The sequence below is a fragment of the Anomaloglossus baeobatrachus genome, chromosome 5, assembly GCF_048569485.1.
Source record: "Anomaloglossus baeobatrachus isolate aAnoBae1 chromosome 5, aAnoBae1.hap1, whole genome shotgun sequence".
Classification (NCBI taxonomy): Eukaryota; Metazoa; Chordata; class Amphibia; order Anura; family Aromobatidae; genus Anomaloglossus; species Anomaloglossus baeobatrachus.
The window spans coordinates 341,739,057-342,027,414 of NC_134357.1; the positions used below are offsets into that span (position 1 = coordinate 341,739,057).

Genomic DNA, 288,358 nt, shown 5'->3' on the forward strand with positions numbered 1-288,358 from the left:
CCCTTCAACTACACTGCTCAACACTCCTCACCTCCCTTCCTGACCCCTAGGTGAGCGGCCCTATTCCGCTCAAGCCATCCACTGGTGTGCTTGGTGAGTGTGGTGCAGGGTGTATCTAGGATTTGATTTGCTGTTGGAGTCAACACTGCATGATAGGGACCCAGAACCATGAGGGACTTGGATACTGCACTTAAGAGAAAGCGTGTACAGTACCATGTGACGACACGATAGTCCAGGGGCGTCACATTCCCCCTTGGTTAAACGTAGCTCGTCCTCGAGCTACAGGACATCCAGAAATGTATTTTGTAACTAGGAAAAACAGAAGAAATAACATTTTATTAACAGGTTTTCTTCCCTCACAGGGGAGGCACATCCCTTAAACGTTGCATTAACTTTGGAGTTCATCTTATTAAGTAATGCTGGAACACTACCGGTTATGTTAGTAGCGGAGGCTCAACCTACTCTGTTGCAGCCTCTTCCTGCGACAGTCCAGTCCCAATGTCCCGGATCCCAATTAACCCGCCACCCAAATAACCCACTGGTTCCTAATTGGTTCTGTGACAGGGTTAAATCCCGGATTTAAAAGGACGACTCTGGTAGGCACAGGAGGTGCAACTTATTTACAATAGCACAAGTTCATGTTGGCCGCAACCAGTCCTGCAGCCATGGTCCATGGTTTTTTTTACTAATATATATATTTGAAATGGAGTCCATTGATGGGAAGATGGATGGAGCCAAATACAGGACCATTCTTGAAGAAAACCTGTTGGAGTCTGGAAAAGACCTGAGACTGGGACGGAGATTTGTCTTTCAACAAGACAATGATCCAAAACATAAAGCAAAATCTACAATGGAATGGTTCAAAAATAAACTTATCCAGGTGTTAGATTGGCCAAGTCAAAGTCCAGACCTGAATGCAATCGAGAATCTGTGGAAAGAGCTGAAAACTGCTGTTCACAAATGCTCTCCATCCAACCTCACTCAGCTCAAGCTGTTTGCAAAGGAAGAATGGTAAGAATTTCAGTCTCTCGATGTGCAAAACTGATAAAGACATACCCCAAGCGACTTGCAGCTGTAATTGCAGCAAAAAGTGGCGCTACAAAGTACTAACTTAAAGGGGCCGAATAATATTGCACGTCACAATTTTCAGTTTATTATTTTTTAAAAAAATTTAAAATAAGAAATAAACATCGTTCACCTTCACAATTGTGTCGCACTGGTTGTTGATTCTTCACCTTAACACTAAAATTTTTATCTTTATGTTTGAAGCCTGAAATGTGGGAAAAGGTTGAAAATTTCAAGGGGGCCGAATACACTTTCGCAAGGCACTGTAGCTGGTGCAGGAAAGCATGCTCAGGAGCTGAGCCTGCTTCACACAGAGTGGATGTCAGTTGTATCACACTGATGACATCTGTCTCTAAGGCTATGTGCCCACGGAACTCTGTACCAGTGGATTTGCCGCGGAAAACCTGCGGATTTATCTGGATTTTCTAGATAAATCCGCAGGTTTTAGCAAGTACAGACACTCCCCATGTTATCCTACAGGACATGGGGAGTGTCTGTGTCCATGCCCGTGCGGCTGCGGAATTTGCTGCGGATGTCCCGCAGCCACACGTAATTGCATGTCAATTATTTATGCGGAAATACCTGCGGATGTCCCTAATCTCCACTATGGAGATAGGGCCAGGACTTCCACAGGTAAGCCGCATGAATGTCTGCAGGTTTACCACAGCTATTCTGCTCTGGGGAGCTGCTGCGGGAAACCTACGGACGTACCTGCGGATATATCCCCAGGTACAAACTCCCATGGGCACATAGCCTTGGAGTATGGGCCCATGAGGAGTTTTACTCGCATTTTTTACGCTGCTTATTTTTACTGCATCCAAAATGCAGCATATTACATTACAAGCAAAGTGGATGGGATTTATAAAAATGTCCACTGTGCTTCTTATTTACGTTGCATAAACTGACCTGCGGAGCAACATGGCAATATCTCTTGCGGGTACGCTAAATCTACTGTGCAGATTTTCCCCATAGACTTGCATTATATGCGAAAAATCTGCAGGCAAAAACGCACCTGCATTTTTGATGCGTTTTTGCGGTGGAAGTGCATCAATAACATATGTAATCCGCACCTAAGAATGTCAATACCAGGAAGTTTCAAAAACAAAGCAGCTTTATTTAAAGCATAACACACCAAACAAAAAGACAAAAAAACTGTCGAAAACGTGATAAAAATGCAGAGTCAAAAACGCAATGAAAATAAATGTAAGTAAACTAAGGTGCAGTAACTCTGCAATGTCAAAAAACGCAATAAACACTGATCATGGGAACATGCCCTATAGCCTGCTTTACACCTTACAATTAATCGTGCAATCGTATTTGCGATCGGACCCGCCCCCATCGTTTGTGCGACACGGGCCCGTGTCGCACAATGCTGTAACCCCCCGTCACACTTACCTTCCAAACGACCTTGCTGTAGGCGGTGAACATCCACTTCCTGAAGGGGGAGGGACGTTCGGCGTCACAGCGACGTCACACAGCGGCCGGCCAATAGAAGCGCAGGGGTTGGAGATGAGCGGGACTTAAACATCCCGCCCACCTCCTTCCTTCCGCATTGCCGGCGGCCGCAGGTAAGCTGCAGTTCATTATTCCCAGGGTGTCACACGGAGCGATGTGTGCTGCCCCGGGTACAATGAACAACAGGACGTGTGATTTTTAGAAAATGAGCGACGTGTCAGCGATGAACGAGAAGGTGAGTATTTTTGCTCGTTCATAGCTGTCACACGCTAAGATATCACTAACGATGCTGGATGTGCGTCACTTACGACGTGACCCCGCCGACATCTCGTTAGAGATATTGTAGCGTGTAAAGCCCGCTTAACAGCAGTTACTGAAGCTTTCTCCTATTGCTGCTATTTAACTACTTAAATCCCACTGTCAATCCCTCACAGCGGCATTTAAAGCACACAATTCCAGGGACGTGCCATTTGGAGACCTCATAAGGACCATGCAACAGCAAACGTAAGGAGTTGATCTCTGCTAATTACATATTCCTGTGAAGCCCAGACATAGTCCCTCTCTACTATATACTGGCTGCATTTTACGAGATAGCTAACGACAGAGGGGCATAGCCAGCAAATTAGAGCTGGTGCCATCTTGAAATCTGAGCATATGCAGACAGTGCTGCTGAGGACATAATTAGCAGCCATTTCAAAAATGGGATGTCATAATATCAGGGAGAAGATTCACATGTTTGAACCGTTAAAGCAGTGAAAAGGTAGCCAGTACTTAGCATAAGGTCAGGCAAAAGCAAAAGGGAGTCGGTTTCATCTTTGATTTAGAACAGATGCAGCCAATACTTCACATAGGGAGCAGTCTACCTTGAAGTCGGAGGTCCATGACTGCGCTCTTAGGCTATGTTCGCACGTTGCGTTTTTTCCCGCGTTTCCGCAGCGTTTTTAGCGGCAGCGTTTTTGCTCTAAAACGCATGCTTTTTTGGTTTCCAGCAAAGTCGATGGGAAAAGATGAAATCCTGTCTGCACTTTGCTTTTTTTTCTGCAGCGTTTAATTTGCATATTTTGGGTCAAAAACCATGCTGAAAAAGAAGCAGCATGTCAGTTGTTTTTGCCATTTCTGTAGCGTTTCCTTAACATTGGAGTCAATGAGAAATGGCAAAATGCAACCAAAAGCACAATTCCTGCGTTTTTCCTGCTTTTTCCCTGCTTTTCCACTGCGTTTTTGGCTCCAAAAACGCATTCTTTTCTGGCACAAAATTAAAGGGTTCTAATGCTCCTTTACACACACACAATAACCGAAAATTTAAATGTTATAAAATAATAAATTTCACCAATTTTTCGGTTAAAATGTGAATAACCGCTATAATTTCATTATAATTGTTGAATTTACATATAGTTATATTAAAAGTGAATATAATCATTTTTTTTCTCTTTTTTCATTCTTTTTAACTATTCCAACTTTATTTCTCAGTGTCTTGATCTACAAAACGCATCTGCAGAAACGCAGGTGAAAAAGCAGGTAAAAAGCGCTGAAAACGCACTAAAAACGCGGTAAATACGCATGCGTTTTTAGCGCTAAAAAATGGTCAAAAGCCATTTGGTCAAAAACCAAGGGCAGGAAAATGTGAAGAATAAACTGCAGGTACTACGACGCAACGTACGCACATAGCCTTAGCCCTACTAAGCAAGGATAGCACTCTTAACCCTACAACCCAGGGATAGTTCTCTTAGCCTTACTACCTAAGAAAAGCACTGTTAGGCCTTCTACCCAGGGACAGCTCTCTTATAGCTCGACTACTTAGGGACAGCTCTCGTATAGCCCTACTACCCAAGACAGCGCTCTTATAGTCTTACTGCACAGGGACAGCTCTTGAATAGCCCTACTGCCCAGGGACAGCTGTTGTATACCCCTACTACCCAGGGACAGCTCTCGTATAGCTCTACTACCCAGGACAGCTCTCTTATAGCCCTACTACACAGGGACAGCTCTCGTATAGCCCTATTTCCCAGAGAGAGCTCTTGGATAGCCCTACTACCCAGGCACAGCTATCGTTAACCCCTAATACCCAGGGACAGTGCTTGGATAGCCCTATTACCCAGGGACAGCTGTTGCATACTCCTACTACCTGGACCTGGAGACAGTTCTCGTATAGCCCAACTACCCAGGGACAGCTGTCATATACCTCTACTACTCAGGGACAGCTGTTGCATAGCCCTACTACACAGAACAGCTGCCTTATAGTCCTACTACCCAGGGACAGCTGTCATATACCTCTGCTATTCACAGCTGTCATATAGCCCTACTTCCTAGAACAGCTCTCTTATAGTCCTGCTACCCAGAGATAGCTGTCATACAGCTCTAGTTCCTAGGGAAAGCTATAGTACAGCCCTACTACCCAGTGACAGCTCTTGTAGAGCCCCTCTAACCAGGGACAGCTCTTTTATAGACCTACACCCTATGGACAGCTGTTGTAGAGCCCTACAACCCAGGGACAGCTCTTGTATAGCCCTTCTACCCAGTGAGAGCTTTCTTATAGCTCCTGGCCAGTATGTGCATTGCACGCCATGCTCCTACATGTTGCATGGAGATCTGCATGAGCCCTTATAATTCAAGCAGCCCTTTGAAGGCAACCATAATGCTGATGTGGCCCTCGTTGAAAATGGGTTTGACAATCCAGGTCTAGATCATAAAAAAAATAAAATGACTTGGAATAATATAACAAAAATCTCGACGTATAGATATTGCGGTTACAAATTGTACTTGTTATGGCGCCACCTGGTGTTATTTTCATTTTCTCACAAGAATACTACACTAATATGAGCCACAAGAGCAATTTTTTTTTAAATTTAAAATTGTTTTGCAAGAGATATCTGGAAAAAAAAATTGTTGAACCACCACCATTTTTACCTTGCATTAATGTAATGTTGTTTTCTTCTCTATTCACATCTTACTTTGAATTCAGATCCTGGCTGCTTTCTTGTTACCAGAGGGTAGTGTACTGTCTGTATTGGAGTCTGTCGCACAGTTGGGCTCTGCCCTGCTCCCGTTGTAATGTCTTCCACCATCAGTTTTACACTTTGGGATGGAGTGCACAGCAAATTGATGATTGGGTCACATATAGAATATGTATCCTCACTAACAGGGCCGGCATCAGCACCTTGCGCACCCGGGCAAGTGCTGGGGCCCTGGACCGCTGAGGGGGCCCACTTGCAGTCGGCAGTGGTGTACAGGCCATGCAACAGCTATAGGGCCCATGAGTCAGGGGGGCCCAGTGCCAACGGGCCCCTCGCCAAGAAACACACTTTCAATTGTATCAATTGACAGCAATGATGAGAGAGTGAGTGGCGCGCCCCCTCTTTCATCATTCTACCCCTGTGTCGGCACTCTGACAGGTCAGCTCAGCGCAGCACAATGATGTCACTATTGCACGCCTGCTGTGCTTAGATATGCAGAGCGACAGAACAGTGGACAAGCTGAGGAGACCGAAGCAGCGGGGGAATGAGGAGAAGTGAGTATGTATTTAATCATAGTGGCCAGATGAATATGGGGGTGCATTAAATGACATGGGGGCAGCATACTACATGAGGGCGCATAAATCTATATGGGGGCTGTATAGTGCTATATGGGGACTGCATAGTGCTATATGGGGGCTGAATAGTGCTATATGGGGGCTCCATAATGCTATATGGGGTTACATAATACTATATGGAGGACTATGGGGGCTTCATAACACTATATGGAGGAATATGAGGCTGCATTATATTATGTAGATCAATGTGGGGTGCATTATACTATATGGAGGAATATGGGGGCTGCATAACCCTATATGGAGGAATATGGGGGCTGCATACTACTATAACCGCAGAGTTGTATGTCCCCTCCACCCCGGTGTTGTATGTCCTCCCACCCCAGTGCTGTATACCCCCCATAGTTGTATGTTTCCAATCCCAGTGCTGTATACCCCCAGAGCTGCATGTCACCCCCCTCTCCCCAGTTCTGTATAGCCCCTAGAGCTATTTGCCCCCCACCCCAGTGCTGCATACCCCCAGAGCTGTATGCCTTTCCAAAGCTGTATGGACCCCCACCCCAGAGCCTAATGCCCCCCTCTAGAGCTGTATGCCCCTTCTGGAGCTGTAAGCCCCCAATTGCTGTATACCCCTCTCCTCAGTAATGTGTATGCCCCCTAGTAATGTGTATGTCCCCAGCCTCTCCTGTGATGTACTGTATATACAGCAGTGTCAGTGTGCTCTGTCGGCCATGTCTGTTAGTGACGGCCACCAATCAGTGCGGCACAGCCACATGACCGGAAGGAGCTGGATGGGACACAAGTGGGGGAGGTAAGTGAGTCTTGCTGCCGGCTTCCTTATATTAGAAAAAATTCTAATGTGTCTGTGTGTGCATGCATGATATATATTTGTGTATGTCAGTGTATATGACTGTGTATAGATGTATGTATATGAGTTTTTCTGAATTTCTCTTTAAATATGTATATGTACTTACCCCTGTATATGTTCATATTTGTGTCTGCGTGTGGACAGCCAGGTCTAGGAAGAGTTTTGGTGGTCCCAAATTTCTTCCATTTAAGTATTATGGAGGCCACTATGTTCTTAGGAACCTTGAGTACTGCAGAACTTCTTTTGTAACCTTGGCCAGATCTGTGCCTTGCCATATTTTTGTCTCTGAGCTCCTTGGGCAGTTCCTTTGACCTCATCATTCTCCTTTGGTCTGACATGCACTGTGAGCTGTGAGGTCTTATATAGATGGTGTGTGCCTTTCCAAATCAAGTCCTATCAGTTTAATTAAACACAGCTGGACCCCCATGAAGCATGTGACTGAAATATGAAATATGAGCAAAGGGTATGAATACTTACGACCATGTGATATTTCTGTTTTTCTTGTTTCATAAATTTGCAAACATTTCTGGGTTTTTAAAAAAATGTTTTTTTTTCAAACTACCAAATAATTGCAATGAAACAAAGAGTGAAAAATTTAAAGGGGTCTGAATACTTTCCGTACACCCTGTAGATAAAGGTGTCCACAGAAATTGCCTTCAGTATTTTCTGCACCTCCTGAAATAGTCAAAAGAACTTGCCAGATTGTTTTATCTGTGGATCATGATGTGACAGGGTTTAGTAAGAAGAAGAAGCTGACAGGTCAAAGATGCCTATGGCAGAAGTGAAGACAGCCCAGGTCCAGCTGCCACTGAGGAACAGACTGGATAACGGACCAGGGTAGCGTGAATCTTTTTGGCCAAACTTGATTGACTTGTATTTTTGTTCCATTTTATACTTTGGGAACAACAGTACCAACAGTATAATCTTGTGTTGTACATCATACTTTGGGAACAAAAAGATTCATAAATGACCACTAGGTGGTGCTGACTTATTACAAATACAGTATACATGTGTCCAACGAACCACCAGATCTCTAGTCTATGACAACACAAGTAACTGAGTTGTGGTTAAGGGTATGTACACGTTTAGTATGTGGTTGCAGAAATTTCTGCACCATTTCTGCATTTCTTGGCAGGACAAACGCAGTGCAAAAACACGTTTTTGCCTCATTTTTTATGCATTTTTCACGTTTGTATGCACTTTTTTTCATTGCTTTCAATAATGAAAAACGCAGGCAAAAATGCTGAAAGAATTGACGTGCTGCAGATTTTTTTTCTGCACCAAATCTGCAAGGAAAAAAAGGAAAGAACCTCAACATGTGCACTATACTTCAGGTTTCTTATTGACTTTGCTGGCATAAGGATTTGCTTGCAGCTTTGTGACAAAACTGTAGTAAAAAAAATCCGCTTTAAAAAAATGAGATAAAAATCTACAGTGTGCAGACAGTCTTAGGGGCACTTTGCACACGACATCGCAAGCCGATGCTTGCGATGCCGAGCGCGATAGTCCCCGCCCCCGTCGCAGCAGCAATATCTTCTGATAGCAGCCGTAGCGAACATTATCGCTACGGCAGCTTCACATGGACTCACCTGCCCTGCGACGTCGATCTGGCCGGCGACCCTCCTCCTTATTAAGGGGGCGGGTCGTGCGGCGTCATAGCGACATCACACGACAGGCGGCCAATAGAAGCGGAGGGGCGGAGATGAGTGGGACGTAAACATCCCGCCCACCTCTGTCCTTCCGCATAGCCGGCGTGAGCTGCAGGACGCAGGTAGGAGATGTTCCTCGCTCCTGCGGCTTCTCACACAGCGATGTGTGCTGCCGCAGGAACGAGGAACAACATCGTACCTGTCGCAGTCGCATAATTATGGAATTCCCAGACACTACACCGATGATACGATTACGACGATTTTGCGCTCGTTAATTGTATTATCTAAGATTTACACACTACGATATCGATTCCGACGCCGGAAGTGCGTCACTTTCGACATGACCCCTCCGACAGCGCACCTGCGATGTCGTAGTGTGCAAAGTGCCCCTTAAAGGAAAAAGTATGGTACAATGTTAGCCAGTTGAAGAAAGATTGATTGCTCTCAGAGGGAGAAACAAAATAATAATCTTGTAACATCATTGTAACATAATTTAAACCTTTAAAAGGTATCATGACTACATGATTATTATTTTGCTTCTCCCGTTGAAAGCAATCAATCTGAGTTGTGGTTGTGACATTAATGCGGGCGTCACACGGTACGATCTATCGTGCGATCGCACGAGCGATCGTACCCGCCCCCCGTCATTTGTGCATCGTGGGCAAATCGCTGTCCGTGTCACACAAAGTCGTTAAACCGCCGTCACACGTACTTACCTGCCTAGCGACCTCGCTGTGGGCGGTGAACATCCTCTTCCTGAAGGGGGAGGGACGCTCAGCGTCACAGCGACGTCACACAGCCGCCGGCCAATAGAAGCGGAGGGGCGGAGATGAGCGGGACGTAAACATCCCGCCCACCTCCTTCCTTCCGCATAGCCGGCGGGTGCCACGGGACGCAGGTAAGCTGTGTTCATCGTTCCCGGGGTGTCACACGGAGCGATGTGTGCTACCCCGGGTACAATGAACAACCAGCGCCATGAAAAATAAACAATTTTTTTAAAAATAAGCGACGTGTACACGACTCACGATTTGTGACCAATTCTGCATCGCTCGGACGTTTCACACGAGACGACGTCGTGAACGATGCCAAATGTGCGTCACGAAAACCGTGACCCCAACGATGCATCGCACGATAGATCGTCTCGTGTGACGCCCGCATAAGACTTCATGAAACACATTATGTAAAATATTCCCAATCTTTTGTTGGAAGCCGTTTGGTGCTTACTAAAACTACAGATGCAGTATATAACTTCATTAATAACTGCATTGCTTTATCTGTTTTGGTTGATTTGACTTTACTGTAACGCTGGTGGGTGTTGACCAACTGCGCCACGGGCCAGGCTTACCCTGGAGGGGCATAAGTAAGCAACTATTGGGTTTTCACTAGAGCCTCTGATAGTAAGATAAGGCTGGGCCGCCGCATGTAGTCACCAGGTACGCAAGTCAGTCCTAGGTTTGCAGCAGCTGACCGATTGGTCAAGGGAGGTTTACAAGGTACAGGGGGAACAGGTAAAACCGTAGTCAGGCAAACTGAGGTTAGGACAGGCAGCACTTATAAGCAGCCGAGGTCAGGAGCGAAGAGATCAGATGGAGTCGCTAGACAGCTCAGTCAAACACAGTAGAGTAAATACAAATAAATGCGAGAAGAGGACAATAGCAGACAAGAAACTAGGAACCAACATTCGGATAAGGAGTGCTAGGAGGATATAGAACATAATCTCTGCAGGACACAGCAGGGTTACATTTCTGTAGATACAGGCCATGCCTCGACAAGGCCAGAAGCAGCAGTGCATGGGAGTGCTGCAACAGGCGACTCAGCAGGAAGAATCGACACAAGAGGAAAAAGAGCGGTGAGCATGGTGAGTAGGGCAGCGCTGAGGAGGTTGCCGCTGTGACAGTACCTCCTCTTATGCCTCTTCTACTTTAAGCCACTTCAACAGAGAAAACACTCCAGAATGACAGGGAAACAGATATTATCTGCAGGTTCTCAGGATCTCTCCTCAGGTAGAAATCTCCTCCAGTCCAATATATAGAAGGTTCTCCCTCGAACCTCTTTAGTACCCAGAAATGTCCTAAACCTCAAAGACGTTTGAGAGGCCCTCAGGAACAGTGGTAGTGGATGTAGCATGGAGCTTCAAGAAGCGATCAGGATCACCAGCTTTAGGAGCGACACATGAAAGGCATTTAGGATACGTAGATTTGCAGAGAGTTAAAGACGGTAGGTCAATGGATTAAGTTGCCTGATGATTTTGTATGGACCAAGGTACTGGATAGTAAACTTGTACGAAGCCACCTTCAAGCAAATATTCTGGGATGACAACCAGATCTAATTTCAAGGCAGATACTGAGGCGACAAACCTCTCTTCTTGTCCGCATGAATCTTCATCCAAAACATGGCCTTAAGGAGTGAAGCCTCAGTCTGCCGGCAGATTTGTGGAAATTTGCCATACGAGGTATTAGCTGCTGATACCCCAGAGGGAGCAGACATAGGAGAGGGCACTCGTGGATGTTAGGAGTATACCACAAAGAATGGAGATGCTCCAGAAGACTCCCCGATGTGGTTATTGCATGAAAACTCTGTCCATTGGAGTAGTCATACGCAGTCACCCTGATGGGCAGAAATAAAATAGCAAAGGTAGTTCTCAAGAATGTTATTTACATGTTCTACTTGCCCATTGTTCTACTTTCCCATTCACGAGTTTGCACAAAGCTCTCCAAAATTTCAAAGTGAACTGGTCTCCATGATCAGAGACTATGTGGAGAAGAAGGCCGTGGAGACGAAACACTTGCTGGAAGAATCATGTGGCAAGCTTTGAAGTGGAGGGAAGACCAGCCAGAGGAATGATGTGAGCCATCTTAGAGAACCAATCCATCACAACCCAGATTATGTCGCAACCCTTGAAGAAAGGCAGGTCCATAATGAATTCCATAGCAATGTATTGTCAGGGAATGGAAGGAACCGGCAAAAAACATGGCGTTGCTATGAGCTTATGCCTACGTTGAAGGTGTTCCCTTAAGAGGAGTCACTTTAGGTTCCTTCCTTAAATTAATGCATGCTCTTTCACCTGCCTACAACCAACATGGCTTCGCCGAGAGCGCATGTGATGGGCGCCTGCATTTGTATTTTTGCCGAAGGTGCTTCCTAAGGGGGAGATACGGGTAAATTGACGTCACTGGAAGTATTCTTCCAACCCGCCTCTTCCCCGGAATGACCGGAAGGCACACATTATGTGTGCAAGCCACCGCCCCTACATACGCCCAAACCATGGTGTCTCCACTATTTAAACATACGCTATGCTTTATCCCTGTGCCCCCCCCCCAAGGAAGATCATTTTGAAACGTATGTCGGTGTTTGGACGCGCCCCGACATCTGCACTGAACACCTTTTATATTATGGGTAAGTCTATATGATGGTGATTGTAGTTGTGCATTGTATGGGTCAGACAGTCACACTATATGGGTAATGGGTGGTTTGATACTACTTTAGCGCCACCTAGTGACTAAATGAAGATAATTCGGTTCATCCGTTTTGATAAATTTCACCACGTCCTAACTATACACATAAACTTTAACCCTTCATGTCATTTTTTGTGTTGAGCTCGGGTGTCGGGGTGCTGTCCTAATTATAGGGCTTATTTTTGGTGTACCCACATTTTTCTTGTCTTTCTTACTTGTAATGAAAATATGACGTTTCTGGAGTGCTCTTATTTGTAACCACACATTGGATAATTTTAAATGTATTGGACTGTCGTTGTAATTTTCTAAATAAAACTTATTGCTATTTATAAACACAGGATTTGGATTATCATATTTCTTAGTGGGGGTAAGATATTTTGGCCATTTAAACTCCCTATTTTAGGTTTTGTTAAAAAAATTATGTGTGTGCATTGGGAGTGGCCTGACTTTTTAAAATGAATGTCCACCATTTCCTTGATTTTGTTTCAACCCTTGGAGAGAGGCAGGTCCGTAATGAAGTCCATAGCAATGTATTGCCAGGGAATGGAAAGAATCGGCAAAGGTTGGAGGAGGCCAGAAGGTGTGTCCCTTGAAGACTTGTTTTTGGCACACTGTGAACAGTGTTTACGAAGTTGTGGACATTCTTGACCAGTAACGACCACCAGAAGTAGCGAACAGTTAACTCACTGGACTTACGTATGCCCACATGGCTAGCCAACTTGGATTCTTGACCCAAAAACAGCATTCTCTTTTTCTTATCAGAAGGGAGAAAAGTTTAACTCAAAGGAATCTCATTTAAAACAACTGGAGCCACTTCGGCAAACTTTGCCGAGTTAATTATATGCTGTGGTTCCTCCTCTGAGTCAGCCACATTAAAGGATAGAGACTGAGCATCCGTCTTCAAGTTTTTCTCAGCAGGACAGAAGTGCAACTCAAAGTTAAACCAAGCGAAGAAAAGCGCCCACCTGGGTTGGTGAGAATTTAACCACTGGGTGGACTGCAGAAAGGTTAAGTTCTCGTGATCCGTGTAAATTATCATTGGAGAGCTGGTACCTTCCAACAGATGTCTCCATTCTTCAAGTGCCATCTTAATGGCCAGTAGTTCAGGATCTCCAATAGTATAGTTTCACTCAGCCGAAGAGAACAGTTCAGAGAAGAAACCATAGGAAGCGGACCTCCCCCAAGAAGTCCTTCGCAGAAGGACTGCTTCAGCACCAATAGAGGAGGCATCCACCTCCAGGAGGAACTGCATATTAGGATCAGGGTGGTGCAACACCGGAGCTATCATGATGGCCTCTTTAAAATATTGACAGGCTGACGCAGTTGATTTAGACCAGAGTTTGGTATTAGCTCATTTTTGGTTAAGGCGGAAATGGGTACAGGTTCTTGATAGTGAGTTTGTTGAGAGGGGGGTAAAGAGCCAACCTTCTTAGTCATGAAGAAGAAGCTGGCTCCAGCCGGAGAAGAGGATTTGTGGATTAATCCCTTGGCCAAGTTTTATTGAATGTATTCAGACATGTCCTGGGTCTTAGGCAGAGAAAGCGAATACACCCGACCTTGGGGAGATCAAATTGCAGGTATAATATTGAAGGGTGGCAAGACCTCAGCCTTCTTCTCACAGAAGAAATCAGTGAAAGACCGATATAATGGGCGAGAAGAAAAGCAAGATTCATAGGTATGGCGGGTGGAATCTTGGGCTTGACATTGATGAGGCAGCACAATGTGGTCCCCAGTGAAGCACCTGACCAGTCAATAAGCAGCACGTGAAGTCACAGCCATAAAAGACCCAAGAGGACAGAATCTCAGTAGCACAAAGAACGCGATTTTTTCTGCATGATGCACTCCAATCCACTGCATGACTTGGAGCATGACTGTCAGCGTGACAAATTGAATAGGATCTGCCAGGAGTTGCCTGTTCGTGGAGGCAATGGTTAGGGGATGATCTAGCCATTGTGTAAGAAGCTGAAGTCGACGAATCAGATCTTGATGAATGAAGTTACCCGCAGAGCCGGAATCCAGATGGGCAGCCATAGTGAGAGACTTCTCTTCCCAGGCCAGAATTACTTCGGTCAATAGTTTTAGAGAACAATTAGGCTAGGTTCGCACACTGCGTCTTTTTGACGCTGCGTTTTTGTGTGTTTTTGGCCGCTAAAAATGCACAAAAACGCACCTGCGTTGAAAAAACGCATCAAAAATGCACGCGTTTTTACCACGATTTGGTGCGTTTTTGGCTGCGTTTTGCTGCGTTTTTGATCTCTGCGTTTTTCTGCGTTTTTCCAATACATTGCATGGGGGGAAAACGCAGAAAAACGAAGGAAAGAACTGACATGTCCATTTTTTTTTTTAACTCAAAAACGCAGGTAAAAAAAACAGATGTGTGCGGACAACAAAAATGAAAACTCATAGACTTTGCTGGGGAAGCAAAGTCCTGCAGTTTTAAGGCCAAAAACGCACCCGAAAAACGTGCAAAAACGCACTGTACGCACATAGCCTTACTCTCATTTAGGGTCATCTCTCCGGCCAGCCCTAGGTGCTTGAGTTTCCCGGTCTCACTGGGCATTTGCAAACAATATGTACATTCTCATCACAGTATAAGCATACATTCTCTCTTTAACTCCACTGTTATTTGTGCACAGAAAGCTTGGCCCACTCAACCTGTATTGGCTCAATGGCTGATGGAGCAGCTTGCAGAAGTAAAAGGAAATGGAAATTAGGAGCCAGTTTGAGAGATCTTCTGGCATGAAGAGACACTGAAGCCTGTGCTTGTGTAGCGACCAGCGTTCCTGAAGGGTGTCCTCCCCTCCAACCCCGGTCATCTTTGTGTCCTGCCACCTCGTTTCCCTCCCAGGGCCTGTGCTCCCGGACCAGGTCTCCAGGGAGTGTGCTTAGGGCACATGCGCGCACCGGCCCTCCTATTAAAGGGCCGGCGCACTATTTTAAAGAAATGCTTTTCACCACCATTTCTGTCCATACCGACCTGCCTGCCTGCCCCAACCACCCCGCCTGTTCCTGCCTGCACCTGTGCCTATACTTGAGTCCATCTCCTGTCATAGGGGTCAGCTGCCACAGTTCCAGTCACTGCCCTTGGAGTAGTGCCTTTAGTCCACCTCACGGTAGGCACTTTGTTAAGCCCCTTCCACTAAAGGGTAAGCCCAGGTCCCCCCTGTAGTCCAGTGGGTCCACTACTCTCGCTCACTGCGTCTACACCTGCTGTGAGCGTTACACCTGGACTTGCTCATGGAAGCAGAGATCACTCCTGGTGGCTAGGTGGGTCAGGAAATCAATTGAGGATGCTAGATCTCAGCTAGCCAACTCATCCTTGATATGACCAGACAGGCACTAACAGAAGGTTGCTACCAGAGCTTCTTCATTTCAAACAATCTCTGCCGCCAAGATGTTAGGCTCACCGGGTGAGCAGGGATGTTAGAGTAGGAATACCTTGGACATGTGCTGGTTTGAGTAGGGGCACCTTGCGTGCCCTCCGGGATATTAATCCATGATGGAGTAGTGTGTCACTAACAGTAATCTTTGAGACTATGGTCCCATCTCTCTTCAGGTCATTGACCAGGTCCTCCTATGTAGTTTTGGGCTGATTCCTGACCTCAGTATCATCCTCACCCCACAAGGTGAGACCTTGCATGGAGCCCCAGACCGAGTAAGATTGACGGTCATCTTGTGTTTCTTCCATTTTCTAATAATTACACCAACAGTAGTTGCCTTCTCACCAAGTTGCTTACCTATTGTCCTGTGGCCCACCCCAACCTTGTGCAGGTTTACAATTTTGTCCCTGGTGTCCTTAGGCTGGGTTCACATATAGCGACAGCGACGTCGCTGTTACGTCACCATTTTCTGTGACGTAGCAGTGACCTTGTAAGTCGCTGTTATGATCGCTGCTTAGCTGTCAAACACAGCAGAAGCAGCAGTGATCATAACGTCACTACATGTGCAGAGAGTAGGGAGCCGCGCACACTGCTTAGCGCTGGCTTCCTGCTCTCCTAGCTACAGTACACATCGGGTTAATTAACCCGATGTGTACTGCAGCTACATGTGCAGAGAGCAGCGCACACTGCTTAGCGCTGGCTGCCTGCACTCCTAGCTACAGTACACATCGGGTTAATTAACCCGATGTGTACTGCAGCTACATGTGCAGAGAGCAGGGAGCCGGCAGCACAGGCAGCGTGAGAGCGGCGGAGGCTGGTAACGAAGGTAAATATCGGGTAACCACCTTGGTTACCCGATGTTTACCCTGGTTACAGCTTACCGCAGCTGCCATATGCCGGCTCCTGCTCTCTGGTCGCTTCATTTCGTCGCTCTCTCGCTGTCACACACAGAGATCTGTGCTTCACAGCGGCAGAACAACAATAAAAAAAACGAACCAGGGTGTTAGGGCCGGGTGGACGGGCAGACCCAGGAGGTGGATCCACTGGGCCGAACACCTCACTAAAGGCAAGGGGTCCGGTAGCCGGAGCACTACAGGTAGCAGGACAGTCCGTTCAAGGAGTGGAGTGTAGAAGTCCCTGGGACCACGGAGTCACCGAAGGTAGTCCGGGTGACGGAGCTCAGGTTCGGAGGCCGAGATGTTGTCAGGCAGAGTCCGGAACCGACGGAGCGAGAAGACGGGTCACGACAGGGATCAGAGATGGTATGGACTGACGGGATGGCGGACAGTCACCGTTCGGGGTTCGGGAATCGTCAGGACCGGATGGCGAGGCAGGAGCGGCTCTAGGAGAGAGAGAGGTAAGTATACCAGAAGACACAAGGAGACCTGACTCCTAGCTTAGCAAACACGAAGAACAGGCCCCGCCCACTTGGAAAGGATCCCCCTATATACCCAGTACCTGATCCTTCAATATCCTGTTGGAGGACACTGGCCCTTTAAGAAAGGGTCAATGACCGCGCGCGCGCCCTAATGCGCATGCACGAGGCCCGGGTGCCAGAAGCCAGAGCAGGGAGCGGTGAGCAGGAGGCAGGAATGCCGGGCTGGGGCCGAGTTGCCGACGGGCGCCGGGAGCGGGGACCGGGCTGCCTGGGGACCGCAGGCGATGGAGCAGGAAGGCTGTGGAGCGAGGGACCGGGAAGCCTGGCACAGGAGCGGCGGAGCGCGACCTGAGAGCGGGGAAGCGTGGCAGGGGAGCCGGTAAGCATGGCAGAGGAGCCGGGGAGCACGGCAGGGGAGCCGGGGAGTGAGGCAGGGGACCCGGGGAGCGTGACACAGGGCTGTGTGTAACGAGCAGCGATCTCACAGCAGCGGCCAGATCGCTGCTCAGTGTCACACACAGCGAGATCGCTAATGAGGTCACTGCTGCGTCACAAAAACCGTGACGTAGCAGCGATTTCGGTAGCGATCTCGCTATGTGTGAAGCACCCCTTAGACAGCTTTTTGGTCTCCGCCATGGGGGAGAGGTTGAAGTGTGATTGATTGTGTGTACAGGTGTCTTTTATACAGGTAGCACGTTCAAACAAGTGCAGGTTAGTGAGTGCAAAGTAAGAGGGCTTCTTAAAGAAAAAATAACAGGTCTGTGAGAGCCAAAATTCTTGCTGGTTGGTAGGTGATCAAATACTTATTTAATGCAATAAAATGCAAATTAATTATTTAAAAATCATATGATGTGATTTTTAAGATTTTTTTGGGGGGGAGGAATTCTGTCTGTCACAGTTGAAGTGTACATACAATAAAAATTACAGACCTCTACATTTTGTGTAGGTGGGAAAACGTGTATCAAATACTTCTTATCCCCACTGTATATTATTTCAAGTGTATTCTATTTTTTTATTATTATTACTATTATTATTATTTGTATTATACTTCATTTGTATTTTGTGTGGTATGTATTATACAATTGTGTGCCCTGATATGCATATATAAGGAATTTATATATGTAGATATTTTAGCACTATCCAATTATTATGTAATTGTACTTGCACTTTTTTTCCCAATGATAAGGATATACAGTTGGAACCAGATTTTTACATGTACAATCTAAAAAGACTAAAAAGACACATATGCATGTTTTTCTCACTATCTAACATGAAAATAAAATAAACCTTTCTCGTTTTAGGTCAATTAGGATTACCAAAATTATTTATATTTGCCAAATGCCAGAACAATGAGAGAGAGAATGTTTAAAGGCATTTTTATTACTTTCTGCAATGCCAAAAGTTTACATACACTAAGAGGACTATGCCTTTAAAAATATGTGACTGCGCATATGATGATGTCATGTCTTTGGAAGCATCTGATTTATTTTTCAAGTTATTTTTATATTTTCAGGTTTATTGGCAACATCTGAGTTAATTAGAGACATACCTGTGGATGTATTTTAATGCACACCTGAAACGCACTGCTTCTTTGTGTAGCATCATGGGAAAATCAAAGGAAATCAGCCAAGATCTCAGGAAGAGAATTGTGAACTTGCACAAGTTTTGTTCATCCTTGTCATGATCCAGGCCGGCTTTTCCCTCCTATGGATACACCCAGCTCTGGCCTGGTCATGTCAGGAGTTAACTGCCCTTGCCTCGTTCTGGATCCCAGGATGCTATATCTTGCCTCTCTACCTATGGTTCAGTGTCAGTGATATTTCTGCCTTGCAGCGTGTATCCTGGCTCTGGTGAGTGTTCTCGATCTGTCCTGCCTCCCTACTACTGTATCGTGACTTGTACCCTTCCCCATTTGTTTGCCTGTCCTGGTCCCTGATTTCCCTCTCCTGTCTGTTGTTTGTGTTTCCCTCTGCATACCTGATCTCCCGGCTTCTGACTTGATTCTGTTTTCTGACTTGATTTTGATCCTCCCTTTTCAGTGACTTGAATTTCCTTGCTAGACCCTGACTGTTTGACTACTCTGTTGCCCCCTGGTGGTTCGCCTGTTAACTGCCTGCTGAAGTTACTCTGCTGAACTTCAGCTGGCTTTCCGTTACAGTGTTACTTAGTCTCTCCTTCAATACTCTGCTGCCACCTAGTGGGGAATACGCTGTACTACGTCTTACTAGCCCTTAGTGTATGACATTATCACTGGCCCAATACCTTTTCCCTATGTGGATCTATTATGTACCCTGGCTAATCAGATGTCAAATCTACCCCAAATGATGCAGGATTTGTCCGTAGAACATAGGGCCCTGGCCACGTCACATAACCAGGTTCAGGGGGAGCTAACGGCTGCTGTTAAAGCCTTCCAGGGTTCCATGGCGCAGTCAGCCATTAGACAACCTGAGCCCACTGATATCTAGATACTCGCTCCTGAACCCATGGTAAGGCTCCCTGATACATTCTCCGGAGAGAAGGAAAGGTTTCACTCATTTAAGGAGAACTGTAAGTTACATTTTTCCCTTAGGCCCCAATCATCGGCGAACAAAAGTCAATGGGTGGGGATAATTATCTCACTACTCAGGGAGTGTCCTCAGACTTGGGCTTACAGCAGCTTACCGGGGTTGTAGATAAGCCATGGACACCATGGTTTGGGTCTCCTGATTGCAAGGTCCCCTGGCATCATGAGCCAAGTCTATGTCGCTGTCGGAGTCCTTGTCCAGATGCAACCGGTCTCTGACTGCACAGTCAGCCCATTCTTATGCACTCCCAGGGGTGCAGAACAGCTTTTCCCGCTAATTTTCGTTTCTCCATTCTTACCTGGGTGGGCAGGCACAGCACTTCGCGCCATTCTGTCACCCAGCCCACAAAGGACGGACACACCCAGACGGGGTGATTACACATGATTACACATGGTGATTCACACATGTGTAATCACACATGGTGATTACACATGGCGCCTGTCATTTTCAATGGTCGCCAGTGTACAGTCTCTTAACATACAGTCTATAGGCGCAAAAGTATAGGCACAAAGTACCTGCGGTTACGGGCATAAAATCCTGTTTGTGACGCCAAGTTGATGCGCCCCCAGGGTCTGAGGTTACCCATCACCGGGACACGGTTCTTCTCCTGGGTCGCCACGGTGGCCTTGCCCAGTTCCGTGACTCCGGCGGTGTCAATAAAGATGGGGATGGGGACGATGGGAGTAGTTGTTCGTGACTGCACCTGTGGTGTGCGGTCAATTATTAGCCGCCACTGCGGGACTTCTCTCTTCTGGGGCGGATGGTAACGCAGCTCGGGTGTTGCAGCTCTCCACAGGTAGAGCTCGGCCCCAGGGAGGATGATAGAAGTAGTAGTCGTCTATGGCGCAGGGGCACGATTTTGGATGTGCCGGCAATAACGGGACGTCACAGAGGGTGCAGTTAAAGTTCTTTACTCACTGGAAGCACCCTGCCGTTGGAGCACCGAGCTACGCTGTGATGGGCTTCAGCCGATCCCGGATACTTTGGAGGTCGAGGCTGGTGTTTCCTTCTGGTGAGTTGCAGTACCCTAAGGCGCCTGAAGCCGCAGGGGCGCCAATTAGCCCCTGCTCCACTATCCAAAAGAACAGAAATAATTTCAGTATTCATAACAACTTCTGCAGGTAGGACAAACTGAGATCCATATGTGGAAGAAATATATACTCCCAGGCTGTAATCCTCCACACAGCCTGGGGTCAGAAGTTTTTCTGATGGATGATTTTTTTGTTTAACTATCGAAGGACAGGCACCAACAAAATGACCGTTTTGACCGCAATGGAAACAAACCCTCACCTTGCAGTGAACGGCAGGAGGCCCAGACCGATGAGAAGACCCCCTAACTTCATAGGTTCATCCGGAACCACAGGACAGCTTCCACCCCCAGGGAGACCTATAGAAAAAGGGGGTCAACACAGATCTACTGTATATCAATCTGGATGGCTAAAGCCAAGTCAGGGGTGTTACAAGGGGGGGGGGGGCTCAGTCGGTCATGGGTGTTACAAGGCAAGAGGGCTCAGTCAGTCAAGGGTGTCACAAGTGGAGACGTGCTTAATCGGTTAGGGGTGTTAAAAGGGGAGGTGGCTCAGTCAGTTAGGGGTGTTACAAGGCAAGAGGGGCTCATTTAGTCAGAGGTGTTACAAGGGGAGGTGGCTCAGTCAGTCAGGGATGTTTCAAGGCAAGAGGGGCTCAGTCAGTCAGGGGTGTCAAGGAAGTGTAGTACCCCTGCGGTACCCGGTGCCACAAATGTAACCCGTGGAAACCCAAACCCCAGAATATCTGTGCCAGTAAGTACACCAGCACCTTCAGGCCACATACACAACCCTGACACTAACTTGGGAAACTGCCTAGTAACAGGTAAAAGGGCAGGGCCAGCATGGAGGAGGAGAGGGAGGGATTTATCTCCCTCTCTCCGTAGCCAGCTATAGCCATTCTTGCCCTGCACTTGCAGTACACCGGATGAAGGGATGGATAGGGAGTGACTGCACAGCAGGGGTTACGTGAGAGGGAGGCTCACCAGCACAGGAAGAGATATAGAGAAAGGCAGCTTCCTGTTTCAGTCAGATAGTGAGAGCAGAGAAAGTGAGAAGGACAAGCAAGAAAGCACCTTCAGGATCAGAACGCTGCAGAGTGGAGTGAGGTGGAGGGGGAACAGAGACCAGACAGAAAAGGAAAGAAAGAAGAGAGAAGCAGATATATTCCAAGGAGGCTCGTCCACAGTGGAGTGTAATTGCAGTGAAGTCATGGAGACGTAAACGGAGAAATTGGGTGCTCCTATCTTAGGGCGGCTTTGCACGTTGCAACATCGGACGTGCGATGTCGGTGGGGTAAAATCGAAAGTGACGCACATCCGGCGTCACTTTCGACATCGTAGTGTGTAAATCCTAGATGATACGATTAACGAGCGCAAAAGTGTAGTTATCGTATCATCGGTGTATTCTCCGACATTTCCATAATGCCAGTGCAGAGACAGGTACGATGTTGTTCCTCGTTCCTGCGGCAGCACACATCGCTGTGTGTAAAGCCGCATGTGAAGCTGGCGTAGCGATAATTTTCGCTATGCCAGCTATCACAAGATATCGTACCTGCGACGGGGCGGGGACTATCGCGTACGACATCGCAGCATCGGCTTGCGATGTCGCAACGTGCAAAGCCCGCCTTAGGCTGGCACCTGCTATTACTTGAGGGAGCGTAGTCTCAGCGGGAGGGCATCAAGAGAGTCCGTCCGTCTAGCGCGCCAGGCCGCACGATCTGCCACCGTGTTGAGGGAGTGGGTCCGAAACGGAAGGATAAGTCGCCCCATTATGTCCATCCCTGTAGAGCCAAGCTGGTTGCAGAAGCAAATGTGTATGAAAGTTGAAAATGATAATGACGTCTCTGTGCTAAGAAAGCGGAAAACAACTGTCAAACGTTTTTGTAGTAAAGTGTTGAAAGTTTTACCCGGTGGTCGTCTCCTTACTGAGCGGACGGGGCACGAGGCACATGGAAGTGAACGTGAGCCAGAGGAGCCGGCTGAAGATACAGAAGCGCAGCAGTCAGCAGGTACCACCTCCACACCACCTACCACCCACTCCACTCTGCCCCGCATGTCTGTACTGTGCCGCACTTTACAAGTACACTGGTACTGTCTATTGAGCAGAGATTGCGAGTGTTGTCCCTGAGCTCACTCTGAGCTGTGTGCACTATGGGCTGATAACAGATAGTGATAGTGGCATGTCATGTGTAGTTCAGTGTTCCAGATGTGCCAAAAGTCCCGGTATACAGGACAGGGATAGAATTATGAGGGGCAGAAAGCACTAGGCAGCGCCACAATTACAGCACAGCAGAGATCGTGAAGACAACACAAATCACACTATTTCTGTGGCACATCTGTAACAGTGAACTACATGTGCACACTGACAACGTGTCCACCTGTATGAGATGCTATACCACCATCTTTTATCAGCCTATATCACACGCACCCACAGAGTGAGCTCAGGGACTACACTTGCTGTCTGTACTCAATATACAAGTGCTTATGTGGCGCCCCTAAGGCTTCAGACGACACAGGGTACTGCACCTCACCAGAGGTGCAGTATTCATCCCGGGTATGGAGGAGGTCATTGCCGGTAAACCACCATAATCCACCAAAATACACATTTAGATGTCCTCTCACCGGGACTGGGTTAGGGTAGGGTCATTTCGATGGTCTCAGGATTTTAGGGGGGCATAGCAACACAACGGGGAGTAAGGCGAAACACACACACACACACACACACACACACACACACACACACACAGACATTCAGTCAGTGACGGTCAGCGACAAGGGAACAAGTGAGGCATAGGAGAACATGGTTGCTGACGGGAGAGCTGCGCCATAGCTCCCTGAGGACCGAGCGCATAGAACAGGGTGAGGAGCCCTAGGCTGGTGAGCACTGCATGTCTCACCAGCAGAATCCGCCGGGCCGAGGATTTCAAGTCTTCTGGCCTACACAAAGCGCCGGGGGCACAGCAGCACATAGAGCCAGGAGTTGTGACAAAAAAGAGCGGCACCAATAACGGACTCACACTGCCTGCCATACAGGACAGGAACGGAGCCCATCCAAGAACTCGGGTCCCAGGGTAGCTTCAAGTTGCAGGGACTCACACAACACAGCGCAAGGAGGAAGGACTCACATAACGAAACACCGGTTCTGACCTCCGAACTATCCGGGATTGGCTGGAGCTCATGACGGAGGCGTCCGGCAGTCCTAAGGCAGTAACATCTCAGTGAGTAAAGAACTTTAACTGCAACCTCTGTGTCGTCCAATCCTTCCCGCGTCCTGCGCTCCTTTACTAGAGTAGACTACTACTCCCAACTTCCCTGTGGGCCTGAGCTCTGCCTGTGAAGAAGCTGTTCCAACCTAGCTGCGCTACCATCTGCTCTCAGAGGAAGCCTCTTGCAGCGGCGGCTCCTATATTAGCCGCAAGCCACAGGTGGTGTCACAAATACAAACTCTACTCCCCTGTAAATATTCCCTTTCTCCATCATTATTGACACCACCGGGGTCACAGAACCGGGCCTGGTCGCTGTGACAACCCACTCCCTACAACGGCCTGGTGACAAGTAATCCCCTCAGACCCCCGTGGGCGCGTCATATAACTTACCTAACTTTTCTAACTTCACCCTGGCTAATGCAGACGTACCATTAATTTGGCATCATTTCTTTAAATAGTTAATTTTAGAGTGTGTATTAACATGGGCAACAGATAAATATCTGCTTACATTTCATAAATACTTCAGAACAGCCAATCAATTAAATAAGGGACCTTGGCTTATTCTCTGAGACTTTGTATAGTGCATATTGTCTGCACATGATTATAGTCCACTTTAAGTTCAAAATATTCATATATCATATTTTATAGCTTCTCGATTTTACAATTAAATAATAAAAGTTGTAGTTTATATACTACTAGCTGTACTACCCGGCTTCGCCCGGGTTAATAACTGCTGTTAACAAAATAGAATGTATTAACAAAAATGTATTCTGCACACAAAAACCACAAAACAAATAGATATAAATGTAATAATAATGTCTGTCTCCCTCTCTGTATATATCTCTCTGTCTCTCTATCTCTTTGTCTGTCTCTTTCCCTGTCTATCTCTGACTGTCTCTGTGTCTTTCTCCGTCTGTCTCAATCTCTTTCCCTGTCTGTCTATCTCTTTCCCTGTCTATCTATCTCTGTCACTTTCCCTGTCTGTCTCTTTCCCTGTGTGTCTCTTTCCCTCTCTTTCCCTGTCTGTCTCTTTCCCTTTTTCCCTGTCTCTTTCCCTGTGTCTGTCTCTTTGTTTGTCTCTTTACCTGTCTTTGTCTGTCTCTTACCCTGTCTGTCTCTTTCCCTCTTTCCCTGTCTGTCTGTTTCCCTGTGTCTGTCTCTGTCTCTTTGTCTGTGTCTATCTCTTTGTGTCTGTCTCTTACCCTGTCTATGTCTGTTTCTTTCCCTGTCTGTGTCTGCCTCTTTCCCTGTCTGTGTCTGTCTCTTTCCCTGGCTGCATTGTGACACGCCAACATTCCATTTAAGGGCGTGGCTGCGCATTTTTCTGAAGTTCTGGCTGCACTGTGGCTCCCAGATCCATTCGCTTTAATGGAGGAAGGTTTTTTGGTGAATAACTGTAAAGCGCGGGGTTAACGTTTCCCCTCAAAACATAGCCTATGACGCTCTCGGGGTCCAGAAGTGAGTGCAAAATTTTGTGGCTGTAGCTGCAACGGTGCAGATGCCAATCCCGAACATACATACATACATACATACACACACACACATACATACACACATTCAGCTTTATATTAGACTAGCTGTACTACCCGGCTTTGCCCGGGTTAATAACTGCTGTTAACAAAATAGAATGTATTAACAAAAATTTATTCTGCACACAAAAACCACAAAACAAATAGAAATGTAATTATTAAAAGGCAAAAACTAAGCTAATAGAAGCATTTCACAACATATATTTCAACACCACAGATGTTCCACACAGATTTAACTACACTGGCCAAGAAATGTGCTCCAGGTCTGTTTCTTTCCAGGTCTTTCTCTTTCCCCATCTGTCTCTTTCCCCGTCTGTCTCTTTCCCCGTCTGCCTGTCTCTGTCTTTTTCTTTGTCTGTCTCTATCTCTTTGTTTCTTTCCTCATCTGTCTCTTTCTAGGTCTGTCTCTTTCCCAGGTCTGTCTCTTTCCCCATCTGTCTCCCAGTCTCTTTGTCTGTGTCTTTTCCTGTCTGTCTCTTTCCTTGTCTGTCTCTATTTCTCTTCCCCGTCTATCTCTATCAAGGTCTGTGTCTTTCCCCATCTTTCTTTGTCTGTCTCTCTGGCTGTCTCCTCCTTCCCTGTCTGCCTGTCTCTGTCTCCGTCTGTCTCAATCTCTTTCCTTGTCTGTCTATCTCTGTCACTTTCCCTGTCTGTCTCTTTGCCTGTCTGTCTCTTTCCCTCTCTCCCTCTCTTTCCCTCTCTGTCTCTTTTCCTCTTTGCCTCTGTCTCTTTCCCTGTGTCTGTCTCTTTGTCTGTCTCTTTACCTGTCTTTGTCTGTCTCTTACCCTGTCTGTCTCTTTCCCTCTCTTTCCCTGTCTGTTTCCCTGTGTCTGTCTCTTTGTCTGTGTCTGTCTCTTTACCTGTCTGTGTCTGTCTCTTATCTTGTCTCTCTCTTTCCCTCTCTTTCCCTGTCTGTCTCTTTCCGTCAGTCTGTCTCTTTGTCTGTGTCTGTCTCTTTGTGTCTGTCTCTTACCCTGTCTATGTCTGTTTCTTTCCCTGTCTGTGTCTGCCTCTTTCCCTGTCTGTGTCTGTCTCTTTCCCTGGCTGCATTGTGACACGCCAACATTCCATCTAAGGGCGTGGCTGCGCATTCTTCTGAAGTTCTGGCTGCACTGTGGCTCCCAGCTCCATTCGCTTTAATGGAGGCAGGTTTTATGGTGATTAACTGTAAAGCGCGGGGTTAAAATTTCACCTCAAAACATAGCCTATGACGCTCTCAGGGTCCAGAAGTGTGAATGTTCAAAATTTTGTGACTGTAGCTGCGACGGTGCAGATGCCAATCCCGGACATACACACATATATACATACATACACACATTCAGCTTTATATATTAGAATCTCTTCAGTTTCTTATATGAATGCAGCTTATATGAAAGAGTTCAGTAGATGTGAGCTGCAGTTTGCAGCAGAAGAAAGTCAATGAAGTGTGTATCCAGTGGAACCTTGGATTACGAGCATAATTGGTTCCGGGAGTGTGCTCTTAAACCAAGTTACTCTTATATCAAAGCGAATTTTCCCATAGGAAATAATCGAAACGCAGACAATTCGTTCAACAACCCAAAAATATTTACTGTATTTATACAAACTTATTACAGTAATACAAAATAATGTGCTGTATTCATATAAAATTATTATAGTACACTAATACAAAATACAGTACAGTACAAAACAAATTAAACTGCACATTAGCTTACAATGGAATTGTTGGTGTGGGGGAGGTACACTATAGAGAGAAAATTATGAATAAATATGACAACCTTTATTCTCGTACAATACACAAAAAAACAGGCCCCAAATCTATTCTCCCCAAAATAAGGGCAAAACTAAGCCAAATGTGGCGTAGGAATACTGCCCGGGCAATTAGATTACAGTTCAAGCAATGTGTTGTACTGGTTAGCAGAAAGAAAGTACAGTACTGTATCCACAAATGCAAATTGATAGACCTGCTATATACTGTACACTGCAGTTCAAAAGTTTAGGATCACTTAGATATTTCATTATTTTTGAAAGAAAAGCACATTTTTTTTTCAATGAAGCTAACATTAAATTAAACAGAAATACACTCTATATATAGTTAATGTGGTAAATGACTATTCTAGATGCAAACATCTGTTTTTTTAATGCAATATCTACATAGGTGTATAGAGGCCCATTTCCAGCAACCACCACTCCAGTGTTGTAATGGTACATTGTGTTTCCTAACTGTGTTAGAAGGCTAATGGATGTTTAGAAATCCCTCGAAAACCCTTGTACAAGTATGTTAGCACAGCTGAAAACAGTTTTGCTGATTAGAGAAGCTATAAAACTAACCTTCCTTTGTGCTAGTTGAGAATCTGGAGCATTACATTTGTTGGTTCCATTAAACTCTCAAAATGGCCAGAAAACAGAACTTTAAAGTGAAACTCAACAGTCTACTCTTGTTATTAGAAATGAAGGATATTCCATGCGAGAAATTGCCAAGAAACTGAATATTTCCTACAATGGTGTGTACTACTCCCTTCAGAGGAGAGCACAAACAGGCTCTAACCAGAGTAGAGAGAGAAGTGGGAGGCCCCGCTGCACAACTGAGCAACAAGACAAGTACATTAGAGTCTCTAGTTTGAGAAATAGACGCCTCACAGGTCCTCAACTGGTAGCTTAATTAAATGGCACCCACAAAACGCCAGTCTCAATGTCTACATTGAAGAGGCGACTCCGGGATGCTGGCCTTCAGGGCAGACTGTCAAAGGAAAAGCCATATCTGAGACTGGCTAATAAAAGGAAAAGACTGATATGAGCAAAAGAACACAGACATTTGACAGAGGAAGATTGGAAAAAAGTGTTATGGACAGATGAATCGAAGTTTGAAGTGTTTGGATCACACAGAAGAACATTTGTGAGACACAGAATAACTGAAAAGATGCTAGAAGAGTGCCTGATGCCATCTGTCAAGCAGGGTGGAGGTAATGTGATGGTCTGGGGTTGCTTTGGTGCTGGTAAAGTGGGAGATTTGTAAAAGGTGAAAGGGATTTTGAACAAGGAAGGCTATCACTCCATTTTGCAACACCATGCCATACCCTGTGGACAGCGCTTGATTGGAACCAATTTCACCCTACAACAGGACAATGACCCAAAGCACACCTCCAAATTAAGCATGAACTATTTAGGGAAGAAGCAGGCAGCTGGTATTCTATCTGTAATGGAGTGGCCAGTGCCCATCTAGCCAAACCAATTTATGGGAGGGGCTTCAGGAAGCATGGGGTAAAATATCTCCAGATTACCTCTGCAAATTAACAACTAGAATGCCAAAGGTCTGCAAAGCTGTAATTGCTGCAAAGGAACATTCTGGGACGAAAGCAAAGTTTGAAGGAGAAAATTATTTCAAGTAAAAATCATTATTTCTAACCTCGGCAATATCTGGACTATAATTATGGACTATTCATTATGCAACTCATTTGAGTAAATAAAAGTATAATTTTTCATGGAAAAGACAAAATTGTCTGGGTGACCCCAAACTTTTGAACTGTAGTGTAGTATATACTGTACATTGGTATACTGTATACAGTACATATGTACAGAAAGTTAACTCCAGAGCGGTTAGAGCATGGTGAAAGGACAGAACCGTTAGTGTGCACGGTGAGTATTTGCTCTTATTGCAAATCATTGCTCTTAAACCAAGTTACAAATTTGTAAAAAGCTTTGCTTGTCTTGCAAAACGCTCTCAAACCAAGTTACTCTTAAGCCAATGTTCCACTGTACTAAATAAATTTCAGTAAGTGTGTTCACTACTTTATCACTGAGTTATTTATCACATCACTAAATTTACGGACATCTATGGTTAGATTTCTTTGTCTGTGGTTTGGATGGGTTGTTACCGACATCTGGTGAGAAATTCATGACTATGGCACTTTTAGAAATATATTTCCCTCTTAATTAGTGACTGTATATTTGTCATTAACAATATGGTAAATTATTTTTTGGATTACAGTTGTATTAAAAAGATCAGTAAGGCTGGTTTCACACTTGTGTTGTTTTGACGCAAACGGAATCCGTCACTAATGTAGTACAGTTCATTTATTTACAGTGTAAGCGCGACACCATGTGGACACATGCGGGTAGTGCATGAAGCATGCTGTCGCGCTTCCACTGTAAATAAATGAACTATACTACATTAGTGACGGATTTCGTTTGCATCAAAACAACGCAAGTGTGAAACCGGCCTAAGCTGTAATGGCCAAATCAATGGACACATTTTTGGTAAGCAAGTGACATTGAAACCCAGCACATATGACAAAAATAAAGACGAAACTTGTCATGAATTTGTCTGTAAAAAGCCACGTGAGACCCTGTGCGCACGCTGCAGATTTACCGCAGATTTTGCCGCGGATTTGCCTCGGATTTGCTGTAGAAAATGTGTCTAACATTTGTGCAGTCATTCCCCAGCAAAACCTATGGGTTTTAAAACAATGCTGTGCGCACTGCGTTTTTTTTATACCTGCAGATTTACCCGTGGATTTTCCGCTGCAGAATTAATGAGCAGGTCACTTCTTTTCCGCAGGTACCTGTGGTTTTTGCCATAGATAATGGTAAAAATCCACGGGGACCAACTTGTGGGAAATCCGCGGCAAAAACACAGGTGCGGTTTTACCGCGGTTTTTACCACGGGAGCGGGATCCTTTCAGAGGGTCCGTTTTTTTCTTAAGAAAAAGTCACTTTCTAGTGCGCACATAGCCTTAAGCAGCAAGGCTCTCTCTGATACCATGCAGTGAGGCCAGAACTTGTGGCTGTAACACAGAGGCTAATTTGGACCTGCAACATGGCTATCTGACTAAAGCCTTGGGTCCCATTTACACATCCTATTGTGGCATACCTAGGAAATTGCACACAAACACATTATACCTCATAGGTGCGTTCCTGTGCGTTCACACTTTCATTGCAGAATGAATTAACCTGTGATGTGAATAGACAGCAGATAGATGCTATACTGATTGCGTGTGTTTACTTACTATCTATTAAAAAAAAACGTATGTGTGAATTTGGTTTGATTCTCCAGCAATAAATTCCAGCTAAACCTAATTACCCGGCCTCCTAATTTCCCTTCTGTCTACACATCAAATGCCTTGTTGTCCTAATGACTCACAGACGCTGTGTAATGTACTGTAGGCTATTCCACGAGCAGATTCGTCTGTATCTGACATCATTTCCCAGACTAAAGTGTGATGTATCAGGTATATGGGTGTGTAACCAACCAGGATCTAAGCAATGTAAACTACGTTTTAGAAAGAACTGGCAGGATGGGATTTATAATTTCAGCTCCACCTTTATGCCTGTTTCCCTGTGTCATTCCCAGTTGCCTCACCTCTTCTAGTACCACTGCTTCAGTTAATTAACTTTGGAGGCGTAATAAAAAGAAAAACCCAATCCCCAGATATACTGATAGCATGACTGTGACTCTACTCAGAAGAGCGGCAATCTAAGAAAAAGTGTCTACTTACGTTTTCCCACATTATACTCCTGCAGTAGCACCTAAAATTAAAGCAGCTTTGATGTGACAAAGGAAGTCCTGCGGCTGCTCTCTTACTTCTTATTGATGTTTCATACATAAGAAGGCAAGCAGAGGGAAGATGGCACTTTTTAGGCACAGAGCTCGCGTGACGTCACAACTTCACAGAAAGGTCGCTGAAACCGGCTGGAGTGCAGCTCCCGCTCTGCTGCCAGTGTGAGCCGAGTGTCATGCAACTGTGATCCAATCCTGTTATCAGATCACAGCTGCGGAGGAGGATTAATCTCCCCATCTCCTCCATTGTCAGATGATGTGATTATCACACTGCACTCAGATGTCCTCTGAGTGCAGTCCGATATTTTACTCGCACCCATAGACTTGTATGGGTGCGAGTTACACATGTCTCGCTGACAATCGCAGCATGCTGCGACTTTTTGCTCATCAGGAATCTGGATGAGCAAAAAGCTGACTATCTGCTTTCCCTGACTGACTAAAATTGGTCCGATTTTCTCACATTGCACTTGTCCGATTCATATGCTTGTGTGAGCGTATCCTAAGGCTAAGGCCATACGAGAATTTTTGCGTCATGCTAATGACCCCCGCCTCCTGATCTGCTGCGAGTGTGAGCAGAGTGTTATGCCACTGTGATGCGATCCTGCGATCGGATCACAGATACAGAAGAGAGGAAGGGGCTAATCTCCCCAACTCCACCATTATCAGCTGATGCGATTATCGCACTGCACTTTGGTGTCATGCAAGTGCAGTGCGATATTTCTCTCGCCCCATAGACTTTTTTATGGGTGCGAGTGAAAACTGATTGCATACCACCCACAGCATGCTGCCATTGTTTTCTCGGTCCAATTAGGGCTGAGAAATAAATCGCAGATGGGAACGGCCCCATAGAGGTACATGGGCCCGAGTGGAATGCGTTTTTTTTTTTTTTTTATCGCATTTTACTCTGTCCATTTTACTTGCCGTGTATCCTAGCCCTAAGTGGTCTTATTTTAATCGAGGCAAACACTTAGATTAAGAAGGGGTTGTCTGTGTAATCGGAAACTCCTTAATATTAAAAAAAAAAAAATGGAGACTTGAATCTGCAATCAATTGAACTGTCCTGCAGAGTATTGTCATTTTACCAGTTTCCTATAACCCTTTTAATAGGAGTACCAACAGCCATACCCTCCCAAAAACCCAATAAATGAAGTTGTAGAGGACAACAGGGCAACAGAGGGGTGCTCACTAGGGATGATCGAATACTTAGATTATTCGGCTTCGTGAATATTTTCCGAATACCTCGCTGCTATTCGACTATTCGATGTGCAATGTAAGTCTATGGGAAGCCCGAATAGTTCCAAATAGTTGTTATTCGGGTTTCCCATAGACTTACATTGCGCATTGAATATTCGTGAATAGTCGAATAGCGGCAAGGTATTCGGAAAATATTCGCAAAGCCGAATAATCGAAGTATTCGATCATCCCTAGTGCTCACAGTTGACAATGTTATCTAAGGTTAAGTTTCCATGAGTTTTTGCATAGTTTTTGACACTGCGTCTTTTCACTGCACCCTAAATACAGTATCATATAGTTTGTTACATAGTTATTTAGGTTGAAAAAAGACCTAGGTCCATCTAGTTCAACCTTCCTTCACCAGTTCTACATTTGGTCACTAAGTCATTTATAACCAACAATGTTGTATGTACTGAGGAAATCATCCAGCCCTTTTTTGAAAGCTGTTATAGTATCTGCCATTACTACCTCTTGTGGTAGGGTATTCCACAGTCTGACTGCTGTAACTGTAAATAACCCTTTCCTATTTAGCTGTCGGAATCGCTTTTCTTCCACACGCAGTAAGTGCCCCCTGGTCCTTAGTATTGTCTTTGGAAGGAATAAGCCATGTGCCAGTCCTTTATATTGACCACACATGTATTTATACATATAAATGAGATCTCCTCTGAGACGTCTTTTTTCTAAGCTAAAAAATATCTAGCCTTTTCAACCTGTCATCATATGTGAGTTCTTCCATCCCTTGTAGTAGTTTAGTTGCCTGCCTTTGAACTGACTCTAACTTCTGAATGTCCTTTTTAAAATGTGGAGCCCAAAACTGGATCCCAGATTCCAGATGTGGCCTTACAAGTGATTTATAGAGGGGTAACAATACGTTGGGATCACGGGATCTAATCTCTCTTTTTATACACCCTAGAATCTTGTTTGCTTTAGCAGCTGCTGCCTGAGATTGAGTGCTGCTGCTCAGCTTATTTGTAATGAGAATCCCCAAGTCCTTCTCCTGTTCTGTAGTCCCGAGTTTACTTCCATTTAATGTATACGCAGTTATAGGATTACTCCGTCCTAGGTGCATTACTTTACATTTATCAACATTAAATCTCATTTGCCAAGTGTCTGCCCATTCTGACATCTTATCCAGATCTTTTTGTAATATTGTACTATCAAGGTCAGTTTTTAATATCCTACATAGTTTGGTGTCATCAGCAAAGACTGACACTTTACTATCAATCCCATCCACAAGGTCATTAATAAAGAGATTAAAAAGAATTGGTCCTAGCACAGATCAATGCGGCACCCCACTGCTGACTATAGCCCATTTACAGAATGTTCCATTTATGACTACTCTTTGTTTCCTATCTTTTAGCCAATTCCTTACCCAGTTGCATATAGTTTCCCCTAGTCCTTGCTTCTGGAGCTTTAGTATAAGGCTATTATGTGGTATAGTATCAAATGCCTTTGCAAAGTCCAAATAAATCACATCAGCTGCATTACCAATATCCAGGTTTGAACTTACCCCCTCATAGAACCCCAACAGGTTGGTTAGACACGACTTATCTTTCATGAATCCATGCTGTCTGTCAGTTATTATATTATTTTCTGCAATATATTTTTACATGTCACCCCTTAAAATGCCCTCAAAAACTTTGCATACTACTGATGTCAGGCTTACTGAACAGTAGTTGCCTGGATCTATCCTCTTAGCTTTCTTAAATATCGGTACCACATTAGCAATCCTCCAATCCTGAGGCACCAACCCTGTTACAAGCGAGTCTAAAATGATAAGATACAGCGGTCTGTCGATTACGGAGCTCAATTCCCTCAATATTCGTGGATGAATGCCATCTGGCCCTGGGGATTTGTCAATGTTTAATTTACTCAGACGTAGGCGTACTTCTTCTTGTGTTAAATTAATTATATCGGGTGATGAACTTTGATTTTTGACTTGCTGAGTGATCCCTGGTACAGTCAGTTCCTTGGTGAACACTGATGAGAAATGCCTATTTAATATCTCTCTTTTGTTTGTCCTCTATAACTAACTTGTTATTATATTTTAAGGGGCCAATACTATCCTTTGTTTTCCTTTTGGCATTAATGTATTTATAAAAAATTTTGGGATTTATTTTAATGTCATTGGCGATTTTTGTTTCAGTAGCTAGTTTTGCTTGTTTGATTTCTTTTTTGCATTTCCTATTGATATCTTTATACTCCTGAAATGCTATTTCTGTATTCTCAGCCTTCAAGATTTTATACGCCCTTTGTTTTTATTTTATTATACTTTGTACAGTCTTAGTTATCCATAGTGGTTTCTTTTTATTCCTGGACATTTTATTACCAGAGGGTATAAGTTATTTACAGGACTCTAGCAGTATACAGTCAGGGCCAGAAATATTTGGACAGTGACACAAGTTTTGTTATTTTAGCTGTTTACAAAAACATGTTCAGAAATACAATTATATATATAATATGGGCTGAAAGTGCACACTCCCAGCTGCAATATGAGAGTTTTCACATCCAAATCGGAGAAAGGGTTTAGGAATCATAGCTCTGTAATGCATAGCCTCCTCTTTTTAAAGGGACCAAAAGTAATTGGACAAGGGACTCTAAGGGCTGCAATTAACTCTGAAGGCGTCTCCCTCGTTAACCTGTAATCAATGAAGTAGTTAAAAGGTCTGGGGTTGATTACAGGTGTGTGGTTTTGCATTTGGAAGCTGTTGCTGTGACCAGACAACATGCGGTCTAAGAAACTCTCAATTGAGGTGAAGCAGAACATCCTGAGGCTGAAAAAAAAGAAAAAATCCATCAGAGAGATAGCAGACATGCTTGGAGCAGCAAAATCAACAGTCGGGTACATTCTGAGAAAAAAGGAATTGACTGGTGAGCTTGGGAACTCAAAAAGGCCTGGGCGTCCACGGATGACAACAGTGGTGGATGATCGCCGCATACTTTCTTTGGTGAAGAAGAACCCGTTCACAACATCAACTGAAGTCCAGAACACTCTCAGTGAAGTAGGTGTATCTGTCTCTAAGTCAACAGTAAAGAGAAGACTTCATGAAAGTAAATACAAAGGGTTCACATCTAGATGCAAACCATTCATCAATTCCAAAAATAGACAGGCTGAATTTGCTGAAAAACACCTCATGAAGCCAGCTCAGTTCTGGAAAAGTATTCTATGGACAGATGAGACAAAGATCAACCTGTACCAGAATGATGGGAAGAAAAAAGTTTGGAGAAGAAAGGGAACGGCACATGATCCAAGGCACACCACATCCTCTGTAAAACATGATGGAGGCAACGTGATGGCATGGGCATGCATGGCTTTCAATGGCACTGGGTCACTTGTGTTTATTGATGACATAACAGCAGACAAGAGTAGCCGGATGAATTCTGAAGTGTACCGGGATATACTTTCAGCCCAGATTCAGCCAAATGCCGCAAAGTTGATCGGACGGCGCTTCATAGTACAGATGGACAATGACCCCAAGCATACAGCCAAAGCTACCCAGGAGTTCATGAGTGCAAAAAAGTGGAACATTCTGCAATGGCCAAGTCAATCATCAGATCTTAACCCAATTGAGCATGCATTTCACTTGCTCAAATCCAGACTTAAGACAGAAAGACCCACAAACAAGCAAGACCTGAAGGCTGCGGCTGTAAAGGCCTGGAAAAGCATTAAGAAGGAGGAAACCCAGTGTTTGGTGATGTCCATGGGTTCCAGACTTAAGGCAGTGATTGCCTCCAAAGGATTCGCAACAAAATATTGAAAATAAAAATATTTTGTTTGGGTTTGGTTTATTTGTCCAATTACTTTTGACCTCCTAAAATGTGGAGTGTTTGTAAAGAAATGTGTACAATTCCTACAATTTCTATCAGATATTTTTGTTCAAACCTTCAAATTAAACGTTACAATCTGCACTTGAATTCTGTTGTAGAGGTTTCATTTCAAATCAAATGTGGTGGCATGCAGAGCCCAACTCGTGAAAATTGTGTCACTGTCCAAATATTTATGGACCTAACTGTATCCTTAAACTTACCCCATTTATGTTCAGTATCCCCAGTTACCATGACTTTGTCCCAATCTACACATTTAAGCTCTTCCCTTAATTTGTTGAAATCAGCTTTCCTAAAATTCCAGGTTTTAGCATTTCCCCTTTGAAATGTTTTATTGAATATTACGTTGAAGCTTATCATATTATGATCGCTGGTGCCCAAGTGCTCCCAGACCTGTAGATCTGAAATTGTATCCGATCTATTTGACAGGACCAGATCTAGCAAATTATCTCCCCTCGTCGGTTCATCTACCATCTGAGAGAGGAAATGGTCTTGAATAGTAGATAAGAATTTACAGCTTTTAGCAGAACCAGAAGATTCCATGTCCCACTGAATGTCTGGATAGTTGAAATCCCCCATAATAAGAACCCGATTATTATTATTATTATTATTATTATTATTATTATTATTAGCTGCCTTTTTAATTTGTTCCAGGATTTCACCCTCTATTTGTTCAGCAAACTCCAATTAGCATTTTTCCATTATTCCCCTCCCCATGTACATTTACCCATACTGATTCTACATTGTTGCAGTTCCCCCCAATGTCATCATTCAACACGGGTTTTAGGTTAGATTTGATAAATTTACACACCCCACCACCTTTTTTGTCTTTCCTGTCCCTCCTAAATGTACTATAACCCTGTATGTTTGTCACCCAGTGATGGCTTTCATCCAGCCAAGTTTCCGTAATGCCCACCACATCATAATCCATGGTTGATATAAGGGTCTCCAATTCATTCATTTTGTTTGCAAGACTTCCTGCATTTGCCAGTAGACATTTAATACTAAACACCTTTATTACTCCTAGCCTCCCTACGTTCCTTGCATGTCCCACCCCCCCTAATCCTTCATTGACCCCCCACCATCTCACTGTCTCTATCTGCTCTATCTATCCTCTTATTTGCTCCACTACCCTCCCTCCCCCCAGATCCTAGTTTAAAAGCTCCTCCATCCGTCTGACCATTTTCTCCCCCAGCACAGCTGCACCTTCCCCATTGAGGTGCAGTCCGTCCCTACCGTAGAGCCTGTAGCCAACTGAGAAGTCGGCCCAGTTCTCCATGAATCCGAACTCTTCCTTCCTGCACGAATTTCTAAGCCACGTATTTATCTCCCTAAGCTCCCGCTGTCTTTCTAGTGACGCTCGTGGCACTGGTAGTATTTCTGAAAACACCACCTTGGAGGTCCTGGACTTCAGCTTCTCTCCTAGTTCCCTGTAATCATTTTTAAAGGACCTTCCACCTGCCTCTAACTTTGTCATTAGTACCAATGTGCACCATGACCACTGGGTTTTCCCCAGCCCCACCCAGCAATCTGTCTATGCGATCCGCAATATGCCGAACCCGACCACCCAGCAGACAACACACTGTTCAGCATCCACGGTCTCGGCGACAGATGACCCTGTCTGTACGCCTAATTATAGAGTCCCCTACCACCAACATCTGTCTGGGCTTTGCTGCACTCCTATTTCCCTCCTTCCTACAGCAGTTGTTTTCCTGGTTGCTAGGATCAAAGTCCTGCTGTAGTGACCCTAGTCCTGGCCCTTCATTCCTAAGATCAGCCAAACAGGCATATTTACTAGGTTGTGCCAGGTCAGGACTAGGCTCCCTGACACTTTTCCCCCTATCTCTTCTTCTAACTGTTACCTAGCTACCTACCTCTGGGTCCTGATCTTCTCCACCTCCACCCTCCTCCATATCACTGGCCCTAGCCAGAGAAAGCTCAGTGAGCTCTAAACTCCTCTCCAGGTTTGCAATGCCCCTGAGTGTTGCAAGCTGCTTATTTAGATCAGGAAAGTTTCAGGAAAGAGGATAACATTTATGGAAATCTCCTGCCCATTGTAATTTTTCTTTTTACTCAGCATAAACTGACCTGTGGTGCGTGCTTCAAATCCACAACATATCAATTTTTCTTTTGGGTAACTGAGTTTTATGTGCAGATTTTCCCCATTTCTGCCTCAGAATCAGAAAATCTGCAGATAATAAAAACACATGTATTTTAATGTGTTCCCATTAGACTAATGACCCATTAACTAATGTGATCCACGCACAAATGTATTAATAAAGTTTTTTCAAAGCTAAATACCAGGAACTATCAACACAAAACAGCTTTATTTCATATATGACATACCAAAAAGAGACAAAAACCGCAGCATCAAAAGCATAGCTCCCAAACAACCCAGATTAAAGAGAATCTGTCAGCAGGCTTTCGCTATGTAATCTGGAGACAGCATGTTGCAAGGGTTAAAACTTAGAATTCAGGGATGCCTGTCTTGTCAAGGTCTGAGCTGTTGTTTTCCTGGAATGTTTGTTTAAGCAGCAGGACTTATCATTGCTTGGACTACATTGTCACGCCCCCTCCTCTGACTAACACATGGGTTGGTGGGGGCAGCTCTCTCAGCTCTGCTACATGGCTAAATCTAAAAATTCTGATTGTCAGAATGGTTTCAGTCTGTAATCTAAGTGATACATTGCTGGATTCAGAGTCTCTTTGCCTACATTATGCTGCTGTCAGATAAGGAAGCAGAGTTACTCTGGACTGTCAGGCCTATGGTCAGTGCTGTCATTTTCAGAAGTGCACAGAACTGTGGTCAACTGCGCTTTTATGCACCACTGAAAAGACGAACATCGCCGCATCATAGGGGCTGAGTCCATTTGCATCATTATAGGGAACCTTTCATCAGGGGTTCAGTCTGAATCACTTTTTTCAAATATTTACAAGTAAACCCCAGTGTAAACGCTCAGTGTAGAGCGCAAGATAACTGACAGCTGAGCCTTATTGTGATTTTTGGGAGGAAGAACAAATGAACAGCAGGTCAAAAATTTTTTACGTCTAGCCATCTGGCTCTGCCCTCTACATGTAGCTTCTCCCTCCTCTATAGTCATAGAGTGTCTTCAGAAACAACTGCCATCTCCTATCTCAGTAATGGGAAAGTATGTATTCACTGAATTTCAAAATTGAAAATCTTGATAATAACTGATCTATTCTGGCAGAGAAAAAAAGCAAATTTGTAAGATATATTACAAAATTGCTTATTTTCATGTTTACTGTCAAGGAGACAGTCTGGGGGATCATGCAGATATCTCACCGTTGACGCCAATTTGTCAAGGAAAAGTCGGCACATGAAATACCTAATATAGTGTAGGATCCCCCTATTGAGATTTGCCGTGACGTTGGCAGGGGTGGCTCAAAGAATTGATCAATTATTTGCTAAAAATCTCATTTTTTTTATTATAGTACAGTTGGAATAAATCTGTGAATTTGCACTTTTTATATGATGCATGCCAATTTCAGATCGTGCTGGCTCCTTTTTCTCTTTTTTTCCAAGGAAAAGTCTGGTAGATCACACAGATATCCCACCTCTTTTAACATTTGTCACAAACAGCACTCTGCTGCCTCCAATTGTCAGGACAATACGCAACTGACGACAATTGACGGACAAGGCAACGGATGCTTTTGCTACTAGGCCAATTATTGTGAAACTCATACTGAACGTATAGAATATACAACACCTATTGCAACACCTCAGTATGGTCACTGCTAAGCTCCACAATAACCCAAGAAAAACTACTAGCTGCCCCCACCAATCGTTTATACTGGCGAATTGGACACCTGTTACAGGTAGTGCATGGTTTCAAGGATGCGGTTTATAGAGCAAGAGATACTAAACTGTTATGTTCTATATAGTTTATCCAAAAAGTAGGCAGTGTTTATAAAAATCTACAAAATGTTATAAAGGGGACAAAACAATACAGCAAATACTATTACATAAAATAAAAGGGATAAACATAAGAAAAGTACTAGACCTGATGTCACAGAAATTGCACAGATCTAGGGAAGGAAGAACTCCAGTGAAACATGGAACAATTTTACACAGACGTTGCATTGAACAAGGCGTCAACTCAAACTTTTGTATTTATTAAAGAACAGTCACTCCCACACATCTCCCCTTGATGACTTCAGATGAGCTCGGTCATGCAATGTGGCTAGGTTTTTTATTTTATATTTTATGAGATTCCCAGGCGGAACATATCATGGTCATGTTTCCTATCGCGATTTTACCTTTTTAAAGAGATGAAACATGGCATGGATAGCAGCATCCGATATTAATTTGAGGCTAATGCTGAGGTTGCATGTATGTTCTTTCCCTTGGAATCACAATGTTGAAAATATATTGATCAAAATTATGCCTGCCATAAGAACCCAATTATTCGTAACTGTGCTATGGTTCCATTCCGTCTGTTGTTGTCTTTTGAGATTCAGCAGAGTTGACTTCACAGGTGACAGAAGTGACATTTCCCAAGCTCTGTCTACACAGATCCCAGATATTATGTCTGTTTCCCAGCAGATATACCAGTTCAGTTACCTATCCACACCAGGGGGTTCTTCATAAATGAAGACTGAGCAGGGGTCAAAAATAGTGTTAGATCATTTCCAAATTATGATAAAGCCATGTTTTAATAGACTGATCCTCTTATATCATTAGCTCATGACATGTACTATTGATTTATGAAATAAAAATTAATACGACAGTTGGGCTTTAATGACTTGGCAAGATCTGTTTTACAATAGGACCTGTCAGTGCTCTTAATATGCCTGTTTCATTGACTAACTGTATTCCACAGAAATCTGGAACGTATATTTTAATAGCTCTGCATTGTGCCATCTCTCTATGTTTCTCTATATGTCCTATAAATAAATCGACAACTTGGTGTTACCAGATGGGGGGATTGTCCCTACACATCCTGACACCTTGTAATCAGGGCTTTACAAGGACACATCTATATGACAAAGAGAATAGTAACACCTGACCCAGTTGTTAGAAAAGATGATCTAGTGATGTTATTTGAAGGGGAATAAAACTAGTGAGGAAAATAGACATGTCAGCAGAGGTGACAGGCTAAAGGATAATTACCTATTGTTTAAATCTGTTTATGTTAAATGTATTTAGCAAAAAAATGATGATTTTTTTTTAATTAATTTAACCATAATCACTTTCCATGGTTCACACTTGCCAAAAGGATTAAGGCCACGTGCACACATTGCGTTTTTGCAGCATTTTTCATGTGTTTTTTCTTGCAGATTTTAATCAATACCGCAGAATCCTGAATTGCTGTGCACGTTACTTTTTTTTCCTTGCAGATTTTGTTGCAGAAAAAAGACGCAGCATGTCATTTCTTTCTGCATTTTTTCCTGCAGATATAATCTACTGCAGTACTCAAACTCGATCACTGCAATGGATTACAGTGGAACCTTGGTTAACAAGAACAATCCGTTCTGGAAGTGTGCTTGTTAACGAAAGTTACTCGTTCAGCAAAGCAAGATTTCCCATAGGAAATCATTGCAATGCAGACAATTTGTTCCACAACTTGTTAAATGTCCCATCCTGGTCCCCTATTGTGCCATTCCACACACGTACAAAGAAGCACAAACAGGCACAAACACATACAAACATGCACGCACACACACATATTATGCTCACCTTACCTACTGTTGTATCGTCGGTCTCCTGAATCTTGCATTTTGCCGGTACAGGATGTGTATCGGGTAACCATCGTGATGAGTGAGGAACATCCACTGCCAGCGCGCTGATATCAAAGGCAGGAGTCGCTTGCCTCTGATTGGCCAGCGCGCTGCCTTTGAGTAGCGGCTGACAGCGGAAGTTCCTCCCTCGTCGCGATGGTTAACAATACACACCCTGTAGCGGCGAACTACAAGAACCATGAGGCCGGCAATGGAACGGAAGGTCAAGGTGAGCATAATATATGTGTGTGTGCGTACGTCTTTGTGCGTGATTGTGTGTGTTTGTGAGGACTGCAAGAGCGGGTTTGAGCGCGGTGGATGTATGGAACCGGAAGTGTGTGCGGTGAGTATTTTGCTCGTACGGCAAAGCTTGCTCATAAACTGAGTTACAAATTCACAGCAAGCTTTGCTTGTAAAGCAGAATACTCGCTAACTGGGTTACTCGTTAAGCAACGTTCCACTGTATCTGTCAGTGCTGCACTCGCAGCATTGACACTACGCCTCACACACTAGGCATCCGTCATGGTGTGTGAGGGTCTACGTAGCTCAGCAATCTGGGGTCATCATGGTGATGACTCAGGGTTGTCATGCCAGCGATTGGGTACCTGTGATCGCATTACACCACCAAGTTGAAATAAGCGATCCCTCTCCCTGCCTCCTAAATGCTGCGAGCGCATTGATCACAGCATTCAGGAGGTAAAACTACTGGGAGCGGTGTCGGCACCACTCCAGGCAGTGAGAGCCAAGTCCCAACTGTAAGATTAACTGGTGATCGCTGGTGTAGAGCGCCTGGACCCCCATAATCGCCATGACTAAAAAAAAAAGAATGGAAAAACGCTTTAAAGAAAGCATGAAGACGCAAAAAAAAAATCCTTTTTTCTGCTGTTTTTCCTGCCAAATCGTGCAGTTTTGTGTACCCCTATACTAGACTTCTACTTTCTGTTCTCCTCAGTAGTCACTTGGACATAGGCAGCAATACACTGATTCATTGACTTGTATAGGAAAGTTTTTAGGCATACTTCGATCTGGGCAAATGTCTTTGGGATGGGAGAGGGGGATCAGCTGTGACCATGACCCAATATGAAACGTTGTTGGATCTTACATTACCTTTCAATACAATCCTGTCTGTAACAACAACAACCAATGAAAAAGTCATCAAATTTTTTTTAAAAAATGCATTTAACATAAAAAAACTAATTTAAACAATAGGTTATGGTATTCTGACACATTCCCTTTAAGCAATTGACTTTAAGTAAATGTTGTTTCTGACTCTTAAAGCGTCCAAAGAGTATTGTGTCTGTCAATAATGTTCTGTATTGGATGAGCTGAGAGTCCTGAGGTCAAATCTTCAGATCTTATTTCAGTTTTATTATTTTCTATTCTCTATAAGACATAGATATCATAACACAGGCAACATAATAATCCATTTCCCTCTACAACAATAACAATTCTTTAGTAAAACATCTGCCAATTCAGTGTAAAGAAAACTCGACATTGTGCACCTGGAAGGAAAACCAGTTATTTGTATCAATCAGCCCATTGTTATTTGTGTCATTGATATGTTAATCTTTTGTAATGTTCACGTACACATGTAAAGTACAAATTTCCCATAAATCTTATGAACAATCCAATGTGCTATAGTAAAAACATAATGTTATGTTAAACAAACTCCATCTCCTAAAAGAAAATATAGCAGCTAAAGAAATGAGAGAGCTGCAGTGCTACGTAAGGCAGTTGTCTAATGATGTTAACCCCTGACTATACGCCGTATGTGTGGCGCCCCTGAGGCTTCAGTCGCCACAGAGGTACTGCACCCCATCCAGTGGTGTGGTATTCCATCCTGGGTAAGGAGGAGGTCATCACCGCTTCACACAAAAGCACAACACCCAGGCTCAGAAACACCTCATCAAATATGGCAAGGGCGTGATTATACCTGAAGCCAGGCTGGGGGGGTAGAGTCTTAGGAGTGGGAACACAGTACAAGTGAGAACACCTCAAAAGGAGAATAGAGTAGGACATGCAGGACACAGGTCCTAGGGGACTTGAGCTGAAGGAGCTCCCCCTGGGACCAAGAAGGAGAGGAGTCCTAGAGCCCACGGGAAGTGAGTCAAACTCCCGTGGTTTCGTTCCACATATAGCATATAGGAGTGGAGGGACTTGGCCGCAAAGGGGACCTGCCCCTCAACTAGTGGAGAACTACAAGGCTCAACTAGCAAACCGGAGGCTGAGGTGACTGAAAGCACCGAGGCCACATCCGCACACGAATCCGCTGGAAGGTGACCATAGAGGGCCAAGCGATAGAGCTTCAAGCCACCCAACAGGGTCCATGGACATCAGCTCAGGGCACTTTGTGTGAGGGCGCAGGACAGAAGAGTGAGAAGTCAGCGCAGGAAGGCAGCCAGGGAAGGAACACAGAAGAGTGTATCGAGTTGTGCCTCCGAACTATCCGGGATTGGCTTGGGTCCCATTATAGTGGGTCTCAGTGCTCCAAAGGCAGCATCTCAAACAGTGAGTAAAGAACTTGAGACTGCATCCCTGTGTCACTCCGTTATTCGCCTGCACCCCCGCAATCACCTACTACTACCCTCATCTGCCGTGGGGCTCAGCTCTACCTGTGGAGAGCTATACCAACCAAGCTGCGTCACCATCTGCCCCAGAGGTCCCATTCTGCAGCGTTGGCTATCTCTGGCTGAGTACCAGAGGTGACGTCACGAACTACCATCCCCATCATCATCCCTACTTAAACTGACACCGCCAATGTCACGGAACTGGGCCTTTCCACCACCGCAGCATCCCAGAAACTGATCTGCGGCCCGGGAACGAGTAACACCCAGGCCCCCATGCGAGCGGCAAGCCAGTATTTTGACAATAATATCATTTTTATGCAGATTTTACAACTCAAAGCTGTATAAAATTGAATGTTTATTACATGAAGCCAATGAGGGGATGTGTATTTGTATAATGAGCATGTGTTCTAAACATATAACACCCTTCATCAAGGTGTGGAGGAGTATTAGGCAGCTTGTTTCCCTTAGGCAAAATGGTCCAAAAAAGAGATTCAACTGACTAGGAAAAGTCAAAAATTATAGCGGGGTGCAGAACTATTGAAATTGCGAAGATATCGGGGTGGGATTAAAATTAAAAGTTTTGTTGAAAACAGCACTGTAATTGTTCAATAATGAAATTAATCATCAAATTGGTTAGTAATTCTGCACATAGTGTTGGGCATACATTGTGTAAACCACCTCTATGGTCTATGGGCCAGACTAGACAGCTCTGTATTAGCAGCTACCACATTGGCTAACTTGATATATCCATGCAGTCTGGAGAAAATGAATGCCTAGATGCAGCTTACAATGTTGGTATCTAATCGCTTGGGACTAGATAATCAACCTCTGGTGATCTACAGTGGGTAAAATAAGTATTGATCAAATCACCAATTTTCTAAGTAAATATATTTCTAAAGGTGCTATTGAGACACATTTTCACCATTTTGATGCAATTTTTGCCAGCAGAAGCAGTATTGGTGTAGGAATTTGGTGTACAAATTTCAGCACCAAATCTACATCTCTTGGCAAAAAAACCCCTGTGGTTTTCTGCCAGGAGATGCAGATCTCATTTAACTCAGTTCCCCTGAGGTGAGGTCACTGATTTCAATCAGTTCACCTGAGGTCAGTTTACCTGCAGACATAAGTGGAGTACTGTGGAAACCTCCACCTGTGACCGCAGTTACTCAGTGATGACACCGTTCACAGCTGCAGCTCAGGCAGTCTCTGTCTGAAGCCGCAGTGGGCGGTCATGTTTTCTAATGTGCTTGCACACTGAGACTTCAGGCTGAAGCAGAATAGGGTCATCATGGGACATCATGTGGATGACACGATGATAGTAAATTGGAGAAAGAGGGTGATTTTTTTGAATTTTATTTTGGATTTTTTCGGTGTTTGTGTTTATTTGTTTTCACTTACAGGATTAGTAATGGGGGGCTCTCATAGATGCCTCCCATTACTAATCTAGGGCTTTGTGGCAGCTGTGAGCTGTCATTAACCCCTTATATTACCCTGATTGCTACCACACCATGACAATCTGAGCAGGGTAAAGTGCCGTAAATGCCACATCTAATGAATGCAACAATTCTGGGCAGCTGCAAGCTACTATTTATAGGCTGGGGGGCCCAATAATCATGGGTTTCCCCAGCCTGAGTATACTAACCCCCAGTTGTTGGCTTTCTCATGGCTGGGTATGAAAATTGAGCTTTGTGTTTGGGGTCCGTGCACGGACACTTGCAGAGGCGTAACTACCGCCGTCGCAGAAGTCACGACTGCGATCGGGCCCGGCAGCTTAAGGGCCCGCTCTGCAGATCAGCAAGCAGCTCCTTTCTGTGAGAGGAGCTGTGCTGTTCTGGCGCAGACCACGCAGCCGCTATATGACCCGATGCTGCCGCCACTAACACCGGGCCCCCCTGCCCGTTGTCAGCGGCAGCAACGGGTCTCCCTCCCCGTCATAAAGCACAGCAACAATGAAGAAGCGTGGAGCGGCCTGTGCAGCTCCACGCTCCAGCATTCTCCTTCTGTGCCTGCACAGTGACGTCACTCCTGTGCGCCCGCTGTGCTGAGAGTGATTTATAATATATGGAGGACTATGGGGCGCATTATAATATATGGAGTACTATGGGGTGAATTATAATATATGGAGAATTATGGTAAATGAATTATAATACATGGAGGACTATAGGGCTGCATTCTAATATGAAGAGTTATGTGGGACCCTTTATACTATATGGAAGGCTATGTGGGGGCCATTATAGTATTTGGAGAACTACATACAAGGGGGGACAAAGATACCAGCATGGGATGGGAACGTTTTGTGCTGAGGGAAAAAGGCTCTTTGCCTCAGCACCCAGCTTTCCCATGCTCTGATATGGAAAACCTAGGTGCTGAGGGAAAGATGTATAGCAGAGCATGGGGAAGCTGGGTGCCGAGGTCAAGATGAATATCAGAACATAGGAAAGCTGGGTGCTGAGGGAAAGAGCCAAGTGTCAGTGTCATTATCCTGTACCCCGAGTGTTATTGTCCCGTACCGCAAGTGTCGGTGTACGTAGAGGGGGGGCCCCAGATCCGAACTATGCACCGGGGCCCATCAAACTCTAGTTACGCTACTGGACACTAGGTACCTGGGTTGGCCCCTGATCTTTACAGTTCGGGTTCGCCAATTACTAGTTGTGTCTATCAGAATATGGTGACTAATGAAATAATTATTGGTATTTTTTTTAGAAAGTCACTTTTGTGCAAAAGTAGCAAACCATAAAGAAATCTAAATCTGGTATTGTGCTGATCATATTCAACTATTATATATATATATATATATATCCAATTATACATAACGGTGAATGGTGTTTTAAATGGAAGATATCACCAAGTTTTTGCCACCTAATCTAAGAGCAGCATAATGTAGGGGCAGAGACCCTGATTCTAGCGATGTGTAATAAAAAGTGATCAAAAAGTTTCATCCTAAACAAAAAGGTACCAATGAAAATTACAGTTTGTCATGCAAAAAATAAGCTCTTAGACAGAAAATTGAGAAGCTTAAGGCTTCCAGAATATGGCGACCCAAAAACAAATTATTCTTTTTTCAAAATCTGTATTTATTGTACAAGTAAAATCTAAATAAAACTATATATACTGTATTTTTTAGATTAGAAGATGCACTTTTCCTCCCAAAAATTTTGGAGGAAAATGAAGGGTGCATCTTAAAATCCGAATGGGAGTCGTGGAGAGGGGTAGGCGGCGGGCAGCCCTACTCTGTGAGGCTCTGTTCAGCGGTGGGCGGCCCTGCTCTGCGAGGTACTGTGCGGCGGCGGGCGGCCTTGCTCTGCGAGGCTTTGTGCGTCAGCAGGCGGCCCTGCTCTGCGAGGCTTTGTGCGTCAGCAGGCGGCCCTGCTCTGTTAGGCTTTGTGCGTCAGCAGGCGGCTCTGCTCTGTGAGGCTTTGTGCGTCAGCAGGCGGCCTTGCTCTGCGAGGCTTTGTGTGTCAGTAGGCGGCCCTGCTCTGTGAGGCTTTGTGCGGCGGCGGGCGGCCCTGCTCTGCGAGGCTCTGTGTGGCGGCTGGCGGTCCTGCACTGCAAGGCTCTGTGCAGTGGCACGCAGCCTGGTCTGCTCTGCGAGGCTCTGTGCGGCGGCTCTTGACGTCCCTGCTCTGGGAGGCTATGGGCGGCGAGGCACAAGCCATTCTGAAGATGTTGGCGGTAAGAGCTTTCAAATAATGGTACCCAGAGTAGACACGTGCGCAGATGGCTCAAGCTCTCACCTGCGCACGCGCTGACTGCGGCAGCCATTTCTTTGAAGCTCTCACTGCCGATATCTTCAAAATGGTAGTGCCTCACCGCTTGCAGTGAGCACTTGCATCGGCTGCCCCAGGATCGTGCAGCGCCAGCTACCCCAGAACAGTGCAGTGCCGGCTTCCCCAGCAACGTGCAGTGCCGTCTGCCCCAGCATCGTGCCGCCCGCAGTGACTATCTGGGCCCCCCTCTACACCGCCGATAGCATCGTCATGGTACTCTTATACCCACCCTGCCTCCTGTGACCCCCGCTGCCGTCCCACCTCCCCGGTAAGACATCACCAGATTATAAAACGGGCCCCATTTTTTTTTTTTCACCATTTATTAGATCTAAATTTGGGGTGTGTCTAATAATTCGGTGCATCCTATAAAACAAAAAAATGCGGCATTTGGCAATGCCAAATTTGTATTGACCTACAGAATTAAGTTAATACTTTATTTGTACAGCACAGCAAACAGTATAAAATTTAAAGTGCAAAAAAAAATCCAGAATTCCTGTTATATTAATCCCAATAAAGAAGTTAATAGGTTTATCAATAAGTTATATGTATCCCAAAATGATTCCACTGACAAATATAACTCATCCCAAAAAACAAGCCCTTACAAGATTATGTCACAGGAAAAAAAATTATGGCTGCTGGAATGCCACAATAAAAAAGTGAAAAAAAAAGATTGTCTAAAAACTGGCTGTGACACAAAGGAGTTGAAGAGTTAATTGGAGGGGGTGAGAGTCAAGGTTGTACCATTAATATGTTAATGTGTTCACGTTGCAACCAGGGGTCACAGCATCTTGCTGTTTGCAACTCAACATTTAAGCGGGTGTTACACGCAGCAATATCACTAGCGATGTCGCTGGTGAAAGCACCTGCCCCCGTCGTTTGTGCGTCACGGGCAAATCGCTGCCTATGGCGCACAATATCGTTAGGAGCCGTCACACGGACTTACCTGCCTAGCGACATTGCTGTTGCCGGCGAACCGCCTCCTTTCTAAGGGGGCGGTTCGTGCGGCGTCACAGCGGCGTCACTAAGCGGATGCCCAATAGGGGCGGAGATGAGCGGGACGTAACATCCCACCCACCTCCTTCCTTCCTTATTGCCGGCGGCCGCAGGTAAGCTGTAGTTCGTCGTTCCCGAGGTGTCACACGTAGCGATGTGTGCTGCCTCAGGAACGACGAACAACCTGCGTGCTCAACAATCAACGATTTTTTTAAAAAGGAACGATGTGTCAATGATGGACGATAAGGTGAGTATTTTCCATCGTTAATGGTTGTTCCTTGCTGTCACACGCAACGACGTCTCTAACGATGCCGGATGTGCGTCACGGAATCCATGACCCCGGCGATATATCGTTAGATATGTCGCTGCGTATGACGGGGCCTTAACTCTTCATTAGGCTTCCTCCACGTGGCACGTAGGTGTTGTACCCACTTTTCTCACGGTTACCAAACATACCATTTAAAATCTATGGTGCTATTCACATATCTGTGTTTTTCAACTGACCGTGTGTCTGTCCAAAACACATGGAGACATGTCCGTTTTTATATTGGCAGTACGGATGACAAGGGCCAATACAAGCCTATGAAGAGCACATACAGCATACAGATGGCATCAGTGTGCCATCCGTGTGGCGTAACTGTTTAACATGAAAAGTATAGGAGAAGCTTTGTAATTTATTTCTTAACCGACTCAAAGACTTCTCCCGACCATCCTCCAGTCTCCTGTAACTTGCTGCCTCAACATGTCAGACTATCTGCTACACTTGCAAACTTCAAACAGAACTTGAAAACTCATCTGTTCAGAAATGCCTATAACCTTCAATGACCTCACTGCTTCACCACCACCACCACCACCACAGCTGCCGCCCCACCACCGTGCGGAGCTGCTGCCCCACCACCGTGCGGAGCTGCCGCCCCACCACCGTGCGGAGCTGCCGCCCAACCTACACCCCACCTACTGTCTCCTCCCCAAAATCCTATAGAATGTAAGCCTGCAAGGGCAGGGACCTCTTCCCTCTGTACTAGTCTGTCTATTGTAACTTGTATATGTATTCTGAATGTAACCCCTTCTCATGTACAGCACCATGGAATCAATGGTGCTCTATAAATAAATAATAATAATATGTCCGTGAAAAACACTGATGGTAAAAACGGACACACGGATGACACCCTGATGGAAACCATTGATGATACTGCTCGTGTGAATGAGGCCTTATGGTGCGATGTAATATTGCCATAGCGCCATCTTTGACCACTCGTCTTGCATCATGGCTAAAGTTGTTGTGTAGCCTCAGACTTAACATTCCAATAAAATACTAACCTCTTAAAGGGTTATTCCAATTTAAGCCAATAAATATCTAAATTGCGTAATGAAACGTTTTGCTATTAATACATTGTGGATCGATTTCTTGGATTTCAGCATCTCTGCTTGTACTCATTGAATGGGAATTTTCACGCATATCGCTGGGCGTAGATCCGAATGTTAGATTACAGAACGATTTTGGTAGTTTGTTGCAGTCTGTAACCATTTAATGACTGCCAGAAACTTGCCAAGAGTTATGAGATGAGTCAATGAGAGGTAGATAAGTGGCTACTAGATATTTCTAACTGCTTCTCTCTGGAGAAACAATATGTGGATCATTTTATGACAAAACAACGTGTTTGGGCAAAGAGGCAAAAAGACTGGACTAATACTGAGTATTAGTATTAGTACATTTTAGTGCCCCCCATTGCTCATACAATGTACCAACGCACAGTGCCCAAATAAGTAGAGCAAACTGTTCATACTTATAAGTGCCATATGGTATGTTGCCCAAAAGATCCCATGTTGATAATGTGAATACATGTGCCAGAAAACATTAGCACTTATTTTCTGATGTATCCATAGAGTCCCATAGACGCAATGTACTGTTTGCCAAAGGAGTGTTCTTGTCACATTGTCAGGTGGTAGGAAGTAATATGGCTTGATGCATGCCTCTGACGTACAGTGCAAGGGAAATGTGGACAAAGTCGGTGCCATGTGTTATAAAAGGCAGGACAAAGAAAGGGTTAAACCAACACCGTGCTGCCGCAAAAGTGGAATCCAGTCCAAATCTTGTTAAAAGAAGTGATTTTGTCTACGCGTTTCGGACATTACACTCCTTCAAAAAAAGAAGGGTTTTTTTCCTTAAGTGTCTGTGTTTTTCTTTCTTCAGTCATTGCAGAGTATTTTTTCAAAGGTTTTGGCTGCTGACATTTTGTAGGTTTTTCCGACAGATTGTGATATTAGCTTTCTCGTTGATGTGTAATGTAAAGTAGAGAGAATTTTCAAGCGGAAAACAGCAGAAGATGGGACAAGTTACTACTTTTAACAGCTTGGCATTTTTAGAAATCTGAGGGGGTTAAAAGATGTTCAAGCCTGAACATGGCCACAGCTAGTAGTTTGTAGACAGAATTGCATATAGTCATTCTTACCATATGCACACATTGAGTATTTGGTGATGTTTTTACTTCAGTATTTGTGAGTAAAAACCAGGAGTGGAACAGACAAAAAGTATAAGGCCAGGGTCAAACTGTTGTATAACTCACTCGGACGAGGATCATATCACAGTGCACGCACTGGCCACAGCTCTCCAGACCCGAGCGTGACAGTCTCACGTACTTCATTGCAGCTCTCACGCTAGGGTCAGGAGAGTAACTAGCCAGTCCGGGTATTTTGATGTGATTGATGTCCGCGTTGTATGGCCGTCTGACCTGGCCTTATAAAAACATAGGCACCTCGTTACAAATACTGAGGTAAAAAAGTCACCAAATACTCTATGTGTGCACGTAGACTGAGAGTTCCTGGTTTCTGTTGCAAAATCTGCGTGAAAAAAGACTACGCGCGCACATAGCCTTAGGCCACATGCACACATTGAGCATTTGGTGAGCTTTTTACCTCAGTATTTGTAAGCCAAAACCAGGAGTGGGTAAAAAATGCAGAAGTGGTGACGTGTTTACATTATATTTTTCCTCTGGTTTTGGCTTACAAATACTAAGGTTAAAAAGTCACCAAATACTCAACATGTGCTCGGGCCTAAGTTGTCCTGATGAGTATTTGGTGAGGTTTTTTTACCTAAGTATTTGTAAGCCAAAACCAGGAGTGGGTGACAGATAAAGAAGTGGTGCTAGTGTTTCTATTCTACTTTTCCTCTGGTTTTGGCTTACAAATACTGAGGTAAAGAACTCACCAAATACTCAACATGTGCTCGTCGCCTAAGTTCTCCTGGTGAGTATTTGGTGGGTTTTTGATCTCGCAGATTTACTGCACGTCTTTTCATTTTTGAGTGTACTTTGTTACATGCGTTCTATTGCGTTTTGTCTCTGGTATTTCCTGTTTGTTTTTTATACCTCCTGCTATTTGGCTTTGGTTAAACTTTATCTCTACAGTCATGTCAGGATTAAATGCATCTTTTGTGCCTCTCCACTGCAGAAACACACTAAAGCGGGCTTTACACGCTACGATATCATTGCCGATATCGCTAGGGTGCGTACCTGCCCCCATCTTTTGTGCGACACGGGCATATCGCTGCCCGTCACGCACAAAATCGCGCACCCCCGTCACACAGACTTACCTGCCCTGCGACGTCGCTCTGGCCGGCGATCCGCCTCCTTTTTAAGGGGGCGGGTCGTGCGACGTCACAGCGACGTCACACAGCAGGCGTCCAATAAATGCGGAGGGGCGGAGATGAGCGGGACGTAAACATCCCGCCCACCTTCTTCCTTCCGCATAGCCAGTGGACGCAGGTAAGGCTGCTTTCACACATCCAGTTTTTGCAGTGCGGCTCAATCCGGCTCAAAAACCTATGCAACGGATGTGGCGAGAAAAACGGATCCGTTGCATAAGTTTTTCCATGCGGCCCGTCCGTTTTTTTTAGGGATGCGGCTTGATACTGAGCATGCGCAGTGCAAAAAAACGCACCCAGTGGACAGATGCGGTTTTTGACGCTGGACGCCGCATCTGGTGTCCATAGGCTTGCATTGTAAATCGCGCCGCATCGCGGTTTTTTTCGCCGCACAAAAAAACGTGCCAGGCAACGTTCCATCCGGCCACCGCATGGGCTAAATATGCCGCATCCGGCAAAAAACGGACACAACGCAAGGCCATGCGGCTCAATACGGCGCTAATGCAAGTCTATGCGGAAAAAATGCAACTGGCGGCAAAAAAACGGTTGCGTTTTTTCTGCAAAGCGCCGTATTGTGCCGCACTGCAAAAACTGGATGTGTGAAAGCAGCCTTAGGAGATGTTCCTCGCTCCTGCGGTGTCACACACAGCGATGTGTGGTGCCGCAGGAACGAGGAACAACATCACTAATGAGCGTTAAACAATTTTTGGTTTTAGGACGACCTCTCCACGGCAAACGATTTTGGCCGCTTTTGCGATCGTTTTAGGTCGCACAAAAGTGTCACACACTGCAAAATAGTTAGTGACGCACATCCGGCGTCATTAACGACGTGACCCTGACGATAAAACATTAACGATATCGTAGCGTGTAAAGCCCCCTTAAGAATGCATATATGCGTTTTTTCCCAACAGGTTCTCTTCATTCAAATCTACAAAGAAAATGCATATTTACCGCAAGAAAATTGACGTTGCAGATTTCAAGCACGCACCGCAGGTCAGATTACGCTGAATAAAAAAAGGCACAGTGAGCAGGAGATTTCTATAAATCCCATTTACTTTTTAGACGCTGCATTTTTTTTTCTGCACTAAAAAAACCAGGGCTGTGGAGTCGGAGTCGGAGCTCATTTTGGTGGAGTCGGAGTCGGTACAAAATGCACCAACTCCTAAAATATATAATAAATTGGGGCCACTAGTGCAATGCAGAATGTGCTGAATATTTATCCATAGGAATTTGGGAAAGTTATGAAATGTCCTATAAATGTCTGTTCTATTCCTGATCTAAGGCTACATTCACACACAGCGTTGTTGCTGCGTTTTTTGAGGGTACGTTTCTCAGCTGCAAAAGTAGATCAGCTTTTTAAAAAAATGCATCACCTGAAAGGATTTTGAACTCATAAATAATAAATTCAATAGCAAAAGCAGATTAGAAAAACAGCACACCATCTGACTGCTCATTCTTTGTGAGGATCCTCACAAAACGCTGTGTCTGAATGTCCTATCTTGTCACCCATTGCCTTTGCTGGACGCCCGGAGTCACTGCATTTCACTGAATTATTTTGCCATCAATGTTCGATATGTTTGTAACAAGAAAGAAATTGTTAGTGTAGCGCCCATATAGGCCCCCGCAGAACACCAATCCAGAAAGGGTTACAGCAGCCGACCTGAAACCCTAGTCACCCCCCTCAGGGAAGGACAGACACACCAGTGGGCGGGACCAGGCGGATAGGGAACGCCCACCTAGGGGTCTGGAGAGCCCGGGGCGGGAAAACAGTGAGTTTTGTGTTAATATTCAAGTGGAGTGGAGGTGCCAAACGGACTGGTGCCAGGGTCGGAGCCCTGACACCTTGGCTAGGTGGCAGACGGTATCCAAGGTCTGCAGGAGATGGGAAGACGGCTGCCGGAATCCGAGGAGGACCGGGGCAGGGTTGGAGCCCGCCGGTACTGACACCAGAGAACCGACCCGGAAACCGGGTGCACAGAGCCTACTTGGACCCTGAAGCCAGGACCGGCACCAACGACCTAGCTAATTAACCAATTGAGGGCAGGATTATAGGTCCTGTCCCAATGTAAGTCCCGAAAAGTAGACAACCACCCGAGAGGGATAGGGCAACCGCCAGGGCCCGTAGATCCCAAGGGTCAGCGTCAGACGGGCACGGCTCCCAACCAGAGGACCGGGAGCGGACTCCTGAGTTTCACACCGGGAAGTCCTAACTACAAAACAGTGCAGAGGAGAGAGACTTTGACTACCAAACCTGGGTGTGGGATCAAATACACCCGTCTGCGGCAGCCGGCCACCATCACCTTGGTTTACCACAGGACTTGTGTGCTTTATTCGACCGTTACATCCCCGGCCCGACATTTATACTCTGCGTCTTGTTCAGACTTTTTGTGGATTATCCAATAAAGCCATATATTTTATTTGGATTATGGGCGCTGGATGTTTCTTCATTTTCCACTCATTACACACAGACCGTGTGATCCCTGCACCTGTTGGTGAGTGAGCTGGACTTTCTTTTTTTTTTCATTATTGATATAGTCACTTACCATTGCCTTCCCCGCTTTCCAGCGCTGTTCTAAGCCTCTTTACAGCAACAAAATTGCTCTTGAAACTCTCTGGGTCACACTGCGCTCTGCGTGACTCGGAAATGCGGAAACGGCTTTTACAATGTAAGTCTTTGGAGCATCAGAACGAAGATCAGAACAAGGCTCCTTAGACTTACATTGTAAAAGAGACTTTCAGCTAATGCATAAAGCGGCCAGAGTCTGAAGAGTGGTGATGTCACTGAGAAGAGGAGCAGAACGGCACTGGATCCAGAAGCTGGCGACAGGGAGTACATTACATTCTCATATACACAGATTTAAAGAAAAGAAATCTTCATGGGAGGTTTCTTTAAGTGCTCTGGTAGTGCCAATGCACTTCTCAGTCCTCTACCTCATTGGGCCTAATCAATGACCAGCTCCACTTTCCTCTGCTTGATTGACAGCTCAGTGACTGGCAGCTAGTGACCTGCCAGTCAATCACAGGAGGGTGGTGATTAGAGCTAGGGAGGCTTTGACACTTCTAGAGCAATTATGCTGCTCTCAGATGGGGGAGCAAAAACCTGGTGACAGATTCCCTTTAAAGTATGCCTTCTCTTAAATTCCGACACGTTTCAGATTCAAACATACCTGGCTTGGATAATACAGCCAGTGCCTGATACATGCTATTCACAGATTGCACAGGATGTATTGGCTGTCAGGTTCCCTTTAAATGCATATGCAAATGTAATGTAGAGCCAGAGATCCTGATTTCAGCGGTGTCACTTACTGAGCTGTTTGCTGTCATTTTGATAAAATCAATGTTTTCTGTGCTGCAGATCTAGCAGTTATACAGAGCTCATGAATATTCTGGACTACCTGGCAGCAGGCCAAGTAGTCCTCTGTTGATAATCTACTGCTGATTAATTAGTGATTTTATCAAAACTACACTAAAAGGTACCGTCACACTTACGCTGCTTTCACACCTCCGGTTTTTCCTGTGCGGCACAATCCGGCGCTTTGCAGAAAAAACCGCAACCGTTTTTTTGTGCCGCCGGTTGCGTTTTTTATGCATAGACTTTCATTAGTGCCGGATTGTGCCGCATGGGCTTGCGTTCGGTCCGTTTTTTGCTGCATGCGGCAGATTTAGCCGATGCGGCGGCCGGATGGAACGTTGCCTGGCACGCTTTTTGTCCGGCAAAAAAAAAACGCATCGCGCCGCATCCTGCCGATGCGGCGCGATTTGCAATGCATGCAAACACCGCATCCGGCAGCCGCATGTGTTTTTTTCCACTGCGCATGCTCAGTAGCGTGCCGCCAGCGCCAAAAACCGGACGGGCCGCATGTCAAAAACTTATGCAAAGGATGTGGTATTGTCACCGCATCCGTTGCATAGGTTTTAGAGCCGGATTGGCCGGCTCTGCTAAAACCGGAGGTGTGAAAGCAGCCTAAGTGACGCTCCAGCGATCCCACCAGCAACCAGTGACCAGCCAGCAGCGACGTGTGGAAGCGATGCTGCGCTTGGTAACTAAGGTAAATATCGGGTAACCAACCCGATATTTACCTTGGTTACCAGCGCACACCGTTTAGCGCTGCCTCCCTGCACTCCTACCCAGAGTAGACATCGGGTTAATTACCCGATGTGTAGTCTGGCTATGTGTGCAGGGAGCAGGGAGCCGGCACTGGCAGTGTGAGAGCGGCGGACGCTGGTAACGAAGGTAAATATCGGGTAACCAAGGAAAGGGCTTCTTGGTTACCCGATGTTTACCATGGTTACCAACGTCCGCAAAACCCGGCTCCTGCTGCCTGCACATTTAGTTGTTGCTCTCCCGCTGTGAAGCACACATCGCCGTGTGTGACAGCGACAGAGCAACAACTAAAAAATGGCCCAGGACATTCAGCAACAACCAGCGACCTCACAGCAGGGGCCGGGTTGTTGCTGGATGTCACACACAGCTCCCTATGTCTCCCTATGGGAATATGTAAGCAGAGACCTATCAATCCAGGGCAGTGGGAAGCCACTGGGGACCAGTCTGTCTGACTCTGGGGAGGAAGCTTATAATAGATTCCCTTTAGGCCCCCTTCACACATCCATGTAAACACAATTGTTTTGCACAAGCAAGGGTGAAGGTGCGTATGTGTAAGTTCTCCGTGTGCTGTCCCTGTGACATCTGGACAGCATGAACTTGTATACTTACCTGTCTCCGGCACTGCTGTCACTTCCGGGTCTGCACTGAGTGCAGTCAATGTGCAGGGTAATAATGAGCGGGCCGGAAGCGACAGCAGAGGCAGAGACAGCAGCACCGGAGACAGGTATTAAAAAAAAAAAAAAAAAGACGTTTTCTCCGGTATAGGACACCCGTGCTGCCGGCAGAAAACGGATGTCACCGTTCCACAGACACATGGTGAAAACGCAGATCTGTCACCAAGCCCATCGATTTTACTGGGTCTGTGTGTCCATTTCTCCAGTAGGTGTGAAAACAGACATCACAATAGCTCAGTCGGAGTGGTACTTGGCTTCACATAACCACAGTATGGTGAAGGGCTGGTGTATTAGGCTGGGGCCAGTCATTGCCCCCTGCCTGTGACCAGACCGATATTGTTCTCCTGTGGATCATCGGTCTGTGGGATAGATTGGCTCGGGTGTACGGCCGTGTACCCAGCACCTCTGCATGTAGAGCACAGCCCATCACACGGAGCACATGGTGCGCGGCCGGCACTGGAGCAGCCCTGCGGGGGATAGATGACCGGGCACAGCCGCCTGCCAGGGCCGGGATACTCCGGGTAACCCCGGGCTGCGCCATGAGGACGCGGTCACTGGAGTAACCCCGGTGACATCAGCTGCGGCCGGTAGACGTTGTGCGGCGCGGAAGAGGCGCGGCCTGCGCTCCATACTCCTCCTTGTCCTTTTAAATGATTTGCGCCTGCGCAGTGCTGCCAAATCGGGACTTAGTTGTTACACAATCCGCTGAGCGTCTCTGCCCACTCTCATTTTGCTTGTGCTTCTCCAGGCTGTGCCCGGCTCTTTCCCCCAGCCACACAATCCACCGCCCAGCAGTCCTCTGTGTGCCCCTGCCTAGCACAAGAGCCCCAGCAGCTGCTGCACCCCATTCATTCAGTGCCCCCTCCTGTACCTCATCACCATGAGTGGGGATAACAGTCAGAACGACTCACAGGTAAGTGCCCTCCCCTCCATGGCAGTGCCCCAGACATGACCATTGCAGGTGGCCTAGGGTCACTCCAGGATGGCTGCCCCATAGTGTACCCACCGATGATTGCTTCATAGTGCCCCCCTCCCAGTATGACTTTCCCATGCCCCCCGTGGCTGCCCCATAGTGCCCCCTCCCCACTCTCCAGTGTGGGTGCCCCCCATAGTTTCCCCAGGATGGAGCTGTGACTATGTACTATGTATTTCCTGCTCCGTGTACTTTCTGTGGCTTTGGCTATACAATGTGACTGGGGGGATCCCTGCCCCTCCTGGACCCCTCATTCCCTGCACCCCGCTTGCTCCTGGAGGGATCAGTGCCCCCTGATGATCTCGTCTGGGGGTCTACAGACCCATTTTGACCATGTTCTTCCCTTTACCAGCTCCCCCCTAATCACTCTTCTTGTTCCCCTCTCTCCGTAGATTGACTCGAATTTTCGGGCGAACGGTGAGTAATTGGGGTCCCGGTGTGGTAGTGGGGTACAGTGTGGGGTACACGGGTGTGCTGGTCGGGTGTGGGCCCCTGCTTTCCCGTCTGTCCCTTCCCCCTCCTCCTCACTCTCCTTCCTCCTCTAGAAAGGGCAGACATGGCGTCCAGAGACTAAGTCCCGTCTCCTCGCTCACCGGCTCCTTTGTTCACCTCCAGCCCCTCACATCTCGCCCATCCAGGCTCGGATCTGCCATTAAATGCTATATTCCGCTTCAGCCCGACCCGAGCTCCCCGTTTCCCGCCTCCCCGGCTGCCAGAGACCTCGTTTCCCCTGTGTTTTCCCGGTGTGAAAGTCGGCAATCAGTCGGTGAGGACTTAGTCTCTGCGCCATTTTCTTTTTCTCTGCCTGTGTCTGTGAGGGAGGCTGAGGCCTGGGCTGCGGGGCTGACATGGCTGCTGCTTCTGACAAAACACGGCACAACTTGTCCACGTCCCCTGAATGCGCCATTATTGGCCCTTTCAGCAGCCATTTATCATGTTATTTGTGGAATTACCTGTCCTTACTAACGAGAAACGTGGCTGCTGTGGAACTGTGAGCCCCACCATGTCCTCAGCAGAAATGCATACAAAAGTCTAAGGCAACGTAATACTCGTGTTCAGGCGCCATCACAGCCTCACCCAGCTTTCCCAAGCTCCTGAATGGCAGCTTCTTAAACTTTTTAGGTAATACTTGATACAAGTCTTCTTCAGGATCTTGGGAAAGCTGGGTGGGCCCAGTAATGGCAGCTGTTTAAGTGCGCACCCCGCTCTGCCCATATTCTGATATTTTAGGTAATGTGGAGAATATTTAGTAATTAGAAAAACTAGGAGACCGTCCGTAACGCCGGGATATTACCGCCTGTGGTGACGGTGCGGACCGCATGGAGGTCTCGGAGGGATTGGTTCTTTTCCTGGAGTTTTGGAAGGTTTTTGTTTTTTTTCTTTTACCCAAAGCAATTAGCAAATTTTTAAGACCATTTTCAGGAAGAAAACACCTCATGGAGATATCCATGCACTTTCTTAAGTTGTGTTCACACTAACTTTTTCTGGCATATTTTAAGCCGTTCCACTCGTAAAAAGCGCGTCCTAGTCATTTCTTTGGATAAAAAGTCTTTTGGGCGTCTTCAGGCGTTAAATAAACAGCAAGTGTTAAAAAAGAAGTGAGAGGCCGAGTCTTGAGGAGCTGCTCTAAGCTTTACCACAGAAGTCAATGGGAAGGCTGAAAAGATGGCGTCTTTTTGAGCTTTTTGTAAGTGGTTTCACCTTTTTTATAAGCTAGTTTTTTCGTGTTTTTTTTTTTTTTTTTTTTTTCTCAATGAATTAAAAATAAGACATTAGAAAAAATATAAATGCTGGTATAAAAATTCAGTGCAACACTAGGGCCTAGAAAGCGCCAGGGCCGAGGGTTTCCTGAAGCTGCTTCTGCAGGGCTTGCACTGCGGGAAACACAATCTCTAGCTTTAGAAAGGAATAGAAAGTGTTTCCAATAGTGGGGTTATTTTTTTTTTTTTTTTTTTTAAAGCCATTCTGTTCCAAAAAACTCAGCATATACTGAAAAGTGCTTGAGTCACTGCTGTAAAGCTGGGTTCACATATAGCGACAACGACGTAGCTGTTACGTCACCATTTTCTGTGACGCAACAGCGACCTAGTAAGTCGCTGTTATGATCGCTGCTTAGCTGTCAAACACAGCAGATGCAGCAGCGATCATAACGACATGCGTCGCTGTGGAAGCCATGCTGCACTTGGTAACTAAGGTAAATATCGGGTAACCATTACCCGATATTTACCTTGGTTACCAGCGCACACGCTTAGCGCTGGCTCCCTGCTCTCCTAGCCAGGGTACACATCGGGTTAATTACCCGATGTGTACTCCGGCTATGTGTGCAGGGAGCCAGCGCTAAGCGGTGTGCTCTCACGCTCCCTGCTCAAGTAGCTGGAGTATACATCGGGTAATTAACCGATGTGTACTCTGGCTGTGTGCAGGGAACCGGCACTGACAGCGTGAGAGCGGCAGTGCTAGTCACTAATGTAAATATCGGGTAACCAAGGAAAGGGCTTCTTGGTTACCTTATGTTTACGCTGGTTACAGTTTACCACAGGCTGCCAGATGCCGGCTCCTGCTCGCTTTAGTTCGTCGCTCTCTTGCTGTCACACACAGCGATCTGTGCTTCACAGCGGGAGAGCAACGAGCAAAAAATGAAGCAGGACATTCAGCAACGACCGGCGACCTCACAGCAGGGGCCAGGTCGTTGCTGGATATCACACACAGCGACGGGACATCACAGCTACGTCACAGAAAATGGTGACGTAGCAGCGACGTCGTTGTCACAGTCGCTGTCGCTGTGTGTGACACCATCTTAAGTCACCAAGGTGTGTAATAAAGAGATCATCCTACCATTATATCATTAGGATAATCCAGAGAGCAAACAGCAGGTTATCATGGAGTCCAGGTGAACTTCACACTGGTAGTGTTGGCTCAGCCACCGCCGCTCTGGAGGCAGGGACTCTCATGCTTTCCTTCCAGTCCAGCGCTAGAAACACTGTCATCTGCCAAATTCTGGTTGGAGACTATACTATAATCCTTAGGGCTAAGCCACACGGCGAGAAAAACAGTGCGAGTGGAGTGCGATAAAACATCGCATTCCCCTCGGACCAATTCTAGCCTGTGTGTCAGCACACATGAGCAATTATTTTCTCAGCCCTAATCGGACTGAGAAAACAATCGCAGCATGCTGCGACTGTAAGCTGAGTCTCTTTCTCTCGCACCCATTCAAGTGAATGGGGCGAGAGAAAAATCGCACTGCACTCGCGGTACACCGGTGTACTGCCAGTGCAGTGCGAGAATCACAATAGCAGACTACGCAGGAGAGAGGGAGAGAAATCCCTCCCTCCCCTCCTGAGTGCCGGCCCGCCCCCCGCAGCTGAGGTCTGCTCGCACGAACGGACCTCAGTTGCAAGGACACAGGCATGACACTCGGCTCTGCTGTACTGCCAGCACGAGCCGAGTGTCATGCAAGTGGATCGCAGTAGTGCCCGTGTGGCCCCAGCCTTAACCTGAGGGGCACTTTCTCGTAAGGGTGCGTGCCCACGATCAGGGTTCACAGCGTTTTGGGCACGAGCAGCTGTGGTCTGCGGAGGAAACTCGTGGCCCCGCAGGTCAGGACCCGCTGCATCCAGGACGCAGCAGGTCCTGATCGTGTACACATACCCTTAGGCTATGTGTCTACGGGACAATGTATCCGCGGCTTTATCCGCAGGTATGTCCACAGGTTTCCCGCAGCAGCTCCCTGGAATCCACAGCTATCCATTGCTGCGGTATATTTGCGGAGTTGCGGTAAACTTGCGGGACAAGTGCGGAAATATCTGTGGAAGTCCCGGCCTCTATCTCCATAGCAGCAGGAATTCCACAGATATTTCTGCATGAATAATTGACATGCAGTTACGTGCAGCTGCGGGACATCCGCAGCATATTCCGCAGGCGCACATACCGCAGCATGGACACAGCACTCCCCATGTCCCATAGGATAACATGGGGAGTGTCTGTACATGCTAAAACCTGTGGCTTTATCTGGAAAATCTAGATAAATCCGCAGGTTTTCCGCTGCAAAATGCGCGGGTGCATTGTCCTGTGGGCACATAGCGTTAATGAGCACTTTCATGCTGTGTCAGTGTAAATTGAACACACTGTAGGCATATCAAACATATATGAACATGGCGATGATGTGGTGATGCAGGGACACACTGAGGGGCACCCTACTGTCACCGTCTTGACTATTCTACTATAAAGCAAGAAACCAACTTTGTACCCTACAATAAGGACTGCTTGGTCTAGGTCATGAGAGGATTTGTCCGACTTGGTAAGGGTTGCCATGCCCTGAGAGGCCGCTGCTCTCCTGACCCAAAGTCGCTGGCCTCATGTGTATGAAGCTGCTTGCGGGATTCAGATCTGGTGTGTATTCAGACCATGACAGGTGGATGTGTGAAACCTTCCTTTTTATACATGATGCCGGGTTATAGTTTTTCAGTTTTTTCAGAAAATACTTTTATTTATTTATATATATATATATTTAATTTGCGTTTTCTTAACTTACAAGTAGCTGCCACCATGTTACTTCTAGAGAAGACCTTGCCTGAGGCTGACGCTATTTCTACTGATGTGGTGGACGTCTGTGTGCAGGCTAGTTTGCACTGCCGTATGATACTTGGGTTGCCCATCTTGGCCCCGCCATACTTCATCCATCACTTAGCCTAATAGATAATATATGTTAGTTTGTGGCTATTGTCAAATACTTTCAAACAAGCAAGTTGTCAGTGCCAAGTAGCATATGCCTCCTTCTCCAACCTCATGGATCGAGCTCCTCAATGTGAGGACGCCAGCACGTGCTCACAAAAGTGTTGGCTCTTTGATGTAATTGCCATCTGCCATGTACAAAGGCCTTGTACAAGTTTTATCATTTTCTAAAAGGAGGGTTTGGCCTTTGGAGATTGACCTTGAACATGCAGATTAACCCCCAATGGTCAACACTAAGGGGTGCTTCACACACAGCGAGCTCACTGCCGAGATCGCTGCTGAGTCACGCTTTTTGTGACGTAGCAGTGACCTCATTAGCGATCTCGCTGTGTGTGACAATGAGCAGCGATCTGGCCCCTGCTGCGAGATCGCTGCTCGTTACACACAGCCCTGGTTCGTTTTCTTCAAAGGCGCTCTCCCACTGTGACACACAGATCGCTGTGTGTGACAGCGAGAGAGCGACAAATGAAGCGAGCAGGGAGCATGAGCCGGCGTCTGACAGCTGAGGTAAGCTTGTAACCAAGATAAACATCGGGTAACCAAGGTGGTTACCCGATATTTACCTTAGTTACCAGCCTCCGCAGCTCTCAAGCTGCCTGTGCTGCCGGCTCCGGCTCTCTGCACATGTAGCTGCTGTACACATCGGGTTAATTAACCCGATGTGTACAGCAGCTAGGAGAGCAAGGAGCCAGCGCTCAGTGTGCGCGGCTCCCTGCACACACAGCTAAGCGGTGTGCGCTGGTAACTAATGTAAACATCGGGTAACCATACCCGATGTTTACCTTAGTTACCAGTGTCCGCAGCTTCCAAACGGCGGCTCCGTGCAAGCGCAGCGTCGCTTGCACGTCGCTGCTGGCTGGGGGCTGTTCACTGGTGAGATCTGCCTGTTTGACAGCTCACCAGCGACCATGTAGCGATGCAGCAGCGATCCTGACCAGGTCAGATCGCTGGTCGGATCGCTGCTGCATCGCTAAGTGTGAAGGTACCCTAACTCTCGGCATTATCTAAGCGTTTTTTAATGCAGCTTTGTTAGTGTCTCCCACTCTGGGCATTTTGATTTATTTTTGACCGATGTAATGGCTCAATATAGCCCAACGTAAAGCAACAGAGGCTACCATACCCTAATGCTTCACTTTTTCTACTTTCCCTAGGCCGGTGTGACCTACAAGTCTCACATCGGCATCACCCAGTATTGCCTGACTCTCTCCGGACAGGAGCGTCTCAGCTGCATAGAAATAGATGCAGCCGACTCGCTCCTATCAGGGGAGAGTACGGCCGTGCCGAGCGATGCGAGATCCTCGCAAGTGTGACTACGGCCTTATTATGGGTATCAGAGTTAACCCCTTATTGACCGGGCCAGATTTTTCAAATCTGACCAGCATCCCTTTATGTAGAAATAACTCTGTAATGCTTTAACATATCCCAGTGATTTGAGACTGTTTAGTTTTTTTGTTTTTTTTTTCTTTAACGTATTATACTTTGTTAATGTTAATTTAGGCCGATATGTTTTGCGTCTTATTTAGGAAAATATCAGAAAATTGACAATTTTCAAACTTTTATAATCCCTTTAATCCAGATGGTTACACCACACAGAAGTGAATAATTATCTCATGTCTTCTTTACTCAGCACCATCTGTAAAATGCTCCTTTATGATGTTAATTAAAAATGTAGTAGCAGTTTCCCATTTTTATTTTCAAGGAAATTACAAAACCTATTCTGTCCAGAATCTGCCTGGAAAAGTGGCCCTAAGAATGAATATATTGGACAGCAATGTCTAAATGACATTTCTAAGCACATGTTATGTTATATACTGCTTTTTGAGACCCTTAAGTGGCTAAAGGTGACATGTTAAAGGGGTTGTCTACTACTTTTACATTGATGGCCTATCTTTAGGATAGGCCATCAATGTCTGATCAGCCGGGATCTGACACCTGGCAACCCCACGATCAGCTTTTCTTGGTCTCAGGCAGCCGGAAATATTCACTTCTGGCGTTGCTTCGTCTTCTGATAGAAGCCAAGGCCGGGTACTGTACATCTGCATCCCATTCTAATCAATAGGAGGTAGATGTGCAGTACCTGGCCTTGGCCACTATCTGAAGACAGGGCAGCTCCGGAACTGAGCATTTCCAGCTGCCTGTTGCTGCCGCTGGCATGTCGGACCCCGACCGATCAATCATTGATGACTTATCCTAAGGGTAGACCATCAATGTAAAAGTAGTGGACAACTCCTTTAACTTTTCAGGTGGCTTCCACTAAGAAGTTGCACACTCTATACTTGACAATATAATATATTAAAAGCTACAGACTGTGCAGTTGCTGCAAGAATAAGGGTGAAACCAGATCAGGAAAACGACTGCCTGGGTTTCCTGAAGCGGCTTTGCTTGGGCAAACTTGGCCAGTGCACCGGCATCTAAAGGGCACCATGTGCACATGGCTTTAGATGGGCAATTGACTACATGGAAGTTGATTGACACTTATTTAAAGGAAACCTGTCACCTGATTCATGCTGATTCCGTCCTGTTATGTTTCAGTGCAAACATACTATGAAAAGCCGGCTGGGGACTGTGCATGACAAGTGACCCGTCTGAGACCGTTTCCTGACACTAATCTCTACACGTGTGCATAGGTGGAGACCTAGCCTTAGGCTATGTGCGCACGTTGCCTACTAGCCCTGCAGAAATTTCTGCAGCGATCTGAAGAGCACGCTTCAAATCGCTGCAGAAAATGTCCGTAGAAAAAAAAAAAGCCGATTCCATGCGCTCTGCCTGCAGCTCCTGCCATAGACAGAGCAGGAGCTGCCGGCAAAGCGCACGGAAGAAGTGACATGTCACTTCTTAGAACGCAGCGCTTCGGGCAGTAGCCGAAGCGCTGCGCTCCAAGACGCCATGTGTGCACGGCCCCTGCACAATCTCCATAGACTGTGCAGGGGACGCAGGACGCATGCAGTTACGCTGCGCTACAAAGCGCAGCGTAACTGCATGAATTACGCACACGTGCGCACATAGCCTTACACTTCTATGTGCCCACGGGAGCTCGCACCTCAGAATATATCCGCAAGAAAATCCAGATAAATCCGCAGGTTTTCTGCGGCAAAATCCGCGGGTACAGAGTCCCGTGTTCACATAGCCAATCGGACTGCTCTCAGACAATCAAGACTTATAGGGCCTGACTCATCATCGCCTGTGACTTTTATCTAGGTTTTGAGGTCTTTTGCCAGTTTTTCAGTGAATAATTATAATTGTAAAATCCTTTGAAGTATGCTAGCTCCATATAAATAAAATAAGTTGCTCCTATTTTTTTCTTTTTTTTTTTTTCTTCATACAATCACCATTGTGGCCACAGTTTGGGATTTCCAGATGTTTTCTGCGGATTGATAAATTACGACTTCTGAAAAATGTACTGTTGTATGTATTCCTGTCCCACACTGCACTGGAGTAATGTATTTAGGGTATATTGGCGCAATTTTTGTGCTATTTTGCCAAAGGTTGCAACACTAGTCAAAGAGAAAAGTAGACTGTTACTTTGCACAAAATGCCTGAACCACAAGTGCCAGTCCAGGGGTGGGCAATTAATTTTCCCATGGGGCCGCATGAGAAATTGGGATGGTTTTAGAGGGCCGGACTAATATAATTAACTCAGTTTTACCCAATACTGTATATAGCATATATACTATCCCTTCATATACAAACAGTAAGTTACGGACTGTGTGACCCCTCGTGGCCCTGCACGCACACATGTCCTTTTTTTCTCTGGCAGCACAGGTGTCACACGGACCGCACACTGATGTGATCTGTGTGACATCAGTGTGACAAATACCAGAGAAAACACGGGTCTTTTTAATAAAAAGATTTTCTATATTTACCTAACTCCAGCGCTGCTGTCTCTGGCTCTGCTGCCTCCCGCTCCTTATCGCTGGTAATTATACTCACTGAATATTCACTGCAGTGAGCAGCTGGAAGCAGGGACAGCGCTGGGGACCGCATCGCTGTGCGAGTATACAGGTGTGTGTGTATGTTGAGAACCTGGAAGCCGGAGCATCTCGGGGACTCGTCACAGTTCCCAATGAACTCTGATGAACCCATGAAGCTGTAGCGTGGGTGTCGCAGGATGGTCATCAAAGTTCATTGGAAACTCTGATGACCTCCTGGAGGTCACTGTGCTTGCAGAATACTCACCTGTCCCTGCGGTGATGTCCTCAACGGTGCTGTGCCCGGTGCTGTCATCGCGATGCTCCGGCTTCCAGGTCCTGAGTGCGGTGAATAATCAATGAATGAGCAGTGGTCAGGAGCGGGAGGCAGCAGAGCTGAAGAAAGCAGGTAAATATGGAAAATCTTTTTATTTCACACACTCGTGTTTTCTCCGGTACCTGTCACATGTATGCAAACAGGTACCGGAGAAACGCAATCAGGCCCTGTAATGGCGGTATGGCGCTGCAGGGGGCGGGGAGAGAGCACGTGGTATCCGATGTAACTCCAGTACCACTCGCAGTTACGGGCTTTTCTCTCTGCACGCACGCACACATACATACATACACACGCACACGCTATATACATATATACACAAACAATCCCCATATACTACATCACTACACCCCCATATACACCTGTAATATACATCACTGCACCCCCATATACACCTGTAATATACATCACTGCACCCCCATATACACCTGTAATATACATCACTGCACCCCCATATACACCTGTAATATACATCACTGCACCCCCGTATACACCTGTAATATACATCACTGCACCCCCATATACACCTGTAATATACATCACTACACCCCTATATACACCTGTAATATACATCACTGCACCCCTATATACACCTGTAATATACATCACTGCACCCCTATATACACCTGTAATATACATCACTGCACCCCCATATACACCTGTAATATACATCACTACACCCCCATATACACCTGTAATATACATCACTACACCCCTATATACACCTGTAATATACATCACTGCACCCCTATATACACCTGTAATATAAATCACTGCACCCCTATATACACCTGTAATATACATCACTGCACCCCTATATACACCTGTAATATACATCACTACACCCCTATATACATCACTGCACCCCCATATACACCTGTAATATACATCACTGCACCCCCATATACACCTGTAATATACATCACTGCACCCCTATATACACCTGTAATATACATCACTGCACCCCTATATACACCTGTAATATACATCACTGCACCCCCATATACACCTGTAATATACATCACTGCACCCCTATATACATCACTGCACCCCCATATACACCTGTAATATACATCACTGCACCCCCATATACACCTGTAATATACATCACTGCACCCCTATATACACCTGTAATATAAATCACTGCACCCCTATATACACCTGTAATATACATCACTACACCCCTATATACACCTGTAATATACATCACTGCACCCCCATATACACCTGTAATATACATCACTGCACCCCTATATACATCACTGCACCCCCATATACACCTGTAATATACATCACTGCACCCCCATATACACCTGTAATATACATCACTGCACCCCCATATACACCTGTAATATACATCACTGCACCCCTATATACATCACTACACCCCCATATACACCTGTAATATACATCACTACACCCCCATATACACCTGTAATATACATCACTGCACCCCCTTATACACCTGTAATATACATCACTGTACCCCCATATACACCTGTAATATACATCACTGCACCCCCATATACACCTGTAATATACATCACTGCACCCCCATATACACCTGTAATATACATCACTGCACCCCCATATACACCTGTAATATACATCACTGCACCCCCATATACACCTGTAATATACATCACTGCACCCCCATATACACCTGTAATATACATCACTACACCCCTATATACACCTGTAATATACATCACTGCACCCCCATATACACCTGTAATATACATCACTGCACCCCTATATACATCACTGCACCCCCATATACACCTGTAATATACATCACTGCACCCCCATATACACCTGTAATATACATCACTGCACCCCCATATACACCTGTAATATACATCACTACACCCCTATATACACCTGTAATATACATCACTGCACCCCCATATACACCTGTAATATACATCACTGCACCCCCATATACACCTGTAATATACATCACTGCACCCCCATATACACCTGTAATATACATCACTGCACCCCCATATACACCTGTAATATACATCACTGCACCCCCATATACACCTGTAATATACATCACTGCACCCCCATATACACCTGTAATATACATCACTGCACCCCCATATACACCTGTAATATACATCACTGCACCCCCATATACACCTGTAATATACATCACTGCACCCCCATATACACCTGTAATATACATCACTGCACCCCCATATACACCTGTAATATACATCACTGCACCCCTATATACATCACTGCACCCCCATATACACCTGTAATATACATCACTGCACCCCCATATACACCTGTAATATACATCACTGCACCCCCATATACACCTGTAATATACATCACTGCACCCCCATATACACCTGTAATATACATCACTGCACCCCCATATACACCTGTAATATACATCACTGCACCCCCATATACACCTGTAATATACATCACTGCACCCCCATATACATCACTAGACCCCTGTATACTACACCTGTAAAACTACATTGCCATATACTACATCACTCGCCCCAAATATTACTTACCAGTTACCCCCCCCTTACCTCCACTCCCCCCATTGTCCCCTCAGGTTACTAGTCACCACTCACCTTTCCCTCCTCAGACACCTCCGTACGGGCTCCCGCTGACATCCTTCTTCTCTTGTACGGCTCCCCGCTGAGCTGCTTCCTCTCTCCGTACGGGCTCCGGCTGCTGCATCTTCTCCTGCCGGGGCGGGAACTTTTCAAATGACACACACGCGCGCCGTACTGACGACATCAGGGCACGCGCGTGTGTGTCACAGAGAAAGTGCCGGCAGGAAACAGAGGACAGATTCCTGCGTTCCGCTGCTGCAGGTGCTGTGCGGTGCTGCAGTATCTGTCTTCTGTTCCTTGCCGGCACGCAGCGTGTGATGAGGGCAATCTGACCACGGGCCGCCCGGAGCCTGGAGCTCCGGCAACAGGTCAGATTGCCCTCATCAGTGACCGGCAAGCAAGGACGCCCGGAGCCAGGCGGGCCGGTCACAGAGAGTAGGCGGGCCGGATGTGGCCCGCGGGCCGCCCCTTGCCCAGGTCTGTGCCAGTCAGTAGTCATCGTGACCTAAAAAGTAAAGCCTACACTGGTGTAATAACGCAGCCAATCTCTGATTTAGGCCGCCTGTGGTTCGGGTAGCATGGTTCAGATAAGTGGGATAACACAAAACCTATGTCAGTAGTACATTAACACGTAGCAATATGCTGCTGATAACCATGATTTTTATGCCGCCATAAATGATCCAGCCAGTGAACGAGCCAGTGTTTTACTAGATTGTCAAATGGTAAAATGTTTACCTGGATCAATAGTTAGGAAATGATGTTGTCATGATCAATCGTGTAATGTTCGGGTTCATGTACACTAGCCAATCTGCATTTATTAGGGACACATTTTTTTTGTTGGTTAAATCAGGACCTACAGTGATTAATAATGCGATAATATAGAAAATAGGAACAGATCTACTGGGTAATAATTGACAACAAAGCTCAGGATGTAATCAATAGGCTTTGTCTGCTAGCAGTGAACGTATGATCGAGAGACTCCTCCGAAGGAAAGAGAAGGTTGTCCAATGCGTAAAGCACCACTCCAGCATGTGTTTGGGTATTTTCAGCCTGGCGTGGTGCTTCAAACCCACATTCCCTGCGTCCTTGTCTTGTACTCGCCCTCCGGCGTTTTCATCTTTTTTCTGTGTTTGTTCTGGTCCCAAGTCACCATCTTGTACCCGTAACTTCTGACTGGTGAGAAGTTACGTCACAAGTGTTCAGTGCACATCTGAGATCCAGTACGAGGTCTGAATGAGCCTCTCACATGGATGTATTGTGACCTCCGGCGCTTTCTATGAATCACGGGCTGCCAGCAGGTCACAAATCACCGGACACCGACCGGAGCAACGCTGGAAAGATGAAGACCACGGCAGGTGAGTAGAAGACAGTGCAGGGGACTTACATTTAAAACCTCACTCAGTGTTGAATTTAAAATAAAAAACGCTTTAAATCCCACTCACAATAGACCCTCACTTGTAGATTAGTTATATCTATCTAGACATTCGACTGTGTGCCAAATTTGCACTGCTACATTTTAAGCATGTCATATTTCGGTGGTACTTGTATGGTTAAAGGAAACCTTTCAGTTAGATCAACCCTCCTAAGCCATCTATATGGGAATTCAGGTCATAGTAAGTTGTAAAAAACGATACCTTGATATCTGCACTCTGTCCTATTTCTAAAGAAACTCCACCTTTTTCTTACATATAAATGAGCTGGTAAGATTTATGGGTGGGCACTGATCTTCCCAAGAATCTTATTTTACATTTACTTAAATGAAAGTGAGTGTTAACAGTGTGAGACCTGTAATGACTGACTGCTCTCATAATCACACACAGCTCTGCAGTGAGATCAGGGCTAACACAGTACAGCAGAAGTAAACTTTATTTAATTACAAACACATTTGCAGTGATGTCAGCTCTGTTATGCTGTTTGTCTCCCACCTCTTTCCAGAGAAGACTGTCAGTCATTACATGTCTCACACTGGTAACTCCCCTGATATTTAAATATTAAATAGGCTTAGGAAGCAGATTCTTAGGGAGATCAATGTGCGGCCCATATATCTTAGCAGCTCATGTGCATGTAAGAAAAATGTGGATTTCTCTGGAATAAATAAGACATGAGATTGCAGAATCAAGGTGTCATTTTAACCAACTTTCTATAACCTACATGCCCATATAAATGGCTTAGTTGAGCCTTCTGACATCTTCCCTTTTAAGATGGCAAGTGCAATGTAAGAAGTCTGACTGTATTAAAAAAAAAAAATTCTTTCTAACATGCTCACAGTTCATTTGCATTTGGATGTTTAATATACATTTATAAACTCTGTTGCTCCTATAAGAAAGATTCATGTGCAACAGTTTATAGCAAATACCTGCCACTGCAGATTGGTTTAGTGCATGTGAATGGCGCAGTCGGTATCTGACGTCTCTGCTCTAAATCTGCAGTGACTCTCTAGTGTCAGTGTTGGTCTCATAACAGAAGGTCTATAGAGGAAGACGGCTGCTGCTCTCCACTTTTACCTTTATGGCTTCAGACATGGCACGTCACATACTTGTGGCCATGACAGCCTGTGTCTGATGCCTGAAATCTGAATTGCTCATGCTGCAGCTAATATTCAGGGATTATTCAGTATGGCGTGTCCCAATCTACAAGCATTGACGTACTCGCCTTCCGTGCTTATGTGACGTGAGGAATCACTTGATGACGCTCTGCACTTATGGTTTTTGGAGGCTTCTGTATATATTGCTCACGTGTCCTTGAAGCCCTGTCTTGCAAGTTGTGAGGTGCAGCCTTATTTTTCCAGCTCGTCCCAAAGCTCATCAATTAGATTGCAATCTGAGGAGCTTGGTAGATATGTTATCCCCCTTTTGGATTCAGTAAAGTCCTCATGCCATACCAGGGCAGTATTAGCGGTATGATACAGAGCATTATCCTGCTGAAAGAGGCCACTGCCATAAAGAAATACTGCTGCAAAAAGGGTTGTAATGATGTTTAGATGGACGTACTTGTTAATCCCAGGGCTCATGAACCCCAGTGCATTATACAGTTTCACAAGTTTTTCCTTCTTTCTATAGTGAGTCCTGGTGCCAAGTAATCCATAGACATGTTCCCGGCCAAACACATGATGTAAATTTGCCACTTTCCACTGCCCCACTGTCATTTTGGGGTTTTCTTTTTCACAGTCTCCAGGTCCGCCGCTGTCTGTTTCTTACTGGCTGACATTGCATCAACATCATAGCAGCCAATCATTGAGCTCAAGACTCTTAGTAGGTGGACCGAATGCTTTGTACGGAACCATTGAGCTCTGTGAATGGTGATGGACCTGGGGGCAGTGAGTAAAGCACATTCTTATGGGCTAATGGGGTGTGTGTGTGTGTGTGTGTGTGTATGTATGTATACATAGTGATAGATGGATATTATAGATAGATATTATAGATATATATTACAGATGGATAGATATAATCTCTCTCTCACCCTCCTTTACCATTGCGGGGGCCTTGTCTTCGGCAGAGTTCATCATGGGCACACTTGGCTGGCATCATTGTAATAAGATGTGATTTTTTTTTTTTTTTTTTTTTTTTTGGGGTGTTTTTGTTTTTTTTTTGTTTTTTTCCTCTCCCTCATAGCCAGCATTACTGGTTTCATCAATTTGGACTACAGTAGCTTTTGTGGGATCGGACTGAAGCTTTGTAGGCACCTAGACTGATTTTAAAGAAGACGGCATGGGCACATAGCCTTAGATTCTCAGCGCACTGACCCTTGTCTGCAAACCCCTTCATACATAATACCCTTGTGCTTATAGTAAAGGGGAGATGTCTTCCCCCAAAGCTTTCCAAAGTGATACCTCACCCTAATGTCGTGCTTTGGCTTTTTGTTCCCATGGCCTCTCCAATAGTCAAGTGGTGTTTGATATTTATTAAAAAGTCATTATGAATTGCATTGAAAATGTATGAAGGCCACCAATCGAGTAATAAATACCAATTTGTTTGAGATAATTATTGTTCCTCACTATAAAGACCTACTGGGATCAAAGCAATGTGTCTAGAACTGTGCGACTGATAGGCCAAATCCAGTTTTCATTTAAAGGGAACCTGTCATCAGAAATTTAGCTATAAACCTAAACGTTTCCCCTCTGCAGCTCCTGGGCTGCATTCTAGCAAGGTTCCTGTACTTTTTGTGGCCCCTTTTAAACCAAATTAAATACTTTATAAACTTGTACCTTTTGCTATGTAAATTTTGTAAATCGTCCATGGGGGCGGGCTCTCTGGTGACCGTTGCTGTTCCTCCAGCAGATTTACGCCGCCCCCCCCAATGCTGAATTTCATATCTCAGGCCGCCGCCCCTGGGCGCCCGTGGTCCCGCGCATGCGCTATGCGACTGTAGCGGGACTGTGTGCACGTGTGACCGCTGGTGACGTTTTGCGCAGGCGCGAGGTTATGGGCGGCGCTGTGAGTGTCATCAGCAAGTGCCGCCCATAACCTCGTGACCGCACTTTCCCCTCTTCCTCCAGCGTTCTGCGCAAGCGCTTGCTAGCCAGATGACCCGACGTCACCTCTTTCCCATCTTGCCCTGCTGCAGGATAAGATGGGAAGGAGGTGACGTTGGGTCATTTGGCCGGCGAGCGCTTGCGCAGAATGCTGGAGGCAGTGGGGGAAAGCGCGTCCACAAGATTATGGGCGGGCACTTGCGATGCAATCACAGCACTGCCCATAATCTCGTGCTTGTGACACACGTCACCAGCGATCCTGGCGTGGGCGGCACCTCGGGTGCAGTGGGCGGCGTCCTGATGGATGAAATGGAGCGTGGGGGGACGGCGTCAATGTGCTGGAGGAACAGAAACGGTCAGCAGAGAGCCCGCCCCCATGGACGATTTACAAAATTTACATAGCAAAAGGTACAAGTTTATAAAGTATTTAATTTAGTTTAAAAGGGGCCACAAAAAGTACAGGAAACTTGCTAGAATGCAGCCCAGGAGCTGCAGAGGGGGAAACGTTTAGGTTTCAAGCTAAATTTCTGATGACAGGTTCCCTTTAAAAAGACAATTGTGTATATCGCCCGAATCCTAAATTAGCATGGTGATCTAAGCACAGACTCCTGCTCCTAACCCCTGAAGTTGGTCTGTCACCATAGTTTTGCCCCCTGGACCAGTGCAGGCGACCAACCAGAGGCCTACACCATGGGACTGGTATTCCTGGAGTCTTCATCAGTCTGTACCGGCACCAGCACTTTCTATAGGGCTATATAGGGTGTACAAAGCGGGATAGAAAGTAAAATCATAAAGCACAACTGCATTAAATGTCACAACTGTAGTCTTCACAGTGTCCACTACTTTGACAGCACATCGTCTGTACACAAGCAGTTGCCTAATACCTACTTATCTATTTTTTCTCTTTACTCTTGGTTGTGGGAGTTATGTTTTTTCAAGGCCATTACACTTTAATTTTCCAGACAAAAGGAACTGGAACTAGAACATGACATGTAAGAGCAGACGTCTTCCCGCATTCCTTTGATCCTCAGCCTTCTGTGAATTCTTACTTTATCTCCCAAGTCTGAGAATCCTACCGAAGCAACTTGGTAACCGGGACCCCCATGTTACACAGCACTAGTTGATTTGTTGTCAGGCATAAAATAATCCCTGCAGGGTGTCGACTAGTGGGGATATATATTTCTGGGAACAATTAAAGCATTTTTTATTTTTTTAACCTAGTCTTATATAGATTGTAGAAGAGTAAGTTTCATAGTGGTGAAGGAGGCGACTCCTAACTGAAGACGCTCAGTACAAGCTTCTTGCTGAATGTGTGTAATGTGGAGAACCATCCAAACGTGGGTTTCTATTTCTGGTGTCCATGCTGAGCCGTGTACATGACAGGGTATGAAGTATTCTCTTTGCAGTTTACCATTTCTTTAGTATATAGTAATCAGATTATTGCTCATATTCACCCAAAAACAAAGTTTTTACCCCAAGTGAGAGCTATTTAGAGACTGCAAACAGTTTGCACTGGGCTGAGCATACCCGAGAACAACGGCGCTCGATCAAGTGGTTGGCATACGAAGGGCACCCAAACTCTAAAGGCTGCTTTACACACAACGATATCGCTAACTATCTCGTTAGCGATGTGACACGCCAGATCGCAGATAAGATTTGCCGAGATCTCTCATGTGACCGCCACATAAAACACTACCTATGAGTGATCTCGGCAAATCGTATGTGCAATCTGGCGAGTTACATTGCTAACGATATCGTTGTGTGTAAAGCGGCCTCAACACTAAAGGCTACTTTACACGCTGCAATATCGGTCCTGATATCGCTAGCGTGGGTACCCGCCCCTATGTGTTGTGCGACACGGGCAAATCGCTGCCCGTGCCGCACAACATCGCGCAGACCCGTCACACATACTTACCTGCCCGGTGACGTCGCTGTGACCGGCAAACCGCCTCCTTTCTAAGGGGGCGGTCCGTGCGGCGTCACAGCGACGTCACTGAGCGACCGCCCAATAGAAGCGGAGGGGCGGAGATGAGTGGCCGGAACATCCCGCCCACCTCCTTCCTTCCTCATAGCGGCCGGGAGGCAGGTAAGGATAGCTTCCTCGTTCCTGCGGTGTCACACATAGCGATGTGTGCTGCCGCAGGAGCGACGAACCACATCGTTACTGCTGCAGTAACGATAATCGAGACTGGACCCCCATGTCACCGATGAGCGATTTTGCACGTTTTTGCAACGATGCAAAATCGCTCATCGGTGTCACACGCAGCAACATCGCTAATGCGGCCGGATGTGCGTCACAAATTCCGTGACCCCCAACGAGTTCACATTAGCGATGTCGCAGCGTGTAAAGCCCCCTTTTAGTTTTGTGTTTTTTGTTTTTATAAAAAAAAAAAGTTTATGAACCCCGAACCTCACAGTTCGCTCATCTCTACTAAGGAAGGGGTGTTGATGTGTTGTGGCACATGCTTTGTTCCCAGCTTTTAACCAGTTATCTGCAAGGCTCTGTGTACATGCTATTCTTGCGGGGACAATAATACCGCTCCAATGAACCCAATTTCATTTTAATTTTCAGACTAATTAAAACGTCCCACTCCTTGTTCACATATTCCCTGCTGTATAGTCATTTTCCTTCTCCATTTTAGACTTACTTGTGCTGAAAACTTATGACACAGCGCAGGAATATCAGTGGAATGCCAAAAGCAGCGCAATACGCCATTAGGACATAGAAATGTATGCCCACAGGGGGGGTTAATGTGACATTGTGTAGGACGGCTCTTGTCATGTGACACTACTAAGTAAACTTGTATTCTCTGCGGATATATACAGACAGCTCAGGTGATGGCCATAAATTGTGACTGTGCACCTTGTCATGGGGAAGTGTCGACTTTATACTACAATATCCTAGAATGTGTAATCTGTAGAGAAATTCTAACATTGGGTATGTGTGGATTTCCTCTGCAAGGGAACATTCACTTTTTAGAGGTTTTCTATGCAGCTACCATGCACTGCTCCCAGTACAGAAAGTATTTTTGTGTTTGATCTATTAGTAAGTTGCTTTAGATTATTACTGTGAAGCAAATAATTTAGATTTGCATTTGTCAGTACAGTCTGAAAATGTGCATTTTATAGTATAGACACGTGTGTGTGTGTGTGTGTGTGTGTGTATAAAATAAATTCTATGTCTGCCGCTTTAAGCTGCTGCAATTTAGCAGGAACAGATCTGCCCATCTCATTCACATCTAGGAACCATGAGTAAGTTTTGGGTTTGGTTTTTTTTTTTTTTATTCCATTTATTTTGGTGCTCAATGATCTCTATGTAGTCCATAGAGCCAGAGGCAATATCCCGATTTCCATTGGACCTGGTGATCATATCCCATGACATAGCTGCTCCATCTCAGGTGGCTTCGCTATAGGGTGCAGTAGCACTGAAGCTGGCCTGGCTCTATAGCTACGGCCAGATTCACACACCTGTTATATGGACTGTAATGTGCAGACCAGCCACGAATCTCCTGACCCAAACTCTTAACCCCTCATAAGCATATGATGCAGTCATGTTTCGGTCAGATCAGTGGCCAGTCTTACTACCAGGGCTGTGGAGTCGGTAAGCCAAACCTTCGACTCCGACTCGTCAATTTCCCTTGCACCGACTCCACGACTCCGACTCCCACATATATTGCTTATAGTGAAGTGAAAAATGTATTGTAGTACAATGGGAACATCAGACATTTAATCATTGTTATGATACAATAATCAAGATATTTAGATTGAACATAAAATATATTTATTGGAATACAACTTTAGAACACACAAAAAACTAATACATTGTAAATATGTAATACAATACATATATATACACTGTATATATTACATATATTAAAACTAATACATATATTTAAAAGTAATACATTGTAAATATGTAATACAATGTGTGTGTGTGTGTATGTATATATATATATGCATATGCATATACACACATATATATATACACACACACACACACACACACACACACACACACACACACACACACATATATATATATATATATATATATATATATATATATATATATATATATATATATATATATATATATATATATATATATATATATATATATATATATATATATATACACACTATATGTATGTGTGTGTGTGTGTATGTATGTATGTATATGTGTATATATATATATATATATATATATATATATATATATATATACACACATTATATATATATATATATATATATATATATATATATATATATATATATATATATATATAATTACATATTGTATTACATATTTACAATGTATTAGTTTTTTTGTGTTCTAAAGTTGTATTCCAATAAATATATTTTATCTAAATATCTTGATTATTGTATCATAACAATGATTAAATGTCTGCGGCAACACTTTGCTGCTCCATGTCCTCCAAATACTTGTCAAAGTTAAACTCATCTGATGAGGATGAAGACATGGCAACAGTAGCACTGTCAGGCCCCAAGTCCTCTTGCGCCTGGCAGTCCTGTAGCTTCTCATCCTAACTGCTACCTCAGTCAGTTTCTTTTCCTTTAGTAAGCTGTTGATCATCAAGCAGTATACGATGACTTGGGTCCACATACACAGCTGCCAGAAGAATTTTATTTTCCAATAGCTGTGTCTCTGTTTCATTGAAGCAGAAATGCCATCTACGATTAAACCTTTTTGGGACAGGCAAAATAGCAAGTTCTTCCACTCCCTTATGAAAATGCCAGGAGTTAAATCCTCAGCTTGTAATTTTTTAGTCATGGTAAATGGTAGATTAAGCAATTCCTTCAATTCAGCCACCTGTGTCCATTGACCTTCATTTAAGGTTACTTTAGGGTTCACCATATCTATAAGAAACTATTTTAGTTCAAGCATGTGTCATTAAATAAGTGCTGCCTCACCGAGTGGCTTGATCAACAATTGCCCCTTTCCCAGCACGTCTCTTCAAGATGGAATCAATTTTAGGGGTACTGGTGGCAATAACCAACTTCCTCACTTTTCCAATCAGATTTCCAGCATGTCCGCCCACTTTCACACATCCGGCTTTTTGGCGGATGCAGCACACGCCAGTACAGTACGATACAGTACAGTGGCAGCGCCACAACGTCCGGGTCACATGCTCTGGTCACATGAAAGCAATTGACCGTCGTTTGTCGCGCTGCCACTGTACTGTATACCTGTATACACTGTACTGGAGTGCGCCGCATTCGCCAAACAGGCGAAAAGCCAGATGTGTGAAACCGGGGTCCCTCTTGCAGACTATCTCTTATTGCCAGCTGCAGCGTGTGCACAACACAGCGCATGTGATGAATATGAAAGTGTTTTGAAGCAGCTTCAACAAGATCTAATCCTAAAGTATCATTTTGCTGTTCTTCTGTTGTAATATGTTTGTTCCTCAGTTACATGAACAGCACTGTGGCTCCATCTCACACATACTGAATCCTACATTTTCTTCTAGCTGTTGTTCATTACTCTCATTCATCAGTGTAATTGTACTTATGTTTGAAGCATTGTCCGTTACAATAGCAAGAACCTGTTCTTTTTGAGTTTGTAATCTTGCAGAACTTTTTCCACTAAGGCTATGTCCGCACGTTCCTTTTTACCTGCTTTTTCTTTGTCGCTCCATTGGGAGACCCAGACAATTGGGTGTATAGCTTCTGCCTCCGGAGGCCACACAAAGTATTACACTTGAAAAAAGTGTAACCCCTCCCCTCTGCCTATACACCCTCCCGTGCATCACGGGCTCCTCAGTTTTAAGCTTTGTGTGGAAGGAGGCACACATCCACTCATGCTCCCATTTTAGTCAGCAGCAGCTGCTGATTTTATCGGTTGGAAGAAAAGAGGGCCCCCACAGGGCCCCCGGCATGCTCCCTTCTCACCCCATTAAGTCGGCGGTGCTGTTAAGGTTGAGGTACCCATTGCGGGTACAGAGGCTGGAGCCACATGCCGTTTTCCTTCACCATCCCTTAGAGGCTCTGGGAGAAGTGGGATCCTAACCGGTCATCCATTCACTGGGACCGGGCTCCCTCCGCAGCCCCTGTGGGAATCTGCCGGACAGGAGTCTTTGTATCCTCAGGGACAGGGCCCTGCATCTAAAGGTACTCTGTGTCCCCATGGGGACGGTGCATGGAGCGCTTGTTTCACAGACGCTGCAGCAGCTGCTGGTTTTGTGACGACCGGGACTTCCGCGCCGACCGCGCCTGTTTGTCGGCCGCGGTATTAAATTTAGTCCCCGGCTTCATTGCGGCCTAGTACCATAACTCCCGCCCCCGGGCCTGCCAGTCAGGGGTAAGGGCGGGACGGTCGACCTGACGTCGGCAGTGAGGGCTGGAGCATACTTTAGGTTTCCTCCCCCCCCCTCACTGATCACTGTGGGGCACCAGATTCCCGCACTTTACTAGTCGCCGCCCACGGCTCCCTCCTCCCCTGAGAGCTCCGGCAGCCATTTTTACACATTCTGCCGGTGGAGGATTTCAGGAACGAGCTCTGCAGCTCTGGGAGACCTAAGGCAGGGAATCTGGTGGACACACACCACTTTGGGCGATCGGTAAGCCACACCGGTCACCCGGTGCTGGTCCCCCTAGGGTGCCGGAGTATATATATATATATATATATATACTCCGGCACCCTAGGGGGACCGGTATCCTCCACTCAGTGTATATATATTTTATATATATATATTATATATATATATTATAAATGTGTATGTATATATTTTCTCTGTTCGGCCGGGTTGTTTTGCTTTTGGCTATATACCCTCAGTGATAACTCTCCTAGGAGACAACAGCATGTCGTCCACAAGGAGCAAGGGCGCTAAGGCAAAGGGTTTTTTTGCAACCTGTACCTCTTGTGCGGCTATGTTACCTGCAGGTTACACCTACCCTCACTGTGAGCAATGCTCGACCCCTGTTTTGCTTGCTCAGCCGGAGCCTTGGTCACTAGTGGGCCCCTCGGCTCAGGCAGACCCTCCTGCTTCCCCTGTCCAGGCGGCAGGGACAGAGTTTGCAGTTTTTGCTGAGAAACTCTGAGTCGCTTTCACAGTCCATGGCTCAGTCTATGGACAAATGGTCTGCCAAGCTACTAGAAACCTTGCAGTCCAGACCGGTCCTTACACAGGCCCCGGGCACTGTTGGATCATCGCCTCCAGGCCCCTCTCGGTCTGCGCCGCAGCGTGCTCCCGGGGTGGCCCCTAGGTCTCACGTGGAGGACTCCGGCACGGACCACAGTCCCAGACCGGCTAAGCGGGCCCGCTGGGAATCTTCCCCGACTTCCTTACGCTGCTCGGGGTCTCAGCTTGAGGACTCTCTGGAGGATGAGGCGAACGTCGCAGCTCAGGGCTCTGACCCTGACGTTGCTCTCAATCTTGATGCACCTGAAGGGGACGCCATAGTAAATGACCTTATCTCGTCCATCAACCAGGTGTTGGATCTCTCTCCCCCGCCTCCACCTGTAGAGGAGTCGGCTTCTCAGCAGGAGAAACACCAGTTTAGGTTTCCCAAACGTACACGGAGTGCGTTTTTCGATCACTCTAACTTCAGAGATGCTGTCCAGAAGCACAGAGCATCTCCGGACAAGCTCTTTACTAAGCGCCTTAATGACACACGTTACCCCTTCCCCTCTGACGTAGTTAAGGGTTGGGCTCAATGTCCCAAGGTGGATCCTCCAGTCTCTAGACTGGCGGCTAGATCTGTAGTATCAGTTGCAGATGGCTCATCGCTCAAGGATGCCACTGACAGGCAGATAGAGCTCCTGGTGAAATCCATCTATGAAGCCACAGGTGCGTCTTTTGCCCCGGCCTTTGCAGCCGTGTGGGCACTCCAAGCTATCTCAGCTTGTCTGTCTGAGATTAATGCGGTCACACGTACCTCTGCTCCGCAAGTTGCGTCTTTGACTTCTCAGGCGTCGGCTTTTTCGTCCTACGCCATGAACACCGTCCTGGACTCTGCTAGCCGTACCGCGGTAGCATCCGCTAATTCGGTGGCAGTCCGCAGGGCCATGTGGCTACGCGAATGGAAGGCAGACTCTGCTTCCAAGAAGTTCTTAACCGGTTTGCCGTTTTCTGGCGACCGATTGTTTGGCGAACGATTGGATGAAATTATTAAGGAATCCAAGGGAAAGGACTCGTCCTTACCCAAGTCCAAACCGAAGAGACCTCAGCAACGGAAAATACAACCGAGGTTTCGGTCCTTTCAGCCTTCAGCCAAGTCCCACAGGCATGTGAGCACCAGAAGGTTTCGGATGGAATCTCTCCGCTCGGTCATCGCTTCGATGTCGCAAGGAGACTTCCTAGCATCAATCGACATCAAGGATGCTTATCTCCATGTGCCGATCGCACCCGAGCATCAACGCTTCCTGCGTTTCGCCATCGGGGACGAACACCTTCAGTTCGTGGCACTGCCTTTCGGCCTGGCGACAGCCCCAAGTGTGTTCACCAAGGTCATGGCATCCGTTGTGGCGGTCCTACACTCTCAGGGCCACTCGGTGATCCCTTACTTAGACGATCTCCTAGTCAGGGCACCCTCCCGGGTGGCGTGGCAACACAGCCTGACCGTCGCTCTGGCTCCAGCGGTTCGGGTGGATCATCAACTTCCCAAAGTCCAAGTTGACACCGACCCAATCACTGACTTACCTCGGGATGGAGTTTCATACTCACTCAGCGGTAGTCAAGCTACCGCTGGACAAACAGCTTTCGCTGCAGACAGGGGTGCAATCTCTTCTTCGGGGTCAGTCACACCCCTTGAGGCGCCTCATGCACTTCCTGGGGAAGATGGTGGCAGCAATGGAGGCAGTGCCCTTCGCGCAGTTCCATCTGCGCCCACTCCAATGGGACATTCTCCGCAAATTGGACAGGAGGTCGACGTCCCTCGACAGGAACGTCTCTCTTTCCCTTGCAGCCAAAACCTCTCTTCAGTGGTGGCTTCTTCACACTTCTCTATCGCAAGGAAAATCCTTCCTGTCCCCATCCTGGGCTGTGGTCACGATGGATGCGAGCCTGTCAGGGTGGGGAGCGGTTTTTCTCCACCACAGGGCTCAGGGAACCTGGACTCGGATAGAGTCTTCCCTTCAGATCAATGTTCTGGAGATAAGGGCAGTGTATCTAGCCCTAAAGGCGTTCCATCGGTGGCTGGAGGGCAGGCAGATCCGCATACAGTCGGACAACGCCACGGCGGTCGCGTACATCAACCACCAGGGCGGCACGCGCAGCCGTCAAGCCTTCCAGGAAGTCCGGCGGATTCTGCTGTGGGCGGAGGCCACAGCCTCCACTATCTCCGCAGTTCACATCCCGGGCGTAGAAAACTGGGAAGCAGACTTTCTCAGTCGTCAGGGCATGGATGCGGGGGAATGGTCTCTTCACCCAGACGTGTTTCGAGAGATCTGTCGCCGCTGGGGAACGCCGGACGTCGATCTCATGGCGTCACGGCACAACAACAAGGCCCCGGCCTTCATGGCACGTTCTCAAGATCACAGAGCTCTGGTGGCGGACGCGTTAGTTCAGGATTGGTCGCAGTTTCGACTCCCTTATGTGTTTCCTCCTCTGGCGATGTTGCCCAGAGTTACGCAAGATCAGATCCGACTGTCGTCGCGCCATTCTCGTCGCTCCAGATTGGCCGAGGCGGTCGTGGTATCCGGATCTGTGGCATCTCACGGTGGGTCAGCCGTGGGCGCTTCCAGACCGCACAGACCTGCTGTCACAAGGGCCGTTTTTTCCATCTGAATTCTGCGGCCCTCAACCTGAATGTGTGGTAATTGAGTCCTGGCTCCTAGCGTCGTCGTGTTTATCGCAGGATGTCATTGCCACTATGAGACAGGCCAGGAAACCAACGTCCGCCAAGATCTATTACAGGTCGTGGCGGATCTTCTTGTCCTGGTGCTCTGATAAGGGTTTTACTCCCTGGCCTTTTGCCTTACCCATTTTTCTTTCATTCCTTCAATCCGGAATGGACAAGGGTTTGTCACTCTGCTCTCTCAAGGAACAAGTATCGGCGCTCTCAGTATTTTTTCAAGAGCGCCTGGCAAGGCTTCCGCAGGTCCGCACGTTCCTGCAGGGAGTTTGCCACATAGTTCCACCCTACAAGCGTCCGCTGGAACCCTGGGACCTTAACAGGGTGTTAATGGCTCTTCAAAAAACACCTTTCGAGCCGCTGAGGGATGTCTCTTTATCACGTCTTTCGCAGAAGGTGGCTTTTCTTGTGGCAATTACTTCACTCCGAAGAGTGTCGGAGCTTGCAGCGCTGTCATGCAAATCTCCTTTCCTGGTTTTTCACCAGGATAAGGCGGTTCTGCGTCCTATCCCGGAGTTTCTCCCTAAGGTGGTATCCCCTTTTCATCTCAATCAGGATATCTCCTTACCGTCTTTTTGCCCTCATCCAGTTCACCAGTGTGAAAAGGATTTGCACTCTTTGGATCTGGTGAGAGCACTCCGTTTCTACGTGTCTCGCACGGCGCCCCTGCGCCGTTCTGATGCGCTCTTTGTCCTTGTCGCTGGCCAGCGTAAGGGTTCGCAGGCTTCCAAGTCAACCTTGGCTCAGTGGATCAAGGAACCGATTCTTGAAGCCTACCGTTCTTCGGGGCTTCCTCTTCCTTCAGGGCTGAAAGCCCATTCTACCAGAGCCGTGGGTGCGTCCTGGGCATTGCGACACCGGGATACGGCTCAGCAGTTGTGTCAGGCAGCTACCTGGTCTAGTCTGCACACCTTCACAAAACACTATCAAGTGCATACCTATGCTTCGGCAGACGCCAGTCTAGGTAGGCGAGTCCTTCAGGCGGCGGTTGCCCACCTGTAGGAAGGGGTCGTTTTTCGACTCTCTGTTATTGAAGTATTCTTTTACCCACCCAGGGACTGCTTTTGGACGTCCCAATTGTCTGGGTCTCCCAATGGAGCGACAAAGAAGGGAATTTTGTTTACTTACCGTAAATTCCTTTTCTTCTAGCTCCTATTGGGAGACCCAGCACCCGCCCCTGTTTCCTTCGGGCTGTTTGTTCTTTTGTGTACACATGTTGTTCATGTTGAATTGTTCCTTTGGTTCATGGTTTTCAGTTCTCCGAACATCCTTCGGATTGAATTTACCTTAGACCAATTTATAAGTTTCCTCCTTCCTGCTTTTGCACCAAACTGAGGAGCCCGTGATGCACGGGAGGGTGTATAGGCAGAGGGGAGGGGTTACACTTTTTAAAGTGTAATACTTTGTGTGGCCTCCGGAGGCAGAAGCTATACACCCCAATTGTCTGGGTCTCCCAATAGGAGCTAGAAGAAAAGGAATTTACGGTAAGTAAACAAAATTCCCTTCTTTGCTGCTTTTTCAACTGCAGCGTTTAATGCCAAAATGGTTGTGTTCTGCTTTTCAAGCATAGTCTATGGGAATTTGGGATTCTTGTCCGCACTATGCAGTTCAAACTGCTGCCTTTTTGTTGCAGAACTGTGGTCAAAAACTCAGCTTTGCAGTGCAAAACCCAAATGGCAAAAACAATTCACATGTCAGTTGTTTTTGCCATTTGGGTTTTGCACTGCAAAGCTGAGTTTTTGACCAAAGTTCTGCAACAAAAAGGCTGCAGTTTGAACTGCATAGTGGGGACAAGAATCCCAAATTCCCATAGACTTTGCTTGAAAAGCAGAACACAACCATTTTGGCATTAAACGCTGCAGTTGAAAAAGCAGGTAAAAAGCAACGTGCGGACATAGCCTTAGGCCTGGAGAAACTGGCTGATGTGATGAGCTTTACTATCTTTTACTGACAGTGTCTTGGTAACAATTTCTTTCTTGTCACAAACCTATTGAACATTGATGGCAAAATAATTCAGTGAAATGCGGTGACTCCGGGCGTCCCAACAAAGGCAATGGGTGAAAAGATAGGACATTCAGACACAGCGTTTTGTAAGGATCAGGTGATGCAGTTTTTTAAAAAGCTGATCTGCTTTTGCAGCTGAAAAACGTACCCTCAAAAAACGTGTGTGAATGTAGCCTTAGATCAGGAATAGAACAGACATTTATAGGACATTTCATAACTTTCCCAAATTCCTATGAAAAAATATTCATCACACTTTTGTATTGCACTACTGTCCCCAATTTATTATATATTTTAGGAGTCTGAGTCGGTGCATTTTATACCGACTCCACCAAAATGATTTCCGACTCCACAACTCCGAATCCACAGCCCTGCTTACCACTACAGTCCATACTTGAACTGTGTATCCACCCTAAGCCTATGTAGCCAAGGGACTATGTATCCGCAGGTATGTCCGCAGGATTCCTGCAGCTGATCCACGGAATCCACAGCTGTCCATAGCTGTGGGATTCCAGTGAAATAGCAGCGGTAAACCTGCAGACATTTGTGCGACTTACCTGCGGAAGTCCCGGCCTCTATCGCCATAGTGGGGGGCTAGGAATTCTGCAGGTATTTCCGCAGGAATAATTGATGTGCAGTTGTGTGGCTGCGGGACATGCGCAGCATATTCTGCAGCCGCACATACTGCAGCGAGATTTGAAAATGCGACGAGGAGGATGACAGAGGGCGTCATCCTGTCAATCAAGGAAGGAGGCCGGCGAACAGAGGCAGGAGGGGGGAAACGGAGCAGAAAATGAGCCCGCCCCTGTGGCCCACAAAGGTAATTAGCATACCTAAGGGCCAAGTTTTATAAAGTTATTTTTGGGGTCTGGAAGGGGAGTCAGGGCCAAGGTGCACCTTCATAGAATGCAGCCTAGGAGCTGCAGAAGGTGATTCTTTTCGTTTTATAGGGATAAATCTGGTGACCGGTTCCCTTTAAAGCCAGGACGCGTACACCCGCCTTCAAAGTGTACATAACTGGAAGTCCAGGATTTCTGATCATGTGCAAGGAGCCAAAATCCAGCGGTGGCAACCGAGGTGAGCGCGACCATACCTCTGATGCTGCACATTCATTAGCATGTTAGCACACCCACAGTGGGCGTGCTTACATGCTAAGGGGGCCAACTAGCCAAGGGAAATAACACCCTTGCGACTATTCGCTGTCCTCATTAGCATATGATAAAAGATGTTTAGAAATACTTTTTCTAAAAATCCCTTTTATTTAGGTTTCTAGATACAGGGACGGTTAGGCAGGGATTAGCAATATACACCCAGAACTGCTCCTGGTTACAGGTGCATATTGCACCTGACCGGTTCCCTTAATGTAATTAATTCCCCATTATACCCATTAAAAATGACCCTTTTTAAGACAAAACAACCAACACAAGCAATTGGCGCAGCTGCCTGTTCACCCAGTACTTTCAATTCTTGAAAACCAGGTGATTTCTAATAAAGGATAGTTGCAAAATTGCTTGTTTTTTCCAAGCGCTTTGTAATTTACTTATTTAAAGAGTTGAGACATCTCTACAATGTCAATTTCCAAATCTAACAAAACTACAAACTGAAGAGAATTTCACCTCTTACAAAACCCACTTCCCTAAAATAAATAAGTTTTATACTTCATAGTAATTGTTATAATAAGCGCAGTCTGTAAAGTGTGCTGCTACTTATGGACATTGGGCTTTACCACGTCAGGAACTCCTTCCACTGAAGTCTTTCTTATACAGAGTGAATAATATATTTCAGGGGTTGCTCCCACACTTTTATATTGATGGCTTGTCATTTTTATAGGTCCATCAATATCAGATCAGTGGGGGTCTCCCACCCGGCACCCCCACCGATCAGCTGTTCAGTTCCGGCAGCAGCCAGAAGTTAGTTGCCGGACTTAATAGGACGGTTCTGCCAACTTTGTAGTGCTCACTGCTGGGTACTGCAGATTCACTCCTGTTTATTATGCTTTCATTATATAAATATATTCATTCATGTTCAAAAACCCAGTGTTTTGATAATGGTTCCCCTTTAATATCCTCCAATATGTAGGCCACATCTTGACTTGATACATTTCTTTGGCTGTTCATACATTGCAGCTATCTGTGTTCTTGGATGGATCATGGTAATTGCTATGCAATCCTGTGATCAGTTAGATGCCAACCCTTATAAACTTCAGACATTGCAATATACCAGACGTATGGGGCAGTAGTGGTAGTATAGTTGGGAGACTTGATCAGTTTCTGCTTGTGAGAGAACTTGTCATCTGATTGATGTTGCTTGAACCACAGGCAGCATGAATCGGGCACTGGCTCCATTATTGCAGCCCGTTATGTTTTACTCTGAAATGCCGCGGCGGTTCAGCGAAAATGTTGAAAAGCCGTCTGGCAGCTTCTCCCGGTTCCTATGCAGTTGATTGAATGCTCTCTCCCTGTGTGTGCACATTCGGACTGGTTCCCTTTAAGGATCTCTAGTTTTAGCATATTTCTAGGATCGTTTCGTCGTTTGAGTTGGCAGCTAGGGCTGGATCCACCAATTACGACTACACCAACCTCTACAGTTTTTATAACTTTTTCTGTTCTTTCAGATTCTCATAAACATAAGAAAGACAAGGAGCATCGTCACAAAGAACACAAGAAGGACAAAGACCGCGAAAAGTCCAAGCACAATAACAGGTTGGTAGATGATCAGAGAAATCCCCTCCAAGACTGATCTTTCATTCTCAGAACTCTCAATTCTCTGGTAAAATCTGTAGTCTCTGAAGAATCTGCATAGAATCTTATCCGTACTCTCTTCCATCTCCTAACTCAGTAATGTAAAAATCTGTCTTCAGTGAATACAGATTTCATCACGTAATTGAGAATTTTTTAAAATATTGATCAGCCCTGGTTGAAAAAGCAGGTATCTCTAAGATATATTACATAGTTTCTTATTTTCAAGTGTAAAATTGATTTATAAAACGCTGGCTATGCTTTAAAAGCTCAGGGCACGACATACGTGGTAATGCGAATACTTTGATCTCTCATACAATACTCCTCAATCATTTTATATGGAGTGTTTTATGCCTATTAGTCATTGTCACAGGTTATATGGCAGTAATTTGTCTCCATTCCTGGCTGTTAAGGGTTGTCCACTAATTTTACATTAATGGACTAATCTTAGGATAGGTCATTAATGTCTGATCGGTCAGGGTCCTACACCCGGCACCCTCGCCAACCAGCTGTTCTCGGTGTCGGCATGCGGCCAGAAATGCTCAATTTCGGAGCTACCCCTTTAACTGATAGCCGCCAGCTACTGCACATCTGACTCCCATTCAAATCAAAAGGAGGTGTATGTGCAGTACCCTGCCGCTATTGGAAGACAGCGCAGCTCCGGAACTGAGCATTTCCGGCCACCTGCTGATGCCGGCGGCGGCACAGAGAACAGCTGATCAGCGGGGGTGCTGGGTGTTGGACTTTGGTCGATCAGACATTGATTGCCTATCCGAAGGATAGGCCAGCAGTGTAGAAGTCGTGGACAACCTCTTTAATGCAGGGTGACTGCTTCATAATGTAGCAATCACTGTCCCATCAGTAAAACATTTTAGGCCATACCATGGAGAAACTATTATTCCTGTGATGTAAGACGTTGTGCTGTTACAGGTACTATTTACTGCTCGTGATCACTTGTTAAATATGTTTAGTGCCCCACAGAGAATAAAAGCAATGTATACTCAGCGGGGCGTGCTCCAGCTAGTTCTGTGTTATGTGACCCACTGGACGTGGCACTAATCATTGGCCACTCATCAATATTCTCAAATGTTAAAGAATATAACCAGTCAGAGGCCACTGATTGACTGCAGCAGTGACTCGTCTCCAAACTTGTACATTATAATCTGCAATATGCTAATATTTATTGGGCCTCGTTTTGCTCTTAGTGAACACAAAGATCCTTCTGAAAGGAAACACAAGGACAAACACAAAGATGGTGAAAAACATCGAGAGAAGGATGGAGAAAAACATCGAGAGAAGGATGGTGAGAAGCACCGGGAGAAAGATACTGAGAAGCATAGGGAGAAAGATGGGGAAAAACATCGGGAGAAAGATGCTGAGAAGCATAGGGAGAAAGATGGGGAAAAACATCGGGAGAAAGATGCTGAGAAGCATAGGGAGAAAGATGGGGAAAAACATCGGGAGAAAGATGCTGAGAAGCACCGGGAGAAGGACGGTGAGAAGCACCGGGAGAAAGATGGGGAAAAACATCGGGAGAAGGACGGTGAGAAGCACAAAGATGGTGAAAAGCACCGAGAAAAAGATGGAGAGAGGCGTAAAGATGGAGAAAAGCATAAAGAGAAACATCGGGAAAAGGATAAAGAGAAGAGGAAGGGGGAAAAGGTGAGTGAATGTCAGGACTGGGGCTTAATTGAGGACCACCCAATTCAGGAGATTTTCCCAAACATGGTTTTTACTGCTAGAAAAACATTCATTGTTTTTACTTGTGCTATAACTTGTCTTGCAGCTAAAATCTCCCAGTGACTGTGCCAAAATAAAAAAAGAAAATGGCTTCTCCAGGTAAGATGACCGTTCCTGCATGCGTGATGCTGAGAATTCAGCATGGCTCTATGATGGGTTTATAGTTAGAAGTCTGTATGTAGCATTGCAGCTCAGCGCTATTCACTCCAATAGAGCTGAGATGTAAACAACACATTGACTGTTGTGGAGCTGCTTTACAGATCAATGGGGTTTTTTAATCCTAAACAATCCTTTTTAAACATAGGAGGGAACAGTATGTGCAGTATATTAGCTGCTACTGGGCCTTGATACAAGCCTCTCCAGTTTCCTGCCAACCCATCTATTGTGTTCCAATTTATGAACTAGCGTCATTCTTTGTGATGGCAAATCATTGGACCCCATCAAGAACCAAATCCCTGGTGCAACTGTTACCTCTGCATACACAGTGTATATTAAAAAAAAATGTAAAGAGAACCTGACATCTGATACATGCTGTCAATGGATTAAGCAGTATGTATCATTCCCTGTGTGTATAAACTCATCCAGATATGTTTGAGTCTGGAACGCTGCGACATTTCAGATAATAACATGCTTTTAATAGTCTTTCACTTAGGCTGGACTCACACAAACGTATGAAAAAAAACGGTCCCATTCTCGTTTGCGAGAGTAGGACGAATTTTTTGTCACTTGTCATCCGTGTGCTGTCCGTGTGCAATCCGTTTTCCTTTCTCGCCTTTTCATTGGGGGACACAGACAGTGGGTATTATGATGTCTCCAGGGAGGCGTGACACTAGATTTGCAAAAGTGTTAGCTCCTCCCCGCACAGCATATACCCTAGCTAGGCAGGAAACTAGCTCAGTTTTTTCTAGTGTTAGCAGGGAGGCTGACATGTCTGAACTGAGCTCCACCAGAGGTGCCAGCTTATTTTGTTTTTATTTTGTTTTCTTTTTCTTATTCATTCTATTTTTGATAGGGGCAATACCAGGGTGCCTTGCCACCCCCGTTCCCCCCCCCCCGTGTACAGGCAGAGGAAACCTGGCGTGCACAAGCCGTCAGTCTTCCCTCGCACCCAAGTGGTCGGGTCTGTGTACCCCTCCAGGCTCCCTGGAAGCACCTCACACCAAGGTAACTCCAGAGGGCAAGCAGAGCCGAGGACCTGCTTCAGCCTTGAGCCGAAGATGCGTCCCTGAGATCCCCGCATCCATTACCGACGCGTCTTCAGACGGAGCCAGGAGCAGGTAGGGAGACGACAAGTCCTCTGTCCCCTGTATCCAAGCAGGCCGTGATCCCTGGGAGCATCATTAATTTATCCCCCAGCTTCAGCCTGCATTCTAGCAACGCCCCCTCTCACTGCTCTGGAAGCCGCTCCCTCACTCAGGAGCAGCTCCTTTCCGATTGGCCGTCACACTTAAGCGGGCTTTACACGCTACGATTTCGCTACAGCGATCTCGTTGGGGTCACGGATTTTGTGACGCACATCCGGCCGCTGTAGCGATGTCGTAGCGTGTGACTCCTAGGAGCGATTTTGGATCGTTGCAAAAACGTCCAAAATCGCTCCTCGTTGACATGGGGGTCCGCTACTCCTCGTCCCTGCGGCAGCACACATCGTTACGTGTGACGCCGCAGGAACAAGGATCATCTCCTTACCTGCCTCCGGCCACAATGCGGAAGGAAGGAGATGGGCGGGATGTTACATCTCCGCCCCTTCGCTTACATTGGGCGGCCGCTTAGTGACGTCACTGTGAAGCTAAACGGACCGCCCCCTTAGAAAGGAGGCGGTTCGCCGGTCACAGCGACGTCGAAGGACAGGTAAGTATGTGTGACGGGGGTGCGCGATTTTGTGCGCGACAGGCAGCGATATGCCCGTCGCTCACAAACGATAGGGGCGGGTGTCATGCTAGCGATATCGGGCCGGATATCGCAGCATGTAAAGCCACCCTTAGTCCCAGCCCTGAGACCAATCTGCCTCCGGGGGCCGTCTCTCTCCTCCAGGCCAGGAACACGGGACGCCATTTTCCACGTGGGGAGCAGACTCGGGTGAGATCGCCTCCTTGGCTCTGCACTTCTGCAGCACTATATACCGCTCTGCTCAGCGGTATATCGCTGTCTCTCTAGCGGTGTGTGCCTGCTGGCTAGCGGTGTATATCAGCTATTAGCGGTATATACTGGCTCTGCCTGCAGGTATATGCCGGCTGTTTGACAGTATATGCCATTTTGCTATCCGTATATACCGGCTCTGCATAGCAGTAACTTTTTATAATACTGCTAGTGGCTCCTCACTCATACTAACAGCGGCATAACCCTATATAGGGCTGTAGGACTCTATTGCTGACATGCGTAACCGCAAGGGTGATAAAGCTTCCCAGGCGTCCTCTATGGACCTGTACTATGCCTGTACCACCTGTGGACGCTCGTTTTCTAATGGCCGAAGCTATCCACTATGCCGGGGCTGTGATACCCCTTCTACCGTGTCACAACAGACCCCGTTGCCGGACCAGGATGACGTGCAGTTTCTGGATTCTGCTCCGGCCACCGGTCAGGCAGCACTCCCGTCTGATGACGTAATGCCTGCATGGGCTCTTCTAATGTCTAAAAGGTTAGATGACCTTGTCGCTCAGATATCCCAGCCGTCCTCAGGCTCCCACAGCCTTCCCCCGGCTCAGCTCCCTCAGAGGAGCCCGCCTGCTTCGTCTGGTCCCTCTTCCCCAGAACGTAAAAAAGGCTGTTTGCAAAAGGCGCCATTGCGACCTCTACGCCTCATCCGACTCGGACGATAGTCAGTCTGACCGAGGCTCCGTGACCTTTAGTAGTCACGATTCTCAAGACTCTGACTCTGATTCAGATGTCCTTTCTGAGTCTAGGCATATAGAAGACACACTAATTTCGGCTGTCAATCACTCTGTCGATTTCTGATCAGCCTCCTGACCCGACTTCTCAGTCGGCAATCAAGCGGGCCAAGAAGCCTCCTAAATTCTTTGCTCAGGATCCTGTTTTTCAGCAAATTATATCTAAACGGTGGGATCACCCTGATAGAAGGTTTAATAAAAAACCCTTCTCTTCATTCGCTTATCCCTTTCCCTCTGAAATGGTTAAGCCCTGTTCAGTACCCCCTGTTGTGGATCCGCCAGTATCCAGACTGGCTAAACACACGGTCATGTCTGTTTCAGACAACGCGTCTCTCAAGGACTCGTCTGACCGCGCAGTTGATGCTGCGGTCAAATCTATTTTCCAGGCTTCGGGCTCCTCTCTTCGCCTCCTGTTTGCCTTAACATGGGTCGCGAGAGCTATGGGTGTGTGGAGTAAGAACCTACGCAGGATGCTTCGCTCTTGTAATATTTCCCCGGCGGCTTTTGAGATCCTTGATTTCTTCTCTCTAGCCTCTAATTATTTTCTTCACGGCTCCCTAGATTCAGCTAGTTTGTCAGCCCTATCGGCGGCCAATGCTGTCTTTGCCCGCAGAGTCCTTTGGCTAAAAATAATGAATGCGGACAGTGCCTCCAAGAAATCCCTGTCCACACTCCCCTTCCATGGCCTGCGTCTGTTTGGAGAATCCCTGGACAAACTGAGACGACGGGTGGTAAAAGTACCATTCTACCTCAAAAGCTGCCCGTATCCAGGAATTTTAAAAAATCTCCTTGGCGCAGGCAGTCCTTTCGGCCTGCCCCCCAAAAACCATCAGCCCAAGGATCGTCCCAACGCTCAGATCGAGGATCCGGTCCCTCAAGGGGCTCTTTTTGGCGTTCCCACTCCAAGCAACCTAAACCCAAAGGACCTCGCTCTGTACAGGCCCCCTCAGCATGACGCCAGGTATCCCTCAGATCCGACTCCTGTTGGAGGGCGGCTTCTGCTTTTTCGGGATACCTGGCTATACCACACTCACGATGCTTGGGTTCAAGAAATCATCACCTCAGGTTACAAGATCGATTTCCATTCCCTGCCGGCCAACAGGTTTCTGCGTTCTCGTCTTCCAAAGTCCAAAACGCAAAGCCAGGCCTTATTTCAGGCCATAGCCTCTTTACAGAAAGCAAATTTTATCATTCCAGTGCCCCTGGAACAGCGCGGCAAAGGTTTCTATTCAAACCTTTTTGTCGTTTCCAAAAAAACATGGCTCTGTCCGCCCTATCTTGGACCTCAAACTGCTGAACAAATTCGTACGGATTCGAACTTTCTGAATGGAATCATTGAGAGCAGTGCTAGCCGCCATGGAACCTGGAGAATTCCTAGCTTCCATAGACGTTCAAGATGCTTATTTACACATTCCCATACGTGTCTCTCATCAACGATTCCTTCGCTTTGCCGTAGGACACCGTCATTTCCAATTCAGGGCCCTCCCCTTTGGGCTGGCCACTGCGCCTCGGGTCTTCACAAAGGTCATGGTGACCGTCATGTCCATTTTACACCCCAGAGGCATCCTGGTCGTTCCCTATTTGGACGACCTTCTTGTCAAAGGGAGCTCTCTTCAAGTTTGCTCAGAAAGCGTGCAGCTTTGCCTAGACACGCTGTCAAGGCTAAGGTGGCTTATCAACTTCAACAAGTCATCCCTCATTCCTCATCAGCGCATCACCTTTTTAGGTATGCTGATAGTCACGGCTCAGTCCCGGGTTTTTATTCCAGAGGACAAGAGGTCTTCCCTGATCCGGGCCGCCCAATCCCTCCGCTCCCGCCGTCACGCATGCCTTCGGAATGGAATGAGAGTGTTAGGCAAGATGGTGGCAGTCATAGAAGCCGTGTCCTTTGCCCAATTCCATCTGCGCCCTCTACAACTGGATCTTCTATCCTCCTGGGACAAAAATCCAGCTTCCCTAGACCGGTCAGTCCGTCTATCTCGGACTGCGCTCAACTCCCTCGTCTGGTGGACTCAAGCCTCATCCCTATCTCAAGGGAAGTCCTTCCGCCCGATCCACTGGCAAGTAGTCACGACGGATGCCAGCCTGATAGGCAGGGGGGCAGTGTTTCTCCACCACACTGTTCATGGACGCTGGTCTCCTTCCGAGCGCTCCCTGCACATCAATGTTCTGGAGATCAGAGCCATATTTTTGGCCCTTCAGAATTTTCAACCCTTACTATTGGGCCTCCCTTTTCGGATCCAGTCAGACAATGCCACGGCCGTGGCTTACATCAACCGTCAGGGAGGAACTCGCAGCAAGGCAGCGATGAAAGAAGTATCCAGGATTCCTCTTTGGGCAGAGAAGCACATCCCCATTATTTCAGCTGTCCATATGCCAGGGGTAGACAACTGGGCCGCAGACTTTCTCAGCAGGCAAGGTCTAGCGGCAGGGGAATGGTCCCTCCACGACGAAGTGTTCCATCAGATCACACTTCGTTGGGGACTCCAGGATGTGGACCTCATGGCGTCTCGAATGAATGCCAAAATACGTCCCTTCATATCCCGGTCGAGAGACCCGCTAGCGATCGGCTCCGACGCCCTAGTCTTTCCGTGGGCGCAGTTCCGCCTACCCTACATCTTCCCTCCGTTTCCTCTCATTCCGAGAGTAATCAAGAAAATCAAAGCGGAGGGAATCCCGGTGATCCTCGTGGCCCCGGACTGGCCCAGGAGAGCCTGGTATTCAGAGCTTCTCCAACTGCTCGGCTACACTCCCTGGCGTCTTCCCGACTGCCCGGATCTTCTGTCGCAAGGTCCAATATTCCACCAGAATACAGCACAGCTGCATTTGACGGCGTGGCGCTTGAACCCTTGATTCTAGCAAAATCAGGTCTTTCTTCTAAGGTAGTTCATACCATGCTTACTGCTCGGAAGCTCTCCTCCTCCAGTATCTACCACAGGACCTGGAAGACCTATCTTTCCTGATGTGACCGTCATAATCTGTCGCCCCTTACCTTTTCAATCCCTAATGTTCTTGCCTTTCTGCAAGACGGTCTGGACTCGGGACTAGCTCTCAGTACCCTTAAAGGACAAGTTTCTGCCTTGTCAGTATTTTTCCAGAAGCGGCTGGCTTCTCTCCCTCAGGTCCATACCTTTCTTCAAGGTGTGGTACATTTGGTCCCTCCTTATCGCCACCCCTTAGATCCCTGGGATCTGAATCTGGTTCTCGGAGCTCTTCAGCTTCCTCCCTTCGAACCTCTGAGAGAAATCTCTCTTAAACGACTGTCCTGGAAGGTTGCCTTTTTAGTCGCCATTACCTCTATCACGCGAGTGTCCGAACTGGCAGCCCGTTCCTGTCGCTCACTTTACCTGATAGTCCATCATGATAAGGTGGTCCTTCGGCCTTCCCCCGCTTTTCTCCCGAAGGTCGTATCTTCTTTCCACTTAAACGAGGACATTGTGTTGCCGTCATTCTGCCCGGTCCCGGTCCACTCTTTTGAAAAAGCCTTTCACATTCTAGATCTCGTCAGGGCTCTGCAGATCTACATCTCCAGAACAGCGCAAGTCCAATGCCCTCTTCGTCCTCTCAGAAGGACACAAAAAGGGCAATCCGGCTTCTAATTTCTCGATGGATTAGGACTGCCATCTGTGAGGCTTACAAATCACGAGGTGTTGTTCCTCCTCAATCTGTGCGGGCCCACTCTACGCGAGCAGTGGTTTTTTCCTGGGCTATCCGCCATCAGGCTTCAACGGCCCAACTTTGCAAGGTCGCTACCTGGTCCAGTGTGCACACGTTTACAAAATTCTACAGAGTGCATACGCATGCTTCCGCGGATGCTGCTCTTGGAAGACAAGTCCTTCAGGCAGCAGTGGCCCATTTATAAGTGGCCACTGCTCGGTTTTTTTGACAGTGTTTTGATATATGTTCACTGCAGTTGCAGTTGTTAGTCAGCTCTTAGTCTGATGTTATACACTGTTAATAGTTCAGTTTCCACCCAGGGAACTTTGGGACGTCCCACTGTCTGTGTCCCCCAATGAAAAGGCGAGAAAAGAAATGACATTTTTGTGTACTCACCGTAAAATGTCTTCCGAGCCTTTCATTGGGGGACACAGCTCCCACCCTTGTGGTTTTGGTTGTCCTTCTACTGCTACTGCTTTTACACCAAACTGAGCTAGTTTCCTGCCTAGCTAGGGTATATGTTGTGGGGGGAGGAGCTAACACTTTTGCAAATCTAGTGTCACGCCTCCCTGGAGACACCATAATACCGACTGACTCTGTCCCCCAATGAAAGGCTCCAAGGAAGACCTTTTACGGTGAGTACACAAAAATGTCATTTTCTTCATCGTTCCTTTGGGAGACCCAGACCATGGGTGTTTAGCTTCTGCCTCCGGAGGACACACAAAGTACTACACTTAAAAGTGTAGCTCCTCCCTCTGAGCTTATACACCCCCTGTTAACCATTCCTAGTCAGTTTATCGCTTTGTGTTCAGGAGGTCATACATCCACACATGCATTCTCATCTGATTGTTTGACTTTTGGAAAGAGTTTTTCCTCAGCAACTATTAGTCATTTACAGTCATGTACAGGAGCATTTACAGTGTTCTGTGCTACATGATAGGATTCTAGTTAGAAAAACGGATGTCACTAGGATGGTCCATGTAACGTCCGTGTGACATCCGTTTTTTCCTCGCACCCATTAACTTGTATTGGTGAGTCTTGGACGTATTCTGGATCAATCGCAGAATGTTGCAACTTTTCTCGCATCCATAATCTGGATGCGAGAAAAGCTGACCAACTGCTCTCCCTCATTGACTAGCATTGGTCCGAGTGCAATGCAAGATTTTCTCGCATTGCACTCGTCCGTTTTTCACGCTCGTGTGAGCATACCCTAAAGCAAAACCTATGCAGGACGGAGAGAAGCTGACCTGCCTGTCTAACTTGTCTACAGAACAGCTTGGTCCCAGGCCCTGTAAGTGTGTTTCTTTTTCTCTGAAACACTGCAGCATTTCAGTCACTTACCCGGCTGTGATCATACAGCCAGTGCTTGATGCACGCTGTCTCTGGATTGGGCAGCATGTGTCCAGATGGCTGCTTCCCTTTAACTACTCTCCTTGTACAGTGATTGAACATTGGCATAAGGCTGGTAAATGTCTGAGATATGAGTTAGTGTCTTTGAGTAAATTTCTAATAGTAAGCTATTTTAGCTCTATCACTGCCTTATTGTAACCTGCTTTTTTTTTTTTTTTTCTTTTCTTTTTAAAAAAAAACTAGTCCTCCCCATATTAAGGATGAGCCAAACGATGACGGCTACACATTGTCTCCTAAGGAGCAGAACAAGGCGCTGAAGAGATCCAGGGATGACGAAGAGTATGTGGGGAGAAGGGAGCGCGCTCATAACTTATCTGTAGTGTAGGTGTGCACATTCTCAACAACACAGCATTCTCTAAACCACTAATCTCCTTTGCAGTTCTGACTACAAGCCCAAAAAAATAAAAACAGAAGATGTTAAAAAAGCCAAAAAACGAAAACCAGAAGAAGTGCAGGTAAGAAATGTAATGGTCTGTCTTAGAAGGGTTATGATTGTGCTATAAAATAAATGGCCATTAATCAATTTCCTGTTGCCACTCCCGTAGTCCCTACTCTTTCTGCAGCTATCATGTCACACATAAGTCATGGACAAACACCAAAAAGCAGGGTGCTGAGAGATATACAAGATTCCTAAACAAGACTTACACTAGTTAGACATGCACACACAAATGTAAGAAAAATAACCTTTTTTCAATACACAAATTGAGACACCGTTAAAAATGTCACTCACGTGAGCCCTGCAGCCAATAAGTCCTCAGCGTTGACATTCGCCTATATGGCATGTCAGCCAGATCCAGTGATTGGCTGCATTAGTCATTTGCGTACTCTGGAATTAAAGTGTGGCGTAAATTAGGTACTTTGTAACACTTTACCAAGTTTTGTCATATGCTAGAATATCCCTTAATGCTGCGTGATGCAGTGGATTCAGGAGCTGAGCCGAGCCCTCGCACTACAGGGCGGGTGCTGGCTGTGCTGTACAGCTGGTTGTTGTAGCCCCTTAAAATCTGCAGACAGCAGCATTTAATCAACAACCTCCTGCCCAGGTGACCGGTCCAGGCAGACATCTGCAACCCCATAAGAACAAAAAAAAACATTATAGCACGTTAAGGCTATGTGCGCACGTGTGCGCTCTGCACCGCACCTAAAAGGTGCGCTTCAGAGCGTAGCTGAACAGCTGCGTTCTGAAGCGCATGGTGCCGGCAGAGAACGTGCGCTCTACATGCTGCCTCTCCCTATAGACAGCATGCAAACCGCACGGAAGCAGTGACATGTCACTTCTTAGAACGCAGCGATTCGGGCAGCAGCCAAATCGCTGCGTTCTAAGATGCCACGTGCGCACGGCTCCTGCACAATCTCCATAGACTGTGCTGGGGACGCAGGACGCATGCAGTTACGCTGCGGTGCAGAACGCAGCGTAACTGCATGTAATACGCACACGTGCGCACATAGCCTAAAGAAAGGGAGTTTAAAAAAAAAGGGGGGGGGGGTCTTGAGGGGTTGGGTATAAGTTTTTCTGTTTATTACTCCTAGGATGTCAAACCTAAGAAAACAAAGGGCAAGGACAAAAGCCATGAGGGAGATGGCAAAAAGAAAAGGGTGAAGAAGGAGGAAGAGGAAAAATGGAAATGGTAATGATGCACCCAGCTTCTTCATTCTCTAGATACATCTGGCTGGCTCTCATGTTTTTGCTGGTATTCATTATCTTTTTTTTTTTTCTCTTTGCTCCCAGGTGGGAAGAAGAGCGTCACGCTGATGGTGTCAAATGGAAGTTCCTGGAACACAAAGGCCCGGTGTTTGCACCCCCCTATGAGCCTCTCCCAGAAAATGTGAAATTTTATTATGATGGTAATGATATTTCTCTGATACATAGTACTTTCTCTACATTTCACATTGTAGTCCTGTAGTCCAGAGTGCTGCGTCTTTGTAGCACTTCAGATGTGTTAAGTTGCTAAGGCTTGTTATATAAAATCAAAGATCTATGTACACTAATAGCTACAATCCGCAATCATTGATTTACCTATACCAGTTGTGCACTGTCCCGGAGTTTCTGGCTGTATTGATATTGGAACTAAACCAGCTTCTCAACATGCTCTCTGCTACTGGATTAGCTAACCCCTTAACTTGTCACATACACTTTCATCACAGGTCGTGCTCATGGTATATAGAGCAGGTTCAGTTTAGCTTGCTCTATACCATGTAAATGCTAGTTGTGTAAGATTGGCAAAATCTGCCTTTTAACAGCAGCAACCAGACCTGCCTTCTATTGCCACTGAATAGCCATTTATATATCGCTATTAATCCTTGACCTTGGCATTTAAAGCACTCTAGCTTTATTTTATTTTTCTTCAGCGCTCTATTGGGAGACCCAGATGATTGGGGTATAGCTACTGCCCTCTGGAGGCCACACAAAGCACTACATTAAAAGTGCAAGGCCCCTCCCCCTCTGGCTATACCCCCCCCGTGGTATCACGGGTTCTCCAGTTTTAGCTTTGTGTGCGAAGGAGGTCAGACATTCCATGCATAGCTCCACAGATTTTAGTCAGCAGTAGCTGCTGACTATTTCGGATGGAAGAAAAGAGGACACATATAGTGTCCCCAGCATGCTCCCTTCTCACCCCTGGATGGTGTTGTAAGGTTGAGGTACCTATTGCTGGTACAGGGCTGGAGCCTGACATGCTGTTTTCCTTCCACATCCCCTGGTAGGGCTCTGTGGAAGTGGGATCCTGCCGGCCTCTCAGCTCTGACGCCGGGCTCCATCCACAGACCCATTAGAACCTGATGGAGACGGAGCAGGAGTACGATCAGGGACAGGCCCTGCATCATACAGGTACTCTGTGTCCCCGGCAGGCACAGACACACTCCGGGCTGGCTGGGTGTTGTAGTGCGCCGGGGACCGCAACGTTGGAGCTAGTGTCCCTACAGATTACTGGGGGATTGTTTGTGTATGGGAACGCAGCGCCGACCCCCTCTGGACCGGGCGGCGCTGCTGTGACTTGTGGTGCGCCGGGGATCCGCCGTCCGCGCTTTTACGGCGGCGGCGGTTATAAATTGAGTCCCCGGCTTTTTGGGCCTAGGACGCCGGCAGCTCCGATTCGTTCCCGCCCCCACCCTGTCATTCAGGGTAGGGGAGAGACGCTGTTCGCTAGCAGCGACGAGGGCTGGAGCCTGATTTACATGCTCCAGCCCTCACACTAGGCACAGAGGGAAGCAGGCTTCCCGCTCTTAGCCAGGAACGCCCAGGGCCCGCCCCCCTTCTCTCTCAGGACGCCGGCAGCCATTACATGCAGTCTGGCTGGAGGAAGGACGCAAGGCTCTGGGAGACCTGGACTAGGGGCTATCTGGCGACCACACACCCGCTTTTTAAGCGGGCGGTAAGCGGCTTTTCTGTGCTGGTCCCTCTAGTGCCTCACGGTGTATTGGTGTACTGTGTAGGATATAGAGATATTGTATTCTTGCACTGTAAGGTCGCTTCTGGCTGCATCTCCCAGATCACTCTGTGGAAGCAACAACATGCCATCCTCAAAACGCAAGGCTGCCAAGGCTAGGGCTGTGTATACTGCGGGTGCTGCATGTGGGGCTAATCTACCAGCAGGCTCCGATGACCCCCATTGTGTGCAATGCTCCGACCCGGTGCTGCTTCGCCAGCCGGAGTCAGGAGGGAGAGTGACCCAGGCTGAGACGCCTGTAAGTCCTGCCCCGGTGACAGGGACAGACTTTGCAGTTTTTGCTGATAATATGTCTGTCTCTATGGCAAAAATACTTGAAACCTTGCAATCTATGCATGGGGCTCAGTCTTTGGGCACGGCGAGGCCTCTGTCCTCAGGTCCCCCTCACTTGGAATTAATCCAGCCCACAGGGGAGTCCCCGGCTTCACAGGCCGAGGATTATGAGTCAGATGATAGCCCCAGCCACCCTAAGCGAGCTCGCTGGGAAAGACCCTCGACGTCATCACACTGCTCAGGGTCTCAGCGCAATCAGTCTCCCTGTGATGTGTCTGATGAGAGTGATCAGGAATCCATTCCTGGAACCCCTCTCAACCTGGATACCCCTGATGGGGATGCCATGGTAAACGATCTTATCTCAGCCATCAATAGGCTGTTGGATATTTCTCCCCCAGCCCCTTCAGCAGAAGAGGCGGCTGCGGAGCAGGAGAAGTTTCGTTTCCTTTATCCCAAGCGTAAATTGAGTGCTTTGTTGGATCACGCTGACTTCAGAGAATCAATCCAGAAGCACGACGCTCACCCAGAAAGGCGTTTCTCTAAACGATCTAAAGATACGCGTTTCCCTTTCCCCCCTGAGGTGGTCAAGCGCTGGACACAGTGTCCAAAGGTAGACCCCCCGATTTCCAAACTCGCAGCTAGGTCCATAGTTGCAGTGGAGGATGGCGCTTCACTTAAAGATGCCAATGACAGACAGATGGACCTTTGGTTAAAATCTGTCTATGAAGCTATCGGCGCGTCGTTTGCTCCGGCATTCGCAGCCGTATGGGCACTCCAGGCTATTTCAGCTGGCTTAGCAAAAGTGGATGCTATCATACATCCAGCAGTGCCGCAAGTGGCGCACCTTACCACGCAGATGTCGGCGTTTGCGTCTTACGCTATCAATGCGGTCCTAGAATCTACCAGTCGCACCTCAATGGCGTCCGCCAATTCGGTAGTTTTGCGCAGAGCCTTGTGGTTAAAGGACTGGAAAGCAGATGCTGGTTCCAAAAAATGTTTAACCAGTTTGCCTTTATCTAGAGATAGACTGTTTGGCGAGCCATTGGCTGATATCATTAAGCAGTCTAAGGGTAAAGACTCCTCTTTACCACAACCCAGAACAACCAAACCTCAGCAGAAAAAGTGGCAGCAGAGGTTTCAGTCCTTTCGAGGTTCGGGCAAGACACCATTTACCTCGTCCAAAGGGACTCAGAGGACGCAAAGAAACTCAGATTCGTGGCGGGCTCACACGCGCCCCAAGAAAGCAAATGGAGGTACCGCTTCCAAAGCGGCTACCTCATGACTTCCAGCCCCCTCCCTCCGCATCGCCGGTCGGGGGCAGGCTCTCCCGCTTTTCCGGCATTTGGATGTCACAGGTCAAAGACCGGTGGGTGACGGACATTTTGTCTCGCGGGTACAGAATCGAGTTCAATTCTCGTCCTCCAGCTCGGTTCTTCAGAACCTCCCCACATCCAGACCGAGCAGATGCTCTGCTGCAGGCGGTGGGCTCCCTAAGAGCGGAAGGAGTGGTGATCCCAGTCCCTCCTCAGGAACAAGGGCAAGGGTTTTACTCCAATCTCTTTGTGGTTCCAAAAAAGGACGGCTCGTTCCGTCCTGTTCTGGACCTAAAACGGCTCAACAAACATGTGCACGCCAGGAAGTTCCGGATCCACCAGGACAAGGTAGTGCTGCGCCCTATTCCGGAGTTTCTCCCTAAAGTCGTATCCTCTTTTCATCTTAATCAGGATATATCCTTGCCTTCGTTTTGTCCTCATCCGGTTCACCGGTATGAAAAGGACTTACGTTTGCTAGATCTGGTGAGAGCACTCAGAATCTACATTTCCCGCACGGCGCCCATGCGCCGTGCCGATGCACTTTTTGTCCTTGTCGCTGGTCCGCGCAAGGGGTTGCAGGCTTCTAAAGCCACCCTGGCTCGATGGATCAAAGAACCAATTCTAGAGGCCTACCGTTCTGCGGGGCTTCCGGTTCCTTCAGGGCTAAAAGCCCACTCAACCAGAGCCGTGGGTGCGTCCTGGGCATTACGTCACCAGGCTTCGGCTCAACAGGTGTGCCAGGCAGCTACCTGGTCCAGTCTGCACACTTTCACCAAGCATTATCAGGTGCATACCTATGCTTCGGCGGATGCCAGCTTAGGTAGAAGAGTCCTGCAGGCGGCAGTGACACCCCCGTAGGGGAGGGCTGTTTTGCAGCTCTAACATGAGGTATTTCTTTACCCACCCAGGGACAGCTTTTGGACGTCCCAATCGTCTGGGTCTCCCAATAGAGCGCTGAAGAAGAAGGGAATTTTGTTACTTACCGTAAATTCCTTTTCTTCTAGCTCTTATTGGGAGACCCAGCACCCGCCCTGTTGTCCTTCGGGATGTTTTTTTGTTGTTTGCGGGTACACATGTTGTTCATGTTGAACGGTTTTTCAGTTCTCCGATGTTATTCGGAGTTAATTTGTTTAAACCAGTTATTGGCTTCCTCCTTCTTGCTTTGGCACTAAAACTGGAGAACCCGTGATACCACGGGGGGGGTATAGCCAGAGGGGGAGGGGCCTTGCACTTTTAATGTAGTGCTTTGTGTGGCCTCCAGAGGGCAGTAGCTATACCCCAATCGTCTGGGTCTCCCAATAAGAGCTAGAAGAAAAGGAATTTACGGTAAGTAACAAAATTCCCTTCTTTTTGGGGGGGGGTTTCCAAGCGCTGGAGTGGTGCTTTAAACATTAGCCCCCTTTCATATACTACATTTCTGGTGTCTTCGCCTCTGACTCCACTCCGGTCCTACAGCGCCATCTTGTGACTGGAAGTTCTCACTGATCTGAAGTTGCGTCACCAGCTCACAATGGAAGTCTATGAGAACCCGAACGTGGCTCTCGTATAGCTGCATTGATTAGTGACCTCCCAGAGCACTCCATGAACCACTGAAGAGCGCTTGCAGGTCACAAGTTGCTGAGACTGACCAGAGCGGCAGCAATAGAAAGTGTACCTGCTGTAAGGTGAGTATATAGCGGGTGTCAGGGGACTTAGATTGGAGGCACCACACCAGCTGTGCCATAAGAAAACAAACAAAAAAATGCTGGAGTGGTGCTTTAAAGGGAACCTGTCACCGCTTTTTTGGCCTATAAGCTGCTGCCACCACCACCAGGCTCTTATATACAACATTCTAACATGCTGTATATAAGAGCCCAGGCCGCTGTGAGAACATAAAAAACACTTTATAATACTTAACGGTCGCTCGGTTGGCCAGTTGGGCGTCTCCGTTCTCCGGTGCTGCCTCTTTCGGCCACCTTCATCCTCCTTGCTCAGGACCTGAATGCCGGCGAGTGTGGATGACGTCAGATGTGTCCTACACCGCGGCTAGAGAAGGAGGACTAAGATGGCTGAAAAACGGCACCGGCATCGGAGAACGGAGACTCCCATCTGTCCAACCGAGCGAGCGTTGAGAGGATAGAGGGAGATAAATCCCTTTCTCCCCTCCTCCTCAGCGCCGGCCCGCCCCCTGCAGCTGTGGTCTGATTGCACCTCAATCGCAATGACACTCGGCTCCTGCTGTGCTGCCAGCGTGAGTAGTGTGTCATTCGAGGATCGCAGTGGTCCCCGTGTAGCCCCAGCCTTAGCTAGAGTGTTTAGACATGGTGTGTAAATGTGGATTTTTGTTAGAGCAATTCACAGCTTCTAAGAGTGCACATGATAGACAGTTAAAGCGGCACTGCAGGATGGTGTTTGAGAGAAGCAAACCAAGGTATTGGAATATGATACAAAGATTCAGAATCTTGCATTGTCTGAAGGCTAACGAAAAGCAACATCAGGCAACCTCACATTTCCTGGAGTAATATTACAAAGTGCAGATAACCAATACAAACATGTATAGATACTGAGTCGTTAGTGTAATTTTATCTCCTAACAAGAATTGTGAAGGCAGCATTGTACTATAATATAGACTAATATTAGTGGACAGTATTATAGATCTGCATTGGGAGGATCGCTCAACAATGGTGTTAAAAAAAAAACACCTAGTCTGTTTTCATCCACTGCCGCAAAATGATTCTTATTTCTTACCGCAAGTCAGTGAGATCAGACACCAGGATGGCACTAGTGGCTTTCGTTATTTAGGACTGCCCATAGCTTTGTAGCCCTTGTATCGTATCTATCCTCACAGCAGTCATTAGCTTTTAAAGCAGGTCCACCTAAAAACTGAGTTCCAAACTTTGTGTGTGTTAAATATATCCTAAATACCAAAAACTGCATTTTCTTTGTCGCTCCATTGGGAGACCCAGACAATTGGGTGTATAGCTTCTGCCTCCGGAGGCCACACAAAGTATTACACTTTAAAAGTGTAACCCCTCCCCTCTGCCTATACACCCTCCCGTGCATCACGGGCTCCTCAGTTTTATGCTTTGTGTGGAAGGAGGCACACATCCACTCATGTATTCTCATATTAGTTATATCGGTTGGAAGAAAAGTGGGCCCCCACGGGGCCCCCGGCATGTTCCCTTCTCACCCCACTACGTCGGCGGTGCTGTTAAGGTTGAGGTACCCATTGCGGGTACAAAGGCCGGAGCCTCATGCCGTTTTCCTTCACCATCCCTTAGCGGCTCTGGGAGAAGTGGGATCCTGACCGGTCATCCAGTTACTGGGACCGTGCTCCCTCCGCAGCCCCTGTGGGAATCTGCCGGACAGGAGTCTGTTTATCCTCAGGGACCGGGCCCTGCATCTCTAAGGTACTCTGTGTCCCCATGGGGGCTGTGCATGGAGCGCCTTCATCCCGGACGCTGCAGCAGCTGCTGATTTGAGAAGACCGGCGGACTTCCGCGCCGACCGCGCCTGCTTGTCGGCCGCGGTCTTAAATTTAGTCCCCGGCTTCATTGCGGCCTAGTAGCAAAAATCCCGCCCCCGGGTCTGCCAGTCCGGGGTAAGGGCGGGACGGCCGGCCTGACGTCGGTTGTGAGGTCCGGAGCATCCTGTATGTTTCCTCCCCCCTCACTGATCACTGTGGGGACCCCAGATTCCCGCACTTTTTTTTAGCGCCGCCCACGGCTCCACTCCTCCCCAGAGAGCTCCGGCAGCCATTTTTCTTTGTCGCTCCATTGGGAGACCCAGACAATTGGGTGTATAGGCTATGCCTCCGGAGGCCGCACAAAGTATTACACTAAAAGTGTAAAGCCCCTCCCCTTCTGCCTATACACCCCCCATGCTCCCACGGGCTCCTCAGTTTTTTGCTTTGTGCGAAGGAGGCAGACATGCACGCATAGCTCCACAGATTAGTCAGCAGCAGCTGCTGACTATGTCGGATGGAAGAAAAGTGGGCCCATATAGGGCCCCCAGCATGCTCCCTTCTCACCCCACTCTTGTCGGCGGTGTTGTTAAGGTTGAGGTATCCATTGCGGGTACGGAGGCTGGAGCCCACATGCTGTTTTCCTTCCCCATCCCCCTTAGGGCTCTGGGTGAAGTGGGATCCTAACGGTCTCCAGGCACTGAGACCGTGCTCCATCCACAGCTCCTGAGGACCCTGCTGGATAGGAGCCGAGTATCGTTCAGGGACATGGCCCTGCTACTTTGAGGTACTCTGTGTCCCCGTGGGGACCGCGCACAGCAACACTCCAGCATTGCTGGGTGTGCTAGTGCACCGGGGACCGCGGCGCTGACCGCGTTTGTGCCATTATACACTGCAGCGTCGCTGAGTATGTTTGGGTATGGGGACTACCGCGCTGACCGCAGCTGCCATTGTTATTACTGAGGCGCGGCTGGGACTGTTAGTGCGCCGGGGACTCTGCGCCGGCCGCGCTTATACGGCGGCCGCGCTTATAACTCGAGTCATTGGCTTTTGGGCCTAGTCTCTTTTTCTTCCCGCCCCCAGCCCTGCCAGTCAGGGGAAGGGCGGGACGCTGTACAGCACGGCAGCACTGAGGGCTGGAGCATGCTTTGCATACTCCACCCCCCTCACTGTGCACAGTGGGGCACCAGTTCCCGCACTTTCTGGGTCACGCCCACGGCTCCCTCCTCTCCTCAGGACGCCGGCAGCCATTCCTGTCAGCTCCTCGGACGCTGCAGAGGGGAGACAAACTCTGGGGGACCCAGGCAGGGATTCTGGTGGCCACACAACCGCTTTAAGCGGGCGGTAAGCAGCACCTGAGGTGCTGGCCCCACTTGTGCAGAAGTGTAATTATAGTTTATATGTTTACAGGCTATACTTTACACTGTATGGTGCACAGTTGATTTCTGGCTATATACCCTGTTGTGTTGCTCAAAGGAGACAACAACATGGCGCCCACAAGAAGCAGGGGTGCCAAAACACAGGCTTACTATGCTGCCTGCGCCGCATGTACAACCTCGCTACCGGCAGGTTCCACTGACCCTCATTGTGTGCACTGCTCGGCCCCTGTGGCACTTACTCAGCCGGAGCCTCTGCTAAGGGGGGCCCAGGGGGAACAACCAGCTAACACTGTCCAGGTGACAGGGACGGAGTTTGCAGTTTTTACTGACAGACTTTCTGAGACTATGGCTAAGATTCTAGAAGCTTTGCAGTCCAGACCGGTATCTCAGACCATGGGCACTGTGGAATCACTGCCCCCTGGTTCCCCTCAGTTGGAACAACAATGTTCCCCCGGGGTGTCTCATAGATCCCAGGGTGAGGTCTCTAACACGGACCGCAGTCCCAGACCGCCTAAGCGAGCTCGCTGGGAAATCCCCTCGACCTCATCACATTGTTCAGGGTCTCAGAGGGATGACTCTCTGTATGATGAAGCGGAGGTAGCTGATCAAGATTCTGATCCTGAGGCCGCTCTGAACCTTGATACTCCTGATGGTGACGCCATAGTGAATGATCTTATCGCGTCCATACATCAAATGCTGGATATTTCTCCCTCGGCTCCTCCAGCGGAGGAGTCAGCCTCTCAGCAGGAGAAATTCCGTTTCAGGTTCCCCAAGCGTACAACGAGTATGTTTCTGGATCACTCCGATTTCAGAGAGGCAGTCCAGAAACACCGAGCTTGTCCAGATAAGCGTTTTTCCAAGCGCCTTAAGGATACACGTTATCCCTTCCCCCCTGACGTGGTCAAGGGCTGGACTCAGTGTCCCAAGGTGGATCCTCCAATCTCCAGACTGGCGGCTAGATCCTTAGTTGCAGTTGAAGATGGGGCTTCGCTCAAGGATGCCACTGACAGACAGATGGAGCTCTGGTTGAAATCCATCTATGAGGCTATCGGCGCGTCTTTTGCTCCAGCATTCGCAGCCGTATGGGCACTCCAAGCTATCTCAGCGGGTCAAGCGCAAATTGACGCACTCACACGTACGTCTGCGCCGCAAGTGGCGTCCATAACTTCTCAAACGTCGGCATTTGCGTCCTACGCTATTAATGCTGTCCTGGACTCTGCGAGCCGTACGGCGGTTGCAGCCGACAATTCGGTGGCAATACGCAGGGCCTTGTGGCTACGGGAATGGAAGGCAGATTCGGCTTCCAAAAAGTCCTTAACCGGTTTGCCATTTTCTGGCGACCGTTTGTTTGGTGAGAGACTGGATGAGATCATCAAACAATCCAAGGGAAAGGAAACATCCTTACCCCAGGCCAAACCAAAATTACCCCAACAGAGGAGGGGACAGTCGAGGTTTCGGTCCTTTCGGGGTGCGGGCAGGTCCCAATTCTCCTCGTACAAAAGGCCTCAGAAGGATCAGAGGAACTCCGATCCATGGCGGTCTAAGTCACGCCCTAAAAAGACCGCTGGAGGTGCCGCTACCAAGGCGGCTTCCTCATGACTTACGGCCTCCTCACACCGCATCCTCGGTCGGTGGCAGGCTCTCCCGCTTTTCCGACATTTGGCTGCCACAGGTAAAAGACCGTTGGGTGAGAGACATCCTGTCTCACGGTTACAGGATAGAGTTCAGCTCTCGTCCTCCGACTCGATTTTTCAGAACATCTCCGCCTCCCGAGCGAGCCGATGCTCTTCGGCAGGCGCTGGGCACTCTGAAGGCAGAAGGAGTGGTGGTCCCCGTTCCTCTTCAGCAACAGGGTCACGGTTTTTACTCCAACCTGTTTGTGGTTCCAAAGAAGGACGGGTCTTTCCGTCCTGTCCTGGACCTAAAACTGCTCAACAAACACGTAAAGACCAGGCGGTTCCGGATGGAATCCCTCCGCTCCGTCATCGCCTCAATGTCCCAAGGAGATTTCCTTGCATCGATCGATATCAAAGATGCTTATCTCCACGTACCGATTGCTCCAGAGCATCAGCGCTTCCTGCGCTTCGCCATAGGAGACGAACACCTTCAGTTCGTGGCACTGCCGTTCGGCCTGGCGACAGCCCCACGGGTTTTCACCAAGGTCATGGCTGCAGTAGTGGCGGTCCTCCACTCTCAGGGTCACTCGGTGATCCCTTACTTAGACGATCTGCTGGTCAAGGCTCCCTCTCAAGAGGCATGCCAGCACAGCCTCACCGCTACTCTGGAGACTCTCCAGAGTTTCGGGTGGATCATCAATTTTCCAAAGTCAAATCTGACACCGGCCCAATCGCTGACATATCTTGGCATGGAGTTTCATACCCTCTCAGCGATAGTGAAGCTTCCGCTGAACAAGCAGCGTTCACTACAGACGGGGGTGCAATCTCTCCTTCAGGGTCAGTCACACCCCTTGAGGCGCCTCATGCACTTCCTGGGGAAGATGGTGGCAGCAATGGAGGCAGTCCCTTTCGCGCAGTTTCACCTGCGTCCTCTTCAATGGGACATCCTACGCAAATGGGACAGGAAGCCGACGTCCCTCGACAGGAACGTCTCCCTCTCTCAGGCAACCAAAGCTTCTCTTCGGTGGCGGCTTCTTCACACTTCATTATCGAAGGGGAAATCCTTCCTACCCCCATCCTGGGCGGTGGTCACGACGGACGCGAGTCTGTCAGGGTGGGGAGCAGTCTTTCTCCACCACAGGGCTCAGGGTACGTGGACTCAGCAAGAGTCCTCACTTCAGATCAATGTTCTGGAGATCAGGGCAGTGTATCTTGCCCTAAAAACGTTCCAGCAGTGGCTGGAAGGCAAGCAGATCCGAATTCAGTCGGACAACTCCACAGCGGTGGCTTACATCAACCACCAAGGCGGAACACGCAGTCGGCAAGCCTTCCAGGAAGTCCGGCGGATTTTGATGTGGGTGGAAGCCACGGCCTCCACCATCTCCGCAGTTCACATCCCGGGCGTGGAAAACTGGGAAGCAGACTTTCTCAGTCGCCAGGGCATGGACGCAGGGGAATGGTCCCTGCACCCGGACGTGTTCCAGGAGATCTGTTGCCGCTGGGGGATGCCGGACGTCGACCTAATGGCGTCCCGGCACAACAACAAGGTCACGGCATTCATGGCACGATCTCACGATCACAGAGCTCTGGCGGCAGACGCCTTAGTTCAGGATTGGTCGCAGTTTCAACTCCCTTATGTGTTTCCTCCTCTGGCACTGTTGCCCAGAGTGTTACGCAAGATCAGGGCCGACTGCCGCCGCGCCATCCTCGTCGCTCCAGACTGGGCGAGGAGGTCGTGGTACCCGGATCTGTGGCATCTCACAGTCTGCCAACCGTGGGCACTACCAGACCGACCAGACTTGCTGTCTCAAGGGCCGTTTTTCCATCTGAATTCTGCGGCCCTCAACCTGACTGTGTGGCCATTGAGTCCTGGATCTTAGCGTCTTCAGGATTATCTCAAGAGGTCATTGCCACTATGAGACAGGCTAGAAAACCAACGTCCGCCAAGATCTACCACAGGACGTGGAAAATATTCCTGTCGTGGTGCTCTGCTCAGGGTTTTTCTCCCTGGCCATTTGCCTTGCCCACTTTTCTGTCCTTTCTTCAATCCGGATTGGAAAAGGGTTTGTCGCTCGGCTCCCTTAAGGGACAAGTCTCTGCGCTCTCTGTGTTTTTTCAGAAGCGCCTGGCCAGACTTCCACAGGTACGCACGTTCCTGCAGGGGGTTTGTCACATCGTCCCTCCTTACAAACGTCCGTTAGAACCCTGGGATCTGAACAGGGTGCTGATGGTTCTTCAGAAACCACCGTTCGAGCCAATGAGGGATATTTCTCTCGCACGCCTTTCGCAGAAAGTGGTTTTCCTAGTTGCAGTCACTTCACTTCGGAGAGTGTCTGAGCTAGCAGCGTTGTCATGCAAAGCCCCTTTCCTGGTGTTTCACCAGGACAAGGTGGTCCTGCGTCCGGTTCCGGAATTTCTCCCTAAGGTGGTATCCCCTTTTCATCTCAATCAGGATATCTCCTTACCCTCTTTTTGTCCTCATCCAGTTCACCAATGTGAAAAGGATTTGCACTTGTTGGATCTGGTGAGAGCACTCAGATTCTACATTTCTTCGTCGCTCTATTGGGAGACCCAGACGATTGGGTGTATAGCACTGCCTCCGGAGGCCACACAAAGCAATTACACTAAAAAGTGTAAGGCCCCTCCCCTTCTGGCTATACACCCCCAGTGGGATCACTGGCTCACCAGTTTTCTGCTTTGTGCGAAGGAGGTCAGACATCCACGCATAGCTCCACTGTTTGTAGTCAGCAGTAGCTGCTGGCTATATCGGATGGAAGAAAAGAGGGCCCATATGGGGCCCCCAGCATGCTCCCTTCTCACCCGCGGTGGTGCTTGTAAGGTTGAGGTACCTATTGCTGGTACAGAGGCTGGAGCCCACATGCTGTTTTCCTTCCACATCCCCTGGAGGGCTCTGTGGAAGTGGGATCTTGCCGGCCCCCAAGCCCTGGGGCCGGGCTCCATCCACAGACCCATAGAACCTGCTGGATTTGGAGCGGGAGTGCCGTTCAGGGACAAGGCCCTGCAACTTTCAGGTACTCTGTGTCCCCGGCAGGCACGGACACTCTCAGGCTTGCTGAGCGTTATAGTGCGCCGGGGACAGTAGCGCTGTGCGCCGGGGTTAGGTCACTGCAGCTTTGCTGAGTGACGTTTCATGTTGGGAACTACTGCGCCGACCGCTCCTGGAGCGGCGGCGCAGCTGCGACTTGTAGTGCGCCGGGGACTTTGCGCCGACCGCGCTTTTACGGCGGCGGCGCTTCTAACTTTAGCCCCCGGCTTCTGCGGCCTAGTGCCGCTTCGTTCCCGCCCCCACCCTGTCAATCAGGGTAGGGGAGAGACGCTGCTCAATTAACAGCGCCGAGGGCTGGAGCTTTATTTACATGCTCCAGCCCTCTCACTAGGCACAGTGGGAAGCAGACTTCCCGCTCTTCGTCGGTGTACGCCCAGGGCCCGCCCCCCCTCTCCACAAGGACGCCGGCAGCCATTACACATGCGGTCTGGCTGGGGAAAGGCAGCAGGCTCTGGGAGACCCAGACTAGAGGGATTTCTGGCGTCCACACACCGCTCCTAAGCGGGCGGTAAGCAGCACAGTAGTGCTGGCCCCTCTAGTGCCTCAGTGTTATATTAGTGTACTTGTTTCTTGGTACCATATATATATATATATTTATATAGTGCACTGTAAGGTCGCTTCTTGGCTGGACACCCTGTACTGCTCTGAGGAGGCAGCAACATGTCATCCGCAAAACGCAAGGCTGCCAAGGCACGGGCTGTGTACACTGTTTGTACTGCATGTGGGGCTGATCTACCAGCAGGCTCCAACGACTCTCATTGTGTGCAATGTTCAGTCCCAGTGGCACTTCGTCAGCCAGAGCCTATGGTGGTAGTGGCCCAGGCAGAGGCGCCTGTGAACCCTGCCCCGGTGACGGGGACAGACTTTGCAGTTTTTGCTGATAAAATGTCTGTGACTATGGCAAAAATCCTGGAGACCTTGCAGTCCAGGCCAGTTGCTCAGACCATGGACACTGCTGTGTCTATGCTCTCCGGTCCCCCTCAGTTGGAACTAATCCGTACTTCAGGGGGGTCTCAAGCATCACAGGCTGAAGTCTCTGACTCAGATGACAGTCCCAGGCAGCCTAAGCGAGCTCGCTGGGAAAGACCCTCCACGTCTTCACACTGTTCAGGGTCTCAGCGAGAAGAGTCTCTCTGTGATGAGACTGAGGACGGTGACCAGGATTCTAATCCTGAGGCCCCTCTCAATCTGGATGCCCCTGATGGTGACGCCATGGTTAATGACCTTATATCGGCAATTAATAGGCTGTTGGATATTTCTCCCCCAGCCCCTTCTGCAGAGGAGGCAGCTGCACAGCAGGAGAAGTTCCATTTCCTATATCCCAAGCGTAAATTAAGTGCTTTTTTGGACCACTCTGACTTCAGAGAATCGATCCAGAAACACGACGCTCATCCAGACAAGCGTTTCTCTAAACGTTCTAAGGATACCCGTTATCCTTTTCCCTCTGAGGTGGCCAAACGCTGGACCCAGTGTCCAAAGGTGGATCCCCCAATTTCCAAGCTTGCGGCTAGATCCATAGTCGCAGTAGAGGATGGCGCTTCACTTAAAGATGCCAACGACAGACAGATGGACCTTTGGTTGAAATCTGTCTATGAATCTATCGGCGCGTCGTTTGCTCCAGCATTCGCGGCCGTGTGGGCACTCCAAGCTATTTCAGCTGGTTTAGCACAGGTGGATGCTTTCATACATCCAGCAGTGCCGCAAGTGGCGTCCCTAACTTCGCAAATGTCTGCGTTTGCGACCTATGCTATCAATGCTGTCCTAGAATCTACGAGCCGTACCGCTATGGCGTCCGCCAATTCTGTGGTTTTGCGCAGAGCCTTGTGGTTAAAGGACTGGAAAGCAGATGCTGGTTCCAAAAAATGCTTAACCAGCTTGCCATTATCTAGAGACAGACTGTTTGGTGAGCCATTGGCTGAAATCATAAAACAGTCCAAGGGTAAGGACTCTTCCTTACCACAGCCCAGAGCAAGTAAACCTCAACAGAAAAAGTGGCAGTCGAGGTTTCGGTCCTTTCGAGGCTCGGGCAAGGCCCAATTCTCCTCGTCCAAAAGGACTCAGAAAGAACAAGGGAGCTCAGATTCCTGGCGGGCTCACTCACGCCCCAGGAAAACAAATGGAGGAACCGCTTCCAAAGCGGCTACCTCATGACTTTCGGCCTCCTCCCTCCGCATCCTCAGTCGGTGGCAGGCTCTCCCGCTTTTGCGACATTTGGCTGTCACAGGTCAAAGACCGGTGGGTAACAGACATTCTGTCTCGCGGGTACAGAATCGAGTTCAGTTCTCGGCCTCCACTTCGGTTCTTCAGAACCTCCCCACACCCCAACCGAGCAGATGCCCTGCTGCAGGCGGTGGACTCTCTAAGAGCAGAAGGAGTCGTGATCCCTGTCCCCCATCACGAACGGGGGCGAGGATTTTACTCCAATCTCTTTGTGGTTCCAAAAAAGGACGGCTCCTTCCGTCCTGTTCTGGACCTAAAACTGCTCAACAAGCATGTGAACGCCAGGCGGTTCCGGATGGAATCCCTCCGCTCAGTCATTGCCTCAATGTCTCAAGGAGATTTCCTAGCATCAATAGACATCAAAGATGCTTATCTCCACGTGCCGATTGCTACAGAGCACCAATGCTTTCTACGCTTCGTGATAGGAGACGACCATCTTCAGTTCGTAGCTCTGCCATTTGGTCTGGCGACAGCCCCTCGGGTGTTCACCAAGATCATGGCGGCAGTGGTAGCAGTCTTGCACTCTCACGGACACTCTGTGATCCCTTACTTGGACGATCTACTGGTCAAGGCACCCTCTCAAGAGGCATGCCAACTCAGCCTGAATGTTGCACTGGAGACTCTCCAGGCGTTCGGGTGGATCATCAACTTCCCAAAGTCAAATCTGTCACCGACCCAATCACTAACGTATCTTGGCAGGGAGTTTCATACTCTATCAGCGATAGTGAAGCTTCCGCTGGACAAGCAGCGGTCTCTACAGACTGGGGTGCAGGCTCTCCTTCAAAGTCAGCCGCACTCCTTAAGACGCCTCATGCACTTCCTCGGGAAGATGGTGGCGGCAATAGAGGCGGTTCCGTTTGCGCAGTTTCATCTGCGTCCACTTCAATGGGACATTCTCCGCCAATGGGACGGGAAGTCAACATCCCTGGACAGGAAAGTCTCCCTTTCCCAGACGGCCAAAGACTCTCTGCAGTGGTGGCTTCTTCCCACCTCATTATCACAGGGAAGATCCTTCCTACCACCGTCTTGGGCGGTGGTCACGACAGATGCGAGTCTGTCAGGGTGGGGAGCAGTCTTTCTCCACCACAGGGCTCAGGGTACGTGGTCTCAGCAGGAGTCCACCCTTCAGATCAATGTTCTGGAAATCAGAGCAGTGTATCTTGCCCTACTAGCCTTCCAGCAGTGGCTGGAAGGAAGGCAGATCCGAATTCAGTCGGACAACTCCACAGCGGTGGCATACATCAACCACCAAGGGGGGACACGCAGTCGGCAAGCCTTCCAGGAAGTCCGGCGGATTCTGATGTGGGTGGAAGCCACAGTCTCCACCATATCCGCGGTTCACATCCCCGGCGTAGAAAACTGGGAAGCAGACTTCCTCAGTCGCCAGGGCATGGACGCAGGGGAATGGTCCCTTCACCCAGACGTGTTTCAGGAAATCTGTCGCCGCTGGGGGGTGCCGGACGTCGACCTAATGGCGTCACGGCACAACAACAAGGTCCCAACCTTCATGGCACGGTCTCGCGATCAAAGAGCGCTGGCGGCAGACGCCCTAGTGCAAGATTGGTCGCAGTTCCGGCTCCCTTATGTGTTTCCACCTCTGGCACTCTTGCCCAGAGTGCTACGCAAGATCAGATCCGATTGCAGCCGCGTCATACTTGTCGCCCCAGACTGGCCGAGGAGGGCGTGGTATCCGGATCTGTGGCAGCTCACGGTCGGCCAACCGTGGGCACTCCCACACCGACCAGACTTACTATCCCAAGGGCCGTTTTTCCATCGGAATTCTGCGGCCCTGAACCTGACTGTGTGGCCATTGAGTCCTGGATCCTAGCGTCTTCAGGATTATCCCAAGGGGTCGTTGCCACCATGAGACAGGCTAGGAAGCCCACGTCCACTAAGATCTACCACAGAACGTGGAGGATATTTTTATCCTGGTGCTCTGCTCAGGGAGTGTCTCCCTGGCCATTTGCATTGCCTACCTTTCTTTCTTTCCTGCAATCTGGGTTAGAAAAAGGTTTGTCGCTCGGCTCCCTTAAAGGTCAGGTCTCGGCGCTATCCGTCTTTTTTCAGAGGCGTTTGGCACGCCTTCCTAAGGTGCGCACGTTCCTACAGGGGGTTTGCCATATCGTACCCCCGTACAAGCGGCCGTTAGATCCATGGGATCTGAACAGGGTACTAGTTGCCCTCCAGAAGCCGCCCTTCGAGCCTCTGAAGGAGGTTTCACTTTCTAGACTATCACAGAAAGTGGCTTTTCTGGTAGCGATCACATCTCTTCGGAGAGTGTCTGAGCTGGCAGCACTATCATCCAAGGCTCCCTTCCTGGTCTTCCACCAGGACAAGGTTGTGCTGCGTCCTATTCAGGAGTTTCTCCCGAAGGTGGTATCCTCTTTTCATCTTAATCAGGATATCTCTTTGCCTTCGTTTTGTCCTCATGCAGTTCATCGGTATGAGAAGGATTTACATTTGTTAGATCTGGTGAGAGCACTCAGAATCTACATTTCCCGCACGGCGCCCTTGCGCCGTTCGGATGCACTCTTTGTCCTTGTCGCTGGTAAGCGCAAAGGGTCGCAGGCTTCTAAAGCCACCCTGGCTCGATGGATCAAAGAACCAATTCTTGAAGCCTACCGTTCTGCTGGGCTTCCGGTTCCATCAGGGCTGAAGGCCCATTCTACCAGAGCCGTGGGTGCATCCTGGGCATTACGACACCAGGCTACGGCTCAACAGGTGTGCCAGGCAGCTACCTGGTCGAGTCTGCACACTTTCACCAAACATTATCAGGTGCATACCTATGCTTCGGCGGACGCCAGCCTAGGTAGAAGAGTCCTGCAGGCGGCAGTTGCCTCCCCGTAGGGGAGGGCTGTCTTGCAGCTCTAACATGAGGTATTTCTTTACCCACCCAGGGACAGCTTTTGGACGTCCCAATCGTCTGGGTCTCCCAATAGAGCGACGAAGAAGAAGGGAATTTTGTTACTTACCGTAAATTCCTTTTCTTCTAGCTCTTATTGGGAGACCCAGCACCCGCCCTGTTGTCCTTCGGGATTGTTGGTTGTTTGCGGGTACACATGTTGTTCATGTTGAACGGTTTTCAGTTCTCCGATGTTACTCGGAGAGAATTTGTTTAAACCAGTTATTGGCTTTCCTCCTTCTTGCTTTTGCACTAAAACTGGTGAGCCAGTGATCCCACTGGGGGTGTATAGCCAGAAGGGGAGGGGCCTTACACTTTTTAGTGTAATTGCTTTGTGTGGCCTCCGGAGGCAGTGCTATACACCCAATCGTCTGGGTCTCCCAATAAGAGCTAGAAGAAAAGGAATTTACGGTAAGTAACAAAATTCCCTTCTTCTCGTACGGCGCCCCTGCGCCGCTCGGATGCACTCTTTGTCCTTGTCGCTGGCCAGCGTAAAGGGACACAAGCTTCCAAATCAACCCTGGCTCGGTGGATCAAGGAACCAATTCTCGAAGCTTATCGTTCCTCGGGGCTTCCGGTTCCCTCAGGGCTGAAGGCCCATTCTACCAGGGCCGCGGGAGCGTCCTGGGCCTTGCGGCACCAGGCTACGGCTCAGCAGGTGTGTCAGGCAGCTACCTGGTCGAGCCTGCACACTTTCACGAAACACTATCAGGTGCATACCTATGCTTCGGCGGATGCCAGCCTAGGTAGGCGAGTCCTTCAGGCGGCGGTTGCCCACCTGTAGGACGGAGCCGTTACGGCTCTATTATGAGGTATTATTTACCCACCCAGGGACTGCTTTTGGACGTCCCAATTGTCTGGGTCTCCCAATGGAGCGACAAAGAAGAAGGGAATTTTGTTTACTTACCGTAAATTCCTTTTCCTTTTCTTCTAGCTCCAATTGGGAGACCCAGCACCCGCCCCTGTTTTTTTGTGTACACATGTTGTTCATGTTGAATGGTTTCAGTTCTCCGATATTCCTTCGGATTGAATTTACTTTAAATCAGTTTATAATTTTTTTCCTCCTTCTTGCTTTTGCACCAAAACTGAGGAGCCCGTGGGAGCACGGGGGGTGTATAGGCAGAAGGGGAGGGGCTTTACACTTTTAGTGTAATACTTTGTGCGGCCTCCGGAGGCATAGCCTATACACCCAATTGTCTGGGTCTCCCAATTGGAGCTAGAAGAAAAGGAATTTACGGTAAGTAAACAAAATTCCCTTCTTTTGGCATTCTGCCGGTGGAGGATTACCTGAAAAGAGCTCTGCAACTCTGGGAGACCTAAGGCAGGGAATCTGGAGGACACACGCTCCGCTTTTTAGCCGTCGGTAAGCCTTAGGGTGCCGGAATAGATAATATATATATATATATATATATATATATATATATATATATATATATATATATATATATATATATATATATATATATATATATATATATATATATATATATATATATATATATATATATATATATATATATATATATATATATATATATATATATATATATATATATATATATATATATATATATATAAATTATATTTCTGTTCGGTCGGGCTGCATACCCCTTCCCATATACCCTCAGTGATCACTCTCCTAGGAGACAACAGCATGTCGTCCACAAGGAGCAAGGGTGCCAAGGCACAGGGTTATTTTGCGACCTGTACCTCTTGTGCGGCTATGTTACCTGCGGGTTCCACCTACCCTCACTGTGAGCAATGCTCGACCCCTGTTATGCTTGCTCAGCCGGAGCCTCGGTCACTAGTGGGACCCTCTGCTCAGGTAGACCCCCCTGCTCCCCCGGTCCAGGCGGCAGGGACAGAGTTTGCCGTTTTTGCTGAAAAACTCTGAGTCTCTTTCACAATCCATGGCTCAGTCTATGGACAAATGGTCTGCCAAGCTGCTAGAAGCTTTGCAGTCCAGACCGGTCCTTACACAGGCCCCGGGCCCTGTTGGGTCGTCGCCTCCAGGCCCCTCTCTGTCCGCGCCGCAGCGCGCCCCCAGGGGGGGCCCTAGGTCTCACGTGGAGGACTCCTGCCCGGACCACAGTCCCAGACCGGCTAAGCGGGCTCGCTGGGAATCTTCCCCGACTTCTTCACGCTGCTCGGGTTCCCAGCTTGAGGACTCTCTGGAGGACGAGGCGGACGTCGCAGCTCAGGGCTCTGAACCTGACGTTGCTCTCAATCTTGATACACCTGAAGGGGACGCCATAGTAAATGACCTTATCTCGTCCATCAACCAGGTGTTAGATCTATCTCCGCCGCCGCCACCTGTAGAGGAGTCGACTTCTCAGCAGGAGAAACACCAGTTTCGGTTCCCTAAATGTACTCGGAGTGCATTTTTCGATCACTCTAACTTCAGAGATGCTGTCCAGAAGCCCAGAGCGGTTCCGGACAAGCGCTTTACTAAGCGCCTTACTGACACACGTTACCCCTTCCCCTCTGACGTAGTTAAGGGTTGTGCTCAATGTCCCAAGGTGGATCCTCCAGTCTCTAGATTGGCGGCTAGATCTGTGGTATCGGTTGCAGATGGCTCATCGCTAAAAGATGCCACTGACAGACAGAGCTCCTGGTGAAATCGATCTATGAAGCCACGGGCGCGTCTTTTGCCCCGGCTTTTGCAGCCGTGTGGGCACTCCAAGCTATCTCAGCTTGTCTGGCTCAGATTAATGCTGTCACACGTAATTCTGCTCCGCAGGTTGCGTCTTTGACTTCTCAGGCGTCAGCCTTTTCTTCCTACGCCATGAACGCAGTTCTAGACTCTGCTAGCCGTACAGCGGTGGCATCCGCTAATTCTGTGGCAGTCCGCAGGGCCATGTGGCTGCGCGAATGGAAGGCAGACTCGGCTTCCAAGAAGTTCTTAACCGGTTTGCCGTTTTCTGGCGACTGATTGTTTGGTGAACGATTGGATGAGATTATTAAGGAATCCAAGGGAAAGGACTCCTCCTTACCCCAGTCCAAACCGAAGAGACCTCACCAACGGAAAATACAATCGAGGTTTCGGTCCTTTCGTCCCTCCGCCAAGCCCCAATCCTCTTCGTCCAACAGGCCGGAGAAAGGCCAGAGGAACTCCTATGCGTGGCGGGCTAAGTCACGCCCCCAAAAACCCGCCGGAGGCAATGCCTCCAAGGCGGCCTCTTCATGACTCTCGGCATCCCCGAACCGCATCCTCGGTCGGTGGCAGGCTCTCCCGCTTTTGCGACGCCTGGTGGCCACATGTTCAAGACCGATGGGTGAGAGACATTCTGTCTCACGGTTACAGGATAGAGTTCAGCTCTCGTCCCCTGACTCGTTTCTTCAGAACCTCTCCGCCCCCCGCGCGGGCCGATGCACTTTTTCAGGCGGTGGACGCTCTGAAGACAGAAGGAGTTGTGACCCCTGTTCCCCCTCAGGAACATGGTCGCGGCTTTTACTCCAACTTGTTCGTGGTGCCAAAGAAGGACGGTTCATTCCGTCCCGTTCTGGACCTCAAACTACTCAACGGACATGTGAGCACCAGACGGTTTCGGATGGAATCTCTCCGCTCGGTCATCGCATCGATGTCACAAGGAGACTTCCTAGCATCGATCGACATCAAGGATGCTTATCTCCATGTGCCGATCGCACCCGAACATCAACGCTTTTTGCGTTTCGCCATCGGGGACGAACACCTTCAGTTCGTGGCATTGCCTTTCGGCCTAGCGACAGCCCCACGGATGTTCACCAAGGTCATGGCATCCGTTGTGGCGGTCCTACACTCTCAGGGCCACTCGGTGATTCCCTACTTAGACGATCTTCTAGTCAGGGCGCCTTCTCAGATGGCGTGTCAAAACAGCCTTACCGTCGCTCTGGCGACGCTCCAGCAGTTCGGGTGGATCATCAACTTCCCAAAATCCAAGTTGACACCGACCCAATCACTGACTTACCTCGGGATGGAGTTTCATACTCACTCAGCGGTAGTCATGCTACCGCTGGACAAACAGCTTTCTCTGCAGGCAGGGATGCAATCTCTTCTTCGGGGTCAGTCAGCAGTGGGTGGAAGCCACAGCTTCCACCATCTCCGCAGTTCATATCCCGGGCGTAGAAAACTGGGAAGCAGATTTTCTCAGTCGTCAGGGCATGGACGCGGGGGAATGGTCTCTTCAGCCAGACGTGTTTCGAGAGATCTCTCGCCGCTGGGGAACGCCGGACGTCGATCTCATGGCGTCACGGCACAACAACAAAGTCCCGGCATTCATGGCCCGGTCTCAAGATCACAGAGCTCTGGCGACGGACGCATTAGTTCAGGATTGGTCGCAGTTTCGACTGCCTTATGTATTTCCTCCTCTGGCAATGCTGCCCAGAGTGCTGCGAAAAATCAGGTCCGACTGTTGTCGCGCCATTCTCGTCGCTCCAGATTGGCCGAGGCGGTCGTGGTACCCGGATCTGTGGCATCTCACGGTGGGTCAACCGTGGGCGCTCCCAGACCATCCAGACTTGCTGTCACAAGGGCCGTTTTTCCATCTGAATTCTGTGGCCCTCAACCTGACTGTGTGGCCATTGAGTCCTGGCTCCTAGCGTCCTCAGGGTTATCTCAAGATGTCATTGCCACCATGAGACAGGCCAGGAAACCAACGTCCGCCAAGATCTATCACAGGTCTTGGAGGATCTTCTTATCCTGGTGCTCTGATAATGGTTTTACTCCCTGGCCTTTTGCCTTACCCACTTTTCTTTCATTCCTTCAATCCGGGATGGACAAGGGTTTGTCTCTCTGCTCTCTCAAGGGACAAGTATCGGCGCTGTCCGTATTTTTTCAAAAGCGTCTAGCCAGACTTCCGCAGGTCCGCACGTTCCTGCAGGGAGTTTGCCACATAGTCCCACCTTACAAGCGTCCGCTGGAACCCTGGGACCTTAACAGGGTGCTAACGGCTCTTCAGAAACCACCTTTCGAGCCGCTGCGGGATGTCTCTTTATCACGTCTTTCGCAGAAGGTGGCATTTCTAGTGGCAGTTACATCGCTCCGTAGAGTGTCGGAGCTGGCAGCGCTGTCATGCAAAGCCCCCTTCCTGGTTTTTCACCAGGATAAGATGGTTCTGCGTCCTGTTCCGGAATTTCTCCCTAAGGTGGTATCTCCTTTTCATCTCAATCAGGATATCTAATTACCTTCATTTTGCCCTATTCCAATTCACCAATGTGAAAAGGATTTGCACTCATTAGATCTGGTGAGAGCACTCCGGTTCTACGTGTCTCGCACGGCGCCCCTGCGCCGTTCAGATGCGCTCTTTGTCCTTGTCGCTGGCCAGCGTAAGGGTTCGCAGGCTTCCAAGTCAACCTTGGCTCGGTGGATCAAGGAACTGATTCTTGAAGCCTACCGTTCTTCTGGGCTTCCGCTTCCTTCAGGGCTGAAAGCCCATTCTACCAGAGCCGTGGGTGCGTCCTGGGCATTGCGGCACCGGGCTACGGCTCAGCAGGTGTGTCAGGCAGCTACCTGGTCTAGTCTGCACACTTTCACGAAACACTATCAGGTGCATACCTATGCTTCGGCAGACGCCAGTCTAGGTAGGCGAGTCCTTCAGGCGGCGGTTGCCCACCTGTAAGAGGGGGTCGTCTTCGGCTCTTTTTATCGAGGTATTCTTTTACCCACCCAGGGACTGCTTTTGGACGTCCCAATTGTCTGGGTCTCCCAATGGAGCGACAAAGAAGAAGGGAATTTTGTTTACTTACCGTAAATTCCTTTTCTTCTAGCTCCTATTGGGAGACCCAGCACCCGCCCCCGTTCCCTTCGGGCTGTTTGTTCTTTTGTATACACATGTTGTTCATGTTGAATTGTTCTTTTGGTTCATGGTTTTCAGTTCTCCGAACATCCTTCGGATTGAATTTACCTTAGACCAATTTATAAGTTTCCTCCTTCCTGCTTTTGCACCAAAACTGAGGAGCCCGTGATGCACGGGAGGGTGTATAGGCAGAGTGGAGGGGTTACACTTTTTAAAGTGTAATACTTTGTGTGGCCTCCGGAGGCAGAAGCTATACACCCAATTGTCTGGGTCTCCCAATAGGAGCTAGAAGAAAAGGAATTTACGGTAAGTAAACAAAATTCCCTTCTTTTTTTATTGACATTAGGTAAAGTTTTAAAGCTCAGTCCCAAGGCTGAGGAAGTAGCCACTTTCTTTGCAAAAATGTTGGACCATGAATACACTACCAAGGACATCTTCAGGAAAAACTTCTTTAAAGACTGGAAGAAGGTATTTTAACAAATTGGAGTTTTTATTTTTTTTTTTTTTAATAGTGTTATTATGTTCTGGCCTGAATTTTCACAAACCAAACTTTCTTAGGAAATGACTGCTGAAGAGCGAGGTCACCTTACCAACCTGAGCAAGTGTGACTTCAATGAGATGAGCCAGTACTTCAAAGCCCAGTCTGAGGCCAGGAAGCAAATGACCAAGGAGGAGAAGCAGGTATTGTGACTGACTGAGCTCACTTTCTGGAGTGCCATCCCTCTATGTAAAGAGTGCACCTGGATTTCTTTCATACATACTCTATTATATGACCTTTTAGGAGCCTTAAAGGGGCATCCCCATGTCCCAAGATCCTATCCCAATATGAAGTAGGTGTAGTAATATTAGCAAATGCCTCCAATTAGAAATGTATAGTTCTGTTGATATAGCCATGTCTCTTACCTCGTGCAGGGCATTGCAGTAGCTTAGGTATCCATGGTTGCGACCACTCATTTAGTGACAGCTGCTAGTGGTTGTGACCATAGATACCTAAGCTTCTGCAATGCCCTGCACATGAGATAGGTGACATAGCTAATCAGGAGAACTATACTACATTTCCTATTATTATTATAGCGCCATTACTTCCATGGTGCTTTACAAGCGAAAAAGGGTATACATAAAAGCTAGTACAACAATCATTAACAGTACAAAACAGACTGGTACAGGAGGAGAGAGGACCCTGCCTGCGAGGGCTCAGTCTACAGGGAATGGTTGATGGTACAATAGGTGAGGACAGAGCTGGTTGCGCAGTGGTGTACTGGACTGAGGGTTATTGTAATTGTAGGCTTGTCAGAAGAGGTGGGTCTTCAGGATCCTCTTGAAGCTTTTCACGGTAGGAGAGAGTCTGATATGCTGGGGTAGAGCATTCCAGAGTATAGGGGAGGCACGGGAGAAATCTTGTATGTGATTGTGGGAAGAGGAGATAAGAGAGGAATAGAGAAAGAGATCTTGTGAGGATCTGAGGTTGTGTGAAGGTATGTAATGGGAGACTAGGTCACAGAGGTAAGGAGGAGACAGGTTGTGGATGGCTTTTTAGGTCATGGTTAATGTTTTGAACTGGAGTCTTTGGGCAATGGGAAGCCAGTGAAGGGATTTGCAAAGTGGTGAGGCTGGGGAATAGCGAGGGGAGAGGTGGATTAAGCGGGCCGCAGAGTTTAGGATAGATTGGAGGGGGTGCAAGAGTGTTGGAAGGGAGGCCAGAGAGCAGGAGGTTGCAGTAGTTGATTCGGGAGATGATGAGGGCATGTACTAATGTTTTCTTTATCGTTCCTTTGGGAGACCCAGACCATGGGTGTTTAGCTTCTGCCTCCGGAGGACACACAAAGTACTACACTTAAAAGTGTAGCTCCTCCCTCTGAGCTTATACACCCCCTGGTGAGCCAGTCCCAGCCAGTTTATTGCTTTGTGTCAGGAGGCATACATCCACACATGCATTCTCATATGATTTTTTCCTTTTGGAATGAGATTGAAGAAGTGCGGGTCCACGTCTGGACCCCCGGCATGTCCCTTCTCACCCCACTGTGTCGGCGGTGTTGTAAGGTTGATTTTAAAGGCTGGAGCCTTACATGCCGTGCTCCTTCACCATCCCTCCTGGGCTCTGGCTTGAAGTGGGAGCCAGCACGGTTTCCCTGCCTGGCAGGAGACCGGTCTCCATCCGCAGCCCTTCAGGACCCTGCTGGACTGGAGCACTCATCCCCAGGGACCTGGCCCTGCGTCTCAGCAGCTAAGTACCTGAGACGTTTATATTTTGGGGGTTCCTGTACTTTATTGTTGGGGAGAGTGTGCTTACTGTATTTATAGGCATTTCCGGCGGGTTCTCTAGCTGTCGCCCGAGAACCGCGCCGATGGTGCCTGCGCGTCGGCCTCGCCGCTCAAATTTAGGCCCCGGCTTTGCCGGAGGCCTAGTTTCTGTTCTCTGCCCTCGCATGTCATTCATGCAGAGGGACAGGCTCGGCTCTTCCCGGCGGCCGTTCTGCACAGGGGAGGGACACTCCCCACTGCTGTGCGTGTCTCCTCCCCTGTAGGTCTCTATGGCCCTCCAGTTCCCGCTCTCAAGCCAAGTCCCGCCCCCTCTCTTCACTCCGGTGGCCATCTTCTCAGACAGAGTTCACTCGGCGATGGTCTGCACTCTGCATCCCTGCTGAAGTGCTGTGCTTGGGGGTCCGGGCTTCGGGATCTGGAGGGCACACAACACCGCTCCAGCGGTCTGGTAAGCCACAAGCGGCTCTGGTTGTGGACCTCTGTATATACTCTCTGGGGTGCATTCTCTTGCAGAGCCACCACTCCAGCAGCATGTCTCACACGAGGAGCAAGGCTCCAAAGCTTTATTCTGTATGAGCTGCATGTAAGCTCCTGCTGCCTGAACTGAGCACCTATCCTCATTGTGATGTCTGCTCTAACTTGGCAGGGCCACAGCCTGGAGTCTCACCCCCAGTGGTCTCTCAGGCTGCTCCTGCTCCTGTGGCTGAACCCCCGGCCTGGGTAGAGTCCTTTTCTAGGTCTATCTCCCAGTCTTTTGCTGAGTCCATGGGACTTCTGTCCAGGACTTTGTTAAATATGCATCAGCCCCCTTTGCAGGGTTCCCCTACTGCTATGGGTCCCTTAGGTTCGGAGCTCACAGAGGACTCATCATCAGGGCCCAGACCCCGTCCTCCTAAGAAGAGACGCAGGGTTCCCTCTCCCTCCTCCTCCCGTGGCTCTGATTCAAGAGCTGACTCGCAGGATGAGGAGGATGCCTTTACAGGGGGCTCGGAGGCTAACTCCATGTACCCCATTGATCTGTCCGAGGGTGACTCAGATCTCAGTGACTTGATTGCTTCCATTAATTCTGTACTGGATCTCAATCCGCCAGTATCAGAGGAGCAACCTTCTCTGGCAGAAAAGCACCAGTTTACCTCGCCTAAGAGAGTAAAGAGTGTGTTCTTTAACCACTCCAGTTTTCAGGCCGCTGTGACCAAACCCAGGGCCTGTCCTGACAAACGCTTCCCAAAGCGTGGTTCTGATGACCGTTTTCCCTTCCCACCTGAGGTGGTGAAGGAGTGGGCTCAATCCCCAAAGGTAGACCCTCCGGTGTCTAGGCTCTCAGCCCGTACCGTTGTTTCGGTGGCTGATGGCACCTCCCTTCAGGATTCCACTGACCGGCAGATTGACCTTCTGGCCAAATCCGTGTATGAAGCGGCGGGGGCCGCGGTTTCTCCGGCTTTTGCAGCAGTGTGGGCTCTCAAGGCCATCTCTGCTTCTCTAGAGGAGATGCATTCCCTCACCAGGGACTCTAAGCCCGGAATGGTTGCCTTAACTTCCCAAGCTTCAGCTTTTTCATCTTATGCCATGTCTGCCATGCTGGAGGCTTCTCACCGCACTGCGGTGGCTTCGGCTAATTCCCTCGTTATCCGCAGGGTCTTGTGGCTTCGAGAGTGGAAGGCAGATGCTTCTTCTAAGAAGTACCTTGCTGGGCTCCCTTTTGCTGGGTCCCGGCTGTTCGGTGAACAGCTGGATGAAATTATTAAGGAAGCTACTGGCGGGAAGAGTACTTCCATGCCACAAACCAAAACCAGGAAACCTGACCAGGGTAGGAATCAGTCGAGGTTTCGTTCCTTTCGTTCCTCCAACTGGTCGTCCTCTAAGCCCTCGGCCTCGTCCGCTAACTCAGCCAAGGACCAGAAATCCAACTGGCGCCCAAAAGCGCGTCCACAGAAGACCGCAGGAGGTGCTGCCACTAAGGCAGCCTCCTCATGACTCTCTGCCCGCTCCGGCGACGTCCTTAGTCGGTGGCAGGCTCTCCCACTTTGGCGACGCTTGGTTTCAACACGTCTCCGATCAGTGGGGAGAGATATCATCTCCCACGGCTACAGGATAGAATTCTCCTCCAGCCCGCCAAACAGATTTTTTCTCTCAACTCCCCCTTGCTCCAAGGCCGCCGCCTTCTCTCAGGCCATGGCAGCCTTGCAGGCCAACGGAGTAATTGTACCAGTTCCCGCCCGGGAACGGTTCAGAGGTTTTTACTCAAATCTCTTCCTAGTCCCCAAAAAGGACGGTACCTTTCGGCCCATCCTGGATCTCAAGCTTCTCAACAAGCATGTTCAGGTGCGGCACTTTCGCATGGAGTCCCTGCGATCAGTCATTGCCTCAATGACCCAAGGGGATTTCCTGGCATCCATCGACATCAGAGATGCTTATCTGCATGTGCCAATTGCAGTTTCCCACCAGCGTTGGCTACGTTTTGCAATAGGGGAAGATCATTTCCAATTCGTGGCTCTCCCCTTCGGATTAGCCACGGCCCCTCGGGTATTCACCAAGGTCATGGCAGCAATGATTGCGGTTCTGCACCTCCAGGGGGTGGCAGTGATTCCTTACCTGGACGACCTTCTAGTCAAGGCTCCATCCAGCGCAGACTCAGCGGAGTGTCTCGCTCACTCTCGCCACTCTAGCCCAATTCGGGTGGTTGGTCAATCTGTCCAAATCCACTCTAACTCCCACCCAGAGCCTCACGTACCTAGGGATGCAGTTCGAGGCTTTGTCGGCACGTGTGAAGTTGCCCTTAGACAAACAGCTGTCCCTCCAGCTAGCGGTGCGCTCTCTGCTGAGGCCCCGCTGTTATACCCTCAGGCGTCTGATGCAGGTGCTGGGTCAAATGGAGGCTGTTCCCTTTGCCCAGTTCCATCTGCGCCCCCTGCAGCTGGACATTCTCCGCTGTTGGGACAAGTGGCCTTCCTCCTTACCCAGGTTAGTGGCTCTATCGCCACAGACCAGGACCTCTCTTCAGTGGTGGCTTCGACCCCTCTCCCTGTCCCAAGGGCGCTCCTTCCTGGCCCCGTCCTGGGTGATTCTCACCACGGATGCCAGTCTATCCGGCTAGGGAGCGGTATATCTCCACCACAGAGCTCAGGGCACTTGGACTCCGTCCGAGTCAGCCCTTTCAATCAATGTGCTGGAAACCAGAGCCGTGTTTCTAGCTCTCCTAGCTTTTCACCACCTGTTGGCGGGCAGGCACATTCGAGTCCAGTCAGACAACGCGACAGCGGTTGCCTACATCAATCACCAAGGTGGGACGCGCAGCCGCCAGGCAATGTTGGAGGTACAACGCATCCTTCAATGGGCGGAGGATTCAAAGTCCACCATATCCGCAGTCCACATCCCAGGCATGGAAAACTGGGAGGCAGATTATCTCAGCCGTCAAACCGTGGACGGTGGCGAGTGGACCCTGCACCCGGCAGTGTTTCAGTCAATCTGCCGCAAATGGGGCACTCCGGACGTGGACCTAATGGCATCCCGTCACAACAACAAGGTTCCGGTTTACGTGGCTCGCTCCCGCGATCCTCAGGCATTCGCCGCGGACGCTCTGGTTCAAGACTGGTCCCAGTTTCGTCTGTCCTACGTGTTTCCCCCTCTAGCTCTCTTGCCCAGAGTCCTGCGCAAGATCAGAATTTGAGGGCCGTCGAGTCATCCTCATTGCACCGGACTGGCCCAGGCGAGCTTGGTATACGGACCTGCTCAATCTGTCCGTAGAGATGCCGTGGCATCTCACGGACCGTCCAGACCTGCTCTCGCAAGGTCCGTTTTTCCGCCCGAATTCTGCGGCCCTCAAATTGGCGGCGTGGCTCTTGAGTCCTGGATTTTGACGGCTTCTGGTATTCATCCTGAAGTCATCTCCACTATGACTCGGGCCCGTAAGTCTTCTTCCGCTAAGATCTATCACAGGACTTGGAAAATTTTCCTGTCCTGGTGTCGCTCTACCGACCATCTCCCTTGGCCATTCTCCTTGCCGACCCTTCTGTCTTTTCTTCAGTCCGGTCTGCAGCTAGGACTGTCCCTCAACTCTCTCAAGGGACAAGTCTCGGCTCTGTCAGTTCTGTTCCAGCAGCGTCTCGCTCGGCTGGCTCAGGTCCGCACCTTCATGCAAGGCGCGTCTCACATCATTCCGCCTTACCGGCGGCCCTTGGATCCCTGGGACCTTAACTTGGTTCTCACGGTTTTGCAGAAACCCCCCCCCTTTGAGCCTCTTAGGGAGGTTTCTTTGTCTCGGCTTTCACAGAAGGTGGCCTTTCTGGTAGCCATAACTTCTCTCAGGAGAGACTCTGATTTGGCTGCGCTCTCCTCGGAGTCACCTTTTTTAGTTTTTCATCAAGACAAGGTGGTTCTCCGTCCGACTCCGGACTTTCTTCCTAAGGTGGGCTCTCCCTTCCACCTTAACCAGGACATTACCTTGCCGTCCTTCTGTCCGGCTCCTGTTCATCGCTTTGAAAAAGCGCTGCATACTCTAGATCTGGTGCGTGCTCTCCGGATCTAGGTGTCTCGCACCGCTGCGATTAGGCGGTGCACCTCTCTTTTTGTGCTAACCACAGGGCGGCGCAAGGGCCTCCCTGCTTCTAAGCCGACCTTAGCTCGTTGGATTAGGTCGACTATTTCGGACGCCTACCAGAGTACTCAGGTGCCTCCCCCGCCGGGGATCAAAGCACATTCGACCAGAGCTGTCGGTGCCTCTTGGGCTTTCAGGCACCAGGCTACGGCTCAACAAGTCTGTCAGGCTGCCACTTGGTCTAGCCTGCACACTTTTTCGAAGCACTACCAAGTGCATGCTCATGCTTCGGCAGATGCGAGCTTGGGCAGACGCATCCTTCAGGCGGCTGTCGCCCATTTGTGAAGTTAGGTTCTGCCTACTTCTTAGTTTTTCTGTTTATTTCCCACCCAGGGACTGCTTTGCAACGTCCCATGGTCTGGGTCTCCCAAAGGAACGATAAAGAAAAAGAGAATTTTGTTTACTTACCGTAAATTCTTTTTCTTTATCGTTCCTATGGGAGACCCAGACATTGGTGTATAGCTTCTGCCTCCGGAGAACACACAAAGTGCTACACTAAAAAAGTGTAGCTCCTCCCTCTGAGTATATACACCCCCTGGATAACCAAATCTAGCCAGTTCATTGCTTTGTGTTCAGGAGGCATACATCCACACATGCATTCTCATCTGATTTTTCATTTTGGAAAGGTTTTGAAGAAAAGCGGGTCCAAGCCTGGACTCCCGGCATGTCCCTTCTCACCCCACTGTGTCGGCGGTGTTGTTAAGGTTGCTTCCAGGGCTGGAGCCTTACATGCCGCGCTCCTTCACCATCCCTCGGGCTCTGGCTTGAAGTGGGAGCCAGCACGGTTCTCCCTGCTTTGCAGGAGGCCGGTCTCCATCCGCAGCCCTTCAGGATCCTGCTTTACGGAGCACTCATCCCCAGGGACCTGGCCCTGCGTCTCACAAGCTAAGTATCTGAGACGTTTATGTTCGGGGGGTCCCTTGTATTTTATTGTTGGGGAGAGTGTGCTGTGTAACTGTTCTGACATTTCCGGCCGGTTCTCTGGTTGTCACCTGAGAACCGCGCCGATGGAGCCTGCGCGCCGGCCGCATCGCATAAATTTAGGCCCCGGCTTCGCCTGAGGCCTAGTTTCGATTTCACTGCCCTTGCATGTCAATCATGCAGAGGGACAGTGCGGCTCCGCCCAGCGGCCGTTCGGCACAGGGGAGGGACACTCCTCTCTGAGTAAATGTCCCCTCCCCTGTAAATCTCCTTGGCCCTCCAGATCCCGCTCTCAGAGTTGGTCCCGCCCCCTCTCCTCGCTCCGGTGCCATTTTATCAGCGTTCTCTCAGCGATCGGCGCTGGCTGCAGCATCTCTGCTAATCTGTCTGGGGGTCCGGGCTGTGGGATCTGGAGGGCACACAAACGGTCTGGTAAGCCACAACCTCCGGTTGTGGACCTGCTTATATACTCTGGGGGTCATCCTGGCTCAGAGCCCCCACTTCAGCAGCATGTCTCACACAAGGAGCAAGGCTGCAAGGCTGTACGCAATATGCACTGCATGCCTGCTCTAACCTGACAATGCCTCAGCCTGGAATCGCACCCACAGTGGTCCCTCCGGCTGCTCCGGCTCCGGTGGCTGAACCCCCGGCTTGGGTAGAATCCTTCTCTAGGTCAATCTCCCAGTCTTTTGCCGACTCCATGGGACAGCTGTCCCGGACTTTGCTGAACATGCATCAGCCCCCTTCTCAGGTCGCCTCTGCTGCTAGGGCTCTCTCAGCGGAGCTCACAGAGGATTCTTCATCTGGTCACAGACCCCGTCCTCCTAAGAGGAGACGCAGGGCTCCCTCTCTTTCCTCGTCCCGAAGCTCTGATTCAAGAGCTGACTCGCAGGACGAGGAGGATGCCGTTACTGGGGGCTCGGAGGCTGCCTCCATGTGCCCCATTGATCTGTCCGAAAGTGACTCAGATGTTAGTGATTTGATTGCGTCCATTAATTCTGTACTGGACCTCAATCCGCCAGTATCAGAGGAGCAACCCTCTCTGGCAGAAAAGCACCAGTTTACCTTGCCTAAGAGGACAAGGAGTGTGTTCTTTAACCACTCCAGTTTTCAGGCCACTGTGACCAAGCCTAGGGCCTGTCCTGACAAACGCTTCCCAAAGCGTGGTTCTGATGAGTGGGCTCATTCACCAAAGGTAGACCCCCCGGTGTCTAGACTCTCAGCCCGAACAGTTGTATCAGTGGCTGATGGCACCTCACTTAAGGATTCCACTGACCGCCAGGTTGACCTTCTGGCCAAATCTGAGGCGGCAGGGGCCTCGTTCTCCCCATCTTTTGCAGCAGTGTGGGCTCTCAAAGCCATCTCTGCTTCTCTAGAGGAGATGCATTCCCTCACCAGGGAATCTATGCCCAAAATGGTTGCCTTAACTTCCCAAGCTTCAGCTTTTTCATCCTATGCCATGCTGGAGGCTTCTCACCGCACTGCGGTGGCTTCGACTAATTCCCTCGCTATCCGCAGGATCTTGTGGCTTCGAGAGTGGAAGGCAGACGCTTCTTCAAAGAAGTACCTTGCTGGGCTCCCTTTTGCTGGGTCCAGGCTGTTCGGTGAACAACTGGATGAAATTATTAAGGAAGCTACTGGCGGGAACAGTACTTCCATGCCACAAACTAAAACCAGGATACCTGTCCAGGGCAGGAACCAGTCGAGGTTTCGTTCCTTTCGTTCCTCCATCTGGTCGTCCTCTAAGCCCTCGGCCTCGTCCACTAACTCAGCCAAGGACCAAAAACCCAACTGGCGCACGAAGCCGCGTCCTCAGAAGACCGCAGGAGCTGCTGCCACTAAGGCAGCCTCCTCTTGACTATCTGGCCGCGCCAGCAACGTCCTTGGTCGGTGGCAGGCTCTCCCACTTTGGCGACGTGTGGTTTCAACACGTCTCCGATCAGTGGGTGCGGGATATCATCTCCCACGGCTACAGGATAGAATTCTCTTCCAGCCCGCCAAACAGATTTTTCTTTCAACGCCCCCCTGCTCCAAGGCCGCCGCCTTCTCTCAGGCCGTGGCATCCTTGCAGGCCAACGGAGTAATTGTACCGGTTCCCGCCCGGGAACGGTTCAGAGGTTTCTTCTCAAATCTCTTCCTAGTTCCCAAAAAGGACGGTTCCTTCCGGCCCATCCTGGATCTCAAGCTTCTCAACAAGCATGTTCAGGTGCGGCATTTTCGCATGGAGTCTCTGCGATCAGTCATTGCCTCAATGACCCAAGGAGATTTCCTGGCATCCATCGACATCAGAGATGCTTATCTGCATGTGCCAATTGCAGTTTCACACCAGCGTTGGCTACGTTTTGCAATCGGAGAGGAACATTTCCAATTCGTGGCTCTCCCCTTCGGGTTAGCCACGGCCCCTCGAGTATTCACCAAGGTCATGGCAGCAGTGGTTGCGGTTCTGCACCTCCAGGGGTTGGCAGTGATTCCTTACCTGGACGACCTTCTAGTCAAGGCTTCATCCAGTGCAGACTGTCAGCAGAGTGTCTCGCTCACTCTCGCCACTCTAGTCCAATTCGGGTGGTTTGTCAATCTGCCCAAATCCACTCTAACTCCGACCCAGAAGCTCATGTACCTAGGGATGCAATTCGAGACTCTGCCGGCACTTGTGAAGCTGCCCTTAGTCAAACAGCAGTCCCTCCATCTGGCAGTGCGCTCTTTGCTGAGGCCCCGCCGTCATTCCATCAGGCACCTAATGCAGGTGCTGGGTCAGATGGTGGCGTCAATGGAAGCGGTTCCCTTTGCCCAGTTCCATCTGCGTCCTCTGCAGCTGGACATTCTCCGCTGTTGGGACAAGCGGACTTCCTCCTTGCACAGGTTAGTGGCTCTGTCGCCACAGACCAGGGGCTCCCTTCAGTGGTGGCTTCGGCCCCTCTCTCTGTCTCAGGGACGCTCCTTCCTGGCCCCGTCCTGGGTGATCCTCACTACGGATGCCAGTCTATCCGGCTGGGGAGCAGTATATCTCCACCACAGAGCGCAGGGCACTTGGACTCCGTCCGAATCAGCCCTCTCGATCAATGTGCTTGAAATCAGGGCTGTGCTTCTAGCTCTCTTAGCCTTTCACCACCTGTTGGCGGGCAAGCACATCCGAGTCCAGTCAGACAACGCGACAGCGGTTGCCTACATCAATCACCAAGGCGGGACACGCAGCCGCCTGGCAATGTTGGAGGTTCAACGCATCCTTCAGTGGACGGAGGACACCAAATCCACCATATCCGCAGTCCACATCCCAGGCGTGGAAAACTGGGAGGCAGATTATCTCAGCCGTCAAACCGTGGACAGTGGCGAGTGGTCCCTGCATCCGGCAGTGTTTCGGTCAATCTGCCGCAAGTGGGGCACTCCGGAAGTGGATCTAATGGCATCCCGGCACAACAACAAGGTTCCGGTTTACGTGGCTCGCTCCCACGATCCTCAGGCCTTTGCAACGGACGCTCTGGTTCAAGATTGGTCCCAGTTTCGTCTGTCCTACGTGTTTCCCCTCTAGCTCTCTTGCCCAGAGTCCTGCGCAAGATCAGAATGGAGGGCCGTCGGGTCATCCTCATTGCTCCGGACTGGCCCAGGCGAGCTTGGTACCCAGACCTGCTCCATCTGTCCGTAGAGGTGCCGTGGCATCTCCCGGACCGTCCAGACCTTCTCTCACAAGGTCCGTTTTTCCGCCAGAATTCTGCGGCTCTCAGATTGACGGCGTGGCTCTTGACTCCTGGATCTTGACGACTTCTGGTATCCCTCCTGAAGTCATCTCCACTATGACTCGGGCTCTGAAGTCTTCCTCGGCCAAAATCTATCACAGGACCTGGAGAATTTTCCTGTCCTGGTGTCGCTCTTCCGCCCATGCTCCTTGGCCTTTTTCCTTGCCGACCCTCCTGTCCTTTCTACAGTCCGGTCTGCAGCTAGGACTATCCCTCAATTCCTTCAAGGGACAGGTCTCGGCTCTGTCAGTGTTGTTCCAGCGGCGTATCGCCCGGCTGGCTCAGGTGCGCACCTTCATGCAGGGCGCGTCTCACATCATTTCGCCTTACCGGCGGCACTTGGATCCCTGGGACCTCAATCTGGTCCTCACGGCCTTGCAGAAACCCCCTTTGAGCCTCTTAGGGAGGTTTCTTTGTCTCGTCTTTCACAGAAAGTGGTCTTTCTAGTGGTCATAACTTCCCTCAGGAGAGTCTCTGATTTGGCTGCGCTCTCTTCGGAGTCACCTTTTTTAGTTTTTCATCAAGACAAGGTGGTTCTCCGTCCGACTCCGGACTTTCTCCCTAAGGTGGTTTCTCCTTTCCACCTTAACCAGGACATTTCCCTGCCTTCCTTTTGTCCGGCTCCTGTTCATCGCTTTGAAAAAGCGTTGCATACTCTGGATCTGGTGCGGGCGCTCCGGATCTATGTGTCTCGCACCGCTGTTCTTAGGCGGTGCACCTCTCTTTTTGTGCTAACCACAGGTCGGCGTAAGGGCCTCTCTGCTTCTAAGCCGACCTTGGCTCGTTGGATTAGGTCGGCCATTTCTGATGCCTACCAGTGTACTCAGGTGCCTCCCCCGCCGGGGATCAAGGCACACTCGACCAGAGCTGTCGGTGCCTCTTGGGCTTTCAGGCACCAGGCTATGGCTCAGCAGGTCTGTCAGGCTGCCACTTGGACTAGTCTGCATACCTTTTCATAGCACTACCAAGTGCATGCTCATGCTTCGGCAGATGCGAGCTTGGGCAGACTCATCCTTCAGGCGGCTGTCGCCCATTTGTGAAGTTAGGTTCCGCCTACTTCCCAGTTTTCTGTTTATTCCCACCCATGGACTGCTTTGAGACGTCCCAATGTCTGGGTCTCCCATAGGAACGATAAAGAAAAAGAGAATTTCTTCGGCGCTCCATTGGGAGACCCAGACGATTGGGTGTATAGCACTGCCTCCGGAGGCCACACAAAGCATTACACTAAAAAGTGTAAGGCCCCTCCCCTTCTGGCTATACACCCCCAGTGGGATCACTGGCTCACCAGTTTTCTGCTTTGTGCGAAGGAGGTCAGACATCCACGCATAGCTCCACTGTTTAGTCAGCAGCAGCTGCTGACTATGTCGGATGGAAGAAAAGAGGGCCCATACTAGGGCCCCCAGCATGCTCCCTTCTCACCCCACTTTATGTCGGCGGTGTTTGTTAAGGTTGAGGTACCCATTGCGGGTACGGAGGCTGGAGCCCACATGCTGTTTTCCTTCCCCATCCCCATGAGGGGCTCTGAGGAAGTGGGATCTTACCGGCCCCCAAGCCCTGAGGCCGGGCTCCATCCACAGACCCATGGAACCTGCTGGATACGGAGCTGGGTACCGTTCAGGGACAAGGCCCTGCGACATTAAGGTACTCTGTGTCCCCGTATGTACAGGCCGCGCACACTCCAGACTTGCTGGGTGTGCTAGTGCGCCGGGGACAGTAGCGCTGCGCGCTGGGGTTATAGTCACTACAGTTTTTCTGTGTGACTTTATATGTTGGGGACTGCCGCGCCGGCCGCTCCTAGAGCGGCGGCGCGGCTGCGACTTCTAGTGCGCCGGGGACTTAGCGCCGACCGTGCTTTTACGACGGCGTCGCTTATAAATTTAGTCCCCGGCTTCTGCGGCCTAGCTCCGCTTCGTTCCCGCCCCCACCCTGTCAATCAGGGCAAGGGAGAGACGCTGTACGATTCATCAGCGCCGAGGGCTGGAGTCTTATTTACATGCTCCAGCCCTCTCACTGAGCACAGTGGGACGCAGGTTTCCCGCTCTTTGTCTGCACACGCCCAGGGCCCGCCCCTCTCCACAGGACGCCGGCAGCCATTCCTACATGCAGTCTGGCTGGAGAACGGACACAGGCTCTGGGAGACCCAGACAAGGGATTTCTGGCGACCACACACCCGCGTTAAGCGGGCGGTAAGCAGCACTTTAGTGCTGGCCCCACTAGTGCCACAGTGTTATATTTGTGTACTTTTTTCTCTGTACCATATATATATATATATATTTTGCACTGTAAGGTCGCTTCTTGGCTGTATACCCCAATTGCTCTGAGGAGACGACAACATGTCATCTGCAAAACGCAAGGGTGCCAAGACACAGGCTGTGAGCGCTACTTGTGCCGCTGGTGGGGCTAATCTACCGGCAGGTTACAATGACCCCCATTGTGTGCAATGTTCGGTCCCTGTGCCACTTCGTCAGCCGGAGTCTATGGTGGTAGTGGCCCAGGCAGAGTCGCCGGTGAACCCTGTCCCGGTGACGGGGACAGAGTTTGCAGTTTTTGCTGACAGGATGTCTGTCACTATGACAAAGATCCTAGAGACCTTGCAGGCCAGGCCAGTTACTCAGTCCATGGACAATGCTGTGGCAATGTTCCCCGGTCCCCCTCAGTTGGAGTTAATCCGTGATTCAAGGGGGTCCCAGGCATCTCAGCCTGACGGCTCTGATTCAGATGACAGTCCCAGACAGCCTAAGCGTGCTCGCTGGGAGAGACCCTCCACGTCATCACGCGGATCAGGGTCTCAGCGAGAAGAGTCTCTACATGATGAGACAGAGGAGGGGGATCAGGAGTCTAATCCTGAAACCGCTCTCGATCTGGATACTCCTGATGGTGACGCCATGGTAAATGACCTTATAGGGGCCATCAATAGTCTATTGGAAATTTCTCCCCCTGCCCCTTCTGCAGAGGAGGCAGCTGCACAGCAGGAGAAGTTCCATTTCAGGTATCCCAAGCCTAAACTGAGTACTTTTCTGGACCACGCTGACTTCAGAGAATCAGTCCAGAAACACCATGCTTGCCCAGATAAGCGTTTCTCCAAACGTCTTAAGGATACACGTTATCCCTTTCCCCCTGACGTGGTCAAACGCTGGACCCAGTGTCCAAAGGTGGACCCCCCAATCTCCAGGCTTGCGGCTAGATCCATAGTTGCAGTGGAAGATGGGGCTTCACTTAAAGATGCCAATGACAGACAGATGGACCTTTGGTTAAAGTCTGTCTATGAAGCTATCGGCGCGTCGTTTGCTCCAGCATTCGCGGCCGTGTGGGCACTCCAAGCTATTTCAGCTGGCTTGGCACAGGTGGACTCTATCATATGTCCAGCAGTGCCGCGAGTAGCGTCCCTAACCTCGCAAATGTTTGCGACTTACGCTATCAACGCTGTCCTGGACTCTACAAGCCGTACCTCAATTGCGTCTGCCAACTCTGTTGTCTTGCGCAGAGCCTTGTGGTTAAAAGAATGGAAAGCGGATTCTGCTTCCAAAAAATGTTTAACCAGCTTGCCACTATCTGTAGATAGACTGTTTGGTGAACAATTGGCTGAAATCATTAAGCAATCCAAGGGTAAGGACTCCTCCTTACCCCAGCCCAGATCAAGCAAACCTCAACAGAGGAAGTGGCAGTCGAGGTTTCGGTCCTTTCGAGGCTCCGGCAAGACCCAATTCTCCTCGTCCAAAGGGACTCAGAAGGAGCAAAGGAGCTCAGATTCCTGGCGGGCTCATTCACGCCCCAAGAAAGCAACCGGAGGAACCGCTTCCAAGGCGGCTGCCTCATGACTTTCGGCCTCATCCATCCGCATCCTCGGTCGGTGGCAGGCTCTCCCGCTTTTGCGACATTTGGCTGCCACAGGTCAAAGACCGGTGGGTAACAGACATTTTGTCTCACGGGTACAGGATAGAATTCAGTTCTCGTCCTCCGCCTCGGTTCTTCAGAACCTCCCCACATCCCGACCGAGCAGATGCCCTTCTGCAGGCGGTGTGCTCACTAAAAGCAGGAGTGGTGATCCCTGTTCCTCTGCAGGAACAAGGGCAAGGTTTTTACTCCAATCTCTTTGTGGTTCCAAAAAAGGACGGCTCGTTTCGTCCTGTTCTGGACCTAAAGCTGCTCAACAAGCATGTGAACGCCAGGCGGTTCCGGATGGAATCCCTCCGCTCCGTCATTGCCTCAATGTCTCAAGGAGATTTCCTTGCATCAATAGACATCAAGGATGCTTATCTCCACGTGCCGATTGCTACAGAGCACCAACGTTTTCTACGTTTCGTGATAGGAGACGACCATCTCCAGTTCGTAGCTCTGCCATTTGGTCTGGCGACAGCCCCACGGGTTTTTACCAAGGTCATGGCGGCAGTGGTAGCAGTCTTGCATTCTCAGGGACATTCGGTGATCCCTTACTTAGACGATCTACTTGTCAAAGCACCCTCTCAAGAGGCATGCCAACACAGCCTGAATGTTGCGCTGGAGACTCTCCAGACTTTCGGGTGGATCATCAACTTTTCAAAGTCCAACCTGGCACCGACTCAATCACTAACGTATCTTGGCATGGAGTTTCATACTCTCTCAGCGATAGTGCAGCTTCCGCTGAACAAGCAGCGGTCACTACAGACAGGGGTGCAGTCTCTCCTTCAGAGTCAGTCGTACCCCTTAAGGCGCCTCATGCACTTCCTAGGGAAGATGGTGGCAGCAATGGAGGCAGTCCCGTTCGCGCAGTTTCATCTGCGCCCACTTCAATGGGACATTCTCCGCCAATGGGACGGGAAGACAACTTCCCTAGACAGGAAAGTCTCCCTTTCTCAGACGGCCAAGGACTCTCTGCAATGGTGGCTTCTTCCCACCTCATTATCACAGGGAAGATCATTCCTGCCCCCATCCTGGGCAGTGGTCACGACAGACGCGAGTCTGTCAGGGTGGGGAGCAGTTTTTCTCCACCACAGGGCTCAAGGGACGTGGACTCAGCAGGAGTCCACCCTTCAGATCAATGTTCTGGAAATCAGGGCAGTGTATCTTGCCCTATTAGCCTTCCAGCAGTGGCTGGAAGGAAAGCAGATCCGAATTCAGTCGGACAACTCCACAGCGGTGGCATACATCAACCACCAAGGAGGGACACGCAGTCGGCAAGCCTTCCAGGAAGTCAGGCGGATTCTGATGTGGGTGGAGGAAAGAGCATCCACCATATCAGCAGTTCACATCCCGGGCATAGAAAACTGGGAAGCAGACTTCCTCAGTCGCCAGGGCATGGACGCAGGGGAATGGTCCCTTCACCCGGACGTGTTTCAGGAAATCTGCCGCCGCTGGGGGGTGCCGGACGTCGACCTAATGGCGTCTCGGCACAACAACAAGGTCCCGACCTTCATAGCGCGGTCTCGCGATCAAAGAGCTCTGGCGGCAGACGCCTTAGTGCAAGATTGGTCGCAGTTCCGGCTCCCTTATGTGTTTCCACCTCTGGCACTCTTGCCCAGAGTGTTACGCAAGATCAGATCCGATTGCGGCCGCGTCATACTCGTCGCCCCAGACTGGCCGAGGAGGTCGTGGTACCCGGATCTGTGGCATCTCACGGTCGGCCAACCGTGGGCACTACCAGACCGTCCAGACTTACTGTCCCAAGGGCCGTTTTTCCATCGGAATTCTGCGGCCCTGAACCTGACTGTGTGGCCATTGAGTCCTGGATCCTAGCGTCTTCGGGATTACCCCAAGGGGTCGTGGCCACCATGAGACAGGCTAGGAAGTCCACTTCTGCTAAGATCTACCACAGAACGTGGAAGATTTTCTTATCCTGGTGCTCTGCACAAGGAGTATCCCCCTGGCCATTCGCGTTACCTGTCTTTCTTTCCTTCCTGCAATCTGGGTTGGAAAAGGGCTTGTCGCTCGGCTCCCTTAAAGGGCAAGTCTCGGCACTATCCGTGTTTTTTCAGAAGCGTCTAGCGCGACTTTCTCAGGTGCGCACGTTCCTGCAGGGGGTGTGTCATATCGTACCTCCGTACAGGCGGCCGTTAGATCCGTGGGATCTAAACAAGGTCCTTGTTGCTCTCCAGAAGCCGCCTTTCGAGCCCCTGAGGGATGTGTCACTTTCTCGACTCTCACAGAAAGTGGCCTTTCTGGTAGCGGTCACGTCTCTTCGGAGAGTGTCTGAACTAGCAGCGCTGTCATGCAAAGCTCCTTTCCTGGTGTTCCACCAGGACAAGGTAGTGCTGCGCCCCATTCAGGAGTTTCTCCCTAAGGTGGTGTCCTCTTTTCACCTTAATCAGGATATCTCCTTGCCTTCCTTTTATCCGCATGCAGTGCATCGGTATGAAAAGGATTTACATTTGTTGGATCTGGTGAGAGCACTCAGAATCTACATTTCCCGCACGGCGCCCCTGCGCCGCTCGGATGCACTCTTTGTCCTTGTCGCTGGTAAGCGCAAAGGGTCGCAGGCTTCCAAGGCCACCCTGGCTCGATGGATCAAAGAACCAATTCTTGAAGCCTACCGTTCTGCTGGGCTTCCGGTTCCATCAGGGCTGAAGGCCCATTCTACCAGAGCCGTGGGTGCGTCCTGGGCATTACGACACCAGGCTACGGCTCAACAGGTGTGCCAGGCAGCTACCTGGTCGAGTCTGCACACTTTCACCAAACATTATCAGGTGCATACCTATGCTTCGGCGGATGCCAGCCTAGGTAGAAGAGTCCTGCAGGCGGCAGTTGCCTCCCCGTAGGGGAGGGCTGTCTTTGCAGCTCTAACATGAGGTATTTCTTTACCCACCCAGGGACAGCTTTTGGACGTCCCAATCGTCTGGGTCTCCCAATGGAGCGCCGAAGAAGAAGGGAATTTTGTTACTTACCGTAAATTCCTTTTCTTCTAGCTCCTATTGGGAGACCCAGCACCCGCCCTGTTGTCCTTCAGGATTTTTGGTTGTTTTTCGGGTACACATGTTGTTCATGTTGAACGGTTTTCAGTTCTCCGACGTTACTTCGGAGTGAATTTGTTTAAACCAGTTATTGGCTTTCCTCCTTCTTGCTTTTGCACTAAAACTGGTGAGCCAGTGATCCCACTGGGGGTGTATAGCCAGAAGGAGAGGGGCCTTACACTTTTTAGTGTAATGCTTTGTGTGGCCTCCGGAGGCAGTGCTATACACCCAATCGTCTGGGTCTCCCAATAGGAGCTAGAAGAAAAGGAATTTACAGTAAGTAACAAAATTCCCTTCTTTGTTTACTTATCGTAAATTCTTTTTCTTATAGTTCCGTATTGGGAGACCCAGCACCCTCCCTGTTGCCTGTTGGCAGTTTCTTGTTCCGCGTGTTCTCACCGGCTGTTGTTGTAGACAGACAGAGGCTCCGGTTGTTCCGGTTCTTGCTCTATCTCTACTTGTGGGTGGCTATTCTCCTTCAGCTTTTGCACTAAACTGGCTAGATTTGGTTATCCAGGGGGTGTATATGCTCAGAGGGAGGAGCTACACTTTTTTAGTGTAGTACTTTGTGTGTCCTCCGGAGGCAGAAGCTATACACCAATGTCTGGGTCTCCCAATACGGAACTATAAGAAAAAGAATTTACGGTAAGTAAACAAAATTCTCTTTTTCTTATAGTTCCGTATTGGGAGACCCAGCACCCTCCCTGTTGCCTGTTGGCAAGTTCTTGTTCCGCGTGTTATCACCGGCTGTTGTCGTGGACAGAGTCTCCGGTTGTTCCGGCTCTTGTTCTGTTCTACTTGTGGGTGGCTATTTATTCTCCTTCAGCTTTTGCACTAAACTGGCTGGGACTGGCTCACCAGGGGGTGTATAAGCTCAGAGGGAGGAGCTACACTTTTAAGTGTAGTACTTTGTGTGTTCTCCGGAGGCACAAGCTAAACACCCATGGTCTGGGTCTCCCAATACGGAACTATAAGAAAAAGAATTTACGGCAAGTAAACAAAATTCTCTTTTTTGCTGATTCTTGGTTAAGGAAGGCACGGATCCAGGAGATATTTTTGAGTTGTAGTCGGCAGGAGGTGAAAAGGGCTTGGATGTGTGGCTTGAAGGATAGAGCAGAGTCGAGGGTTACTTCAAGGCAATGAGCTTGTGAGACTAGGGAGAGTTAGCAACCATCAACTTTGATGGATAGGCTTGGTGGTGGAGATGAGTGAGGAGGAGGAAAGACAATGAATTCTGTTTTGTCCATGTTAAGCTTTAGGAATTGCACAGAGAAAAAGGATAAAATAGCGGACAGGCATTGTGGGATTTTGGTTAGTAAGGAGGTAATGTCAGGAGGTATTTGATAATATTACACCTACTTCACATTGGGACAAAATGTTGGTGATGGGAATAACCCTTTCTTCATCGTTCCTTTGGGAGACCCAGACCATGGGTGTTTAGCTTCTGCCTCCGGAGGACACACAAAATACTACACTTAAAAGTGTAGCTCCTCCCTCTGAGCGTATACACCCCCTGTTAACCAGTCCTAGCCAGTTTATCGCTTTGTGTTCAGGAGGTCATATATCCACACATGCCTTCTCATTTGATTGTTTGACTTTTGGAAAGAGTTTGAAGAAAAGCGGGTCCATGTCTGGACTCCCGGTATGTCCCTTCTCACCCCACTGTGTCGGCGGTGTTGTTAAGGTTGATTTACAAGGCTGAAGCCTTACATGCCGCGCTCCTTCACCATCCCTTCTGGGCTCTGGCTTGAAGTGGGGAGCCAGCACTCCATGCCTGGGCAGGAGTCCGGTCTCCATCCCACAGCCCCTTGAGGATTCTGTTGGACCGGAGCACTCATCCCCAGGGACATGGCCCTGCGTCTCAGCAGCTAAGTACCTGAGACGTTTATGTTGGGGGTCCCGGTTCTTTATTGTAAGGGGAGAGTATGCTGTATGTGATTTGTTTTTAACTTTTCCGGCGGGTTCTCCAGCTTTTGCCTGAGAACCGCGCCGATGTTGCCCTACTTGTCGGCCTCGCCGCTTAAATTTAGGCCCCGGCTTCGCCGGAGGCCTAGTTTCGCTTTCCTGCCCTCGCATGTCACTCATGCAGAGGGACAGGTTCGGCTCCTCCCGGCGGCCGTTCTACACAGGGGAGGGACACTCCCCACTGCTGGGGCGTCCCTCCTTCCCGGAAGGTCTCTTATAGCCCTCCAGTTCCCGCTCTTTTATAGGAACGCCCCTAGTCCCGCCCCCTCCATTTTCTCAGGCAGAGTTCACTCTGCTCTGGGACATCCTGCATTCTGCATCTCTGCTGAGGTGCTGCGCTCTGGGGGACCGGGCTTTGGGATCTGGAGGGCACAACACCACGCTCAGCGGTCTGGTAAGCCACAGCCTGTCTCCGGTTGTGGACCTCTGTATATTCTCCCTGGGGTTCATTCTCTGCAAAGCCCCCCACTCCAGCAGCATGTCTCACACAAGGAGCAAGGCTCCAAAGCTTTATTCTGCATGCACGGCATGTAAGCTCCTGCTGCCTGAGCCGAGCATTTATCCACACTGTGATGGTTGCTCTAACTTGGCGGTGCCACAGCCTGGAGTCCTCACCCCCAGTGGTCTCTCACGCTGCTGCTGCACCTGTGATTGAACCCCCGGCCTGGGTAGAGTCCTTTTCTAGGTCCATATCCCAATCATTTGCTGAGTCCATGGGACTTTTGTCCAGGACTTTGATGAATATGCATCAGCCCCCCTCTCAGGGTGCCTCTAATACTCTTGACAGAGGACTCCTATGTATCCCATCGATTTCTCTGAGGGTGACTCAGATCTTAGTGATTTGATTGCTTCTATTAATTCTTTGCTGCATCTCAATCCGCCAGTATCAGAGGAGCAACGCTCTTTGGCAGAAAAACATCAGTTTACCTTGCCTAAGAGAGTGAAGAGTGTGTTCTTTAACCACTCTAGTTTTCAGACCGCTGTGACCAAACCCAGGGCCTGCCCTGACAAACTCTTTCCAAAGCGTTGTTCTAATGACCGGTTTCCATTTCCACCTGAGGTGGTCAAGGAGTGGTCTCCTTCCCCAAAGGTAGACCCTCCGGTGTCTAGGCTATCAGCCCGGACCGTTGTTTCGGTGGCTGACGGCACCTCACTTAAGGATTCCACTGACCGTCAGATTGACCTTCTGGCCAAATCTGTGTACGAAGCTGCGGGGGCCGCGTTTTCCCCGACTTTTGCAGCAGTGTGGGCTCTCAAAGCTATCTCTGCTTCTCTAGAGGAGATGCATTCCCTCACCAAGGAATCTATGCCTGAGATGGTTACCTTAACTGCTCAGGCTTCAGCCTTTTCATCTTATGCCATGTCTGCCATGCTAGAGGCTGCTCACCGCACTGCGGTGGCTTCAGCTAATTCTCTTGTTATCCGCAGGATTTTGTGGCTTCGAGAGTGGATGGTGATGCTTCGTCCAAGAAGTTTCTTGCTGGGTTCCCTTTTGCTGGTTCACGGCTGTTTGGTGAACAGCTGGATGAAATCAATTAAAGAAGCTACTGGCGGGAAGAGTACTTCCATGCCACAAACTAAGACCAGGAAACCCGCCCAGGGTAGGAATCAATCGAGGTTTCGTTCCTTTCGTTCCTCCAACTGGTCGTCCTCTAAGCCTTCCGCCTCGTCCGCTAACTCAGCCAAGGATCAGAAATCCAACTGGCGCCCCAAAAGCGCGTCCGCAGAAGACCGCAGGAGGCTCTGCCACTAAGGCAGCTTCCTCATGACTCTCGGCCCGCTCCAGCCACATCCTTAGTCGGTGGCAGGCTCTCCCACTTTGGCGCCGCTTGGTTAAAGCAGGTCTCCGATCAGTGGGTGAGAGACATCATATCTCACGGCTACAGGATAGAATTCTCTTCCAGCCCGCCAAACAGATTTTTTCTCTCAACTCCCCCTGCTCCAAGGCCGCCGCCTTCTCGCAGGCCGTGGCGTCCTTGCAGGCAAACGGAGTGATTGTCCCAGTTCCCGCTCAGGAACGGTTCAGAGGTTTTTACTCAAATCTCTTCCTAGTTCCAAAAAAGGACTGTACCTTCCGGCCCATCCTGGATCTCAAGCTTTCTCAACAAGCATGTCCGGGTGCGGCATTTTCGCATGGAGTCTCTGCGATCAGTCATTGCCTCTATGACCCAAGGGGAGTTCCTGGCGGTCCATCGACATCAGAGATGCCTATCTACATGTGCCAATCGCAGTGTCACATCAGCGTTGGTTACGTTTTGCGATAGGAGAGGATCATTTCCAATTCGTGGCTCTCCCCTTCGGGTTAGCCACGGCCCCTCGGGTATTCACCAAGGTCATGGCGGCAGTGATTGCGGTCCTGCACCTCCGGGGGTTAGCAGTGCTTCCTTATCTGGACGGCCTTCTGGTCAAGGGTCCATCCAGCGCAGACTGTCAGCGGAGTGTTTCTCTCACTCTCGCCACCCTAGCGCAATTCGGGTGGATTGTCAATCTTCCCAAATCCACTCTGACTCCGACCCAGAGTCTCCCGTACCTAGGGATGCAGTTCGAGACTTTGCCGGCACTTGTGAAGTTGCCCTTAATCAAACAGCAGTCTCTCCGGCTAGCGGTGCGCTCTCTCCTGAAGCCCCGCCGTTATTCCCTCAGGCGCCTGATGCAGGTGCTGGGTCAAATGGTGGCTTCCATGGAGGCGGTTCCCTTTGCCCAGTTCCATCTGCGTCCTCTGCAGCTGGACATTCTCCGCTGTTGGGACAAGCGGCCTTCCTCCTTACAGAGGTAGTGGCTCTGTCGCCACGGACCAGGACCTCTCTTCAGTGGTGGCTTCGACCCCTCTCCCTGTCCCAAGGGCGCTCCTTCCTGGCTCCGTCCTGGGTGATTCTCACCACGGATGCCAGCCTATCCGGCTGGGGAGCGGTACATCTCGACCACAGAGCTCGGGGCACTTGGACTCTGTCCGAGTCAGCCCTTTCAGTCAATGTGCTGGAAACCAGAGCTGTGCTTCTAGCTCTCCTAGCCTTTCACCATCTGTTGGCGGGCAGGCACATTCGAGTCCAGTCAGAAAACGTGACAGCGGTTGCCTACATCAATCACCAAGGCGGGACACGCAGCCGCCTAGCAATGTTGGAGGTCCAACGCATTCTTCAATGGGCGGAGGACTCCAAGTCCACCATATTCGCAGTCCACATCCCTGGCGTAGAAAACTGGGAGGCAGATTATCTCAGCCGTCAATCCGTGGACGGCGGCGAGTGGTCTCTGCACCCGGCAGTGTTCCGGTCAATCTGCCGCAAGTGGGGCACTCCGGACGTGGACCTAATGGCATCCCGTCACAACAACAAGGTTCCGGTTTACGTGGCTCGCTCCCACGATCCTCAGGCCTTCGCCGCGGACGCTCTGGTTCAAGACTGGTCCCAGTTTCGTCTGTCCTACGTGTTTTCCCCCTCTAGCTCTCTTGCCCCAGAGTCCTGCACAAGATCAGAATGGAGGGCCGTCGAGTCATCCTCATTGCACCGGACTGGCCCAGGCGAGCTTGGTATCCGGACCGGCTCCAACTGTCCGTGGAGATGCCTGTGGCATCTTCCAGACCGTCCAGACCTGCTCTCGCAAGGTCCGTTTTTCCGCCGAATTCTGCGGCACTCAAACTGACGGCGTGGCTCTTGAGTCCTGGATTTTGACGGCTTCTGGTATTCCTCCTGAAGTCATCTCCACTATGACTCGGGCCCGTAAGTCTTCCTCCGTCAATATCTATCACAGGACTTGAAAAATGTTCCTGTCCTGGTGTCGCTCTTCTGACCATTCTCCTTGGCCATTTTCGTTGCCGACCCTTCTGTCTTTTTTACAGTCCGGTCTGCAGCTAGGACTGTCCCTCAACTCTCTCAAGGGACAAGTCTCAGCTCTATCAGTGCTGTTCCAGTGGCGTCTCGCCCGGCTGGCTCAGATCCGCACCTTCATGCAAGGTGCGTCTCACATCATTCCGCCTTATCGGCGGCCCTTGGATCCCTGGGACCTTAACTTGGTCCTCACGGTATTGCAGAAACCCCCCTTTGAGCCTCTTAGGGAGGTTTCTTTGTATCGTCTTTCTCAAAAGGTGGCCTTTCTAGTTGCCATAACTTCTCTCAGGAGAGTCTCTGATTTGGCTGCGCTCTCCTCGGAGTCACCTTTTTTAGTTTTTCACCAAGACATGGTAGTTCTCCGTCCGACCCCGGACTTTCTTCCTAAGGTGGGCTCTCCCTTACACCTTAACCAGGACATTTCCCTGCCTTCCTTCTGTCCGGCACCTGTTCATCGCTTTGAGAAAGCGCTGCATACTCTAGATCTGGTGCGTGCTCTCCGGATTTATGTGGCTCGCACCGCTGCGCTTAGGCGGTGCACCTCTCTTTTTGTGCTAACCACAGGGCGGCGCAAGGGTCTCTCTGCTTCTAAGCCGACCTTGGCCCGTTGGATTAGATCGACCATTTCGGACGCCTACCAGAGTACTCGGGTGCCTCCCCCGCCGGGGATCAAAGCACACTCGACCAGAGCTGTCGGTGCCTCTTGGGCTTTTAGGCACCAGGCTACGGCTCAACAAGTCTGTCAGGCTGCCACTTGGACTAGCCTGCATACCTTTTCGAAGCACTACCAAGTGCATGCTCATGCTTCGGCAGATGCGAACTTGGGCAGACGCATCCTTCAGGCGGCTGTCGCCCACTTGTGAAGTTAGGCTCCGCCTACTTCTTAGTTTTGTCTGTTTATTCTCCCAAAGGAACGATGAAGAAAAAGAGAATTTTGTTACTTACCGTAAATTCTTTTTCTTATAGTTCCGTATTGGGAGACCCAGCTCCCTCCCTGTTGCCTGTTGGCAATTTTCTTGTTCCGTGTGTTATCACCGGCTGTTGTCGTGGACAGAGTCTCCGGTTGTTCCGGTTCTTACTCTGTTCTACTTGTGGGTGGCTATTCTCCTTCAGCTTTTGCACTAAACTGGCTAGGACTGGTTAACAGGGGGTGTATAAGCTCAGAGGGAGGAGCTACACTTTTAAGTGTAGTACTTTGTGTGTCCTCCGGAGGCAGAAGCTAAACACCCATGGGTCTGGGGGGGGGGGGGGGGGGGGGGGGGGGGGGGGGGGGGGGGGGTCTCCCAATACGGAACTATAAGAAAAAGAATTTACGATAAGTAACAAAATTCTCTTTTTTAAGGACTTCACTTGAACCATCCAACTACTGGATATCAGACTGTTGAATTAGTGTGTGTGTTAGTTATTTATTTGCATTTTTTTTTATTCAGAAAATCAAAGAGGAAAATGAGCGGTTGGTTGGGGAATATGGTTTTTGTGTTATGGATAACCATAAAGAAAGGATCGCTAACTTCAGGATAGAACCCCCAGGCTTGTTTAGGGGAAGAGGAAACCATCCGAAAATGGGCAAGCTAAAGAGGAGAATCGTGCCGGAAAACATCATCATTAACTGCAGCAAGTAAGTAATGGAAAGTGGAGCAGTATGAGGATTGTTACAGAAGGACTACAAAAACAAGGTTTTAGATCCGGTCATGCTTTGAATTTTAGCTGCTCCATATCTAATCACACGCTGTTGTCTTCAGGTTGGGTCTTGTCACTGTATGTAAAGAATAGATTTTAATTTCCAGAATCTTTTGTTTTATTTTAATATATAACATTTGTTCTATTTTAGAGATTCCAAGGTTCCCACTCCTCCTTCTGGTCACAAGTGGAAAGAGGTTCGACATGACAATAAGGTTACCTGGTTAGTGTCCTGGACCGAGAACATTCAGGGATCCATCAAATATATAATGCTAAACCCAAGTTCCCGCATTAAGGTAATTGTGGTGTATTTTCATAGATCTGTCCATTTTGTAGAGAATTTGGGGCTGTTTGTGCACTTTGGCCAGCTTACCTACTTGAATGCTTCTGCGTGGACCCTTGTCACTACAGTTTTTGTTTAATATTTGGGCATTTACTGATTAATATTTGTTTCGGCTGTCCTGTCATTGGTAGGAGGTTGTATAGCGTTTTACTGATCTAGGTAACGTTTCTTTGCCTTCTTTACCAACCTAATGTTCCCTGCATTTATCAGGGAGAGAAAGACTGGCAGAAATATGAGACTGCCCGTAGGCTCAAGAAATGTGTGGAAAAGATCCGGAACAACTACAAAGAAGACTGGAAATCCAAGGAGATGAAGGCCAGGCAGAGATCTGTTGCACTGTACTTTATAGACAAGGTGAGAGTAGTGGTGATGTATCGTGCAAAATGCACACATATAGCAATGGGGGTTGTGGTTTGTTTCACTCACGTTACCTATGTCAGGTTGTCAATACATGCTAAAGGAACCCTACGTTTTACTGGAGCTTTTGCACAGTGGACACAACAGGTTGTTTTTTTTCCTTCCTCTACTAACATGCACATTCTTGTTATTTCCAGCTCGCTTTGAGAGCTGGTAATGAGAAGGAAGAGGGGGAGACTGCGGACACTGTAGGCTGCTGCTCTTTGCGAGTAGAGCACATAAAGCTTTACCCGGAGTTGGAGGGACAGGAGTACGTGGTGGAGTTCGATTTCCCTGGTAAAGATTCTATCCGTTACTACAATAAGGTGCCTGTGGAAAAGAGGGTACGTTGTGGCTTAATCTTATTGCTTGCGCTGTAAAGTCTCTAAACCCTTTATATGTCTGGAGCATGTTGCCCTTCATTCATGTTTGTGTATCTATTGTGCATCAGGTCTTCAAGAATCTTCAGCTTTTCATGGAAAACAAGCAACCAGAAGATGACTTGTTCGACCGGCTCAATGTAAGTGTTCATTGGGCCAAACTTTTAAAGCCCAACTTCAGCGTTTTCTTTCTTTTTTTTTTTTTATTTCATTGCTAGAGTGGTGCTTTCAATGTAAGTCCTTCTTTCCTCTGTTCTTATACTTGCCTGCCGCCATCCTGTTTCCAGCTCTGCCTCGGTTGATCTCCAGCAATTTGTGACCTGCCGGCTGCTCCAGTATTTTATGTAGTGTGCCAGAAGTCACAAATCGGTACATCTCTGAGAGCCTCGTCCTGGCTCTCATAGAGTTACATTGAGTGCTTATGACATATATCTTTTAACTTCTGGCCAGTCACCACTTACTGGCACAAGATGGCGCCAAAAACGGATGAAGATGGCGGCAGGTAAGTATATCGGGGGCAGGGGACTTACATTTATAGTGCCACTCCAGTGCTGGAAGAGGAAAACCAAAACTCAGAAGTGGTGCTTTAATGCCTAGGATGAATATTCAATATTGACTTGAGCATGGTGGTTAGATTTATTTAGTTTTTTCTTATTTTATTCTAAGGGTACGTGCCCACAGTCAGTGTTTGCACATTTTGGATGTAGCGTGTTTTCGTTGCATTCAAAATGCTGCGTTGTACAGTACAAGCATAGTGGATGGGATCTCTAGAAATACCGTGCCCGCTGTGATTGTTTTTTTTTTTTTTTGCAGCAAACACTGACCTGCGGAGCGTCTTTCCAGACCGCAGCATGTCAATTTTTTGCTGCGGATTGGCATGCATCCTCCGTAGGGGAAACACAAGTAGGAGACCGCAGCGCACTGAACCCTGCTCATGGGTAAGAGCAGCTGCTGCATCTAGAACCCATACCCTTAGGCTATGTGCGCTCTAGAAATCTGAAGTTTCTCAAGAAAATTTCTTGAGAAACTTCTGGGAGTGAAAGATTTCCGGACCTCCGGAAAAAATCCGCACCAAATCCGCATGCGGATTTGCCGCGGAATAGCTATGAATTTGCTGCGATTTTTCCCGCGGGTGGTTCCCTGCGGATTTTGCAGGCTGTACTGCCAAAATCCGCAGGGTACCTGCGGAAAAGAATTGACATGCTCATTTCTTTGTCGCTCCATTGGGAGACCCAGACAATTGAGACAATTGGGTGTATAGCTACTGCCTCCGGAGGCCACACAAAGTATTACACTTAAAAGTGTAAACCCCTCCCCTCTGCTATACACCCTCCCGTGCATCACGGGCTCCTCAGTTTTCATGCTTTGTGCGAAGGAGGCAGACATGCACGCATAGCTCCACAGCTTAGTCAGCAGCAGCTGCTGACTATGTCGGATGGAAGAAAAGAGGGCCCATAACAGGGCCCCCAGCATGCTCCCTTCTCACCCCACTCTTGTCGGCGGTGTTAAGGTTGAGGTATCCATTGCGGGTACGGAGGCTGGAGCCCACATGCTGTTTTCCTTCCCCATCCCCTTTAGGGCTCTGGGTGAAGTGGGATCCTAATCGGTCTCCAGGCACTGAGACCGTGCTCAATCCACAGCTCCTGGGGACTCTGCTGGATAAGGAGCCGAGTATCGTCAGGGACAAGGCCCTGCTACTTTAAGGTACTCTGTGTCCCCGTGGGGACCGCGCACAGAAACACTCCATTGCTGGGTGTGTTAGTGCGCCGGGGACCGCAGCGCTGACCGCGCTTGTGCCATCACACACTGCAGCGTGGCTGGGTGTGTTAGTTTATGGGGACTACCGCGCTGACCGCCGCTGCCATTTTTACACTGCGGCGCGGCTGGGACTGTTAGTGCGCCGGGGACTACCGCGCCGACCGGGCTTCTACGCCGGCCGCGCTTATAACTTTAGTCCCCGGCTTTTGCGGCCTAGTCTCACTCTTTTCCCGCCCCCAGGCCTGCCAGTCAGGGGAAGGGCGGGACGCTGTACGAGAAGTCAGCACTGAGGGCGGCCTAGTATGGGATTCTCCCGCCCCCAGACCTGCCAGTCAGGGAAAAGGGCGGGACGGTCGGTATGACGCCGACAGTGAGGGCTGTAGTACATTGAGCTGTCCTCCGCCCCCCTCACTACCCACGCTGAGGCACCAGATTCCCGCACTTTTTTGTGACTACGCCCACGCCTCCCTCCTCCTCAGAGAACGCCGTCAGCCATGTTTTTCAGCAACTTCTGGCTGCAGCTGAGGGAGACCCGGGGCAGAGACTCTGATGGCTACAAGCCACATCCGCAGCCCCTGCCGGACAGGAGACGGAGTATCGTCAGGGACACCCTGCAGCTACAGGTACTCTGTGTCCCCGTTGGCACGGTGCATGAAGCACCTTGGCCTCAGACGCAGCTGCGACTGCGGTGTGCATTTTTTGTCCGGGACTACCGCGCCGACCGTGCCTGTTTGCCGGCCGCGGTTTTTACTTTAGTCCCCGGTTTTTGCGGCCTAGTGTGTTAAACTCCCGCCCCTGAGCCTGCCAGTCAGGGAGAAGGGCGGGATGGTCGGTATGTTGCCGACAGTGAGGGCTGGAGCACACCTCGCTGTCCTCCGCCCCCCCTCACTGATCACTATAGACCACCGGATTCCCGCAGACAGAGCCCTGCATCATAACGTAGGGAGGGCTGGAGCATACGTTGCTATCCTCCTTCCCCCTCACTGAGCACTCGGGTGCACCAGTTTTTCAAAGGTGGTCTTCCTAGGGTGTTGTCCCCCCTTGGTGCCGCAGTGTGTATATATATATATATATATATATATATAATATATATAATATATAATATATGTGTGTGTGTGTGTTTATTTATATGGTATATGATTTCACTGTTCGGCAGCATTATTTGTTTTTGGCTGTATACCCTCACTGATTACTCTGCGGACGACAGGCTGTTGTCTGCCCTTAAAGAGTAAGGGTGCCAAGACACTGGCTTATTTTAACCTCTTGTGCGCCTATATTACGGGCACTGCACAGATGACAGCGACAGAGTTTGCATGATGAAAACTTCGCCGGCGTTCCCTGTCCAGGCGGCAGGGACAGAGTTACAGCTTTGCTGAGAAACTCTCTGGGTCATTTTCACTATCCATGTCTCAGGCTATGGACAAATGGTCGGCTAAGAGACTAGGAGTTTGCAGTCCAGACCGGCCCCTTACACAGGCCCGGGCACTGCGGGATCGCCCCAGGCCTCTATCGGTCTGCGACGAAGCGTGTTCCTGGGGTGGCCTCTAGTTATTACGTGGTAAACTCCAGCACGAACCGCAGTCCCAGTCCAGCTAATGCACAGATACGGTCCAGAAGCACACCTTCCCGGACAAGCGTTTTACTGAACGCCTTATAACACACGTTGTCCCTTCCTCTCTGACGTTGTTAAGGTTTCGGCTCAGTGTCATAAGGTGCCCTCCAGTCTCTGGACTGGCGGCTAGATCAGTAGTAGCAGTGGCTGGCGGGTCCACGCTCAAGAATGCCACGGACAGACAGATAGCACTCCTAATGGGATCCATCTATGAAGCCATAGGCGCGTCCGTTGCCCCGGCCTTTGCAGGGGTGGGCACTCCAGGCTATCTCAGCTGCTCTGTCTCAGATCAATGCGGTCATCCTGTGCTCCGCAATTAGCGTCTTTGACGTCTCAGGCGAGGGTATTTTCATCCTCCGCCGGGCACAGAGAACCTTTTCTGCATGGCGGTCCAGGTCAGGGGAGTGGTCCCCACATGTCCAAGACCGATGTAGGAGACATTCTGTCTTACGGTCACAGGATAGAGCTCAGTTCTCGTCCTCCGACTCGTTGCTTCACAGCATCTCCGTCCCCCGAGCGAGCCGATGCACGTTTCCAGGCGGTGAACACTCCGAAGGCAGGAGGAGTTGCGATCCTCGTTCCCCTTCAAGAACGTAGTCGCGGCTTTTTACTCCAGCTTGTTCGTGGTACCAGATAGGACGGATCACCCCGCCCCGTTCTGGACTTCACACTGCTCAACGGACAGAGAACCTGACGGTTCCGGATGGAATCTCTCCGCTTGCCATCGCCTTTGATGGCCCAAGGAGGCTTCCTAGCTTCAATCGACATCAGGGATGCTTATCTCCACGTGCCGATTGTATCAGGATAGCAGCACTTCCTGCGCTTCGACATAGGGAACGAACACCTTCAGTTCGTGGCACTAACTTTCGGCCTGGTGACAGCCCTACGGGCCTTCACCAAGGTCATGACAACTGTGGTAGCGGTCCTACTCTCTCAGGCAATCTGCTGGTCAAGGCCCCCTCTCGGGTGGCATGCCAGCACAGCCTGAACATGGCTCTAGAGACTCTCCAGAGATTCGGGTGGTTCATCAATTTTTCCTAAAGTCAAAATTGACACCGGCCCAATCACTGACATATCTCGGCATGGAGTTCCATACTCTCTCAGCGATAGTGAAGCTTCCGCTGGACAAACAGCGTTCACTACAGACAGGGGTGCAATCGTTCCTTCGAGCCCAGTCACAACCTTTGAGGCGCCTCATGCACTTCCTAGAGAAGTTGGTGGCAGCAATAGAGGCAGCTCCGTTTGCGCTGATTCATCTGCACCCACTTTAATGGGACTTTCTCCGCAAATGGGACAGCAAATCGACGTCCCTCGACAAGGACGTTGCTCCTTCTCGGGCAGCCATGGCCTCCCTTCAGTGGTGGCTTCTTCCCACTCTTGTCAAAGGAAAAAGTCCTTCCTGCCCACATCCTGGCCTGTGGTCACGGCGGACGCGAGTCTGTCAGGGAGTCTTCCTCCGCCACAGGGCTCAGGGTACATGGACTCAGCAGAGTCTTCCCTCCAGATCAATGTTCTGGAGATAAGGGCAGTGTTCTAGCCCTAAAAGCGTTCCAGCCATGGCTGGAAGGCAGTGTGAGGTAGCACGGTCGGCTGCGCAGCAGAAGACACGGGATCCAGGCATATAGGTTCACAGCACTCGGTTTTAATCTTCAAACAAAAGTCCATAACACATTACATGTGCCTCTCCAGCAGAAAACTCAGGGAGTTCGGTTCACTCCCTCACACCCGGCACACCTGCCCTTGTTCCTGATTCTATTTAACCCTTCCTTCAGTCTGTAGGGAAACAGCATTAACCCTATAGTGGATTTACTTTCTATCATGGAGTGAGCACAACCTGGGCGAGACATACCGGCCGTCATAGATAACCCCGGTCACAGTCTCACATACCCCCCCCCCTCAGTTCAAGCGTGCGGGGTTGAACTCCAGCCATCAAACACGGGCCGCGGGACAAGGCATCGGCGTTGCCCTGCAACCTACCGGCCCGGTGTTCAACCATAAACCGGAAGTTCTGCAGAGAAAGGAACCACCGGGTAACCCGGGCATTCCGTTCCTTGGCGGACCTTATCCAGACCAGTGGAGAGTGATCCGTCACCAAGCGAAACTGCCGTCCCAGCAGGTAATAGCGTAGGGACTCCAAGGCCCACTTGATCGCCAGGCACTCCTTCTCCACTACGCTATAATTCCGCTCGGGAGGGGTGAGCTTCCTACTCAAGAAGGTGACGGGGTGTTCCTCCCCCTGAACCACCTGAGACAGTACTGCCCCCAGGCCGACCTCCGAGGCGTCAGTCTGTACAATGAACTCCTTCTGGAAATCAGGGTTGACCAGAACGGGCTGTCCGCACAGGACCTCCTTCAGGGCCCGGAAGGAGTCCTCGGCCTGCGGAGTCCAGCGCACCATGACGGACTTCTTGCCTTTGAGAAGGTCCGTCAAGGGGGCTGATAGTCCCGCAAAATCCTTTACAAACCTCCTGTAGTACCCCACGATACCCAGGAAGGCCCTAACCTGCTTCGTGGTCAGGGGTCTAGGCCACTTCTGGATCGCCTCAACCTTGTTAATTTGGGGCTTAATCACTCCTTGGCCTATCACGTAGCCCAAGTAGCGGGCTTCCGTGAGTCCCAATGCACATTTCTTGGGATTGGCTGTCAGTCCGGCTGTTCGAAGCGCGTCCACCACCGCTTGTACCTGTTCCAAGTGGGTCTGCCAATCGGAGCTGTAAATGATGATGTCATCAAGGTACGCTGATGCATACACCTGGTGGGGTTCCAGCACTAAGTCCATCAACCTCTGGAACGTGGCTGGAGCGCCATGTAACCCAAAAGGCAAGACAACATAGTGGAAGAGACCCTCCGGCGTAACAAAAGCGGTTTTCTCCTTGGCGGACTCCGTCAGTGGCACCTGCCAGTACCCCTTGGTCAGGTCGAGCGTGGTAAAATACCGCGCCTGTCCCAGCCTATCAATCAGCTCATCCACTCTGGGCATGGGGTAGAGATCGAACTTGGATATTTCGTTCAATCTCCTAAAGTCATTGCAGAACCTTAAGGAGCCATCGGGTTTTGGTATTAGGACGATCGGACTAGCCCATTCACTCCGGGATTTCTTCGGCGCTCTATTGGGAGACCCAGACGATTGGGTGTATAGCACTGCCTCCGGAGGCCACACAAAGCAATTACACTAAAAAGTGTAAGGCCCCTCCCCTTCTGGCTATACACCCCCAGTGGGATCACTGGCTCACCAGTTTTCTGCTTTGTGCGAAGGAGGTCAGACATCCACGCATAGCTCCACTGTTTGTAGTCAGCAGTAGCTGCTGGCTCTATCGGATGGAAGAAAAGAGGGCCCATATAGGGCCCCCAGCATGCTCCCTTCTCACCCGCGGTTGGTGCTTGTAAGGTTGAGGTACCTATTGCTGGTACGGAGGCTGGAGCCCACATGCTGTTTTCCTTCCACATCCCCTTAGGGCTCTGTGGAAGTGGGATCTTGCCGGCCCCCAAGCCCTGGGGCCGGGCTCCATCCACAGACCCATAGAACCTGCTGGATTGGGAGCGGGAGTGCCGTTCAGGGACAAGGCCCTGCAACTTTCAGGTACTCTGTGTCCCCGGCAGGCACGGACACTCTCAGGGCCTGCTGAGCGTTGTAGTGCGCCGGGGACAGTGGCGATGTACGCTGGGGGTTAGGTCACTGCAGCTTTGCTGGGTGACGTTGTGTATTGGGAACTACTGCGCCGACCGCTCCTGGAGCGGCGGCGCAGCTGCGACTTATGGTGCGCCGGGGGCTTTGCGCCGACCGCGCTTTTACGGCGGCGGCGCTTCTAACTTTAGCCCCCGGCTTCTGCGGCCTAGCGCCGCTTCGTTCCCGCCCCCACCCTGTCAATCAGGGTAGGGGAGAGACGCTGCTCAATAGGCAGCGCCGAGGGCTGGAGCTTTATTTACATGCTCCAGCCCTCTCACTAGGCACAAGGGGAAGCAGACTTCCCGCTCTTCGTCGGTGTACGCCCAGGGCCCGCCCCCCCTCTCCACAAGGACGCCGGCAGCCATTACACATGCGATCTGGCTGGGGAGAGGCAGCAGGCTCTGGGAGACCCAGACTAGAGGGATTTCTGGCGACCACACACCGCTCCTAAGCGGGCGGTAAGCTGCACAGTAGTGCTGGCCCCTCTAGTGCCTCAGTGACATATTAGTGTACTTTTTTCTTGGTACCATATATATATATATATAGTTGCACTGTAGGTCGCTTCTTGGCTGGACACCCTGTACTGCTCTGAGGAGGCAGCAACATGTCATCCGCAAAACGCAAGGCTGCCAAGGCACGGGCTGTGTGCACTGTTTGTACTGCATGTGGGGCTGATCTACCGGCAGGCTCCAATGATTCACATTGTGTGCAATGTTCAGTCCCAGTGGCACTTCGTCAGCCAGAGCCTATTGTGGTGGTAGCCCAGGCAGCGACGCCTGTGAACCCTGCCCCGGTGACGGGGACAGACTTTGCAGTGTTTGCTGATAAGATGTCTGAGGCCATGACAAAAATCCTGGAGACCTTGCAGGCCAGGCCAGTTCCTCAGACCATGGACACTGCTGTGGCTATGCTCTCTGGTCCCCCTCAGTTGGAACTAATCCGTACTTCAAGGGGGTCTCAGGCATCACAAGCTGAAGTCTCTGACTCAGATGACAGTCCCAGGCAGCCTAAGCGAGCTCGCTGGGAAAGACCCTCCACGTCATCACACTGCTCAGGGTCTCAGCGAGAAGAATCTCTCTGTGATGAGACTGAGGACGGGGATCAGGATTCTAATCCTGAGGCCCCTCTCAATCTGGATGCCCCTGATGGTGACGCCATGGTTAATGACCTTATATCGGCCATTAATAGACTGTTGGATATTTCTCCCCCAGCCCCTTCTGCAGAGGAGGCAGCTGCACAGCAGGAGAAGTTCCATTTCCTGTATCCCAAGCGTAAATTAAGTGCTTTTTTGGACCACTCTGACTTCAGAGAATCAATCCAGAAGCACGACGCTCATCCAGACAAGCGTTTCTCTAAACGTTCTAAGGATACCCGTTATCCTTTTCCCTCTGAAGTAGCCAAACGCTGGACCCAGTGCCCAAAGGTGGATCCCCCAATTTCCAAGCTTGCGGCTAGATCCATAGTCGCAGTAGAGGATGGCGCTTCACTTAAAGATGCCAACGACAGACAGATGGACCTTTGGTTGAAATCTGTCTATGAAGCTATCGGCGCGTCGTTTGCTCCAGCATTCGCGGCCGTGTGGGCACTCCAAGCTATTTCAGCTGGTCTGGCACAGGTGGATGCTATCATGCATCCAGCAGTACCGCAGGTGGCGTCCCTAACTTCGCAAATGTCTGCGTTTGCGACCTATGCTATCAATGCTGTCCTAGAATCTACGAGCCGTACCTCTATGGCGGCCGCCAATTCTGTGGTTTTGCGCAGAGCCTTATGGTTAAAGGACTGGAAAGCAGATGCTGGTTCCAAAAAATGTTTAACCAGCTTGCCATTATCTAGAGACAGACTGTTTGGTGAGCCATTGGCTGAAATCATAAAACAGTCCAAGGGCAAGGACTCTTCCTTGCCACAGCCCAGAGCAAGTAAACCTCAACAGAAAAAGTGGCAGTCGAGGTTTCGGTCCTTTCGAGGCTCGGGCAAGCCCCAATTCTCCTCGTCCAAAGGGACTCAGAAAGGACAAGGGAGCTCAGATTCCTGGCGGGCTCACTCACGCCCCAGGAGAGCAAATGGAGGAACCGCTTCCAAGGCGGCTACCTCATGACTTTCGGCCTCCGCCCTCCGCATCCTCGGTCGGTGGCAGGCTCTCCCGCTTTTGCGACATTTGGCTGTCACAGGTCAAAGACCGGTGGGTAACAGACATTTTGTCTCGCGGGTACAGAATCGAGTTCAGTTCTCGGCCTCCACTTCGGTTCTTCAGAACCTCCCCACACCCCAACCGAGCAGATGCCCTGCTGCAGGCGGTGGACTCTCTAAGAGCAGAAGGAGTCGTGATCCCTGTCCCCCCTCTGGAAAGGGGGCGAGGATTTTACTCCAATCTCTTTGTGGTTCCAAAAAAGGACGGCTCCTTCCGTCCTGTTCTGGACCTAAAACTGCTCAACAAGCATGTGAACGCCAGGCGGTTCCGGATGGAATCCCTCCGCTCAGTCATTGCCTCAATGTCCCAAGGAGATTTCCTAGCATCAATAGACATCAAAGATGCTTATCTCCACGTGCCGATTGCTACAGAGCACCAACGCTTTCTACGCTTCGTGATAGGAGACGAACATCTTCAGTTCGTGGCTCTGCCATTTGGTCTGGCGACAGCCCCCCGGGTGTTCACCAAGATCATGGCAGCAGTGGTAGCAGTCTTGCACTCTCACGGACACTCTGTGATCCCTTACTTGGACGATCTACTGGTCAAGGCACCTTCTCAGGAGGCATGCCAACTCAGCCTGAATGTTGCACTGGAGACTCTCCAGGCGTTCGGGTGGATCATCAACTTCCCAAAGTCAAATCTGTCACCGACCCAATCACTAACGTATCTTGGCATGGAGTTTCATACTCTCTCAGCGATAGTGAAGCTTCCGCTGAGCAAGCAGCGGTCACTACAGACAGGGGTGCAGGCTCTCCTTCAAAGTCAGTCGCACTCCTTAAGACGCCTCATGCACTTCCTCGGGAAGATGGTGGCGGCAATAGAGGCGGTTCCGTTTGCGCAGTTTCATCTGCGTCCACTTCAATGGGACATTCTCCGCCAATGGGACGGAAAGTCGACATCCCTGGACAGGAAAGTCTCCCTTTCCCAGACGGCCAAGGACTCTCTGCAGTGGTGGCTCCTGTCCACCTCATTATCACAGGGAAGATCCTTCCTACCACCGTCCTGGGCGGTGGTCACGACAGACGCGAGTCTGTCAGGGTGGGGAGCAGTTTTTCTCCACCACAGGGCTCAGGGTACGTGGACTCAGCAGGAGTCCACCCTTCAGATCAATGTTCTGGAGATCAGGGCAGTGTATCTTGCCCTACTGGCCTTCCAGCAGTGGCTGGAAGGGAAGCAGATCCGAATTCAATCGGACAACTCCACAGCGGTGGCATACATCAATCACCAAGGAGGGACTCGCAGTCGGCAAGCCTTCCAGGAGGTCCGGCGCATTATGATGTGGGTGGAAGCCACGGCCTCCACCATATCCGCAGTTCACATCCCCGGCGTAGAAAACTGGGAAGCAGACTTCCTCAGTCGCCAGGGCATGGACGCAGGGGAATGGTCCCTTCACCCGGACGTGTTTCAGGAAATCTGTCGCCGATGGGGAAGGCCGGACGTCGACCTAATGGCGTCCCGGCACAACAACAAGGTCCCAACATTCATGGCACGGTCTCGCGATCAAAGAGCTCTAGCAGCAGACGCCCTAGTGCAAGATTGGTCGCAGTTCCGGCTCCCTTATGTGTTTCCACCTCTGGCACTCTTGCCCAGAGTGCTACGCAAGATCAGATCCGACTGCAGCCGCGTCATACTCGTCGCTCCAGACTGGCCGAGGAGGGCGTGGTATCCGGATCTGTGGCATCTCACGGTCGGCCAACCGTGGGCACTTCCAGACCGACCAGACTTACTGTCCCAAGGGCCGTTTTTCCATCGGAATTCTGCGGCCCTCAACCTGACTGCGTGGCCATTGAGTCCTGGATCCTAGCGTCTTCAGGCTTATCCCAAGGGGTCGTTGCCACCATGAGACAGGCTAGAAAGTCCACGTCTGCTAAGATCTACCACAGAACGTGGAGGATATTCTTATCCTGGTGCTCTGCTCAGGGAGTGTCTCCCTGGCCATTTGCATTACCTACCCTTCTTTCTTTCCTGCAATCGGGGTTAGAAAAGGGTTTGTCGCTCGGCTCCCTTAAAGGACAGGTCTCGGCGCTATCCGTCTTTTTTCAGAAGCGTCTAGCACGACTTTCTAAGGTGCGCACGTTCCTACAGGGGGTTTGCCATATCGTTCCCCCGTACAAGCGGCCGTTAGATCCATGGGATCTGAACAGGGTACTAGTTGCCCTCCAGAAGCCGCCCTTCGAGCCTCTGAAGGAGGTTTCACTTTCTAGACTTTCACAGAAAGTGGCTTTTCTGGTAGCGATCACATCTCTTCGGAGAGTGTCTGAGCTAGCAGCGTTGTCTTCCAAGGCTCCCTTCCTGGTCTTCCACCAGGACAAGGTAGTGCTGCGCCCCATTCAGGAGTTTCTCCCGAAGGTGGTATCCTCTTTTCATCTTAATCAGGATATTTTTTTGCCTTCGTTTTGTCCTCATGCAGTTCATCGGTATGAGAAGGATTTACATTTGTTAGATCTGGTGAGAGCACTCAGAATCTACATTTCCCGCACAGCGCCCCTGCGCCGTTCGGATGCACTCTTTGTCCTTGTCGCTGGTCAGCGCAAAGGGTCGCAGGCTTCTAAGGCCACCCTGGCTCGATGGATCAAAGAACCAATTCTTGAAGCCTACCGTTCTGCGGGGCTTCAGGTTCCATCAGGGCTGAAGGCCCATTCTACCAGAGCCGTGGGTGCGTCCTGGGCATTGCGACACCAGGCTACGGCTCAACAGGTGTGCCAGGCAGCTACCTGGTCGAGTCTGCACACTTTCACCAAACATTATCAGGTGCATACCTATGCTTCGGCGGACGCCAGCCTAGGTAGAAGAGTCCTGCAGGCGGCAGTTGCCTCCCCGTAGGGGAGGGCTGTCTTGCAGCTCTAACATGAGGTATTTCTTTACCCACCCAGGGACAGCTTTTGGACGTCCCAATCGTCTGGGTCTCCCAATAGAGCGCCGAAGAAGAAGGGAATTTTGTTACTTACCGTAAATTCCTTTTCTTCTAGCTCTTATTGGGAGACCCAGCACCCGCCCTGTTGTCCTTCGGGATTTTTGGTTTGTTTGCGGGTACACATGTTGTTCATGTTGAACGGTTTTCAGTTCTCCGATGTTACTCGGAGTGAATTTGTTTAAACCAGTTATTGGCTTTCCTCCTTCTTGCTTTTGCACTAAAACTGGTGAGCCAGTGATCCCACTGGGGGTGTATAGCCAGAAGGGGAGGGGCCTTACACTTTTAAGTGTAATTGCTTTGTGTGGCCTCCGGAGGCAGTGCTATACACCCAATCGTCTGGGTCTCCCAATAAGAGCTAGAAGAAAAGGAATTTACGGTAAGTAACAAAATTCCCTTCTTTTCGATGACCCCCAGGCGTAACATTGTCTTTACTTCCTCCGATATGGCTTGTCGTCGAGCCTCCGGTACCCGGTATGACTTCAGGCGTACCTTCAGGTGGGGCTCGGTGACAATATCATGTCGTATCAGACTGGTCCTACCGGGCAGCTCGGAGAAGACATCGGGGTTCTGCTGAACCAACCGTCTGGCCTCTCGCCTCTGAGATTTGGTGAGGGCTTCTCCAATCCTTACTTCCGGTTCGTCCTCTCCGGAGGTCGCTGGAGCCGGAGGTGAAGGACCCGAAGAGGAGGGAGATGGGGAAAAAACAGCCATCAGGCTTTCCCGTTCCTGCCAGGGTTTTAATAGGTTGACATGGTATATTTGTTCAGGTTTCCGCCTACCGGGCTGCAATACTTTATAGTTAACCACCCCGACTCTTTCCTTTATCTCGTAGGGGCCTTGCCACTGAGCCAGGAATTTACTCTCCGCCGTGGGGATTAATACCAACACCCGATCCCCGGGTTTAAAGGTCCGCACGGTGGCTTGTCTATTGTAGCGGCCGCTTTGCGCGGCCTGAGCCTCCTGTAAATGCTCCTTCACAATTGGCATGACCGCGCTTATGCGGTTCTGCATACCCAAAATGTGTTCAATCACACTTTTATGGGGGGTGGGCTCTTGCTCCCATGTTTCCTTTGCCAGGTCCAACAATCCCCGGGGATGTCGCCCGTATAACAACTCAAAAGGCGAAAACCCCGTGGATGCCTGTGGCACCTCACGGATGGCAAACATCAAATAGGGAAGCATCATATCCCAGTCTTTCCCGTCTTTTGAAATCACCCTTTTTAGCATGGTTTTCAGGGTTTTATTGAAACGCTCCACTAAACCGTCCGTTTGAGGATGGTACACAGACGTACGCAACTGCTTGATCTGGAGTAGCCGGCATAGCTCTTTGGTCACTTTAGACATGAATGGGGTCCCCTGATCCGTAAGGATCTCCTTGGGCAAACCCACCCGGCAGAACACAGCAAACAACTCCCGAGCTATAAGCTTTGCTGCAGTATGTCTGAGAGGTATCGCCTCGGGATACCGGGTGGCATAGTCAACGATCACTAGGATGTGTTGGTGCCCTCGAGCGGACTTTACGAGGGGCCCCACCAGATCCATCCCTATCCGTTCAAAAGGGACTTCTATAATGGGTAACGGTACCAACGGACTGCGAAAATGGGTCAGGGGTGCGGTAAGCTGACACTCCGGGCAGGTTTCGCAGAACCGTTTTACCTCCCCAAAGACTCCGGGCCAATAGAACCTTTGCAATATTCGCTCCTGCGTTTTCTTGACCCCCAGGTGGCCACTCATCAGGTGTTTATGAGCCAAGTCGAGGACCCGCCGACGATGCGGCTGGGGCACCACCAACTGCTCTACCCCCACGCCCCGTATTTCATCTACCCGGTAGAGTAAATCCTGCTTAAGAGCGAAATGGGGGTACCTTACCTGGGCACCGGGCAGCTGTGCCACCCCGTCAATTACTGTCACCCGACTCCGGGCATGTATTAATGTAGGGTCCTGGAGTTGGGCAGTCCCAAACGTATCCGGGGACGCCTCCAACTCCGGGATGGATTCGACCGTCTCAGCCTCTCCTGCCAATACCTCTAGGGGCGACCTATCGGGTTCACATTCTGTCCCTATCATGGGGACCCCTACGGCAGGTGTCCCGGATTCAGGATTGTAGGGCTCAGGTCCCGGACTGACCAATATCTGAGGAGACTTAGGGGGTCCCTTCCATAAAGTCCAAAAATAGGGCAGATCCCTTCCTAGGATCACGTCATAAGGAAGAGTGTTAAGAAGTCCCACCTCATGTTGCACCTGACCGCAAGGTGCTGTGATGGTGACAATCCCCGTGGGATAGTCTCGGCGGTCCCCATGTATGCAAACCACCCCCACGGTACGTCCTGTGGCCTTTACTTTAGCCCTCAAGGTGGATCGCACAAGGGTCACTAAGCTTCCGGAATCCAACAATCCTGTAACCGGACATCCATTCACCTGTATTTGGCACAAGTGGGGCTCCGTCTCTGGGGAGACCAGGTCAGCGGTACACACCACCTGAGCATACATTGAACCCCGCCGGGTAACCCCACAATCCATGGGCTCCGTGGTGAGTGGACACTGGGCTTCCATATGTCCCACCCGCTGGCACCGCCAACATCTAATGGGGACGGAAACACCCTTGACGGGTTGTCGTTTAGGGTACAGAACCTTCCGGACCTCAGGATTGGCGGCCGCGGCCTCAGGCGGGACGGTAGGGGACTCCTGCACCGTTGTCGGCGGTGGGTCCTTGGCCCTAGGCTTGGAGGGGCCGGACCGACGGGCGGTACGCAAAGTCTCAGTGTCCCGTATCAAGTCCTGCGTAGCCACATGCCGCTCTACCAGGGACACTAACTGGTCCAGGGTACTCGGGTCACCCTGTCCTACCCACCGTTGAACGGTGACGGGTAAAGTGCGCACAAAACGATCCACTACTACCCTTTCCACCATCTGCGCCGGGCTCAGAGTGTCAGGCTGCAACCATTTTTTTACAAGATGCAACAAGTCATAGGCCTGGGAGCGTACGGGTTTGGCTTCCTCATAGAACCACTGATTTACCCGCTGAGCCCGTACATAGCTATTCACCCCCAACCGTGCCAGTATTTCGGCTTTTAGGGTCACATAGTCAATGGCGTCCTCGGTACAGAGGTCCAGGTACGCTTTTTGGGGTTCCCCCGTCAGATAGGGCGACAATACCTCAGCCCACTGGGGGGTCGGCAGCTTTTCCCGCTCGGCCACCCGCTCAAACACTGCCAGGAACGCTTCCACATCGTCCCCCGGGGTCATCTTTTGCAACGCTTGTCTCACCGCTTTCCGGACGCTGCCGTCATCACCCGGTCCCGGAGTTGTTGCTGCCGGTCCGGCACGGATCGACTTGGCCAGGAGAACCATCTGTTCTTGGTGCCTTTTTTCCTGCAATTGCAAGGCTTGCTGCTGACGTGCATTGGCCTGATCCATCTGTTCTTGGAATTTTTTTTCCTGCACTTGCAAGGATTGGAGCAGGTGTGCATTGGTCTGTTGTTGCTGTGCATTAGCCTGTTGTTGCTGTGCATTAGCCTGTTGTTGCTGTGCATTAGCCTGTTGTTGCTGTGCATTAGCCTGAGCCAAATGCTTTAGTATGTCCTCCATGGCGTCGCCGGGTTTGGGCTGTAGTATAGCCGCTCGAATCCAGGACATGCGCAGCTGGGTCACCAGGGATGGATGCTACACCTCACCGGCTGTGATGCCCGCCGATTCTCCACCATATGTGAGGTAGCACGGTCGGCTGCGCAGCAGAAGACACGGGATCCAGGCATATAGGTTCACAGCACTCGGTTTTAATCTTCAAACAAAAGTCCATAACACAATACATGTGCCTCCAGCAGAAAACTCAGGGAGTTCGGTTCACTCCCTCACACCCGGCACACCTGCCCTTGTTCCTGATTCTATTTAACCCTTCCTTCAGTCTGTAGGGAAACAGCATTAACCCTATAGTGGATTTACTTTCTATCATGGAGTGAGCACAACCTGGGCGAGACATACCGGCCGTCATAGATAACCCCGGTCACAGTCTCACAGCAGGCAGATCCGAATTCAGTCGGACAACGCCAAGGCGGTGGCATACATCAACCACCAAGGCGGCACAAGCAGTCGGCAAGCCTTCCAGCAGGTCCGGCGGATTCTGCTGTGGGTGGAAGCCACAGCCTCCACCATCTCCGCAGTTCACATCCCGGGCGTAGAAAACTGGGAAGCAGACTTTCTCAGTCGCCAGGGCATGGACGCAGGGGAATGGTCTCTTCGACCGGACGTGTTTCAAGAGATTTGTTGCCGCTGGGGGAAGCCGGACGTCGACCTATTGGCGTTCCGGCACAACAACAAAGTCACGGCATTCATGGCACGTTCTCAAGATCACAAAGCTCTGGCGGCAGACGCATTAGTGCAGGATTGGTCGCAGTTTCCCTGCCTCACGTATTCCTCCTCTGGCACCGCTGCCCAGAGTGTTACGCAGGATCAGATCCGACAGCCACCGCGCCATCCTCGTCGCTCCAGACTGGCCGAGGAGGTCGTGGTACCCGGATCTGTGGCATCTCACGGTAGGCCAACCGTGGACACTACTAGACCGGCCAGACTTGCTGTCTCAAGGGCCGTTTTTTCCATCTGAATTCGGCGGCCCTCAACCTGACTGCGTGGCCATTGTGTCCCGGATCCTAGCGTCTTCAGGGTTATCTCAAGAGGTCATTGCCACTATGGGACAGGCCAGGAAACCAACGTCCGCCAAGATCTACCACAGGACGTGGAAGATCTTCTTATCCTGGTGCTCTGATCAGAGTTTTAGGCTGTGTTCACACACTGCGTTTTTTACCTGCGTTTTTGGTCCGTTTTTGCTGCAGAAATTTCTTGAGAAATTCTTGTAACCTTTCTGCAGACATTCCCCAGCAAAACCTATGGCTAAAAAAATTAGCTGTGCACACACTGCGTTTTTTTCTTAAGAAAATTCTTTCAGTAGATTTTCTTAAGAAAAAGAATGAGCATGTCACTTCTTTCTTTTTCGCTCCTAATTGGGAGACCCAGACAGTGGGTGTATAGCTACTGCCCTCTGGAGGCCGCACAAAGAACTACACTTAAAAGTGTAAGGCCCCTCCCCTTCTGGCTATACACCCTCCCGTAGGAGTACAGATTCCTCAGTTTTAGCTTTGTGCGCAAGGAGGTCAGACACGCACGCATAGCTCCATTGTTTTTAGTCAGCAGCAGCTGCTGACTATGTCGGATGGAAGAAAAGAGGGCCCATAAACAGGGCTCCCAGCATGCTCCCTTCTCACCCCACTGTATGTCGGAGGTGTTTGTAAGGTTGAGGTACCCATTGCGGGTACGGCGGCAGGAGCCCACATGCTGATTCCTTCCCCATCCCTTTTTACAGGGCTCTGGGTGAAGTGGGATTTACTGGTCTCCAGGCACTGAGACCGGGCTCCATCTACAGCCCCTGGACAAGATGCTGGATGGAGCGGAGTACATCAGGGACATGGCCCTGCATCCTCAAGGTACTCTGTGTCCCCGTGCAGGCGCTCACACCGCAGCATGCTGGGTGTTGTAGTGCGCCGGGGGACATCAGCGCTACGGCGCTTGTGCCATGGCCTCATTCAGCTTAGCTGAAGCAGGCACACTTCCAGGAATCGGTCGCGCCGGCCGCTGGGACTGCGGCGCGGCTGGCACTTGTGGTGCGCCGGGGACTTCAGCGCGGCCCGCGCTTTTACGGCGGCCGCGCTGATAACTCGAGTCCCCGGCTTTTGCGGCCTGCTTCCGTTCGTTCCCGCCCCCGGACCTGCCAGTCAGGAGAGGGGCGGGACGCTGGCCACATCTAGAAATCGGTCATGCCGGCCGCTGGGACTGCGGCGCGGCTGGCACTTGTGGTGCGCCGGGGACTTCAGCGCGGCCCGCGCTTTTACGGCGGCCGCGCTGATAACTCGAGTCCCCGGCTTTTGCGGCCTGCTCCCGTTCGTTCCCGCCCCCAGACCTGCCAGTCAGGAGAGGGGCGGGACGCTGGCCAGTGCATCAGCGCTGAGGGCTGGAGTCGTTTTTACATACTCCAGCCCTCACAATCGGCACAGAGGGGACACTGTTTCCCGCACTTTTGTTTGGGAACTCCCACGGACCGCCCCTCTCCACAGACGCCGGCAGCCATTCCTGCTGACACGCTGAGCTGCAGAGGGGAGCCGGGGAGACCCAGACAAGGAATTCTGCAGCCTCTTACCCGCTATTCAGCGGGCGGTAAGCAGCCCTCAGGGCTCACCCCTCTTGTGCCAGTAGTATTCTTAGTATTTTGTTGCTACAAATACTTGGTATTACATAGCGCTGGTCGCCCTTTGGCTTTAGACTCTCTCACATTCAGAGAGCCAGCAGCATGTCGTCCGTAAAACGCAAGGGTGCCAAAGCACAGACATTATATGCTTCCTGCACCGCATGTGGGACTTTTCTACCGGCAGGCTCCACGGACCCCCATTGTGTGCAGTGCTCGGCCCCTGCGGCGCTTGCACAGCCGGGGCCTCTGCTGGACGTGACCCAGGGTGTACCACCTGTGAATGCTGTCCAGGTGACAGGCACTGAGTTTGCAGCTTTTGCTGACAGAATGTCTCTCACTATGTCACAAATTCTTGACACATTGCGAGCTAGGCCTGTACTTCAGGCCACGGACACTGTGCAATCATTGCCCCCTGGTCCCCCTCAGCTCCAAGCTCCGGGACGGGCATATACACCTCAGGGTGAAGACTCTGACTCGGACGATGGCCCCGGGCAGCCTAAGCGGGCTCGCTATGACGGGCCTTCACATTCATCTCAATGGTCAGGATCCCAGCGAGATGAATCTATGGGTGATGAGGCGGACGTAACTGATCAGGATTCTGATCCTGGAACCGCTCTCAATCTAGATACACCAGATGGTGACGCCATAGTTAATGATCTTATATTTAACATCAATAAGATGTTAAATATTTCCCCACCAGCTCCTCTTGTGGAGGAGTCAGCTTCGCAGCACGAGAGAATCCATTTCAGATACCCTAAGCTTACTTTAAGCACTTTTCTGGACCACGCTGACTTTAGAGACGCAATCCAGAAACCCCACGCTTATCCTGAAAGGCGTTTTCCTAAACGGCTTAAAGATACACGCTATCCTTTTCCCCCTGAGGTGGTCAAAGGTTGGACCCAGTGTCCAAAAGTGGATCCTCCAATTTCCAGGCTTGCAGCTAGATCCTTGGTTGCAGTTGAAGATGGAGCGGCACTTAAAGATGCCACTGACAGGCAGATGGAGCTCTGGCTGAAATCCATCTATGAAGCGATTGGAGCGTCATTAGCGCCTTCTTTTGCAGCCGTATGGGCACTCCAAGCTATCTCAGCCGGGCTTGCGCGAGTTGACTCCGTCACACGTGCATTTGCCCCGCAGGTAGCACCATTGACCTCGCAAATGGCGGCATTCGCGTCGTACGCGATTAATGCTGTTCTTGACGCTACAAGCCGCACGGCAGTGGCGTCAGCCAACTCCGTTGTTTTGCGTAGGGCCCTGTGGTTGAGACATTGGAAAGCAGATTCTCATTCCAAGAAGTGCTTAACCAATTTGCCTTTTTCTCGTGACCGATTGTTTGGAGAGCGTTTGGATGAAATCATCAAACACTCCAAGGGTAAGGACTCATCCTTACCGCAACACAGACAAAACAGACCCCAACAGAGGAAGGGTCAGTCTGGTTATCGGTCCTTTCGAGGACCGGGCAGGTCCCAATTCGCATCGTCAAAAAAGACTCAAAAAGACCAGAGACGCTCAGATTCTTGGAGGTCTCAGTCACGCCCAAAAAGGGCAGCCGGAGGAACCGTTGCCAAAACGGCGTCCTCCTGACTTGAGGTCTCCGATTCCCACACCCGCGGTCGGTGGGAGGCTTTCCCACTTTGGCGACATCTGGCTGTCACACGTCAAAGACCGTTGGGTGAGGGATATTCTGTCTCACGGGTACAGGATAGAGTTCAGTTCTCGTCCGCCAACTCGTTTCTTCAGAACTTCTCCCCCACCAGACCGAGCCGATGCTCTGTTGCAGGCGGTGGCCGCTCTAAAAGCGGAAGGAGTGGTGACCTCCGTCCCTCTTCAGGAACAAGGTCACGGTTTTTACTCCAATCTGTTTGTGGTCCCAAAAAAGGACGGATCGTATCGGCCCGTCCTGGATCTAAAGTTGCTCAACAGACACGTAAAAGTCAGGAGGTTCCGGATGGAATCCCTACGCTCCGTCATAGCCTCAATGTCTCAAGGAGATTTTCTAGCATCAATAGATATCAAAGATGCGTATCTCCACGTGCCGATCGCACCAGAGCATCAGCGTTTCCTACGCTTCGTCATACACGACGAACACCTGCAGTTCGTAGCGTTACCTTTCGGTCTGGCAACAGCCCCCCGGGTCTTCACCAAGGTCATGGCAGCAGTAGTAGCTGTTCTGCACTCGCAGGGTCACTCGGTCATCCCGTATCTAGACGACCTGCTTATAAAGGCACCCTCTCAAGAGGCATGCCAACACAGTCTGAAAGTGGCACTAGACACTCTCCAGAGTTTCGGGTGGATTATCAACTTTCCAAAGTCTCATCTAACCCCGACCCAATCTCTGACTTATCTTGGCATGGAGTTTCATACTCTCTCAGCGATAGTGAAGCTTCCACTGGACAAGCAGTGCTCGCTGCGGACTGGAGTGCAATCTCTCCTTCAGAGCCAGTCGCACTCACTGAGGCGCCTCATGCATTTCCTAGGAAAGATGGTAGCAGCAATGGAGGCAGTCCCGTTCGCGCAGTTTCATCTGCGCCCTCTACAATGGGACATTCTACGCCAATGGGACGGGAAATCGACGTCCCTCGACAGGACTGTCTCCCTCTCTCAGACTGCCAAGGACTCTCTGCGTTGGTGGCTTCTCCCCACCTCATTGTCACAGGGAAAGTCGTTCCTTCCCCCGTCCTGGGCAGTGGTCACGACGGATGCGAGCCTATCAGGGTGGGGAGCGGTGTATCTCCACCACAGGGCTCAGGGGATGTGGACTCTGGAAGAGTCCACCCTGCAGATCAATGTTCTGGAAATCAGAGCAATCTATCTTGCCCTGCGAGCCTTCCAACAATGGCTGGAAGGCAAACAGATTCGGATTCAGTCGGACAATTCCACGGCGGTGGCGTACATCAACCACCAAGGGGGAACACGCAGTCGCCAAGCCTTTCAAGAAGTCCAACGGATTTTGACGTGGGTGGAAAGCAGAGCGTCCACCATATCCGCAGTTCACATCCCAGGCGTGGAAAACTGGGAAGCAGACTTTCTCAGTCGCCAGGGCATGGACGCAGGAGAATGGTCCCTTCACCCGGACGTGTTTCAGCAGATCTGTTGCCGCTGGGGGACGCCGGACGTCGATCTGATGGCGTCACGACACAACAACAAGGTCCCAGTTTTCATGGCACGGTCTCACGATCACCGAGCACTGGCGGCAGACGCCTTGGTTCAGGATTGGTCGCAATTCCGACTCCCCTATGTGTTCCCACCTCTAGCATTGTTACCCAGAGTTCTCCGGAAAATCAGGTCCGACTGCCATCGAGCCATACTCGTCGCTCCAGATTGGCCAAGAAGGTCGTGGTACCCGGATCTGTGGCATCTCACGGTAGGCCAACCGTGGACACTACCAGACCGTCCAGATTTGCTGTCTCAAGGGCCGTTTTTCCATCTGAATTCTGCGGCCCTGAACCTGACTGTGTGGCCATTGAGTCCTGGATCCTAGCGGCCTCAGGTTTATCTCATGAAGTTGTTGCCACAATGAGACAGGCTAGAAAACCATCCTCAGCTAAGATCTATCACAGAACGTGGAAGATATTCTTAGCGTGGTGCGTGGCTCAAGGGTTTTCTCCCTGGCCATTTGCATTGCCAACTTTTCTTTCCTTCCTGCAGTCTGGGTTGGAAAAAGGCTTGTCGCTTAGCTCTCTTAAGGGTCAAGTCTCCGCGCTATCCGTATTCTTTCAGAAGCGCTTGGCACAGCTTTCTAAAGTACGCACTTTTCTCCAAGGAGTTTGTCATATCGTTCCTCCTTACAGACGGCCATTGGAACCCTGGGATCTGAACAAGGTTCTCATTGCTCTCCAGAAGCCGCCTTTCGAGCCTTTGAAAGAGGTTCCCCTTTCTCGGCTTTCACAAAAGGTAGTTTTTCTTGTGGCGGTCACGTCTCTTCGAAGAGTGTCCGAGCTAGCGGCGTTATCTTGCAAATCTCCCTTCCTGGTGTTTCACCAAGACAAGGTAGTACTGCGTCCAATTCCAGAGTTTTCTCCCAAGGTGGTTTCTTCCTTTCATCTCAATCAGGATATCACTTTACCATCTTTGTGTCCGCATCCAGTTCACCAATTTGAAAAGGGTTTACATCTGTTGGACCTGGTGAGAGCACTCAGGATTTACATTTCTCGCACGGCGGCTCTACGCCGTTCTGATGCGCTCTTTGTCCTAGTCGCTGGTCAGCATAAGGGATCGCAAGCTTCCAAATCCACCCTGGCGCGGTGGATCAAGGAACCAATTCTTCACACATACCGTTCTGCTGGGCTTCCGATTCCATCTGGACTGAAGGCCCATTCTACCAGAGCCGTGGGTGCGTCCTGGGCATTGCGGCATCAGGCTACGGCTCAGCAAGTGTGCCAGGCGGCTACCTGGTCGAGTCTGCACACGTTTACCAAACACTATCAAGTGCATACCTACGCTTCGGCAGATGCCAGCCTAGGTAGACAGGTCCTTCAGGCGGCGGTGGCCCACCTGTAGGAAGAGGCTGTCTGACAGCCCGTTCATGTGGTATCTTTTTACCCACCCAGGGACTGCTTTTGGACGTCCCACTGTCTGGGTCTCCCAATTAGGAGCGAAAAAGAAGAAGGGAATTTTGTTTACTTACCGTAAATTCCTTTTCTTCTAGCTCCAATTGGGAGACCCAGCACCCGCCCTATTTGTTCTTAGGGTTTCGTTTTTCGGGTGCACATGTTGTTCATGTTGTTTCTTAAGTTCTCCGATCATGTTATCGGATTGAATTTGTTTTTGAAACTGTTATTGGCTTTCCTCCTTCTTGCTTTGGTACTAAAACTGAGGAATCTGTACTCCTACGGGAGGGTGTATAGCCAGAAGGGGAGGGGCCTTACACTTTTAAGTGTAGTTCTTTGTGCGGCCTCCAGAGGGCAGTAGCTATACACCCACTGTCTGGGTCTCCCAATTGGAGCTAGAAGAAAAGGAATTTACGGTAAGTAAACAAAATTCCCTTCTTTCTGCAGCTAACTGCGTTTTTTGCCATAGATAATTGGCACAATAACGCAGGGAGCAACCAGCGGTAAAAACGCACCAAAAACGGACCTGAAACGCACCAAAAACGCACCGAAAACGCGGCAAAAACGCAGGTGCGTTTTTGGTGCGTTTTTTAACACAGGTGCACTTTTAAGAAATTTCTTAAGAAATTTCTTAAGAAAAATCATTTTTCTAGTGTGAACATAGCCTTACTCTCTGGCCATTCGCCTTGCCCACTTTCTGTCCTTCCTTCAATCCGGAATGGAAAAGGGGGTTGTCTCTCGGTTCCCTTAAGGGACAAGTTTCGGCGCTTTCTGTGTTTTTTTTTTTTTTCAAAAGCGTCTAGCCAAACTCCCTCAGGTACGCACGTTCCTGCAGGGGGTTTGCCACATAGTCCCTCCTTACAAGCGTCGGCTAGAACCCTGGGATCGGAACAGGGTGATACCGGCTCTTCAGAAACCACCCTTCGAGCCAATGAGGGATATTCTCTTTCACGCCTTTCGCAGAAGGTGGTCTTCCTAGTGCAGTCACGTCACTCCGCAGAGTGTCTGACATAGCAGCGCTGTCATGCAAGTCCCCCTTCCTGGTGTTTCACCAGGACAAGCTGGTTCTGCGCTCGGTTCTGGAATTTCTCCCGAAGGTGGTATCCTCTGTTCATCTCAATCAGGATACCTTCTTACCTTCCTTTTGTTCTCATCCGGTTCACCAACGTGAAAAGGATTTGCACTTGTTAGGTCTGGTGAGAGCACTCAGACTCTACATTTCTCGTACGGCGCTCCTGCGCCGCTCGGATGCGCTCTTTGTCCTTGTCGCTGGCCAGAGTAAAGGGTCGCAAGCTCCCAAGTCAACTTGGCTCGGTGGATCAAGGAACCAATTCTTGAAGCCTACCGTTCTGCTGGGCTTCCGGTTCCTTCAAGGCTGAAGGCCCATTCTCCCAGAGCCGTGGGTGCGTCCTGGGAGTTGCTGCACCAGGCTACGGCTCAGCAGGTGTGTCAGGCGACTACCTGGTTGAGTCTGCACGCTTCACGGAGCACTATCTAGTGCATACCTACGCTCGGCAGATGCCAGCTTAGGTAGGCGAGTCCTTCTGGCGGCGGTTGCCCACCTGTAGGAAGGAGCCGTTTTACGGCTCTTTTACCGAGGTATTCTTTTACCCACCCAGGGACTGCTTTTGGACGTCCCAATTGTCTGGGTCTCCCAATGAAGCGACAAAGAAGAAGGGAATTTTGTTTACTTACCGTAAATTCCTTTTCTTCTAGCTCCAATTGGGAGACCCAGCACCCGCCCCTGTTCCCTTCGGGCTGTTTGTTCTTTTGTGTACACATGTTGTTCAGATTGAACTGTTCTTGGTCATGGTTTCAGTTCTCCGAACATCCTTCGGATTGAATTTACCTTAGACCAATTTATAAGTTTCCTCCTTCCTGCTTTTGCACCAAAACTGAGGAGCCCGTGATGCACGGGAGGGTGTATAGCAGAGGGGAGGGGTTACACTTTTTAAGTGTAATACTTTGTGTGGCCTCCGGAGGCAGTAGCTATACACCCAATTGTCTCAATTGTCTGGGTCTCCCAATTGGAGCTAGAAGAAAAGGAATTTACGGTAAGTAAACAAAATTCCCTTCTTCTTCATCGTTCCTTATGGGAGACCCAGACCATGGGTGTATAGCTTCTGCCTCCGGAGGACACCCAAAGTACTACACTAAAAGTGTAGCTCCTCCCTCCGAGCATATACACCCCCTGGATGACAAATCCAACCAGTTCAATGCTTTGTGTTCAGGAGGTCACACACACACATGCATTCTCTGAATTTTGATTTTTGATTTCAAAGATTTGGAAGAAAAGCGGGTCCAGTCTGGACTCCCGGCATGTCCCTTCTCACCCCACTGTGTCGGCGGTGCTGTTAAGGTTGATTTCTTCGGCGCTCCATTGGGAGACCCAGACGATTAAGTGTATAGCACTGCCTCCGGAGGCCACACAAAGCATTACACTAAAAAGTGTAAGGCCCCTCCCCTTCTGGCTATACACCCCCAGTGGGATCACTGGCTCACCAGTTTTCTGCTTTGTGCGAAGGAGGTCAGACATCCACGCATAGCTCCACTGTTTAGTCAGCAGCAGCTGCTGACTATGTCGGATGGAAGAAAAGAGGGCCCATACTAGGGCCCCCAGCATGCTCCCTTCTCACCCCACTTTATGTCGGCGGTGTTTGTTAAGGTTGAGGTACCCATTGCGGGTACGGAGGCTGGAGCCCACATGCTGTTTTCCTTCCCCATCCCCATGAGGGGCTCTGAGGAAGTGGGATCTTACCGGCCCCCAAGCCCTGAGGCCGGGCTCCATCCACAGACCCATGGAACCTGCTGGATACGGAGCTGGGTACCGTTCAGGGACAAGGCCCTGCGACATTAAGGTACTCTGTGTCCCCGTATGTACAGGCCGCGCACACTCCAGACTTGCTGGGTGTGCTAGTGCGCCGGGGACAGTAGCGCTGCGCGCTGGGGTTACAGTCACTACAGTTTTTCTGAGTGACTTTATGTGTTGGGGACTGCCGCGCCGGCCGCCCCTAGAGCGGCGGCGCAGCTGCGACTTGTAGTGCGCCGGGGACTTAGCGACGACCGTGCTTTTACGACGGCGTCGCTTATAAATTTAGTCCCCGGCTTCTGCGGCCTAGCTCCGCTTCGTTCCCGCCCCCACCCTGTCAATCAGGGCAAGGGAGAGACGCTGTACGCTTAATCAGCGCCGAGGGCTGGAGCCTTATTTACATGCTCCAGCCCTCTCACTGAGCACAGGGGGACGCAGGTTTCCCGCTCTTTGTCTGCACACGCCCAGGGCCCGCCCCTCTCCACAGGACGCCGGCAGCCATTCCTACATGCAGTCTGGCTGGAGAACGGACACAGGCTCTGGGAGACCCAGACAAGGGATTTCTGGCGACCACACACCCGCGTTAAGCGGGCGGTAAGCAGCACTTTAGTGCTGGCCCCACTAGTGCCACAGTGTTATATTTGTATACTTTTTTCTCTGTACCATATATATATATATATATATATATATTTTGCACTGTAAGGTCGCTTCTTGGCTGTATACCCCAATTGCTCTGAGGAGACGACAACATGTCATCTGCAAAACGCAAGGGTGCCAAGACACAGGCTGTGAGCGCTGCTTGTGCCGCTTGTGGGGCTGATCTACCGGCAGGTTACAATGACCCCCATTGTGTGCAATGTTCGGTCCCTGTGCCACTTCGTCAGCCGGAGTCTATGGTGGTAGTGGCCCAGGCAGAGTCGCCGGTGAACCCTGTCCCGGTGACTGGGACAGAGTTTGCAGTTTTTGCTGACAGGATGTCTGTCACTATGACAAAAATCCTAGAGACCTTGCAGGCCAGGCCAGTTACTCAGACCATGGACACTGCTGCGGCAATGTTCCCCGGTCCCCCTCAGTTGGAGTTAATCCGTGCTTCGAGGGGGTCCCAGGCATCTCAGCCTGACGGCTCTGATTCAGATGACAGTCCCAGGCAGCCTAAGCGTGCTCGCTGGGAGAGACCCTCCACGTCATCACGCGGATCAGGGTCTCAGCGAGAAGAGTCTCTACATGATGAGACAGAGGAGGGGGATCAGGAGTCTAATCCTGAAACCGCTCTCAATCTGGATACTCCTGATGGTGACGCCATGGTAAATGACCTTATAGGGGCCATCAATAGTCTATTGGAAATTTCTCCCCCTGCCCCTTCTGCAGAAGAGGCAGCGGCACAGCAGGAGAAGTTCCATTTCAGGTATCCCAAGCCTAAACTGAGTACTTTTCTGGACCACGCTGACTTCAGAGAATCAGTCCAGAAACACCATGCTTACCCAGATAAGCGTTTCTCCAAACGTCTTAAGGATACACGTTATCCCTTTCCCCCTGACGTGGTCAAACGCTGGACCCAGTGTCCAAAGGTGGACCCCCCAATCTCCAGACTTGCGGCTAGATCCATAGTTGCAGTGGAAGATGGGGCTTCACTTAAAGATGCCAATGACAGACAGATGGACCTTTGGTTAAAGTCTGTCTATGAAGCTATCGGCGCGTCGTTTGCTCCAGCATTCGCGGCCGTGTGGGCACTCCAAGCTATTTCAGCTGGCCTGGCACAGGTGGACTCTATCATATGTCCAGCAGTGCCGCGAGTAGCGTCCCTAACCTCGCAAATGTTTGCGACTTACGCTATCAACGCTGTCCTGGACTCTACAAGCCGTACCTCAATTGCGTCTGCCAACTCTGTTGTCTTGCGCAGAGCCTTGTGGTTAAAAGAATGGAAAGCGGATTCTGCTTCCAAAAAATGTTTAACCAGCTTGCCACTATCTGTAGATAGACTGTTTGGTGAACAATTGGCTGAAATCATTAAGCAATCCAAGGGTAAGGACTCCTCCTTACCCCAGCCCAGATCAAGCAAACCTCAACAGAGGAAGTGGCAGTCGAGGTTTCGGTCCTTTCGAGGCTCCGGCAAGACCCAATTCTCCTCGTCCAAAGGGACTCAGAAGGAGCAAAGGAGCTCAGATTCCTGGCGGGCTCATTCACGCCCCAAGAAAGCAACCGGAGGAACCGCTTCCAAGGCGGCTGCCTCATGACTTTCGGCCTCATCCCTCCGCATCCTCGGTCGGTGGCAGGCTCTCCCGCTTTTGCGACATTTGGCTGCCACAGGTCAAAGACCGGTGGGTAACAGACATTTTGTCTCACGGGTACAGGATAGAATTCAGTTCTCGTCCTCCGCCTCGGTTCTTCAGAACCTCCCCACATCCCGACCGAGCAGATGCCCTTCTGCAGGCGGTGTGCTCACTAAAAGCAGAAGGAGTGGTGATCCCTGTTCCTCTGCAGGAACAAGGGCAAGGTTTTTACTCCAATCTCTTTGTGGTTCCAAAAAAGGACGGCTCGTTTCGTCCTGTTCTGGACCTAAAGCTGCTCAACAAGCATGTGAACGCCAGGCGGTTCCGGATGGAATCCCTCCGCTCCGTCATTGCTTCAATGTCTCAAGGAGATTTCCTTGCATCAATAGACATCAAGGATGCTTATCTCCACGTGCCGATTGCTACAGAGCACCAACGTTTTCTACGTTTCGTGATAGGAGACGACCATCTCCAGTTCATAGCTCTGCCATTTGGTCTGGCGACAGCCCCACGGGTTTTCACCAAGGTCATAGCGGCAGTGGTAGCAGTCTTGCACTCTCAGGGACATTCGGTGATCCCTTACTTAGACGATCTACTTGTCAAAGCACCCTCTCAAGAGGCATGCCAACACAGCCTGAATGTTGCGCTGGAGACTCTCCAGACTTTCGGGTGGATCATCAACTTTTCAAAGTCCAACCTGGCACCGACTCAATCACTAACGTATCTTGGCATGGAGTTTCATACTCTCTCAGCGATAGTGAAGCTTCCGCTGGACAAGCAGCGGTCACTACAGACAGGGGTGCAGTCTCTCCTTCAGGGTCAGTCGCACCCCTTAAGGCGCCTCATGCACTTCCTAGGGAAGATGGTGGCAGCAATGGAGGCAGTCCCGTTCGCGCAGTTTCATCTGCGCCCACTTCAATGGGACATTCTCCGCCAATGGGACGGGAAGACAACTTCCCTAGACAGGAAAGTCTCCCTTTCTCAGACGGCCAAGGACTCTCTGCAATGGTGGCTTCTTCCCACCTCATTATCACAGGGAAGATCATTCCTGCCCCCATCCTGGGCAGTGGTCACGACAGACGCGAGTCTGTCAGGGTGGGGAGCAGTTTTTCTCCACCACAGGGCTCAAGGGACGTGGACTCAGCAGGAGTCCACGCTTCAGATCAATGTTCTGGAAATCAGGGCAGTGTATCTTGCCCTATTAGCCTTCCAGCAGTGGCTGGAAGGAAAGCAGATCCGAATTCAGTCGGACAACTCCACAGCGGTGGCATACATCAACCACCAAGGAGGGACACGCAGTCGGCAAGCCTTCCAGGAAGTCAGGCGGATTCTGATGTGGGTGGAGGAAAGAGCATCCACCATATCAGCAGTTCACATCCCGGGCATAGAAAACTGGGAAGCAGACTTCCTCAGTCGCCAGGGCATGGACGCAGGGGAATGGTCCCTTCACCCGGACGTGTTTCAGGAAATCTGCCGCCGCTGGGGGGTGCCGGACGTCGACCTAATGGCGTCTCGGCACAACAACAAGGTCCCGACCTTCATAGCGCGGTCTCGCGATCAAAGAGCTCTGGCGGCAGACGCCTTAGTGCAAGATTGGTCGCAGTTCCGGCTCCCTTATGTGTTTCCACCTCTGGCACTCTTGCCCAGAGTGTTACGCAAGATCAGATCCGATTGCGGCCGCGTCATACTCGTCGCCCCAGACTGGCCGAGGAGGTCGTGGTACCCGGATCTGTGGCATCTCACGGTCGGCCAACCGTGGGCACTACCAGACCGTCCAGACTTACTGTCCCAAGGGCCGTTTTTCCATCGGAATTCTGCGGCCCTGAACCTGACTGTGTGGCCATTGAGTCCTGGATCCTAGCGTCTTCGGGATTACCCCAAGGGGTCGTGGCCACCATGAGACAGGCTAGGAAGTCCACTTCTGCTAAGATCTACCACAGAACGTGGAAGATTTTCTTATCCTGGTGCTCTGCACAAGGAGTATCCCCCTGGCCATTCGCGTTACCTGTCTTTCTTTCCTTCCTGCAATCTGGGTTGGAAAAGGGCTTGTCGCTCGGCTCCCTTAAAGGGCAAGTCTCGGCACTATCCGTGTTTTTTCAGAAGCGTCTAGCGCGACTTTCTCAGGTGCGCACGTTCCTGCAGGGGGTGTGTCATATCGTACCTCCGTACAGGCGGCCGTTAGATCCGTGGGATCTAAACAAGGTCCTTGTTGCTCTCCAGAAGCCGCCTTTCGAGCCCCTGAGGGATGTGTCACTTTCTCGACTCTCACAGAAAGTGGCCTTTCTGGTAGCGGTCACGTCTCTTCGGAGAGTGTCTGAACTAGCAGCGCTGTCATGCAAAGCTCCTTTCCTGGTGTTCCACCAGGACAAGGTAGTGCTGCGCCCCATTCAGGAGTTTCTCCCTAAGGTGGTGTCCTCTTTTCACCTTAATCAGGATATCTCCTTGCCTTCCTTTTATCCGCATGCAGTGCATCGGTATGAAAAGGATTTACATTTGTTGGATCTGGTGAGAGCACTCAGAATCTACATTTCCCGCACGGCGCCCCTGCGCCGCTCGGATGCACTCTTTGTCCTTGTCGCTGGTAAGCGCAAAGGGTCGCAGGCTTCCAAGGCCACCCTGGCTCGATGGATCAAAGAACCAATTCTTGAAGCCTACCGTTCTGCTGGGCTTCCGGTTCCATCAGGGCTGAAGGCCCATTCTACCAGAGCCGTGGGTGCGTCCTGGGCATTACGACACCAGGCTACGGCTCAACAGGTGTGCCAGGCAGCTACCTGGTCGAGTCTGCACACTTTCACCAAACATTATCAGGTGCATACCTATGCTTCGGCGGATGCCAGCCTAGGTAGAAGAGTCCTGCAGGCGGCAGTTGCCTCCCCGTAGGGGAGGGCTGTCTTTGCAGCTCTAACATGAGGTATTTCTTTACCCACCCAGGGACAGCTTTTGGACGTCCCAATCGTCTGGGTCTCCCAATGGAGCGCCGAAGAAGAAGGGAATTTTGTTACTTACCGTAAATTCCTTTTCTTCTAGCTCCTATTGGGAGACCCAGCACCCGCCCTGTTGTCCTTCGGGATTTTTGGTTGTTTTTCGGGTACACATGTTGTTCATGTTGAATGGTTTTCAGTTCTCCGACGTTACTTCGGAGTGAATTTGGTTAAACCAGTTATTGGCTTTCCTCCTTCTTGCTTTTGCACTAAAACTGGTGAGCCAGTGATCCCACTGGGGGTGTATAGCCAGAAGGGGAGGGGCCTTACACTTTTTAGTGTAATGCTTTGTGTGGCCTCCGGAGGCAGTGCTATACACCCAATCGTCTGGGTCTCCCAATAGGAGCTAGAAGAAAAGGAATTTACGGTAAGTAACAAAATTCCCTTCTTTACAAGGCTGGAGCCTTCACATGCCGCGCTCCTTCACCATCCCCTGAGGCTCTGGCTTGAAGTGGGAGCCATCACGGTTCTCACTGCTTTGCAGGAGACCGGTCTCCATCCGCAGCCCTTTCAGGATCCTGCCGGACGGAGCGCTCACCCCCCAGGGACCTGGCACCTGCGTCTCACAAGCTAAGTACTGAGACGTTATTACCACAGAAAGTGGTCTTTCCAGGGGTCCCTTGTACTTTATATATTGGGGAGAGTGTGTTATATGACTGTGTTAACATTTCCGGCCGGTTCTCCAGTTTTCACTGGAGAACCGCGCCGATGGTGCCTGCACGCTGGCCGCATGTTTAAATCTAGGCCCCGGCTTCGCCTGAGGCCTAGTTTCGATTTCACTGCCCCTGCATGTCAGTCATGAAGAGGGACAGTGCGGCTCCGCCCAGCGGCTGTTCAGCACAGGGAACGGACACTCCTCACTGAGGAAAGATTCCCTCCCCTGTATACCTCATTTGCCCTCCGGATCCCGCTCTCAGAGTAGGCCCCGCCCCCTCTCCTCGCTCCGGCGCCCTTTTATCAGCGTTCTCAATGTCTGCATAACCACATTGTGACAAATGGGGGCCTGGGCTGGGGGATCTGGAGGGCACAGAGATGTCTCTATGTTAAACGGTCTGGCAAGCCACAACCTCCGGTTGTGCAGCTGCTTATATACTCTGTTTATATACTCTGCTGGGGGTCATTCTGGACAGAGCCCTCACTTCTGCAGCATGTCTCACATCAGAGCAAGGCTGTTCTTAATATGCACTGCATATAGACTCGTACTGCCTGTACCGAGCACATAACCACATTGTGATGCTTGCTCTAACATAGTGGTCCCTCAGCCTGGAAGCTCATCAGTGGTCCCTCCAGCTGCTCCGGCTCCGGTGGCTGAACCCCCGGTTTGGGTAGAATCCCTCTCTCTAGGGGACAGCTGTCCCGGACACTGCTGAGCATGCATCAGCTCCCTTCTCAGGGCGCTTCTGCTGCTACGGCTCGCTCAGCAAAGCTCACAGAGGATTCTTCATCTGGTCTCAGACCCCGTCCTCCTAAAATGGAGACGCAGGGTCCCCCTTTCCTTCCTCGTCCCGCAGCTCTGATTCACGAGCTGACTCGCAGGACGAGGAGGATGTCTTTACTAGGGGCTCGGACGCCCATTGATCTGTCCGAAGGTGACGCAGATGCTAATGATTTGATTGCGTCCATTATATTTGTACTGGACCTCAATCCGCCTGTATCAGGGGAGCATCCCCCTCTGGCAGAAAGGCATCAGTATACCTTAAGAGAACAAGGAGTGTGTTCCTTAACCACTCCAGTTTTTCAGCCCACTGTGACCAAGCCCAGAGCCTGTCCTGACAGACGCTTCCCAAAGCGTGGTTCTGATGACTGTTTCCCCCTTCCACCAGAGGTGGTCAAGGAGTGGGCTCATTCACCAAGGGTGGACCCTCCGGTGTCTAGACTTTCAGCCCGGACAGTTGTATCAGTGGCTGACGGCACCTCTCTAAGGATCCCACTGTCCGCCAGGTTGACCTTCTGGCCAAATCTATATATGAGGCGGCAGGGGCCTCGTTCTCCCCATCTTATGCAGCAGTGCGGGCTCTCAAAGCCATCTCTGCTTCTCTGGAGGAGATGCATTCCCTCACCAGGGACTTTACGCCCGAAATGGTTGCCTTAACTTCTAGGCTTCAGTCTTTTCATCCTATGCCATGTCTGCCATGCTGGAGACTGTCACCGCACTGCGGTGGCCTCGGCTACTTCCCTCGCTATCCGCAGGCTCCTGTGGCTTCGAGAGTGGAAGGCAGATGCTTCTTAAGAAGTTCCTTGCTGGGCTCCCTTTTGCTGGGACCAGTCTATTCGGTGAACAACTGGATGAAATTATTAAGGAAGCTTTTGGCAGAAAGAGTACTTCTATGCCACAAACCCAGGAAACCTGTCCAGGGCAGGAACCAGTCGAGGTTTTGTTCCTTTCGTTCCTCTAACTGGTCGTCCTCTAAGCCCTCGGCCTCGTCCACTAACTCAGCCAAGGTCCGTAAACCAACTGGCGCATGAAGCCGCGTCCTCAGAAGTCCGCAGGAGCTGCTGCCACCAAGGCAGCCTCCTCTTGATTATCTGGCCGCGCCAGCAACGTCCTTGGTCGGTGGCAGGCTCTCCCACTTGGGCGACGTGTGGTTTCAACACGTCTTCGATCAGTGGGTGTGGGTTACCATCTCCCACGGCTACAGAAGAGAATTCTATCCAGCCCGCCAAACAGATTTTCTTCGGCGCTCCATTGGGAGACCCAGACGATTGGGTGTATAGTACTGCCTCCGGAGGCCACACAAAGCATTACACTAAAAAGTGTAAGGCCCCTCCCCTTCTGGCTATACACCCCCAGTGGGATCACTGGCTCACCAGTTTTCTGCTTTGTGCGAAGGAGGTCAGACATCCACGCATAGCTCCACTGTTTAGTCAGCAGCAGCTGCTGACTATGTCGGATGGAAGAAAAGAGGACCCATACTAGGGTCCCCAGCATGCTCCCTTCTCACCCCACTTTATGTCGGCGGTGTTTGTTAAGGTTGAGGTACCCATTGTGGGTACGGAGGCTGGAGCCCACATGCTGTTTTCCTTCCCCATCCCCCTGAGGGGCTCTGAGGAAGTGGGATCTTACCGGCCCCCAAGCCCTGAGGCCGGGCTCCATCCACAGACCCATGGAACCTGCTGGATACGGAGCTGGGTACCGTTCAGGGACAAGGCCCTGCGACATTCAGGTACTCTGTGTCCCAAACAGGCCGCGCACATTCCAGACTTGCTGGGTGTGCTAGTGCGCCGGGGACAGTAGCGCTGCGCGCTGGGGTTACAGTCACTACAGTTTGTCTGAGTGACTTTATGTGTTGGGGACTGCCGCGCCGGCCGCCCCTGGAGCGGCGGCGCGGCTGCGACTTGTAGTGCGCCGGGGACTTAGCGCCGACCGTGCTTTTACGACGGCGTCGCTTATAAATTTAGTCCCCGGCTTCTGCGGCCTAGCTCCGCTTCGTTCCCGCCCCCACCCTGTCAATCAGGGCAAGGGAGAGACGCTGTACGATTAATCAGCGCCGAGGGCTGGAGCCTTATTTACATGCTCCAGCCCTCTCACTGAGCACAGGGGGACGCAGGTTTCCCGCTCTTTGTCTGCACACGCCCAGGGCCCGCCCCTCTCCATAGGACGCCGGCAGCCATTCCTACATGCAGTCTGGCTGGAGAACGGACACAGGCTCTGGGAGACCCAGACAAGGGATTTCTGGCGACCACACACCCGCGTTAAGCGGGCGGTAAGCAGCACTTTAGTGCTGGCCCCACTAGTGCCACAGTGTTATTTTGGTGTACCTTTTTTCTCTATACCATATATATATATGTATATTGCACTGTAAGGTCGCTTCTTGGCTGTATACCCTATCTTGCTCTGAGGAGACGACAACATGTCATCCGCAAAACGCAAGGGTGCCAAGACACAGGCTGTAAGCGCTGCTTGTGCCGCTTGTGGGGCTGATCTACCGGCAGGTTACAATGACCCCCATTGTGTGCAATGTTCGGTCCCTGTGCCACTTCGTCAGCCGGAGTCTATGGTGGTAGTGGCCCAGGTAGAGTCGCCGGTGAACCCTGTCCCGGTGACGGGGACAGAGTTTGCAGTTTTTGCTGACAAAATGTCTGTCACTATGACAAAGATACTAGAGACCTTGCAGGCCAGGCCAGTTACTCAGACCATGGACACTGCTGCGTCAACGTTCCCCGGTCCCCCTCATTTGGAGTTAATCCATGATTCAAGGGGGTCCCAGGCATCTCAGCCTGACGGCTCTGATTCAGATGACAGTCCCAGGCAGCCTAAGCGTGCTCGCTGGGAGAGACCCTCCACGTCATCACGCGGATCAGGGTCTCAGCGAGAAGAGTCTCTACATGATGAGACAGAGGAGGGTGATCAGGAGTCTAATCCTGAAACCGCTCTCAATCTGGATACTCCTGATGGTGACGCCGTGGTAAATGACCTTATAGCGGCCATCAATAGTCTATTGGAAATTTCTCCCCCTGCCCCTTCTGCAGAGGAGGCAGCTGCACAGCAGGAGAAGTTCCATTTCAGGTATCCCAAGCGTAGACTGAGTACTTTTCTGGACCACGCTGACTTCAGAGAATCAGTCCAGAAACACCATGCTTACCCAGACAAGCGTTTCTCCAAACGTCTTAAGGATACACGTTATCCCTTTCCCCCTGACGTGGTCAAACGCTGGACCCAGTGTCCAAAGGCTCCAGGCTTGCGGCTAGATCCATAGTTGCAGTGGAGGATGGGGCTTCACTTAAAGATGCCAATGACAGACAGATGGACCTTTGGTTAAAGTCTGTCTATGAAGCTATCGGCGCGTCGTTTGCTCCAGCATTCGCGGCCGTGTGGGCACTCCAAGCTATTTCAGCTGGTCTGGCACAGGTGGACTCTATCATACGTCCAGCAGTGCCGCGAGTAGCGTCCCTAACCTCGCAAATGTCTGCGTTTGCGACTTACGCTATCAACGCTGTCCTGGACTCTACAAGCCGTACCTCAATAGCGTCTGCCAACTCTGTGGTTTTGCGCAGAGCCTTGTGGTTAAAGGAATGGAAAGCGGATTCTGCTTCCAAAAAATGTTTAACCAGCTTGCCACTATCTGTAGATAGACTGTTTGGTGAACAATTGGCTGAAATCATTAAGCAATCCAAGGGTAAAGACTCCTCCTTACCCCAGCCCAGATCAAGCAAACCTCAACAGAGGAAGTGGCAGTCGAGGTTTCGGTCCTTTCGAGGCTCCGGCAAGACCCAATTCTCCTCGTCCAAAGGGACTCAGAAGGAGCAAAGGAGCTCAGATTCCTGGCGGGCTCACTCACGCCCCAAGAAAGCAACCGGAGGAACCGCTTCCAAGGCGGCTGCCTCATGACTTTCGGCCTCATCCCTACGCATCCTCGGTCGGTGGCAGGCTCTCCCGCTTTTGCGACATTTGGCTGCCACAGGTCAAAGACCGGTGGGTAACAGACATTTTGTCTCACGGGTACAGGATAGAATTCAGTTCTCATCCTCCGCCTCGGTTCTTCAGAACCTCCCCACATCCCGACCGAGCAGATGCCCTTCTGCAGGCGGTGTGCTCACTAAAAGCAGAAGGAGTGGTGATCCCTGTTCCTCTGCAGGAACAAGGGCAAGGTTTTTACTCCAATCTCTTTGTGGTTCCAAAAAAGGACGGCTCGTTTCGTCCTGTTCTGGACCTAAAGCTGCTCAACAAGCATGTGAACGCCAGGCGGTTCCGGATGGAATCCCTCCGCTCCGTCATTGCTTCAATGTCTCAAGGAGATTTCCTTGCATCAATAGACATCAAAGATGCTTATCTCCACGTGCCGATTGCTACAGAGCACCAACGTTTTCTATGTTTCGTGATAGGAGACGACCATCTACAGTTCGTAGCTCTGCCATTTGGTCTGGCGACAGCCCCACGGGTTTTCACCAAGGTCATGGCGGCAGTGGTAGCAGTCTTGCATTCTCAGGGACATTCGGTGATCCCTTACTTAGATGATCTACTTGTCAAAGCACCCTCTCAAGAGGCATGCCAACACAGCCTGAATGTTGCGCTGGAGACTCTCCAGACTTTCGGGTGGATCATCAACTTTTCAAAGTCCAACCTGGCACCGACTCAATCACTAACGTATCTTGGCATGGAGTTTCATACTCTCTCAGCGATAGTGAAGCTTCCGCTGAACAAGCAGCGGTCACTACAGACAGGGGTGCAGTCTCTCCTTCAGGGTCAGTCGCACCCCTTAAGGCGCCTCATGCACTTCCTAGGGAAGATGGTGGCAGCAATGGAGGCAGTCCCGTTCGCGCAGTTTCTTCTGTGCCCACTTCAATGGGACATTCTCCGCCAATGGGACGGGAAGACAACTTCCCTAGACAGGAAAGTCTCCCTTTCTCAGACGGCCAAGGACTCTCTGCAATGGTGGCTTCTTCCCACCTCATTATCACAGGGAAGATCATTTCTGCCCCCATCCTGGGCAGTGGTCACGACAGACGCGAGTCTGTCAGGGTGGGGAGCAGTTTTTCTCCACCACAGGGCTCAAGGGACGTGGACTCAGCAGGAGTCCACCCTTCAGATCAATGTTCTGGAAATCAGGGCAGTGTATCTTGCCCTATTAGCCTTCCAGCAGTGGCTGGAAGGAAAGCAGATCCGAATTCAGTCGGACAACTCCACAGCGGTGGCATACATCAACCACCAAGGAGGGACACGCAGTCGGCAAGCCTTCCAGGAAGTCAGGCGGATTCTGATGTGGGTGGAGGAAAGAGCATCCACCATATCAGCAGTTCACATCCCGGGCGTAGAAAACTGGGAAGCAGACTTCCTCAGTCGCCAGGGCATGGACGCAGGGGAATGGTCCTTTCACCCGGACGTGTTTCAGGAAATCTGCCGCCGCTGGGGGGTGCCGGACGTCGACCTAATGGCGTCTCGACACAACAACAAGGTCCCGACATTCATAGCGTGGTCTCGCGATCAAAGAGCTCTGGCGGCAGACGCCTTAGTGCAAGATTGGTCGCAGTTCCGGCTCCCTTATGTGTTTCCACCTCTGGCACTCTTGCCCAGAGTGTTACGCAAGATCAGATCCGATTGCGGCCGCGTCATACTCGTCGCCCCAGACTGGCCGAGGAGGTCGTGGTACCCGGATCTGTGGCATCTCACGGTCGGCCAACCGTGGGCACTACCAGACCGTCCAGACTTACTGTCCCAAGGGCCGTTTTTCCATCGGAATTCTGCGGCCCTGAACCTGACTGTGTGGCCATTGAGTCCTGGATCCTAGCGTCTTCAGGATTACCTCAAGGGGTCGTGGCCACCATGAGACAGGCTAGGAAGCCCACGTCTGCTAAGATCTACCACAGAACGTGGAAGATTTTCTTATCCTGGTTCTCTGCACAAGGAGTATCCCCCTGGCCATTCGCGTTACCTGTCGTTCTTTCCTTCCTGCAATCTGGGTTGGAAAAGGGCTTGTCGCTCGGCTCCCTTAAAGGGCAAGTCTCGGCACTATCCGTGTTTTTTCAGAAGCGTCTAGCACGACTTTCTCAGGTGCGCACGTTCCTGCAGGGGGTTTGTCATATCGTACCTCCGTACAGGCGGCCGTTAGTTCCGTGGGATCTAAACAAGGTCCTTGTTGCTCTCCAGAAGCCGCCCTTCGAGCCTCTGAGGGATGTGTCACTTTCGCGACTCTCACAGAAAGTGGCCTTTCTGGTAGCGGTCACGTCTCTTCGGAGAGTGTCTGAACTAGCAGCGCTGTCATCCATAGCTCCTTTCCTGGTGTTCCACCAGGACAAGGTAGTGCTGCGCCCCATTCAGGAGTTTCTCCCTAAGGTGGTATCCTCTTTTCATCTTAATCAGGATATCTCCTTGCCTTCCTTTTATCCGCATGCAGTTCATCGGTATGAAAAGGATTTACATTTGTTGGATCTGGTGAGAGCACTCAGAATCTACATTTCCCGCACGGCGCCCCTGCGCCGCTCGGATGCACTCTTGGTCCTTGTCGCTGGTAAGCGCAAAGGGTCGCAGGCTTCCAAGGCCACCCTGGCTCGATGGATCAAAGAACCAATTCTTGAAGCCTACCGTTCTGCTGGGCTTCCGGTTCCATCAGGGCTGAAGGCCCATTCTACCAGAGCCGTGGGTGCGTCCTGGGCATTACGACACCAGGCTACGGCTCAACAGGTGTGCCAGGCAGCTACCTGGTCGAGTCTGCACACTTTCACCAAACATTATCAGGTGCATACCTATGCTTCGGCGGACGCCAGCCTAGGTAGAAGAGTCCTGCAGGCGGCAGTTGCCTCCCCGTAGGGGAGGGCTGTCTTTGCAGCTTTAACATGAGGTATTTCTTTACCCACCCAGGGACAGCTTTTGGACGTCCCAATCGTCTGGGTCTCCCAATGGAGCGCCGAAGAAGAAGGGAATTTTGTTACTTACCGTAAATTCCTTTTCTTCTAGCTCCTATTGGGAGACCCAGCACCCGCCCTGTTGTCCTTCGGGATTTTTGGTTGTTTTTCGGGTACACATGTTGTTCATGTTGAATGGTTTTCAGTTCTCCGATGTTACTTCGGAGTGAATTTGTTTAAACCAGTTATTGGCTTTCCTCCTTCTTGCTTTTGCACTAAAACTGGTGAGCCAGTGATCCCACTGGGGGTGTATAGCCAGAAGGGGAGGGGCCTTACACTTTTTAGTGTAATGCTTTGTGTGGCCTCCGGAGGCAGTACTATACACCCAATCGTCTGGGTCTCCCAATAGGAGCTAGAAGAAAAGGAATTTACGGTAAGTAACAAAATTCCCTTCTTTTCTGTCAACTCCCCCCTGCTCCAAGGCCGCCGCCTTCTCACAGGCCGTGGCATTCTTGCAGGCCAGTGGAGTAATTGTACCAGTTCCCGACTGGGAACGGTTCTGAGATTTCTACTCAAATCTCTTCCTAGTCCCCGAAAAGGACGGTGCCTTCCGACCTGGATCTCAAGCTTCTCAACAAGCATGTTCAGGTGCGGCATTTTTGCATGGAATCTCTGCGATCAGTCAATGACCCAAGGAGATTTCTTAGCATCCATCGACATCAGAGATGTCTATCTGCATGTGCCAATCGCAGTTTCACACCAGCGTTGGCTACGTTTTGTAATCGGAGAGGAACATTTCCAATTCGTGGCTCTCCCCTTCGGGTTAGCCACGGCCCCTCGTGTATTCACCAAGGTCATGGCAGCAGTGGTTGCGGTTCTGCACCTCCAGGGGTTGGCAGTGATTCCTTACCTGGACGACCTTCTAGTCAAGGCTTCATCCAGTGCAGACTGTCAGCGGAGTGTCTCGCTCACTCTCGCCACGCTTGCAAGTCCACTCTGACCCCGACCCAGGAACTTACGTACCTAGGGATGCAATTCCAGACTCTGCTGGCACTTGTGAAGCTGCCCTTAGTCAAACAGCTGTCCCTTCATCTGGCGGTTCGCTCTCTGCTGAGGCTTCGCCGTCATTCCATCAGGCACCTCATGCAGGTGCTGGGTCAGATGGTGGCGTCAATGGAAGCGGTTCCCTTTGCCAGTTCCATCTGCGTCCCCTGCAGCTGGACATTCTCCGCTGTTGGGACAAGCGGACCTCTTCCTTGCACAGGCTGGTGGCTCTGTCGCCACAGACCAGGAGCTCTCTTTAGTGGTGGGTTCGGCCCCTCTCTCTGTCCCAGGGACGCTCCTTTCTGGCCCCGTTCTGGGTGATTCTCACCACGGATGCCAGTCTATCCGGCTGGGGAGCAGTGTTTCTCCACCACCGAGCACAGGGCACTTGGACTCCGTCCGAATCAGCCCTCTCGATCAATGTGCTGGAAATCAGAGCTGTGCTCCTAGCTCTCGTAGTTTTTCACCACCTGTCGGCGGGCAAGCACATTCGAGTCCAGTCAGACAACGCGACAGCAGTTGCCTACATCAATCACCAGGGCGGGACTCGCAAAGTCCACCATATCCGCAGTCCACATCCCAGGCGTAGAAAACTGGGAGGCAGATTATCTCAGCCGTGAAACCGTGGACAGCGGCGAGTGGGCCCTGCATCCGGCAGTGTTCCGGTCAATCTGCCGCAAGTGGGGCACTCCGGAAGTGGATCTAATGGCATCCCGGCACAACAACAAGGTCCCGGTTTACGTGGCTCGCTCCCACGATCCTCAGGCCTTGGCGGCGGACGTGCTGGTTCAGGATTGGTCCCAGTTCCGTCTGGCCTACGTGTTTCCCCCTCTAGCTCCCTTGCCCAGAGTCCTGCGCAAGATCAGAATGGAGGGCCGTCGGGTCGTACGCATCGCCCCAGACTGGCCCAGGCGAGCTTGGTTCCCAGACCTGCTCAGTCTGTCCGTAGAGGTGCCGTGGCATCTCCCGGACCGCCCAGACCTTCTCTCACAGGGTCCGTTTTCCACCAGAATTCTGCGGCTCTCAGATTGACGGCGTGGCTCTTGAGCCCTGGATCCTTACGGCTTCAGGCATTCCTTCCGAGGTCATCTCCACTATGACTCAGGCTCGGAACTCTTCCTCGGCCAGGATTTACCACAGGACTTGGAGAATTTTCCTGTCCTGGTGTCGCTCTTCCGGCCATGCTCCTTGGCCGTTTTCCTTGCCGACCATCCTGTCCTTTCTACAGTCCGGTCTGCATCTAGGACCGTCCCTCAATTCCCTCAAGGGACAGGTCTCTGCTCTGTCAGTGTTGTTCCAGCGGCGTATCGCCCGACTGGCCCAGGTGCGCACCTTCATACAGGGCGCATCTCACATCATTCCGCCTTACCGGCGGCCTCTGGATCCCTGGGACATTAATCTGGGCCTTACAGAAACCCCCCTTTGAGCCTCTTACGGAGGTTTCGTTGTTTCGTCTTTCACAGAAGGTGGTCTTTCTGGTGGCCATAACTTCTCTCAGGAGAGTCTCTGATTTGACTGTGCTCTCTTCGGAGTCACCCTTTTTGGTTTTTTCACCAAGACAAGGTGGTTCTCCGTCCGACTCCGGGCTTTCTCCCTAAGGTGGTGTCTCCTTTCCACCTTAACCAGGATATTTCATTGTCCTCCCTTTGTTCGGCCCCTGTGCATCGCTTTGAGAAAGCGTTGCATGCTTTAATTTGGTGCGGACGCTCCGGATCTATGTGTCACGCACCGCTGTTCTTAGGCGGTGCACCTCTCTTTTTGTGCTGACCACAGGTCAGCGAAAGGGTCTCTCGGCTTCTAAACCGACCCTAGCTCGTTGGATTAGGTCGGCCATATCCGATGCCTACCAATGTTCTCAGGTGCCTCCCCCGCCGGGGATTAAGGCGCACTCGACCAGAGCTGTCGGTGCCTCTTGGGCTTTCAGGCACCAGGCTACGGCTCAGCAGGTCTGTCAGGCTGCCACTTGGTCTAGTCTGCATACCTTTTCGAAGCACTACCAAGTGCATGCTCATGCTTCGGCAGATGCGAGCTTGGGAAGACGCATCCTTCGGGCGGCTGTCGCCCATTTGTGAAGTTAGGTTTTGCCTACTTCTCAGTTTCTGTTTATTTCCCACCCATGGACTGCTTTGAGACGTCCCATGGTCTGGGTCTCCCATAAGGAACGATGAAGAAAAAGAGAATTTTGTTTACCGTAAATTCTTTTTCTTATAGTTCCGACATGGGAGACCCAGCACCCTCCCTGTTGCCTGTTGGCAGTTTTCTTGTTCCGTGTGTTTTTCACCGGCTGTTGTTGTAGACAGAGGTTCCGGTTATTCCGGGTTTTACTCTCTCTACTTATGGGTGGATGTCCTCCTTCAGCTTTTGCACTAAACTGGTTGGATTTGTCATCCAGGGGGTGTATATGCTCGGAGGGAGGAGCTACACTTTTAGTGTAGTACTTTGTGTGTCCTCCGGAGGCAGAAGCTATACACCCATGGTCTGGGTCTCCCATGTCGGAACTATAAGAAAAAGAATTTACGGTAAGTAAACAAAATTCTCTTTTTTCTCAAGAAATTTTCTCGAGAAATTCTTCTCAAGGAAATTTCTTGAGAAAAATCCGCACAGTGCGCACAGCTATTTTTTTTTCTCATAGAATTTGTTGGGAAATGTCTGCACAAAGATTGCAGACATTTCTCAAGAAATTTCCGCGGCAAATCCGCGGGTAAAACGCACTAGTGTGCACAGAGCCTTAAAGTGCTAATTGCTTTTATTTCAGGGGGTTTTAAGAATATTTTCTTCAAGAGTATTAAAATTATTATTTTTTTTTTTTTCCCACCTTCCTATCTCAATAGACAAGTATTTTAAATAAACATCTCCAAGATCTCATGGATGGACTGACAGCCAAAGTGTTCAGGACTTACAACGCCTCCATCACCCTGCAGCAGCAGCTGAACGAACTCACCAACTGTAAGGGCAATATGTAGTCTGTGAATGGCTTTTAGAAGTGGTAGTAAAGTCACTTGGATGGCAGCAGATAATGTAGTTGTCCTTATGAAGACTGGCATCTACTGTATAAAGAGGTTAATCTAATGCACATGTAATTAGAAGTAAATTATGCTCTAGTGTTCACATAACTAAACCCCAGTTGTGAGAGACATCATTAGGAAAGACCTGTCATCTGCAGCATATTTTATGCGTTCTCTGCCCAAATTGGATGTACCTGCTAATTTTTTTTCATTTTGTCTTCAAGAAATTGACTGTTCTCTTGGTCTCCCATTACAACCTGGCTGCAGTCCTTAACTATTTATGCTCTGATAATATTGATAAAAATGACTTCACCTGGACTCAAGCTTTAAAGAGGAGCCATTAACATAATTTCATATTAATGACCATTAAATGGATAGGGAGGGATGCTCTATAATTTCGTCAGTGATTGTATTTCAACTCCTTTTGGAGAGATTCCCTTCAGGAATAATCACATCCGAGAAGATGGGTATCTCTCCGAAAATATCATTGATGAAATTGTAGACTCGATCCCTCTTGGCAGCGCTGCATTCATCCTTATCAATTTAACAATCCTCTTCTATGACATGTGGAGCCGCTGCAGTCATGGCATACAAACACACTAAAGTCAGTTGTGACTCGTACAACTATACGAGGTGAGCTCCCATACTTGGTTAATTCCCCCAGGTACCATCTGATAAGACCCCATCTTTGCTGTTCTTGTCTTCCGTTTTTTTTACTGCTATTTCATATTAAGCCCTTAACGACCGCGGGCAGTAATATTACGTCCTAGCGGTCAGTGTTACTGCTCGCGGTCTGCCACCAGCAGCTTGCAGTGATCGGCGCACATCTCAGCTGATTTTTACAGCTGAGATGTGTACCTGCCAGGCACGAGCAGAATCGATATCTGCCCGTGTCGTTTAACCCCTTAAATGGAGCTGTCAATAAGTGACAGTGACATTATAACGGCATCGGTGGTAAACATTTACTTACCGGCCAATACTGGAAGTCACGTGACTTCCGGTGGTTGTCATGGTAGTACAGAGTCATGTGATGACTCCTGTAGAATGAAGAATTCCTGAAGAATAGTGGAAAGCGAAAAATCGTCCGGTCGTGAAGGGGTTTATGGCATGTTCTCTGAAAACATGTTGACTGTGCACTCTTATAGTATACAGATTTCTGTACTTTATAACCTGTTACATTTTTTTTTCTTATTCTGCAGCTGATGATAATGTTCCTGCCAAAATCTTGTCTTATAATCGTGCAAACAGAGCTGTGGCCATCTTGTGTAACCATCAGCGTGCTCCTCCTAAGACCTTTGAAAAATCAATGCTGACTTTACAGTCCAAGGTAAAGTGCTGCTGAAACAATCACCTAGGGGCTACACACTTACACATAGTATGGCTAGGAATCTTTTTTTTTTTTTTTTTTTTTTTTTTTTTTATTTTATTTTTTTTTTTTTGCTTTCAGATTGATGCCAAAAAAGATCAACTGTTAGATGCACGCCGCGAGCTTAAAAGTTCTAAAGCAGACGCCAAGGTCAAGCGTGATGAAAGGACCAAAAAGTATGTATGCTTTTTGGGGGCTTTTTAAAAATCGATGGTAAATTAAATGAGCAATTGTATGAAGGGTCTTCTTTAACTTTCTAATCTTTTAATTTTCAATTCCTTGCACTTTTTAAGATTTTGTAAATAAGTAGGGTTTCATTTTTCTTGTCCAACGGATAGATGCACCACTCAGTCTTGTGCCTTTTGCTGGTTTTAATGGGGATGGCTTCTTCGCCTCTACAAGTCACGGCACGCTTCTTAGTGAATTGGGTGCATCTTCCTCCAGCACTTAACCCAGATCTATCATGACTGGCTTAACTTGTTTTGGAAACTTCTATTACATTGAGTAGAAACCCTATTAAGACTAATCATCTGTGGTGGACGAAAAGTAAAAATGACCATTATTGGGGCAACTGTCCTGTTGCTAAACCTTGTGGGTGTATCACTGAAATATATTTCATAAAAAAACTTGTTTTACACTTTTAAGCGAATAGTTGATTCGTCTCTATACAGGCTTGTTGAAAGCAAGAAGAAAGCGGTGCAAAGGATAGAGGAGCAGCTGATGAAGCTGGAGGTTCAGGCCACAGACCGAGAAGAGAACAAACAGATCGCTCTAGGAACCTCCAAACTTAATTATTTGGACCCAAGAATCTCTGTAGCCTGGTAGGAGTATTGTTTCTTGATTTAGAACTGCTGCTATTTATACATTTGTGACTTTCCCATGTTTTGTTAGGATTGAAAAAAGGTTTGAACAGCTTTTATTTAGATTCATTCATTAATTTTATTTTTTTTTATAAAGCTGTCTGTTGCCAAAAGTCTGAGTTCCTGTTGCTTGATGCTGTAGACCGGAGCAGGCAGCCCAGTAGGGACTACTGATGATCTGTGTCCACTCATGACATTTTACTAACCTTTGTGATTGCATTTCAGCGGTAGTCCGAGGTCATGGTGATGTCCTTGCAATACTCGTAAAAAAAAGTTTTTAAAAAATAACTCATTTGATCCCTCTGGTAACTATTTCTGATTTTATTCCCATCAGGTGTAAGAAGTACGGTGTTCCTATAGAAAAAATCTACAACAAAACTCAGAGAGAGAAGTTTGCATGGGCTATCGACATGGCGGAGGAGGACTTTGAATTTTAATGCGAGAGACAATGTTTCTTTTATAACTTTTGTTTTTAATTATTTTATTTTAAGCCTGGATGTCACCTCAGAAAGGGATTTTATTTTTATTTTTTTTTGTTTTTAGAGAGCTGTGAGCCTTACCTTTTTATCAACTTTTATTTTAAGATGGGAAGGGGATATGCAGCAGATTCAGGGGGAAAAAAAAGACGTGTAAAAAAAAAAAGAAAATAAACCCCCCACAAAGGCTATCGCCTGCTTGATAAACATTGAATAATATCCCCGTGCTGCCTTCAGTATTGTCCCATGGACAAAGGAGTATATACATATGTACAAAATGGGATATCTGAAATTTGTGATGTTTGTTTTCTGCTTTTAGATCTTTTAAGATGGGAGGTTTTCACCAGGCATAAAAAAATCCGCTTTTCAAAAAAGTCTGTATTATAGAATGAAGAAAATATCCTGTGTGTTTTTACAGTTAAGATTTTTTTTTTCTTTTTTTTCTTTTTTCAATAACTTCTATTTTAATAGAAAATATAAAGTTTCCCTTCCCTTTCATCTGAACATATCCCCTTACCCTGGTTACACTGAACAGAGGGGCCTGTTATGTGGCAGCTCAGGGGGTCCGCGGGACTCCTGTCTTTTCCCAGTAAAGGTGAAACAATATTCAAGCCAACTCCCGTTCTTGGTTTGGAGACTTGCATAAAATGTGATTCTGTTAGATATCTGAAAGGGGGAAATTTTCTGAATTATTATATTAATTTTTTATTTTTATTAATGTGAATTATTTTTTTTTTATTTTTTTTGCCCAATTTTATCTATTTTACCATTTATTTCAAATATTTAATCCTTTTTATCTTATAAAAAAAAAAATTAAAACTGTTGTAGGACATCTGAATTAATTTCAGCAAATTTTACCACAGAATTTTATTTAATGTGAAGAGTAACTTTCTAGAAGTGCAATGAAGACCAAACTTGTAGCCTTTTTATAAACAATAATAAAAAAAGCATTACTGTCAGACTGAACGCAGCGCCGCACTTATGTGTGTGGCAATCCCTTTTTGTTCTATGGGGCATTCAGGTTTTACCTATTGAATGTCATTTGGGAGCCTGTTTGAGTGGCTGAGATGTTGATGGCAAGACTTGATTTACTATTTAAGATCATTGGTTGCCTGGAAGAAATTGTGTGTTTTAGAAAAATTTACTTGAATGCAATTACACTATGGACGTCCTCATGTTTATAACATCAGTTGCAAAAGATTGGTGAGTTTTTGTGCAGATTGCTTGAAAAAATAATGCCCTGTAAACAAATTTGTGAGTTTGTTTTGCCTAGAATGCTTTTTAAATTTTTTTTATTTTTTTGTTTTTGTTTTGTTTTTTTTTAATATAAAAGCAAGTGTTCAGAAGAGTCCTTTCCTCTTGGACATTTTCCCTCCTATCTTCTATTTTTATCATGAATTGCCATTAACTTGAGTGTAGGTTATTTAAAATAAAACCCTACAACTTGGATTTGCCTGTGTTTTTCATTTTTGTAGTCCTGCGTCGCACTGCGTTACATTGGTTACAAAGCTGCCATCAGGGCAGTACAGGTGATGCTATAGTCTGAAATCCATTCGGCTGATCTGTGACAGGGTTGCATATACTAAATGAAGCGGCACAAAAGCATATCAGCGTAGAGCTCATTTATTTCAAAACCTCCAATATTAGAAGAAAAAAAAGTTTTCTCTGATGCTCCATTGGGATAAAGCCCGCTTTACACACTACGATTTATCTGACGATATGTCGTCGGGGTCACGGTTTTCGTGATGCACTTCCGTCATCGTTAGCGACGTCATTGCGTGTGACACCTACGTGCGACTCCAAACAATTGCAAATAGGGTGAAAATCGTTGATCGTTGACACGTCGTTCAGTTTCAAAATATTGTTCGTCGTTTGGAACGCAGCAGACATATTGGTACGTTTGACACCCTGCCAACAACAAACAACATCCACACGACTGCCTTGGTCAAACAATATATCGCTGAACGATGTAGCGTCGTTTGTGAGATGTGTACGTGTGACCGCTACTAAATGACCTATGAGTGATCTCGGCAAATCATAACAACGATCTGGGCGTGTCACATCGCTAACAAGCGCTAGCGATATCGTTGTGTGTAAAGCAGCCTTAAGGGGAATGGGGTGGCACAAGAAAACATGGGTGCATGTTGCTACCCTAAGGGGTCTAACACTAAGCATTTTTCTCAAATTTTAATTCTCTCATCTGTACACTACATCTGACACCCTGCTGCATCAGCCACAATCTGTTAAAACCAGCCATGGCCATCTAACCTCTTAGATGCTGTTAATAGTGCCAACTGCATCTACAGTTGGAAAAATAAGTATTTGATACACTGCTGATTTTGCATGTTTTGCCACCTACAAAGAATGGAGAGGTCTGTAATTTTTATCATAACGACACGTCAACTGTGACAGAGAATTAAATAAAAAAAAAAAAAGAAACAGAAAATCACATTGTATTATTTTTAAATGGTTAATTTGCATGAAATAAATATCTGATCACCTACGAAACAGCAAGAATTCTGGCCCTCACAGACCTGTTATTTTTTTTTTTTAAGAAGCCCTCTCATTACCTGTATTAATTGCACCTGTTTAAACTTGGTACCTGTATAAAAGACACTTGTCCACATTCAATCAATCACACTCAGACAGCTCTTTGGTCTTAGGCCGGTTTCACACATCCGGCTTTTTGCCGTTTTGCCGGATGCGGCGCTCTCTCGTACAGTTAATACAGTACAATGACAGCGCAACAAGCGCCGGTCACATGCTGTCATGTGACCGGCGCATGTGACCCGGAAGTTACAGCGCTGTCATTGTACTGTATTAACTGTACGGGAGAGCGCCGCATCCGGCAAAACGGCAAAAAGCCGGATGTGTGAAACCGGCCTTAGTGGAGAGGTCTAAGGACACCAGGGACAAAATTGTAGTCCTGCACTAGACAGATGGGCTACAGGACAATAGGCAAACAGCTTGATGAGAAGACCACAACTGTTGGTTTAATTATTAGAAAATGGGAGAAACACAAGATGACTGTCAATCTTACTCGGTCTGGGGCTCCATGTAAGATCTCACCTCATGGGATAAGGATGATTCTGAGAAAGGTCGGGAATCTGCCCAGAGCTACATGAGAAGACCTAGTCAATGACCTGAAGAGAGCTGGAACCACAGTTCAAGATTACTGTAAGACAACACAAAGTCATGGATTAAAATTCTGCAGGGCATTCAGGGTCCCCCTGCTCATGCCAGCACTTGTCCAGGCCAGTTTGAAGTTCACTAAACCAAATCAAGAAAAAAAAACCCCTAAAATAGTAAACTTTTATTATCAGATTTCATAAATACAGTGCAAATTAAAAACAGAATGCTTGCTGCATATATCTAGTCACAGGAGGGTCCGGGGAAAATTTCCTAGTGTCTCCCTACCTGGCCGCGGAGGCTGGCACCCTATTACTACTACGCAGTGGCGCCCCCGCTCAACATGGACTGGCCCTTTTAGACCCTACACTGACAACTTATCAGTGCAGCTATTCTGTGTCTGGGCCTTACAAAATACACAGTGAGGTCATCACACACAAAAACACTGAGGGATTTCCAAAATAGATCTCAACAGAAATTAAATAGGAGTATCCCTCTCAGTCAATTCTCTTTAGGTACATCTCCTTCAATCACCATACGGTTGAATCCAAAGAGCATACTGTAATGACTCAATCGTCACCTTTATGGGTCAAGGCAGATCAATTCTCATTAGTATGCAGACAAAACAACTAGAAATATGTCTAGTAGATATTAACAGCCAAATGGCCAATACTTAGTGACATGCAGGGCGGACGCCAGAACAGCATACACCATGGCATCTGATTGGTGATAGCACCTCACTGGAGGACTGACTGGGTGGATAGTGCCTTACCGGAGGACCGGCTTTCTGCGTACACCATATATGTTATTACACACTAGTATATTTGATCGGTGATAGCACCTCATTGGAGGACTGACTGAGTTTGTGGATGGTACCTCATTGGAGGACTGACTGAGTTTGTGGATAGTACCTCATTGGAGGACTGACTGAGTTTGTGGATAGTACCTCATTGGAGGACTGACTGAGTTTGTGGATAGTGCCTCATTGGAGGACTGACGGAGTTTGTGGATAGTACCTCATTAGAGGACCGATTTTTTTTTTTTTTTTTTTTTTTTTTTTTTTTTTTTTTTTTTTTTTTTAATGATGGAAACACAATACTGTCATTTGTGAACTTAATATGGACAGCCCCTGATGAACCTCCTATCAATTCTGTTCCAGGGGGAGAAACGCGTTGGGAAATAAGCTACCATATGTGGCTAAGTATTGGCCATTTGGCTGTTAATATCTAATAGACATATTTCGAGTTGTTTTGTCTGCATACTAATGAGAATTAATCTGCCTTGACCCATAAAGGTGACAAGTCATTACAGTATGCTCTTTGGATTCAACCGTATGGTGATTGAAGGAGATGTACCTAAAGAGAATTGACTGAGAGGGATACTCCTATCTATTTAAAGGGAAGGTATCATAAAAAAAAAAAAATAACTGAAAAAATGTAAAGTAATAATGTTTAAATGTTTTGTTTAAATATTATTTTCTTTGTCGCTTCATTGGGAGACCCAGACAATTGGGTGTATAGCTACTGCCTCCGGAGGCCACACAAAGTATTACACTTTAAAAAGTGTAACCCCTCCCCTCTGCCTATACACCCTCCCGTGCATCACGGGCCCATCAGTTTTTTGCTTTGTGTTGAAGGAGGCACACATGCACACAATGCTCCACATTTTAGTCAGCAGCAGCTGCTGACTATTTCGGATGGAAGAAAAGAGGGCCCCTAAGGGCCCCCGGCATGCTCCCTTCTCACCCCACTGAGTCGGTGGTGTTGTTAAGGTTGAGGTACCCATTGCGGGTACAAAGGCAGGAGCCACATGCCGTTTTCCTTCCCCATCCCTTAGGGGCTCTGGGTGAAGTGGGATCCTAACCGGTCATCCAGGCACTGGGACCGGGCTCCCTCCGCAGCCCCTGGTGGTATCTGCCGGACAGGAGACTGAGTATCGTCAGGGACAAGGCCCTGCAACTACAGGTACTCTGTGTCCCCTTTGGGCTTGCCGGCCGCGGTTTTTACTTTAGTCCCCGGCTTTTGCGGCCTAGTACATTAAACTCCCGCCTCCGGGCCTGCCAGTCAGGGGCAAGGGCGGGACGGTCGGTCTGACGCCGACAGTGAGGGCTGGAGCACACATTGCTGTCCTCCTCCCCCCTCACTAATCCCTATGGGGCACCAGATTCCCGCACTTTTGTAAGTTACGCCCACGGCTCCCTCCTCCCCTGTGAACGCCGACAGCCATGTTTTAACACATACTGCCGGTGGAGGACTTCTGGCTGCAGCTCTGGGAGACCCGAGGCAGGGAATCTGGTGGCCACACACCGCTGGAGCGGTTGGTAAGCCACACCGGTTACCGGTGCTGGTCCCCCTAGGGTGCTGAACTGTATATAGATACATTATATTTGTATACTTTTTCCGGTTCAGCTGTACTGTTAACTTGTTGCTATATACCCTCAGTGATCACGCTCCTGGGAGACAACAGCATGTCGTTCACAAGGAGCAAGGGGGCCAAGGCACAGGGTTATTTTGCTACCTGTACCTCTTGTGCGGCTATGTTACCTGAAGGTTCCACCTACCCTCACTGTGAGCAATGCTCGGCCCCTGTGGCACTCGCGCAGCCGGAGCCTGAGGCACTAGGGGGTCCCTCGGCCCAGGTAGAACCGCCGGCCCCCCCTGTCCAGATGGCAGGGACAGAGTTTGCTGTTTTAGCCGACAAACTCTCTGAGTCGCTTTCTCATTCCATGACTCAGTCTATGGATAAATGGTCTGCTAAGTTTTTAGAAGTTTTGCAGTCCAGACCGGCCCTTACACAGGCCCCGGGCACTGCGGGATCACCCCCAGGCACCTCTCGGTCTGCGACTAAGCGTGTTCCTGATGTGGCCTCTAGTTATTACGTGCAGGACTCCGGCACGGACCGCAGTCCCAGACCAGCTAAGCGGGCTCGCTTAGAATCTTCCCCGACTTCATCACGCAGTTCGGGGTCTCAGCTTGAGGATTCTCTAGAGGAGGAGGCGGAGGTCGCAGCTCAGGACTCTGACCCTGACGTTGCGCTCAATCTGGATACACCTGAAGGGGACGCCATAGTAAATGACCTTATAGCGTCCATCATCCAGGTGCTAGATCTGTCTCCCCCAATTCCGCCTACAGAGGATTCGGCTTCACAACAGGAGAAACACCAGTTTAGGTTTCCTAAACGTACCCGGAGTGCTTTCTTCGATCACTCTAACTTTAGAGATGCTGTCCAGAAGCACAGGGCTTTCCCGGACAAGCGATTTACTAAACGCCTTAATGACACACGTTACCCTTTCCCCGCTGACGTGGTTAAGGGTTGGGCTCAGTGTCCCAAGGTGGATCCTCCAGTCTCTAGACTGGCGGCTAGATCCGTAGTAGCAGTGGCTGACGGTGCATCGCTCAAGGATGCCACGGACAGGCAGATAGAGCTCCTACTGAAATCCATCTATGAAGCCATAGGCGCGTCTTTTGCCCCAGCCTTTGCAGCTGTGTGGGCACTCCAGGCTATCTCAGCTTGTCTGTCTGAGATTAATGCGGTCACCCGTACCGCTGCGCCACAAGTAACATCTTTGACTTCTCAGGCGTCAGTATTTGCATCCTACGCCATGAATGCTGTCCTGGACTCGGCTAGCCGTACAGGGGTAGCATCCGCCAATTCTGTGGCAGTCCGCAGGGCCATGTGGCTACGCGAATGGAAGGCAGACTCTGCTTCCAAAAAGTTCTTGACCGGTTTGCCTTTTTCTGGCGACCGACTGTTTGGCGAGCGATTGGATGAAATTATTAAGCAATCCAAGGGAAAGGACTCGTCCTTACCCCAACCCAAACCAAACAGACCTCAGCAACGGAAAGTTCAAGCGAGGTTTCGGTCCTTTCGGCCCTCAGCCAGATCCCAACCCTCCTCGTCCAACAGGCCACAGAAGAACCAGAGGAACTCTTCTGCATGGCGGTCTAAGTCACGTCCTCCAAAGACCACCGGAGGCACCGTCTCCAAGGCGGCCTCCTCATGACTTTCGGCCGCCCCAAACCGCATCCTCGGTCGGTGGCAGGCTCTCCCGCTTTTGCGACGCCTGGTGGCCACATGTCCAAGACCGATGGGTGAGAGACATTCTGTCTCACGGTTACAGGATAGAGTTCAGCTCTCGTCCTCAGACTCGTTTTTTCAGAACATCTCCGCCCCCCGAGCGGACCGTTGCGCTTTTTCAGGCGGTGGACACTCTGAAAACAGAAGGAGTGGTGATCCCCGTTCCCCTTCAGGAACGCAGTCGCGGTTTTTACTCCAATCTGTTCGTGGTGCCAAAAAAGGACGGCTCATTCCGTCCCGTTTTGGACCTCAAATTGCTCAACAGACATGTGACAACCAGGCGGTTTCGCATGGAATCCCTCCGATCTGTCATCGCTTCGATGTCCCAAGGAGACTTCCTAGCATCAATCGACATCAAAGATGCCTATCTCCATGTGCCGATCGCTCAAGAGCATCAACGCTTCCTGCGTTTCGCCATCGGGGACGAACACCTTCAGTTTGTGGCACTGCCTTTCGGCCTGGCGACAGCCCCACGGGTCTTCACCAAGGTCATGGCATCCGTCGTAGCGATCCTACACTCTCAGGGCCACTCGGTGATCCCTTACCTAGACGATCTCCTAGTCAAGGCACCCTCACGGGTGGCTTGTCAACACAGTCTGACCATTGCTCTGGAGACTCTCCAGAGGTTCGGGTGGATCATCAATTTTCCAAAGTCAAAATTGTCTCCGACCCAGTCACTGACGTACCTCTGGATGGAGTTTCATACTCTCTCAGCGATGGTCAAGCTGCCGCTGGACAAACAGCGGTCGCTGCAGACAGGGGTGCAATCCCTTCTTCGGGCCCAGTCGCACCCCTTGAGGCGCCTCATGCACTTCCTGGGGAAGATGGTGGCAGCAATGGAGGCAGTTCCATTTGCGCAATTTCATCTGCGTCCACTCCAATGGGACATTCTCCGCAAATGGGACAAGAGGCCGACGTCCTTAGACAGGAACGTCTCTCTGTCTCTGGAAGCCAAGACCTCGCTTCAGTGGTGGCTTCTCCCCACTTCTCTGTCGAAAGGAAAATCATTTCTGCCCCCATCCTGGGCTGTGGTCACAACGGACGCGAGCCTGTCAGGATGGGGAGCGGTTTTTCTCCACCACAAGGCTCAGGGAACCTGGACTCCGACAGAGTCCTCCCTTCAGATCAATGTTCTGGAGATAAGGGCAGTGTATCTAGCCCTCAAGGCGTTCCATCGGTGGCTCGAGGGCAGGCAGATCCGCATACAGTCGGACAACGCCACGGCGGTTGCGTACATCAACCACCAGGGCGGCACTCGCAGTCGTCAAGCCTTCCAAGAAGTCCGGCGGATTCTGCTGTGGGCGGAGGCCACAGCCTCCACCATCTCCGCGGTTCACATTACGGGCGTAGAAAACTGGGAAGCAGACTTCCTCAGTCGCCAGGGCATGGACGTGGGGGAATGGTCTCTCCACTCGGACGTGTTTCAAGAGATCTGTTGCCGCTGGGGAACGCCGGACGTCGATCTCATGGCGTCTCGGCACAACAACAAGGTCCCGGCATTCATGGCACGGTCTCAGGACCACAGAGCTCTGGCGGCGGACGCCTTAGGTCAGGATTGGTCGCAGTTTCAACTGCCTTATGTATTCCCTCCTTTGGCAATGCTGCCCAGAGTGTTGCACAAGATCAGGTCCGACTGCCGCCGCGCCATCCTCGTCGCTCCAGATTGGCCGAGGCGGTCGTGGTACCCGGATCTGTGGCATCTCACGGTGGGGCAACCGTGGGTGCTCCCAGACCGACCAGACTTGCTATCTCAAGGGCCATTTTTCCATCTGAATTCTGCGGCCCTCAACCTGACTGTGTGGCCATTGAGTCCTGGCTCTTAGCGTCCTCAGGGTTGTCTCAAGATGTCATTGCCACTATGAGACAGGCCAGGAAACCAACATCAGCCAAGATCTATCACAGAACTTGGAGGATCTTCTTAGCCTGGTGCTCTGAGAGGGGGTTTATCCCCTGGCCGTTTGCCTTACCCAGGTTTCTTTCCTTCCTTCAATCGGGATTGGACAAGGGTTTGTCTCTCGGCTCTCTCAAAGGTCAAGTCTCGGCGCTTTCCGTGTTTTTTCAAAAGCGTCTAGCCAGGCTTCCGCAGGTCCGCACGTTCCTGCAGGGAGTTTGCCACATAGTCCCACCTTACAAGCGTCCGCTGGAACCCTGGGATCTCAACATGGTTCTACGGGCTCTTCAAAAACCACCTTTTGAGCCGCTGCGGGATGTCTCTCTATCACGTCTTTCGCAGAAGGTGGCATTTCTAGTGGCGGTTACTTCACTCCGTAGAGTGTCAGAGCTTGCAGCGCTGTCATGCAAAGGCCCTTTCCTGGTATTTCACCAGGATAAGGTGGTTCTGCGTCCGGTCCCGGACTTTCTCCCTAAGGTGGTGTCCACTTTTCATCTCAATCAGGATATCTCCTTACCTTCATTTTGCCCTCATCCAAATCACCAATGTGAAAAGGATTTGCATTTGTTAGATCTAGTGAGAGCACTCCGGATCTACGTGTCTCGCACGGTGCCACTGCGCCGCTCTGATGCGCTCTTTGTCCTTGTCGCTGGCCAGCGTAAGGGGTCGCAGGCTTCCAAGTCAACCTTGGCTCGGTGGATCAAGGAACCGATTTTTGAAGCCTACCGTTCTTCTGGGCTTCCGATTCCTTCAGGGCTGAAAGCCCATTCTACCAGAGCCGTGGGTGCGTCCTGGGCATTGCGGCACTAGGCTACGGCTCAGCAGGTGTGTCAGGCGGCTACCTGGTCGAGTCTGCACACTTTCACGAAACACTATCAGGTGCATGCCTATGCTTCGGCAGATGCCAGCCTAGGTAGGCGAGTCCTTCAGGCGGCGGTTGCCCACCTGTAAGAGGGGGCCGTTGTTTCGGCTCTTTTTATCGAGGTATTCTTTTACCCACCCAGGGACTGCTTTTGGACGTCCCAATTGTCTGGGTCTCCCAATGGAGCGACAAAGAAGGGAATTTTGTTTACTTACCGTAAATTCCTTTTCTTCTAGCTCCTATTGGGAGACCCAGCACCCGCCCCTGTTCCCTTCGGGCTGTTTGTTCTTTTGTGTACACATGTTGTTCATGTTGAATTGTTCTTTTGGTTCATGGTTTCAGTTCTCCGAACATCCTTCGGATTGAATTTACCTTAGACCAATTTATAAGTTTCCTCCTTCCTGCTTTGGCACCAAAACTGATGGGCCCGTGATGCACGGGAGGGTGTATAGGCAGAGGGGAGGGGTTACACTTTTTAAAGTGTAATACTTTGTGTGGCCTCCGGAGGCGGTAGCTATACACCCAATTGTCTGGGTCTCCCAATAGGAGCTAGAAGAAAAGGAATTTACGGTAAGTAAACAAAATTCCCTTCTTCTCCATTGTTTCATTGGGGGACACAGGACCATGGGTTATGCTGCTGTCACTAGGAGGCTAACACGAAGTAGACAGAAAAAGTTAGCTCCTCCCCAGCAGTATACACCCCGAGCCGGAGGCGGACTCAATCAGTTTTTGCTTAGTGTCGTAGGAGGCTGATGTGGGCCGGCTGGGCCCCCTTCAGCCACTTGATTTTTTGCGTATTTTTTTCATTTTTTCTCGGCGACGATCGTCGCTCTCATCCCTGTACCTCTCTGTTTCCACAGGTATCGTTAATTTTCTTCACTCATCCTTTCGCAGCTCTGTGGGTACCACTCCCCAGGGTCGCAGAGGCTTGAGACGTCGGGCCCTCTCCCCCGTCCATTTCCGTGGTACCACTCCCGGGGTGGCACGCGGGGCAGAACCTTCCTGGGCACCCCCTATTCACCCTGCGGTATCACCCCAAAGGGTGCAAGGGGCTCGGCAATAGGGACTGGACCTCCGCAGCGCATCAGGATTTATGATGGGGCCCGCAGCGCTGCTACATGTACAAAGGGGCTCCCACCCCCCACCGGCGTCCACCTCCCTGCCTCCCTCATTCTTTTCCCTGGTGCCCGCAGCCATTCCTTCGGTGTGCGGAGCACACAGGCACCTGTGCAGGACCTGCACACTGGACAGATGCGCCGCCGCTGATCAGGTAGGACACCCTCTCCTACCTTCTCCTACATCGGGCGGCTGCAAAATTTAGGCCCCGGTCTGGGCCTAGTCGCCGGGCGCCCCGGCCTCGTCCCACCCGGCGGCAGAGTGTACCGGCACGCACGCAGGGCTCCCGGCCAGCATCCCCACATCGCTGCTGCGCGGCCGTTTTCGCAGGTAGGACCGCCGGTCTCTACCTTCCCCCGCGCCGGTAGATGCAAAATTTAGGCCCCGGCTTCGGCCCTGTCCCTGGCGTCCCAGGCCTGCCTCCCGCCGCAGCGCTATTGGCCGCCGGCCGCTCCGTCTCCGCCCTCCGCCCAGCCCCAGGCATCACAGGGGGGCGGTGGATGATTTTTCCCGCTCTCCTCGGCCCGCCTCCAGCCTTCCCAGCGTCCATTTTAAAAAAAAAAAAAAGAGGGATTATGGCAGACCCCTGGTCTGCTGGTTGCTGAGGCTGCAGCAGCCCTCATATCAGGGAAAATGGACCCAAAATTAGCCACGTTCATCAAACGATAGTGGTTGTTTTTTTCTTTTTATCATGGGCTGAGTTTATTACAATATATGTAAATGTAGATATATATATTAACTCTTCCAGGTACTCATTCGGGCTCTTGGCTTGCATCAGAGATACACATCTCGGAAGGGTTAGTATATAGAGTTCTCAGAGCTGAGATATTAGTTATTGGCGATTCCCTTAGTTGTGATTTACCCCAAATGATGTCAAATTAGTGTTTACACTACCGCAGCCCCTGGCACTGCACGCCCCTATATCCCGCCGCTGCCGGCGGGTTAGCGCCCTGTCTCAGGCCAAAAATCCCCTCGCTGACGTCCCTCGGGTTGGTGCGCATGCGCTGCGTTCCCGGCCGACGCTTGTCATACCATCCACAGGACTGGCGCAATCCCCCCGGGGAGGTGAGTCCCGTACCAGGGACCTTGTCCTCTGCTCAAAGCGGACCCGCCAGGTCTCGTCTTCTGCGGCCCCCAGGTTTCACCTTAATCCCCAGGTCCAGACTGCCTCTCCTCTGGTAGCCTTTCGACCTCTCGGGTGATGGCCCAGGCGTTCCACCTCTGCTGGACTCCGAGCAGGAGGACCCAGATGTTTGGCGCATGACGAATAGCCTGGTAGAAATGGTGAGTCAAGCCTTAAAGGTACGGACAGCCCTTTTTCCCTCCGTGCACTCACCGGGGGAGGTGAGTCCCGTCCCAGGGACCTTATCCACTGCTCGAAGCGGACCCGCCAGGTCTCGCCTTCGGCGCCTCCCCCTGTTTTTTCCTTCATTCCCAGGTCCAAACTACCGCTCCACCGGAAGCCTTCCGACCTCTCTGGTGATGACCCAGGCGTACCACCTCTGCTGGATTCCGAGCAGGCGCCCGATGTTCGGCGCATGACGAATAGCCTGGAAGAAACGGTGAGTCAGACCATAAGAGCACAGATAGTCCTCTTCTCCTCTCTGAGCACACAGATCTCCTTTAAGACTTTTCTGGCGGACCCATGATGTATTCAGTGGACATCCAGTAGTTCGCCGAGTTACTGCATCATCTCAGACAACAACCAGACACGACGTTTACCAGCGGTAAGTCTTGTTATTGTCATTATCACTTCTCCAAAAGGGCTCCGGAGAGAAGGGGCATGCCCCCATGTGATCGACCCGCCAGGGTTCCGCCTGACTTATCATCCCTAACGTGACGTCTCTCAGGGACTCCACGGACACCCTACGCAGCGGACTACGTTCCATCTCTGCCGATTCAGAACTGGTTGACATCTTCGGTAAGTACCTTTTCATCACAGCCCTGGCGTTTGCCAGCTGCACGGCCTGAGCCTAGAGCAGCAGTGTGACCACCCGTCGAGACCTCTGACTCAGGATCTGGAACGCGGAGGTGACATCTAAGGAGTCGCCAACTTCCCTGCCACCCTTATTTGACCGTCCCTTCGGAGATAGCCTAGGGGATCCACTGGACTAACCTATGTGAGGGAAGAGTACATCTCTCCCCTAGGCTACGTAAGGGAAGAGCACATCTCTTTCCCAGCATCGGCCCAGACCCTCAGGATCGTCGCCTCACCGCTCGGTTCCAGTCCGTTCGAGCCGCAACCGTCAGGGCGCCTCTATCTCTCCAACAGTCCCTCCGCCTTGCAGTGCAGCGGGCCATTCCAGTTTTTTAAGAGCGCTTGCAGGGATCAGGGCGGCTGTCCCTGCACATCTTACTCTACAGAGCCGCTAGGTTCACTCCGCCCATAAACGACCTGGTGGTCCAGACTTCTTCCTTCAAGGACCCTCGTCTTGGGGTTTAGACAGTCATCATCACTTTTTTGCTACTAGGGTAGCTGAGCTACCGGTTGGAGTCCTATCAGACCCCGGCCCGGTAGATCATCCCTTTAGCCACGTTATTCGAGACCGTCCAAGGGAAGTTACTCTTCACGCAGGAGTAGTTTTCTTCCCCGCACCGAGTCGGGTTCGGTATGTGAGTCCTCGGCTGTTGGTGGAGGTGATAGCGGCGGTTCACTTACCAGTTTTCATCCTTGGCCTTCCAGGGGACCCCACTGAAGAACGGAGACAGGTAGCTTCCGTTTGCCCTGGGGACCCGTGTGAAGATGTAATTTACCCTCTCACTGTATATGCTGTGATACTATGTCATATGTATATTTCCCTGTCATTTATTTTGTATAATTGTCATGATGTATTTTACCTTCTCACTGTATTTGCTGTAATATACCTTCCCCCCATCCCCTGTGTCTCTGGGCCCATAATGCAATTATCTCTTGTCCACACAGCCAGGGGAACTTCTCATTGTTTCGTAAGCAGTGGATAATGCCAACTACACAAACCTGTAGACATCTCGGAGCCAACCTTCTAGAATCTTCTAGTGGGCCCAACCATTGCATAGACCCCTACCCTTGAGGGGCGGGCCCACGAGCTCAGACAATTCACTCCTGTTTCTAAATGCAGTTAGTTGGAGCTCGGCTGGCGTAGGACTAGGATCCATAGCTGAGGCTGGATCCTGGGGTCTGTGTGTGTGGACTGTTACAGACTGGAGATCCGCGGCCCGTGGGATTGTGTGGAACCCTTTGGACTACTGTAAGGACGATTGCTTTGTTATCCGGTCCGAGGATTGTCGGGAAGGACCCCGAATCTGTTTTACGTGGACTTATCGTGCGCTGTTCCAGTGTTCTTGTGAATAAACCTGTTGGATCGTCCCTCGGCCTCGTCCATCCTTTGCTCTGTTGTACACCCCTGTCACAAACTGGTTGGCAGCGGCGGGATCAGAGCAGAAGAAATGGAGGACAACAGCCAATCGACGTCTGAAACCAGAACCTCAGGATACAGGAACTGGACTGTGGCGAGTCTACAAACAAAGGCCCGTGAATTAGGTGTCGGCTACAAAGGACTCTCTAAGGAGCAACTAATTGAGGCATTGGAACACGCTTGCCTGCAAGATGGCACCGAGGAACAATTTCCACAGCAAGGGGAGCAAAGACGGGAGCCGGAGGTAAATACCCAAAAAAGTCAATGGGTTGTGTGGTACAAGGAGGAGATGGCACTGCTTGGAGATGAGGCCACCATAGAAGATAAGAGGGAGGCCATGCGTGGAGCTAAAGAGAAGGAGCGCAGGATGGAGGAGATGGCACTGCTGGATAAGGAGCTCGCTGTGGAAGCCGCGAGAGGTTCCAGACAGACTGTAACCCCAGCACCCATCATGAGGGAACTTCCCAGGGTGTTCCGCAAAGACTTTAAGCCGTTTGATGAGGCTGCAGGCGACATTGAGGGCTTCTTCCAGGACTTTGAGCATCAGTGTCGATTAATGGAAGTCCCGGACAGGGAGCGTGTCCGGCATCTGGTTGGGCTCCTAGAGGGGGGAGCTGCTGAAGCCTATAGAGCTATGGACCCTCGGTGGAACTGTGAGTATGCGGAGATTAAACAGACTATTCTAAAACATTATGCTGTGACCCCAGACACTTACAGGACTCAGTTCCGTGCTTTAGCCTGTGATGGGGAAGTGTCTTTTAAGATATATGCTCATAGACTCAAACAAATATGTAATCGCTGGCTGGAGGCAGAGGAGGCCTTATCTTGGGAGACCTTCCTGCAGGTCATCCTAAAAGAACAATTCTTTGCCCAGTGCCCCGCTGAGATCCGGGAATGGGTGCGTGAGAGAAAACCAGCGACAGTGGAGGAAGCTGCTGCTCTCGCTGATGAGGCTCTCACCATCAAGCCTCAGTGGAGGGTTCTGTTGGAGGATGGAGAGACGCCTAACAGCTCCACAACACCGGATGCCCCCAGTTATTCTGTCCCCATTGTTCCCCGTTCCTCTAAGCCACCACATGTTGATACCCGTGTTAATGTGCCTCCAGTTGCTTCTACTGCACTTTCTGGAATACGCCGGGGAGAGGAAGTAACAGAGCGCAGGTGTTATGTTTGTAGGCATCCCGGGCATTTGCAGGCCTCATGCCCAGCCAGGCCATGGAGGAATCATCCTCAAACCCCTACAGCACCTTCAGGTGGGAGCCGGCCTCCAAGTTCCCCTACCCCTTACCCAAGAGGACGCCTTGGATGGAGGGAGACCCAGCTCAGATGCTATCAATGTGGACAGCCAGGGCATTGGCAAGTCTCCTGCTCAGCTGTTCAAATGAGCACTGATCCTGCACCCAATCGGATTGTTAATTATTTACAGCCCAGTGCCATGGAGGAAGATGTGGCACCGTTATGTGAGGACTGGCCTAGTGACTCAGCCCCCCATGTTGCACCACCAGGAGTTTACGGGGTGCGACCCGCAGTTATGACGACTTCTGCTCATCGAGGTAAGCACTTGCAGGAGGTTGTGCTGGATGGACAGAGACTTGTTGGATTTTGTGACTCGGGTGCTTTCCTCACACTGGCTGATCCCCGAGTGGTTCGGCCTGAGGCAATCCATAGAGGACCTGGGATTGTTATTGAACTGGCTGGTGGACAATGGAGGACTATTCCCACAGCCACTGTGGATCTGAACTTTGGTTTTGGGGTCAGGCGATGTGTGGTTGGGGTGATGGGTGGTCTGCCTGCAGCTGTTCTCCTGGGCAATGATGTGGGAGAGCTACGATGCCAATTCGTGGCTGCATGAAGCCACATGTAAGTAATGCTCTGCCTGTGTGTACTTAACCAGTGACCTGTAGAGGTCCCTAGTACGTACACAAGTTGGGAGGGGGAGGGATTGTGAAGATGTAATTTACCCTCTCACTGTATATGCTGTGATACTATGTCATATGTATATTTCCCTGTCATTTATTTTGTATAATTGTCATGATGTATTTTACCTTCTCACTGTATTTGCTGTAATATACCTTCCCCCCATCCCCTGTGTCTCTGGGCCCATAATGCAATTATCTCTTGTCCACACAGCCAGGGGAACTTCTCATTGTTTCGTAAGCAGTGGATAATGCCAACTACACAAACCTGTAGACATCTCGGAGCCAACCTTCTAGAATCTTCTAGTGGGCCCAACCATTGCATAGACCCCTACCCTTGAGGGGCGGGCCCACGAGCTCAGACAATTCACTCCTGTTTCTAAATGCAGTTAGTTGGAGCTCGGCTGGAGTAGGACTAGGATCCATAGCTGAGGCTGGATCCTGGGGTCTGTGTGTGTGGACTGTTACAGACTGGAGATCCGCGGCCCGTGGGATTGTGTGGAACCCTTTGGACTACTGTAAGGACGATTGCTTTGTTATCCGGTCCGAGGATTGTCGGGAAGGACCCCGAATCTGTTTTACGTGGACTTATCGTGCGCTGTTCCAGTGTTCTTGTGAATAAACCTGTTGGATCGTCCCTCGGCCTCGTCCATCCTTTGCTCTGTTGTACACCCCCGTCACAACCCGCCAATCCCTTCCTAGTGGACCAGTCTTCGTAACCGTCCCTCGGGAAGGTCCCCTCTCCTTCTCCTCCGGAGGATAGTATCATCCGTCACCAGTCTACTATGCTAGAGTATGCTATTCCACCATCCCACAGCACGGTCCCGAGGGACACCCCTAGAGTGTTGTCTCCCCTTCAACATTCCGGAAATCAGAGCCATCCGGTTAGCCCGGTTACGGTTTCTTCACTGGGGCGAGGTTGCCCGGTCAGGTTCCAGTCGGACCAGGCCGCAGCGGTGGCGTGCATCATCCACCAGGGAGGCGCAGGGAGTGTCATGACAAAGGAAGAGGTCAAGAAGATCTTGCTCTGGGCCGGATCTCGTCGCTCTCTATTCTCGGCAGTACACATCCCTACCGCGGACGTTTGGACGGCCGTTTTTTCTCGGCAGGAAGGGCCTCGCCTAGGCAAATAGCTCCTCAACAGGGAAGTCACCAGCCAGATCTACGACGAAGGAAGACCTCCAGTTGTGGTCCTACTGGCCTCCCGATCCAGCTTTCAAGTGACGACGCCCTCGCCCGGCCGTGAGGCCAGTTCAATCTCTCGGGCATCTTCCCACGGCTTCCCATGATGTCGAGGGTTCTCAAGATGGACCAAGGCAGAAGGTGGCTCTGGAGTGGCCCAGGAGAGCATAGTTCACAAAACTCACTCAACTCCTCGCAGTTGCCCCATGGCGCCTTCCAGACCGTCCAGTTCTTCTGTGTCGGGGCCCTCTCTTCCACCAGGACTCAGAAGTCCTAAGTTTGACGGCCTTAATAGCGGATCCCGGGTACTAGCTCGCACAGGCCGATTGGCAAGAAGGATGCAGACAATGATGGAGACCGGGAAGCCGGTTCCCTCGAAGATTTATTACCACACATGAAAAGCTCCTCCGGGGTGTGAGGAGCAAAATCTTCTCTCTCCCCCTCTCCCTCCCCCTCTCCCCCTCTCCCCCTCTTCCCCTCTTCCCCCTCTTCCCCTCTTCCCCTCTTCCCCTCTCCCCCTCTTCCCCCTCTTCCCCCTCTTCCCCCTCTCCCCCTCTCCCCCTCTTCCCTCTCTCCCCCTCTCCCCCTCTCCCCCTCTTCCCCTCTTCCCCTCCTGCTGCCATGCTTGCAGTCAGATCTGGATGCGGCTTTCTAGCGCGTCCCTCTAGGGGCCAGTTGTCGACCCGGTCATTTCGGTTTCAGAGACTTATCACTTCTCATCCAACGATCAAGGTTTTTACGCAGAGAAGCGTCCATCTGGCTCGGCGGCATCACCATCCACTAGAAACGTGGACCTTAATCTAGCGATGGGTTCGCTTCAAGGCTCCCGGTTTGGACCTTCCCGAGTGCTTCCTACTCACACCTGTTTGGATAGGTGGGCTCCTCGTGGCCGTCTTTTTACAAAGGGCATCAGGGCGGACAGCCCTCTCTTGTTGCTTTTTCCCCCCTTTTTCCGGGTCCTCCAGCAGGACAAGGGGGGTGCTCCGGCCACAACCCTCCTTTTCGGTCCAAGGCAGCCCGCCTTCCTTCCAGATAAGGAGATTGGGTTTCGGGTTCGGTCCTAGTCTCTTCTCTCAGCCTGAAAAGGGGCCTAGTTCGTTCCTGAGCTGGTACGAGCCCTCAGTCGTTTATGTCTTCAGGACCGCACTTTTCGTTTTACACCGGCAGTCAGTTCATCCTTTCACCCGGTCCCAGGAGACGCATGCCAGCGCCCAGGGCCAAGATTGCCACATGGATCCATTCCGTCATATGGGAAGCATATCGCATGGAGGACGGACCTCCGCCGCATTCTACTGTCCAAGGGGAGCCTCTTGGATGATTGGACTTCAGACGTTGACCGACCAGGTCCGTCGGGCCACCACCTGGTCTAGTTGGCATACTTTTACTAGTTCCTATCAGGTTCACACCCAAGCTTTGGCAGAGGCCAGTCTTGCCGTTATCTTTGCGGGCGGCAGTAGCACACCTGTAACAAGGTAGGTGTTTGTAGGTCTGGGTCAAGCCCGACAGGAGGAAGCTGTTTCCTACCGATCTCTGGTGATGGTTCTCTTCCCACCCAGGGACTGCTTTTGGACGTCCCATGGTCCTGTGTCCCCCAATGAAACAATGGAGAAAGAAGGATTTTTGTGTACTCACCGTAAAATCTCTTTCTCTGAGTCTTCATTGGGGGACACAGCACCCACCCTGTTTGTGTTTTTGGTTACATATTACCTGCCTGTTGCCTCAGTGGCCATATTCCCAGGCCACTGGTCGCACGACTAATTGGTTATAGTTTTACCTGGTCTTATCTACGGTTGTTTGGTTCTCCTCCTACTGCTTGTGCACTAAACTGATTGAGTCCGCCTCCGGCTCGGGGTGTATACTGCTGGGGAAGAGCTAACTTTTTCTGTCTACTTAGTGTCAGCCTCCTAGTGACAGCAGCATAACCCATGGTCCTGTGTCCCCCAATGAAGACTCAGAGAAAGATATTTTACGGTGAGTACACAAAAATCCTTCTTTTTTTTTTTTAATTGTGCAAAATATAAAAAAAAAAAATTTAAAAGTTTGATATTTTCTACTGTTAAACACTAGGGGGAGCAGCTTCTGAAATCCTACTGAATTTCCACTGTATAAAAAGCTCAGATTACAGCCTGCAGTAAAGTGGGTGGAGTCTGCTCTCCTGTGTGTGATGGCACGCCTCCCCTCTCCTAATCTGAGTGTTTACAACAGATAACAGAGAATGACATGTAAGGACACAGTGCACAGCCATTTTCTTGGTGACCAGAAATGTCTAAAGTGTCACCAAGGACAGCAGGAGTATCACACAGGATAGGATTAGATACACTGCTCTGCAGACAGTATCACACAGAGTAGGCTTAGATACATGGCTCTGCAGACAGTATCACACAGGAGAGGATTAGATACACGGCCCTGCAGACAGTATCACACAGGAGAGGATTAGATACCCAACCCTGCAGACAGTATCACCGGTACACACACAGGTACTCACATGCAGTGGCGCACACACACACACACACACACACACACACACACCCCTGATGGGGACCTTGTGCTACACACACACACACATACACAATCACCCCTGATGGGGACTGTCACAAACCACCGGGGGGGGTCACTCAGAAATCCCCCGCGCTGGCTACCAGTACGTCACAATCGGGGGGTAACAAGTGGGGGTCACCCCTACTTTATACCTCCCGACCGACAGACAGAGCACGTGACGCGCTCTCTAGCGCCCCTCTTATAGTCAGGCCAATTATGGAATTGCCCGACAATAAGCAAGGAGGCCGCTATACTACTTATGCCGATTATTGAAGGGCCCCCGGCGAGAGAAGGGTATATATTCCCCCGACCTCCGCGGGCGGAATATATAAACTCTCCCCGAATCTCACTGGCCTCCCCACAATAATCGTTGGCACAACTCGCTGCCACCAACCGATTTACGGTAACTATTAGCCGAACACACAGACGTGGGATTCAAGATCGAGATAACAGAACAGCCCAAGATTAATTATATAATTTAATCGCCTAAGGCACACTAGAAACTACAATATATACAATAGGGAATCTACAGAATATACATATGTCAGAGTACAGTTACAGATAAAGCATGGTTTACAAACAGATATGCAATTCAATCAGTTACCTTGTGTGTCTGGCCACAGGGGGGCGCTGTAGACCAGGTTTCTAGGATTCTTCCTCACAGGTCTTTCCCAACCAGGCCCCCGAGCAGAAGAACCCTGGAAAATGGCCGAAGTAGGGTTATCAACCTGGGCAGATCCAGGTCCCCTCCTACCTTAGTGACCTCACAGGGAAGCACTGCCACTCCCCCTGCATGGATCAGAATTATCCAGCAAAGGGGATATTGGCCATAACTTTGCCTGGGAGCGTCGTAGGCGGACGCCAATGCTCTCATTGTGACAGTTATGAATTTAGCTACAGAACGAGGGGACTCATGACCTGTCTACGAGTTCCCATATGGCCGATATCACGCCTGGGGTATTTCCCAAGCTCCCCCTTCCATAAAAAAGGTGTGCCAGCATCGTCCGCCTGCGCAAACACCATTTTTATGGTTGCCATATTTATCGGAGATATGGCTTGCGAGATATGAACCATTTTTTACTGGAGTCGTTCTGTCTGGCTACTTCCAAGCCTTGCTAATGAGATACAACTCTTGTTACAGGGTGACGGCAGGGAGTCATCCTGGGTCCATTGTCCTCACATCATCTCATCTCCATATCAGAGGAGATGGCTGTTGGAGGTGTAAGTGGGATGTGACACCTTCACAGATGCTGGACATTTGAGCACAAGAAGGGAGGGGGGCACTGCCAGGGAGTGATGAGAGCAATTATGACTTCTAGTCATAATTCCTCTTCATATCCCAGGATTTACCTCACACCTCCCCCCTTTTGAGGGCGCTAGGGGGCAGCACACTCCGGTGTTCCCCCGTGCGCCCGTCCGCGACCTCTCCTTGTCGGGACAGCCCGTCTGCGTTACCGTGGTCACGGCCCCTTTTGTGGCGAATGGTGAAGTCGTATTGCTGGAGCGCAAGGCTCCATCGCAACAATCGCCCATTCGTCCCAGAGACGGTGTGCAACCAGCTGAGGGGATTGTGGTCCGTCTCCACGATGAAGTGGCGCCCGTATAGATAGGGTTGCAGACGCTGCAGGGCCCACACTATGGCCAGGCACTCCTTCTCCATTGTAGAATAGGCCACTTCCCTTGGTAACAGCTTCCTGCTCAGGTACAAGACTGGGTGCTCTTGGCTCGCAGAGTCCACCTGGCTGAGCACCGCACCGAGGCCGAAGTCACTGGCGTCGGTCTGTACTACAAACGGCCGCGTGAAGTCGGCTGCCTGTAGCACGGGCGGGCTGGACAGGGCGTCCTTTAGGGCCCGGAAGGCTGTCTCGCAGTCCATTGTCCAATCGACTGCAGAGGGCAGCTTCTTCTTGGTGAGGTCCGTCAAGGGCTTTGCCAGGCTACTATAGCATGGAACAAACCTCCTATAGTACCCAGCGGTCCCCAAGAAGGACATCACCTGCTTCTTGGTCCTGGGGGTGGGCCAGGATGCGATGGCCTCCACTTTCTCAGGCTCGGGCTTCAGCGTTCCCCCACCTACCCGGTGACCGAGGTACTGGACCTCGCTCATGGCCAGCTGACACTTTCCCGGCTTGATGGTCAAACCTGCCCGGTGGATCCGCCTGAGCACCTGTGCTAGATGCTCTAGGTGGTCCCCCCAGGTGGGACTGAAGACGGCAATGTCATCCAGGTACGCGGCCGCGTACCCTTCAAGTCCCTTGAGCAGGGTGTTGACCATCCGCTGGAAAGTGGCAGGGGCATTCCTCATCCCGAATGGCATCACCGTGGACTCGTACAGTCCAAATGGGGTAATAAAGGCAGAGCGTTCCCTGGCCTTGCGAGTCAGGGGGATCTGCCAATATCCCCGGCTCAGGTCCATGATGGTCAGGTACTGAGCCCCGGCCAACTGATCGAGCAGGTCATCGATGCGTGGCATTGGGTACGCATCGGCGACCGTGACAGCATTGAGCCCCCTGTAGTCCACGCAGAACCGAGTGGTTCGGTCCTTCTTAGGGACGAGGGCTACAGGCGAGGCCCAAGCGCTGTTGGATGCCTGGATCACCCCCAGCTCCAGCATCTCGTCAATCTCCTGGCGCATGTGTTGCTGCACCTCCAGGGAGACCCGATATGCTGAACGCCGGATCGGGGGATGATCCCCAGTGTCCACGTGATGGACAGCCAAGTCAGTCCTTCCGGGCTGGTTGGTAAACAACCCCCGGAAGGGGTGTAGGGTGGCCCACAGCTGGGACCGTTGGTCCTCCAAGAGCTGGTGGCCAACCTCCACATCCTCAATGGATCCGCCTGCCCTAACCTGGGCTAGCATATCCAAGAGGGTTTCCGCTTCTCCCTCCTCGGGCAGGTTGCACACGGGGAGCGCACATGCCTCCCGCTCATGATGTGCCTTCATCATGTTCACATGGAAGGGCTTCCGCCTTCCACGGGCAGGGTCCAGGGTGACCAGGTACGTCACAGGGTTGAGCTGCTGGTACACGAGGTATGGGCCTTCCCAGGCTGCCTGAAGCTTGTCCTGTGGTACGGGGACCAGTACCCACACCTCTTGACCCACTTGGTAGGTCCTCTCACAAGCGTTCTGGTCGTACCAACGCTTCTGATCAGCCTGGGCTTGAGCCATATTGTCGTGTACCAGTTGCGTCAAGGCCTGCATTTTGTCCCGGAAGCGCATGACATACTCGATAACCGACACTCCAGGGGTGGCCAAATCCCCTTCCCAAGCCTCTTTCACCAGAGCCAGGGGGCCCCGCACACGTCGCCCGTACAGGAGCTCAAACGGTGAGAATCCTGTTGAGGCCTGTGGAACCTCCCGGTAAGCAAATAACAGGTGTGGGAGATACCGCTCCCAGTCACGCCCATGGGAGTCGACCAACATCTTAAGCATCTGCTTTAAGGTGCCATTGAACCGCTCGCACAGGCCATTAGTCTGTGGATGGTACGGGCTGGCCACCAGATGTCGCACCTGGACTTGCTTACAGAGGGTCTCCATCAGCTGGGACATGAATTGGGTCCCCAGGTCGGTGAGCATTTCCTGGGGAAAACCCACTCGGGAGAAAATCTCCAGCAATGCGGTGGCCACCTTGTCAGCCCGAATGGACGACAAGGCCACTGCTTCTGGGTACCGGGTGGCATAGTCCACTACCGTCAGTATGAAGCGTTTCCCGGAGCTGCTGGGGATGGCCAGCGGGCCGACCAGATCCACAGCCACCCTCCTGAAAGGCTCATCGATGATTGGCAGAGATACCAGTGGGGCTTTGGGGTGTGGCCCCGCCTTCCCCACTCTCTGACAGGTTTCACACGAACGGCAGTAGGCAGCCACATCGGCCCCCATTTTTGGCCAGTAGAAATGCTGGTTTAACCTGGCCTTGGTCTTAGCGATCCCTAGGTGTCCGGCCATCGGAATCTCATGTGCGATCCGCAACAACTCCGTCCGGAACGGATAGGGTACCACCAACTGTCGGTCCCTGGGCCACGCCTCCGGTGAACCCTGCTGGACCGTGGCCCGGTACAGCCGTCCTTGGTCCCAGACCACTCGCTCCGGGTCCGAGTCCGAGGGAGGCTGTGCCGCCTGCTCCTTAAGAGCTTTCAGGCTGTCGTCAGCTTCTAACGCTGCCTGAAACCCCTGACTAGATGTGGCCAGAATCGACGAGACGGTCACATCTTCAGTCAGTACCCCGGGACCTGTGTCCTGGCCTCCACCTGACTCGGCTGCCACTTGGTCAGAAGGGGAAGAGCTATCGGACCTCCGGGAGGCCCCTTGGCTTCCAGCACTCCCACTGCGGGTGACGGCGGCCACAGCCGCTGCGACCGTGGGTCGTGCCTGCTCCTCCTCCGTTCCTGACCAAGTCGCCGGTTCAGGCAGACCTACCTGGCTTCCTGACACCCCGGTTGTGGGGGAACCATGCACCGAGATCTTACCTGGGAGCACTTCCGCTCCTGGACCGGCCCCAATCTCACCTGCCTGTTCCCCTCCTGCAGCAACAGAACCCCGCTGTGAAATCTCTGGGGACCCCACATTTGCTGTGGTAGCCCCCACCCCACACACTGGTCCTCCCCCTGCAGCACCCTGCTCTCTGCTTATCCCTGCAGAGGGCAACAGATCCCAGCTCACAGGCTGATTACTTGTAGAGGCATGGTCACACCTTTCTCTGACCCCCTCCCCTGTCACAGCTGCAGCTGTGTGTGTGTCTATGGTGTCTGTGCAAGCAGAAATATCAGAGTTCACTCCCTCCTCCCTTACATCATTCATAGATAACACATTAACATTGTCCGGAGGCACGTCAGTACTGGCTGAAGGTTCAGCCCTTGGGGCGGGGCCAAACTGGGAGGTTATTTGCCCCAAATCTGTCCCAAGTAGCACGTTTGCAGGGATCCGATCAGTTACCCCCACCTCTCTCACCCCTCGCCCCGCGCCCCAGTCCACATAAATGTCAGCAACAGGCAGCGCCGGGTCAATGCCTCCAATCCCGGAGACAGCGAGGGTTTTTCCAGGGATCAAGTCTTGGGGGGACACCATCTCAGGCCGCACCAGAGTCACCTCCGAGGCGCTGTCTCGCAGTCCTATGGTCACAGACTGGCCGACGGTGACAGGTTGGAAGCTGTCCAGGGACCTACCACCACCCCCACCCACACAATACACCTTGGGCGGCCCTTGGGACGGGGACGGAGCCGGGGCCTTGGGACGCTGAGGGCACATGGCCTTGAAGTGTCCAGGTAGGTTGCACTGGTGGCACCGTCTTGGCTCTGCCACGGGCCTGGAGAGGGGAGTTGAGGGGGACACCCCCTGCAGTCTAGGGGCAGGTGGGGCAGTCGCAGAGTTCATCTTACCCCCTCTCCAGGTGCTGCTGGTGGCTGCTCTCCTGGCTTCAGGAGCCCGATTGTTGGTGTAGTCATCTGCCAGGGCAGCTGTAGCCGTGGATCCCTTTGGCTTCTGGTCTCGGATGAACTGGCGGAGATCCTCAGGGCAGTTCCACAAGAGTTGCTCCGTGATGAACAAGTCCAGGATCTCCGGTCCGGTGGAAAGCTGCAGGCCTTGGGTCCAGTGGTCGGCAGCTCGGGCAAGTGCCCGCCGGTGGTCAGCCCAGGAGTCCTTTGGTCCCTTCTGCAGCGTCCGGAACTTCTTGCGGTAGGACTCCGGGGTGAGGTTGTACTGTTGGATCAGGGCCCGCTTGATGGTGTCGTAGCCCTGATCCGCCTCAGCAGGCAAGTCCCCAAGGATATCCAGGGCCTTACCCCTTAAACGGGGGGTCAGGTATTTGGCCCACTGGTCCTTGTTCAGATGATGCTGCAAGCAAGTCCGTTCAAAAGCAGTCAAGAAAGAGTCCAAGTCTCCATCCTTCTCCAGCACTGGGAAGTCCTCAACACGGACCTTTGGAAGTTTGGTGTCTGGAAGGTCACGGGTGGCTGATGAGGGCCGGAGCTGAGCTAGCTGCAGCTGGTAGTTACGCTCTGCCTGGCGCTCTTCACGCGCTGCTTGCCGCTCACGCTCGGCCATGAGTTCCTTGTAGCCCTCCCGGTCTCCAGCCTGGCGTAGGGCCATAGCCATTTGAAGAAGGCTATCCGAGCCTCCCAGGCTCGGTGGAATGGCACGTGGTGATCTGCGGCCCGCTGCGGAGCCTGGTGCTTCACTGTCCATTGCAGAGCGGAGGGCTGGCGTCTGGCTCGTTGAGGACCCTTGGGCGAGCTGCTCCTCATCTTGTCCAGCAGTGCCCGGTTGTGCAATGTCCTCTGCAGAGCTGTTTTCTGGCGTCGAGCTCCTGGAGGACTCGTGGACAACCTCCTCATCGTCTCTGGCCTGAGCATCGGCCATTCCTTTGGCTTTGCTCCTGGTGCTCTCAGCCATTCTTGCAGACTTTTGGTCACTGACACAGAACTGACACCTGATGCCTCCACACACCTTACAGTATCTGCACTCTGACACTCTAGTGTTGAGCTAGTCTGAAGACCCCAGCAGCCACAGCTGCTGCAGGCAGTCTTTAGTGTCTGGGAGTATGGGTCTCACACTCACACACACTATTATCTCGATCCCACCGCTTGCCACCAATATGTCACAAACCACCGGGGGGGGTCACTCAGAAATCCCCCGCGCTGGCTACCAGTACGTCACAATCGGGGGGTAACAAGTGGGGGTCACCCCTACTTTATACCTCCCGACCGACAGACAGAGCACGTGACGCGCTCTCTAGCGCCCCTCTTATAGTCAGGCCAATTATGGAATTGCCCGACAATAAGCAAGGAGGCCGCTATACTACTTATGCCGATTATTGAAGGGCCCCCGGCGAGAGAAGGGTATATATTCCCCCGACCTCCGCGGGCGGAATATATAAACTCTCCCCGAATCTCACTGGCCTCCCCACAATAATCCTTGGCACAACTCGCTGCCACCAACCGATTTACGGTAACTATTAGCCGAACACACAGACGTGGGATTCAAGATCGAGATAACAGAACAGCCCAAGATTAATTATATAATTTAATCGCCTAAGGCACACTAGAAACTACAATATATACAATAGGGAATCTACAGAATATACATATGTCAGAGTACAGTTACAGATAAAGCATGGTTTACAAACAGATATGCAATTCAATCAGTTACCTTGTGTGTCTGGCCACAGGGGGGCGCTGTAGACCAGGTTTCTAGGATTCTTCCTCACAGGTCTTTCCCAACCAGGCCCCCGAGCAGAAGAACCCTGGAAAATGGCCGAAGTAGGGTTATCAACCTGGGCAGATCCAGGTCCCCTCCTACCTTAGTGACCTCACAGGGAAGCACTGCCACTCCCCCTGCATGGATCAGAATTATCCAGCAAAGGGGATATTGGCCATAACTTTGCCTGGGAGCGTCGTAGGCGGACGCCAATGCTCTCATTGTGACAGTTATGAATTTAGCTACAGAACGAGGGGACTCATGACCTGTCTACGAGTTCCCATATGGCCGATATCACGCCTGGGGTATTTCCCAAGCTCCCCCTTCCATAAAAAAGGTGTGCCAGCATCGTCCGCCTGCGCAAACACCATTTTTATGGTTGCCATATTTATCGGAGATATGGCTTGCGAGATATGAACCATTTTTTACTGGAGTCGTTCTGTCTGGCTACTTCCAAGCCTTGCTAATGAGATACAACTCTTGTTACAGGGTGACGGCAGGGAGTCATCCTGGGTCCATTGTCCTCACATCATCTCATCTCCATATCAGAGGAGATGGCTGTTGGAGGTGTAAGTGGGATGTGACACCTTCACAGATGCTGGACATTTGAGCACAAGAAGGGAGGGGGGCACTGCCAGGGAGTGATGAGAGCAATTATGACTTCTAGTCATAATTCCTCTTCATATCCCAGGATTTACCTCACAGGGACCTTGTGCTACACACACACATACACAATCACCCCTGATGGGGACGTTGTGCTACACACACACACACACACACAATCACCCCTGATGGGGACCTTGTGCTACACACACACACACACACACACACACAATCACCCCTGATGGAGACCTTGTGCTACACATACACATATACACACACACACACACACTGTGAGGCAAATCCCGGGATATGAAGATGAATTATGACTCCAGTCATAATCCCTCATCATTCCCTGGCAGTGCCCCCTCCCTTCTTGTTCTCAGTGTTCCACTTACACCTCCATGGCCATGTCCTGTGATATGGAGATGAGGTGGTGTGGGAACAATGGACACAGGATGACTCCCTGCCGTCACCCTGTAGTAGGAGCTGCTAGCTAGTTAGCAAGGCTATGGAAATAGCCAGACAGAACGACTCCAGTAAAAAATGGTTCATATCTCGCAAGCCATATTTCCGATAAATATGGCAACCATAAAAATGGTGTCTCCGCATGCGGACGATGCCGGCACACCCTTTTTATGGGAGCAGGACATTGGGAAATGCCCCAGGCGTGATATCAGCCAATGGGGAACTGGCAGACAGGTCATGAGTCCCCTCGTTCTGTAGCTAAATTCATAACTGTCACAATGAGAGCATTGGCGTCCGCCTACGACGCTCCCAGGCAAAGTTATGGCCCATATTCCATGTTGTGGATTGTCCATAACTCAAGCCAGGGGTGGAGCAGTGCTTCCCTGTGAGGTCACTAAGGTAGGAGGGGACCTGGATCTGCCCAGGTTGATAACCCTACTTCGGCCATTTTCCAGTGTTCTTTTCGCTGGGGGCACGTGTAGGAAACATCTGTGGGAAGGATCCTAGAAACCTGGGTACAGCGCCCCCCTGTGGCCAGACGCAACAAGGTAACTGCTGGAACTGTGTATGCCTGTTTGTAACCCATGCTTTGATTGTAACTGTACTCTGACATATGTATATTCTGTAGATTCCCTATTGTATATATTGTAGTTTCTAGTGTGCTTTAGGCTGATTAAAATATATAATTAATCTTGGGCTGTTCTGTTATCTCGATCTTGAATCCCACGTCTGTGTGTTCGGCTAATAGTTACCGTAAATCGGTTGGTGGCAGCGAATTGTGCCAAGGATTATTGTGGGGAGGCCAGTGAGATTCGGGGAGATTTTATATATTCCGCCCGCGGAGGTCGGGGGAATATATACCTTACTCTCACCGGGGACCCTTCAATAATCGGCATAAGTAGTATAGCGGCCTCCTTGCTTATTGTCGGGCAATTCCATAATTGGCCTGACTATAAGAGGGGCGCTAGAGAGCGCGTCACGTGCTCTGTCTGTCGGTCGGGAGGTATAAAGGAGGGGTGACCCCCACTTGTTACCCCCCGATTGTGACGTACTGGTAGCCAGCGCGGGGGATTTCTGAGTGACCCCCCGGTGGTTTGTGACATATTGGTGGCATAGCGGTGGGATCGAGATAATAGTGTGTGTGAGTGTGAGACCCATACTCCCAGACACTAAAGACTGCCTGCAGCAGCTGTGGCTGCTGGGGTCTTCAGACTAGCTCAACACTAGAGTGTCAGAGTGCAGATACTGTAAGGTGTGTGGAGGCATCAGGTGTCAGTTCTGTGTCAGTGACCAAAAGTCTGCAAGAATGGCTGATGGCACCAGGAGCAGAGCTATGCAACTGGCCAATGCTAAGGCAGGAGCCGAAGAGAGGGAGGACGGTGCTGTGGACAGCAATGAGGAGGTTGCCCACGAGTCCTCCAGGAGCTCGACGCCAGAAAACCGTTCTGCCGAGGACATTGCGCAACCTGGCACTGCTGGACAAGATGAGGAGCAGCTCACCCAAGGGTCCTCAACGAGCCAGATGCCAGCCCTCCGCTCTGCAATGGACCGTGAAGCACCAGGCTCCGCAGCGGGCCGCAGATCACCACGTGCCATTCCACCGAGCCTGGGAGGCTCGGATAGCCTTCTTCAAATGGCTATGGCCCTTCTCCAGGCTGGAGACCAGGAGGGCTACAAGGAACTCCTGGCAGAGCGCAGGGCAGAGCGGCAGGCAGCGCGTGACGCTGAGGCTGCGGAGCGGCACGCAGAGCGTGAGGCTGCGGAGCGAAGAGCGAGAGCGAGAGCGACAGGCAGATCGTGACTACCAGCTGCAGCTAGCTCAGCTCCGGCCCTCATCAGCCATACGTGACCTTCGAGACACCAAACTTCCAAAGGTCCGTGTTGAGGACTTTCCCGTGCTGGAGAAGGATGGAGACTTGGACTCTTTCTTGACTGCTTTTGAACGGACTTGCTTGCAGCACCATCTGGACAAGGACCAGTGGGCCAAATACCTGACCCCCCGTTTAAGGGGTAAGGCCCTGGAAATCCTTGGGGACTTGCCTGCTGAGGCAGATCAGGGCTACGACACCATCAAGCGGGCCCTGATCCAACAGTACAACCTCACTCCAGAGTCCTACCGCAAGAAGTTCCGGAGCCTACAGAAGGGACCAAAGGACTCCTGGGCTGACCACCGGCGGGCACTTGCCCGAGCTGCCGACCACTGGACCCAAGGCCTGCAGCTTTCCACCGGACCGGAGATCCTGGACTTGTTCATCACGGAGCAACTCTTGTGGAACTGCCCTGAGGATCTCCGCCAGTTCATCCGAGACCAGAAGCCAAAGGGGTCCACGGCTACAGCTGCCCTTGCCGATGACTACACCAACAACCGGGCCCCTGAGGCCAGGAGAGCGGCCACCAGCAGCACCTGGAGAGGGGGTAAGATGAATTCTGCGACTGCCCCACCTGCCCCTAGACTGCAGGGGGTGTCCCCCTCAACTCCCCTCTCCAGGCCCGTGGCAGAGCCAAGACGGTGCCACCAGTGCAACCTACCTGGACACTTCAAGGCCATGTGCCCTCAGCGTCCCAAGGCCCCGGCTCCGTCCCCGTCCCAAGGGCCGCCCAAGGTGTATTGTGTGGGTGGGGGTGGTGGTAGGTCCCTGGACAGCTTCCAACCTGTCACCGTCGGCCGGTCTGTGACCATAGGACTGCGAGACAGCGCCTCGGAGGTGACTCTGGTGCGGCCTGAGATGGTGTCCCCCCAAGACTTGATCCCTGGAAAAACCCTCGCTGTCTCCGGGATTGGAGGCATTGACCCGGCGCTGCCTGTTGCTGACATTTATGTGGACTGGGGCGCAGGGCGAGGGGTGAGAGAGGTGGGGGTAACTGATCGGATCCCTGCAAACGTGCTACTTGGGACAGATTTGGGGCAGATAACCTCCCAGTTTGGGCCCCAACCAAGGGCTGAACCTTCAGCCAGTACTGACATGCCTCCGGACAATGTTAATGTGTTATCTATGAATGATGTAAGGGAGGAGGGAGTGAACTCTGATATTTCTGCTTGCATAGACACCATAGACACACACACAGCTGCAGCTGTGACAGGGGAGGGGGTCAGAGGAAGGTGTGACAATGCCTCTACAAGTAACCAGCCTGTGAGCTGGGATCTGTTGCCCTCTGCAGGGATAAGCAGAGAGCAGGGTGCTGCAGGGGGAGGACCAGTGTGTGGGGTGGGGGCTACCACAGCAAATGTGGGGTCCCCAGAGATTTCACAGCGGGGTTCTGTTGCTGCAGGAGGGGAACAGGCAGGTGAGATTGGGGCCGGTCCAGGAGCGGAAGTGCTCCCAGGTAAGATCTCGGTGCATGGTTCCCCCACAACCGGGGTGTCAGGAAGCCAGGTAGGTCTGCCTGAACCGGCGACTTGGTCAGGAACGGAGGAGGAGCAGGCACGACCCACGGTCGCTGCGGCTGTGGCCGCTGTCACCCGCAGTGGGAGTGCTGGAAGCCAAGGGGCCTCCCGGAGGTCCGATAGCTCTTCCCCTTCTGACCAAGTGGCAGCCGAGTCAGGTGGAGGCCAGGACACAGGTCCCGGGGTACTGACTGAAGATGTGACAGTCTCGTCGATTCTGGCCACATCTAGTCAGGGGTTTCAGGCAGCGTTAGAAGCTGACGACAGCCTGAAAGCTCTTAAGGAGCAGGCGGCACAGCCTCCCTCGGACTCGGACCCGGAGCGAGTGGTCTGGGACCAAGGACGGCTGTACCAGGCCACGGTCCAGCAGGGTTCACCGGAGGCGTGGCCCAGGGACCGACAGTTGGTGGTACCCTATCCGTTCCGGACGGAGTTGTTGCGGATCGCACATGAGATTCCGATGGCCGGACACCTAGGGATCGCTAAGACCAAGGCCAGGTTAAACCAGCATTTCTACTGGCCAAAAATGGGGGCCGATGTGGCTGCCTACTGCCGTTCGTGTGAAACCTGTCAGAGAGTGGGGAAGGCGGGGCCACGCCCCAAAGCCCACTAGTATCTCTGCCAATCATCGATGAGCCTTTCAGGAGGGTGGCTGTGGATCTGGTCGGCCCGCTGGCCATCCCCAGCAGCTCCGGGAAACGCTTCCTACTGACGGTAGTGGACTATGCCACCCGGTACCCAGAAGCAGTGGCCTTGTCGTCCATTCGGGCTGACAAGGTGGCCACCGCATTGCTGGAGATTTTCTCCCGAGTGGGTTTTCCCCAGGAAATGCTCACTGACCGGGGGACCCAATTCATGTCCCAGCTGATGGAGGCCCTCTGTAAGCAAGTCCAGGTGCGACATCTGGTGGCCAGCCCGTACCATCCACAGACTAATGGCCTGTGCGAGCGGTTCAATGGCACCTTAAAGCAGATGCTTAAGATGTTGGTCGACTCCCATGGGCGTGACTGGGAGCGGTATCTCCCACACCTGTTATTTGCTTACCGGGAGGTTCCACAGGCCTCAACAGGATTCTCACCGTTTGAGCTCCTGTACGGGCGACGTGTGCGGGGCCCCCTGGCTCTGGTGAAAGAGGCTTGGGAAGGGGATTTGGCCACCCCTGGAGTGTCGGTTATCGAGTATGTCATGCGCTTCCGGGACAAAATGCAGGCCTTGACGCAACTGGTACACGACAATATGGCTCAAGCCCAGGCCGATCAGAAGCGTTGGTACGACCAGAACGCTTGTGAGAGGACCTACCAAGTGGGTCAAGAGGTGTGGGTACTGGTCCCCGTACCACAGGACAAGCTTCAGGCAGCCTGGGAAGGCCCATACCTCGTGTACCAGCAGCTCAACCCTGTGACGTACCTGGTCACCCTGGACCCTGCCCGTGGAAGGCGGAAGCCCTTCCATGTGAACATGATGAAGGCACATCATGAGCGGGAGGCATGTGCGCTCCCCGTGTGCAACCTGCCCGAGGAGGGAGAAGCGGAAACCCTCTTGGATATGCTAGCCCAGGTTAGGGCAGGCGGATCCATTGAGGATGTGGAGGTTGGCCACCAGCTCTTGGAGGACCAACGGTCCCAGCTGTGGGCCACCCTACACCCCTTCCGGGGGTTGTTTACCAACCAGCCCGGAAGGACTGACTTGGCTGTCCATCACGTGGACACTGGGGATCATCCCCCGATCCGGCGTTCAGCATATCGGGTCTCCCTGGAGGTGCAGCAACACATGCGCCAGGAGATTGACGAGATGCTGAAGCTGGGGGTGATCCAGGCATCCAACAGCGCTTGGGCCTCGCCTGTAGTCCTCGTCCCTAAGAAGGACCGAACCACTCGGTTCTGCGTGGACTACAGGGGGCTCAATGCGGTCACGGTCGCCGATGCGTACCCAATGCCACGCATCGATGACCTGCTCGATCAGTTGGCCGGGGCTCAGTACCTGACCATCATGGATCTGAGCCGGGGATATTGGCAGATCCCCCTGACTCGCAAGGCCAGGGAACGCTCTGCCTTTATTACCCCATTTGGACTATACGAGTCCACGGTGATGCCATTCGGGATGAGGAATGCCCCTGCCACTTTCCAGCGGATGGTCAACACCCTGCTCAAGGGACTTGAAGGGTACGCGGCCGCGTACCTAGATGACATTGCCGTCTTCAGTCCCACCTGGGAGGACCACCTAGAGCATCTAGCACAGGTGCTCAGGCGGATCCACCGGGCAGGTTTGACCATCAAGCCGGGAAAGTGTCAGCTGGCCATGAGCGAGGTCCAGTACCTCGGTCACCGGGTAGGTGGGAGAACACTGAAGCCCGAGCCTGAGAAAGTGGAAGCCATCGCATCCTGGCCCACCCCCAGGACCAAGAAGCAGGTGATGTCCTTCTTGGGGACCGCTGGGTACTATAGGAGGTTTGTTCCATGCTATAGTAGCCTGGCAAAGCCCTTGACGGACCTCACCAAGAAGAAGCTGCCCTCTGCAGTCGATTGGACAATGGACTGCGAGACAGCCTTCCGGGCCCTAAAGGACGCCCTGTCCAGCCCGCCCGTGCTACAGGCAGCCGACTTCACGCGGCCGTTTGTAGTACAGACCGACGCCAGTGACTTCGGCCTCGGTGCGGTGCTCAGCCAGGTGGACTCTGCGAGCCAAGAGCACCCAGTCTTGTACCTGAGCAGGAAGCTGTTACCAAGGGAAGTTGCCTATTCCACGATGGAGAAGGAGTGCCTGGCCATAGTGTGGGCCCTGCAGCGTCTGCAACCCTATCTATACGGGCGCCACTTCATCGTGGAGACGGACCACAATCCCCTCAGCTGGTTGCACACCGTCTCTGGGACGAATGGGCGATTGTTGCGATGGAGCCTTGCGCTCCAGCAATACAACTTCACCATTCGCCACAAAAGGGGCCGTGACCATGGTAACGCAGACGGGCTGTCCCGACAAGGAGAGGTCGCGGACGGGCGCACGGGGGAACACCGGAGTGTGCTGCCCCCTAGCGCCCTCAAAAGGGGGGAGGTGTGAGGCAAATCCCGGGATATGAAGATGAATTATGACTCCAGTCATAATCCCTCATCACTCCCTGGCAGTGCCCCCTCCCTTCTTGTTCTCAGTGTTCCACTTACACCTCCATGGCCATGTCCTGTGATATGGAGATGAGGTGGTGTGGGAACAATGGACACAGGATGACTCCCTGCCGTCACCCTGTAGTAGGAGCTGCTAGCTAGTTAGCAAGGCTATGGAAATAGCCAGACAGAACGACTCCAGTAAAAAATGGTTCATATCTCGCAAGCCATATTTCCGATAAATATGGCAACCATAAAAAGGGTGTCTCCGCATGCGGACGATGCCGGCACACCCTTTTTATGGGAGCAGGACATTGGGAAATGCCCCAGGCGTGATATCAGCCAATGGGGAACTGGCAGACAGGTCATGAGTCCCCTCGTTCTGTAGCTAAATTCATAACTGTCACAATGAGAGCATTGGCGTCCGCCTACGACGCTCCCAGGCAAAGTTATGGCCCATATTCCATGTTGTGGATTGTCCATAACTCAAGCCAGGGGTGGAGCAGTGCTTCCCTGTGAGGTCACTAAGGTAGGAGGGGACCTGGATCTGCCCAGGTTGATAACCCTACTTCGGCCATTTTCCAGTGTTCTTTTCGCTGGGGGCACGTGTAGGAAACATCTGTGGGAAGGATCCTAGAAACCTGGGTACAGCGCCCCCCTGTGGCCAGACGCAACAAGGTAACTGCTGGAACTGTGTATGCCTGTTTGTAACCCATGCTTTGATTGTAACTGTACTCTGACATATGTATATTCTGTAGATTCCCTATTGTATATATTGTAGTTTCTAGTGTGCTTTAGGCTGATTAAAATATATAATTAATCTTGGGCTGTTCTGTTATCTCGATCTTGAATCCCACGTCTGTGTGTTCGGCTAATAGTTACCGTAAATCGGTTGGTGGCAGCGAATTGTGCCAAGGATTATTGTGGGGAGGCCAGTGAGATTCGGGGAGATTTTATATATTCCGCCCGCGGAGGTCGGGGGAATATATACCTTACTCTCACCGGGGACCCTTCAATAATCGGCATAAGTAGTATAGCGGCCTCCTTGCTTATTGTCGGGCAATTCCATAATTGGCCTGACTATAAGAGGGGCGCTAGAGAGCGCGTCACGTGCTCTGTCTGTCGGTCGGGAGGTATAAAGGAGGGGTGACCCCCACTTGTTACCCCCCGATTGTGACGTACTGGTAGCCAGCGCGGGGGATTTCTGAGTGACCCCCCCGGTGGTTTGTGACACACACAATCACCCCTGATTTGGACCTTGTGCCACACACACACACCTTTCACATCATTCCTCCCTCCCATCCTCTCCTGCGTCCGGCCGACATTTCACACATCCAATCGTATACACTCACACATCCGATCGCATACACTCACATCCGATCGCACACACTCACACACACTCACGATATCGCACATACCTGTACAATCGCGCGCACACACTCACAATATCCGGAGATATCACATGCTTCCCATGTTATCCTCTCGCAGGTCCTGGAAGCTCACTGCACAGCATCGCAAGCGCCGACACACACTCACAATCACCCCTGATGGGGACCTTGTGACACACACACACACACACACCCTAGCGGCGGCGGGCAGAGCGGGGACTTGGGAGAACGGAGGGAGGGGGGTGTCATTAGAGACGGTAACGGCGGGGGGAGGGGCGGCGTCAGTAGCTGGGGCAGGACAGGGGCTGGGGAGAACGGAGGGATGGGATGTCAACGGAGACAGTAACGAGGGAAGGCGGCCCGTACTCACACATCCCGGCGGGTGACAGGGGTAAAGTGGAGCAAACAGCACACGCTGTGAGCTCCACAATAATGGCGCTGAACTCCTCCCTCTGTTGTGTTCTGGACAGCCCAGGGGGCGCGTCCAGGTCACAGCAGACGCCCACTGTAACGTACTTCATGGGGTCGGACCCCGACTATCAGACTCTATGCACAGGGGCTGCAGTAAAGGAAGGAGTTACTGTCATTACACACACGGCAAATCCAGCATGGCAGCCCCCAGTGCCTCCAGTAAAATAAGAATTACATAAAAACTAAATAAGCTGCGATTTTCATTTTGTATTAGAAATACTTGATTTCATAATCACTATTTTTAATACAAAAATAAAAAACCGCGACACCTTCCCTTTAATTTCTGATCAGATCTATTTTGGAAATCCCTCAGTGTTTGTTTGTGATGACCTCACTGTGTATTTCTCTGACGCCTCATTGGGGGACACAGGACCATGGGTGTTATGCTGCCTATCCATAGGAGGACACTAAGTAGATGCAAAAGCATAGCTCCTCCCCTGCAGTATACACCCCCTGGCCGGGCCAGGCAAGCTCAGTTTTAGTTAAGTGTCTGTAGGAGGCACTTCCTTTCAAGGTTTGTTATTTTTTGAGGGCGACGGTTTCCTTTTGGGACCGATCTCCCACTACCATCAACGGGCGGGAACGTGAAGTGTTGCCTACACGTACCCCCTCCCGCGACGCTGGATCCTGGGCTGGACAACGGGTTCCACAGACACCGATTTTCCAAAGCCCAGGGTAGAGGCCTGTGCCCTATAGCCCAATTCCTCAGCCCCTCTCTGCAGGCTCTGAGTTTAATATGACACAGACACAGCAAGCTGACAGCTATTTTCACTGCCTGGAAAGCAGTATTTTAAGGTGAGATCCCCCCTGACTGGTTTCCCAGACAAAGGGAGAAAAGACATTTACAGTATTTATTATGTGCAAAGATCCTGCACACACAGTGTTAACTTTCTAGCTTGCTGGCTGGAGGAGGGGGAACTTCTGCTGTTTGCAGAAAGTCTTGCAGATAATTTCCCGGTGGCAGGGGGGAGGGCCCAGGGCTCAGGGACTCACGCTGTTTATTATCTGCTCTGTTTATTTGCTCTATCAGAAAAGTCGGCTGATAACCACCAGTGACAAGCTGTGTGCTGACTGTAGGGAGAGGGAGGAAAACTCAGAAGCTCCCTTCCCGCCGTTTTTTTTTTTTTACTACAAACAGCAGGGGGGGGGGCACACTGACTCATCTTCCCGCTCTTTTAATGCTAAGCCCCGCAGCCGCGATAAGCCCCGCCCCCCCAGGAAAGCGTGCGAAGATCTTCATAGAGCTTAATCCTTCCTGAGGACAGGGCCATAGGCTGATTCGGGTAAGGTGCTTGCTTCACTTGCAGCTCTGCTGAGCATTGCTCCCCCTCCTGGCATACTCCTATTAGGAACATGCAGAATTCTAAGGGCACTAAGAGAGTGCTAAAGCCCACATAGTCTTTTATTCAGCCTGCACTGCCTGCCACGCTGAGCTTACCACGTAAACACACCTCTTCTCTCTGTGAGTCCTGTGCCCCTATAGCCCCCCAAGACCCCCCTGCCACCACCGCTGCAACCGGCAGCCCAGAGCCTAGGGCCCCCAGCCCACCGGAATGGGCACAGTTTCTGTCCCAATCTATGGAAAAACTGTCACAGAACCTGGTTCTGGCTATGCAATGTCGTCCTCCACACCCTTCTGGGTCCCTGGACGGAACGCAGCCTGAGGATACCCCTATGGAGGATCCTTCTGAGGTAATCCGGGCACATGCTTCACCGGTTGCAGGGATCAGGAAAAGAGCACACGGCCGGGTGTCTCCAGCGGGCTCTCGGGAGCACACAGGGCAGGCTCTCCCACACGCTCCACGGCTTCTGAAGAGCTGGAGGAGGGAGAATGCTGTTTTTACCAGGAGGATTCCTTGGTTTCATCACCCCCAGATGATCAAACTGCAATAGACTCCCTTATAGCAGCAATCAACCAAACTCTGCATGTGGAGGATCCCTCATCCACTACCACTGACCATGCGGTCTCCTTTAAGAGGGCAAGGAAACCCCAAAAGGTTTTCGCTGATCACCCAGAGTTTCAGGATATCCTCACAAAGCAAAGGGAGAAGCCTGACCGGCGCTTCGGTAACCGAAAACTCATGGAGTCCCCTTACCTTTTTGCCTCACCTGCCCCTAAGGGCTGGGCCGATCCGCCCTCGGTCGACCTCCCCGGTCTCCCGCCTTACCACAAAGACGCTCCTGTCTTTACCCAATGGTTCTTCCATCAAGGACCCGACAGACAGACAGGTGGAGCACCTCGCCCGCTCTGCTTTTGAGGCTGCGGGTTCCTCCCTCTCGCCCTCCTTTGCCTCTGTGTGGGTCACAAAGGCGATCTCGGTCTGGGCAGACTCCCTTAACACTTCGCTTGAGTAATCCCAGTTCACTCATACCTTCACAGAGGTAACAGCTCAAATTTGCTTCTGCGGCGGAGTACCTCATCCAGGCCTCCATGGACGCTGCTACCTGCGCAGCGTTTGCCGCCTCAAATACCATAGCCATCCATAGAGCTCTCTGGCTCCGACAATGGCGAGCGGACTCTGCCTCCAAGAAGTCTCTCACAGGCCTTCCCTTTTTTCCAGACCGATTGTTTGGCGAACGTCTGGACAAGCTCCTTTCTGACGCCACGGGAGGAAAGAGTACCTCCCTCCCCCAGCTGAAGTCCAGGACGTCCTTCACCAGACGTCCACAGTCCTCGTTCCACTCCTTTCGGAACTCATTTGGTTGGTCGACATCCCGTGCTGTCCTCGCCACTAGCCGCGGACTACGCAGGGACCAACCTTTTCAGCTCTCCCCGAAACCCACTTCGTCATGGCAGCCTAGACCGAAACAGCCCAGGACTAGGGAGAATCGGCCACGACGTTTTCTCCCCTCATGACTCCTTCGGCGCCCCGGAGGACACACTCATTGTAGGAGGTCGACTGCGGTTTTTTCAACACATCTGGGCTGCCGCCTCAGACGACAGATGGGTGCGAGGCCTTGTGTCTTCCGGTTACCACATAGAATTTCGGACCCGACCCCCGAGTCGGTTATTTCTCTCAAACCCCCCAAAGACTCGAAAACGACGCGAAGCTTTTTTCTCAGCAATCCACTTGTTCCAAACAGCAGGAGTGATAATACCTGTCCCAGACGACGAGAAGTTCGGGGGTTTTTATTCCAACCTCTTTGTGGTCCACAAAAAGGATGGGTCAGTTCGACCCATCCTGGACCTCAAACACCTAAACAAACATGTGCACGTACGGAGATTCAGAATGGAGTCCCTAAGGTCCATTATTTCATCCATGGTCGAAGGGGAATTCCTCGCCTCCATAGACATCAAGGACGCGTACCTGCACATACCCATCGCCCCAGATCACGAAAAGTTCCTCCGCTTCGCAATTCAGGACTCCCACTTTCAATTCGTAGCTCTACCCTTCGGCCTTGCCACCGCACCAAGGGTCTTCACCAAAGTCATGGCGGCCGCCATGAGCGTCCTTCACGCCAGGGGAGTAGTCATTCTCCCTTACTTGGATGACCTCCTCATCAAGGCCCCCTCCTTCCGCGACTGCTCAACCAGCGTACAGATCACTGTGGACACCCTATCCCGCTTAGGGTGGCTAGTGAATCTGGACAAATCATCCCCGATCCCATCACGATCCATCACCTTCCTGGGCATGTCCCTGGACACCCGTCGGGGCTTGATCCTTCTCCCTCTTCAACGAGCGGTACGCTGCCTTCTACGTCCTCCGTCTCGCTCCATTCGATTCAGCATGAAAGTGCTCGGCAGGATGGTGGCGGCTATGGAAGCAGTACCCTTTGCTCAACTGCACCTCCGCCCACTGCAGCTAGCCCTTCTAGTGGCCTGGGACAAGAGCCCCTTCTCCCTGGACAGACATCTTCACCTGACGCCTTCTGTCAGGTACGCACTCAGCTGGTGGCTTCGGTCCTCATCCCTATCGAAGGGGAGATCCTTTCTCCCAGTGAACTGGCTGGTCCTGACCACGGACGCCAGCCTCCTAGGCTGGGGAGCAGTGTACCGGCACCACACTGCTGAAGGACGTTGGACGCCCCAGGAGTCTTTCCTTCCCATCAACATCCTGGAACTCCGCGCGATCTTCCTCGCGCTCAGAGCGTTCTGCCCTCTGCTAGCGGGTCGTCAGATTCGAGTCCAATCAGACAATGCAACAGCTGTAGCCTATATCAATCGGCAGGGGGGCACCCGCAGCAAAGCGGCTTATCTCGAGGCCCACAAGATCCTCAGCTGGGCCGAATTGACGGGATCAGTGATATCAGCGGTACACATACCGGGGGTAGAGAACTGGTCAGCAGACTTTGAGTCGCCAAGGCCTGGCTGCCGGAGAATGGTCTCTCCACCCAGAAGTGTTTCTACACATCTGCTCTCGCTGGGGCACACCAGACGTGGATCTAATGGCCTCAAGGTTGAATGCAAAGGTACCCGCGTTCATAGCCAGGTCACGCGACCCGCAGTCCATCGGCGCGGATGCTCTAGTCTGCTCCTGGCACCACTTCCGCCTGCCTTACATATTTCCACCTCTACCCCTGCTGCTGCGGGTAATCAGGAAGATCAAAGCATAGGGAGTCCCGGTGATACTGATAGCACCGGACTGGCCCAGGCGCGCCTGCTACGCCGAATTAGTACAAATGCTCACAGACGCACCGTGGCGCCTTCCAGACATCCCAGACTTGCTGACCCAAGGGCCCATTTCCCATCAGAACTCCAGAGCCCTGAAGCTGACGGCATGGCCATTGAGACCTGGGTATTAACAAGAGCGGGATTCTCCCCCGCGGTTATTGCCACCATGATCAGCGCCCGAAAGCCTGCTTCATCCCACATTTACCACCGTACGTGGAAAATCTTCCTTTCATAGTGCAGGGAAACTAACGTCCAGCCTATGCCTCTGGCCATCCCCAGCATTCTCGACTTTCTACAGTCTGGCTTGCAAGCGGGGTTGGCTCTCGGTTCCCTTAAAGGGCAGGTCTCGGCACTCTCAATCTTCTACCAATGCCGCCTGGCTCAAAAACCGCAAGTCAAGACCTTCCTCCAGGGCGTTTCCCATCTAGTTCCCCTGTACAAACGGCCGCTGGAACCATAGGCCCTCAACCTCGTTCTGGACGGTCTCCAGAGGTCTCCCTTTGAACCCCTCAAGGAATCCTCCCTTGCTCTTCTGTCCTGGAAGGTAACATTCTTAGTGGCAATTACGTCCATCAGACGGGTTTCGGAGCTGTCAGCACTCTCTTGCCGCGAGCCTTTTCTGATCTTTCACCAGGACAAGGTGGTTCTGCACCCCCTTCCGGATTTCCTTCCAAAGGTTCTTACCCCGTTTCATTTGAACGAGGACATTGTCCTGCCTTCCTTTTGTCCACACCCAGTTCATAGGGTGAATTCGTTAGACCTCATCAGAGCTCTCAGATATTACATATCCAGGACAGATATATTAAACCAACACAAGTGAAAACCTAGGAGTATAAGTGCAGACAAACCTAAAGAAAAAACTCCTAAAAGCGATATTTATTGTATAAAATTTAAAAATGCTCCAAAAGACAGAGCATAATAACTCTTAATCTGTCAAAAAAACACTGGTCAAGTGAGGTGAATAACAGGACAAAGGAGATTCAAACCAGAGTGAACAAATGAGGGAAACTATTGTCTCAACACTCAGGGTAGGATTCTATGTAGCATAGATCAGAGGATTTATTGGTTTTTACTAGATGGAATGCCCTCTGATTCTAGCAAATGTAGAGAGGGGGATAGTCTAACCCTCTCTTTTACCTGCCTACCAGCGGAGGTGCACCATAAATTATTGGGTACCCCCCGCTCCTCGTCGGCTCTCCCTATTCTGTCCCTTAAACCCGCAAGTCGCAGGAGCACCCACCACCAAGAATGAAAGGTGCAAATATAGTCATAAGGTCATTATCATAATCTGGTTACCTAGAAGGCTAGGCAACCCTGATGCAACTTATCCTTTATAATAAATAGGAAAAAACAAGAAAGATGATGCTTGTTAGTATATTTGCATCAGATTTGGAAATCCATAAATATTAACTAAAAATTGGTCATAATGAATATGATAGCTAGATCATTAACTGTGCACAGGTACATTCCTGCACAGCTATGCAGATGACATGTGGTAATAATATACCAGTGATATTAATTATTAGCAAGAAATCCCAGCAGGGAACTTATCTGCTAGGATCACTGTAGCAAATCCTAATCCCGACGCGTTTCCCCCCTAAAATTTTCTTCTAGGGGTTCATCAGGGGAAGAACCGGCTTCTATCCGGTGTATTTGGGGTCATTATACCTCAGCAATAGTGGGCAAGAGATACTACACGTCCTGCCCACCACTGAAGACTATCGTTGTTGGTCCAATATTCCAGGAAAGCCAAACTAAGTAAGAAAGAAAATTGGCATCACTACTATCTGGATATGAATAAATCCTTTGTTCTTCCCCTGATGAACCCCTAGAAGAAAATTTTAGGGGGGAAACGCGTCGGGATTAGGATTTGCTACAGTGATCCTAGCAGATAAGTTCCCTGCTGGGATTTCTTGCTAATAATTAATATCACTGGTATATTATTACCACATGTCATCTGCATAGCTGTGTAGGAATGTACCTGTGCACAGTTAATGATCTAGCTATCATATTCATTATGACCAATTTTTAGTTAATATTTATGGATTTCCAAATCTGATGCAAATATACTAACAAGCATCATCTTTCTTGTTTTTTCCTATTTATTATAAAGGATAAGTTGCATCAGGGTTGCCTAGCCTTCTAGGTAACCAGATTATGATAATGACCTTATGACTATATTTGCACCTTTCATTCTTGGTGGTGGGTGCTCCTGCGACTTGCGGGTTTAAGGGACAGAATAGGGAGAGCCGACGAGGAGCGGGGGGTACCCAATAATTTATGGTGCACCTCCGCTGGTAGGCAGGTAAAAGAGAGGGTTAGACTATCCCCCTCTCTACATTTGCTAGAATCAGAGGGCATTCCATCTAGTAAAAACCAATAAATCCTCTGATCTATGCTACCTAGAATTCTACCCTGAGTGTTGAGACAATAGTTTCCCTCATTTGTTCACTCTGGTTTGAATCTCCTTTGTCCTGTTATTCACCTCACTTGACCAGTGTTTTTTTGACAGATTAAGAGTTATTATGCTCTGTCTTTTGGAGCATTTTTAAATTTTATACAATAAATATCGCTTTTAGGAGTTTTTTCTTTAGGTTTGTCATATCCAGGACAGACCCCTTTAGGAAAACTGACTCTTTGTTCGTAATTTCTGAGGGGCCTAGGAAGGGACAGGCAGCTTCAAAGGCGACGCTGGATTCGCTCTGCGATCTAGGAAGTCTACCGCTTGCAACTCAAGCCCATTCCTAGTGGGCTGCGGGCTCATTCCACGCGAGCAGTTGGAGCTTCGTGGGCCATTCGGCATCAGGCTTCAGTGGAACAGGTGTGTAAGGTTGCGACCTGGTCTAGCCTACATACCTTTTCAAAGCATTACAGAGTCCATACCCAGGTTTCAACTGAGGCAAATCTGGGTAGGAAAATTCTGCAAACGGCAGTAGAGCACCTCTCTCAGTAGGCGCTCCAGGCTGTCTGGGACTGGTTCCTAGTCCTTGGGTTGTGTTGTCTTCTTTTATGTTTCCCACCCATGGACTGCTTTAGGACGTCCCATGGTCCTGTGTCCCCCAATGAGGCATCAGAGAAAAACGGATTTTCTTCGGCGCTCCATTGGGAGACCCAGACGATTGGGTGTATAGCACTGCCCTCCGGAGGCCACACAAAGCAATTACACTAAAAAGTGTAAGGCCCCTCCCCTTCTGGCTATACACCCCCAGTGGGATCACTGGCTCACCAGTTTTCTGCTTTGTGCGAAGGAGGCACACATCCATGCATAAGCTCCACTGTTTAGTCAGCAGTAGCTGCTGACTATATCGGATGGAAGAAAAGAGGGCCCATACTAGGGCCCCCAGCATGCTCCCTTCTCACCCCACTTGCGGTTTGTAAGGTTGAGGTAGCTATTGCTGGTACGGAGGCTGGAGCCCACATGCTGTTTTCCTTCCCCATCCCCCTGAGGGGCTCTGAGGAAGTGGGATCTTTCCGGCCACCAAGCCCTGAGGCCGGGCTCCATCCACAGACCCATAGAACCTGCTGGATGTGGAGCGGGAGTGCCGTTCAGGGACAAGGCCCTGCAACTTTCAGGTACTCTGTGTCCCCGTATGGCAGGCCACGCACACTCCAGGCTTGCTGGGTGTGCTAGTGCGCCGGGGACTGTAGCGCTGTGCGCTGGGCTTATAGTCCCTGCAGATTACTGGGGGACTTTACGTGTGGGGACCGCCGCGCCGACCGCCCCTGGAGCGGCGGCGCAGCTGCGACTTGTAGTGCGCCGGGGACGCGCCGACCGCGCTTTTACGGCGGCGGCGCTCCTAACTTTAGTCCCCGGCTTTTGCGGCCTAGCGCCGCTTCGTTCCCGCCCCCACCCTGTCACTCAGGGAAAGGGAGAGACGCTGTTCTATAGCAGCGCCGAGGGCTGGAGCCTTATTTGCATTCTCCAGCCCCCTTCACTAGACACAGTGGGCGCCGGGTTCCCGCTCTTGTCTCGGGCAGCCCTCGGCCCGCCCCTCTCCTCTGGACGCCGGCAGCCATTCCGGCACGCAGAGCGGGAAAACGGAGACAAGCGCTGAGCTGCCAGCACAGGATTCCGGCGCCACACACCCGCTTTTGTGCGGGCGGTAAGCGGCAACTAAAGTGCTGACCCACTAATGCCGAAGTGTCCTGTTGTACTTTTGTACGGTCGCTATTCAGGATGCAGACCTAGAAACAGCAGCAAAAGATCAGGGGTGCTAAAGCACAGACTCTATATGCTGCTTGTCTTGCATGTGCTGCAGTGTCATGTGTCCTTTATGCTTGTATGCTTTACATTGCACTGTAAGGGCTATTCTTGGCTGTCTACCCGCCTAGATGGCTAGACAGCGGCAGCAAACAGCAATGGTGCTAAGGCACAAGCTTTCAATGCTGCTTGGATTGCATGTACTGCAGAGTTTGTTTTCATGCTTGTACATTCACTGCATGTCGCTATTCTTGGCTAATGCTCCTTGATGACTAGACAACAGCAGCAGAAAAGCAAGGGTGCTAAGGCACAAGCTTTCAATGCTGCTTGGATTGCATGTGCTGCAGTGGTTATTTTCATGCTTGTATGCTATACATTCACTGTATGTCGCTTTTCTTGGCTAATGCTCCTGAATAACTAGACAACGGCAGCAGAAAAGCAAAGGTGCCAAGGCACAGGCTTTCTATGCTCCTTGTACTGCATGTGCTGAAGTGTTTATTGTACTTCATGCTTGTATGCCATACATTGCACTGTACGGTCGCTATTCTTGGCTAATGCTCCTAGATGGCTAGACAGCAACAGCGAAAAAAAAACAAAAAAAACAGCATGGGTGCCAAGGCACAGGCTTTCTATGCTGCTTGTACTGCATGCGATACTGTTCCAGGACCCCCAGTGTGTGCAATTACTCAACGGGGTCTCTGCTACAGGTGGCCAAAAGAACCACCTGTGATCCCTGTCCAGGGACAGGGACGGAGTTGCAGTTTCCGCTGATATATTGTCTGTGACTATGACTAACATCTTACAGACTTTGCAGTCCAGACAGACCTTGGGCAATGTTGATTCAATGCCCCTGGCCACCCTGATTTCGAAACAAATCATGGCTCCAGGAGGGTCCCATGCATCCCAGGGTGCAGGCTCTGACACGGACGACAGTCCCAGACGGCCTAAGCGAGCTCCCGAAGAACGGCCCTCGACTTCATCACAGTACTCTCTGTATGATGATGCAGACGTAGCTGTTCAGGACTCTGATCCTGAGACCGCTCTCAATCCGGATACACCGGATGGTGACGCTATAGTGAATAATCTTATAGCGTCCATCAATGGAAGGTTGGGTATTTCTCCCTCAACTCCTCCAGTGGAGGGGTCAGCTTCACAGCAGAAGAAATCCCTATTTCGGTATCTCAAGCGTATATTGAGTACTTTTCTGGTCACTCTGACTCCAGAGAAGCAGTCCAGGAACACCACGCTTATCCCGATAAGCGTTTTCTCCAACCGTATTGAGGATACGCGTTGTCTCTTCCCCCCTGACGTGCTCAAGCGCTCCAAGGCTGGATCCCCCAATCTCCAGGCTTGCGGCTAGATCTATAGTTGCAGGGGAAGATGGGACTTCACTTAAAGATGCCATTGACAGACAGATAGCCCTCTGGTTGCAATCTGTCTATGAAGCTATCGGCGGGTCGGTTGCCCCGGCATTCGCAGCCATAGAGGCACTCCAAGCTATTTCAGCTAGTATTGCGCAGAGGGACGCGGTCACATGTACATCTTGGCCGCAGTAGCGTCCTTCACCTCGCAATGTCGGCATTGCGACTCAAGCTGTTTATGCTGTCCTGGACTCTACGAGCCGTACGTCAGTGGCGTCCGCCAACTCCGTGTTGTTACGCTCCTAGTGTTAAGGGATTGGAGCAGATGCTGCTTCCACAAAAGTGCTTAACCAGATTGCCTTTATCTGGTGACAGACTGTTTCGTGAGCGGTTGGATTAAATCATTCAACTGTCCAAGGGTACGGATTCTTCCTTACCCCAGCTATCAAACAAGACCCATCAGGAGAAGGGACAGTCGAGGTTTCGGTCCTTCCCAGGCTCGGGCACGTCCCAATTGCCCTCGTCCAACAGGACTCAAAAGGCTCAGAGGGGCGCAGGTTCCTGGCGGGCTCAATCGCGCCCGGAGAAGGCAGCCGGAGGAACCGCTACCAAGGCGGTTTCCTCATGACTTTCAGCCCTCTCTCTCCGCGTCCGCGGTCGGTGGCAGACTCCCCCGCTTTAGCGACATTTAACTGCCACAGGTCAATGGCCGGTGGGTGAGAGACAGTTTGTCGCAAAAACTTCCTCACCGGCCGAGCCGAGGCTCTTCTGCAGGCAGTAGGAGTCGTAATCCCGGTTCCTCCTCAGGAACAAGAGACACTTTTTACTCCGATCTGGTCGGGGTGACAAAATAGGAAGACTCCTTCCGTTCCGTTCTGGACCTTAAACTGCTCAACAAGCACGTGAAAACCAGGCGGTTCCGGATGGAATCCCTCCGCTCCGTCATTGCCTCAATGTCTCAAGGAGATTTCCTAGCATCAATAGACATCAGGATGCTTATCTCCACGTGCCGATTGCTCCAGAGCACCGGCGTTTGCTACGATTCGTTATTGAAGACGAGCATCTTCGGTTCGTAGCCCTACCCTTCGGTCTGGCGACAGCCCCACGGGTTTTCACCAAGTTCATGGCAGCAGTGGGACCACTCCCGCACTCTCAGGGTCACCCTGTGATCCCTTACTTAGACCATCTACCTGTCAAGGCACTCTTTTAAGAGGCATGCCAACACAGCCTGAACATGGCGCTGGAGACTTCCCAGAGTTTCGGGTGGGTCCTCAAGTTTTCAAAGTTAAACCCAATCGCTGGCATATCTTAGCTTGGGGTTTCACACTCTCTCAGCGATGGTGAAGCTTCCACTGGACAAACAGCGGTCACTACAGACGGGGGTGCAGTCTCTCCTTCAAGGAGACACCTCATCCAGAGGCAGTCCCTTTCACGCAGTTTCATCTGCGTCCACTTCAATAGAACATTCTTCGCTAATGGGAGGGGAAGTCGATGTCCCTACACAGGAACGTCCCCCTTTCTCAGACGTTCAAGGACTCTCTTCAGAGGAGTCCACTCTTCAGATCAATTGTCTGGAGCTCTGGGCAGTGTATATTGCCCTGCAAGACTTCCTGCAGTGGCTGGAAGGCAAACAGATCCGAATTCAATCGGACAATCCACAGCGGTGGCATACATCAACCACCAAGGCGGACTATGCAGTCGGCGAGCCTCCCAGGAAGTCCGCCGGATTCTGCTAGGGGTGGAAGACAGAGCATACACCATATCCGCAGTTCACATCCCGGGCGTAGAAAACTGGGAAGCAGGCTTCCTCAGTCACCAGGGCGTGGACACAGGAGAATGGTCTCTGCACCCGGACGGGTTTCACGAATCGGCACAACAGCAAGGTCCCGGTTTTCATGACGATCAAAGAGCTCTGGCGACAGGCATCTCACGGTCGGTCAACCGTGGGCACTACCAGACCGGCCAGACTTACTGTCCCAAGGGCCGTTTTTCCATCTGAATTCTACGGCCCTGAACCTACTGTGTGGCCATTGCGTCCTAGATCCTAGTGTCCTCAGGATTATCCCAAGGGGTCGTTGCCACCATGAGACAGGCTATGACGCCCACGTCTGCTAAGATCTACCACGGAAGTGGAGGATTTTCTTTTACTGGTGCTCTGTACAAGGAGTGTCCCCCTGGCCATTGGCATTGCCTACTTTTCTTTCCTTCCTGCAATCTGGGTTGGAAAAGGGCTTGTCGCTCGGCTCCCTTAAGGGGCAAGTCTCGGCGCTATTGGTGTTTTTTCAGAAGCGTCTAGCACGACGTCCGCAGGTACGCACCTTCCTGCAGGGGGTTTGTCATATCGTCCCCCCGTACGAGCGGCCGTTAGATCCATGGGATCTGAACAGGGTACTAGTTGCTCTCCAGAAGCCGCCTTTCGAGTCTCTGACGGATGTTTCACTCTCTCGACTATCACGGAAAGTGGCCTTTCTGGTAGCGATCACGTCTCTTCGGAGAGTGTCTGAGCTAGCAGCGCTGTCATCCAAGGCTCCCTTCCTGGTGGTCCACCAGGACAAGGTAGTGCTGCGCCCGATTCAGGAGTTTCTCCCTAAGGTAGTATCCTCGTTTCATATTAATCAGGATATCTCCTTACCTTCCTTTTGTCCTCATCCGGTTCACCGGTATGAAAAGGATTTACATTTGTTAGATCCGGTGAGAGCACTCAGAATCTACATTTCCCGCACGGCGCCCCTGCGCCGCTCTGATGCACTCTGTCCTTGTCGCTGGTAAGCGCAAAGGGTCGCAGGCTTCCAAAGCCACCCTGGCTCGATGGATCAAAGAACCAATTCTTGAAGCCTACCGTTCTGCTGGGCTTCCGGTTCCATCAGGGCTGAAGGCCCATTCTACCAGAGCCGTGGGTGCGTCCTGGGCATTACGACACCAGGCTACGGCTCAACAGGTGTGCCAGGCAGCCACCTGGTCGAGTCTGCACACTTTCACCAAACATTATCAGGTGCATACCTATGCTTCGGCGGACGCCAGCCTAGGTAGAAGAGTCCTGCAGGCGGCAGTTGCCTCCCCGTAGGGGAGGGCTGTCTTTGCAGCTCTAACATGAGGTATTTCTTTACCCACCCAGGGACAGCTTTTGGACGTCCCAATCGTCTGGGTCTCCCAATGGAGCGCCGAAGAAGAAGGGAATTTTGTTACTTACCGTAAATTCCTTTTCTTCTAGCTCCTATTGGGAGACCCAGCACCCGCCCTGTTGTCCTTCGGGATTTTTGGTTGTTTTTCGGGTACACATGTTGTTCATGTTGAATGGTTTTCAGTTCTCCGACGTATCTTCGGAGTGAATTTGTTTAAACCAGTTATTGGCTTTCCTCCTTCTTGCTTTTGCACTAAAACTGGTGAGCCAGTGATCCCACTGGGGGTGTATAGCCAGAAGGGGAGGGGCCTTACACTTTTTAGTGTAATTGCTTTGTGTGGCCTCCGGAGGGCAGTGCTATACACCCAATCGTCTGGGTCTCCCAATAGGAGCTAGAAGAAAAGGAATTTACGGTAAGTAACAAAATTCCCTTCTTTGTGTACTCACCGTAAAATCGTTTTCTCTTAGCCATCATTGGGGAACACAGCACCCACCCTGTTGCCCTGTTGGGCCTTGGTTCTCTCAGTACCTTATTTGGTTATGACTCTTTTTTTCTCATGTTCCTCTGTTGAGGTATGTTTTTACTGTTTTTTTCTCCTACTGCTTGTGTACTAAAACTGAGCTTGCCTGGCCCGGCCAGGGGGTGTATACTGCAGAGAAGGAGCTATGCTTTTGCAGGAGAGAGTATCCAGGGCACTGATCCACTTCAAATATAAAGGAAGATGAGTCCTTCACTATCGGCTTGAAAAAAATCCCTCTGCGGTGCCACTGGTGCAAACAGGTATAAGACTTATAAGTAGTAAAGAAAAAACAGGCACTCACCAGAGCTTGCTTGTGCAGAATTATGATTTATTCAATCATTAGGGCTTTCATGTGCATAAGGGCTGGTGGGTGGGGAGGGAGAGGACCAGCTGAAGCACCATACGGGTGCGAAACAGCCGTCGTCAGTGGACGTGTCAGCGTCCTCTCCCTCCCCACCCACCAGCCCTTATGCACATGAAAGCCCTAATGATTGAATAAATCATAATCCTGCACAAGCAAGCTCTGGTGAGTACCTGGTGTTTTCTCTTTACTACTTATAGGAGCTATGCTATTGCATATAATTAGTGTCCTCCTATGGATAGGCAGCATAACACCCATGGTCCCATGGTCCTGTGTCCCCCAATGATGGCTAAGAGAAAATGATTTTACGGTGAGTACACAAAAATCCGTTTTTTGCAAGGCCCAGACACAGAATAGCTGCACTGATAAGTTGTCAGTGTAGGGTCTAAAAGGGCCAGTCCACGTTGAGCGGGGGCGCCAATGCGTAGTAGTAATAGGGTGCCAACCTCTGCGGCCAGGTAGGGAGACACTAGGGAATTTTCCCGGGACCCTCCTGTGACTAGATATATGCAGCAAGCATTCTGTTTTTAATTTGCACTGTATTTATGAAATCTGATAATTAATAAAGTTTACTATTATATGGGGGGTTTTCTTGATTTGGTTTAGTGGTCTTTTGATATCCCGTGAGGCATTCTTTTGAGGTTTTGAACCAGTTTGAAATTCACTAATGACCATCTGGATGATCCGGAGGAGGTATGGTCAGGTGTCAGAGGAGACCAAAATAGAACTTTCTGGTATCTGTTCCACTCACCATATTTGGGGGACAAAGGAGTACAACTTCCAAGAGCACCATCCGAACCATGAAGCATGGGGGTGGAAACATCATACTTTGGGGGTGCTTTGCTGCAAAGAGGACAGGATGATTGCACCGTATTGAAGGATGGATGGGGTCAAGTATCGTGAGATTTTGGCCAACATCCTCCTTCCCTCAGTAAGGGCATTGAAGATGGGTCTTCCAGCATGACAATGACCCGAAACACACAGCCAGGGCAACCTAAGGAGTGGCTCTGTAAGAAGCATTTCAAGGTCCTGGAGTGGTCCATCCAGTCTCCAGACCTGAACCCAAAAGAAAATCTTCGGAGGGAGTTGAAACTCAATATTGCCCGGCGACAGCCCCAAAATCTGAAAGATCTGGAGAAGATTGTATGGAGGAGTGGGCCAAAATCCCTGCTGCAGTATGTGCAAACTTGGCCAAAAACTATAGGAAACATCTGACCTTTGTAATTGCAAACAAAGGTTTCTGTACCAAATATTAAGTTCTGCTTTTCTATTACAAATACTTATTCAATGCAATAAAATACAAATTAAGTATTTAAAAATCATACAATGTGATTTTTCTGGATTTTTTTTTATTAACTATACCTACGATAAAAATTACAGACCTCTCCATTCTTGGTACGTCGGAAAACTTGCAAAATCGGTAGTGTATCAAATATTTATTTTCATCACTGTAGATGGTAAACCAAGTGTGGAGATCCCTCTTAAACCTCAACGGCATCCTCGTGATCAAGAAATGGTGATATATGTGGTCCTGTTGATTGCTATGGCAATCCAAGGCCAGGTATTTTGGCCTGTAAAAATGTTTAGCAATATTATGGAGGTAAAAATAACATTTTTTTCAGACCTTTTATGATATAAACTAAACTATTGAGCAGGTTCCAAGTGTAAGCTGCCTGTAAAATGATCAGGTCACTTAACTGCTTTCAAAGCGAAAAAGAAGTTAAAAAAGACGAACGTTTGCAGAGCAAGTGCTTTTGGCATTGTCATGCATATGTTCATTCATTTTAGTATTTAAGTGGTTTTTCAGATCGAAAAAAGACACACATGCACATGTACCCAAAGAAACTAAGCTTCATTGTCTTTGTGTTAGTAAGGTCCCTGGTCAAATATCTTAAGGCTATGTGCGCACTTTGGGTTGAGTTACTTGCAGTTCTAAACGCATCCTCTGGCAGAAATTGTCTTTGTCAAATTTGGTTTTCACCACAAAAACGCTATAAATACGCTTGCGTTTTTGCCACGTTTTTACAGCGTTTTACATGCTTTTTCATTGCTTAAAGTCAGATGCGTTTTCACTACAAATACAATGCATTCAAACACTATGGAAAAAAAAGAAAAAAATCACATGATTAAAATCATACACAATAGGTTATTTTATTTAAAATGATAACTGTATTCTAATATTTATGTATAAAATAACGTTTAATTATGGATTTTCATTAATGTAATTGTCGGACTATGTGTATGTGTAAAGGGACATATCATGCCCTTAATATAATGTCAAAAATGCATGCGTTTAATTTGACAAAAAAAACATGCTTTCTGCATCAAAAAAGCATGTAAAACACTAGGATTTTGATTTAGGTTGCTTCTTGAAACTTCTCATTGACTCATGTTACCAAAACGCTGTCAAAATGGCAAAAACAATTGACATGCTGCTTCTTTAACCGCAGAGATTTTGACAAATTTTCTGCAACTGAAATGCTGCGTTTATAACAGCTTTGTGCGCACAAGAAAGCCCTATTTCCCATAGACTTTGCTTGAAAATCAAAACACATGCATTTTGGCATTAAAACTCTGCGGAAAGGCATGAAAAAAAGCAAAGTGCACATAGCCTAAGGGAAGGGTGGAAATCCCCTCTACTCTTAATATGTTTCGAGTAATAAGAAAATAGACAAAGGTCTCTAGCTGAACCATAGCTTGGTGGATTGTGTGTGTCATTACTAGAGCCATGGTTACATCTTTGGTCAAAAGGGGCTTTAGCTCTGTGCACCCGATATGTAAGGTGGCTCCCTAATACATTCTTCAAACACTTAAGATTGGATCTCTCCTCCAAAGAGCAATTGGCTTTTGAAAGAAAGTACTCCAAGCTATTCTCTTTCCCTAAAGTTTATCTTGTAGTTTAGTACTACTGGTGTTGTCCTAGGCGTAAGGACTAAAGCTGGTGTCACACTAAACGACAGCGACAACGACGTCGCTGTTACGTCACCATTTTCGGTGACGTAACAGCGACCTTGTAAGTCGCTGTTATGATCGCTGCTTAGCTGTCAAACACAGCAGAAGCAGCGATCATAAGGTCGCTGTGCTACATGTTCAGAGAGCAGGGAGCCGCGCTTAGCGCTGGCTCCTTGCTCTCCTGCAGCACACATCGGGTTAATTAACCCGATGTGTGCTGCAGCTACATGTCACAGTGCAGAGAGCAGGGAGCCGCGTGCACTGCTTAGCGCTGGCTCCTTGCTCTCCTTGCTACAGTATGCATCGGGTTAATTACCCGATGCATACTGCAGCCACATGTCACAGTGCAGGAGCCGGCACTGGCAGCAAGAGCGGAGGCTGGTAACCAGCGTAAACATCGGGTAACCAGGGAAAGGTCTTCCCTTGGTTACCCGATGTTTACGCTGGTTACAGCTTACCGCAGCTGCCAGTGCCGGCTCCTGATCGCTTCATTTCGTCGCTCTCTCGCTGTCACACACAGCGATGTGTGTGTCACAGCGGGAGAGTGACGACCAAAAAATGAAGCTGGACATTCAGCAACGACCGGCGACCTCACAGCAGGGGCCAGGTCGTTGCTGGATGTCACACACAGCGACAGCGACGGGACGTCGCTGCAACGTCACAGAAAATGGTGACGTAGCAGCGACGTCGTTGTCGTCGTCGTTATGTGTGACACCAGCGTAAGACACATGGCATGAAAATCGGAGCGAGTGGAATGCGATAAAATATCAGACCAACATATGTGCCAGCACCCATGAGCGATTATTTTCTCAGCCCTAATCGGACCGAGAAAACAATCACAGCATGCTACGACTGTAATGCGATACTGATTTCTCTCGCACCCATTCAAGTCTATGGGGCGAGAGAAAAATCGCATTGCAGATGTGGTACACCGGTGTACCATAAGTGCAGGGCGAGAATGGCAATAGCCGGCTACGGAAGAGGGAGGGAGAAAAATCCCTCCTCCCTCCCCTCCGCAGCACCGGCCCACCCCTCCAAAGTACCAGCCCGCCCCCCGCAGCTGAAGTCCGCTCGCACGATCAGACTTCAGTCGCAGGGACACTCGCAAGACACTCGGCTCTGCTGTACTGCCAGTGTGAGCAGAGTGTCATGCAAGGATCGCAGTAGATCCCCATGTGGCCCCAGCCTTAGGGAAATAGTTGGATTACACTTGGGCCTCTTTTATATGTCTGCAAAAAAAAAAAATGGTAAGCGTGTCCCCCAGTGTTTTGGATCAGAGTTTCATCAGTTTTTGGTCATTGTCCTGTTTTTACCATCATTGAGTTTCACACATGTATAAACAAATTACAATGCTTCTTTCCTTTCCAATGTGAATTGGACATTACTCACATGATACACTGATGCCATCTGTATGCTGTATGATTTTCATAGTGTGCTCACAGACTTGTATTGGTACTTTTATTCTGTGATGCTGGTAAGAAACGGACCTGCCTCTGATTTATGCATGAACACAGTCTGCCAAAAAAAACGTCTGCCAAAAAAAGTCTGCCAAAAAAAGTCTGCCAAAAAAGCATGGATGTCTGAACAGTTCCATAACACGTTAGTGGAACACAGATGTGTGAATGAGCATTGCTGGTTATTTACTCCAGTGTGTATGTAATATAAATATAAATTATGCAAATATTCACTTACCTGTAATGTAGACTTGGAATTTACTACTTTTGAGGTGGCTGTAGATAATAGGTTCCCTCTTTAAGGAAATCCTGGAGGAAAGTTTGGATAAGGTGGGCTCTTATTGTTGCTGTCATGGATTAATGGAAAACTGGTTACCAGAAAAAGCTATCAAAGTATTTTTAACACTCGCTCAACAAAAGTTGATCCATTAGAAGATGAAGATTCAGTATCTAGCCTCTAGTGCTTTACAATTGTAAAATGCAAAGACTGCACCCAAGATGTTAGCTGACCTTGTAAAAGTTGTCCTCAATCAAAATCCTCATTCAGACATTTGTTAATTGTGTGTGTTCTATCCATGATTGTCACAGAGAGAACATGTACCAAATACCAAATTAAAGTCTATGGTACTATTCACATGTCCTTGTTTTATTATGAACTATGTGACATCAAAAATAAAATCTTGGCAACTTGTGCATTTTTGATTGGAGTTACAGTTCAAAATTGCCTGTATAAGTCTATGGGTATGTGAAAATATTGGACAGCACGGGTGTATATGGCCCATGATTTCAAATATTACTAAATAATGCTCGGTTTATGAAGCGCTATTACTACCCGTTGGCACTTATGTTTCCACCTTGGTAGAATCAGATGGACACATTCAACAGAGACTCCATCTGTTGTACAAAATCATGATTGTGAATTTGAAGGTTACATCATGCAATAAAGGAAGACTGGTTGTTAGGCTGGGGCCACACGGGGATTACTGCGATCCCCACGCATGACACTGGTCTCACGCTGGCAGTACAGCAGAGCCGAGTGTCATGCGAGTGTCCCTGTGACTGAGGTCCGATCGTGCAAGCAGACCTCAGCTGCGGGGGGCGGGCCGGCTCTGAGGAGGGGGGAGGGATTTATCTCCCTCTCCTCTGTAGCCGACTGTTGCCATTCTAGCACTGCACTCGTGGTACACTGGTGTAATGCGAGTACAGTGTGAATTTTTCTCTCGCCCCATAGACTTGAATGGGTGTGAGAGAAACAAGGATCGCATTGCACCCGCAGCATGCTGCGATTGTTTTCTCGGTCCGATTAGGGCTAAGAAAATAATTGCTCATTTGTGCTGACACATAGCCTAATATTGGTCTGAGTGGAATGCAATTTTTCTATCGCACTACACTCGCACCGATTTTCATGCCGTGTGTCTTAGGCCTTAAGGAACGTATCCCTAGCAACTAATCTGTCACACAACACTGGTTTTGTACTGAGATGTCAGCAGAAAATTGGAGAATCAGCTTTGAAACCATCATGCCATTCTACATCCCACACTCTGGTTTGTCACATGGCTGTTTGTCAGTTTCCCTTTTGCCTTATTCCTACCAAGTTCAAATTAACAAATAGATCTTTTTTAATAAGCAAACTTTGAGACCTTAGGCTATGTGTGAATAGAGTAGAAAATGGACTTTTCTTAAGAAAAATCCGCACCCTCTGGCAGAATACCGAACCCGTGTTTTTGCCGTGATTTTTCCGCAGGTTGGTCCCTGTGGTTTTTTACCATTATCTATCGCAAAAAATGTAGGTACGTGCAGAAAAGAAGTGACATGCACATTAAATCCGCATGTATAAAAAAGTGCATTGTGCGCACAGCATTTTTTTTTATACCCATAGGCAGGGCTGTATTTTGCCTTCGTGCTGCCCTAGGCACTTTAAGTGGTCGCGCCCCTTATCGACAACGTAAAACTGAGTTTTCGCACACGACATCTGTTTAAGGCAGATCTACTCTGTAAAACACTTTAAGGCTATGTGCGCACGTTGCGTACAGTTCACTGCAGAAATTTCTGCAGCGATCTGAAGAGCACATGTGCGCTTCTAATCGCTGCAGAAAATGTCCGTAGTGAGCACCGATTCCATGCGCTCTGCCTGCAGCTCCTCCCATAGACAGAGCAGGAGCTGCCGGCAAAGTGCAGGAAAGAAGTGACATGTCACTTCTTTTTACGCAGCGCTTCGGCAGAAGCCGAAGCGCTGCACTCTAAAGCGCCATGTGCGCACGGCCCCTGCACAATCTCCATAGACTGTGCAGGGGACGCAGGACGCATGCAGTTACGCTGCGCTACAAAGCGCAGCGTAACTGCATGTATTTACGCAACGTGCGCACATAGCCTAAAAAGTATCAATGAGAAACGAAGGGCACTAACCCCCCCCCCCCCAATGGGGATCACCACGGGCACATCAAAACATAGCATGGGTATAAAATATTTCCACCACACCGTCCCCACTTATATACTGTGACTGTCACACTGCCCCTAATAAACTACACACTGCCCTCCCTTATAAATTATACCCACCACACCTTCCTCAATTATGAAATATGATCTGCACATTGTCCTCACATCATGCTGCCCCCTCCTCACAGTGTCCCATGCATGCTGCCCCCTCCTCACAATGTCCCATGCATGCTGCCCCCTCCTCACAGTGTCCCATGCATGCTACCCCCTCCTCACAGTGTCCCATGCATGCTGCCCCCTCCTCACAATGTCCCATGCATGCTGCCCCCTCCTCACAGTGTCCCATGCATGCTACCCCCTCCTCACAGTGTCCCATGCATGCTGCCCCCTCCTCACAGTGTCCCGTGCATGCTGCCCCCTCCTCACAGTGTCCCGTGCATGCTGCCCCTCTCCATGAGCTCCTAATGCTGCCTTCCTCTTTTCCATAATGACACCTCCATGCTGCCCCATTCATCATACTAAGACCACCACACTAGCGCTTATGCTGAGACCCACACACACACACACACACTACCCCACTCTTGATATTGACTCCCCCTACATTGTTCCACTCCATACTGAGCCAACACATGCTGCCCCTTCTCCATAATGAGCTCCCAATGCTGCCCCCCTCTTATTCTGAGTCCTTACACTCCCCCGCCATCGATATTGTCATTGCTCTATCCCTCAACCCTTGTCCTCTGTCTCTAGCATTGGCCCCTCTCTCCCATTCCCCCAGCAGCAGCCTCTCTCCCCCCAGCCTCCTTCAGCATCAGCCTCCTCCAGCATCAGCCTCTCTCCTCCCAGCCTCCCCCAGCATCAGCCTCTCTCCTCCCAGCCTCCCCCAGCATGAGCCTCCTCCAGCATCAGCCTCTCTCCTCCCAGCCTCCCCCAGCATGAGCCTCCTCCAGCATCAGCCTCTCTCCTCCCAGCCTCCCCCAGCATCAGCCTCCCTCCTCCCAGCCCCCCTCCTCCAAGCCTCCCCCAGCATCAGCCTCCCAGCCTCCCTGAGCATCAGCCTCCCTCCTCCAAGCCTCCCCTCCCAGCCTCCCACAGCATCAGCCTCCCTCCTCCCAGCCTCCCCCAGCATCAGCCTCCCTCCTCCCAGCCTCCCCCAGCATCAGCCTCCCTCCTCCCAGCCTCCCCCAGCATCAGCCTCCCTCCTCCCAGCCTCCCCCAGCATCAGCCTCCCTCCTCCCAGCCTCCCCCAGCATCAGCTTCCCTCCTCCCAGCCTCCCCCAGCATCAGCCTCCCTTCTCCCAGCCTCCCCCAGCATCAGCCTCCCTTCTCCCAGCCTCCCCCAGCATCAGCCTCCCTTCTCCCAGCCTCCCTCAGCATAAGCCTCCCTCCTCATCAGCCTCCCTCCTCATCAGCCTCCCTCCTCATCAGCCTCCCTCCTCATCAGCCTCCCTCCTCCCCCTCCCAGCCTCCCCAAGCATCAGCCTCCCTCCTCCCAGCCTCCCTCAGCATCAGCCTCCCTTCTCCCAGCCTCCCCCAGCATCAGCCTCCCTTCTCCCAGCCTCCCCCAGCATCAGCCTCCCTCAGCATCAGCCTCCCTCCTCATCAGCCTCCCTCCTCATCAGCCTCCCTCCTCCAAGCCTCCCCCTCCCCCTCCTAGCCTCCCCAAGCATCAGCCTCCCTCCTCCCAGCCTCCCTCAGCATCAGCCTCCCTCCTCCAAGCCTCCTTCAGCATCAGCCTCCCTCCTCCCAGCCTCCCCCAGCATCAGCCTTCCTCCTCCCAGCCTCCCCCAGCATCAGCCTCCCTCCTCCAAGCCTCCCCCTCCCAGCCTCCCACAGCATCAGCCTCCCTCCTCCAAGCCTCCCCCAGCATCAGCCTCCCTCTTCCCAGCCTCCCCCAGCATCAGCCTCCCTTCTCCCAGCCTCCCCCAGCATCAGCCTCCCTTCTCCCAGCCTCCCCCAGCATCAGCCTCCCTCAGCATCAGCCTCCCTCCTCATCAGCCTCCCTCCTCATCAGCCTCCCTCCTCATCAGCCTCCCTCCTCCAAGCCTCCCCCTCCCCCTCCCAGCCTCCCCAAGCATCAGCCTCCCTCCTCCCAGCCTCCCTCAGCATCAGCCTCCCTCCTCCCAGCCTCCCCCAGCATCAGCCTCCCTTCTCCCAGCCTCCCCCAGCATCAGCCTCCCTTCTCCCAGCCTCCCCCAGCATCAGCCTCCCTCAGCATCAGCCTCCCTCAGCATCAGCCTCCCTCCTCATCAGCCTCCCCCTCCCCCTCCCAGCCTCCCCAAGCATCAGCCTCCCTCCTCCCAGCCTCCCTCAGCATCAGCCTCCCTCCTCCAAGCCTCCCCCAGCATCAGCCTCCCTCCTCCCAGCCTCCCCCAGCATCAGCCTTCCTCCTCCCAGCCTCCCCCAGCCTCAGCCTCCCTCCTCCCCCAGCCTCAGCCTCCCTCCTCCCCCAGCCTCAGCCTCCCTCCTCCCTCAGCCTCCCTCCTCCAAGTCTCCCTCAGCATCAGCTTCCCTCCTCCAAGCCTCCCCCTCCCCCTCCCAGCCTTTCCCAGCATCAGCCTCCCTCAGCATCAGCCTCCCCCTCCCAGCCTCCCCCAGAATCAGCCTCTCTTCTCCCAGCCTCCCCCCCAGCTTCAGCCTCTCTCTCCCCCCAGCCTTAGCCTCTCTCTCCCCCCAGCCTCAGCCTCTCTCCCCCCAGCCTCAGCCTCTCTCTTCCCAGCCTCCCCCAGTCTTAGTCTCTCTCTCTTCCCAGCCTCAGCCTCTCTCTCTTCCCAGCCTCCCCCCAGCCTCAGCCTCTCTCTTCCCAGCCTCCCCCCAGTCTCAGTCTCTCTCTCTTCCCAGCCTCAGCCTCTCTCTCTTCCCAGCCTCCCCTCAGCCTCTCTCTTCCCAGCCTCTCTCTTCCCAGCCTCCCCCCAGCCTCTCTCTCTTCCCAGCCTCCCCCAGTCTCAGCCTCTCTCCCCCCAGCCTCCCCTTGCATGATTACAGTGGACAAAAAGAGGCATCGCAATTTGCAACGATCATCAACTAACCTGTAAGGAGCCCATACATTCTAGGCTCTGCCTCTGCCTTACCTGCTCCGGTGCTCGCCGCCCTGTGCTCTGGCTGGCTCCTCTTCTGGCTTGCTCCAGCTGCAGACGCGTCCTCCTCCGCGGCGTGTGTCATCTGCAGGATTGGACGCTGCAGCATGGGGCAGTGAGTGAGCTGACTGTCGCGCCCGCTCGCCTCTGACCCCGGAAGTGCAGGCCATGGAACTTCCGGGGTTAGTCAGCTCACTATGCCTGCCGCACCCCCCCCCCCCCCCCCGGAACACAGCCGAGTGTAACGGAGGGAGGGACGGGGGGCGGGGATGTAAAAAAAATAAAAAAAAAATAAAAAATTTATATATTTTTTTTTTTTTTTGCTGCCAGAAAGTGCCGCCCCCCGCAACGTGCCGCCCTAGGCACGGGACCACGGGTGCCTAGTGGCAAATACGGCCCTGCCCATAGGTTTTGCTGGTGAATGACTGCAGAAATGTTAGACACATTTTCTGCAGCAAATCCTGTGCACATACCCTTAAGCCTGCTTTACACGAGTCAATCCATCGTGCGATTTTATTTGGCAAAGTCTTTTTTTTTTTTTTTTTTTGTATCGCTGATAGGTATTTGTCCATGTGTCACACGTTGAGTGTTGTCAAACGACCACAAAGCGCTCATCGATATATTGATTGGCCATGGCGGACGTCCAAAAGGCTTCACACATGTTTTCCTTTGGTCAATCTGTCTTTTGCATGGGCGTAATTAGGCAAACTATACAGCCCTCCGTGACGTTGTCTGGATTGTTGCACGCCCTGAATTCTTCTGACCTGCTCAATCCAGTTCTGCTAATGTGGTTGATTGGTTACATACCATATATATAGTTTCGCTTCTGCGCCTGTCTTTGTTGCCTCGTGTGTCCTTAGCATCAATCTTGTTTGTGGTCTGGTTTTTGACGAATTCAGAGTATCTATCCTCCAAAGGTGGGTAAAATTTGGTTTTGTATGGTTTCTTTATTGTGTCATTTAGCCGTTCACAATCATTTTTTTTTTTAATGTTTATTTTTTATTGTGATTTGTGTAGGTTTTATCGTGTATTATGTTTTTTGAAACATAATAATGTATTTTTTTTTTCTCATTTTTGTTCTTTTAAAAATGTAAAAAATTACATGTTTATTATAACAGTGTCAAATAAAATGTTCTCATATATTCTTTCACAGATGACGGCTCATCAAAACGAATTATTTTTGCGTGATTTCATTGAAAAATATCGCACATTAACCTGTCTTTGGAAAATTAAATCGCCTGAATATAGTAACAAACGCATCAAACAAGCAGCTTATGCGGATCTGATTACTATCTTTAAAAACCATTTTCCAAATGAGCCTGTGGATGTAAATATGATCAAGAAAAAAATACAAGGAATACGCACTGTATATAAAAAGGAACTAAATAAAGTCGAGGAGTCACGACGTTCAGGGGCTGCGACTGCCGATCTTTATGTTCCACGGCTGTGGTATTTTGATCTACTTGACTTCACAAGAGATCAAGAGATTCCAAGGTCATCAACAAGTATGCTTTCCATTCAGGAGTCAGAAAATGGGGCAATTGGCAGCGAGTCAGCGACACAATTGGTATATTTACCTTTATTCATAAATGTTTCTTTACACACTATGATATTTTATTTTTTCCAAAAATTTTTTAAGGTGTATGATCTGCTTTTGTTTTTTTAAAAATTTGGTTTTATGTACCAGCATAAATAACCAACAGAAAAAATTGTAAACACAAAAGGGTAACATGTTTTTTTTTTTCCATTATTGTAGTTCCAAAATATGTTGTATCATCTCTCTAATGTGTTCACACATCTTTCTAATTTTTTTTTTTTTTTCTTGTTACAAATGTAGGATTATGCTACTGAAAGCACTTCTCAAGAGCAGGAAACTACAAATAGCTCACAGAATCCATCTTTAACATCGTGTGAACAAACACCTGCCACATCAAGACCTTTGTTAAGGCAATTACCAAGGAGAATGAGAAGACCAACTTTATTGTCACGTGGAAACGAGTTGGCGTCTATTTGTCGGTCAATACTTGAGAAACATGACCGTCCACCTGTATCTGGATTTGCGCATTATGTTGATGATGTTTGCAAAATACTGGAAAAGAATCAAAAATTACATGCCGAAAGAATCATCGCCCAAGTCCTACATGCGGCACAAGAAAATCGCCTTACATCGGCTACAGTATTAAAAGAAGATTTTTTGCCAGAAAATACATCTGTTGTTGCTGATGTGGCAACCCTTGGGGAATCTGTTGCATTGTCACCACCTCGAAAAGTTAAAAGCAAAAGGCGTCTGTAATTATTTTTTTCTTGAGGTGTTTTTTTTTTTAATTTTGATACGCAATTTGCATTCAAAATAAGACAAAGAAAATATTTGTCTACAAACTGTAAATATTTTGCTTTTTCACACTCACATAATTTTCGCTGTATATATTTCACAATAAATGTTAGGTTTAGAACAAAATAATTGTCATGTTTTTGTCTTTAAAAAAAAAAAAACAAAATTTTTTTTCAAAAATTTTTTTATTATATAGAGTTTTAAATACCCATTCTGAAAATATTTTTAGGCCTTATGTACAAAAAAATAACATGGTCAAAACATCATTACATGTTGTGACTGCAAACGGTTTAAAATTAAAATAGCCAAACAAAATTATGCATTAGCATCCATGTATGTTTTTAACAATTGTACATGATCTTGTGCTGTCTGGTATAATCTGCATGCTGACTGATACACTTCTTCAAGCTTTGGTCGATCATCTGCTTAAAAAAAAAAAATTATTTAAAACAAAAACATACATTTTATCAACCAAAATTTTTAAAAAACAAAACAAACCTGATCTAACTTGCACAGACGCAGAATCTGAATCAGAGCTGAGTGTCCAACCAACAGCATGAACACGTGTTGCAGCAATAGGAGGATGATCTTCAATGTTATCAATTTTTCAAATCTTCAATGAGTGACATAATAGTTCACTATTTGGTTTTTTCCTTTTTTTTAAAAAAAAAAAAGAAAACTGGCAAGTTAAAATAAAAACAAACCTTGCTCTGAAACCTCATTTTGATCCAAAACAGGAATTGGTTCTGATGAAGTTCCAGGATTATTGTTTATTGCGCTCCCTTGGTCCGCTACATGTGATGATCCTTTCAAAAATGAGAAAAAAAAATATTGTTTAAAGCAAAAAAAACATGACTAACATGGCATATTATGTAAACACATGTATGATTGATATACACATGGTTTTTTGAAAAATGGGCCAAATAAAAAAAACCAATCATTTATTGTTAAAATATACCTCGAGTAGTGTTATTTTGTGCTCTTATTTCTGCTAGACATTGCTTGCCACGATATTTCAGATCAGCCATTTTCTTCCTGATCTGCGTTTTTGAGCGGTGGAGGCCAAATTTCTTCCAAAGAGATTTCTTAATCTTCCGTAGAACTTTTTTTTTATGCTCCCTTGGACGTTCAGATATAAGTAGACAATCATAGTCTCTTTCATCCATTTCGGTGACAAGAAGATGGATTTCTGCATCTCCCCAGACAGTTGCTCACATGTTTGCAGACATGTTTGTTTATGCGATTTTTAAACCGGAAGTGAAAATTCCAGCCTGCCTTGTAGTGAAAGGAAGTGATGGCAGTGTTTATTTGTGAAACATAGAATAAAGTTGTAATGCTTTGAAATCATGTCATGTATGTATTTTATAAATATATTTGTATTCATATATTTATAACAAAGTGAATTTGTTTGTTGATAGTTATTTCTTACTTTACTTCAAGTTTTAATGTAAGTATGTTTGTTTCATTGTTTTAAATAAAAAATATAGTTTACACAAAAGGTAATGTTCTCCGACTTCGTTAACACACTCTAATGTTCAGAAATGCCTTTTCTATTATAAAATTTAAAAAAAAAAAATACCAAAAAAAACATTTTTGTCAAATAATGAAAAAAAAAAAAAATATTATGACGCATTCAAATAATCACAAAAACGATCCCGATTTGATTATGGCATCATGCCGGACACGACCAAAAGATTGAGGTGTCGGCAGGGATGGCAACTGTGGATCACTACAACGCCAAACTCCTGGGACAACATCGGAATCATCACTGCCAATGTTGTCTACATACCCCGGGGGCATGTAGGGTGCTGCATCCTTTTTGCGTAAAAAATTATGTAGAACACAGCTGGCAAGAACTACACTATCAATGGATTCGAGTTTGAGATATATTGGTGTTGAGAATACACGAAACCGACTTGCCATAATTCCAAACGTATTCTCAACAACCAAACGTCCCCTTGAGAGACGGAAATTGAAATATTGACGTTCGGGACTCAAAGTAGTCTGGGGATAAGGACGCAGGAAATGGCTTTGAAGAGGAAATGCCTCATCCCCTAAAAAAACAAAATTTAAATTATTTTAATTTCCTGAATTTGGAGGCAAAGGTAATTGTGAACTAAATAAACACTTTCCAAAATCAGTTTGTTCTAAAACGCCACCATCGGAAACACGGCCATTTATTCCTACATCCACTGTTAAATATTCATAATTTGCATTAACAACTGCAAATAAAATTATACTAAAGAAACCTTTATAGTTATAAAAAAAAGAACCACTATTTGGGGGTTTAATTATTCTTATGTGCTTGCCATCAATCGCACCACCACAGCAGGGAAATTGCCACCTCGTCGCAAAATTATGAGCTATATCAGACCATTCTGAAGTTGTCTTGGGGAAAGGCATGAAATCTGCTAACGCATGTATTATTGCCTGACAAGTCTCCGGAATTAATGAACTTAATAAGGATCTCGAAATACCGGCAGAATATTGTAAATCAGTGAGGCTACGGCCTGTGGCAAGATAGCGCAAAGTCACCAGCAACCTTTCTTCCGCAGGAACAGCCTTACGCATTAAAGTATCTCTGCGCTTTATGTATGGGCTGATACGCGTCAGGACTAATGAGAAAGATTCTTCCGACATACATAGATAGTTGCGGTAATCATGCGGATTGCGTTCCTGTAAATCATGCACTAGACGCACGTGGGATATCTCATCCCTTCGAAGCAGCCATTGACGTGACCATAATCTTTTGGGCCGAGGATTCATACGTGTATTTTGGTCCATTTCCTCCTCCTCCTGCAATATCTCGGTCATAAGGAGACCCACAGATAAAATGTCAGTTTCGACATTGCTGAACATCCTGTTACCTTAAATTATATAAAACACACACATTATAATGATGCCAAATGTCGATTTTGATCCAAAAAGGAAAGATTGGCATATAACAACTTACCACAAAAAAGGTATACAAGGAGTGAGGTCGGAAAATCCAGCGAACAAACTAACGTAAGAAAAATTAGGAGTAATGCACTATAAAACACTGTGCATGACGCCAAGGATGAATGTTCACACATCATGACTACAGCGCCGTCTTTTATAACAGTAATAACCTATCACAACGCATCTGCTACAACCAATCCGATTAGATTAGGCGTGATTATTTAAAACCACAAATACGCCCTGAACGTTTACTGACGTCACAAACAACTACGAGGATGGCCGATTACACGGTGTCACACTTTGCAATGTGTCGTTCATTAAGACTAAACTGACCGATTTTATGGAATTAAACGATGTGTACACGATGGCCGAATTTCAAACGATTAGGCATCGGTTGGACTCGCAAGGAGCTGTCACATGAGGAGATGTCGTTACGAATGACGGAAGTGCGTCACAAAATCCGTGACCCCAACGATGCATCGCACAATAGATCGACTCGTGTAAAGCAGCCTTTAGGCTCTGCGCGCACTAGAAAGTACCTTTTTCTTAAAAAAAAAACTCCGGACCCTGTGAAAGAATTCCGCACCCGCATTTTTGCCACAGATTTACCGCAAGTTGGTCCCCTCGGATTTTTACCATTATCTATGGCAAAAACCACAGATACCTGCGGAAAAGAAGTGACACGCTCATTAATTCCGCAGTGGAAAATCAGCGGGTATAAAAAAAAAAATGCAGTGTACGCACAGTATTTTTTTAAAACCCATAGGTTTTGCTGGGGAATGACTGCAGCAATGGTAGGCCCGTTTCACACGTCAGTGAAAAACAGTGACGTTTTTCACTGGCGTGTAAAACACGCACATGTCTCTGCGTGTGCTGTGAATCACGGCACACGTGGGTTGTCTAAGTGCAATCCGGGCTCCTTTATCCGTGGCCCGTGATTGCATTTAGAAATCAACTCACCTGTGCCCGCTCCCGCTGTCCATGGTGCTGATCGCTCCCGCGACGCAGCATCCGGCCGGCGCTGACCCCTGCAGCAGCTGCTTCCGGGTCGGCTGTGTCGCGCATAATGAATATGCGCGACAGTAATCACCCGGCTTAGAAGCAGCAGGGAGGACGGGCTGCAGAGGACATCGCTGGACGCCGGGTGAGTTAAAATGTTTATTATTTTATATGCACGTTTTTTTCTGGCACGTGTTTCACGGACCACACCACTGCGTGGTCCGTGGAACATCAGTGATGCCAGAAAAAAATGGACATGTCTCCGTGCAGCAATCATGCACACGCGGGTACGCTGCACGGAGACACGTGCAGAGAAAAATCACTGACGTGTGAGCAGACCCATTCATTATAATGGGTCTGCGTATGTCAGTGATTCTGGTACGTTTAAAAAAAGCACAAACGTACCAGAATCACTGACATGTGAAAGGGGCCTTAGACACATTTTCCGCAGCAAATCCGTGGTGAATCTGCAGCGTGCGCACAGGGCCTTACGCTGTCTGCACATTGCAGACTTTTTTTCAGTGCAGATTTGTTGCAAAACCTGAAGGGTTTCTTGATACCAGCAAAGTGAATGAGAATCCTCATGCACAGGTTGAATATTTTCTCCTTACATATTTGGTGTAGATCTAAATCTCCAGCATGTCATTTTTTTTTCTCCAATGTTTTTGCTGCAGATTTCACCCATACTAATGTTCTTGCCGTAGCGTTGTAGAAACTCCTGTAGCAAAAAGACTAAAGGCCCCGTCACACTAAGCAACATCGCTAGCAACATCGCTGCTAACGAACAACTTTTGTGACGTAGCAGCGATGTTGCTAGTGATGTCGCTGTGTGTGACATCCAGCAACAACCTGGCCCCTGCTGTGAGGTCGTTGGTTGTTGCTGAATGTCCTGGGCCATTTTTTAGTTGTTGCTCTCCCGCTGTGAAGCACAGATCGCTGTGTGTGACAGCGAGACAGCAACAACTAAATGTGCAGGCAGCAGGAGCCAGCTTCTGCAGAGGCTGGTAACCACGGTAAACATCGGGTAACCAAGAAGCCCTGTCCTTGGTTACCCGATATTTACCTTTGTTACCAGCCTCCGCCGCTCTCACTGTCAGTGCCGGCTCCTGCTCTGTGCACATGTAGCTGCAGGACACATCGGGTTCATTAACCCGATGTGTGCTGTAGCTAGGAGAGCAGGGAGCCAGCGCTAAGCAGTGTGCGCTGCTCCCTGCACATTTAGCTGCAGTACACATCGGGTAATTAACCCAATGTGTGCTGTAACTAGGAAAGTAAGGAGCCAGCGCTAAGCGGTGTGCGCTGCTCCCTGCTCTGTGCAGCTGCACCCTGTACTCTATACCCTATATATGTACCCTGTGCAGCTGCACCCGGTGTGCGCTGCTCCCTGCTCTGTGCAGCTGCACCCTGTACTCTATACCCTATATATGTACCCTGTGCAGCTGCACCCGGTGTGCGCTGCTCCCTGCTCTGTGCACATTTAGCTGCAGCACACATCGGTAATTAACCCGATGTGTGCTGTAACTAGGAGAGCAGGGAGCCAGCGCTCAGTGTGCGCAGCTCCCTGCTCTCTGCACGTGTAGCTGCGAGCGCTGGTAACCAAGGTAAATATCGGGTTGGTTACCCGATATTTACCTTAGTTACCAAGCGCAGCATCTTCCACACGGCGCTGGGGGCTGGTCACTGGTTGCTGGTGAGCTCACCAGCAACTCGTGTAGCGACGCTCCAGCGATCCCTGCCAGGTCAGGTTGCTGGTGGGATCGCTGGAGCGTCAGTGTGACATCTCACCAGCAACCTCCTAGCAACTTACCAGCGATCCCTATCGTTGTTGGGATCGCTGGTAAGTTGTTTAGTGTGACTGGACCTTTACATTTAACTGAAATTTTCATTTCCTGGAGGCAGCACACAATGAGTTTACACTTTATCCCTAGCTGGAACAGAAGATAGGTTAATGAGCAATAAACACAGTCCTCAATTAAGTAGACACTCCCACAGCCTCTACAAGAAAGGGAGTAAGGAGACCCCACACCCTGCAAGTTCTTGCAGCAATAATAATACAGGGAGGGAAAACTATGCTGCCTATAGACTCCAGGAAATGAAAATTTCAGGTAAATAAATTTCAGTATTTCCTTGCTGTCCTACGGCAGCACACAATGCTATTTGACAAATAGGCAACCAATACATTTCTAGGGTTGGATACAGCACCCCGCTGCTCGTCCTAGCACTCTTTCCAAAGGCTGAACCATCTGTATCAGAGATGTCTAGATGGTAATGCTTCAGGAAGGTGGATACTGACGACCAGGTAGCAGCCCTGCGGATATGTTCTAGTGGTAGGTGCAGCATCTCAGCCTAGGATACATTGACTGTGATGAAAAAATGAAACAAAAAGGTGCGATGTCAGAACGCTGCTAATCACTGATGCCAACAGTGAAGTTGAAAATGTTTATTGCTCACAACACCTGAAGAAGGGGACAGTTCGACCCTGAAACACGTTGTGAACAGTAAACATTTTTAACTTCACTATTGGCATCAGTGATTAGCAGCGTCCAGACGCTGCACCTTTTTTTTCATTGCGAGCATGCCCCCCCCCCTGGGAGTGGGTGGCTGGTGTGGCAGCTACCATTGTGCCTTCTGTAGTTTGAGACTTGACCTTCACCTGCAGGCCGCAGGGCAGTTGACAACAGTAACCAGCACGCATGCTCAGCACGAAACCATCAGCTTCAGGTTGCCAGCTGCTTTGGGAGTCTGGCTATCCCTGTGGTCCCTTAATCAGTGTGCACATGATGTTGTGCCTGCTCACACAACTCCATCAGGTGAAGGGATTTCATCCACGCTCCTTCACTGTGTCTTCGTTGGTTACACACAGAAGCGCTCCTGCTGTCTCCCTTTTGTTTTTCATGGGCTGTGATGGGGAAGCCGTGGATCCTTATAATTCAGCAGATATCACAGATTGAATCCACCTGGCTAAAGTACCTTTTGCTAGATTTCCATCCCAGGTTCGGTTCTCAAAACTGAAGAAATAGATTCTCATCTTTCCTAAATGGAGTTTATTTTAAGACACAGAACAATTCTCTTGATAGCCAACAAGTGTAGTTTCTGTTCCTCTCCATTTTGTGGATAAGAACCAAGGACCAGTGAGATTAGTTCTTGATTGATATTAAATCAAAAGCCTACTTTTGGAACAATGCCTGGCATGAGACTTAGGGCCACGTGATCTGGAAATATACGTAGGTATGGTTCTCTGAATGATAATGGCTGGAATTCTCCAACCCCTTTGGCTATTGTGATTGCCACCAAAAACAGGGCTTTCAAAACAGTCTTGTAAAGCCTTAAGAACCAACAATAAATCCCAAGAGGGTAATGGAGATGCGAAGTGCGGTCTTGGGTTTTTAAAAATCTTTCTGATAAGATGATGGTTTGAAAAGGGCAATCAAAGTGAGCATTAATGGCAGCAAAATGCAACTTTAGAGTGTTCAGCTTCAACCCCTTATCAAACCCTGCTTGAAGGAACTGTATCACTGAGGTTATGGATCTTATATCTGACTGTTTCATCAAGCACCAGAATTTGTGTTGTCGGCCTTCTGACTGTGGACAAAGTTATAATGACCTACTCTAATAGCCCATGGGTAGCTAGGCTCTCCTGGGCAATCTGCATGCCATCAGATGTAGCCTGGCTGGGTTGGGTGCAAGTTGGTTCCCTGTTTCAAGAAATCCATCACAGTAGGTAGCTTCCAATATCTGCCTTTTGATAAATGCCACGCAAGAGGACACCAATTTCTTTGAGGTCAGAAGGGAATGATTGCTATTACTTCTGCCACTTCCTTCTTGATATTAATAAAAACTTTCAGTTTAGTGGTAGATAGTTCAGATAGTGGTAGAAAAACATAGTCCACGTAAATATAAAGATTCAGTTCACCGACTGCTGCTGTCCTTCCTCCTCTTCCAACGAACTGTGCATGACAAGGCTGAAGCAGACAGTGAGATAAATGAATCCAAAACAATTTCCAGCACGGTTCTTCGAGTTATAATAATAATAAAATCTCTCTCTTTATTCTGATTATTAAAAAATAGGAGACATACAGCATGGCATAATTAACGTCTCAGAACAACGTGTTTCAAGAGAACATCTTATTCATGATCCTGCCCAATTTCTAGAGTAAGGTAATCTTCTCTGATGAGTCTAATATTCAGCTTTGCCCAACACCTGATCGTCTAATGGTTAGACGGAGACCTGGAGAGGCATACAAGCCACAGTGTCTTGCACCCACTGTAAAATTTGGTGGAGGATCGGTGATTATCTGGGGATGCTTCAGCAAGGCTGGCATTGGGCACATTAAACTTTGCGAAGGACATATGAATCAAGCCGCATACAAGATTATCCTGGAAAAACAGTTGCTTCCTTCTGTTCAGGCAATGTTCCCCAACTCTGAAGACTGTTTTTTCCAACAGTACAATGCGCCATGCCACACAGCTAGGTCAATCAATGTGTGGATGAAGGATCACCACATCAAAACCCTGTCATAGCCAGCCCAATCTCCAGACCTGAACCCCGTTGAAAACCTCTGGAATGTAATCAAGAGGAAGATGGATAGTCACAATCCTCAAACAAAGAAGAACTGCTTAAATGTTTGCACCAGGAGTGGCATAAGGTCACCAAAAAGCAGTGTGAAAGACTGGTGGAAAGCATGCCAAGATGCATGAAAGTTGTGATTAAAAATCATGGTTATTCTATAAAATATTGATTTCTGAACTCTTCCTGAGTAAAAACATTATTAGTATTGTTGTTTCTAGATGATTATAAACTTGTTTTCTTTGCATTATTTGAGGTCTGAAAGCAATGCATTTTTTTGTTATTTTGACCATTTCTCATTTTCAGAAAATAAATACAAAATTTATTGCTTGGAAATTCGGAAAAATGTTGTAAATAGTTTATAGAATAAAAAAATGTTTACATTTTTCTCAAAAATATACCTATAAAGACAAAAATCAGAAAAACTGAAAATTTTGCAGTGGTCTCTTAATTTTACTGAGCTGGAACGTCTTCCAGTGCCCATTTTTGTCCAAACTGCTGTTCTAGGTGCCACACCACTGAATCTGGAAGGAACACCTATAGGGCTGCTTCTCACTTGCGAGTTTCTCGCAGTAGAGCAATGCGAGAAAATCTCGCATTGGAATCGGACACGTTAGTGAATAATTAAGCTCGCATTTGCGATTTTTTTTTTTTTTTCTCAGTCCAAATCGGACTGAGAAAAAAATCGCAGCATGCTGCTTTTTTGTGAGTTTCTACTGCGAGTCTCTGCAATGCAAGTCTATGGGAGCGTGTAAAAAATCGGATGTCACGGGACGGTACTCACACCATCCTAGTGACATCCGATTTTCTAAATACATTTCTCGCATGTTTCCTAAAACACTGGAAATGAGTGATGTCTCACAATGTCTGTCAATCACTATTCTCTGTCAGTCGGTCTCTCCCTCTCGGTCTCTATTCTCTCTCGGTCGGTCTGTCGGTCGGTCACTATCTCTGTCCCTCACTCTCTGTCCATGTCGGTCTATCCCTCTCCCCCCCCCTCACTCACCGATCCCGGATCACCAGTGCGGCGCTGCACGGCGTTCACACTGCTCCGGCGGGTTCTCCTCTTTTGAAAAAGCCGGCCGCTCATTATTCAATCTCGTATTGCCTGCTTTACCCGCCCACCGGCACCTATGATTGGTTGCAGTCAGACACGCCCCCACGCTGAGTGACAGCTGTCTCACTGCAACCAATCACAGCAGCCGGTGGGCGTGTCTATGCTGTGCAGTAAAATAAATTAATAATTAAAAAAAACTGCGTGCGGTCCCCCCCAATTTTAATACCAGCCAGATAAAGCCATACAGCTGAAGGCTGGTATTCTCCGGATGGGGAGCTCCACGTTATGGGGAGCCGCCCAGCCTAACAATATCAGCCAGCAGCCGCCCAGAATGGCCGCTTCTATTAGATGTGACTGTTCTGGGACTGTACTCGGCTCTTCCCGATTTGCCCTGGTGCATTGGCAATCGGGGTAATAAGGAGTTAATGGCAGCCCATAGCTGCCACTAAATTCTAGATTAATCATTGCAGGCGTCTATGAGACACCCCCCAATGATTAACCTGTAAATTAAAGTTAATAAACACACAGTGAAAAAATGCTTTATTTGAAATAATAAACAATAACAAAGACCCTCGTTCACCACTTTATTAAGTACGCAAAAAACCCATCCTTGTCCTACGTAATCCACGGAGGTTCCGCGTCGCTTCCAGCTCTGCTACATGAAGGTGACAGGAGCTGCAGAAGACACCGCCGCTCCTGTCACCTCCACGCAGCAACTGAGGTGAGAAGCGAGATCAGCTGATGTCAGTCAGGTAACTCGTGGCCACCGCTGGATCCTCCACCTGTGACAGCAAGTCACCCGAGTGACAGCGATGAAGTCACAGGTGAGTTGCGGTCATGGGGGGAGGATCCAGCTGGCCGCGGGTAACCTGAGTGACAGCAGCGCTAATCGCGCTGCTCAATTCAGTCACTCGGGATTAGCGGTCACCGGTGAGTCCTTCACGGGTGACCTCTAATCAGGACGCGACACCCAGACAGAGCCGCGGCATGACAATGAAGTCGGGTGAAGTTCACCCGAATTCATTCTGATCGTGCGGCTCTGTCTGTGTCTGCTGTCATCATTCAGCTCTGCTACATGGCTGTCTGTGGCTGCTGTCAGCGGCCATGTAGCAGAGCTGAATGGCAGATGACAGCTGCTGAGAAAAAAAAGGATCACACACGCATTGCACACGCACTGCAATCATGAGAAAAATCTCAGGATCGCAGTGCAGTTGCATTGCACTCTGACCTAACGTGAACTAAAATCAGCCGAGTTTTTTTTCAGCCAACTTGGACCGATTTTACTCGCATAGATGTGTTTCCAGCCTTAGTTGTAAGTAATAACCCCCTCTTTATTGCCAACACAACTCATTTGTTCAAGGAAGTCACTGCAGAAGCTGAATAGAAGTTGGCTAATCCTCCCACTAATGTTGAATAGCTGGCATTACAAAGATGCATCCTTTGAAAATGATGGCTTCTTTTGAAAAAATCCAATTCGGGCTTCGTCCTATATTGCCTCCTTGTCAAAAAAATGTCTTCTGATATTGGTGGACTTTCATTTCTGAGGCCTAAAAGATCTGACGGTCTTCCTAGGTTGTGGACACAACAAGGCTTTGCTATCTGTGAGCGTTTCAAGTATGTCGTCCAACTGGAGAAAAACAAACTTGAAGGCTGAACAGGACAGGTGCAGAAATTAATTTTTGAAGGGATGATCCATAGAGTCCTTCTAGCCGAGTTGGTGGTGGCTAAAGACTTTGATGTGCACTTTAGGATATCAAGCAAGGAGTTACATGAGATATCTACAGCCATTTTAAGAACAGTACGCTTATCTAGAATCTCCTCCACATTGTTAAATAGCTGGGCTCAGCCATTTTCTCACTACTCTAGCTACCAGCACAGATGCTAAGGCAATCTAAGATGTGGAACCTCTGGCTATCTACCTTTCTTTCCATGGGCTTTTAAAGGAGGAAAGACTCTTCTGTTGGAAAGACGACCTCCTTGTTAATCTAGCCACTGCGAAATCCACCTTGGAAGGATGTGCCTAGACCAGGGACTGAGCTGGGTCAACTTTGTAGATATATGAATCTAGCCTCTAGATCAGGGTTCCCCAACTCCAGTCCTCGAGGGTCGCCAACAGTGCATGTTTTCAGGATTTCCTTAGCATTGCATGGGTGTTGGAATCATCAAATGTGCAGGTGATTAAATTAAATTATCACATGTGCAATACTAAGGAAATCCTAAAAACCTGCACTGTTGGCGGCTCTTGAGGACTGGAATTGGGGACCCATGCTCTAGATCTAAGTTCTTTTCAGGCTTCATCCACCCACTCTGGAGGCATTCATTCAAAACTGGATGCACTCAGAATGCCTTCTCCTTTAACGGAGGAAAATAAAACAGTCTCTGTTTCTGTATGGTCAATGCCTTTGTGTGACTCAACAACCTTCCTGAGAGCTTTAATAAGAGAGGGGGTTGATTCACTATTAAGCGGATATACTGTATGTCATCCATAAGAAAATCATCTGCTGTGACTGAGCAGCTTGTGATTTCATGCTGTGAAGATGAGGCGGAAGACAATACTTGGGGAGTGAGCTCTCTGTAATGTTTCTTTGAACCCATTTTTGCAGAGACCCTGAACTCCTAAAAGGTCTCTGACAGTTGACCTTTGAACCAGCTGAAGAATGATGCAGCTTCTGACTGAAAAGAGGGAATGAAGTGAGATGTCACACAGGAGAAACCTACAGTCATATGAAAATTTTGGGCACCCCTAATAATGTTAACCTTTTTGCTTTATAACAATTTGGGTTTTTACAACAGCTATTTCAGTTTCATATATCTAATAACTGATGGACTGAGTAATATTTCTGGATTGAAATGAGGTTTATTGTACTAACAGAAAATGTGCAATCCGCATTTAAACAAAATTTGACCGGTGCAAAAGTATGGGCACCTCAACATAAAAGTGACATTAATATTTTGTAGATCCTCCTTTTGCAAAAATAGCCTCTAGTCGCTTCCTGTAGCTTTTAATGAGTTCCTGGATCCTGGATGAAGGTATATTTGACCATTCCTGTTTACAAAACAATTCCAGTTTAGTTAAGTTTGATGGTCGCCAAGCATGGACAGCCCGCTTCAAATCATCCCACAGATTTTCAATGATATTCAGGTCTGGGGACTGGGATGGCCATTCCAGAACATTGTAACTGTTCCTCTGCATGAATGCCTGAGTAGATTTGGAGCGGTGTTTTGGATCATTGTCTTGCTGAAATATCCATCCCCTGCGTAACTTCAACTTTGTCACTGATTCTTGCACATTATTGTCAAGAATCTGCTGATACTGAGTTGAATCCATGCGACCCTCAACTTTAACAAGATTCCCGATGCCGGCATTGGCCACACAGCCCCAAAGCATGATGGAACCTCCACCAAATTTTACTGTGGGTAGCAAGTGCTTTTCTTGGAATGCTGTGTTTTTTTGCCTCCATGCATAACGCCTTTTTGCATGACCAAACAACTCAATCTTTGTTTCATCAGTCCACAGGACCTTCTTCCAAAATGTAACTGGCTTGTCCAAATGTGCTTTTGCATACCTCAGGCGACTCTGTTTGTGGCGTGCTTGCAGAAACGGCTTCTTTCGCATCACTCTCCCATACAGCTTCTCCTTGTTCAACGTGCGCTGTATTGTTGACCGATGCACATTGACACCATCTGCAGCAAGATGAAGCTGCAGGACTTTGGAGGTGGTCTGTGGATTGTCCTTGACTGTTCTCACCATTCTTCTTCTCTGCCTTTCTGATATTTTTCTTGGCCTGCCACTTCTGGGCTTAACAAGAACTGTACCTGTGTTCTTCCATTTCCTTACTATGTTCCTCACAGTGGAAACTGACAGTTTAAATCTCTGAGAAAACTTTTTGTATCCTTCCCCTGAACAACTATGTTGAATAATCTTTGTTTTCAGATCATTTGAGAGTTGTTTTGAGGAGCCCATGATGCCACTCTTCATAGGAGATTCAAATAGGAGAACAACTTGCAAGTGGCCACCTTAAATACCTTTTCTCATGATTGGATACACCTGCCTATGAAGTTCAAAGCTCAATGAGGTTACAAAACCAATTTAGTGCTTTAGTAAGTCAGTAAAAAGTAGTTAGGAGTGTTCAAATCAAGAAATTGATAAGGGTGCCCATACTTTTGCACCGGTCAAATTTTGTTTAAATGTGGATTGCACATTTTCTGTTAGTACAATAAACCTCATTTCAATCCAGAAATATTACTCAGTCCATCAGTTATTAGATATATGAAACTGAAATAGCTGTTGCAAAAACCCAAATTGTTATAAAGAAAAAAGGTTAACATTAATAGGGGTGCCCAAACTTTTTCATATGACTGTACATCATGAGTGCAGTCCTCAGATAATGGCTGGTCACAGGCCGACCAAAACCTGTTCATTGGTTTCCTTTTCTGGAGAGTTGACATCTTCAAGGAAAAAAGATAAGTTTACCTAGAGACCCAGTGTGACCATATGCTCCTGAGGGCGCATCAATACCTCTGCGCACAGAAAGGCTGCCTGGCATGAGAGCTATGAATCAAAGTCAGCGTCACTTTATATAAGGCGGCCTAGTGATGGCACTCGTAATGGAAGGACTCCCTGTTGGCTAAGATAGAACGCACATGTGCCAGGCGAAATACCTGCCTCCCACATGTGATGTCAGTCGTCCACAATGCATGTAACTCCACTATCCCCCTCTGGTATCCGCTATTGCATGGAAACATGCAAAGAACAGAATAGAGAACATTTAATGTCTACTAAGAAGTCCTGGGTGGCTAGGCATCAGGAATACTGCCTTACATGATGTAGCAGGCAGCCGTACACTAGGCTTAGCAGGTCACCATAACTGAGGGACAAATATAATCTTTATGCAGTCACACAGGACTTCAAGAGGTACAAGAGAAGCCCTCTTGTCTACACTCCCTGACAGAAGTTCTGTCGCTTATCCATGTTATGTAAATAAAAGCTTATAACCTGACTTTAAATTCATCCATTGGTTTCATAAATTAGTCTTTTGAAAGCTGAAACCCTCCAAATTTTGGTTTAGGTTATGAAAATAAAGTTGCTGCAAAGCTAAAATATTGATCATTTAATGAACACAGAAAGTCAAATTTTGGCAAGACAAAAGTTTTGTCGCCCACAGAAAGTAATGTGAAATTCAAACAAATAATTAACTTCTAATACAAAGATATGTTGCATAACATTGGTGAATGATGTTGTGGTGCTATTGGAGCAATATTTAATATTTTGTGGGACATCCATGCGGTTCAACAATGATTCATACAGTGCATAAAGAATGCAGTCTTACATGCCTCCAAGAGTTCATCTAGATTCTTTGGTTTTGTCTTCCAAGCTTCCTCTTTCATCTTACCCCAAACATTCTCAATGATGTTTATGTCTGGTGACTGGGCTGGCCAGTCCTTGAGCACCTTGATCTTCTTTGCCAGGAGGAACTTTGTTGTAGAGATGGATGTATGAGATGGAGCACCATCCTGCTGCAGAATTTGACCCCTTTTATGATTGGGAATGTAAGAGGTAGTTAATACTTCTTGATATTTTAGGCTATTGATATTGCCTTCCACCTTGCAAATGTTTCGCACACCCCCATACTGAATGTAACCCCAGGCCATGATCTTTCCACCACCCAACTTAACTTTTTTCTGGTTGTATTTTGGATTTATATGGGCTCCAGTAGGTCTCCTGCAGTATTTGCAGTGGCTGTGGTGTAAGTCAACTGAAGATTCATCAGAGAAATCCACCTTCTGATACTTTTCCAGCGACCATTTGTTTAGAAGGCTGTGGGACTTGGCAAATGCCACACGTTTTTTTAATTGCCTTTTGTTTACTGCTGGCTTCTGGGCACTGATTCGACCATGGCCATTTCGAGACAGAATCCTCCAAACTGTTCTAGTTGACACAGGGGTTTGAGGTGACCAGGCCTGTTAAGGCCCCTTTACACACTGCAACATCGCAAACAACATCGCTGTAACGTCACCGGTTTTGTGACATAATAGCGACCTCCCCAGCGACATTGCAGTGTGTGAAACACATCAGTGATCTCGCCCCTGCTGTGAGGTTGCTGATCACTACACATCTCTCAGGACCATTCTTTGGTCCTTTTGTTTCCCGCTGTGCAGCATGATCGCTAGAAAGTCTCAGTGTGTAAAGGGGCCTTTACAGCGACTTTGTTAGCGACTTCCCTTTCAAAAAGCTGCTTTACAATGTCCCCAATGACTAGCTAGGTCGTTCTGCAGGTCTGTATCGCTGTTGCGTCGTTTTGCAGGTTTGCCTGTTTGACAGCTCACCAGCGACTCAAAAGAGACTTTGTAGCGATCCCAGCCAGGTTGGCATCGCTGGTGGGATCGCTAGAAAGTCTCAGTGTGTAAAAGGGCCTTTAGGGACTGGCTTTGGATTTTCTAACCAACAAACGTTCCTCCTGAGCTGTTGTCTTGCAGGGTCTGCTGGACCTAGGCTTGTCAAAAACATCTCCAGTCTCTTCAAATCTTTTTTTTAATTCTTTGTACTTGACGCTGAGACATATTAAAGGTGCCAGCCACCTCTGCAGTGGATCTGGTCTTCAGCCTCTTGATAATCAAGGCTTTGATCTCAGGGTGGATTTTTGGCATGTTGTCAGAGGTCAAGTTGCAGTTCAAGTGAAGATCTGGGGTGCTGGGTTTCTTTTTATACACACCCACTAATTAACCGATCATTTAGTGAGCACAGGTGAGGATGTAAACTAGGATTATGTGCATTATATGACAAGGCGACAAAACTTTTGTCTTGCCAAAATCTGACCTTTCTGTGTTCATTAAGTGATCAATATTTCAGCTTTGCAGCAATTTTATTTTCATAACCTAAACCAAATTTGGGAGGGTTTCAGCTTTCAAAAGAGTAATTTATGAAACCAATAGATGGATTTAAAGTCAGGTTATAAGCTTTTATTTACATAACATGGATAAGCGACAGAACATCTGTCAGGGAGTGTATAGGGAGATACAAGCAGCATGAACTGATGGTTATATACAGGACCTGCACCTAAGTCCCCTTTCACACATCAGTTTTTTGCCATCAGTCGCAGTCTGTTGTTTTGTTAAAAAACGGATCCAGCGCTGGATCCGTTTTTTTCTCATTGACTTGTATTAGCGACGGATTGCGACTGATGGCCTCACGTTTCATCTGTCATGCGACGGAGCCGTCAAAAAATGTTTTTCTGGCCAACAGAGCTGACAACCAAATGAATGTTTTTGTGTGCGTGGAAAAAACGGACTGCGACGGATCCGTCGTCGTCTGTCGTTTGTTATAATGGAAGCCTATGGGCACTGGATCCGTTTTGGCTAACCGAGCATACTCAGATGTGTAAATTCCACTCTGGTTAGAATATCTCTCTCTCTGTCCCTCGCTCTCTCCCTCTCCTTCCACTATGGGGTGATATAAGTTTTCCTCAGCAAATAAACTTTGACATGGAAAAAGTGGTACGACGGATCAGTTTTTTTTACGGGATCCGTCAAATCAGTTTTACCACAATCTGCGACGGATCCATCACATCAGTCACACAACGGATTGTGACTGATGACAAAAAACTGATGTGTGAAAGGGGCCCAAGAAGGTAAATCTTCCGTTCCTGCAAGAAGAAAGAAAAATACATTGTGTAAGATATCCTTACTCCCTTTATTGTAGAGGACGTGGGAGTTTCTAATTAATTAATGATAGGTTAATGAGCAATACACGCAATAGTCTGTTCCAGCTAGGGATAAAGTATTAACCCATTCTGTGCTGCCTTAGGACTACCAGGAAACTTTTAAAGGGAACCTGTCAGGTCCAATATGCACCCAGAACCACGAGCAGTTCTGGGTGTATATTGCTAATCCCTGCCTAACCGTCGCTGTATAAACTAGCATAGATAAAGAGATCTTTAGAAAAAGTATTTCTAAAGATCTTTTACTGTATGCTAATGAGCAAGGAGACTAGTCCCCTGAGCGTTAGTTCTCTTGCCAGTCTGCTCCATTAGCATGTTAGTACGCCCCTGTGGGTGTGCTAATATGCTAATGAATATGCAACGTCACAGGATGATCTCACCTCTCCACCGCCATCGTGTCCGCCGCTGGATTTCAGCTCCGTGCACATGACCCCGGAGTTTGGGTCATGCGCACTATTTCAGTTTGATGCCAGGACGCGTACGCCCGGCTTCCACCTCCGGGGTCATGCACACTGAGCCAAAACCCCTGTCGGATGCAATGGAGGTGGAGAGGTGAGTGAGATCATCCTCTGACGCTGCAAATTTATTAGCATATTAGCACGCCCACAGAGGCGTACTAACATGCTAATGGAGCCAACTGACAAGGGGAATTAATGCCGAGGGGACTAGTCCCCTCGCTCATTAGCATACGTAAAAGATCTTTAGAAATACTTTTCTAAAGATCTCTTTATCTATGCTAGTGTATACAGGGACTGCTAGGCATTAGCAATATGCACCCAGAACTGCTCGTGGTTCTAGGTGCATATTGGACCTGACAGGTTCCCTTTAAGTGTGCACATACCCAGAAAGGGAATCTGTCAGTAGGATCAACTCTCCTAAACCGTCTATATGGGCATGTAGGTTATAGGAAGCTGAATAAAATGATACCTTGATATCTGCAATCTGATGTCTTATTCCAGAGAAAGCCAATTTTTTTATGTGTCAAAGAGCTGCTAAGGTCTATGGGCCGGACACTGTTCTCCCTACGAATCTGCCTCCAGAGCTTAATGAAGGGGACGTATAATGACTAATACTTTGCTGTCGTCACAAAGCTCTGCAGTGAGGTCAGAGGTAATAACTTTGTCTCATTACAAACATATTTTCAGGTGACCTCTTATATTGCTATCAGCTCAGCTAAATTGCCCTTCCCTAACTGGCTGCCTGTGAGCAATATGAGAGGACAAGAGCTGATGCAAATGTGTACAATGAGACACTTCCCCTCTGCTGTACTATTAGGGCTAATCTCACTACAGAGCTGTGTGTGATTATGAGAGCAGACTGTCAGTCACTACATGTCTCATGCTGGTAAGACCCTCTTTCATTTAAAATAAATAATAATAATAATAAATCATGATCATAATGAAATAACCTGCTATGTAATACTTTATAACTAGTGTAGGTCCGCTGCATCATCAGCCTTTAGGGTATGTGCACACGTTGCTTTTTTTTCCGCGCGGAAAAAAACGCACCCTCTGGCAGAGGGGAGAATTGTAAACAATGCTTTTTGAGAAACAACGCATCGAAAACGCATGCGTTTTTCATGCGTTTTTGATGCGTTTTTCATGCGTTTTTTTAGGTGCGTTTTTTAAGACTTGTCAGTGTTAATAAAGTTGGTTGAACACAGACCTTTGGAAAAAAAAACCTGTGATGTCATTTCCTTCTCCACTTTCTGTTTGGATAAATGGGAGGGCTTGGAATGGAAGGAGCACCATTTGAATTTTGGAAAAGTTGAAATAAACTTCGCGCACCGAGCCCCTTAGGTACCTATACGTCAGAAAACCCCCACAAGTGACCCCATTTTGGAATCTGCACCCCTCAAGGATTTTATTCAGGAGTATATTAAGCATTTTGAATCCACAGCTACTTCACCCAAAATGTTGCTGTAGCAACAATATTCTCACTTTTAGGCCCGTTTCACACGTCAGTGAAAACACTGACGTTTTTCACTGGCGTGTAAAACACGCACATGTCCCTCCGTGTGCCGTGAATCACGGCACACATGGGTTGTCTAAGTGCAATCCGGGCTCCGTTCTCCGTGGCCCGTGATTGCACTTAGAGATTAACTCACCTGTGCGCGCTCCCGCTCCCCATGGTGCTGATCGCTCCCGCGGTGCAGCATCCGGCCGGCGCTGACCCCCGCAGCAGCTGCTTCCGGGTCGGCTGTGTCGTGCATCATGAATATGCGCGACAATAATGAGCCGGCTCAGAAGCAGCAAGCTGCACGGGCTGCAGAGGACATCGCTGGACGCCGGGTGAGTTAAAATGATTTTTATTTTAAAAGCACGTTTTTTTCTGGCACGTGTTTCACGGACCACACCACTGCGTGGTCCGTGGGACATCAGTGATGCCAGAAAAAAATGGACATGTCTCCGTGCGGCAATCACGCACACGCGGGTACGCCGCACAGAGACACGTGCAGTGAAAAATCACTGACGTGTGAGCAGACCCATTCATTACAATGGGTCTGCGTATGTCAGTGATTCTGGTACGTTTAAAAAAAAGCACAAACGTACCAGAATCACTGACGTGTGAAAGGGGCCTAAGGCTATGTGGCCATAATCCAGCGACACGGCGTCTAGTACACAGTGCCAGCCTTCCTGCAGCTGCCCATGCCCACGATTTGGGTTCAGGCTGCTGTGGAGCTCTATACTACCTGCAGAGAACACTCGTCTCCGCAGCATAAATTGACATGCTGAGGCTCGGGAAGCTGCGCCACCGGTCAGTTTATGCTGCGGAGAAAAGAAGCACAGTGGGCATGGGATCTCCAAAAATCCTTCCACTGTGCTTCTACTGCACAACGCAGCGTTATGGACGCAGGGAAAACACTCAGCGCCCATAACGCTGCAAACCCTGATTGTGGGCACACAACCTAAAAAGCATCAATGGATGAATGGATGTCAAATATATATAACGTCCCACCCCCGCCTGCATATTCTAAGCTGGCACCTTTAGTACCTTTCATGTGGCACTAAAGGGTGCCTAGCTTAGTATTTATCCAATAAGGAAAAAAAATGAAAAAAATGGCGTGGGGTCCCCCCTATTTTTGATAGCCAGTCAGGGTAAAGCAGACAGCTGTAGCCTGCAAACCACAGCTGGCAGCTTCATCTTGGCTGGTGATCAATTTGGAGGGCTCCCCATGTTTTTTTTTTTTTTATTTATAAATAAAGAATTAAAAAAAAATAACGTGGGGTCCCCCCAAATTAGATCACCAGCCAAGGTGAAGCTGACAGCTGGGGTCTGGTATTCTCAGGGTGGGAAGAGCCATGGTTATTGGACTCTTCCCAGCCTAAAAATAGCAGGCCGCAGCCGCCCCAGAAGTGGCGCATCCATTAGATGCGCCAATCCTGGCGCTTCGCCCCAACTCATCCCGCGCCCTGGTGCGTTGGCAAACGGGGTAATAAATGGGGTTGATACCAGATGTGTAATGTCACCTGGCATCAAGCCCAGCAATTAGTGATGTCACGGCGTCTATCAGACACCCGACATAACTAATTGACAGTAAACAAAAGCAAAAAAAGACAACAAAATTTTTTTTATTAGAAAAAACACTCCCCAAATCATTCCCTTGTTCTCCAATTTAATAAAAAAAATGGGTCCGCAGAAATCCATTTGGATGTCCCACGTCGGCTCTGGACCTTCTAGAATATGGGGGCACGTTCAGGGAACGTATCCCCCATTTTCTAGGAGGGCAGACCCTCCATTTGAGGAGAGTGGGTGCAAAAATCTGCACCCACTCTCCCCGGGTCACAGCTGCAGAGTGCGAGCAGCCAGCACAGCTCACACTGAACACAGTGCTGGCTGTCAGCTGCTCTGCACACGTGACCGGCCAGCGTGCACTGTGAAGGAGGAGGGAGCCGCGGGGGATCAGCGCTGCGACCGGACAGGTATGTATGACACCGGGGGGAATTGGGGTGAACGGGCAGGGCCTGGGTGCATTTTTCTGTCGCATGTCTCAAGGCACATGCGACAGATAACATAGGAGCAGGGCGGCCGGTGCGCTACTGTGCGCGCGGCCATGTTGGATTTTCGGGAGGGGGGTTGGGGGTCGGGGCGGGCACTTTGGCGACACCAGGGGCTTTGCCAGGAAGTGACCTCACTTCCAGGTAAATGCCTGCTTTCTGGCGTGCCGACAAAGCCCGCGGACCGCAACAAAAAAGCAGGTCCATGCGGTGTAGCTGCGTTCTGACCCCACATCATTGATTTCAATGGGGGAGAGAACGCAGCCACAACGCACAAAAGAAGTGACATGCTGCTTTTCTTTCCGCACCGATTTTTGGCATCCAAAACGCTGCGGAAAGAAACGCAGCATGTGCACTGATTTTTCAGCTTTCCCATACACTTTGCTGGGAATGCTGAACGCATGCAATTTGCCACTGAAACGCTGCGGTTCAAAACGCAGCGTTTCCGCGGTAAAAAACGCAACGTGTGCACACAGCCTTACTGTACATAGTGACACAAGATTAGATACTACTATATAGGTGTGTGGTATTATTTATAGCAGTATGGTGTTCACAATACTATTGATTAGCTGCAAGGTAGAACCACTATTGGAGCCATAGTATGGTGGCAGACTATGAATACCAGACAATCCTTTTGTTCATTTCCTCAGCACTTTGTGGAATTAAATTACTTGACTACTGCATTGGATTGCGTAAACCCAGATGCAGCCATAAGAGGGAGGCAATAGCTCAGCAATTCTTTGTAAGTTCTTCAGCACAGCCAGTATGATGCAAGCTGCTAACAAACCTGTTTTATGATGTAGAGCTCAACTTGAGGATCTAAATACTTATGGATATTAATTTCTCAACTGATAGAGCTGATTTTATCTACAGTACTGTGTAAATGTTTTAGGCAAGTGTGGAAGAAATACTGCACAGTAAGAATGCCTTAAAGTGAACCTGTCATGTGAAAAAACTACTAACCTGCAGATATGGGGTTAGGTTAATGGTCTTCTGAACCTGCTTGGCGCCTGCATTTAGAGCCCCCTGCCAGGAGGAAATTAACTTTATTCCTCCCAGAAGCATTCGACTTCTAGTCATCGGGATTGCGCCACCACGGGTTCAGTCACTACTCAGTGTATAGTATATAGTGAGTGGCAGCAGTAACTGCACTCCCTGCACTGACTTCTGGCCGGCCCTAATGCTCTAAAGTCGCCTGTTGGTAGCGCCCTTTGCAATTGCCAACCAATTATATCTCAGATGTGCATAGTGGGAGACAAGTCTGGAGTAGTTGCAGGCCTTGGTAGCATATTTAGGCCACGAAGGATGCTTACAGTAGTACAAACAAAATGTTGCCGGGCGTTTTCGTGTTGAAAGACGGCTCCTGGGACTTTTATACCAGCCCCCCAGCTGTCTGCTTTACCTTCATTGGTTCTCACAAATACAGCAGAGCCTGACCACAATTTATTAATTTAAAAAAAATACTCTGTTACAAATTAATCCAATGGTATAAGGTCCCATGACGTCCATCTAATCCTCCATAGCCTTGTTCTGGGAACAAGTCTCCATAGGTCATTCGTGGTCAGTGGCAGGTATTATTATTATTTTTATTATTATTATTATTTATTTATAGAGCACCATTAATTCCATGGTGCTGTACATGAGAAGGGGGTTACATACATTGTAAAGTGTACAATATGTAGAAGGGGGACTTTGCATTTTGGCAACTTCCAGAGGACAGTGTGTGCCGAGCATCGCATCACAAGGTCCTATATACTGTAGATGGTATCATATATACACTCTCAAGGTTATGGACAAACCAAGGGAGAACTTAAATCAAAAATATACAGGTTTCAAAACAGAGGTTTGTACTTGCCCTGGACCTGACCCTGAGTTGTCCCTGCTTGACAGCGGAGGTTGGCAACATAAAATCACAATGGCACCCACACTCGTGGACAGCTGACTCTGAATGTCCTTAACTGCACCCTAAGCTATCTATAAACCAAGTGTAACACAAAAACAACAAGACATAAATGAAATGCACACAAGCAGAGAATGAGACATAGTAGGAACATACAAATACAGTTGTTCAGCAATGATGTAATACAAGAAACCAAAAAGGAATAAAAGAATATGTAGAAACGCTTCCAAATCTAAATGAAACAAAATAGCAGATAACTGGGAAGGGATTTACACAAACAAACTGCAGGTAAAAGCAATAGCAATGTCTCAGTAGGAAAACCTTAACCAAGGAGCTGGGACTCCAAACAGCCGTCCATCTAGAAATATAGCCAGCACTGAGGCATGTGAGTAGTGATTATAAATAGCCCCTCCCAAAATGTGATTGGGTAAACCAAAAAAGAAAATGAAATAGGGAGGCAGAGAATAAGAAAGAAAGACGAGATCCTTCAACAATTGGACCAACACAAAATAGGCTGTGGTCCAACCAAGAGAAAAACCGACCAACAACCAGAGATCAACGGTTCGAACTGCGAAGTGGAGCCATGATAACTTGACATAGCTGTGATGGGTACGGAAGTGCCCACAGCCAACATATTTTATTAAGCATCCAAACTCGACCATGGAGTCCAGTACAGACCCTGAACGTTACAGTTCGGGTTTGCTGATCCCTAATTGCAATGGGGGGCTTGGTGAAGATATATCCTCTTCAGTGATGAGTTCTACTTTTGTCTTAGATAGAATTCTAGCTGGATATTGGTCTGGAGACAACAATGGTAACACAAAAAATAGGCCTTCATGAGGGAACATGAAAGTGTCTGAGGAGTCATATTTTGAAACAACACCAGGTTGCATGTTGCTTGTGCTATTGTAAGCAACCTACATGGCCTAAACTTGCTACCATGGCCTGCAGCATATCCGGACTTATCTTCCCTCCAGCACATCTGGGATGTCATTGGTCGGCAATTGCAAAGGGAGCTGGTAGCAGCAGATTTTGATGATTTTGCTGCCCAAGTGCATTCAGCAGGCAGAACATTTCTCAAACAGCCATTAATAACCTCACTGATCACGTTTACGTGCATGTATTTCGGCACATAACGCTCATAATCGATAATGAATAAATTGAGATATTTAGCAAATTTATTTTCACAATTTGCATATTATTAACATCTGTCCTATGATTTCCACAATTCCACATATTTTTCTTTTTGGTTTGTAATTTCAAACAGTAAGGAGAGTATTATTAACACTCCTATTTTTTAAAGCATTCTTACTTTGTAGCATTTTTTTTCCCCACACATGCCTAATACATTTGCACAGTACTATATACTGTATATAATTGACAGTATTTTACTTTGTGGTTGTGGAATTGAGCACTTTTCTGCTCTATGCTTTAGGATCTGCATAGACTTCCTTGGAGCTTACTAGAAGGCTGACTGCTAGCAAGAGGGCACAATTCTGACCATCGCTCCAATCATGTCACTTGTCCAAACTGTCACACTTCAGGAGCTCACCTCCTCCTGATAAGTCCAAAGCCAGGAGGCTGGGGAGTGGTGTGCTCCTGAAGAAAGAAACTGGTACAAACCTTTTAAGGTCCTCCTAATAACTGGGATGACAAGCTATTAGGACACTAAACAAAGCCTTGAACATCTGTATACCACTTGGTATTTACAAGTGCATATCAATAAATTAGAATATCATCAAAAAGTTAATTTATTTCATTAATTCAATACAAAAAGAGAAACACATATATTATATAGAGTCATTACACACAGAGGGATCTATTTCAAGTGTTTATTTCTGTTAATGTTGTTGATTATGGCTTACAGCCAATGAAAACACTAAAGTCATTATCTCAGAAAATTAGAATAATTACCACAAAACACCTGCAAAGGCTTCCTAAGCATTTAAATGATCCCTTAGTCTAGTCTGGTTCAGTAGTCTACACAATCATGGAGAAGACTGCTGACTTAGCAGATGTCCAGAAGGCAATTATTGACACTCTCCACAAGGAGCGTAAGCCACAGAAGGTAACTGCTAAAGAAGCTGGCTGTTCACAGAGTGCTGTATCCAAGCATATTAATGGAAAGTTGAGTGGAAGGAAAACGTGTAGTAGAAAAAGATGCACAAGCAACCGGGATAACCAAAGCCTTGATAGGGCTGTTAAGAAAAGACCATTCAAAATTTTTGGGGGGAGATTCACAAGGAGTGAACTGCTGCCGAACTCAGTGCTTCAAGAGCCACCAGACACAGACATATCCAGGACATGGGCTACAAGTGTCGCATTTCTTGTGTCAAGCCACTCATGGCTTCTCTCAAAGCAACCTGGGCTTCCATAACACCTCAGCAGTGTCACAGGCTGATCGCCTCCATGCCACACCATATTGCTGCAGTAATTCATGTAAAAGGAGCCCCAGCCAAGTATTGAGGCATTTACTGTACAGACTTTTAAGTAGGCCAACATTTCTGAGTGTAAAATCATTTTTTCAGTTGTTCTTATATAATATTCTAATTTTCTGAGATAATGACTTTTGGGTTTTCATTGTCTGTAAGCCATAATCATCAACATTAACAGAAATAAACACTTGAAATTGATCACTCTGTGTGTAATGACTCTATATAATGTGTTTTCCCTTTTTGTATTGAATTACTGAAATAAATTAACTTTTTGATTACCGTATTTTTCGGACTATAAGACGCACCGGACTATAAGACGCACCCTGGTTTTAGAGGAGGAAAATAGGAAAATAAAACTTTAAGCAAAAAAATTTGGTCATGACACACTGTTATGGGGCGAGGATCTGCTGCTGACACTGTTATGGGGGTAATGTCCCCAAATTCTCTACTAAGGTACCCCATCCTGGTAATGATCCTCCTGCCTTGTATATGATCCTGCTATAAACCCCCATCCTGCTCATATACCCCCATCCTGCTTATATACCAGCATCCTGCTCATATTCCCCCATCCTATTCATATACCCCATCCTGTTCGTATACCCCCATCCTGTTCATATACCCCCCATCCATCCTGCTCATATACTCCCATCCTGTTCATATACCCAAATCCTGTTCATATACCCCCCCATCCTGTTCATATACCCCCCATCCTGTTCATATACCCCCCATCCGTCCTGCTCATATATGTGGCACCCCAGGGTTTAGTTGCCACAAATATACCTGTACCTGGGCAGGGAAGGATCTCCACATCAGGTAATCCCACATACATTTCCACTCCAAGCCTGGAGGGGGAGCTCTACAAGTCGAGTTCAGGTGAGGTCCCCTTTAAAGCCTGGTTTGGAGGCGGAGTCAGAGAGACAGTTGACAGTTGGAGAAAAGGAGACTGTGCGAGCAGAGAGTGAGGGGAGACATCAAAATGGAGAGGGAATGCTTAGCCTGCACAAGTAACTGTGTGACCGCCATATCTGTGTACTACTAAAACTGCCCTGGGGACCCCGCTTCACCTACGGGAAGCGTAAACAACTGGCTGCCTAACCATCACCCCAGGGGTCTGACCTGCAGCCCCAGTAACCATACTGGAACCGTAGGTGGCGTCACGAAATACTTTTATTTATTTATTATTTTTTTATTATAATTTTTTTTATTTTATTTTTTTTTTATTTTTATTATTTATTGACTTTCAGCGACCACCAGGGCCACGGAACTGGGCACAGGCCCCCCGTGACATAATCCCATTAACCAACACCCGGAACCGAGTACCCCATGGCCCTGGGGCAGGTCAGCTTTTGGCGTCACGAACAGGATCTGGACAAGGCCCAGTAACCCTGGGTAACGTGTGCCTTGAAAACTGTTTAATAATAACTGAACTTTGCCGCCATTTTGAGCATTTGAAAAACTAACTGCGCCACAGTGAGGATGGAGATGCAAGGCGATGCTGATGCCGCTGGAGCAGCTTTAGCACCTGAAGCTGTAGCCCCAATCATGCCGCTTGCTCTGCCGTATGTCCCAGGGTCGGCATGGTTACCGCAATATGCTGGGGAGCCCAATACCCTAGCTGAATTTAGAGAAAAGATGTGCAATTTCCTGGATATATACTCTATGACTGACAAGCAAAAAGTGTCTGTTTTGCTGGGGCAACTGACGGGTGCAGCAGAGCGAGAGGTTAAATCCTGGCTGAATACAGATAAAAGGACAATAACCCAGATATTTGCTAATTTAAAAGCTGCTTTTGAAACTGTACTGTAGCTGAGCTAAAGGCCCCGTCACACTAAGCAACATCGCTAGCAACATCGCTGCTAACGAACAACTTTTGTGACGTAACAGCGATGTTGCTAGTGATGTCGCTGTGTGTGACATCCAGCAACAACCTGGCCCCTGCTGTGAGGTCGTTGGTTGTTGCTGAATGTCCTGGGCCATTTTTTAGTTGTTGCTGTCCTGCTGTGAAGCACAGATCGCTGTGTGTGACAGCAAGACAGCAACAACTAAATGTGCAGGCAGCAGGAGCCGGCTTCTGCGGAGGCTGGTAACCACAGTAAACATCGGGTAACCAAGAAGCCCTGTCCTTGGTTACCCGATATTTACCTTTGTTACCAGCCTCCGCCGCTCTCACTGTCAGTGCCGGCTCCTGCTCTGTGCACATGTAGCTGCAGGACACATCGGGTTAATTAACCTGATGTGTGCTATAGCTAGGAGAGTAGGGAGCCAGCGCTAAGCATTGTGCGCTGCTCCCTGCTCTGTGCACATTTAGCTGCAGCACACATCGGGTAATTAACCCGATGTGTGCTGTAACTAGGAGAGCAGGGAGCCAGCGCTAAGCATTGTGCGCTGCTCCCTGCTCTGTGCACATGTAGCTGCAGCACACATCGGGTAATTAACCCGATGTGTGCTGTAACTAGGAGAGCAGGGAGCCAGCGCTCAGTGTGCGCTGCTCCCTGCTCTCTGCACGTGTAGCTCCGTGCGCTGGTAACCAAGGTAAATATCGGGTTGGTTACCCGATATTTACCTTAGTTACCAAGCGCAGCATCTTCCACGCGGCGCTGGGGGCTTGTCACTGTTTGCTGGTAACGACGCTCCAGCGATCCCTGCCAGGTCAGGTTGCTGGTGGGATCGCTGGAGCGTCGCAGTGTGACATCTCACCAGCAACCTCCT

At 49.5% G+C, this 288,358-nt stretch overlaps 1 protein-coding gene across 1 annotated transcript; it reads left to right on the top strand.

The window, feature by feature from the left end:
- The first annotated feature begins 57,864 nt into the window (after window positions 1-57,864).
- On the top strand, window positions 57,865-196,947 carry TOP1 (DNA topoisomerase I). Its single transcript, XM_075349860.1, has 21 exons — window positions 57,865-58,097; window positions 58,550-58,574; window positions 88,618-88,705; window positions 89,947-90,403; window positions 90,528-90,580; window positions 98,617-98,712; window positions 98,813-98,888; window positions 99,964-100,061; window positions 100,163-100,278; window positions 124,212-124,333; window positions 124,424-124,546; window positions 149,516-149,703; window positions 149,917-150,061; window positions 150,319-150,462; window positions 150,663-150,848; window positions 150,956-151,024; window positions 194,024-194,138; window positions 195,397-195,524; window positions 195,645-195,739; window positions 196,235-196,384; window positions 196,758-196,947. Exons 1-21 carry the CDS (start codon window positions 58,065-58,067, stop codon window positions 196,858-196,860), a joined length of 2,610 nt encoding a protein of 869 aa, XP_075205975.1. The 5' UTR covers window positions 57,865-58,064; the 3' UTR covers window positions 196,861-196,947.
- Window positions 196,948-288,358: the final 91,411 nt, after the last annotated feature.

Excerpts from the sequence above, each read along its gene's own strand:
- TOP1 (XM_075349860.1), top strand. The coding sequence starts at position 58,065 with ATGAGTGGGGATAACAGTCAGAACGACTCACAG. Across the intron at positions 58,575-88,617 it reads CTCGAATTTTCGGGCGAACG|ATTCTCATAAACATAAGAAA; the intron begins GTGAGTAATTGG and ends CTGTTCTTTCAG. Across the intron at positions 90,581-98,616 it reads AAAGAAAATGGCTTCTCCAG|TCCTCCCCATATTAAGGATG; the intron begins GTAAGATGACCG and ends AAAAAAAACTAG.